Source organism: Episyrphus balteatus, chromosome 3 (genome assembly GCF_945859705.1).
Source record: "Episyrphus balteatus chromosome 3, idEpiBalt1.1, whole genome shotgun sequence".
Classification (NCBI taxonomy): domain Eukaryota; kingdom Metazoa; phylum Arthropoda; class Insecta; order Diptera; family Syrphidae; genus Episyrphus; species Episyrphus balteatus.
The window spans coordinates 123,812,786-124,101,143 of record NC_079136.1 but is presented as its reverse complement, the minus strand read 5'-3'; the positions used below and the strand labels follow the sequence as shown (position 1 = coordinate 124,101,143).

The window sequence follows — 288,358 nt, the reverse complement described above, 5'->3', positions numbered from 1 at the left end:
TACTTGTCATATACCGATTTTAGTAAAATTGAAATATCTCGAAAACGGCTCTAACGATTTTGTTTAAAAAATTCAAATGTTAGTTTTAGGCTAAAGTCTATCTTTCAATAGAAAAAAATTTTTTTTTAAATCATTATTAACGGTACCTGCCATAGAACCGTTTTTTTCAAATCCGATTATCTCCGAAACTGCTTATTCGATTTCAACGAAACTTTTTGTGAAGAAGCATTTATATAATTTAAATATAAGCCAAAAATAAAATTTTGAAAAAAATAATTTTTGGATTTTTAAAAAAAATTTGAAAATTTTTTTTTGAAAAATCAAATTTTCGAAAGAGGGACATTGAACTTTTTTGAAATTTTGTTTTTAGATGTTGATTAGTGATTTCTACCAAATGGCATACTAATTTTATTTTAAAACTTTTTTTCCAAAAAAATATTTATAAAAAATTAGTTTTTTAAAAAACGGCTCTAACGATTTTGAAAATTTTTTTTCTAAAAATGCATGTTAATATATCAATCAAAACTGCATACTTGTTTTGGAGGGCAATTTAATTTCAGATTTTATTTTATTTTTTTTCAAAAACGAATTTTGTTTTTTTTTTCCAAATTTCTATATAAAAAGTCTTAAAAATTTAAGCAACTTTAACTCTAAGAGCAAGTTCGTGCGACCCAGTCGTGCATTTTATTTTTTTTTGAAAAACAGTTTTCATTTTCTGATTCTTCAACTAATTTACTGTTAGAAACACGTGCAGTATCAAAATAAATCGTACTTCCGAAAGTTGGGTTTTTTCCGCCTTTTCCCCACTGTGTGCCGGTCGGTCGTACGCCAACTTGGGATTGCTGCTGCTTCTGTGACTTGTGTTCTGCTGCTATTTTCCTCCAAGTTAATAATATCCAGGGATGTGCCCCCATTGTTTGCTTTTGGCTAGTTACTGGTTTCACTTTTTGAAGTCTCACAATTCACAACGTGCTCTCGCTTGCTGCTAGCTGTTGTACTTGTTCAGTCTTGCAGCTCATCATTTGCTTGATGGCGTTTTTTTTTCACTTTAACTTCTCTTTTTTTTGTAGGGAAAGAAACGGATGGAGTAAATAGGTTTCTTTTGTTGAATGACTATCATATAAGGAGAGAGAGAGAGTGCTCATGAAAAACTCTAGCTAAAGGTTGGTCTTCACTCATTGTATAGCGGAAGTTTTAATTAAAAGCCCAGAGTTGATGTTTATCTAATATAATTCGTTACTTTTCAATTAATGCAGTCATGGATGAGGTTTCGGAAAGTGAAAAGTGAAGTTTTTTTTTGTTGGAAACGCACTGTTTTTTGTAAGTTTTTCTATCGTAAAAGTTCAGGTATAACAAAATGGTTTTCACAAGAATATAAATTAAACCGGATGGACGTTGGGGTGTAAACTGAGATAGCCTATTATGGAGGTTATTTTAATTTCCTTGGGATTATAAGTTTTTAAATAGGAAAATAAATTGATAGTTTTGAAATAATAGAGTGGTTGTTGTTTATTTAAAATATTCAAGACCAATTTTTTTAATTTTTCTGCATTAATGAAAATTTCTTTCCGTGTAGGCTCTTCCATCCTATTGACATATTAGGAAATTTTCCCAATCAAAAGTTGAACATGTTGCTCAAATTTTCAGTTATCAATATGTAATTCTGTTTTGGCTTTAACTCTTTATTTTTTTTTTATAATTCACATTCACTTGTTGTAAGAATATTATCAAGTAGAGGTAGAATTTGGATGGAATTCAACACTTGTCAAGTTTACTAGCAACACATTTCGAGCAATTTCCCATGCTTAGTTTCAGATTGTGGGCTTTTTTCCGTTTTAATACTTCACATTCACATGACTTAACCGTTCCAGGCGCTGCAGGCTGCACCTTTGATCTCTTAACTAGGTTAGTTTCCTTGTACAACCCGAACAGTTCAATGTTGTATCTTCTTCTCCATTCCCCATCAATGCAGACGGGATCGAAAACCACAAGCTAGAAGAACCTAGAAGACCACCGAAAATTAAGTTGATTTACACCATTATTAAGTGGAAATCCACTTAAATTAAGCGGAAATCCACTTAATTTGAGATAAAATTCTTCTTATTATAATAAAAGTAAAAAGATTTTCATCTTAAATTAAGTGGATTTCAGCTTAAATTCAGACGGAAGTCATCTTGGTTAAAAACCTTGCAGAAATCCATTTAATTTTTACTGATCTCCATCCATCATATCTTCTAAACTACTCTTTGTAATTTGACAAATAAAGTATCATTATAAGCGTCATACTTCTCCACAAGTTATTTTTTTATTACACTATCAGTTCATAGCCGAAGAGCGCTTATAGCAAGCACCGTCTTGCGACCATTTGCCAGCACAAAACTGTGTTATCCGGCTCATCACTTAGTGCAGTGTTAGTAGTTAGTAAGCAAATAATAACTACAAAAAACGTACACTAAGAAAAAAAACATTAATTACAATATTAGATAAAACAAACATTAAAGAAATACAAACAAAATAATTACTTGAGCAACAAAAAAGACATAAAAATAAACACAAACATTTATGAGCGTGGTACACTGGTTTTAAGACAGTTTTTAATCTATTTTTATTAAAGTTTAAATCAAAAAGGTTTGAATTTAAATTTAGAAGTTTACACATGCGTGTTAAAGGTTCATGCAAGCCATAATTTGTTCGGTGTGGTGGAATATTCACTAAATCCAAGCATCGGAGGCTATAAGCACCCCCTCTATAGTTAAAACCAACAGAATTAAGTAAATTTGGTGCATCAATTACGCCTGTGATTAACTGGTGAATGAAGATTATGTCATTGTTAACCCTTCTTTGAGCCAAAGTTTGAATCTGAAGGAGATTAATCCGATGTTCATAAGGAGGAAGATTATAAGGATCAGACCATGGCAGTCCTTTTAAGGCGAAACGAATGAAATTACGTTGTACTGATTCCAGTCTTACATTATGGGTCTCGTAAAAAGGAGTCCAGACTTGCGATGCGTACTCAAGGTGGGAGCGTACTAAACAATTGTAGAGGGAAAGAGTCACATAAGGATCTTGAAATTCTTTTGACCAACGCTTCACAAAACCTAGCATAGAGAAGGCCTTATTCACGATGACGTTGATATGTTCGGAAAAATCAAGATTATAACTAAAATTAACCCCTAGGTCTTTAAAGCTCTGAACACGCTGTAATTTGTGTTGGGATATTTTATATTCATACAAACTAGGAGCACGTTTTTTAGAAAAAGTCATTGTCTGACATTTTATTGGATTCAAAACTAAGCTATTCTTACTACACCATATAGAAAAATGATCAATGTCCTCTTGCAGAAGCCTCCGATCATTAACCGATTTGATACTTTTATAAATTTTCATGTCATCTGCAAAAATGAGAATTTCGCTATGGTGAATACATAATGGGGCATCATTTATAGCTAGAATAAAAAGAAGAGGTCCTAAATGACTTCCTTGTAGAACACCTGATTTTGCGATGAACGATTTTGAGAGAGCGTCTCTGAACTTCACTTGATAAGATCTATTTTCAAGATAAGAAGAAATCCAATTCACGAAGCCTAAAGGGAAACCTAGAGTTTTTAATTTAAATTTGATTATATCATGGGAAAGTTGGTCAAAGGCCTTAGAATAGTCCGTAAAGATACAGTCAAGTTCCTGTCCACTTTCTAACGTATTTGAGCACTTATGTAAAAAAGTAAGCAAGTTTGTAACCGTCGATCTTTTTGCATAAAGCCATGCTGTTGAATGCATATAATTCTTTTACAGTGGAACACCAAGCTATCGCAAACAACTTGCTCAAAAAGCTTTGGAATACAAGACAGCTTAGATATGGGTCTGTAATTGACTATATTGGATTTATCTCCTTTTTTAAAAACAGGAGTAATAAACGCTTGTTTCCAAATGCTAGGAAATTTACCTAATTTGAGAGATAATTCAAAAATAAGTTTAAGTGGAAGAGATAAAACTGACCTACAATTTTTCAAAACTGCTGCAGGAATACCGTCTGGTCCGACAGAATAATCTTCATGTAGTAATGAAAGAAAATGGGATACTTTACAAGTATCAATTTGAATATTATTAAATGTAACTTGTGGGCAATTTTCTAAATAACGGAAGTAATCTACGTCCACATTGGCGGGTATGTCAATAAAAGATTGACAGAAGTTAGTCGCAAAAGCATCGCAAATATCTGAAGTACTCTTTAAGATGTTGTTTTTATAACTGAAATTAACTGGATAGCCATCTGATTTCTTTTTCATATTAACAAATTTCCAAAAATATTTAGGATCTTGCTTGAGACTACTTTCCATAGAACTAAGATAATCTGCATAGAAGTTATTAGAGAGGGTTTTAAACTCTTCAAAAAGTTACATATAAATTTCTTTATTTCTTGGGCACATAGTTCTTACATAATTTTTCCAAGCTTTGTTTCTCTTATTTCGAAGAATTTTTAGCTCTTTTGTATACCAAGGATGGGAAACGTTAGAATATTTCGATCTTTTTTGTTTGACTATTTCGCTTAAACAATTGTTTAAAACACGGTAAAAGTGAGAAACAGTTATCTCAATGTCGTCCGAAGTGGGTAAGTTTTCAATACCAGATGTATTGAGAATGTCGGAAAGCTGCTGATAATTAGCCTTACGAAAGTCAAAGGCAAACGAAGTGTCCTGAGGATTACTATTTTCAAGTAAATGATCGCCCAAATCCAAAAAAATTTCAAGGGGAGGGTGGTAAATGTCTATGTTATTTATGGCAGTGGAGGCTTCTGTCACTACCGTATTAACAGCGTCAGATGAGAAAACTAAATCGAGTATTCGATTTCTAAAATTTTTGATACAGCTAACTTGCTGTAAGTCTGTAGAGATAATATTGTCCAACAAATGAAGCTCCTGTTGAGATGAAGTCGAAGAAGCTTCATAGTAGGATTCGTCTTCTGATGGGACCCAGTCTATATTAGGGAGGTTAAAATCACCTAATAAAAGAATTGAACTGTCTAGATCAGCATTTCCAAAAACAAAATCTAGTGCTATTGAAAGTTCTGCAAAAGTAGAAGGGGAAGTTTTGGGTGGGATATAAACATTTAAAACAAATAGATGTCTTGATTTTACTAGTATTTTAATGCAAATTAGTTCAATGTTAAGTTTAAAGGGAAATATTACAAGGGATGAACAGAAATTATTTCGAACAGCTATGAGAACTCCACCTCCAACGGGGCTCTTAACATCGACATGACGATCTTTCCTGTAAACTAAGAACTCTTTGTCGAAAAGTTCTGTATCTAAAATAGTAGCGTTCAACCATGTTTCAGTGAAGTATGAGCGCATCGCAAGAAAGAACTAATTTTGTAAACAACAGCTACTTATTCTGCAAACTATGTACATCGCAGAGGTTTTTTGAAAAATCCGAATCATGTCAAAAAATTTCAATTTTATGAAAATACATATAAAATAAATCAAAATTTAAAATAAATTGTCATCATCATTAATCTTGACAATATTCAAATACATTTAAAAAAAAAAACAAAACATAATTTTTTATTTCATCGTCACACACATCCTCCACACACAGCAGCCGTTATAAGCATAAATAAATGATTGTGGCTTAAAGGTGCAAGCAAAACTAGAGAGAGAGAAAGAGAGCCAACAAACCGATTGCGTGGCAAAGCAATTTATTAATTATATGTATTTTCTTTGGCAAGAAATCCTAACCATTGAAAATGGTTGTTAGCTGAGGTGAGTACATGTGGCATAACAAATTAATTCAACTCTTGCCACCATTAAAGACCAACCATATATTCAGCCCCCTTTAGTACGCATTTTCCTTTTTCAATACTATGGATGATATATCTTCGATAAGAGAGAAGGGGGCCTAACATTTACCTACTAGCCCCTCCTTGGTACATACAATAGTCGTGTTTGTTTGCCTAACCTAGAATTATTTAATACGTCGGACATGTAGAACATGAAACATTTCAATACGAACAACATACAACTTGTATGTATGCATGTATTTTCAGTTCAGTCGTCGTCGTCATGAGTCGAGACAAAATGGGGCCACTGCTATAGGAAGAGAAACCGAGACCCGACCATATAGATCTAATTTGCTAATTCCAGGAGGGATCAAAGCATTTGTTTCCACTACGCCTCACTGCCACATTCTACAAATACTCGAAGCAAGTCAAGGTTCGAGGCTGTTAATGGCGCCCCAAGGTCTACTAAGGTCCGGATACAGTACACTACCGCACCAAATGCAAATGAGCGGAAACGTACATGAGTCGCATATGCTGCATTTTGCTGCAGACCATTGCTTGAAGTTTGTTCATTTTCCGTACTCATCCCAGAACTGATGTTCTCTATAGCCCCCTTACAATCTACACACCTTAGCTTGTACACCTACCACCTACACCTGGTATACCTATAAGTTAAAACTCAACTGAGTAAGTTTTATAGAAAGTTATGTTTCTGGGATTTTCAAAGACCTCTGATGGTTGCAAATTGATATCTACATATGCACAAGCATTTCCTGTGTCATCAGTAGTTCCATGAGCCTCTCTCTCATGGTTCGGCTCATAGTATGATGATGCACTGGTGTCCTGTCGGGAACAAAATCAACTACTATAACTAGTATAGCTCCTATATAATGGCATATCTTTCAAAATCTTATGGACCGACTCGACTTGCTAAGGATTTCCATTTGATGGGTACATTGAATGCATATGTATTGTGTTGTGTTTCCTGTTTTTGTTTGTTTGTTTATTTTTTTTTTTTTTTTTATTCTATGAGTTTATTGCTAAGCCTAAACCATATAAGTCTTGGTTTCTTTTATTTTAAAATCCACATATAAAAGTATATAAAATCATAAGATAGAAGATGAGTGTTTAAAAGGAATAAATTTTGAGATTTACAATTTAATTTAGCACTGACTTGAGATGACTTCATCCTTTTATGAATTTCAATTTAATTTTCGTGAATTTAAAAGGACTATATAAAATATATTCAAAGATTCCCATTAAAATACAATTTTGTACCTTTACGTTTATAGGAGTATCTATGGAGATATAGAGTGTGTCATTTTTTACCTATACCACTTTAGTCGCACACGTTTTTGAATATATCTCTAAGAGATTATTAAGATAAACAGGGTGTTTTTTTTTTTTGTATTAAGATGAAAGAAATATTCAATCAAGTTATTCATATTCATATAATAAAAATAAAAATGTAATTTTACCATCCACAATAATTTTTACTTGCGATATAGGTACTATATATCAAGTTATGCATTCGTAAAAAAAAAAAAAGTTGAGATAGCATTTTTCCATGACATTACGATGGTAGACAATGCCAAAAAAGTGGGTCCCGGAAGTCCGTCTGTCTGTCTGTCTGTCTGTCAGTCTGTCAGTCTGTCAGTCTGTCAGTCTGTCAGTCTGTCAGTCTGTCTGTCTGTAAACGAAGCTACAGCCTAAACGGATGGACCGATTGATGTCAAACTTGGTATGTAGCATTATTTGGCGACTCTACAGAGGGGTTTTTGGAATTAATTTTTTTGGACCAAAAATAACGGTACTTGTCATATACCGATTTTAGTAAAATTGAAATTGCTTAAAAACGGCTCCAACGATTTTGTTTAAAAAATTCAAATGTAAGTTTTAAGACAAGGACTATCTTTTAATAAAAAAAAATATTTTTGAAAATCATTATTAACGGTACCTGCCATAGAACCGTTTTTTTCAAATCCGATTATCTCCGAAAATACTTATTCGATTTCAACGAAACTTTTTGTAAGGAAGCATTTATATGATGTTAGTATAAGCCAAAAATAAAATTTCCGAAAAAATAATTTTTGGATTTTTAAAAAAATTTTGAAAATTTTTTTTTGAAAAATCAAATTTTCGAAAACGGGTAATTGAATTTTTTTGAAATTTCGTTTTTAGATGTTGATTAGTGATTTCTACAAAATGGCATACCAATTTTATTTTAAAACTTTTTTTTCCAAAAAATTATTTATAAAAAATTAGTTTTTTAAAAAACGGCTCTAACGATTTTGAAAATTTTTTTTCTAAAAATGCATCTTAATATATCAATCAAAACTGCATACTTGTTTTGGAGGGCAATTTGATTTCAGATTTTATTTTATTTTTTTAAAAAACGAATTTTATTTTTTTTTATTTTTTTTTTTTTTGTACCTAAGTTTTTCCAAATTTCTATATAAAAAGTCTTAAAAATTTAAGCAACTTTTACTCTAAGAGCAAGTTCGTGCGACCCAGTCGTGCATTTTATTTTGAATACAAATGCATCGATTATCAAATAATGAAGTTTTAAAATATCCCGTAGGTATTATAAAAATTAAAAACAAAGAGAATGACTGTGGAAAGTATTCGTTTTCTATTTTTGATGTACTGTGGATCGTATTCCCTCTGCAATGCAAATTATAGGAAATAAGAATAAATACGTTCCACAATAGTTCTTTTGGTTTTTTTTTTAACTATTTTTTAACTATTTTGGAGGAAAACTACCAGAAAAAGATAAATGTTTGTCTCAAGGATAGGTAAGCCAAAATTTTGATTTCGCTTTAAAAAAAAAAAGATATTAAGTTTCAACCGTCTGCTTATTGTTTCTTGTCTGCAATAGCATCTAAAGGTTTTTTATTCGAAGTTTCCATAACTTTGAAGTGAAACAAATTGTGGAACAAATTCATGTTTATTCTGGAAAAAATCCGGTCAATACAATATTTAATCTTAAATTAATATAATAATATGTTCCACATTGAAAAAAGTACGTTCCACAAATTTTATAAATTTTCTTCTTAGAATATTTGTGGAACTTGTGGAACCTAATAATTTTTCATTCCATTTGAAGTGAATTTAAATTTTTTTCCATTCCTGTCAAAAACGAATATATTAGGGATTTTGAATTTAAATAGACAATATCCTTTCAAGTAAAAAACAAAAAATATTTGACTACAAGTTTAAAAAAAAAAACAATTTGTTGAGCCGTTATCGAAATAAATACGAAATTAAAGGATATAAAATGTCAACTTAAACAGAAACGATAACGATAAAATATTGTGCTGTGGAATGTATGTAAGTATTCGTACTATTTAAAATGTTAAAACTTGTGTATTTCGCATGAAAATTGTTATGCAATGTATTTTTTTTTTATTTTGCAAAAGTTTTTAGAATCAATTGAACAAAAAAATTATCCAAAAAGTTTTTTTTCATGTGAAAAATTGTGGAATGTGTAGGTACTAATGTTTGGCTCTGGCGTTAAAAAAAAATTTTAAAAACAATTTTTTTTAAATCAAAGGTTTTACATGTTAATGAGTGTGGAATGTATTAACATTAATTTTGCAGGGATTAAACAATGAAGCAAGTTTTCTGAACGTGTTCTCTGAGGATTTGGTCTTAAGCCCAACATCATGATTTTTTTTTAACTTTCAAGTGTTAAATTAAACACCCTGTATTTTAAATAATATCCACCCAAATGTATACAAAATTATTTGCATATTCAAAACAAAAACACAACGATAGAAATGAACTGTGTGGCTGAATTAAGTCATTTATGCAACTTAAAGTCAAGCTAATTGGAATTTATTCAACTTCATTTCTCGTCCTAGAACAAGTTAGCATCCAGGCTTAACAAAAAAAAAAATATCTAAAGTTTGTTTTTTTTTGTAGTTTTATTTATTTGGAAAAAGTAAATTTTTGGCAGAAGAAATTTTCGGTACTGGAAGAAGGTTTAGTTTTTCATTGGACCCATGGAGCCGAGACAATTAAATTCAGCTTCACCATGAGTATACATGGGAGATTTTGTATAAGAGATATTCAAATTACTTAAATGAAAATGGTTAGAGGTAGTGTATTATTAGGGTTAAAGAGGTTGTTATCCTTGAATGTTAGTAACGCAAGGATTTTTTCTTAACTCATTTCACAAAAAAAGGCCTAGTTGATGTACCGTACCTAGTCCTTTGGAAATTCGAACGCAAATATCCTTTGTTATCATATTATAACGGTTTACTCATTCTTCCTTGATCCATAACATCATTCCCCCAAAGGCGATAACTTCTACCAAGGTTTTAGGTACATACACGAGGTATATCATCACTTGATGCGGGGAGGGACTGTAAGTTCCTTGGCCACTCTATAAGTTTATGCATTATTTATATATGAAAAAACCGTCAACTAAAATAGAAAAACAAAAGGAAAAAAAAAATATGAAAATATACAAAAAAAGAAAGGAAAGGAAATGATCAGCCCGATTTCATCATATAAGTATACGAAACAAGAGCCAGCAAAACACGGGTATAAAATTTTGTGTAAGCAATCTTATAGCTACATGAAGTAAACATAACGCCAAGGGTGCCTTTCTCTTATGATGGTGATATCATAGTGTGATGGTATGGCTAATAGGAGTTTTGTTTTTTTTTTATTTTTTTTGTTATATGTGTTTTATTTTTTCGGAGGTCTATTTGTAGTAAATTTTCTAGTTTCCATTTGCTTTTGGCGACGAGATTTCTCCCTTGACAATGTTTTTGTTCTTCTTTATTTTTTTTTTTTTTTTGTTTTTTTTTTTTTGGTCCTTTTATACACACTAAAATAACAATAACAATGAGAGCAAACACTTTTGGAAAATTTATCGAAAGTGTAATATGCCACACCTTCTTGCTGTGCTGCTGTGGGTGCTGACAGTGATGGCGGTATATTGCAAGGAGACTGTAAAACGCCATAATAATACAGTGAAAGCTTAATAATTCGGCCAAGTCAAATGTTAAATAGAAGATCTAACTGATGAGCATGTGAAAAAAAAATCAATAACAAAGAAATTTGGTCACCTAGGCGTATACGTACTTTTTTTCAACATAGAATAAAATAAAATTAAAAAAATGATAGCGTGTCCATGATGAGTTGTCCTATGATGATTTATGTGAAATTTGCTTTGTCTTGTCTGTATGTAATGTATATCATAAAAAAAAATTGCATAAAAACAAAAATATTTGCAGTTGAAAAAAATTTGGATTAAAAAAAATGTATTGCAACTGAAAAAAATTTGAATTAAAAAAAAATTGCAACTGAAAAATATTTGCATTAGGTAAAGAAGCAATTTATTGCAAATAAAAAAAATTTCTGGATTGAAAAAAAAATCCATGCAAAATGTGTCTAATTTTGGCTATTTGACCATACATAAGTTATTTCAACTAAATAATGAGCCTCAAGTATTTTTTTTTTCATTTTTTTTTTTTTGAAAATTATTATTAACGATATCAGCCATAGACCTGTTTTTTTTTTTAACCAATTTTCTCCAAAACTGCTAATTCGATTTAAACGAAACTTTTTTTAAAAAGCATTTATATAATTTTAATATAAGTCAAAAATAAATTTCTGGATTTTTAAAAAAACTTTAAAAATTTTTTTTTTTGAAAAATCAAATTTTCTGAAACCGGATAGGTATTGATTTTTTTTTTTGAAATTTTGGTTTTAGATGTTAATTAGTAAATTCTACAAAATGGCATACCAATTTTATTTTAAAACTTTTTTTCCAAAAAATCATTTATAAAAAATTAGTTTTCTTAAAAACGGCTATAACGATTTTGAATTTTTTTTCTAAAAACGCATTGTTTTGGAGGGCAATTTGATTTCAGATGTTGTTTAATTATATCGAAAAACGCTTTATTTAATTTTTTTTTTAATAATAATTAGGTACATTTACTAAATTCCTATATAAAAAGTCCTTAAAATTCTAGGAGCAAGTTTTCAGTTGCAGTTAAACATTTTTTTTTAATGCAAATTTTTTTTATTTACAATGGAAAACAAATGCATTACAGAAAAAATAATTTTTTACAACCCTTGTCTGGACCTGTACTGAAAGAAAATCTCTAAAAAATTGTCATACTTACAAATAATTTTGTTCACATTCTGAATTGCCCAAATTGAAAATCTTGTAAGGTCCTTGTGTTCTTAGAATAATCTCGACTCTTTGTAGCTGTAGTTTGGTATATTTCAATTCCTTGTTGGGATTTATAACCGAGGTGCAATGGTCAGAGTGATGGACTTTGACACCAGAGGTCTAAGTTCGGATCCCAAAACTTCCACCATCTCCACCATTTAAGGAATTGACATTGACGTTCAGGAATATTATATTAAACTTCTCACCCCTGCAAGTGTTTTGCTTCTTGGGAAGAAAAAATAATACGATCCACAATCATAAATCTTCTTTATTTGTTTTCATTATTTTCACTATACATTTTCTTGTCAATCAAAAAGACTTATTTGAACTTTGTTTTTTCAAAAAAAAAAACAAATTTAAAGTTTTTTAAGTTTTATAATACTTGCCACTACTGTGTTCCTTAAAACATTATCATCTGACAGTTTGATGCAGAAACAGAATTATTATGTTATTTTATTGCAAAACAAAACCTCACCAAACAAAACTTTGAGGTCCCATCATGGTTGGTTTCAGAAAAAAACAAAAAACACAAAAAAAAAAAGGGACTGCTAGTGGCACTTTTGTCTTTGTTTTACTATAGTGTCATAGTAATATAGCGTCGTGGTGTTGGTATTTTGTATAAATGCGTCTCCAAAGTCGCCCTCACAGAATGTCCTGCTGTCCTTTCACTATTTTCTTCTTTGGCGACATTTAAATATGAAAATCGCATTACCATACTCATCTGATTTCTCCCCCCCCAACTCTCACTCTTCTATCCCACTTCTGAACCCAATAAACTGAGACTGACTCTATTCCATTTATTCTATAGTGTTTATGCCATCAAAAGGTCAACAAATTATATATACTAAAAATCGTTTAAAGGCTAAAAAGTCCTTTTTTATTGCATTTCAGTTTCAGCCCTTTAAACAAAAGCCAGAAGGCGCTGGGGTAGGCAGGCATTTCTAAATACAAATATATGTATTTCAACTTCTCATAAACATTTTGTGTATTATTATTTTTTGTTATGAATATATTTGTTTTTGTGGTTTAGGTTTTTTGGTGTCCTTGGTACTTTGGTCCTTTTTTTTTTTCCTGTCTTGCTTTGTATGATGTGATGATAGTCGAAGAAAAAACAAGAAGAAGGATGTGTGCTTTTCTTCCTGTTTTTTTTTTTTTTTTTTTTTTTGTTTTCTCGATGGATGATGAAATTGAGTTTTTCTTTTTACTAAATTTATGTGTGTAAATGTGGATGTATGTGGATATGACCCACTTTTTCACTGTCTCAATGTGTGTGTATGTCGTCGTGTGTTATTTGTTTTTTATTAGTTAGGAGCTTTGGCATTGGCTTCAACGTTTTCCTTTACTTAGCTTTGCCTTTCTCTTGCCATCTCTATATTCATTCGACATTGTATATCGTCGGCGACGCGCGGCAAAGCGCGTTTAGAAACGATTGAAGGATAGAAGTTTTGCGTAAATGGCATCCAATGAATATTTTATTAGGTCTCTTTTTCTGTGTGTGTGTGTGTGAGTGTATGAGGTTGATGGCAAATGGCACCCATCTTGTAATAACACCCTCCACTTACTCAGCCGACCGGATAGAAAATATCTATCCAACCCTATATTCACCGCCCGGGCGCCACTTTTTCCCGTCATTCTTGCCACCCGTGTAAAATGGTGTAAATTGTCATGGTGGGCTGTTTGACGCCTTTATGTGAGATTTGATGAATATGGAGGGTGAATTAGTAATTTGACGTTATAGAGTATGTGTGTGTGTGTGTGGGTAGAGATTTCAAAAATCTGTGTTTGTTTTTGAGAAGTAACAGCAGCTAACAGGGTAATATTTTAACCCTCTGATGAAGGCGCAGTAAATTTTATGGTTATTTGGTGTTTTCTTGGTATGTTTGTACCTACTTATAAAGCTTACTTTGACGGAAAGGAGGGATAAGACCTCTACAATATTTGTTGTGTATTATTATTTGTTTTGTCTTTTGTTTGATGCGGAAGAAGTAGGTAGTAGTAAAATTTGTTTTTTTTTTTTGGTAAACCCATAAATAAATTACGTGTCTTTATTGATCACCTTAACAAATAAAATAACAAATTTTAATATACACACAAAGAGGGTAATCAAATCGAAAGCCATTTCATGAATGGAAAATATTTACTCTCGTAAAACTTTATACCCTTTGCAGATAGGTTGTATAAAGACTTCCTTACTTATTCACTGACAACTGACAGGTTCTTTATGGATGCTTTATTTATAGTTTAAGGTAAATTTATTTAAAATTATTTGAATTGAAGGTTTTGTGGAACTTTTGTGATGGCTTTAAAAATGAAGATAGCAAAAAATTAGACCATTGGCTTTGGGTGCTGCAGCTTCTTTTCTACAAACACACATTTTTCCAGCTCCAACTAAGAGCTTTTTAGAGTCTCTTAATTTTTCTTGTAAATCCAAACAGAAAGTAAGTCTTTGGGCCAGGTTTATCTAATGCTCACACGGTTAGATGATGACAACCTAAAAACAAGCGGATTCCACATTAAATTAAGCAGATTTCTCTATTGTTTTGTTGCCAAGATGACTTCTGTCTTAAATTAAGCGGAAAAATCTTCTTAATTTCATAATTGCGCAGATTGAAAAGAAATCCACTTATAATTTAAGCGGGAAATTATCTTAATTTTATTTTTACGATTTCCGCTTAAAATACGTGAATCCGTTTAAATTATCATTTCATTTTTATATGAATAATAAAATTTTAAGAATTATAGTCATGAATTCAGCTTTAGTTGCAGTTTATCATATACTTATTTTCAACAGTGAGATAGGCTAGTGATAAAAAACTCGCCTAGTAAACCAACAGTTAAAGGATCGGTCCTCATTGGCTGCTAGTTTTTTTTTTTTTTATTTTCCGCTCAAATTAAGAGGATTTCTCTTAAATTTACACATTCCAGAAATGAATAATATTTGTCTGCTTTATTTAAGACGATATGATTTTGGCAAAAAAAAACATACAGAAATCCGCTTAATTTAATGTGGAATCCACTTGTTTTTGGTACTTTTTACTTGCGATATAGGTACTACATATCAAGTTATGCATTCGTACAAAAAAAAAAAAGTTGAGATAACATTTTTCCATGACATTACGATGGTAGACAATGCCAAAAAAGTGGGTCCCGGAAGTCCGTCTGTCTGTCTGTCAGTCTGTCTGTCTGTCTGTCTGTATAAGGAGCTACAGCCTAAACGGATGGACCGATTAATGTCAAACTTGGTATGTAGCGTTATTTGGCGACTCTCCAGAGGAGTTTTTTGAATTAATTTTTTTGGACCAAAAATAACGGTACTTGTCATATACCGATTTTAGTAAAATTGAAATATCTCGAAAACGGCTCCAACGATTTTGTTTAAAAAATTCAAGTGTTAGTTTTAAGCTAAGGTCTATTTTCTAATGAAAACATTTTTTTTTGAAAATCATTATTAACGGTACCTGCTATAGAACCGTTTTTTTTCAAATCCGATTATCTCCGAAACTGCTTATTCGATGTCAACGAAACTTTTTGTGAAGAAGCATTTATGTAATTTGAATATAAACCAAAAATAAAATTTCCAAAAAAAATATTTTTGAATTTTTAAAAAAATTTTGAAAATTTTTTTTTGAAAAATCAAATTTTCGAAAACGGGACATTGAATTTTTTTGAAATTTTGTTTTTAGATGTTGATTAGTGATTTCTACAAAATGGCATACCAATTTTATTTTAAAACTTTTTTTCCAAAAAATTATTTATAAAAAATTAGTTTTTTACAAAACGGTTCTAACGATTTTGAAATTTTTTTTCTAAAAATGCACCTTAATATATCAATCAAAACTGCATACTTGTTTTGAAGGGCAATTTAATTTCAGATTTAATTTTATTTTTTTAAAAAACGAATTTTATTTTTTTTCCAAATTTCTATATAAAAAGTCTTAAAAATTTAAGCAACTTCAACTCTAAGAGCAAGTTCGTGCGACCCAGTCGTGCATTTTATTTTTGTTTGTTATAGAGCAAGGTTAACTTTAAAAAAATTCAAAAATACATTTTTTTTTTGTTTTTCAGAAAAAGAAGTCTGCCTTCTCATTCTCAAAATCTCTGATTTAATTTTGATTAAGTAAAAAATATAAATTAAACACACAAATTTTGTTGATGACATGATGCGTTAGCACCAGCAGATTACATTAAAGTGAAAAAAATGTACACCATAATTATTTTTGTTTCACACACCTCTTTTGTTTCATGTTACCTCTTTTTTTTCAAAGTCCTTAATCTACATCAGTGTGTCATTAGGTTTAGAGTGAGAAGACTTGTTGATTTGACAGATATTATTAACTACCTAAAGTACTATTTTTTATATGAAAATATACAAAATTTGTATAGTATGGAGTTAAAGTGAAGATACAGAAGAGATTTTAAATTGGTATATATGGTTTTTTTTTTTTATTTGGTTATACCGAGTTACTAGTATAAGAGCCGTCAATTAAAGCTTTATCCAAGGTAATGCGTTCTTTAAGAAATGGCAAAAAGATTTGGGATATAAAATTTAAGGCGACTTGAAAAAGTTCAGGCTTCTTAACATAAAAATACTGACGAAAACGATGTGCGGCTATCGCTGTCAAGTGTCCCATTGTACTAAGAGACTATGTAAAGTTGACATGCCAAGATGTAGAATCTACTAGATATCTGATTGATTTAAAAACTAAACTGTTTAAAATAACCATGTTAACTGTTTAATTTTTTTTATTGATCTTTTTTCAAGGTTTTAAACCGGTCTAATGTATGAAACTTATAAGACACTACTAAAATCTTACAGAACTTAAACTCAAGTTCCTTCCGTAAGCAACTCTGTCAGCCATAGTGTACAAAGGAATAAGTTATATCCATTTCATTTTGTCAAAAGTGACAAAAGTCTTACACTTATTTTGTTTTTTTTTTTTTTTTTTTATTCGTTTAATTTAGAACTTAATTATACCATTAATTCTTTTGGATAAGCAAATAAAAAAGAACAATTTTTTCATCATCGTTGTCGTCGTCTTCTATTGTCTGTCAAAATATTTCTCTGGTGTAATTTATGCGCACACATATTGTGCAATAATAAATAAATTCACACTCGCAATGGCAGATCGCTTGCTTTGGCTCATAAGAAGAAGAAGTGTCAGGATAAGAGACGCCTTTTGCCAAACACACTTGAACTCACAGCATGTGAATAAGGATTATGCAAAGTAGATACACTATTTCTTCCTTCGCGTCTAGAAACGACGCCAACGACGCACGACGACGACGACACGGATGGAAAAAGCTTACAACACTTTAACACTATATATGCATAATATCCTTACCCTATTTTCAATGCTCTCTTATGAGTTGAATGAGCATTACTCATAAAACACATAATAATCATATTCATGATTTTACTTAAGGCACCAGAGTTAATAAGGGCATAAGCAAAAGCATAAAGTAGGTAGTAGAAGTTGGTATAGAGAGATGGAAGAAGAAATATGGAGGAGGTGACACTATGCTTCTTAAATTGGTATACCGCAACCTTTTTCAGCTTGAAAAAGACTCCTTCTAACCTCTAACAAACTAGCAAATTCTTGATCTTTTTCCTGTGTTCTACTTTATCTAACTTATTTTTGATTTTCTTCTTCTTCTTCTTCTTCTTCTTCTTCTTCTTCTTCTTCTTCTTCTTCTTCTTCTTCTTCTTCTTCTTCTTCTTCTTTTTTCCATTTAAAGTGCAAACACGGGGAGAATAAGTTTCTTCTATAAAAGCATCTAATGAAGGTGAAAATTGAGAAATTATGTAAGTTGTGATTATGTGATTCACTAAAGAGCACTTGTGAATATTATAATCAGATAAACATTTATAAAAGCCTTTATGTAGTTTAAGAAGAAGACAGAAGCCGCAAATACTCAAAAAGGGAAGAGTTTTATTCCAGAGAGTGCTGTGTATGTTTTTGGTAATAGATTCATAGTATTTTGCAATTCTAAATGCAACAAATTATAATAAATATGATTCCATTATTCATATTATGAATACAAAGCAAATGAGTGTGTAACCGCATGAGAAACGAATTACAAAACATTATTCTCTTTTGCGGAATAATATAAGATCGATTAATAGTGAACAAGGTATTAGATTGCATTAGACAGGGCCTTGCAAAGTATTTCAAAGGGCTCTTGACTGCATTCACAATAACTAAAAAATTTCGAGGTTTTGTGAACCTTTTTCTTACATGTCCCAAACATGTCTTGAACATGTCCCGAGTGTGTCCCGAACGTGTCCCAAATGTGTCCCGAACGTGTCCCGAACGTGTCCCAAATGTGTCCCAAATGTGTCCCGAATGTGTCCCAAATGTGTCCCGAACGTGTCCCAAACGTGTCCCGAATGTGTCCCGAACGTGTCCCGAATGTGTCCCAAACGTGTCCCGAATGTATCCCAAACGTGTTCCGAATGTGTCCCAAACGTGTCCCGAATGTGTCCCAAACGTGTCCCAAACGTGTCCCGAACGATTTACGATCTCAGCTGTATAACTAAACAATTTGGTTGTTAAAATACATCCCCAAGAAACTTCTTTTTTTAAAAATTTTGCTTTAAAACAATGAATATTCCCATGAAAGAAAATATATCGATGAAAGTGCTGTAATAAATATATCGGACAGTCAATACAATAATATCTTACGTTGCACTCTCAAAAGATAAAATCGCATTCGTATTTACCCAGAGCATCATTCCTTGTGAATTTCCTATTACCCTAACCCATCGAACAGATATAGAAGATCTAACCTAGCATGAAAATTTTCCAGCAAGTAGACATATTTAATTATTCAGCAAGCGCTAATCAGTGTTGCAGTTGTAGTAGCAGCCAGTAAGGAATATTGTATCAGAGAAGAAAATAAAAAAATATATATAATTCTGTGGGTGGGTAAAATTGTATTTGGAAAAAGAACGTTAGGTTGAAATTTGTTCATCGAGGCAAGTTGGAAGACTGGAAGCTGGGGATACTATGACAACGACATCAGGCGGCATCGACTGCAACAACAAAGAAGACTCTCTAGAGAAGACATCACCATCATTGTATGTTTGTAACTAGAATAAAACAAGAACTCCATTTTATATACATCCATTTTATATATATATAAATTTTATCTACGGTGGAACAATGAAAACAGATCCGGATGTAAATTTTTTATGAATTTTTCGAAGACTGATGGGAAAATTTGCAATGAAACTTAAGCGAAGTGAATATTGTATGAATGGAAGAAATATATAATGGAATGGAATTTTTTCGGTTCGGCTTCGTTCAGACCTTAAGTTGCTCTAGTAAAGAGTGATCTATTGATTTTTCAGTTAATAGCTTTGTCTAAGCTAAAAGCAATGTCAAATGCAACAGAAATGAATCGGTATATTGCTATTGCAGAAATAAAGATTTATCGCGGTCAAGGTATTTATCATTCTTATGAAATAACTAAAATAGTCTAAAGAAATTAAGAGCTACTGTCAAAAACAAGCTTTTTAATGCATTACTTGAGTTAGTTGAATTTAAAATTACTTTTTTTTTTTCAAAAGTAATTAAAATTGAAAAGATGCAAACTGTTCTAAAGTTAAAAATGGCGAAAATTGCTGTTAACTTCTCTTTTAAAGTAAAAAAGTACGCAATATTGACGATATTATTGTTGTTTTTCCAGATTTACCTCTTTATTTGCTAGGTTATTAGCGTTACCGCTAAGCTACTTTAGTCACTATTTGCAACCTTTTTTAAGTGAGAAATATTTTCTGAAAAAAAGTAGTGTAGTGAAGTTACTAAAAACAGAGAGAGCAGTTTTTTTTATGAAAGCAGTGAAATCTTTAAGAGTAAAGAACATTCTCCCCGTTAACTTGCTTAAGGGACATCATTGTATAAGAAAATAAAATGCACGACTGGGGTCGCACGTACTTGCTCTTATGATAAAAGTAACTCTTATTTTAAAACTTTTTACCGAACAAAATTAGGGAGAGTTTAAAATTTGATATATTTAAGGTATTTCATAAGTATAGTTAAAAAAAAAAATCTGTTTTTATAATTAATTAAAAACCGTTTCAAATGATCTTTAAAAAAAAAAACAAGTATGCCATTTGATTTCTTGCATAAAAAAAAAGAATTAAAAAAAAAAATTTCGAAAATCGTTAGATCCGAAAAAATGTTAGAAAATGTTTTTTTTTTGTAATTGGTAAGCCATTTTAAGAAAATATTATTATTTAACACAAAAAAAACAAAGTTTCGATAAAATTTATCAATCCGTTTTCAAAAAATTGATTTTTCAAAAAAAAGTTTTGAAATATTTGTTAAAAATCCAAAAATGTGTTTTTTGAAAAATTTTAAAAATTTGTATATACCTACCTAATTATTTTTTTTATCGTTCATGTATAAAAATTTTGGTAGAAATCTTTTTTGTCGTTTACGATAAATTCATAAATCAAAAAAAGGTTCTATGGCAGGTACTGTTAATAACGGTGCAGAAAATATTTTTTTTTATTTCCAAATTTTAATCAAAATCGTTAGAGCCAGTACTAAAGCCTGTACTAAAGCCTGTTTGGACCTATACATATAAAATCCAATTATGGGCCTGTACAAAGTGTACAAAGAAAACAAATACCGACATCATCCAAAAATTCAAAAACAAAGTCCTTCGTGGAATAGTTAATGCACCTTGGTACATAAGAAATAGCGATCTACATCGTGACTTACAAATAGAAATGGTTACAGAAGTTGTTAAAAAATACGCTGTATCGCACAATCAGAGACTGCAAATTCATACTAATTCTGAAATGGTGTCCGTCTTGAATATAAGAAACGCGGCAGGTTTTATTAAAATGGACCCCAAAAGTAATGATGCAGATTTGTTCGAAATGATCTCAGGATTGCAAATTTGTAAATTTCAAAATCGTACCTGATCCCTTTTTTGAATTGATGTTTATATGAAGTTGATTGAGTAAATAGTTTTTGAGAAATTTAATTTTAAAGTTATTATTTTAGAAAAAAAATATTTTTTTTTCTTTCAGTTTATTTTATTCAATTGTTTTTAATAAAGGGTAAATTTTTTTTTTATACAAATCAATGCTCTCATTGATTTTAAGTCAAAAACAAAAAACCGCATGTTCAAAAGTATCTTAGTTTTTTTTAGCTTTTTTTAATTTTTTTTTTCAAATTAAAAAAAAAATTAGCCTCAAATAAAACGTAAAAAAGGTCACTGTAACATGATGCTGATCAGGACGTCTTCATTTTTTTTAAATCAAAGCGAAAAGTCAAGATGGATTCATGAAAAATGGCTCTCACGATGAAAATCGAGAAAAGGTTTTGTGGTCCCTGAGGACCTTAGCTGTCCTGAAATCTATGTAATGTGGATATAACTCTTACCTTTCAAAAATAGTCCTGTAATACTCAGAACGTAATAAAAATAACTTAAAAAAATACAAAAATTAAAAAAAATTAAAATCTCTAAAAATGGGAAAAAAAACATTTAAAAAAACAGCAAAAATGAACAAAAAAACCTCAAAAAAGGAGCCAAAATACCACTTCGTTCTTGGGGTTGATTCTGAGTTACACTAAGTGTGATTAGAACTTACAAATCTGTTCATTAAATAACCATTATACAAATTTTTCCTTAGGAACAAATAAAACAAATATAAAAGTGCCTAACTATTTTACTATTTTTGAAAAAACTAGAATAGTTTTTTGCATCTATTTTTAAGGATTTGACTAAGAACTAAATAGAACATTCAATTTTGAAAAAAACTTGTACCTTGTAATTCAAATTTAAAAAAAAAAATTAACTTAAATACAAAAAATAATTTTTTTTTTTAAATTTTGACTTTGAAATTAAATTTCTCAAAAACTATTTACTCAATCAACTTCAAATAATCATCAAATTCAAGGAGTATATTTTAGCTTTCCAAAAAGGTATAGAACATTAATTAATTAATGTGCTTTTGGTTTTTGTTTAAATTTTTTTTCCCAAATGCCCTCCCACGTGTATATTGTATAAAATGCCTGTAACTCAAAAAAGGGATCAGGTACGATTTTGATATTTACAAAGGAGATGGCACATTTTTGGGCCCAGTGTGTTCACTTACGAAATGGGTATCAAATGAAAGGTGACGGTAAGCACATTACGTGGGTAAAATATTTTCAAATTCGTTAGTGGGGTTTTGGAGATATTTGAGTTTGAAGTTTCGGATTTCAAAATCAAGATTTCAGCTATTTTTGCAATCAATTAATCGTAGAATGCGTAGAAAGGACTTTTTAGATTGGAAATTAGTTAATCTTTCTTTTTCTAGCACATCATTTTTCTCTAGGAGTTATACTTTCAGAGTAACAGAACCGCAAAGTATATCATTCTCAGTAATTCCGCACTTAACTGTAAGGGTTGTTTAAAATATTTAAAATATTAAAAAACACACAATTTTCGGTAGTGTAACTCTGAAATTATAACTCCTAGAGAAAAATGATGTACTAGAAAAAGAAAGATTAACTAATTTCCAATCTAAAAAGACTTTTCTAGTTTTCTGTCCGACCAGTCGTTCTCGAGATATTGAGACAAATGCGTTTTTCAAAATGGCGGTCGCCCCACAAGACCAAACAATACGCAATCTGAGATTTGTACTTGGGATAAACCCCTCTTCAATACTGCATTCAAACTTAGCTCACGTCATAGCTTTTTCCAGATTTTTCCCCATTGACTGAACTATAGTTTCTATTCTTATTATTTAATAGGCATATTTCAGCGCGTTTTTGTGTATTTTGCTTATTATAAGGTTTTTGTATGTTTTATAGAACTATTTTATATATAGAATTAAAGGTAACACATTAAGCTATCGAAAAATTACAAAAAAAAAGTGCATGTCACCACTGAATATTTTGATATTTCGATGTGCCAAATGCCTCGCTTAAAAAAATCACCTTTTGAGAAGTAAATACCTAATATGTATTATTTTTTTTAACAAAGAAAAAAACTTTTGATACAGATTTATAGACAAGAGAAATACCTTTTATTTGATACCAATATTATTTCTGTACACCCATTATTACGCATTCTACGATTAATTGTTCGAAAATTAGCTGAAATCTTGATTGTGAAATCCGAAACTTCAAACTCAAATATCTCCAAAACCCCACTAACGAATTTGAAAATATTTTACCCACGTAATGTGCTTACCGTCACCTTTCATTTGATACCAATTTCGTTAGTGAACACACTGGGCCCAAGCTCCATAGAAAAATGTGCCATCTCCTTTGGAATCCTGAGATCATTTCGAACAAATCTGCATCATTACTTTTGGGGTCCATTTTTATAAAACCCGCCGCGTTTTCAAGACCACCGTGATGCTCTTTAGTACTTATATTCCAAGTAAAAAATGAATACTGCAAATTGGATGGGCGGAAATAATGGAAAATTGTGACAATTCAAAACAATGTTATAGAGAGTAAGTCAATATCTTAAAACCTATTGCAGATTTAAAGAATCATAAATCATTCATTTTCCTGAATAAAAAAAATATAATCCCATAATTTTTATATTTCAATTAAGTCCAACTAAAATTTATTATTTATTCAAAAGATAAATGAAAAATAATGAGAAAACTATTTAAACCGCATTACAAAAACGTTTTCAAAATTCTTACAAAATTTATTCCGTCGTTAACAAGAGGAATAATACTCTTCTTCCTAGAAATTGTGTGTCCCTCCCTACAAATGAGAGCAAATGAAAGTTTAATGAAGAATATACCATCCATTTGCAATACATCTCATCATCAGTAGTAGTTTTCTAGTGTATAATAGAGGTGCAAAGTAAAGGCGAAATAGATAGATAAAAAGTACCTCTAACCTAACCTAAAATACTACCAGAGCATGCAGCAGTGAGATATACTCGTATAGGTAGTAAATTTGAATTTCCGAATTTTTAATCGAGTTCTTGCCAGGGCACAGAGAAAACGGAATAACGTAAGTAATACGTTACAGTTGAGTGAACTAGTTGTGTCTTATACTACTTTGGTTTTTTGCTTTTGCCTTATGGCTAAAAGCGTGAATTCTGATAACAGAACAGAAAAGAGAAGAAATAACGACTAACCAACCTAAACCATATACGACTCTCAACCTCCCTACTGTATCCGGGTCATATCCTGATAACTCTTCGAATAGTCCGTCAGTTTAGCTTCAGTTAATATATTTCGCCTCGATATGTCGTCGTTCGTCGTAGTGTTTTAGTCATTGTCGACAATTGCTTTTGCACTATATAGAGTGTTGCTGCTGCAAGGATTGAGATATGATTTTGTCGTCCTTTGAAATTGGGCTTTCCTATTAGTGAAAGACTGGAACACCATGGATTAGTATGCAAATTGAAACAATGGTCACTACACTCTCACTATATAACACAGTCTATACATCACAGGTTTGTGAGTTCTTTGAGCGTTTGCTGAAATGTAAATCCAACTTGGAGAGTATCATGGAAATTTTGTTTCACTATAGGTCGGTTGGTATTTGGTATATGTCTGATTGAGCTAATGAAGGTAGAGGTTTCAAATTAAATTGTTTCTTTGTTAAGTTAAAAAAAAAAATGACTTTTTCACATGAAGTGATCTTAAAAGTGAATAGGTATAGGAAATTGTACTTAGAAATTAGGACTGTGACTTTAGTAAAACTGTTTAACCGTTAGACCAGTTAACCAAGGTTAAATATATTTTACACAAATCGCTTAACCACGCTTTGGAAGTCTACTAGTTTCAGGTTTTTCGCTTTAACTTCGGTCTTGCATATTTATGATTTATTCGAGTTCCTGAAGTTTATAGAGCTGAAGCTGATGGTATCCATTTAGGTAAACCAAAGATCAACCGGAAAATCAACAGGTTTATCTAGGAACTCCACGCAGGGTTCGGAAATCAGCCAAGGAATCTAGCAAAACAATAATCTTTAAGAGTTGAATTGAAAATGAGGTTTTAACAATTTCTTGCAAAAGTAGGGTAAGGTGGTATAAGAGTGCGCATTTTAGACAAAACACCAAATAAAACAATAACAAAAAAAATTTAACTACTTTTTTTATATATATTTTTTAGTTTATAATCAAAGCAACGAAAAAAACTTAAAACTGGTAACAAAAATGTATTAATTCAATAGTTATAAACAAAATACCACATTAGGTAATTTGCGCACTCTTATACATCCTATTGTGTAAGAGTGCGCGGCTTAGTTTGTAAGAGTGCGCAGCTGCGCACAGGTGTAAGTTCGCACAAAAGTCGCAAATAAAACTGCCTATCTTTAAATAAACAGAGTATTTATCGACCCATCACTCCTTACATGAGGAACAATCTATTTAGTCTTCGATTAATGGTTCCGAGAAAATTTCGAAATTTCATAGTTACCTCCATTCGCTTGTTTTTTGTAATATTTGTATTTGGTTTCTTTTTGGTAGGAATTGCTTTTTTAAGCTGCTGCTTGTGGTATATGGACAAATGTCAGTTATTTTGAAGCCTTGGATAGCATTTACTGCTCTTATAACCCGCGCACTCTTATACTTCATGATGGTGCGCACTCTTACACGTTCAGACATGCAATCGAAGAATATATATGTATTTCACAATGCACTTTATGACCAATCTTACGTGTTCCTTAAATGTTTCTTTTTGTCGACTTTTCAACGTCCCATACTTTGTTTATTGTTATTTTTTGTTGTTTAGCGGAAAATTTAATTTGTTTGGCAAGAAAAATTAGAAAAAAAAGAGCTCAAAAACTTAAACTTAACTAGCACCACTGTTTACAAACACATTTGCATGAAATTTTGACAGCAGATCAAATTCACTTAGGTCTTTCCAAAATAAGTGCATTCAGTCTTATATTCCCTCTCAAATCGTAGAAAATGGCCTTGCGCACTCTAATCGACCGTGCACTCTTATACCATCCTACCCTACCCCTGTTATCGAAAAAAATTATATAAATGTTCTTATTTAATTAAAGAATCTATACATCTTTTATTTGGATCTTTATTTAACATGGCCTCAAAAAGTATTGAGAAAAATGCCAAAAATTAATTTTTTGTTTTTTAGTTTTTATTATTTCACAAAAATAGGGGGGTTTTTAAAAAGTTTTGTGAAAATGTACGTTCTTATGTTTTAAGTAAGTTTGAATTTTGTTTACAAAAAAATAAATTTTTTTTTTCTCTAAAATTATCCAATTTTAATAATAAATAAAATGCACGACTGGGTCGCATTTTTAGAAAAAAAAATTTTGAAAATCGTTAGAACCGTTTTTTAAAAAACTAATTTTTTATAAATAATTTTTTGGAAAAAAAGTTTTAAAATAAAATTGGTATGTCATTTTGTAGAAATCACTAATCAACATCTAAAAACAAAATTTCAAAAAAATTCAATGTCCCGTTTTCGAAAATTTGATTTAAAAAAAAAAAAATTTCAAATTTTTTTTAAAAATCCAAAAATTATTTTTTTTTAAATTTTATTTTTGACTTATATTATATTATATAATATAATTAAATTATATAATATAATTAAATTATATAAATGCTTCTTCACAAAAAGTTTCGTTGAAATCGAATAAGCAGTTTCAGAGATAATTGGATTAAAAAAAAAACGGTTCTATGGCAGGTACCGTTAATAATGATTTTCAAAAAAAAATTTTTTCATAAGAAGATAGACCTTGATTTAAAACTTTAATTTGAATTTTTTAAACAAAATCGTTGAAACCGTTTTTGAGCAACTTCAACTTTACTAAAATCGGTACATGACAAGTACCGTTATTTTTGGTCCAAAAAAATTAATTCCAAAAATCCCTCTGGAGAGTCTCTAAAAAATGCTACATACCAAGTTTGAAGACTGACAGACTGACAGACTGACAGACTGACAGACTGACAGACTGACAGACTGACAGACTGACAGACTGACAGACTGACAGACTGACAGACTGACAGACTGACAGACTGACAGACTGACAGACTAACAGACTGACAGACTGACAGACTGACAGACTGACAGACTGACAGACTGACAGACTGACAGACTGACAGACTGACTGACTGACAGACTGACAGACTGACAGACTGACAGACTGACAGACTGACAGACTGACAGACTGACAGACTGACAGACTGACAGACTGACAGACTGACAGACTGACAGACTGACAGACTGACAGACTGACAGACTGACAGACTGACAGACTGACAGACTGACAGACTGACAGACTGACAGACTGACAGACTGACAGACTGACAGACTGACAGACTGACAGACTGACAGACTGACAGACTGACAGACTGACAGACTGACCGACTGACAGACTGACAGACTGACAGACTGACAGACTGACAGACTGACAGACTGACAGACTGACAGACTGACAGACTGACAGACTGACAGACTGACAGACTGACAGACTGACAGACTGACAGACTGACAGACTGACAGACTGACAGACTGACAGACTGACAGACTGACAGACTGACAGACTGACAGACTGACAGACTGACAGACTGACAGACTGACAGACTGACAGACTGACAGACTGACAGACTGACAGACTGACAGACTGACAGACTGACAGACTGACAGACTGACAGACTGACAGACTGACAGACTGACAGACTGACAGACTGACAGACTGACAGACTGACAGACTGACAGACTGACAGACTGACAGACTGACAGACTGACAGACTGACAGACTGACAGACTGACAGACTGACAGACTGACAGACTGACAGACTGACAGACTGACAGACTGACAGACTGACAGACTGACAGACTGACAGACTGACAGACTGACAGACTGACAGACTGACAGACTGACAGACTGACAGACTGACAGACTGACAGACTGACAGACTGACAGACTGACAGACTGACAGACTGACAGACTGACAGACTGACAGACTGACAGACTGACAGACTGACAGACTGACAGACTGACAGACTGACAGACTGACAGACTGACAGACTGACAGACTGACAGACTGACAGACTGACAGACTGACAGACTGACAGACTGACAGACTGACAGACTGACAGACTGACAGACTGACAGACTGACAGACTGACAGACTGACAGACTGACAGACTGACAGACTGACAGACTGACAGACTGACAGACTGACAGACTGACAGACTGACAGACTGACAGACTGACAGACGGACAGACGGACTTCCGGGACCCACTTTTTTGGCATTCTCTATCATCGTAATGTCATAGAAAAATGTTATCTCAACTTTTTTTTTTTTACGAATGCAAAACTTGATATATAGTATATAGTATATCGCAAGTAAAAAATGCAATACCTCGAAATGTTATGTGGGAGGTATCCGTTCTCAGCGAGATATTAAAAAACAACTTTCAGTATTCCATAATTCTTCTACAAATTTAAAAAAAAATTCCATCCACCTTTTTGGTATATGGAAATGCGTATAGGTAGACGGCCGCGGCGCACATACCTAATATGATTAATGACGCATAGGCTGACGGACGTCATGGATTTCTCTCGTTATTGATTTTGATTGCAATTTTTATTTGACACGAAATCCGTGCACATAAATTCAGTTCACCTTTAAAAAACTTGTTTTTTTTAAATATCATCTGTGTTTTCATATTCAATAAAAATTATTCCTTTTTTGGAATTTTCATCCACTCAATATTGTATTTAGTTATATGTCACGGAAAATTCTCCTAAGGATTTGTCATTCAAATGACAAATCAATAAATTATGGGTCACTGTGGTGTATGCGTAACCTTTTTTTCTATGGAAAAAATTCAATCTTAATATTGTTTGTATCAATTTAACTGAAATTTTGTAAATGAGGATATAAATTTCGATGCATTCCACATAATTTTAAGAAAAAATAACATAGCAAATTGTTTTTCCTAAGATAAAAAGTCAAAGACCAAAATAAAAAAGCATATATTTCAAACATTTATTTTACTTTAAAATCGATTTATTTTATTTCAGCTTTATTTTTAGTTTACATTAAACTTCACATAATAACCTACTCGTACATTTAATATTATGATATTATAAATTTTTACTACAGTTAAAATGTTTCTTTTTACAAAATAATAATAATACTCTTATGAAACTAAAAAAGAAAATACATAATCTTATATAAAAAAAAAAAGAAATGAGAGACTAACGAAATTAATTTTATTTTTTATTTTTTTTTATTTTTTATAATTCCAAACATTTACAAACATACATCACTATTTCTAAGAATAATCTGATCACAGCTATGTTTGGAAATAATTATAAGGTTATATTATTCACATTACAATTTTTTAGTTTTTGTTCGTAATTATTGAAGATTCATGGGAAGAACTTCATGATCTACAACAACTTCGAAAAAAAACCAATTAGAATAGTGAATATAACTTTTATAATTTATTAAGTTTTTTTTTTTTGTTTTTGCCTTAGAATATAAAATAAAATTGGTACATTCGTAGTCTTATACTTCTTCACAAAAAAAAAAAAATTGAAATATAAATATATATCATATAGGTACAGTAGAGTCCATTCGTTAAGTGTTTTTATTAGTGCTTTTGAATGATATCTATATTCTTCTTGTTAACCGTCACAATCAAATAACAATCTGCAGTTAGACTTAAGTTTGAAATTCAATACCAATATCCTAAGACAAAAAAAATCGATCTAATAGAGTTTTCGAAAAGAAAAACTCAATATTCGAATTTTTCGAACTCCCATCAGTTTGCAATGAATGTCCAGCATTGACAAGTCAAACTTAATTTTGACTCCAGATCGACTAATGTCTCTATATCCTTTTTTTCAAATCCTCATAAGGACTCTACTGTGTTTATTTTTTTCTTTTTTCTCACAATCTTATACTATTTTCGATATTCACTGCGTTTTGAAATATAAGTAATATTGAATTCCGTTGCACATTTAGTTTACTTCACCAAAGTCTACTTGACGATTTTAAGAGCGTTTTTTTTTTTGTTTAGTTAGTTTTAGTTCTTACGAATATTTTTAAAGTGCATTTTTTTTTTTAAAGGAAGACATCTTAATATTGATCATGACGTTTCTCGCGCGTTTCGAAAATGCTTTCTAAGTACAAAATATAGCAACAATATTTGCCTCAGAATTTTATATTAATTATTATTTTTTTTTAATTTATTAAGTATTTTTTTAATTTATGGTGCTGCATCATATTTATTTTTAAGAAGTTGATATTCACGAATTCTTGATACTGCATATTCCTACAAAAATAAAAAAAAAATCATTAAAATAAAAAAAAACACCTTAACCATATTTTTTTTTTCGAAAACTTACCCAATAACCAAATTCGATATTTTGAAAAACATTCACCACCGACCACAATGCCCAAAATAAATGTGTTATCATTGAAAACATTTGAACTTCTTGATCGACAGCTTCGATTTCTTCAGCTGTAGGTGTATAATTTTCAATATCTTCATTATCCTTTCGCAAATAGGCACTAATAAAGTCCTGACGTTGTTCTTTGGTGGGATATTGTTCTTTAGTATGGAAGTAGAATGGAAATTGTGGATTACTATAATCAATTGTCCATTCGATGAAGTGATTTGCTAAATCGAATCCTCGATAGTTATAGGCACAATATTCGAAATCGATTATCATTAAGTCTGGTTCGCAGTCATCAGAGTCATTGCTAATTACGGAATCACTACTATTGTCTAAGTCGGTGTAACTGTCATCGGATGGGATTAAACGTTTTCTGCTGTAAAAATTGGAAAGAAAATTAAAAAATTTGTTTTAGTTAATTTTATAATTTTTTTTTTTTTTTTAATTTATGTATTTTGGAAATAAGTTAGGTTAGATAATGTTTTTTTTTTTAATAAATAAGCTGCTAGTTAGTGTTTTGTTAATAAAAAAATTTTCAACTCCTATGGTTAAATAATTTATATACTTGATGAATATGCAACTAGAAACGTAAAACATTCTTAAGGCAGGTATTTAAGTAATATAAAAAAAATTCTTAAACAAATATCACGAAATGGCGTTTCAACAGAGAATCTCAATTGGTTTTGAATATTTTAACAAAAATGCGTACGGATTCTCTAAATATTAAAATTTAAAAAATCCTTCACGGAAAAAAAAACACCTTAAAATAATTGGATTTCTGCATGGTTTTTTGTCTAGAAAACTTTCATCTTAAATTAAGCGGAAATCAACTTGATTTAAGATAAAAAAAAAATCTTCTTATTTTTATGATAATAAGAAAATTTTCATGTTAAATTATGTAGATTTCCGCTTAATTTAAGATGAAAGTCATCTTGGTAAAAAAAAAAACAATACAGAAATCCGCTTAATTTAGGTATAAACGTTAGTTTAATTTAGGTATAAACGTTAGCTTCTCATCGAAACAAAAAATAAAAGGAATCATTGGCTTTTTTAGATAAAATACAGAATTAACTGTTTCTTCGAATAAAAACACCCTTTCACCAAAAAATATTTGATCCCAAAAAGCCAATAAAATACAACATTTAAAAAAAAATTTCAACTTTTTTTTTTTCAATAAAAAAAAAAACGCCCTTTTAACCATGATATTCTTTTAGACACTTTAGATTCTTTCTTTCAATCTCAAAAGTAACATAATTGCTGAAATTCAAATTCGTACCATTATTATTACTTAGTTTTTCGAAAAAACCCTGTCACATGAAAAAAATTTATAGACTTATTTCATTGTAATTCCCATGGCATAGACTAATATTTTTAATAAATTTCGTTAGGGTACCTACTTTTTATATTCACCTTAAATATTTGTATAGACTTCTTAGATTTCTGGTTTCTATTACATATAAATTAAATATTTTTACCAATTTTCACTGTCGTACCATTTTTGCCCCAGTTTTTCTGGTAATAATTCTGAATTTTATCATTTCTTAAAAAAAAAAAAAAACACCCTATCACTCAAGATAATTTTGTACGCTCTTTAAATTCGTAGTATTTATAACAAAAGAAAAGTTTTATGATAACTTTCTCACACATAAATCAACCTCTCAAAAAAAATACCCTTTCACCAAAAATAACTTTAAGAACTTTATGGATCCTTGTCCCTGCTTTTTAGATAAAGCTTCATCCTAAATTTCATCAGTTCATCCTGTTTTCTCATGGGTTTTTGTTATACATTCTAACTGTTGGTATCAAATAACAAACAACCTTGTGTTTAATCAGCAATAACTTTTTCAAATGCAATTGTATTGGCTTTATTTTTATTTCATTAGATTCAGCATCAACAAAATAACCCAAAAACATGTGTCATATTATTATATTCCACTGTTTTGATGCAAAGTTTCGTTAGGGTAACAATTTTTTTGAAATTTGTAGATAGAAAACAGGTAGATAGGAATTATAGTAGGCCACCTTTTTTTCACTCCCGTTTTAAAAACTTTTTACAAATAAAAAGATATCAAGTAATGGTAAAGTGTAAGACCATAGAATTTCTAAATTTTTGCGCACAAATTTCATTGAACATACTACAAAAGTGCTGAATCCTAAAAGGCGGTTTTTCCTACATCTTTTAGAATCTAACAAAAATCCTATTTTAAATCCTATTGTAAACTCATCCTAAACGAAGACCTTATATTTTTTTCACATTTTTATAAATTGATCTGGATTTTTCTCTTTTTCTTTAAGGGCCAATTTTCAGGGCTAAATGAAATTACAAAAAAAAAAAAAAAAAATAAATTTGCCTACTCTACATCGGGTTGTCTATTAACCCTTACCTTTGATTTCCAATCAATCCACTGGAAGCATTTGCATTACGATCACTGCTTAGACTTGATGAAGCCTCGTTTTCAGTCTCTGCTAAAGAACTACAGCAGAAAGAAAATATTTAAGAAAAATAGATAGGAAATCAAAACAAAACAATAAAAAAAACCTAAAGCCTCAAAATATTAGATACAAAAAAAAATAATGATTTTAATGATAACATAAATAAAATACTTCACCAAAATACCTAAGTGTATCAGAGAACATAACTATAAAATAGATAGAGAGATAGAGAGAGATACAATTTTTATGTTTTATATATGTGTAAGCGAGAAAGAGAGAGTTTATACAAAATATGAATTTATTTTGCGTGTTCCAATCGAACTTTTGCTCTTAATTTAACTGGAATATAAAATATACAAAAAAACATCATGCAAGCAAAATTTATGTTTGTGACAAAACAAGAAAAGAATTCAAAGTAAAAAGTTTAAAAAAATTACCTTGAACTTTTGACAGATGCACGGCGGGATCGAGAAGTTTCTTCTCGGAGTAAAATATTTCCTTCTTGTAAATCATTGTGACAGAAAACCACTGGATAGTCACCACTGTCAACTAGATTTCGTACCCATTCGACTTCTTTTGCAAAATCAATTTTTTTAATTTCTTTAACTTCACTTTTTTCTTCATCTTCTGGACTGAAAAAGTTTAACAAATTCAATATAAGAATTTTATTGTTATTTTACTCTTTAACATACCTGATATTTTGAATAATTGAATCTAAACTTTTAAGCCATCTTTGCATTGTATTCCATAGCCATTCGGGTTCTTTAGATACTGGAATATGAAGACTGTGAATTTCACCCATTTTTTCAGCTATTTTCATTGATGTTTTATAATCGGACAGTTCAAGAGTACGAAGTGGACGTGCCTATTTTGTTTTTATAGAGAAAATTATTAATAATTAAATATTATAGATTTATTTTTTTTTTTTTTTCATTCTTAACTTACTGGAATATATTGTTCAATTCTTCCACCAGGAAAGAGTCCATGGAGTTTTGGGCCAAGATTACGTTCGCTAAGTAAAGCAAAGACAACGGATTCTGTTATCATTGTTTCTAGAGCATGTTCACCATGTGTTTGTCCATAAATCCGCAAAAGAACCTACAAGATAAAAATTTAAGATGAAAAGAGTTTCTTGTTTCATACTTTTTTACTTCTTAATCGATTTCAAGATAAGGTACATGCATTTCAATAAAAAAAACCAAATAGTTCGTAATTTTTGCCTCCAGAGGGCACCACAATCAACTTAATGTAAAATAACATAGCATATAACCAGCGAACAAGCAAGACGCTTCTAACGATACTTCATTTGTCAAATTACGATAAGTAGTTTTTAAGTTATGATTGAATAGATGAACATTCATAGGCTTTAAATTACTCAATTTAAAATATTTTTACAAGTATGATTATTTTGAATGTTTTTAAACGTAACAATAATTTAAAATTCGGCACATTTATTTGCTAATCCTAAATTAATAGGAGTACTTAATCGTCAATAAAAAAAGCAAATTTGCTTCCCATTAGTCTGCTAACTTTCGAGTAAATATTATGAAATTTAATTAAATTAAAGTAGGTTTATAAAATAAAAGATAATGATAATAATAAAATACTTTTTTGATGTAAATTAGTATTATTATTATTACTGAAAAGTGAACTTTATTCTTTCTTAATTGCACCACCCTTTGTCATGACATTCGTGCGCTTGCTTGCATTCATGTGTAGCTATAAAAATAAATAATCTGTTTTGGCTTTATTTCATTATAAAATTAAGTTGTGGTTATTAACAATCACAATCATGTGAACAAATCTTTATTCGTTTTAAAAAATTAATGACAGTTTTTTCGCTTGAAATAGGATGAACAAATCTTGTTTTTTTTTCTATTTTTATGGGCCACTCATTATTTTTCTTTGTCTATCATAAATGAAATCATTTTTAAACTGAGTAAATATTCATACATAGATATTAAAAAAATGTGATTTACCCCAAATGGTTAGATATTATATTTCAAGTTTGTATTCACTTTCCTTTTCTTCAGTGAATTACTTTTGTAGCGATCAAAGTTTAATTAAAAAAAAAAAATACAATTGAAGTTAAGTGCACTACCACGCCATGACTCAAAAACACGTGTTTTGACCGTTTTTAACCGATTTTCATCGTTTTTTATTTTTATCTTTTTTTCTTTAATAGATACAATAATAAAGTATATGGAGTAATGATAGACCATGACTATATGTGTGCGAAGTTTCAATCATTTTCGTAAACACAATTTTGAGATAACGCTAAAATAAAATTTTAAAATTCAACAGGTTATAACTTTTGACCAAGAGCAGATAGAAATTTTATTAAACTTGTATGAGCATCCTGATACAATTACCTTTCATTTGGTATATCACACCTAACGGTAGACTAACTACAAGCTACACAATATTAAATCAAGAAACTTGCGAAAAACCTCAAAACACCAGTGGAGATCTCAGTCTGGAAATTCGACATGGTTGACTTTAAAAAATTCTAACTTCTCTTATAGGCATCTTTGAAATGAGATTAATACGTCATATGAAAGGTAAAATAATATGCTTTCACATGGTATATATTTTGTATAGGTTGTCAAACAAGAAAATTGATTCCATAGCCTGAGAACATAAAAATAAATGTTTTTTTTTTTTGCTTTTTTTGATGAAATTTGATCGAGTTCAAAAAATTCTAGCTCTTTTTGTAGATGTCTCATAGATCTGATCGATATATATATTTTGAGATAAGACAATAATCTTTCAGATGGTATAAAATTTTGTATAGGTTATTAGGGAAAAAAATGGAATTAATGACGTGAGAAGATAAAAATTCATGTTTTTTTTTTTTGCTTTTTTTGATGAATGTGATTGTTTTCAATAAATTATTTTTATACTTTTTGCGCATTGTAAAAATTTAAAAATGGTTTTATTCTTAAGAAGAAATACTTGGCTTTTAAATTGCATAATTTTTTTTGTAAGCTTTTAGTATAAAAAAATTAATATAATGAGAAAATAATTTTTAGCTTTATTCTTGTAAATTATGATTGTTTGAAAAAAGTAAACGCTTCAATTGACTTATTTTAAACAAAAGCACACAACCTATTTTCTGACGGCGTTATCACGTAAAATCATCGTCCGTAAACCGGATTTACAGACAACCTCTTTTTGTGTAAAGAGTGAATCATTTAATATTTAAAGTAGGTATTTCAAATTATTAAAAAATAGAAAAGTGATAAAAAAGTTATTTAGAAATAATATATAGTTTTTGGGAGGATTTCGTCAATACTTTTAAAATTTGACACTTTTCATATTTTAGTCCAGGAAGTACACAAACGGACTTTTTTAATCTCTCATGAGTACCAACGGAGTGTTGAACGGATCTATTATTAGCCGCGTTTTATTGATAACTCAGTACTTGCTAAGGATAAACAAAAGTTTTTTATTTGTTGGTTTATAGAGACAATTTTTTTCTAAACTTATACACTTTTGATCATTCAACAATAAGGCTTAATAATAAATAAATAAAAGTAATCAATTGTCGTTGTTTATAGCATAAAATGTTTAATCAGTAAAATACTGAGTACCAATAAAACACGGCTATTGTGACAAAAAATGGAAAATTTTTATTACTTAATTTTTACATATTAGAAGATTTTAGATCTGTTTAGTGAGAAAAAAAAACTAGAACAGAACAGATCACAACAGCACAAGTACGTGCAAACTGTCAAAATAACAAAGAACCGAAAATTATACGTCAGCGTCCGTCGGTTTTCTATAATACTAGCAGTTTTGAAATTTGAAATTAAAAATTATTATTATTTCATTTAAATTGCTCCACCTCAAAAGTATAAAAACAGAAAAATTTGATGCAATTTTTCTGTTCTGTGAAACAGGCTACAAATTTGTCGGGAATGACAATTCACAAAAAATAAAATCTAATATATAAAAATCTAATGTCGCAGTGTTTGTTATTAAACTCCTCCGAAACGGCTAGACTGATTTTTATGAAATTTTGTACACATATCGGGTAGGTCTGAGAATCGGCCAACATCTATTTTTCATACCTATAAATTGTTAGGGTGGTCCAGCCAAATTTTTTTTTTATATCTTCTTGGAACGATTTTTTCGAAATTTTTTGTGTATGTCGGGAAGTCTGAGAATCGGCCATACGTTAGGGTGGTCCAATCAAAAAAAATTTCTATATTTTATTGAAATGATTTTTATAAAATTTTGTAGGTATATCGGGTAAGTATAAAATCGGCCAACATCTATTTTTATACCACTAAATATTTAGGGTGGTCCAACCAAAAATTTTTTTTTTTTTATATATTTTTGGAACGATTTTTATGAAATTTTGTGGGCACATCGGGTAAGTCTAAGAATCGGTCAAAATCTATTTCCATACCATAAATGGTTAGCGTGGTCCACTCCAAATTTGTTTTTGAACGATTTTTTCAAGTTCTGACTTTACGTTATTTTCAAGGGGTTCAAAAAAAGTTAGCTTTCCAAATCATATGAATAGCCTAAATTCGTAATATTTCATATTCGAAATATAGAAACTTGAAGCCTACAAACATCAATCTTGATAATGCGATCAATAGAACTAAAAAAAAAACACATTCTTTTATTTATCTTTGGAAAAGATTGGAACCCTCCAAAATTTTAAGTAAATAGCCGAAGAGGCGTAACGAAGTCCGCCGGGTCAGCTAGTTTTAAATAAAAATAAACTTCAAATTAAATTACTTTAAAGAATATTAGATATTGTGAACCATGTTCATTTTGTAGATTAATTTTGTCACGTAAAAATGTCAATTTTTAAACGAGCAATAAAATTTAATCAAAATTTCAACGCAATTAACATATAATTATTTTAAAGATAAAAGATTGTTCAAGCCCCTTATTATTAAATTATATTATTTATGTATTTATTTTTGTTTGGCCTTGGTTGGTAATTATGTATATTCTCATTAATAAATATTTAAACAAAAATTAGTGAATTAAAAGAAATATTTCCATGAAGCCCACCGGATATAATAAATAGTTAACTTTTATGATGTGAAAGATAACAAAAAATGTAAGAAACTGCCAATTTTCGGTTATGATAGTTATCTTACTGATAACAATAATTTTACCTACGTTGAACGTTTTCTTTCCCGCCTAAAACAGTTTATTGACGTCAAACCAAATATATAGACGTATTTTTGAATTGCTCTTAAAAAATAACAGTAAAAACAAAACTTTATATCTAGAAAATCCATAAAAATTCACCTAACGCGCATTTACATGGCCATGGTGAAATGACGTTATAACTTATCAAAATTTTGATTTTTTTTTTTTGCACTGGTTGTCACTGTTATGACAACCATAACACAACCCACACCCACTATTTTATTATTACCTCAGTTGGTTCATCTCCGCACGCTGCACTGTCTTTCCTCTGGCGCTTGCTAGTGCTAATAGCAGTCTGACTATTACATAAGTTGTTGCTATTTTTATCGGACTGCTCTTCTGGGAGACTGATGTAGTATAGAAAATTAGACAAACCTCCACTAAAAATGTTAAAAAAAAATTTAAAAAAAAACCACATCAAACCAAAAAACTGACTTACCTTATACGCTTAACTACTATATCTTCTGAAGTAATAGACTTCCATCGGCCAGTTAAATAATCCCGGCATAATCTGGAAGCAGCATTCCTGATTTCATCCATTGATGCCTATAAATTAGACACAAAAATATGTTATCTAATTAGTAAAATTGTGATTTTACAAAGATACATTGTTAAAGTACAAAATTTTATGCGTGTTTACATTTTTCAAAAAATATTCTTTAATATCCTCAGTAAATGACAAGTTTTTCACTAATTTCATATTATTTTTATTCGTTTTTTATTTTTATACAAATCGATTTTGTTTTTTTTTTTTTTTTTTTTCCAAATATCAGTGCGTAATTTATAAGTTTTTTAGTTTTTTTTTTAATAATAGCTTATGGTTAAAGGAGCAATTACGAACGATAAAGAGTGCAATGTCGAAGACAAATTTTACTACTGAATACTGACAAAATGAAAAATCAATAATACTGTGGATAAATCTCTGGCAACATTTACACATAAAAAATTGAGGCGAAACGCATTTGGGTGTTTTTTTTTTTTTAATTTTTTTGTTGTTTGCTTAGTTTTTAGTCATTTTGCATGGGGTGGTTTGGGTTTATTTTTACATTGTTTGCATTTGTGTTTTTATGTTGTATCTGGCCTTTAAGAACGATACAAAAAGTTTATATACACTATGCAAATAAGTCAGCTGTCAAAAAAAAAAGTTGCAAAGGGATTTTTATACAAAAACAAATTATGACGCATGCACAGAGAAAAATAGACCACATAAAATAGAACAAAAACAATAAGATTTCTCTATGGTTTTCATCCAAGAAGGAAACCTTATTAAAACAATCGGGTTTTCCTTATTGTTTTAAAATCTGCAAAAAAATAAAAAAAAAGGTGGCCAGGCTGGGAATCGAACTGGAGACCTCAAATCATTAGTCGCCCACCTTACCACCTGAACCAACCTGCCATGAAAATATTGATCGCGATTTTTGTTCTAGTGCTAAGTTGCAAAAAAAAAATCAACTTTTCAGTCAAATTTTAATAAGATTTTCTCTATAAAAATAATAAGAAATCTCCTTAAAAAAACCTTATTAATCTTTGGTTTTAATAAGATTTCCTTATGAAATGTATGGACGGTAAAACAATATGGCAATCTGTTAGTTTTTAGCGGGTCATATTTTTCTCTGTGTGTGCACAAGAATAAAATTGGTGCACAGTAGTGGAAATAAAATCCAAACCCTAGCAACTTATAACTTTGATTTCAAAATCAGTATAAATCTTATCTGAACCAAAGAGATAAGTTATAAAAACATTATTGCAAAATAACTGGTTTAAATTATAGAACAAATTAAATGGAAAGTTACTGAGTTTTTATCACAAAAAAGCTACTCAACAATAGGTTTTATTTATATTGTTGATTTGATGTTTCTTAACTTGTTTTTTTTTTAGAAAGTAAAAAATGTAACATGATTCATTTGTTTACTGAATGCATTTTTGTTTATGATACAAACTTTTTATACTGTCAATATTTTAAGGTGAATGCACTGACAGCCTCTGACCATTTTTAAGATAACATATTTTTAACAAAAAAAAAAAAAATATAGATAATATTGATTGGAGCAGGTATAAAAATTCACACAAAAAAGTGAACTTAAACAATTATATGTTTTTAAGATTGACTGTTTTTTATCAATTCAGAACTCACAAAATACGAAAAGATCGTACAAGTAAAAATTCTCATCTATCAAATTTAGGGCCATATTATTCACACTCTTTTAAATTTAAAGTCTCCATTAATACCAAATGAAGGATTTTTAAAAATTCCGTCATTTAATAGGGTAAACAGGGGTAAAACGGAAAGATGAAATTTGAGCTAGACGCAAAGTCGTAGAGAATTGATTTTTTTTGCTATAGATAGATGAGATTAATTTAAGAATAACTGCATTTAAGAAAATTTTCTAAAAAATTTTGAAACTAAGCTATAACGTTTTGTTTGAAAAAATGATGATTTTGGGTAAAGGAAATTTTTTTTGACAATTCTAAAGATGCCAGGTGAAAGATGAGAGAGAAAAAAATTAGGCGTCTGATACAGATTTTTTTCCAACACTCTGCGTTTCGAAATATGTATTTTTGAAATACACCTTATTTTTTAGGGGTATTTTTGGGTAATTTTTTATATTTTGGTAATTTAAAATCTCAAACTTATAAGACATGTAGGTTTTGGCCTTATGCATACATGTGCAAAAACTTGGAATCGTTTAGTGAGTTTTTACTGAATAACGGAAGAAACAAGTTTTTAAAAAACACGTTTTTTTTACCGTTTTTAACCGATTTTCATTGTTTTTTATTTTTATCTTTTTTTCTTTAATAGATACAGGAATAAATGATATGGAATAATGATAGACCATGACTACGACTAAATGTGTGCGAAGTTTTAATCATTTTCGTAGACACAATTTTGAGATAACTGTAAAATAAAATTTTTAAATTCAACAGTTTATAACTTTTGACCCAGAGCAGATAGAAATTTTATTAAACTTTTATGAGCACTCTGATACAATTACCTTTCATTTGGTATAACACACATAACGGTAGACTAACTACAAGCTACACAATGTTAAATCAAGATATATATATTAGACTGATTCAAAAAAATTTTTTTTTTCTTTTGTTCAAAGCATTGTTGAAAATATTGTTGGAAATGACGAAAAAAAAATACTGTAAAAGTTTCAGCCCTTAATGTTAACATTTAGTACCGCCGCATTGCAATTTTCTATTTCCCATACGATTTGTATGGGAAAGATTGTGTATTTGTGTTTAGAATTTTGTATCTTTTTAATGGTTCATCCAAAAGGCTTGACAAAATCATTTTCTTTTATAAAATTGTCCGCTCTACAAAAAAGCTCTCATTAATTTTTTTGATTTACCCCCGCGTTTCGAAGTTATTCAACTTTAAAATATAAAAAGTAATTTTTTCTCATTTTTTTCCGATTTTTTGACGAAATTATTATGTTTTTCAAAAAATTTGGCAAAATTTTCGAATATTTGTATTCTATGTTATGTTTTGGTTTCACAGACCCTTTTATATAACTCACAAACCCCTAAAACTATCATATTAGATTTTTTCAATAAATTCGAATTATTCATTTTTTCAACTAAAAATTATTTTAATTAATTTTTCGCGTCCGTTTTTTTTAAATTTCATAAATGCAATCTTGTAGAGCGTTCAATTTTATACAAGAAAATGATTAAATCTAGCCTTTTTGATGAACCATTAAAAAGATACAAAATTCTAAACACAAATACACAATCTTTCCCATACAAATCGTATGGGAAATAGAAAATTGCGATGCGGCGGTACTAAATGTTAACATTAAGGGCTGAAACTTTTACAGTATTTTTTTTTCGTCATTTCCAACAATATTTTCAACAATGCTTTGAACAAAAGAAAAAAAAAATTTTTTGAATCAGTCTAATATACAGGGTGTCCCACAGTCACCGCCCCAAATGAAAACCATGGATTCCTGAGGTCATTTGAAGTCGAAAAACTTAAGAGGTAATTTTCTCGTTTTCGTCCCGTTTTCGAGTTACCACGGTTTTTATGATTTTTGCTCTCTTGTCCTTTAACTGGCCTTATCTTTGCCAAACTAAGTTTGATTTGAAAGATTTTTTTTACAACCAATCAAGAATTTATTACAGTTTAAGTTTGTCTCAAAACTTTTTTTTCTGCGGACAACCGTTTTTCCACAATTTTGCATCAAACACAATTTTCTTCGTTTTTTAAGTTGTTTTTTACACTTTCATATCATTTAAGTCAAAAAAACACGTTAATGAGTATTTATTTTTTGTCCTTTTTCTTAAAGCCCAGTTTATTTTCATAAAAAAAAAATAAGTTTTATTTCATAAAAAAGGCTACTGAAAGTAATTAAAAAAAAATAAACAAACTGAGTGAATTAAAAAAAAATAATTTTTAAATAAAAAATTGATTTAAATAAATTAAATTTTTTTCTGAGCTTTATCGATTTGTTCTTTTCTTAATCACAATAGCTCAGAAAAAGTTTTTAATTCATTTAAATCAATTTTTTATTTAAAAATTATTTTTTTTTTAATTCACTCAGTTCGTTTATTTTTTTTTAATTACTTTCAATAGCCTTTTTTTTGAAATAAAACTTATTTTTTTTATGAAAATAAACTTGGCTTTAAGAAAAAGGACAAAAAATTAATACTCATTAACGTGTTTTTTTGGCTTAAATGATATGAAAGTGTAAAAAACAACTTAAAAAACGAAGAACATTGTGTTTGATGCAAAATTGTGGAAAAACGGTTGTCCGCAGAAAAAAAAATTTGAGGCAAACTTAAACTGTAATAAATTCTTGATTGGTTGTAAAAAAAATCTTTCAAATCAAACTTAGTTTGGCAAAGATAAGGCCAGTTAAAGGACAAGAGAGCAAAAATCATAAAAACCGTGGTAACTCGAAAACGGGACGAAAACGAGAAAATTACCTCTTAAGTTTTTCGACTTCAAATGACCTCAGGAATCCATGGTTTTCATTTGGGGCGGTGACTGTGGGACACCCTGTATATGTTGGGAAAAAATGGTAGAAGATAAAAATTCATGTTTTTTTTTTTTGCTTTTTTTGATGAATGTGATTGTTTTCAATAAATTATTTTTATACTTTTTGCGCATTGTAAAAATTTAAAAATGGTTTTATTCTTAAGAAGAAATACTTGGCTTTTAAATTGCATAATTTTTTTTTTTGTAAGCTTTTAAAATAAAAAAATTAATATAATGAGAAAATAATTTTTAGCTTTTTCTTGTAAATTATAATTGTTTGAAATAAGTAAACCCTTCAATTGACTCATTTTAAACAAAAGCACACGACCTGTTTTCTGACGACGTTATCACGTAAAATCATCGTCCGTAAACCGGCTTTACAGACAACCTATTTTTTTTTATTATTATTATATCTTATTTGTTCAGTATGGATGGACTTTAATTTTTCTCTTAATCAAATGGGCTATCAAAGAAAGATCTCTTTAAGATCTCTTTAAACATGAGACAAATCCTCTTATGACAAGAAACAATGAAAACAACCCCTCTCACTGAGAACTATTATTCGACTTATAAACAAGTTAAATTTTTTTAAATTTTCTTACGGAATGATGCTTTCTTAAAATTATAATAACTCGGCTCGTGTGGGTCGTAGAGAGCTAATTTTTTTTTTTAAATTGTAGATAATTTAAAGGGCTACAACAGTATTTTTTTGTTAGCCAATACTTGCACTGTTTATAAAATAATAAGGCAAAAGTTTGCTAAACAAAAAAACGTCTTTGACTTAATATAACTTATTTTTTATTTGTTTCAACAAAAATAATGTGCACCAAATCGATAGAAAATGTTATAACGAACAATTAATAGCTTTATTTTTTGTCGTAGGACACTCTGAAGCCGAGTTATTCCCAAAAAACGATATTTTTTGGTGTTTTCGCACCGGTTTTGCATGCGTTCATTTATCAATTGCTCGGCCATCTTTGGTGATAAAGAGCTGATTTTTTCTGTAAAATGCAGGACATAAATAGGGCTACAAAATAAATTAGACAAATGTCAATCATGATATAAGCTTTTTTCGAAATAATGACAAAAATGTGTTTTTTAACAGCAAGAATTTGACTTTAAATGGCTGCCATTTTGTATTTACTTACTCAAATACAATGAAATTACATACAACGATAGAAAATATTATAAGAAAGAGAATGTATGTTTATTTTTTGGTCTACGACAATCTGGAGCAAAGATATTAGCTTAGAAGTAAAATATCCCAAAAAATACATTTTTGTGAATAACTCCGCTAAAAAGAATGATCAGGTGGTGAGAAATTGGGTTTAAGCCTTTTAAATATACCCCTAACGATCCATGAAATAAAAACTGACAGTGCCTCTCTGCGCAAGGTCAAATGACGCTTTGACTGGAGTATCTATTCATAACTGAAAACTTTAATTTTTTTGGAGGTCTGGTTTTTGAGATATTTCCAACAAAACTTTTTTTTCTTTCTTAAGTTTATTTTACTTAACGAGTAGCAGTAAAATAAAAATCATTTAAAGTTGTGAAAAGTCTCCGAAAGGAAAATAGACTCATTTTCTTGATTAAGGTCCAATTTATTTACACTACTCCATTAAATTAAAAGTCTCCATTAAAAATTAGAAAACTTGTAAATCGCATACATATTTTAAAATGTTGTCACACTAACAAACAAAGAAGTTAACAAGAGAGGAACTGTCAAATTGCATGTGTGTATTTACAAAATAAAATTGTAAACAAGAGAGTTGACTAATAAGAATCACAGAAAAAGAAAAGTGATACTTCCTCTCTTTTGAGCTCTCGGAATAGTATATGTATTACCTTCTATATGTATACAGTGCGTTTGGGTACTTCGACTTCCTGGGTTAAAATATAAAAAGTGTCAAATTTTTAGAATGGGGACGAAATATTCCCAAAATTATTTTTACTTATTTGAAACTCTTAAATTATAAAATGATTAACTTTTTCCACAAATAAAATACAAAATTTTCCATGTCAAACAAATTTTGACATAACTCAAATCTTAGCCGCAAGAAACTCTTTGAGTTAAATCTTTCAGGAGGGTAAATAAAATTTCTCTCTCCATGAGAGCTTTTTTTTACGTAAAACACACATTTTTGGAGTACGCAAACACGATTTGGGATCAAAATAATCACATTTATTTGTTTTGAAGCGTACCTACCCAAACGGACATACCTATAAAAGTTATTTGTGGGAACAAAAATGTCTTGTTGTCAAAGACACTACACATTTCTACAAGAATTTTTTAGCAAAAAGATTCTAGATTTCAAACGAAGAAGGTTAAATTTCTTACTCCCACCACCCACGAAATTTTCTCTCGTTGCAACTTTTTTGAGTTACCAAACAGAACTAAAGTCAAAAATAATTATATCCATATTTTAATGGTACATCTTTAAATGTTTAATGGACCGTTTTTATAGTAATTGCTTTTTGTTCCAAAAAAAAATTTTATTTGATATTTTTACTTGGAAAAATAACTTGCACAATTATTCTCTTATTTGACTCACACAGGTTAGCAAATGTCAGATTCAGCAGGGAATGACGTTTGAGAGGAGATATAAATCGGTATTTGATTATGGCCGCTCAAATGTAAATTAAATGGTGTTCGATGCGCCAAAAGAATTACAACTTTAAAACTCAAACGCCTTTGACAATTTTGTGCACAAAATAGAAGTGCAGTCTTCGCCAAATAAACTGAAACTGATAATATATCTTTAATGTCGCTGGTTTAACAGCGTATCTACTGCACAGTGCACATCAATACCATATTTTTCAAAATTCAAGTGCGCGTGATGTATATTAACCGCTAATATGAATCGCACTTCAATTATAATAATATAAAAAAAAAATGATAAAAATGCACATAATGAAGTTTATACACTAGCCCAAAAAATTAAGGGAACAAAAAAAAATCGTGATTTTTTTAGTGATATTCGATAGGCTGTATCTCAGTAAAAAATTATCGCATCATGACAAAATAAAAAGCGTGTAAAAGCTCTATTCTTCTAGTTTTAGGATTAAATGTTAAAATATTTTCTTTCTAACGGTAAAATAGCTAAATCGTTGGAACTGTTAAAAAACAAAAATTTTCCAATTTTTGTTTGTTTTTACTTTTCTCTTAAGAAAGTGGGAACATTTTTTCTGAAAATATGATTATTATTTTTAGAAAGGCTATTTATTTGGCTTTAAGATTCATTTTGTTTCAAACTTCTACGATTTTTTTTAACTGCAATATAAGTCATCAAACCAAAAAGCATACTTTTGACTTTGACTATCAATATCTCAACAACGGATCGCTGTACAGAATATTCAAGGACATATTTAAAAATTTCATTTAATTTTCTACAAAGAAATTAAGTTTGCTTTGTTAAACAAATTGTTTTCTTATTTTTTAGATTAATTAAGAAAAGCTACCAAAATAGGCATTTTTACGGTTTTTTTAGAAAATTTACCGCTATTTAATTTCTATGGGTGATAAGATTGAACTGAGGCTTAATTATTGAAGCTTAATATACCTGAAATTAATATGCAAAGTTTCAGACTCATTCATCAAGCAGTTTTTCTGTTGTGAGGGTTTGAATTTTTGAGATGAAGTAAAACACCATATTTCTGCAGGTCTAAATGACTTACTTCTTGTAACTTTTTTATGAGCAAAATCAAATTCTTTTGAGTTTATTTGAACATTTTATTGATAAATATCGTTTAAATTTAAGATAAACCAAGAAAAAACAAAAAAAAATTTCAAAATTAGGAAAAACATCCAAAAATGGTATAAAAAGCCTTTTTTCAAAATTTAACTTTTTTTGAAATCTTTTAATTTTTCCTTGGTTTATCTTAAATTTAAACGATATTTATCAATAAAATGTTCAAATAAACTCAAAAGAAAAGAAAATAAGAAAACAATTTGTTTAACAAAAGAAGTTTTTAAATATGTCCTTGAATATTCTGTACAGTGATCCGTTGTTGAGATATTGATAGTCAAAGTCAAAAGTATGGTTTTTGGTTTGATGACTTATATTGCAGTTAAACAAAATCGTAGAAGTTTGAAACAAAATGAATCTTAAGCCAAATAAATAGCCTTTCTAAAAATAATAATCATATTTTCAGAAAAAATGTTCCCACTTTCTTAAGAGAAAAGTAAAAACAAACAAAAATTGGAAAATTTTTGTTTTTTAACATTTTCAACGATTTAGCTATTTTACCGTTAGAAAGAAAATATTTTAACATTTATTCCTAAAACTAGAAGAATAGAGCTTTTACACGCTTTTTATTTTGTCATGATGCGATCATTTTTTACTGAGATACAGCCTATCGAATATTTTTTTTGTTCCCTTAATTTTTTGGGCTAGTGTATTATATTATGGTACAAGTGTTTTTGTATTCATCAAGAGTTGTCTAGGTTAACGTTCACTTAAGAGCTTATCGACTTTAAAAAAAAAAAAAAATGATAATATGACTGTGTTTTGTCTTAAAAGAAGATTACTTTCGGTTAGTTACTGTTTATCAAGTAGATTCACTCTAAAGTAGAAAATATATTTCTCTCTTAAACTATGTGCAATCTTATTTATAACGAACAAACTAAAACTAATGGCCAATTCTATAAAGCCCTTTTAAATATTTATCAGGCTTTTACTTCCTCGTTTGTTCCATACAAAAAACCTCATTTAAAAATTTAAAAGCCTGTTAAATGTTTATGAAATCGGCCATAAGAAAGTCTAAATATAAGAAGAGAAAGCCAAAAAATGGAAAAAAAAAAAATAATTTTTAGAACAAGATTCTTGGTGGAATCCTATTAACATTAATTTTTTTCAGAAATCTACAAAATAAAGTGAGCGCTCAGCGGAGATTTTTTGTCCCATTTTAAAAAAAATCTCTGAGCCCTCAGAAACCTCTCTGTGGGACGCGCCTAATATTGTCAGATTACAAAGTCCAACATTCTACCAGTTTGAATTTCGCATTTATGAGCGATTTTTAACGTCATAATGATACATGTTCTTATAGTTATTAATTAATTAATGAATCACAAAAGTTCACAATATTATGAATAACTATAACCTCGCGGCATAAAATGATCACACTTTCCTATTTTTTTGTTTATATTTTTATCACGTCCAAGCGGAAAATAAAAAAAAAAGAAACAAAAAAAACATCAACAAAATACTTTATGGGTTCGTTGGTATTATTGTTGATGTAAATATTTACATTTTACAAAAAAGATTAAAAATAAAAAAAAAAAAAATGCTTGAGTAAATATAAATTATGTATCTAACCCAATTTATATTTAAAATTTAATTTTGCAAAACAATACCCTTGAAAATTTATTAAAAGATCATAATCTTATCCTTGAGTATACATATGAGTACCTTTGCTTTATTAGATAAGGTACCTTACCTCTGGCAGTTCTATCTACGTAAGCAGATCTTATCCCCCGAAAAAAAAAAAACTCTATTAATAGCTATTTTTATGTACATTCAATAGAAATCGAAAGATTAGTTGCTGCGTAAAAGGTATGATAAGCTCCATGAGGAAGATTTTTTTTTTTTCATTTTTTCATTTTCTGTGGAATTTTTTTTTCTAATTCATATTAAACAATATATAAAACATTGGCCTCCATAAGCAAACGCATACACGCACAAAATAAATACATATATATAAAAATATATAATTTTTTTTTTTTTAAACGGAAAATAACAAAAACAATATAAAATTGCATTGAGGAATATTTTATTTTCGATAATAAAAAATTCCCAGCCTGAGAAAGAGTGTTGTTGGATTGAAAGAACAAATATTATAAAAATCGGTGGGACTTTAAAAGTATTTTTAAATTGCGTTCGAATATTTAAATTACATACCTAATGGGTTTTCGTTTTTTTTTTTTTTTCATTGTAACGAAAATCTGATTAATTTCAGGTTTATCAATAATTAAGCATCAGTTTACAGTGGCGTATTGAGGGGGGGGCTCAGGGGGCTCAATTTTCCAGTCCCCTCCAACATTTTTTCTGGATACGCCACTGTCAGTTTAATCTTATCACCCATAGTTAAAAAAGAGCGGTACATTTTCTAAAAAAAAAAAAACTGTAAAAATGCCTATTTTGATAGCTTTTCTAAATTGATCTCAAAGTAAGAAAACATTTTTCTTAAAAAAGTAAACTTAATGGCGCAAAATTTCAAACGATTTTAAAAAAATTTAAAAAGTAGAATTTTCTAATTTTAAACGATTTTAACAACTAACTATAACTTAACATTTTGCTAAAGTTAAAATCTGGAAATGTCAGCTTTAACTTTTAGTAACTTACTGAATTCATATTGAAATCTGTCATTTTCCTCGAAATTGAAATTAATTTCAATAGCGTAAAATTTTAAACGATTAAATAATTTGCTAAAGCCTTTTGGTAAGTTACTAAGTTAAAAATATGCTTTTTGGCTTATTAACTTACTAAAATGGCTTTAGCAATTTACTAAATCGTTTAAAATATTGCGCTTATTTTAATTGAGAGAATCAAGTTGAGTTTTTTTTTTTAGTATTTCGTCTTGAAATACATACATGATATGTACATAAATTTTAAGTAAAAAAAATTTTTTTTAATATTTAGCGATAACAGTACTCGAACCCATGTGGACAGAGCACATTGAATAAGCAATTCATCGCCTTAACCACTCGGCCACCACGTCATGCTTGTGCATGTTGTTGGCAGTTTGTCTTCTTATATTTTCTTTGATAATAATTTGGGCGCTATAGTAATTTACTAGTTAGTAAAACGATAAAAAATGATTAAAATTTTCGCTCAGCTAGTAAATTACTTAATATTTAGCAAATTTTTTTGCGCCAATTTCTGTGTAGAAAATTGAACGAAGTTTTTAAAAATATAGGCTTGAATTTTCTGTAAAATGATCCGTGGTCGAGTATAAAAAAAATTGTAAGAGTTTGAAAGAAAATGAATCTTGAAGCTAAATAAATAGTCTTTCAAAAAATAATAAATCATTTTATCAGAAAAAATGTTCCCCACTTTTTTAAGAGAAAAATAAAAAAAAAAACAAAATTGGAAAATTTATTTTACCGTTGGAAATAAAATATTTGGTACCTACGATCATTTTTTTACTATCGAAAATCACTAAAAAAATTGACGAATTTTTTGTGTTGGTTTAATTTTTTGGGTTAGTGTATTTCCACATTAAAAATTCAAAGTCTTGAAAAAGGCGTTTCAAAACATCGAAACTTCAAATAGTACAATAATTGACTTGGAACATCCTTACTATAAAGATCAGAAATGAGTTATGACAACCTATAAACAGTTCAATTGAGTGCGGCGCCAAAATACCAAATATTTAGGGAGAAAAATGTCAAAATGCATATTTTTACACCTAAATTTTTAAATAGTAGGTAATGTCAAAGTTCATAGAAAAAAAGAACAGAGATGTCTCATTTTTTTTTTTTTATTGTGACCATTCCTGAAACCTCTTTTTCTAATCGTAATAGCAATTTTTGCAAACGTGGTTCAGTCTTGGTTCCGGACTTTAAATTGCCAATTCCGGCAAATAAGCTGTGGTTCAACTTTGGTTCAAGCCTGGATGTGGTTAGTTTAACATACACGGACCTTGAACTAGTACTAAATCTCAGCTTGACCACCGATTTCAGAAGATAAAACTTGCTGATCCATGAATTTAATATTTGTGCAATTGGGTCTTAGTCGATATGTACCTAGAACCATTTTTGTCAGCGGTCGAATTACGGTATAGCGTACAAATAAGATCCAACGTTAAACGTTTTGAAGATTGTTATCCGGAGAAAAAATTAATAACACATAATCCCATAAGTTAACGTGTTCTTTAGTAAATACACTGTGCTAGTTCAAAAAACCGACAGATGGCGCTCCTATCTACTAAAGATAATTCGAGTATGCTGAACACGATGGCGTCCTTAGTTTTTCAAAGTTGGCTCAGTTAAGAAAGATTTTGGCCCCTGAAATTTTCTGTTTTAAGCCCAAAATCATCGAAAAGCATCATATAAATTTGGCATTTATTGGTTTTATATCGACGTTTATAGACCAAATATATTGACTTTTAGTAGAATTACAGTTTGTAGAAGATATTTAATAAGTAAAATGACTATTTTGAAACTTTTAAGCATACATGTTAGACAAAAACTCTTTTCTCTTTGTAAAAAAACTCAGTTTTTCTTCAAATTTTATTATTTCACTTTTATATCTTATGGCACTATTTTGATGTTATTTCCTACAAAAAATCATCAAAATTCATATAATCTATATATTTTTGAGTGCATGGGGTTAGGCCATTCAAGGTGTTGAAAAAATTCCCTTAATGCCAGGCCAGGGGGCTATTTCTCGACAAACTACTACATCAGCTACATTTACTACATCGATGACTCTAAAAACCAATAGTTAAGCTCCATTTAATATTGGGAAATATTGTTTGTGGTCAGAATAACTCAAAAATACTAAAATTTTATCCGTAAGGTCTGATGGAACGGAGATATTGAAGTTTAAAGTCGTTGATGTAGCTGATGTAGTTGATGTAGCTCGGCGAGGACCCAGGTCCCAGGTATTTGAGTGTAACTACTAAAACTATATAGGTACACAAATATCACAAAATAATGTCTCTACAGATAATCTCTGTACTTGCTTTGATTGTACAAAACGGCACGCAGCATAATTTTTGAATATGTTCACTTAAAATTTATGACAAATCTTTAAAACGCTAGATATCCCGTGAAGAAAAAAGTAGGTTCGAATTTTTTTAATCTTTAAATAAATCAAACTTTATAAGCAATTGAAGGTTGCTATTTTTGAGTGAAAAAAAACCTACTTGTGAATTCAAACGCTTCCCAAATTCAAAAATTTGAATATTCTAAAAATGCCGTACGTATGTTTTGAATATTTTTGTACTTAATTTTAAGTTGCCGTTGAGCTAGATATACTTTTTTTTTGCAAAGGCGCTTATTCAGATTCACGGTAAAGACTCTGTTTTGTTATTTTCTTATTATTCTTTAAAATTACACCCAATACCTGCCTAACAATATATCATATGTACTTCAGAACTTTTTTGCTACCGCATTTCGTTTGATAAAAAAAAAATAAAAGCTTTTTTTTCAGCACTTTTAGTGTCCTAACCCCTTAAAAAAAGTTTTGGCAAAAAATTGATATAGTTATACATATATATCTAGATTAAATGATATTTTGATGATTTTTTGTAGGAAATAACATCAAAGCAAGTAGTGTCATTTTATTGGCCATAAGATATAAAAGTGAAATAATAAAATTTGAAGAAAAACTGAGTAAAATATACCTAAAGTTTTTTTACAAAGCGAAAAGAGTTTTTTGTCAAACATTTTTAAAAGTTTCAAAATAGCCATTTTACTGATTAAATATCTTCTACAAACTGTAATTCTACTAAAAGACCATATATTTGGTCTATAAACGTCGATATAAAACCAATAAATGCCAAATTTATTTTGGGCTTAAAACAGAAAATTTCAGAGGCCAAAATCTTTCTTAACTGAGCCAACTTTGAAAAACTAAGGACGCCATCGTGTTCAGCATACTCGAATTATCTTTAATAGATAGGAGCGCAATCTGTCGGTAAAAAAAAGTTGTATTTTCAAGCACAGTGATATTGGCGTAATCGCGCGCTGCCGTAATTTGAAAACAGTGTTTTAGAATTCCACTTGATTTTAGATTTTTTTTTTACAAAAAAAATCACACTGATTTTTTTATCATTTACCTATATTTATTTATTATACAAAAACATTTTTAGGGCCAATTGTTCAATATTCAGATAAACCTCAGTTAGAGCTTGTTTCTAGGAATAAAAGTTTGAAGATTGAAAAATCAGCTCTTAGTAAAGAAAAATATTTACATCATAAAATAAGATATCAAAAATTGCAAAAGTCTATGAACACTGTTCAAGTTAATGACAAATTAATTATTATTTACAAAAAAAAAACCCCAGGTAATTTCATTTCACCGTAACGAAAAAAGCCGATAAACAACTTATTTAAATATTCATTTGCATAAATATTTATTTAACTACCTGTGACACATTTATTTTATTTTCTGTTTAATGAAATTCTAATACAATCGGAGTAAAAAAAAAAAAGAATTAAAAGAATTTATTTGGAAAAAAAGAACATCCTTTTTTATGGAAAATTTTCTAAGCTCAAAAATATATATAAGATAATAAATATGCTTTTAATATCTTAATAAACTTACAGTGGTGAGCATTGTCATATCGTTTATTAAAAATCAAAAGTTGTTTTTTTTTTTTTTTGAAAAAAAAAATATATTTTTTTTTTTGTTTTTATAGTATTTTCTTAGAAAACGAATTTCTTTGTCACTATAAAAGCACTGCTTTGAAGTGAATATTTAATATTCTCTTTCTTTAAGATCACAGTTAAAACAAAAAATAATAAAACAGGTACAGGTTAATAAGTATAAAGGAAAAAAAAATAGCTTAACACAGTTGTAGGAGATATTTTTCTTTTTCAACAAAAATAACGTAAAGGTTGATGAACACAGAGAGTAGAGCGGATTTTTTTATACCACCTTCTATAGTCACTATAGGTTTATAACTAAAAATGTATTCATTGCATTGCAGTCCCACCAACAGAGGCTACGCAATACCACATTCAGATTGTCACGATCGGTAATACCAGGGATGGAAATTTACTACAATTTCGTTGGAAAACGATTTTTACGTGAATTTGGTAAGTTTATTTATTTATTTCATAGTTACCGATAATTGTGCAGTATTTTAACCGTATTTTTTGTATGCCGTAACTATAACATTTTTTGAAACAAAATAATTTTGTAAAATTATATTAAAATATTCACCTTTGATTTTTATGTGTTGGATTCTTAAAAATAAATTTAAAAAAAATTATTTCTTTCTTAAAAATCAATACCAACACTGAAATGTACTTACTAACTCAACTTTATCTTGCTCTCTTGAATCAACTAACTAATACTTTAGCAAAATTTGCATACCATAACCAATAACCATTATACCATTTCGTAGATAATTATGAGTGTTATCTGTCATATTTTGTAAATATAACTCAAAAATACACATGTAGAGTGGAGATTTTAAAGAGAAATGGGAGAGAATGACGTGCAAATCATAAGTATTTCGAGTTTATTCGCAATTCCCAACCTTTTTGTAAAATCAAGACATTTCGGTTTATTAATTAAAAAACAAACAAAATTATTTGATTTCTCAAAAAAAAACTTTGTTTCAAGATTGGTGTAAAGGGAAACCAAAATAGTTATCCCGATCAGGGGCGTATACAGGTTTGCTTCTTGGGGGGGTCATGCCAATTTTTTTTTTTTTTAGCAGGCATAAACCTGAAAATTTGCTTTTTGAATTATTAAACATTAAAATTTGTGCGTCTTGCATTTCGAATCGAAAAGTTCCGAATGTAGGTCTAAAAATAACCAAACAAAAACGGTATGAGATTCGTTTAAGTTAGCGTTAAGCCTTAAAGCCTAGAACGCTGCTGATGTGAAACGAAATTTTTCGTCGGTCTCCACGAGGACAACGAAATGCTTGAGAAATTTGGACCGAAAAATACTCAAAAATTGCAAAACTTAAATGAAAAAAAAAGCAAACACGCATCGCAGAAAGACATGCAATGACAAAATGAACAACAAAAACAAACAAAAAAACTCAAAATGTCATTTTTCCACACACAATGAATGTCCCCGGCAATTGTTTGTGTGCGAAAAAGAAGTTTAGACTTTCAATTTCGTTGTGCCGAACAGCGTACTACAGAACGAAAAGTTGAACGAAATTTTTGGTTTACCATTTCGTTGTTTCATTTTTGTATGGAATTTTTCGTTTCTTATCAGCAGCGTACTAGGCTTTAATTTTGACCAATTGAGGCTATCCTCTCCTAAAAATAAAATGTACTTCGATTGAATAATTTGCCTTAAAACAACTGTTCATTGTTTTCCGCTAGCCCATAAAGTTAAAATAAAAATCGTTTTTACTTAATAACAGTTTTAACTTTTGAATTAAAAGTCTTCCTAACCTCAGGCAAACGAATCGCAAAGTTCTGTAAAAAAAATTGCATTTGAAAATATAATTTTTTTTTAATTTTGTTTTAAAATTGTATGGGAATTTAAAATACCTCTATTAAAATAGTAAAGACAAAAAAAATAATTTTGGCGATATTTTGGAATTCGTCCGTTTTCAGGTATTAATCAGCGGTTTACAATATAAAAAACATTCAGTTGTATTTATTCGATTAAGCCCTGCTTTTTCAATCGTCAGATAGACTATCAGAAGAATAAATGTCACTATAAAAAAAAACTTTTATTCCTAGGAATAAGCTCTAACTTAGGTTTATCTAACTATTCAAAAAATTAGCCCTAAGTGATATTTAATAATAATATTTAAATTGCCTTAGATAAGGTTGCTTACATTACTTCTATAATTGGCTGGCCGTTGATGATTAACAAATCGATAGTTGTTTCAAAAAATGCAACAGATCTAGCAAATTTAGTATTCACAAAATACTGTTATATTCTGTAAGCAAACAAAATTCACCAAATTTTATCAGACGAATGTATTGAACTGGAACATTGCAAACAACTAAAAAGATTTGAGAAATGATATCCTTCTTTAACATTTTGTCGATGACGAATTTTATCAACAGAATTGACCTCCACACAGCAAGGCCACAGAAAGCTTCCCTATTTAAAACATATTTTATTCACTTCATCATAGAAAAAAAAAATAGAAGATATGGCTGCTTCTTTTATTTGCTGGTAAGCAGTGTCTTGCCCTTAAGATATTATTTTTGTGTACCTACCAGATTCAATTTCTTTTAAAAAGCTTTGAATATAATAGGTACTTATCCGGATTGTGTTTCCATACAAAACTCTACACCACAGCTCAACTAATATTATCGAACGAATCAAAATAATCCTAATCCAGCATAGCGTTCGCTAAAAATATGACCACATCCCCAAAATATGGTAAAATAGTTTGTTTGAAAAGCAAACATTTTGTTTACTTTTAATTTTCGTTCATGTTCTAAAACTTCAACATTTTGAAAATAATCTTACTCAAGAGATTTCAGTATCACATAACAAATTCTTTTTTAAGTTCTGAGTTCTTGGGGGGGTCATGACCCCGTGACCCCCCCCCCCCCCCCCCCCACCTCTGTATACGCCGTTGATCCCGATTCTAACTATGAAAATAGTTTTTAAAAAAAATAGTTAAAAATTACAATTTTTTTTCTGTGAGAGAGTGAATATCATGGACTTGGATTTATTTTTGACATTTCAATTTCTTTACATCCAAACGTATTTTTTAAACTAGTGAATAATATTGCCGTAAGTCTAAATAAATTTAAACTGCTAACTTGAGGTCTGTTTAACTTTATAAATCCAGATGTAAAATTAATTTTCACAGTGTTCATGTGTCAAGTATATGTATTTTGAAAAGGAAATATAAGATAAATGCAAATTATACAAAATATATTGTGTAATCACATAATTAATTTATAGTGAATAATATGAAAAAAATAAATCTTTGAAATTATGAAATTCGGATTTGACATTTGAGTGAATGGATTTCAAACCCAAACTAAATCCAGAGTACTTAATATGGCCGTAAGTTTTCCGTGTATTTCATAAAGGCTTGAGTCCATCCCTTACATAACGAAAAGTTGTTTTTTATTTTGCGATCCATCGCTCATTTACTTAAAAATCATAACTCAAAAATCACGAATTTTGAGTCATTAATGCAAAAGTGATTGGAATGAAATAACTTGTGACAATTCTGTTACAAACCAACACAAATCCCACAAAACCTGTATAAACAATATTTTGTTCTTTTGAAGCTTATAACATAATTTTTAAATATTGCTTTATCGAAATAGTACACCATATTTCTAATAAATGGCACCAATAGTTTTTAATTGGCAGTTAAGTTGAAAGTTCGGATCCTTTTGAACATTGGCAAATATGTGTAAAAATTACGAAATTCAGAAATTATGTTTTTTTTCCGGATAAATTAATAGGGTTTTATTTTTGGATTTTGGGAAAGTACCTAAAAATAAATACTAAATAGTTTTTTGTTCAAATTTTTACATATATATACAAAAATATTTGATTTAAACTTATATTTTTTACTCCGTACATTTTGAAATAACTATATGTAAATAATGAAGATATTGAATATTTTTTAAATACATATGATTTATTTTAGTTAAAGGCAAGTCGTTTGACATTATTAATTTTAAAATTTACGATATTGGGTTGCTAGGGGTTAAAAGTTGATTTTAAAATTACGAAAACATCCTTATTAAAAGGTTTAAGTCTCCAAATGAAGTATATGCCATTTAATTTATTTAACAATAAATAAAGAATTTTTAGAATTTTATTTAAAAAATTGTTTGCACCATTTTTTAAAAAATAATTTTTTGTTTAAAAAAATTTTCAAAAATAAATTTGTTTTAGCGTTTTAAGGAATTTCTTTTTGAACATAACACAATTTCAAGCAAATCCATTAATCCGCTTTGAAAAATGGATTTTTCAAAAATAAAAAACAATGTAATATTTTTTTTTCAATTTGTCTTATTTTAAATGTTTAATAATATTTTAATTAATGTAATGTATTTAAAATAATGTGTATGTACAAAAATTTTCGTTGTGATCGGTTTAGTGATTTACGAGAAAGTCAGAAATCATGAAAAAATCCAAAAAATATTTTTCTGTATCAAAAGTAGGATCTTATGCCATAGTGCATGTACCTATTTTTTTTTTTTTTAAATTTAAATCGTTAGAGCCGTAAAAACAAACTTTTTCATTTTGTTCATGAATATGGCAAGTACCGTTAGTTTTAAAGCCTAGTACGCAGTTCGAATTAAATTTTCAGTCCAAATGAGGTAAATGTCGGAGCGGAAATTTGTCCGATTTCATACGAATCGAAGAGTTTTTACCTGTCGAAATCACACCTCGAAGCAAGATTCGTATGAAATCGGAGAATTATCCGCTCCGACGGATACCTCGCTATAGGGCCGTTTAGCTCGCATACATTTTTTTTTTTACAAAATTTAGCGGCTCTAAAATTTATTTAAGAATTTCAGCCGTGTTGTGCTCAGATTCAAGTAGAAAATCACACATTCTTTTCCAAATATACATTGTCTATCTGTCACAACTAAGCGGGCGAAAAATAAGTCACGAAAAACGGAAAAAAATCAATCAAAAAATATGATTATTCACGAACACAGCCGGAAATAAGTAAATAATTAAAAATAAACCTCAAACATAGAGAGCGCCACAAGATCATACATAAATATCACTGCCATCTAGTTTTTAAATTAGAAAACAAAACATTTTTCTACAACATTCTAGAACATTCAGCACAACGGAAACGGATATAAGGCCATTTTGTCGTTTTAATTCAAATGTAAAAAATTCTTCAACCGTCTTTTACAATGAAAAACAAATAAACATATGTATCATATATCCCACCTGAAACAAAAAATCCCCATTCCCCCAAGCAATAAAACGTCATCATCCCTTTTCATTGATTTTGCTTTTATTTTCCACCACATTCTTCTTCTTGTCTTACAATTTTTGTTTTTTTCTTGTTTAATTTTGGGAACAAAAAAATTCAAATTCAATTTTTTTTTAAGTACGACCAAACCAATAGAAAAGAAAATTCGCATCTCAAATCGCATCATCTTCTTTGTAAAAAAAAATTCATTTAAAAAAAAAAATAAAAAAAAAAATATGTATAAAGTTATAATTATTTTTTTTTTTAATAATAATCAAAAATAGGTAGGCAGTATTTTTTTTACTTTTTTTTGTTTTTTATTGATGTTCAAAGTTTGTATTTCCTTATTTGCTTGTCAATAAATAAGTAAGTTTTTTTTTTCCTTTTTTTTTATTATTTTCGATTTTTATTTGTATTTTTTTTTTACGCAACGTAGACTTAACTTGATGAATATCACCAAAAAAAAGCCTCTCGTCTGTTTATTGTATATATTTTTTTTTTTACAGAATTCTTTTTTTTTTATATGTATATTGATATAATAATTCATCTATTGAACCTTTCTTTTTTTTGTTTTTACTTGTTTTTGACACTTTTGCTTCTTTTTTTTTTGTTAACATGATTTTTTTGTTTTTGTTCTTCACAATAAAAAAAAAGAGGTCGTATAATTATGATTTTTTGTTTGTGTTCTCTTTTTAAGTAAAAAGGAAAAAATAACCTTTAAGAATGAGTTGTAAGTTTTTATATATACTTTTTTGTTTTTTGTTAATGTCCTTATAAATAAATTATTACAATACTAAAATTTTACAAGGAATTCTTCAGGACTCAATTTTTGTTTTTTTCTTTTCTAACGAACAACACATTTTTAAATTAATCCTTTTTTTTTTGTCAATTGGAACAAAGAAGGTGGCAAAAGGGATTTTCGTTTTTTACTTTTTTTTCTTCAAAAAGGGTACATTTTCATATAGTATATATGTACACAGACATGTTGGCATTTCTTTTATATAACATATATAACTCCTTTTTGTTTTGTTTTTTTGTATTTTTAGCCATCTTTTTTTTATCATTTATTTTATACTTTTATTTATCAAATTTCTTACAGGTAAGATCGGAAATAAACAATCGTTACTTTTTTTTAACTATATAAATGTATGTAATATGTTATCTTCTTTTACATGGGGGCGCGTAGGAGGAATATTTCTTATTTTTTTTGTTATATTTTTTTTTTTATATATTTCCTGAGGAGCAAGAGCTTAGAGGAGAAGAAGACAGTTTTTGTGGTTGAGACTTGGTTTTTGTTCTTCTTCTCCTTTTGTTTGCTTTAGGAAATATACGCTTGTTTATACATACATATATAATATTAAAAATCATACATATATAAGAATTATTAGAAAAAAAAAAAAAGTTTCTTTCGTTTTTTTGTTTAAAAAAAAAAATATTTGTTTGTTGTTTTTTTTTGTTTTATCTTTTATATTAAAATTATTAAGTTTGTGTTTTTTGTTGGTTTTTTGTGTGTTTTTTTGTTTATTTTTTATTATATATTTATATTTTAAGCCGCTACTTCAGTTGCATCTGAGCCATTGGTGACATCTTCTTTTGTTTCTTCCAATTTGGCTTTCTTTTCTGGTGTGGCAGCTGTTTCGTCTGTTTTGGCATCGGCTGCAGAATCGACTTTCCTCTTCACAGCTTCAGCGGGAGCATCTAAAAATACAACAAATAATTTAAAATATCAAGTTAATTAAATTGTTAATAAGAAATTTGAATAAATAAATTTTTATATCGAAACTTGTTAAGAAAAATAAATTATACAAGTTTTTTTTTTTTTTTTTTTATTTTATTTTTTTTAATTATAAAACTAACCTGTTGAGTCACCATTTGTCTCTTCTGCTTCAGCATCGTCTTTCTTATCGCCATTTTGCTCTTCGTCTGTTGAGGGTGTGGAATCTTCATCTTTAGCATCAACAGCAGCGTCAGTGGATTCAGCGGCATCGGCAGCTTCTTTGGGTGCATCGCCGTTTTCTTTTGCCACTTCCTCAGCAGCACCATTTTCTGTGGCAGTCTTTTCAACCGATTCTACTTTTTTAGCAGCATCGACTTCTGCGACCTCCTTCTCAACAACTGGGGTCTCTCTATAAATAGAAAAAAAATATACATTGTTATAATTTCATGTTGTTGTTTCTAGGTATAATTGTGATTATAATTTTGTAGGTCAAAATAATGGTTCTTATCATTCCATGTGTTTTTTAATTGATTTGGAACATGCAAATATACTTCATTGCACACGTCAGCAACAAGGAAGTATGTCGCATGTGGCGCGGAATGATTATCTCATTCACACCAATGAATTTATCATAAAATTTTTGATGAAGAACTTATGAAAGCAAACACTTAACATATGACAAAGGTGTAGTTTTGGACTTTAGGAAAAGTCGCAACTCCCCTTTTGGGAAAAAATGAAATATTTTTGTTTTTTTTCTTTTTATAATTAACATTCTAATGAAGAAGTAATAAAACAATGCAAACATTTTACATTTTACATTAATTTTAAAACCTTGTAAATTATAATGCTGTCAGGTAAAGCATTCCAACGGCTTAAATATGAAGCTGCACCAGTTTACTTGACTGTACGTTCAAAGTTGGGTTCAAGGTAAAACAGATGGGTATTCATAGTGAGGCGGGTGTAGTACTACTTTTTTGATTATAACAAAAAAAAGCGATAAACGAAAAAAAAGCAAGCGGTATTTTCGATATTATTCAAGATGCATGGATTCCGGGTAATTGCATAATCACCAATCAATTTTATTGCTCTGTTTTCTACTCGATTGGATTTGGCTCAAAGATGTTTAAGAAGCACCTGACCAAATATGTTAATAATACTCTAGCTTAGGACGGATGTACGCTTTCTAAAGTGAAGCCAAATCAGAAGATATTTGAAACCCAAGCATTTAGCAGCATTTTGTGGCCACTTGAAATTTGTTGTTGTTCAAGATTATTGTTTAAACACATCCCAAGTACGATTGATTTATAATGGCAGAGAATACAGTTACAAGCAATGAATTGTACTTGGTTTTCACAAATCTATTTTTAAAAATGCTGCCAAATCAGAATTCAATGAACTTATCATACACAACGTTTTATCTCGACATCAAAGAAGCAAAAGGACGTGAAGTTTTAAATTAATATTGCGGTTTAGTTGTCGGCAAAACAATTTAGGGAATAAAGTTTAGATAACAGAAGGATTTCATTGATACCAAAAGCACGTGTTTTCGCTAAAAAAAAAAAAAAATCTTGATGCCAAACTCTATCAAATGCTTTGAAAAAATCATGCGCAATAATTTTGCATCCTCCAAAGTAATGTAAAGATTGGTTTTGCTTTTCACTGAGATATGCCACCGAATCAGCAGTTAACCTTTGGCTTAAATCATGTACAAATAAGTATTGTTTGTATGAAATCCGTAAAAGATAGTGGGAATAACTAGTGCGCCAAAAGAAAGCATTATCGAAGCGTAAAATTGGTTCTTTTTCTTTAACAAGGTGATTTTTTTTGGCATATCCGTATGTGCAGTAGAAGTTTTCTTGTATTACAAAAACAACAATAAGCTGCCAATAGGAAGAGAAGTTAAATCTAACTGCATATTGAATTTTGTCAGTACCACTCAGTAAAATATGAACACAGTCCAAGTTGCTTTTGGGCGGTTTCATGAATCAAAAAGTGATTCAATGTTGACATTTGGAAAAAATTTAAGATTTACCTGCAATTTGCTTAATTTGAGTGACACTAGACTTAAGAATGGACATGGCTTTATCGTGAATCGCATTTTCAGATGGCACAAAAGCTACCTACCTACTTCGTGTTTTCAAAATAGAAAGGAGGAAAATGTTTGAAGTTTGTGGTCTTTTTGACTAATTTGAAAAACAAAATTCTTCTATTGCCAATTCAAACGCTTAATTCTCATAGAAATACATCAACTAAATAAATCGACATCAATACTGCCCATAATCTCGTAAAGGCCCTAACTACAAAATTTTCGATTTTAATTTTTTTGTATATTTGGAGTTAGGGCAGTCTCTGGGATATCCTCATTTATTTTTTTAGCCTAGGTCTTCATCAAATACGTCAGAAAATTCAAAATGTACTTTTGATTTTTTTCATTTTTATATGGAAATTGCGATATTAGATTTACTGTTTCCCTCTATAACTCAGAAGTAAGAAAAGTGTAGTTAGGGCCTTTACGAGATTATGGGCAGAATAGGCTTGTCGCTTTGAGCTTCAATAAAATACTTATTTACTCGTACTCGGCATTGTTATCGACATCTTTTGGTCACTAATGTTGTTAATGTAACTGATATAGCTTCAACAACAGTGAAATGAACTTGGAAGGCCTATATCTTAGAAACTGCTCTTGCTCAGTAATTGAAAGGTAGAGAGGTCAAATAAAGCTTGAATATTGGTTTTCGTTATCAAGGAATCATTTTTAGTACAAAACTTAAAATTATTAGGTATATCAGTTTTCCTGGTAAAATAATTCTCGATGCCTATACCAACTAGAAGTGCAAGTTTTTTCTGTACTATTCTCCTATTTTTTTGTTCTTTTTAAATTACTTAATAAAGAAATAAAGTGCTCAATTTTTCTAATTTTTGGAAAATGAGTTGTCTTCATGACAAAATCAACCTATACGAAATACATAAACATTGTTCGTAATATCAGACGTTGAGAAAGAATGTGTTCAAACTTAAAAAGTGTCGATTTTGAATTAAGCCGATAGGTATTCGAGTTTGCAAGGTCAAGTTCTACATTCGTCGTTATCAAATTTATATATTATGTTTCATTATGTAAATTTAGTTTTATGATTTTCTTATTTTACTTCTAAAATATCGTGTTTTTTCTCAGTTGTGACACTATCTTTTTCCACGTGCGATATGTCAAACTTTCAAGTAAATGAGCCTGGAATTATAAAAATAATGCATTTACAAATGCTAGAGATTTAATAAAAATTGGCCGGATACTGGTGAATGACATGGAACAATCCTAATTGATAGTGTTATCATTATTTATTACCTATGTTGCCATAGGCATAACTATACCTGGTTGGTTTGTAGGTAGATTCCCAAGAGAAAAATATTTTGAACACAAAAAAGTATGTTTGTACATTATATACAAAACTTTGCATAGATATGTACATATACATAGGTTAATTCCTTATATGCCTACTAATATATAAATGTATGTATGTTAAACAGAAACCTTTTGTATCCTTATATGACCTTGAAAGCCACCTCTATGCTCTTTAAAACATAATTTTTTTTTTTTAAAGGTGAATATAGGCATTTTAAGTAAACGAACTCTAATAAAAAAAAAAAACACAAAATCCTTATACCAACTACCTTCCAGCCCCTCTCTTCACCAATTCCAAAAAAAAAAAAACCTAACAAAAAAATTTATGAGCTTGGTTCATGCGCTAAGGAAATTTCGAACAATTCACATACATACAAATTCTATGAAAAAGAAAACCTCATTTAAACATAGAAATTCTTGGTACCTAAAATCCAATTCTTCAGAATAAAACCGGCCGGCTCATAGGTATATACCTACTATACGACTATGAAGAAAAAACCAACAGTTAAAAAGTCTTCATGCGCAGTATTTATGCTTAACATAGCGTTTTCCTTTTTTTTTAAAAAAAAAAAAAAAAGAAATAACGCCAAAGCCATAGTTAAAGGCATTTGTGTATTCACAAACGCTTCTTTTCTTTTTGGCTTGTTTAGCACAAACAGACCTTGACGTTGACCGGTAACGACCTTTTTTTTGAAAATTATCTTTCTTCAACTTCGTTTCGAAGTGTTTTCTCAACAACTCTTCTTGAATTTAAATGAAATAACAATACCATAGATATAATTAACTTGCTAAACAATAAAAAAAAAAAAAAAACCATAAAAAGCGGCAACAAAAGAAAAGAGAAGAAAAAAAAAATGCTAACATGGGTAACTACTTAAAAAAAAAAAAAAAAAAACTTGCAAACACGAACGAAAATTCAAAAATAAACACGAGAAACAAAGTTGGGAAAATCAGTTGTAACGAGTTGAGAAACTTGGAAAAAGTTACAAATCATGCTCAGAAGAAGGCAAGTACCAACCAACTTGGGTTTCGAATTTTTTTTCCCACCGTTTTTCTTTTTTAACCGCCAAGCAAAGAAACAGGCAAGCAGCAAACCAAACAGGCAAACAGCATTCCAGAAAGCGTCTTTTCTATATACCAAACAACTCCAGGTATATAAAAAAAAAACACACACACACCAATTGTAAAAATTCAATACACATACACACAAACAAACAAACCAAGCTGCGCCACCTGCCCCTCGGCAAATATCCAGTAGCGGTAACAACATACAAAAAAAAAATAACAATACACAAATTTTGTATAGAAAATTTGTTAAGCAAAAAAAACGTTTTTTTTTTTCTTACTTTTTTTCAAAAAAAAGATAAAAAGAGTAAAGTATAAGAAATTCTCGCTCACTCCTTCGACAAACGAAGCTTGATTAAAGCTTCTCTCATATACAAACGCAAAAAAAAACAAACTCAATTCTCTGCTATCCTTATTCCACTCAATGAAACTACTGTCTCCTTCTGCCAAGCGTCGATTTTCGAAATTTTGTACAGCAGCACAAGAAATTGCAACCGCAATTTTTTTTTGTTCGTTATATTTGTTCGTGTTTCGGTTTCGTTCCTTTACTAGCACTTTTTTTTTTTGTTACTCCGCTTTTTCGCTTCTCGATCTTTCTCTTGCTATATTTGCTACTACAAAAAATTTTTCTTCTCTACCCAACAACCACCTTTTTTCATGTTATACATACAAATTTTCATCATTTCATACATTTTATCACCACCACCGTGTTTCGCAAATTATACAGACAAAAAAAAAAAAAAAAACTTTGCAAATAACTGTATTTTTTTTTTTCATTAAGTTGGTGTTGAAATGATTCACTTTATTCCAAAAAGAGACGAAACAACGCAAATACATTTAAACTAAGTTTTTATTTTATATTCAAACTGACGCCATATTGCCGCCAAAATAACGTGTACAAGAAAAAAAAAAAAAAAAGCTGACAAAAAAAATGCCGGCGAGTCATTTTTTTTCTTTTGGTACTTTTTTTGATGAGAGGATGTATGTAACTTTACTCACTTGTTTTCAACTGCAACATCGGCCATTGTGATAAGTTATTTTTTTTTTTATTTGTATTTAAATTTGAAAAAGATGAATTTGGTTTTTGTTTAGTTTTTTTTTTTTTTGTTGAGAGTAAAAAAAAAAACTTTCTCTAAAATTTTCTTTTACAAATTTTTATATATATAATATATGTATAACCGTTAATCACTCTTTGCGCGAAAAATAGCAACTGACACGTCTAAACTGCTTCACTGAGTAACGTCGAATGAGAATGATTATTTGAAAATTTGAAATTGGTGAGAGTGTTTCACTGTTTCGTTTATTTCGTATCGTTCCTATGGACAGAAAATGCGTTTATTCTCCTTTTATTCTCCTCTCATACACAAATACATTTATAGAGTTTTGTTTCTATATACAATGGAGAGTGTGAATAATGTATGTATACACATAATTTATAAGTTGGGGAAAAATTGTTGTGTAGATTAATAGGATATGTGGCCGGTGTGTTTTTTATTGTGTTTTTTTCTTTTTTTTTTTTCTCATCTAAACTAAATGTTTTTTTTGTTGTTGTATTACCTTTCTCCTCTTTTTTCACACCCCGGTTCGTTTTTCTATAATGAATTGAGGAAGTAAAAAAAAGTAAATCGTTTTGTATGCATACGGTTGCTGGTGATAAGACACATGTACATACATTTTTTAGGTATATGTATAGGATATTTAAAGTGGAACATAATCAATTTTGTTGAGACTGTCGTTTTTTTTTTTTCCTAAAATTTTTTGAATGACAGAATAGTGGGACATGTGCTAGTGAAGTTTTTTTTTTTTTTTTTTTAAATTATCTTGTTGATGAGTTTGGCGGTCTTACTTTTCAGCTGCGTTTATTTTTCGATGGGTAAACTTGTGATATGTACCTATGAACTGTACCTTGTGCGTTATTAAGGTACGTATACCTACCTAGGAATAGGTATACCTACCTACTAAAAAATAGAGCTCTTCATTAATTATTGAATTCTCACAAAATTAAAATTATCCAGAAAGGGACCTATAAAAATTGAGTTTTTTATCTCCATAAACTATTGAAGTCGATGTCTTTCAATTAGGTTCCTTTAAGTATGTACCTTTGTACATTAGGGTGGTTCTTATTCGGAACAGGCAGTTGGATAGCCACCATCCGGTTGGAAATGTTGAGAAACAAATTCCCTAATTTGTTTAGATTTTTATTTGACTTCCTTTTCCTTCCTCTCCCGGATAACGTGAAATGTTCATTAGAGTGGAGCGTTTTTGGACTTTTCTTTCAGATCACTGCGTGCAACTCATGGTTTATGCCTTGTGCTCTTCTGAACATATTCTGATAATTTTTTTTTATTCGACAATGGAAAAATAAAAATCGGGAAGCCTCTGAAGATTGCTCGTATTTCACGAAAATCGATATTTTATGAGGCGTTAGAACCCATCTAAATTGACTTAATCTTTTTCATTTCACTACCAACTGCTCATAACTTATGCTGAGTGGTCCCTAGCACCAGATCTGATCCCCTATTTTGAGTCGTTAATGGAAAAAACGAAATCGGGAAGGCTCCGAAAAATGCACATTTTCGCAAAAATTCAGATTTTTTAAATTGTATAAAATCCCGCCTAGAATAAATTTCTTTTACAACTTGTTTGTAGGTATTTGCTATATTTGTTAGAACCTAATTGAACCTTATAATAAGCTATGGAGCACTCAAACTGAGAACTTTTCTGTAATAATGACGTCGTTTATGGGGGATTTAAGAAAATGCTACTTTAACATCCCTTGACCTATTTCAATAGAATTTTAAATTCTAATTCTACACTTAAAAACTTCGTTAATAATTTAATTTTTATATAAAACACTAACCTTTGTAACTGCATTTAATTTATGTCGATATTTTATTTCAATCCTTAGATATTTGACATTTAGGTGTTTCCATAATAATTAACGAAGTTTTTAAGTGTAGTACCTATTAGAATTTAAAATTCTATTGAAATGGGTCAAGGGATGTTAAAGTAGCATTTTCTTAAATACCCCATAAACGACGTCATTATTACAGAAAAGTTCTCAGTTTGAGTGCTCCATAGCTTATAAGGTTCAATTAGGTTCTAACAAATATAGCAAATACAAACAAGTTGTAAAAGAAATTTATTCTGGGCGGGATTTTATACAATTTAAAAAATCTGTATTTTTGCGAAAATGTGCATTTTTCGGAGCCTTCCCGATTTGGTTTTTTCCATTGACGACTCAAAATAGGGGAAAAGTTCTGATTTTGAATTCGAGTTCAACACACCCACGGCATTTTGAAAAATATTGTTTTGTTCCTGAAACAAAATCATTGTAAGCTAGGGAAATTCTTAAAAAAAGATATAGAAAAAAATCTATTACTAAGATTTTATAACGAGCTGATTAAAAAAATTCGGATTCGAGTGTAAAATACCCAAAACCAATAAAAGTATTATTTTGTTCCTGAAACGAAACTACTCTTAAGGCTTGGCCACACCGGAGGGTACGCGGTAGCGGTACGGGTAGCGGTAACGATATTTGTATGAAAAAAATTCAACATCTGAACGTTGATATGTCAGTTTGGAATTTTGTTCATACAAGTACCGTTACCTCTACCCGTACCGCTACCGCATACCCTCCGGTGTGGCCAAGCCTTTAGCTAGCTAGGTAAATTCTAACAAAGTAGAAAAAGCTCGATTATTTAGATTTTGTAACAAGTTCAGGGGTCGAATTACGGCACACGATTACGTTAACGTTTTGACTAAAGATGCCGCGAACATTCGGCCACTATTCGGCCTATTTTTTCGAATAGTTAAACTATTCGGCCGAATACACAATGGAGAAGAAAAAAGACATAAATTACATGGTGTTACAAAAATAAGGTTTCAAAATATACGCGGGCGGAGACCTATCAGGTTTTGTAGAGCTAGTCGCACTGAATACGAAACGGTATTTGAAAATCCCCTAACCCCCCCCCAAAATCTGGAGTTACGGGCAAAAAACGGTTTTTTGGACCTTCACCCATTGAAAAAATTCTAGCTTCGACAATTTTTTACCCATTTTCGATAGGAACTATATGATTTTATGTCTTCTAGTTTATGAGAAAATTGAAAAATAAAAACAAATAAAAACAAAAAATATATTGAGGCAGTTTTCTGTGTGAGTAATTTTTTTACTAAAATTCACAGTCTGGACAAAAATAGTATAAAATGAGTTTTAAAAATTTTTTTTCGCCTATTTTTAACTTTGAAATCGATTATTTCAAAAACTATTGGTTATATTATATTGATTTAAAAATTAGAATCAAATGTTCAATTTTTCCTTTCTGAAATGGTATCATTTATTACTGTAAGTGTTGCCGTTGTTTTTTTAATAATTTTTTTTATTTTGATAATTTTTTTTTAGAAAAATGCCCCTCCCACCTAAACGGGGAGAGATTGACCCCCCTCCCAAAGAAAAAAATGTTTGAATTGAGCTCCTCTACAAAAAGCCAATTTTTAAGTGATTTTCAAAAAAAAAATACCTCGATTGATTGAGAAATAGATATAGTTTTAGAATATATTTTTTAAATAGCATGTTGTTTTGAAAACATATACTTTAAATTGATGCCGAAGTTGGGCAAATGACGAAAAAAATGGAATTTTTGAACTTTGACAGCTTATAAATTCTAAGTGGTTTAACCGAGTTACATGTTTTATACATTATTGAAAAGGTATATTTATCTTCTATCAGAAACTGTAAAAAAATCGAAAATGGGTAAAAAATTGTCGAAGCTAGAATTTTTTCAATGGGTGAAGGTCCAAAAAACCGTTTTTTGCCCGTAACTCCAGATTTTGGGGGTGTTAGGGGATTTTCAAATACCGTTTCGTATTCAGTGCGACTAGCTCTACAAAACCTGATAGGTCTCCGCCCGCGTATATTTTGAGTGTTATGTACACCGTGTTATTATACCAAAATGTGTGTTTTATTAAAAAATTGTAATTTAAGTACTTATAATCTACTGAGGGAAGTTGTGATGAATGAAAACTATTTGTTCGGCATTTGTTGGTTGTAAACGATCACGTTTATCTTTGTAGACTATTCGTCCTTCAGAAATTAGTCTTTCACTATAAACACTTGTCCCAGGAGACGATTTTTTTTTTTTTTTTGATTTGTTGGGATGTTGTTGGGAATTTTTTAAGCCACATCTTTTCTTGAGACAAAGTATAAAATTTTTGAAATTACTAACGTTTTTTTCTGAGTGTCTTTGGCCAAATATTCGGTATTCGGCCGAGGAGTGTGGCCGAATATTCGGTATTCGGCCAAATCAATGTTCGCGGCATCTCTACTTAAATATTAGAAAACGATAGGGACACATAACAACCATTCGTTAACGAATGCCGTAATTCGACCCCAGGACTCCAAAAACCGTCTGAAAAGCTCATCAAACTTAGTAAAACAAAACCATTGTTGCCCAGTGTAGTGAAATAAACAAAACTGATGTTTTGACTGTTTCGTTGCGAGCGTGGTTTCGAATGCGGTTGAAACACAGAACGATAAGTTCTGTAGGTAAATTAAGTAGAAACGTTAGACTCGGTTGTGGATTTAAATAAAGGATTAAAATACAAAACAATCAATTTTAATTATATCCTTTGTCTTCTGCATTAACGTAGGTACCTATTCAATTAAAAGAACATTTACCTAGTTTTATATTCATAAATATTATACATATCAACGATAGGTATAGATATACCCACTTAAGATAACTTGCCAATTTATTAATATTCAATATTATATACAGATTTCAATCATATCTCTCAAAGATACAAATCAAATATTTGTATATCCAATCCATACACTTAAATTGAATGCATCAAAAATAGAAATATGTATGTAATAATTTTTTTTATACGCAGATTTGTTATACTGCGCAAATTGCAGATAAAATATGTGCCAATCTATTTCGCGCCAATTCAGAGCAGATTAAATGGCACACAAGAAATAAGATGACGCAAAAAATAAATAAAAGATATACCGACTGCATAGCTGATCGATGACTATACTTATAGATTATAAAATAGAACAAAAATTGAAATTGGACAAAATCTGCCCTAAATAGCAACTCATTCATGCATATACAATACCATCATCGCTTGCTTGTGTGTCCCACATGATTTCTTAATTAAAAAAATTAAATTAAGTAAGTAACTAAGTTGGTCGGTTCACTAATTTAAATTGATTAGTATGTGTGTGATCTAATAAAACCCGTTATTAAGAACGATCGTAAATTTGTTCTTGTTCATATTAAAGGTTAGGAGATAGAGACAGATGCTTTTATAATAAAATCCATGCAGAAATATAATTCAAATTCAATAAATTATTGTACCTATCAGTAGGGATGAATTTATCGATGCGCATTAGGTTTTGGGGATCTAGATGCTCAAATAAAAACATCAGGCAAAAATAATACGATGCGTGTTTAGACTTTTTATGCAGTTATAGAAGGATTTTTTTTTACGTAGGTATCTAGTATCTAATACACAGCTATGATCGAGTAAAATGAACAGAAAAGAAGTCCAAGCGCCGTGTTATTTTGACCTTAACAGTTTTAACCCAAATTCTTTGTTTTAGGAGCTTTAAGCACTTCTTCAACAAGATTTTCCAAAAGTTTAGTTGATTAAGCGGACAAATCGTCTTAATTTCTTGAATGCGCAAATTTAAAAGAAATCCACTTAATTTAAGCGGAAAATCATCCTATTTTTAAGTGGAAACATTTTCAAACTGGTAGCTACTCGTTTGTTTAGGATGAAAATTCACATAAAAATGAAAGAAGTTCATCTTAAAATTAATAGAATTTAAGCGTATTCCATTTATTTTAAGCGGAAATCAAATTGTTTTCAAGAGGATCGAGGATGGGATTTTAGGTGGGCATCATCTTATTTCAAGGTGCCCTTTTTTTGACTTTTGTTCTAACTTGCGAATGCAAGTACCTATTCATATACGGTGAAAAAGACCACCTTAAATTTAGCGGATTTCTGCGAGGTTTTTTGCCAATATGATTTCCGTCTTAAAATAAGAGGAAATCCACTTAATTTAAGATGAAATTCTTCTTAATATCATAAAAATGAGAAGATTTTCATCTTAAATTAAGTGGATTTCTGCTTAATTTAAGCCGAAGTCATTTTGGCAAAAAAAAACAATGCAGAAATCCGCTAAATTTTTGGGTGGTCTTCTTAATCTTTGTATTTAATTTTATCTGAAATTTAGGCATTTACACATGAAATCATAAAGAATTATTGTGGAATTGTTATTGGCTCATTACGTCCATTCTGAATAAATTAGTCTATATACTGACTACTGACACGACGATAATAGAATTTTAACTAACTGCACAACTCTTAGATGTCTATAACTTTTTTCAAAAAAGTATATTGCATCTTCTGACACACGTTATCACATTACCTACCTAAACTCTAATCAAACTCAAAAGCAGAGCTGTATACCTACTACCTACCTATCGTACCGTGTGATGAGAAAACTCCTTCCCTCTCTTTTCCCTTCTTTAAATTGCAGTTATAAATTACAATTTCAAACACAAAAGAGCAGCTTTTTTTTATATTATATGTAATAACTTTTAACATTTTCAAACATACATATTATAGGTACCCATCTGTACTAACCTACGTTTGTTTGACTATACAACATAGCTACGCACGCTCGTCGTCCGTCGTCGTCGGTCGGTCGTCTTGTAGATTTGTTTCGCACGTCTACGATTGAATACAAAATTATATGGGTTTTATATAAATAGCTATGTGTCACTATTTTTTTTGGCGAAAAAAAGCCTCTCATGAAGACATGAATAGAGTCATGGCGGGTGATACAAATGAAAGAAGAGTGAAAGGGGAACAGCAGGGTAATACAAAGTAAAACAAAAAAAAAACCTAACACGTAAGTTGGAGAAGTATAGATAGATCTATGAATATAGTTGTTTTATTTTTGCCTTCTTGTAAAAAGCCGGTGTCAATGGAAGTTGAAATAATGGAGCAAGAGTGTTTCATTCCTGTAGAATTCCCATGTGTTTCAATATTTTTTTTCCCGCCACTTCACCTCTGTTGAGCGAGAAATAATGGTTTTTCATAGTGGAATACCAAAGTGCAGATCTGCGCTGTTTTTGTTACAAAACAAATTGGTTTTTCATTTTTTGAAAAATACAACGACAGCATTGCTTGCTTGCAGCCATTTAAATTTTCACATTGTTGCCATGTAAAAATATCTAAATTTAATTTTTTTTTCTTTACAGTTAAGTTACCATTCGTTATTATTTGGTAATTTCACTGTGCTGTTAGTTTTTAGGGGTATTCATGAAACAGTGGTAAACCTGGTAAATGTGTCAAAATTTTATATGGGGTAGATCTGTTTGTTTACCATATTTACCATTTTACCAGGTTTGAATACCCTATTAAATTTTTGAAGTTATACTTCCTTTAGCACGTTGTACAAGAGGAAAATTTACATAGGTATCATTTTGCTAAATATATCAATTTTCATTTGACACGTATACCTACAATAGATCTGTTTGGTTGTTATTCCTCAGTAGGTATATAAAATAAATTCTGTTTGTTGACCCTTTCGTTTCCAATTATCAGTTTTGTTTTTTTTAAGTCAGAGCGTTCATATCGAACGCTTAAAAATTGACAATCGTCAATAGGAATAGAAATAGGATCGAAAACTTCTAACCGGGAAATTTTTACCAAAAAAGCACTGAGATACTACCAACTTACCAGCAGAATGTTGAAGAAATTTGTATTTGTATCCTATAAGCTATAACCAATACCTATGCCAAATTTCACAGCTGAACGGCGACAAAAATCGTTGTTGGCACCGTTTTTGATTTGAAGTTAAATTCGTACAAAATCATCCCAACCACTTTCAGATCTAAGGTTTTTGCTTAGAGGATATATGTATGGAGTGCTTGTGCTGTTAGTTCCGTGAAGCTTTTATAGAGGGCTCTAGTTTCTTTAAGTTTTTCGATGAGTACATGCCTCCATTTTATTTTCATTTGATGGCTGTCATCAACAAGCGTGTTTATTTACAGCTGCGGAACCGGACTCGCACTGAAAAACGAAGGCAGCGACCCCTATTCATGCATTTGGCGTTACAATGTATTAGGTATAGGAACAAGCACTCCATATATTATATCCTCTAAGGGTTTTTGACAAATTTTTATTAATGGCGTTTTCGATTGGCAGTCCGGAAGCGTCCGGAATCATTCTGAAAAAATTTTATTCATACAAAACTGTCAGTTTTGTGCGAATAAAACGCTTTCAGAATGATTCCGGACTGCCAATCGAAATTACTATAAATGTTAATTCATTTAATTTATTATGATGATTATGATTAACTTTCATGTGTCAAATTTTAATTACAGTGTTTTCTGGAAGTATCCACACAAAAAACTGCATTTTTTGTCGTCCGTCGTTTGTTCACTAGAGCTTTAAAAGAATTGAATTGAACTTATCGCTCAGTGTTTCAATTGAACGAAACGGAGGTAACAGCACTTACAACCGCACTTGACTGAAGCAAACTTATCAAAGTGTCAAAACATATTTACATCCGTTTCGATTTTTTCATTAGGTATAGGTAACTTAGCTTTTGACTTTTCGGAAAGAAAGTTTGGAGTAAGATTTTGACATTACCTTACGATTGTTTCCTCCAATTTAAGTTCTGCTTTTACTCATACTCAGTTTCGTTCAATTTTGTTCTCTGTGGCCCGTTCTTTTATTAAATAAAGTTAACTTTGGTTGTTGTGTCAAAAAAAATCGTTGTATTTGTTTTTGTTCGAATTTGTTAGAAAATTTCAACTTTGATTTAGGCTAGGCGCACACATGCGATTTTGATCGCGCGATTATTCAGTCGCAAATTAGATGACAACAATTTCAATGACTGTAGACAAAATTTTCAAATTTGTAATCGCGGGAAGCATGGGTGTGCACAGGCATTAAAATCCTTGTGATCCATTTTTGCGACTGAATAATCGCGCGACTAAAATCGCATGTGTGCGCCTAGCCTTAGGAACGACTAATGTTACATTTTGTTGATCTGTCAAAACAAAATTTTTTGAGATCAATTTTATGAATGAATAAACAAGAAAGTATTAATTTGGTACTAAAATAATTCTTTTAAATTGAATTCTAGGCAAATTGAAGCAAAAATATGCATTAAATAATTTCAAAAATGAAAACATTTTCTTCTCACATCTTTCCCTCTCTTCCCCATTTAGTTGTGTTTGACAGATTAAGATTGAAACTCAAGTCCAGAAGCTGAGTTGGAAAAAGTAACAAAATGTAACTATTTGACACTTCAACATTGGATTTAGGAACGATGTTGTGACGTCACGATGTTACATTTTGTAACAACTTTTTTCTCATTTAGGAACGATGAAAGTTAACTATTGTTAACAATAGTTAACATCGTCGAATAAAAGAACGCACCAATGATGTCATGGTATAAAAAGACAAGGTATGATCATTAGAGTCGCCATCTTACAAAATGGGGTAATAAGGTTTTGATGTTTGGCATTTGGCAAAGTCAAAAGCAACAACAATTTCCAAGACAAATTTGTTTACAACAACAATTTCAATGGACTGGGCTGTCAAAACCTTAAGTAGCCATAAGTTTTGACAGTTCTCGATACTGAGTTTTTTCTAATGATCATACCTTCTCTTTTTATACCATGCAATGATGTTAAGTGCGCTGTCTATGGCACTTTTCTGACGTAAATACGAACCGCTATTATAGTTTAGTTAGGGGCCTTTAAAACTAACCGATGAAAAAAAAGAATTTTCTTTCAACAAATTGTTTTACTTCTTGAACATGTTTTAACATGATTTATTTCTGTGGTGAGGTACAAAAAATTAAACAAAATAACACTATATCTATCCTGCTTCTTTCTTAATTGTTTTCACATCGTCTTTCTCTTTCATTATGAATATCTTTGTTAAAGAAGAGTCACGTTATTTGAGTCACATACTAAAAGTAAAAGGTTACCTACATTATATTTGTAAGAGCATAATTCTCGAATAATCTCTTATTCCAATGAGCTGGCAAGGCTACCGAAAGCATTTCTAACCATTTCTATTGAATTAGAAGAAAAAAGCAGCACAACCTGATAGATACCTACCTACCTTAAGTATACCTAGATATGTTTTTTGTTTTAAATTAAAACGTCTCGCAACTCGCAATCAATATGAGAAACAAGTTGTTAAATTGGTTTATGTTTAACTTTACCTTTTTTTTTGTATATGTGTGTGTACTGCTGTTCCATCATCACTTTAATTAAAATACAAACAAAATCAAAAAAAGTTCCAACATTTTGTTTCTAATTGCAAGTTTATCACATTCCATATCCGTGCCGTTTTTTTTTATACGCCGACGTAGTAGAAATGTGTACAATATGGAATCAGACTGCTGGCTGCTGCCGGTTACAAAAATAAAACAAAAATTCAAATAATGATTTCTATCTCTATACGAACGACTACGACACCAAAACAACAAGGCAACAAATTAAAAGAGAGTGTAGTATCCGCCACAAAAAGAACGATATTTTTGACCCCACTAAAACTTTTATTTTTTTTTCTTTTTTTTTCTTATTTTTTGCAAAAACAAAAAAATAAAAAATATAAATTATGAATACCTACAAAGAGGGCGATGATCGGCAAGGGGATTGACGACACTTCCAATTCCAAAGAGGTGATTGACAAAATCATGCCAAGATACATACATTTTTCAAGTTAAAAATTTACTTTTGATCGCATTTGTATAAGTTTTGTATAGATGGAGGTATGTCTATGCATGTATACCTTATTTAACAGTATAATGACTTGGTGATGATGATGATATTTTGGCATTGGAAATGATTCAAAATCCAAAAGGTAAAGAAATGTTTCAAGGCCAAGTAAAGACAAAGTAAAGTTTAGGAACACACATTTTGGGGGCGGGGGGTTAACAGGGTAGGTAGAGGTAGTAATTTCGCACTAAATTATGGAAAGCTTTTAGATTTTTACACCTCTTGTGAATGGTTTTAAGTTAGGTATCTATACTAAATTCGGTTTGAGATTTTTAACCATGTAATAATCAATCTTTAGAAATATCCAGATATTTAGTTACAAAATAGGAATAAAAAGAAAGAAATGTTTGTGCATGCAGGAAGTGAAAATTAGTAAAGGTATCTACATCGTTTTTCCTTCTTTTAGTTTTTTCCATTTTCCTATTTGAGAAGCATTTATTTTATTAACTAAGCATTTTTGTTTTATACTGTTAAAAGTTTAAAATAACGTTTATTTGATACTAGAAAGGTATCAATCATATCAATAATTAAACATTTTAAGTACAAATAACATAGGTATTAAAATCTTTATAAACAGTTTTCATAGCGCTAAAGGAAGAACAAGATATGGACGTTAATTCGTTTTATCACTCAGTTGTACTTTCCTCTTTTGTTGCCAGTAAAGTAATGGCCACACATAATAAAACCATATTAAAAAGGACTTTATATTAATGCCAGGGTATTTTCAAAGTCCTACAAATCATTTTTTTGAAAGACACTGCCCTAATTCTCACAAAGTATCGATAAAAACGTGGAAAGAAAACCAATGTTTGAAAAAACAACGTTGGCAACCTTGTTCTTATAGCTTTAAATGTAACGGTAAATGTGTGGATAATTTAATGAAGGTAAAAAGCTGTATCTGAAGAAAAAGACATCAAATGAAAATGATGGCATCGAATCGTCTGGGATCAAGGGGCACGGTAGTGCCCAGCCAAGTTCTCTAGCAACTTTGGCACTACACCCTTATTTACAGGAAACAACTCAGGCCATTTTCGACCCCCTTATTCTAACTTTCACACCAAAGATGCTAGAAATTTCAAACTCACTACATTTGTTGAGCTGGTCAAAACCAAACACCTCGCAAAACTTCAGCCTCCTACGATGAGTAGTTTCTGAGATATAGGGCTTTAAAAATCGCAAAAACCGTAACTGACTCACTGATTCACTGACTCACTGACAGATCATCAAAATTATGGAGAACTTCCCGATATCGTTGAAACTTGAAATTTTACACGGTGATAGGACTTGTGGTGTATACAAAGGAAAAAATCGAAAACTTGAGATTTTCAATTCAGGGGGCGTGGCATCCGCCCATTTCCGCTGAATTTTCATTAAATATTATAGAGCACTTCTGATTATCGTAGAACCCTTAAATTTGGTAGAATGTCGATAGATAAATGTCGACAGATAAATGTGGATATATAAATGTGGATGGATAAATGTCGATAGATAAAATGTGGATAGATAAATGTGGATAGATAAATGTGGATAGATAAATGTGGATAGATAAATGTGGATAGATAAATGTCGACAGATAAATGTGGATATATAAATGTGGATAGATAAATGTGGATAGATAAATGTGGATAGATAAATGTGGATAGATAAATGTGGATAGATAAATGTCGATAGATAAATGTGGATAGATAAATGTGGATAGATAAATGTGGATAGATAAATGTCGATAGATAAAATGTGGATAAATAAATGTGGATAGATAAATGTGGATAGATAAATGTCGACAGATAAATGTGGATAGATAAATGTGGATAGATAAATGTCGACAGATAAATGTGGATAGATAAATGTGGATAGATAAATGTCTCTTGATAAATGCCTCTAGATAAATGTCTCTAGATAAATGTCGATAGATAAATGTCGATAGATAAATGTCGATAGATAAATGTGGATAGATAAATGTCGATAGATAAATGTGGATAGATAAATGTCGATAGATAAATGTCTCTAGACAAATGTCTCAAGACAAATGTCTCTAGATAAATGTCTCTAGATAAATGTCGATAGATAAATTTCGATAGACAAATGTCTCTAGACAAATGTCTCTAGATAAATGTGGATAGATAAATGTGGATAGATAAATGTCGACAGATAAATGTGGATAAATAAATGTGGATATATAAATGTCGATAGATAAAATGTGGATAGATAAAATGTGGATAGATAAATGTGGATAGATAAATGTGGATAGATGATAGATAAATGTCTCTTGATAAATGTCTCTAGATAAATGTCTCTTGATAAATGTCTCTAGATAAATGTCGATAGATAAATGTGGATAGATAAATGTGGATAGATAAATGTGGATAGATAAATGTCGATAGATAAATGTGGATAGATAAATGTCGATAGATAAATGTCTCTAGACAAATGTCTCAAGACAAATGTCTCTAGATAAATGTCTCTAGATAAATGTCGATTGATAAATTTCGATAGATAAATGTCTCTAGACAAATGTCTCAAGACAAATGTCTCTAGATAAATGTCTCTAGATAAATGTCGACAGATAAATGTCTCTAGACAAATGTCTCAAGACAAATGTCTCTAGATAAATGTCTCTAGATAAATGTGGATAGATAAATGTGGATAGATAAATGTGGATAGATAAATGTGGATAGATAAATGTCGATAGATAAATGTCGATGGATAAATGTGGACAGATAAATGTCGATAGATAAATGTGGATAGATAAATGTCGACAGATAAATGTGGATATATAAATGTGGATAGATAAATGTCGATAGATAAAATGTGGATAGATAAATGTGGATAGATAAATGTGGATAGATAAATGTGGATAGATAAATGTCGATAGATAAATGTGGATAGATAAATGTGGATAGATAAATGTGGATAGATAAATGTGGATAGATAAATGTGGATAGATAAATGTCGATAGATAAATGTGGATAGATAAATGTGGATAGATAAATGTGGATAGATAAATGTGGATAGATAAATGTCGATAGATAAATGTCGACAGATAAATGTGGATATATAAATGTCGATAGATAAATGTGGATAGATAAATGTCGACAGATAAATGTGGATATATAAATGTGGATAGATAAATGTCGATAGATAAAATGTGGATAGATAAATGTGGATAGATAAATGTGGATAGATAAATGTGGATAGATAAATGTCGATAGATAAATGTGGATAGATAAATGTGGATAGATAAATGTCTCTAGATAAATGTCGATAGATAAATGTCGATAGATAAATGTCGACAGATAAATGTCTCTAGACAAATGTCTCAAGACAAATGTCTCTAGATAAATGTCTCTAGATAAATGTCGATAGATAAATGTCGACAGATAAATGTGGATATATAAATGTGGATAGATAAATGTCGATAGATAAAATGTGGATAGATAAATGTGGATAGATAAATGTGGATAGATAAATGTCGATAGATAAATGTGGATAGATAAATGTCTCTTGATAAATGTCTCTAGATAAATGTCGATAGATAAATGTCGATAGATAAATGTGGATAGATAAATGTGGATAGATAAATGTGGATAGATAAATGTCGATAGATAAATGTCGATAGATAAATGTGGATAGATAAATGTCGATAGATAAATGTCTCTAGACAAATGTCTCAAGACAAATGTCTCTAGATAAATGTCTCTAGATAAATGTCGATAGATAAATGTGGATAGATAAATGTCGATAGATAAATGTCGATAGATAAATGTCGATGGATAAATGTGGAAAGATAAATGTCGATAGATAAATGTGGATAGATAAATGTCGACAGATAAATGTGGATATATAAATGTGGATAGATAAATGTCGATAGATAAAATGTGGATAGATAAATGTGGATAGATAAATGTGGATAGATAAATGTGGATAGATAAATGTGGATAGATAAATGTCGATAGATAAATGTGGATAGATAAATGTCTCTTGATAAATGTCTCTAGATAAATGTCGATAGATAAATGTCGATAGATAAATGTGGATAGATAAATGTGGATAGATAAATGTCGATAGATAAATGTGGATAGATAAATGTCGATAGATAAATGTCTCTAGACAAATGTCTCAAGACAAATGTCTCTAGATAAATGTCTCTAGATAAATGTCGATAGATAAATTTCGATAGATAAATGTCTCTAGACAAATGTCTCAAGACAAATGTCTCTAGATAAATGTCGATAGATAAATGTCGATAGATAAATGTCGATAGATAAATGTGGATAGATAAATGTCTCTAGACAAATGTCTCAAGACAAATGTCTCTAGATAAATGTCTCTAGATAAATATCTATAGATAAATTTCGATAAATAAATGTCTCTAGACAAATGTCTCAAGACAAATGTCTCTAGATAAATGTGGATAGATAAATGTGGATAGATAAATGTGGATAGATAAATGTGGATAGATAAATGTCGATACATAAAATGTGGATAGATAAATGTGGATAGATAAATGTGGATAGATAAATGTGGATAGATAAATGTGGATAGATAAATGTGGATAGATAAATGTGGATAGATAAATGTCGACAGATAAATGTGGATATATAAATGTGGATAGATAAATGTCGATAGATAAATGTGGATAGATAAATGTGGATAGATAAATGTGGATAGATAAATGTGGATAGATAAATGTGGATAGATAAATGTCGACAGACAAATGTGGATATATAAATGTGGATAGATAAATGTCGATAGATAAATGTGGATAGATAAATGTGGATAGATAAATGTGGATAGATAAATGTGGATAGATAAATGTCGATAGATAAATGTGGATAGATAAATGTCTCTTGATAAATGTCTCTAGATAAATGTCGATAGATAAATGTCGATAGATAAATGTGGATAGATAAATGTGGATAGATAAATGTGGATACATAAATGTCGATAGATAAATGTGGATAGATAAATGTCTCTAGATAAATGTGGATAGATAAATGTGGATAGATTAATGTGGATAGATAAATGTGGCTAGATAAATGTCGATAGTTAAATGTCTCTAGATAAATGTCGATAGATAAATGTGGATACATAAATTTGGATAGATAAATGTCGATAGATAAATGTCGATAGATAAATGTGGCTAGATAAATGTGGATGGATAAATGTGGATAGATAAATGTCGATAGATAAATGTGTATAGATAAATGTCGATAGTTAAATGTCGATAGATAAATGTCGACAGATAAATGTCGATAGATAAATGTGGATAGATAAATGTGGATAGATAAATGTGGATAGATAAATGTCGATAGATAAATGTCGATAGATAAATGTGGCTAGATAAATGTGGATGGATAAATGTGGATAGATAAATGTCGATAGATAATTGTCGATAGATATATGTCTCTAGATAAATGTGGATAGATAAATGTGGATAGATAAATGTGGATAGATAAATGTCGATAGATAAATGTGTATAGATAAATGTCGATAGTTAAATGTCGATAGATAAATGTCGACAGATAAATGTCGATAGATAAATGTGGATAGATAAATGTGGATAGATAAATGTGGATAGATAAATGTCGATGGATAAATGTGGATAGATAAATGTCGATAGATAAATGTGGATAGATAAATGTGGATAGATAAATGTGGATAGATAAATGTCGATAGATAAATGTCGATGGATAAATGTGGATAGATTAATGTCGATAGATAAATGTCGATAGATAAATGTCTCTTTATAAATGTCTCTAGATAAATGTCTCTAGATAAATGTCTCTAGATAAATGTCGATAGATAAATGTCGATAGATAAATGTCGATAGATAAATGTCGATGGATAAATGTGGATAGATTAATGTCGATAGATAAATGTCGATAGATAAATGTCTCTTTATAAATGCCTCTAGATAAATGTCTCTAGATAAATGTCTCTAGATAAATTTCGATAAATAAATGTCTCTAGACAAATGTCTCAAGACAAATGTCTCTAGATAAATGTGGATAGATAAATGTGGATAGATAAATGTGGATAGATAAATGTGGATAGATAAATGTGGATAGATAAATGTCGATACATAAAATGTGGATAGATAAATGTGGATAGATAAATGTCGATAGATAAATGTGGATAGATAAATGTGGGTAGATAAATGTGGATAGATAAATGTCGACAGACAAATGTGGATATATAAATGTGGATAGATAAATGTCGATAGATAAATGTGGATAGATAAATGTGGATAGATAAATGTGGATAGATAAATGTCGATAGATAAATGTGGATAGATAAATGTCTCTTGATAAATGTCTCTAGATAAATGTCGATAGATAAATGTCGATAGATAAATGTGGATAGATAAATGTGGATAGATAAATGTGGATACATAAATGTCGATAGATAAATGTGGATAGATAAATGTCTCTAGATAAATGTGGATAGATAAATGTGGATAGATTAATGTGGATAGATAAATGTGGCTAGATAAATGTCGATAGTTAAATGTCTCTAGATAAATGTCGATAGATAAATGTGGATAGATAAATTTGGATAGATAAATGTCGATAGATAAATGTCGATAGATAAATGTGGCTAGATAAATGTGGATGGATAAATGTGGATAGATAAATGTCGATAGATAATTGTCGATAGATATATGTCTCTAGATAAATGTGGATAGATAAATGTGGATAGATAAATGTGGATAGATAAATGTCGATAGATAAATGTGTATAGATAAATGTCGATAGTTAAATGTCGATAGATAAATGTCGACAGATAAATGTCGATAGATAAATGTGGATAGATAAATGTGGATAGATAAATGTGGATAGATAAATGTCGATGGATAAATGTGGATAGATAAATGTCGATAGATAAATGTGGATAGATAAATGTGGATAGATAAATGTGGATAGATAAATGTCGATAGATAAATGTCGATGGATAAATGTGGATAGATTAATGTCGATAGATAAATGTCGATAGATAAATGTCTCTTTATAAATGTCTCTAGATAAATGTCTCTAGATAAATGTCTCTAGATAAATGTCGATAGATAAATGTCGATAGATAAATGTCGATAGATAAATGTCTCTAGACAAATGTCTCAAGATAAATGTCTCTAGATAAATGTCTCTAGATAAATGTCGATAGATAAATATCGATAGATAAATGTCTCTAGATAAATGTCGATAGATAAATGTCTCTAGATAAATGTCTCTGGATAGATAATTTAATTAAAAAATTTTAAATTTGAGAATTTCAGCCAGGGTGCGTGGCAACTGCCTATTTCCGGTGAATTTTCATCAAATATTATAGAGCATTTCTAACTTTCGTAGAACATTAAAATATGGTAGAATGGTAGACCTGGGAGTTTATACAAGAAAAAAAAATTTAGACAAGGGTCGTGGTAACCGCCCATTTTCTCTGAGCAATACCTTGCAAAAAGTAGTGAAATCACAACAAAAACATTACTGTTAAAAAAAAGAGCCAAGTTCTCCTATGTTGAAGTTATGCTAGCACAAAAAGTACTGAAATGTTAAAGTGTACCAAGTTCTAAAGCTTGGCTTTAAATTTGTATAAATAAAATGTTGATTGTTTACTTGGCAATTTTTCAAATAGCTTTAAAAATCGGTCATTTAAAGAAAAATTGTCAAGAGAACAATCAACATTTTATTTATACAAATTTAAAGCCAAGCTTGAGAACTTGGTACACTTTTACATTTCAGTACTTTTTGTGCTAGCATAACTTCAACATAGGAGAACTTGGCTCTTTTTTTAACAGTAATGTTTTTGTTGTGATAACGTTTCAACAGATCTGTTGCAATTTTTTCGACTATTCTTTAAAAAGTCGTAGGTATTTCTGATAATATTTTTAGTAAAAAGGGGGCGCTAGAAGCTTTAAATTATTTGGTTAACTTAAATAATAAAAAATTTGTTTTCGTTGAAATAGTTGTCATCAATAATATCACTGACACAATAGTGCTGTTCAGTTAAAATTTAAATCTGTTCGCATCTAAAAAGAACAAAAAAAAAAAATGATTTTTAAAAGTACTATGGTGAGGTTATTTAAGTGTTACGGACCGAACTGTATGAAAAATTACCTTTTTAAAAAAGTCGAATTTTGTAAGAAAAACATTTTTGTTTCCGTTTTTAATGGAATATTCTCAACAATGTCATACCATTTTGAAATGAAAATTGAACTTTTTAGTACCTAACTTTTAAACTTTAAAGTAACTTTTAAAGTAACTTTCCAAAATTACGTAGTACATTTTTTTTTTACACTACAGCCTAAAAAATTAGGGTTATGTTTATGTACAAATTTTTAGTACTTAGTTGGGCAAAAAAGTAATACATATTTTTTTTAAATCTGATGCAGGTGGGTTTAAATTTTTGAATGCAATTGTTAGCAGGGTTATTCAAGGTTTAATGGCAAAAGAAAATATTGAGAAAACTTATGAAAGACCGTCATGAAGACATGAAATACCGTTACAGGGTGACCTTTTTTCGATATTTTTTTTTTTTTTGAATACCTATAACTCAGAAAATACCATTGTTGATATTTTTTAAATAATTTTTTTTTGATAACTTACCTATATAATCAATCGTTTTCGTTTCGACGTTGACTTTTGGGACACCTTTTATAATATTGAGTGCTTCTTCCTTACTCTAATACATTGTAACGCTTTACGCATTGATAGGTATCGCTCTGAAGAGCGGGTCACACAAACATAGCACACAAATACGTGCGTTTTCTTAAATTAAAATGAAATGGATCAGCAGGTCATCCAAATTAACACTACATATAGTTCAAACTCATACAACCTGTCAATGTCAATTGAAAGGTCCAGGGGAAAAACAGCATAAGTCCATTCCAACTCATTTCGAGAAAAATGCATTTTAAAATTTTGTTCTTCATACAACTTAGTAGGTACTAAAAGCACAAATTTTATTTATTTTTTCAACAAGGCTTAAAGGAGAATGTGGGCAAGTTTGTATGGAACGTGGACGTTACGCGGCCAGGAATGAATTTGTTATTTTTTGATGTAATTAAGGTTTACTAATATTGTGCAGAAGTTTTATCCTTGTGACGTACTTCAAAAACGGATAAAATGCATTTTTGCATTTAAAACTTTATATATATTTCTTCAATGTTATATAACTTAATTGTGTATTTTAAGTGCAAAATATGATACTCTGTCATTTTTTTTTTTTTTTTTTTTCACTTCAGATTCTTTGATGTAGTAAGCTTAGAACAAGCTTTTAACTACAATCAGAGGCTCATCATAAGTGCATGTTAGTGGTTAGTAGACAAAAAATACAACCTCCCACATGCACAAAATAAAACAAAATAATTACGAACAAATTTACAAGTTATAAAATTATAAGTACAAAAAATCCAACATGTATAATTTATTTAAAACATTGATTAACAGTCACGATTGTGGAGCACTGGTTCGAAACAATGTTTTTAAACCCATTTTCGTCAAATAAAAGTCTAAGGATGAATGGTTCAAGTTAAAAAGTTTACTCATGCGACTAAGAGGCTCATTAATAACATAGTTTGTTCTATGAAAGTCGATATGCAAAGGTTCAAATCTTCGTAGGAGGTGAGATCCACCCGGATAATTTATACCAATACAAGCTAATAGATCAGGGGCGTCAATTTGGGAATTAATAAGCTGATGAAGAAAGATTAAATCATTATTTACACGTCTCTGTGCTAAAGTTTGTATCTGAAGAAGTTGAATGCGATGTTCATAAGGTGGCAAGTTGAAAGGGTCGGTCCAAGGGTCGGTCCCTGAGTCTGAAGACCTTTATCTTGAATATCTAACCACTAGAACCCAAACTATAAGCATTTTAAAACATTTTCAAGCCTATTTTTAGAGTTTCGATGTTCAATTTTTTTTTTAGTTTGAATTGTTTGAAAACTTTCGAACAAAATCTTGAAGTGGTTGTCTTAAAAATCTTATATTATGAGTTCTATTGGTCGGATTTTCAAGATTAATGTCTTTAGACTCAGGGAAAATGACAGAGCATCATATTTTATGTTCCAAATAAAAATATGAATCAATTTGTCCTTCATACATTGAACAGTGCATTAACAATACTAATACTGCATTATCTTGCATTCTTAACGCAATACAGCGAAACGTCCATAGTAAAAGTTTTTCCTCGGTTATAATTCTTTCATTTGATACCAATTTCATTAATGGCCGCTCAACGTTAAAAATGCCCATTCTCCTTTGTTTTATAAAAGTAAGGATCCCATAAGATAGTGCTCAGTAAAAATACTACAAGACCTCATCATTAGATTATTTTTGACAAAAAGTGGACATGTGCCGTTTTTCCCATGGACCCTTTAATTAAAATTTTAATCACCCTGTCCTGCCTATTTAATTTACTACACCTTACCTATGCTTTTTGCAAAGATAAGCTTAGAATTTAGATGCCTGCTACCAACCCATTTACCTACCTACTGATCTGCATAAATAGGTTTCTTATGCTAATCTTTAATAGTAGAAGTTGTTGCTTTAGCTTTATTTGCAAGTTTATTATAATTACAGCACTATTATTGATGTATGCAGTATTAGATGAACGTTCATTCCAAATTTTATATAGGAAAGGCACCTTATGTATACATACTCGAAAGAAACCACTCATGTACATAGATTTTGCTTTTAAATAGCGACAAAGGTGTCTCTATATTCTAGAGGCTGAGATAGTTACCTATCATTACGGTGACCATCCGTCCCGGTTTACCCGGGACTGTCCCGTATTTCTACAACTTGTCCCGGGTTTTTATTTAAGAAACCCGGGACGTGTAAGTGTCCCGTATTTTGTAATTTGTCCCGTGATTGTCCCGTATTTGCAAATTCTCTGATTTTTTCATTCAAAATTTTAAAAACTTTGTACGAAAAACAAGATAAAAAGTGGTTGCAAATTAAAAGTTTTTCTATTTTTTTTTTGTATAAAAGCGTCAAGCCTAGTTTGCTGCCGAAGCAAAACGAAAATTTTTCTGAGTCTCCCAAAGTCAAAAAACTCTTTTGGAGCTAGAAAAAGTACCTGCACCGTTAAGTATTGGTGACAAACGATTGAAAACTCTCCAATTATTCTTGCACAAGTAAGAATTTCGTTGGTTAAGCTATGTAATGTGCAACGAAAAGTAAAATTTTCTTTTGCGATTTCGTTGAGCTGGTTTTATAATTTTCAATTCGCCTCTAGACTAGGCTTTAGTTTTTAAAATTTGTCGTCAATTATTTAACTCCAGTTTATATTTGCCAGGTTGAAAACTTCCATCAGGTAAAGTTTTTTTTCGAATAAGGAACAGAAGAGTAAAGAACCAAGCTAAATTTCAAAAATTTTAAAGACTAATAATACAGTAAAATAAGGAGAAAAAAGGGGTAAATCTCGGAATGAATGTTAGTAGAAATTTTTTTTGTTTAATATCTTCCTTTTACCATTCTATAACATATCTCAAAAGTCTAGAAAAATCTCATGTCCGCTTGTCGCGATTTCAAGGTCAAATCGCGAAATGGAGATTTTCAAAATTAGCAAAAATAGGCTATATTATTTTATACACATATGATACATGATTTCAAGGTATTTTTTAATGCTGATTCCAAAAAATCTAAAATCAAGACAATCTGACGTCTCTGGAAAAAGTTATACCTGTTTTTCATCTGTCAACTCATATTATTATAACAGTTGCAAACTTACTGCCGAAAAACACTTAAAAGTTATGGTAGATGAACCAAATTTAGCATGAAGATTTAAGAATCCATCATTATTAAAAATCAAAACAATCCCTTACAAAAAATATATATACAGTAAAACCCGGATAAGTACCTCACCTTAAATGTCCCATTTTGATAGGCACTAAAGCGGGTAAGGTACTTACAAGAACCCGCTTAAGTGCTCATAGGCAGTTATCTCTATATTTATTTAATAATAAAAAAAACATGTTTGATTACTAAAAACATAATCTTCACAAAACAAAATTACTTTGAAAGTTTAAAATAGCTAACTAGTTAATTTCTAACTTTAGTAGAATTTTTGAATTTTAAAGCGGTTAAGGAAACGAAATTTTTCTTACAGTTCAAACTTGTTTCAAATGTGTACTTAAAAGAATTTTTTGCAAGTAAATTCAATTATAAGTATTATAAAAGCCAGGCAATTAAGCGGGGAAGGCATTTAAGCGAAAGGTACTTAAAAGATGAATTTTATGTGAAAAAAACCTTAAAATTTTGGTTCTAAAAAAACAAAGGTACTTAAGCGGGTTAGGCACTTAAGCGAGAGGCACTTATCCGGGTTTTACTGTACCTACGAAATAATGGTATTTTTTGATGGAGGGGCAAATTTTAGGATATGCACTAAAGAAGATTCTTGTTCATCTTAGGAATAAGTACTAATAGGCTAATTTTTTCATTTTAATCTTTGTTTGGATATTCTTTAACTACCCTCAAAAATCTAAAAAATCTCATGTCCGCAAGTCCTAATTTTCTTGGTTTGAAAATAAGGTGCAGATTTTAAAAAATTGGAAAACTACACTTCAGATATTTGTGTCAGATCAACATGAATAAGGTGCATTACTTTTTAGGGATGGTCAGGTTGACTTGTTTGTGAGTTTTGTTGGAATTAGTGTTAAAAAATACCTTTAAATCATGTCGCTTATGTTGGTATACATATAAAAATTTAAACTTTTCTTATTAATTTTTTAAAATCTGCACCTTATTTTCAAACCAAGAAAATTAGGACTTGCGGACATGAGATTTTTTTTAGATTTTTGAGGGTAGTTAAAGAATATCCAAACAAAGATTAAAATGAAAAAATTAGCCTATTTGCACTTATTTCTAAGATGAACAAGAATCTTCTTTAGTGCATATCCTAAAATTTGCCCCTCCATCAAAAAATACCATTATTTCGTAGGTATATATATTTTTTGTAAGGGATTGTTTTGATTTTTAATAATGATGGATTCTAAAATCTTCATGATAAATTTGGTTCATCTACCATAACTTTTAAGGGTTTTTCGGCACTAAGTTTGCAACTGTTATAATAATATGAGTTGACAGATGAAAAACAGGTATAACTTTTTCCAGAGACGTCAGATTGTCTTGATTTTAGATTTTTTGGAATCAGCATTAAAAAATACCTTGAAATCATGTATCATATGTGTATATACTACCATAGCCTATTTTTGCTAATTTTGAAAATCTCCATTTCGCGATATGACCTTGAAATCGCGACAAGCGGACATGAGATTTTTCTAGACTTTTGAGATATGTTATAGAATGGCAAAAGGAAGATATTGAGCAAAAAAAATTTCTACTAACATTCATTCCGAGGTTAAACCCTTATTTAACTGGATTATAAACAATTTTAAAATCATTTTAAATAAAATTAAAATGTTTAAAAATAGCTCTCACGATTTTGATTGAAAAAATATTGTTTTAGAAGTGATTAACAGTACTTATTAAGTATAAAAACGTTTTCTTTGTTTTGTATTCCACTTGAATGATTTCAGCGAAAATTCTCCCATAAAATCGTTTAAGAAATCTTTATATCAATGAATGAAGAAAAATTATGAAAACGCATTTTAAAAAATTTCAACTTTTATTTTTTTGTATGTGTCCCGGGTTTTGCTTCTGGAAATATGGTCACCGTACCTATCATAGAACATCGACTTAAATTGTTTTGTTCGGTTAGGTACCTACGTTCTACGTAGCCTTAGATCACCTTCAATTAGATACATAGGTAGATAAAGGTACGTTGATTACCGTTTATTTTTTTTAAGAATGTAGGTACCTACAAGGAACGCATTTTTGGCGCGATACAGCGGGTATCGGCGGCCGGTGTTGTCCCATTTTACAATATTCAAGATACCTAAATACAACGGAACACGGTAAGTCTACGATTATACCCATCTACCTACCTTACACCTAAATATCAAAGAAATGTGACTAATGATGATTCGATGAATGAATGCTGCATGAAACATGCCGCCACGCCACGTCTGTATTTGTATCTACATATATCTATACCAATACCCAGCGCATAAAATATTATCTTATTTTAAATGCTTTCGTAAGCAGTTGTTGCAGCAAACGAATGCAACTTTGAAAAAAAAAAAAAACAAATTAAAAGAAAACCGCGCGAAAAACAAGCAACAATATCGAAATGAGGCCGATGTAGGTTTGCAAAATAAAAAAGACAATTTTTTTCCCGTTTGTGTTTGGTTTATATATCTACCTTATATACATAGAAGATTGTATATATGGATATAAAATGTGTAGATTCATTTTTATGTGAATGTATTGTTTTTAATCACCCACACATTGCACCTTTCTTTTTATTGATATAAAAGTTGTATGTACATAAAATTGTGTATCACAGGGGGTACCTACCTACCTAAATAAAAAAAAATAAAAAAAAAAAAAACAAAACCAAAATGAATGAGTAAAGTTATATGTAAATATTTTATGTACAACAGACATGTTGTGTACACTCTACAACAATTGATTGCTGACGCACGTATTATTTAGGTTCTTTTGTAGGTAGTAGAGGTGTGTTAATGAGCGATTTTCAATGAGCAGTGATATGTAGCAATAAGCAGCATAGTACTTAAAAGCTGTGATTAATCAATAATAATATTTAATCACTCTTCATATTGCAGTAGTTAAAGCCGCAAATTAAGCCTGAATTAAATAGAAACACAAAGGACAAAAACTTTAAATTTTTCAAGCAAGGGCCAATTTTTCAATACCTAGTCAGTTTAACAGTCAGTTAGTACTTATTTCCCAGATAGAGAAAAAATCGATTTTCAACAGTCCGATATAGTTTATTTCTTATAACTTATTTTATATAGCTTATTTAATAGATATAGCTTATTTAATAGAGGAATAAAACTATCTGATTCTTTCAGAGACGAATAAAATTTATTTTAAGGAATAATCTCCACAAAAATATTGTGTCAATTGTCAAAGCTGTTTTGAAAGAAATTTTAAAACAAAATACAGCGAACACAAGAAAACAATTATGAATAAAAATTACGTTTAATTTTGAATATTTTTGAAATTGGGCACGTTCAGGAAATATTAGGGACTAGATATTTAGGCAACGTCATTTTCTGAACGGAAATTTGAGTAAATTGCCTAAATTAGTTTGTATTTTTCATTATTGTCAAATTTCAAAAATTATTTGAGAATTTAACAGATCGCATGGGACAGACACCAAATTTCACTTAACTTTAATAAATAAATAATATTAATTATAACCGATAATGCACTTTTTACTCGTTTTTCAAACAAATTGATTTAATTTTGCTAAAATAATTCAGTATTTAAAAACAATCAGCTGTCATGTTGACAAAAAAAACTTTCCTAAATTTTTAGGGGAAAATTTTCTTGCCTAACTTTCCAGTCAGCTTTCCAATTAAATTACCTAAATTGGAAAGATTTTTTTTGACAGTTGACCAATCAGAGAACGAGAAATTACCTAAATATTTAGTCCCTAACGTTTCTGAACCTGCCTATTGACATTTTTACTTGCGATATAGGTACTATATAAAAAAAAAAAGTTAAGATAACATTTTTCCATGACATTACGATAATAGACAATGCCAAAAAAGTGGGTCTATATAAGGAGCTACAGCCTAAACGGATGGACCGATTAATGTCAAACTTTGAAAATCATTATTAACGGTACCTGCCATAGAAGCGTTTTTTTTTTTCAAATCCGCTTATCTCCGAAACTGCTTATTCGATTTCAACGAAACTTTTTGTGAAGAAGAATTTGTATATAATTTAAATATAAGCCAAAAATAAAATTTTGAAAAAAATTATTTTGAATTTTTGAATTTTTTAAAACTTTTTTTCAAAAAAATTACCTATTTATAAAAAATTAGTTTTTTAAAAAACGGCTCTAACGATTTTGAAATTTGTTTTTCTAAGAATGCATGTTAATATATCAATCAAAACTGCATACTTGTTTTGGAGGGCAATTTAATTTCAGATTTTATTTTATTTTTTTGTTTTTTTTCCAAATTTCTATATAACAAGCAACTTTAACTCTAAGACCAAGTTCGTGCGACCCAGTCGTGCATTTTATTTTTTTTTTTGCTATTCTGTAGAATAACTTTTCTTGATTGAAAAATTCAATGTTGTTATCTGATTGTTTATGAGTCAAATAACTTTATTCATCGTTAACAGTTAACTGACTGTTTATTAGAAAATTGAAAAAGCTGCTCTAAATATAATATTTAACTATCACATCATTAAACATTTGTTTTTGATATTTTGTATCTACTTTTTACCGACTTCTAAAAAGGAGGAGGTATTCAATTCGTCTGCACTTTTTTTATGTTTGTTACCTCATAACTTTGGCCTGAGTGTACCATTTTGATAATTATTTTTAGATTGGAAAGCTGGTTTATAGTGTGGTCCCATTTGTGGTCCCACTATGAGAAAAACCATAAAATCCAGTTTTGATCCATGGAAGTCGGTTTTGTTTTTTTTAAAATGATTATTTTACTTTTTATACTTTTTTTGCTCTTGTGTTCTGATGTTGTTCTAGTTTTACTCCTTAAATTTCTTCCTACTATGAAAAATGATTAGAAATATGGTATAAAAAATAAATTAAATGTAAGTTAGGTACTATTTTCGATTTTTTTTTTTTTTAATAAGAAATAAATCTTAAAAATAAAACTTCTGTGTTTCGCCATCGTCATAATCTCATAATAAACTTATCTCTACATCTTTGCTTTTTTCATCGAATCAAATCATTAGATATGAAGAATAGAATACTCACAAAAAACAGTAGTGAAATTTAAATAAGCGGAGAACATTTTCTAAAAAAAGAGCAGAGAAGTTACAAAGAACAGAGAGCAGTTATGCTTATACTCGTAACAGCTGTGAAATCTTTTAGACCATAGCACATTTTTACTGTTCTCCCTGTTCACTTGATCGCTTCATGTTTATCATTGTAAATATAAGAAAAAAATGCAAATTAGATTGGTTTGGATTTTTGTAAGGCAATCACAGCTGCTCAGTGAAAAGCAGAGTGATTGAAAGCAGCTTATGCAAAAGTAGCCTCAGCTCTACAAATTCGTAGTTATCAGAGGCGTACAACGCTTGACAAGAAACAAGTGCGACATCAAAAATAAAGGTCTTTTTAAGGTCTATTCATATTGAGATCTAAAATGATAGATCTTCTTGTCTAATATTTTTTTTAGATTTTCACAAAATCCCACGGTGTTAGTTTTGTCAACTGCCATTTTATATTCTATTTATACAATTATTTCAAAACTTAAGCGAACATGAGTCATCCCGACAAACAATTTTGGTTCTATAAAGCTTTACAGATGCAATTGTTGCTTCTGTAAAGCATTATAGAAGCAAAATTGTTAGTAGGGATATGCACATATATAATGGTCAAAAATCTATTTTTTGTTTTTCTTGGAGCTTGTTGCCTCAAGGGTTTTCGGTGAAACATGCGAGTCAAAACGCCTCGAAATAAAGGAGGGGTTGTTTCCATTTAATGAGTGTATACGAACTCACCGGAATACACTGGGGCAAAACATCACAAATGCTAGCATTTAAATCAAATTTTGAAGTTCAGCCTTGACGTAAAATACTTTTTTATTTTCATTGAAAATTGGATAAAGGATACAAAATAAGAATGCGATAGTTAATTGGGAATCGTCGGCAAAATAATGAGTAGGTAATTTAGAGCCGTTTGTCGAATCGAAACTTAAAGCCCAGTACGCAGATCGCGCTAAACTAAATTTTATCTCGACAATTTTTATCTCTACACGCGTTCGCTAAAAGCCAAGATAAATTTAAATTTAAAAATAACGGCTGAATCACAGTTTCATTTACTTATACCTGCTTACATTCAATATTACATACATATTTTTTTTTACCTGCAGAATACCTTTTTTACGCTCTCATTTTGTTTTGTTCCTCTTCTTTTATTATATTCTAAGGTTTTTTTGCCTCTTATTCCTTGCAGCAACAACAACGACCACAAAAATGTCAAAATTTATCTGTGAAAAAATGCGCTGAGCATTATTTCGCGAGCTAAATTGAGTGGAGACTTTTTGCAAAAGTAGTAGATGACAATTCGAATTTAGCGCGTGAACTGCGTACTACCTGGCTAAAAATCCTCGCTAAAATTTATCTTTGGAGGAAATTTGTATGAAAGATAAATTTTAGCGTGATCTGCGTACTAGGCTTAAGCATTTAAGTTCAACATAAATTATTATGTGACAGTTTACGCAGAACAAAAAGTAGACAATAAGAATTTAAGTTCAACATAAATTATTTAAGTTTCGTCTCAGCAAATGGCCCTTAGTTTTTATATATTTTTGATTTTTTTTTTTGTAAAAAAAATTGGCAAAATCAAATGATGTGGAGTGTACAAGAGCATGGGACTGATAATAGTGAATGAATTTTGTGCAGAAAGGTTGGAAAGTACATATACCTATCTATATATGTATTACAATGTGGAGTAGGTAGGCGAATTTTTTTTTTTTAATAAATAGGTACTTACCTTTACCTTACTTCCTGGGAACTTTCTTTAATTTAGGAGGAATTTAAAAAATTAAAGGATTTTTTAGTTCAGTATTCGAATATGATTTTCTAGGTAGACGGTAGAGGTAGTTATCGGTATGTACCTAGTAGAAAGTAGATACATACATACCTACTACATACTTTTACCTAGGTAGTAGGTATACTTGCAAGATCTTTACATAAGTTCTTCTTAGGCTAGCTAGTTGGCTTAGTAGACTATGTAGGTGCATATGTTCACTTTATTTCCCGAAAATTAAGATCTTTATGATTTGACACACTTTCGGCATCTGTAGTTGTAGCTCGTAGGTAGGTATTCAAAATTTGTATATCTAATAACCTACCTCTTCGAAAACGGCACTTTGAAAACAAGTTTTGAGTGCATCGCAACGTCGCGTCGGCTATCAGTAAAGCAATGCATTTTAGATTGCGGTAGGAGACATGATTTACATACCAACATACAACATACTTATGTATGTCCATCAAACACTGTTTATTGAACTTTTTTGAGCGCAAAAAGTCTGTCATTGTCAAAATAACATGTAATTAAAAAAAAAAGAAAACGAATGATGGCCCACCCGTAATACATAAATGTACTGTACATATTTTAAAATAACGATTTGTTTTAAATGTTGTATATAGAACAAGGCCATGCTAGTATGTGTGTGAACGCATTTTCGTGAGGGGAAAGGAGAAAAAGAATTTGTTTGAGTATGTGTGGAATACTTTGGAATTTGAATTATAGACGCCGACGCTGCCGGCCGGCTGCTCTCTTTTGCCATGGGAATGAAATGAAATAGAAAATTGCACATGGATTTTTTTTTTGGGGAGAATCTCATTTCTCATTTTGTTTCCAAGCCAACAATAGATATTTTTCGGTGTTGGTGAAACAAAATGGCCGACAGTTTTTTGTTTTGGGTGGAAACAAAATGATATCGATTTGTTTGTAGAGGGTGATTCATATATGTTGATGGATTTATTGCGAAAAATTTTTAGAAAATTTATGACATGGTGAAAATGTAAAGAAGTGGTATTTTTAATGTGAAAAGAATAGGGATAATAGAAATATGTCTAACTATATTCGGATTCTATTTACAGCTCATGAAAGTAGAAACGGGAAACCTACACTATCTCCAAAAAAAAAAATCTCAATCGGATAAAATCTCCAGAAAATTTTTGACCAATTGGACAAAATCTCAATGGGGAAAGGCATCCGATGGACAAAATCTCCAATAAATAATTTTTCCTCCCATTTTCTCCAAATCCCCAAAAATCTCCAATTAGCTAAAGCAAAAACGTAATAGAATAATAGAAAAAACACTGTAAGTCAAAGTAAAATCAAAACTAAAAACGACAATTTTAAAATCATAAAGGTTCCTCTTTTAAAACGGAACAGAAAAAATAAATTATGTAAACAACCGTGACTTGAACCTTCGTTGTTTGACCTACCATTCGTGTGCCTCAACAATGATTCTAATATACTGGAAGGATACAACAAGTTGGACTAAGCATAATCTTTTGAGGCAAGTAATCACAGCTTACAGTTCCTACATCTATGACGAACGACACGCCGCCGCCGACAACATTTTTGTATGAAAAATATTTCACACCTGAACATAGACGTGCCGGTGTGGAGATGTTTTTCCATACAAGAATGTTGGTGGCGTATTTTGTCATCGGTCGACGTTGGTTGGTGTGGAACTCGAACAGGATTAAATTTCTAAAATTCTTTCGTGGTTTCCAAAATAATATGTAAGATTAATAATTTTGTTCAACACAGAGAAAAATATGACCACCTAAAAACTAACAGATTGCCATATTGTTTAAGTGCCCGTATAAGCAAATCTTATTAAAATCAACGATTAATAAGGTTTTTCTATAGGGATTTCTTATTATTTTTATAGAGAAAAATCTCTTTAAAATTTCAGTGAAAAGTTAATTTTTATTTTTAACTTGGCACTAGAACAAAAATCGCGATCAGTAATTTTATAGCAGGTTGGTTTAGGTGGTAAGGTGTGCTACTAATGATCTGAAGACTTCGGTTCGATCCCCGACCTGTTTCTGTTTGTGGTTTTTTTTTCTTGTCAAAACTCTACAAGTGCAGATTTTAAAACAATAAGGAAAACCCGATTGATTTAATAAGGTTTCCTTCTTGGATGAAAACCATAGAGAAATGTTATTGTTTTTGTTCTATTTTATGTGATCTATTTTTCTCTGTGTCCATTGCAAATAAAAATTACCCAGCTAAACGAAACGAAATTTTCCATTTATATGTAGGTACTTAAAAATAGCACAAAAAAACTTTTCGTTTTTGCGTTTTAGGCGCGTTTCGGACGAGTTTTGGACGCATTTCGGACTTGTTTTGACCGCGTTTTGGACGCGTTTCGGATGCGTTTTGGACGCGTTTCGGACGCGTTTCTGACGCGTTTTGGACGCGTTTGGGACGCGTTTTGGACGCGTTTCGGACGCGTTTCGGACAAGTTTTCGACGCGTTTTGGACGCGTTTCGGACGCGTTTCGGACGCGTTTTTGACGCGTTTTGGGCGCGTTTGGGACGCGTTTTTTGCGCGTTTTGGGCACGTTTTGGACGCGTTTCGGATGCGTTTTGGACGCATTTTGGACGCTTTTCGGACGCGCTTTTGACGCGTTTTGGGCGTGTTTTTGGTGCGTTTTGGACGCGTTTTGGGCGCGTTTTGGGCGCGTTTTGGACGCGTTTTAGACGCGTTTTGGACGCGTTTCGGACGCGTTTTGGACGCGTTTCGGACGCATTTTGGGCACGTTTTGGAAGCGTTTCGGAAAGTTTTGGACTTGTTTTGGACGCGTTTCGGCTCGTTTTTGACGCGTTTTGGACGCGTTTGGGACGCGTTTTGGACGCGTTTCGGACGCGTTTCGGACAAGTTTTCGACGCGTTTTGGACGCGTTTCGGACGCGTTTCGGACGCGTTTTGGACGCTTTTCGGACGCGTTTCGGACGCGTTTTTGACGCGTTTTGGGCGCGTTTGGGACGCGTTTTTTGCGCGTTTTGGGCACGTTTTGGACGCGTTTCGGATGCGTTTTGGACGCATTTTGGACGCATTTTGGACGCGTTTTGGGCGCGTTTTGGGCGCGTTTTGGACGCGTTTTGGACGCGTTTTAGACGCGTTTTGGACGCGTTTCGGACGCGTTTTGGACGCGTTTCGGACGCATTTTGGGCACGTTTTGGAAGCGTTTCGGAAAGTTTTGGACTTGTTTTGGACGCGTTTCGGCTCGTTTTTGACGCGTTTTGGGCGCGTTTCGGAAGCGTTTCGGAGGCGTTTTGGACTTGTTTTGGACGCGTTTCGGACGCGTTTTTGACGCGTTTTGGACGCGTTTTGAGCGCGTTTTGGACGCGTTTCGGACGCGTTTTCTTTACTTAGTTTTTTCTGTCAATTATCACAAAAGCACTCGGTTTCTTCGTCCTTTAATTTTTAAAAGCATGTCCCACTTTTAAAATTAATTTATAATTTCAAACACAATAAAATCATAGATCTCTAAAATGTTTACTAAATCTTATCATTCCTTTCTGTGTCTAGATTAGTTAAGGTCACACGTTTCACTACAATATTTTAAATAAATATCCTGGGGAACATTTAAGAACCTTATATTTTTTAAATAACTTTATTTGGCAAAAGAGATTTTCTATCCATTTACACAAATCATTTCTATTACTATCGGTTTCAAATGATCCTTTGCTCGGGGTCATTTATATACATTTTCAAATATCTCTAAAAGGCTCTCTATAATTGAATTTATTAAGCCAAACAAAACAAAAATACAAAACATACTCCAACAAAAAAAAAAAAAAACAAAAACAAATCTCCTTTGCATTTCAAATTTAATCATCCCATCAGATAACAGTCGAAATAAAAGCGAAATTTTTATACAAGTATTTATTTATATGTATATTCGAATGATTATATCCTATCTCCTTATATAGATTTACCATAAAAAAGTCAACTTCTATAAAAGTGTTCTATAATAGTGCAATATATGATATAAAAACAAAGTTGTATTGACAATGTTTTCCGGTTCCTCGTGTCATTTTCCAAATGCCTTATCTATTTTTCATTTTCCAAATGCCTTATCTATTTTTTTTTTTTTCACTAATACTCCTCTCTTTCCTCTTCCGTTATGATATTAATGTCCTGCGCAAAATCTTCAAATAAAATAAGCTTTTATAGCACCTACACTTACACGAAAAATAGCAGAGTTAAAAAAGAGTAAAAATACACTCTTTCTCATTACACAAAAACACAGCAAAAATATCCTAGCCTAGCTGATGGTGTTTTTGTTGTAAGGATACAATGTCTGTGTCTTTTGCTAGGGACTTGCTCCCATCGTGTAAGCTAAAACTTAAATCAGTCCTCGATGAAACTTTAACTGATTTTTACCTCACAACCGGAAGTCCTTGCGCGAGTGTTGTTTTATTTTTTTTTTCTTACAATATGAAGCCAAAACCTACCCAATACCCAGGCAACTGAAAATTATATATTTTCCCCAAAAAGAAAATCCATCTTTTTCCATTTCGTGTTGTGTAAGGATATAAATTCTGTGTATGTTGTAATAATATAACTTAACTTTCAACAAAAAGTTAAAGAGCAATTTCAAAGGATAAAAACGAAGAAAATAGGAAAAATTTGTAAACAATTTTCCCAAAAGAGTGTATAAGTGTTTTTTTCCTTCCTTCCTCTCAAAAAAAAAGGAAGATTTAATGTGTGAAAAAAACTCAAAAATGAGCAATTGTGTGAAGGAAGAAAAAAAAAATTATGAATTAAGTGAAAAAATTCCTGTTCGTGTATCCTTCCATACCACACACACGGTCCGTTGTCGTCAGCTCAACCATCTCTAAAACTGGGGGGATACGAAAAACCAAAAAAAAAGTCCTCTATCCCAGAAAATACAAGACCAGCAGCAGCTCTCAATTGGCAATTACATATTCCCATTCGCTGGAAAGCTTTAAGGGTTATTAATTCAGCAGCATATCAGTTCAGCAACAACAATCTTGTGTCGCACACAAACCAACTTAGTCCTGTTTTTTTTTTTTTGCTTGGAGCAATATTTCTGTGATTGAAAGACATTTCTTTTGGTTTTATTTTTTATCCTTTTAACTTTAACACGCGTGTGAAAATCCACTTAAATCGTAACTTTTACTAAAGTTTTGAAAAATCTTCGTCCTTTTTATCAGCTGCATTTGAAATACAAAAAAAAAAAAAATAAAATATTTTGGGGATGTTTCCCTCACATTAAATCAATTTGTCTTAAACATATTGAAGGGAGGTTCTTTTTTTTTTGAAGACCCCCCCCCCCAAACAATTTTGTTCTGTCAAAAAGTTGATGAAAATTATTACCCTTCTACCACTCCTTGTATTCTTATTTAATACTTTTTAATGTCATAAGCAGCAAATTATTGCGTGATAGTTAGAAATTATAAGTTTTGTTGCCGCCAAACTGCAGGATGAGCTGCTAGCTTACACATATTGGCGCCAAAGAAGACACAAACTCCTTGAAGAAATTTATAAAAAAGCAAAGAGCTTTCACTCTCGCTCTTCCTCAGAAGTAAAGTTAGTTGTCTAGGACGACGACCGACAATGGCGACGTAAATGTTAGGTGGCGATAACACATTGAACACACGGCAGAATGATTATAGGATGGTTATAGGATGGAGGTGTTATTGTGTATCCTATACACAACATGCTTTACTCATTTTAGTTAGTTAAAGTGTATTTTCTTCTTGGATTTAACTACTTTTTTTTTTTTGTATTCAAACTTAAATAAAAGAGTCTATTTGTGTGTTTGGAAAGGACACACATTCAGTTTATTGTTTTTTGAAGGATAATTAACGTTTAGTTGTGTTGTGTGTGTGGATAACGTGATTTTTGTTGATATTATTTTACAGGTGATGAAAAATGTCAGTTGTTGTGTAAACTAATTGCATAAACACCATAATCATTCAGAAGACTTAGGTTAAAAAATGTTCAAATAAAAAACAAATTTTGACAGAAGGATAGGTAAACGTCAAATTGTAAATTTTTGATCCGATCAAGAAATGACAGAAGACAAGACATTAAATAATCTCGAAAATGGAACAACACAATTTAAAAATGGACACACTACAAAATTGTCGCAATCACCAAAACAACAACAACAACAACATAAAGAACATCAAAAGGATGATGTGACAGTTGAATTTAACAATGGCAATAAGAACCCCCTCGAGAGGCCCAGTACAATTGGGGGTGGTGTAGTTTTGCCAGATGTTGTATTAAATAAGCTATATCAAAGTTATTCGGTAAAACAACGTCGTGCTGGTCTCATATGGTTCCTAGTTGCTTCCATTTTGTTTGACATTTGGGCACTGATAATTCCACAAGGGCAATGCATCGAAGCTATGGGTAAGTAATGATGAATGCAATATGGAAAGGTTTTATAAATATAAAAATGTTTCCTGTGATGCGTATACAAGTAATATTTTATTTTTATTATCTATTATTCAACAAGTAGTCGTTGTTGATTTTTCATATGGTCATATGGTGGTTATATGGGTTGAAATCTGAGGTTTCCTTGATAAAGTCGATCACAGGCTTCCCTATTGGGATGGATAGCTTTTAAAATTTAATGAAATAAGTTGTGAATAAAATGGAGAATTGCAAAACCCGGTTGAGGCTGCTTCAGAAATACATGTAAATGTAATCGGTGGTTTATTGCAAAAACATGACTTTAAACTTATATTCATCACAGTAAAACTATTAATTCCCAAAAGCCTGGTAGAAACCTTTTTTTTTTAATTATTTATGTATATTTACGATTGACAATTAGAAAGCTGTGATCCTTGACACCAGATACGACAAACTCTAATGTCATAGATATACCAGTTGTCAAGAGTTGACATAAGCACCAAATAAGATGCATTTTTTGACAGAAATGTAAAACTGTCCTGCATTTGACGTATTATGTAAATTATACAAATGAACAAACTATGGTAGAAGTGACATTTCACAAACCATCGTTTCCATAACTGTCACAGTTATTAAAATCTCGTTCTGTCATATACAAATTTTGACAACCAGTCAAAAATCCTCCATTAAATGAATTTTATTTGCCTTCCTTACACAACTGTATATAATGAACTTGTAATTAGTAAAATTACATACATAATTAATCTTTCCCGCATTGTCAACTATCAATTAATCTTTTGACATTGAATCTACATTAAAGGGTGCCTTCAAAAAGTGCAAAATCTATTTAGTTTTTACATTTTACAATTGGCCTTCATTTATATATATATTTTTTTTAACAGAATAAATGTGTGGTCATGCAAATGTCGAATAGTCTAATCGAATAAAACTCGCCTCTTATTCCTGACCAATAACTGTAAGTGTAACGCGCAATATAATCAATAACTCTTAATTGAAAAATTGTTATTTGTGTAATATGCGTCAGTGTGTCATTCGAATCGAAAAATGTATCAGCTATGCTATTCAGCATGCAACAGAGTATGTATATATTTTATGTGCTGCACAGAGAAAAGAACATTTACAAGGTTATATTATATTCATCACGTTTTAATTACAGAATGATTGAAAAGTTTTCATACACACTTAAATTGTGAGTGGTTAATTGTATCAAAAAGTTGTTTGTACTTTTAGAATAATCGAGAATATTTTTGTCTTGAATCAAATTATTGTCCCTAAAGCATTTTTTTCAGCTCTTAAAAGGAATTTTTTCTGGAAATCAAACATTACATGGAAGATTTAAGAGTCAAATGAAATTTTAAACATCTTGAGTTATTTGAAAAAAAAGAGTGTGTGTACACATGTACACGCGACTGAAGTTATACTTCTCATTCAGTATATGTAAATGAATTTTATTTGATATTTTTAATTTCTATTATTAAATTAATTAATCCACACTTCATTTTTTTACATTTTTATCAAGTGAACAATAAATTAATTCTTTCATCCTCCTTGCGTCCATGTAGTTTTCAATTTATTCTGTTAAATTTACTCATGTTGTGCGGTTCAGAACGTACGGTATATGCTTAACGAAAGTAAATGAATTGCGCATAAAATGTGCGATATTGTAATTTTATGAGAATTGTGTGTGCTTCAGAACTAGTAGTAGCAATATGGAACTTGCAGGGTTGCTACAGAGCTCAAAAGTAAGCTCAGCTCAGCTCACAGTTCAGCTCAAATAAATAAAGAAGTTTATTTATTGCAATTTCGCTTTCAAATAAACTTTACACTTGAAATAATAATTATTTTAAGGCTAGATTTGAAACCATTTTTATGAGTGACTTAGTCCACTTTCATAATTAAGGGCACATATATTTCATTTTTTATCATAAAAAAAAATTCCGGTACAATCCGGTTTTTCCAAAATTTCGAGAAAATCGCGTTTGAAAGTTGGGGTAAAATTTTTTTTCGAAAAATCCCCGAGTCTTTGAACGCTCCTAGAAGCTAAACCGCTTGAGAGCAATTTTTGGGAGTGATGCAAAATGAAAGCTTGTGTCATGCGCCTACGCTTTGCACATTGTCAGATTTTTAAAAAATCGCCTTCCATGTTAAACCGCCACATCATGCCTATTTTATCAGAATCGTGCCTATTTTTTTTTTTTACTTTTAAGTTCTCCCGGTTTGAGAACGCGTGGGACTACAGGGATGGGATTGGACCCAAATGTAAATTTTATTTGCATTTTCTTCAAAATTCCGCGATATAGGCGTTTTAACGCTTTGATCTAGAGACAGGGGAGTGGTGCCATATGAAAGCTTATATTCTCAGCTACCCGATAGTGGTATAATCCGGTTTTTCAATTTTTTCAAAATTCCAAGAAAATCGCGTTTAAAAGTTGGGGTAAAATTTTTTTTCGAAAAATCCCCGAGTCTTTGAACGCTCCTGGAAGCTAAACCGCTTGAGAGCAATTTTTGGGAGTGATGCAAAATGATAGCTTGTGTCATGGGCCTACGCTTTGCACATTGCCAGATTTTTAAGAAATCGCCTTCCATGTTAAACCGCCACATCATGCCTATTTTTTCAGAATCGGGCTTAACTTTTTTTTACCTTTAAGTTCTCTCGGTTTGAGAACGCGTGGACCTACAGGGATGGGAGTTGTACCCAAATGTAGGTTAGAGTCCCCGCTACCTTTTGGCATCAAAAAATTTTTTTCATTTTCTTCAATATTCCGAGATATTCACGTTATGCTCACTTTCAGCTCAGCTCAAATGAGCTAAGTTATGGTACCTAGCTCAAATTTGAGCTGAGCTGAAATGTGAGCTTTTTGCAACACTGGCAACTTGCCACATGGAAATTACCACATGCAACTTGCCACATGCAACTTGCCACATGTAACTTGCCACACACAACTTGCCACATGCAGCTTGCCACATGCAACTTGCCACATGCAACTTGCCACATGAAACATGTAACTTGCAACGTGTTGTGTGTTTTATGTTTGCCGTACTGCGGCGTACTGCATTTTTAAATACTAAAGTACTGCCTACTCTAAAGGTGAAACGACAGCCCTGCTACCCACGGTGATCGCGTCATAATCCCTTTGACATTCTTGTCAAAAAGTAAATTTTCATACCCACCCTCCCATAAGAAGTATATAACTTCAAAAAAAAAAAATGTTTGTTAAAAATAATGAAAATGTGAGAAAGTTGAGCCCACTTAATGATAACTCTAAGCTAATTGTAAAAAGCAAATTGCTTGCTTAGAAAATGCCCCGAAATTTCACCTCGCATGTATAGCGTACAACATTTTCTGTCAAAAGTGACAACTGAGGAACATCACCATGTCGCTTGCGATAATTTGGAGGGAAAATTCCTAACTCTTCCTTTTTTCTACGCATTCCAACGCTCCTCGTTGAGTTGAAAACTGTTTTGTCAAAACAAAAAGAATTTTTACATTGGCCATTGGAAAATACAGTAGACGTCCAGTATAACGAATACCCGATATAGTAAATTTGCGATATAACGAACGCTCTTAAAATTTACATTGACATTTCTAAATACCGAAAATATATGTAGATTAATTCACATTAAATGTGTTCTTGTTTCCATTGTTCCAGTGTTTAAAATTTAAAGCTTTTAAAAAGAAAAGCTTAACAATTGAAATCTCAACTTGATGAATGTGAGACATTTTCGCTAAGCGATTTTTTTTTTCTTCAAATATTTTTGACATTTGATTGTAATAATCGCAGGACCATTACATTAAGAGTATTAACAGTACAAAAAAACACATTCATGACTTCAGCTTGAAAATAAATCGGTAATTAGATCAGTAGATAGCAGTCAGCGAACCGCGTCCAAAGCAGCAAAAAGTTCAACTTACAATTGAAATCATTGGGGCACAATGGGGGCAAAATCGCTAAGAGTTGGCATTAAATCGATCAAAAGTGCTACAAGCTTGAAATTTGACACAAAACCAACTGGATACCGATTTCAATACAAAGTCAAAGTTTCAAATGGCCACTCCTATTTTTAAGGTTACCATCCATAAAAAAGTTGTTAGTTAGCGATTTCAATGAGACTTTGATGATTTTATATCCTCAATCATTGTAATTAAACTGCATTTATACAAACAAAATTATAAAAATGGAAATATATAGGGTTACCATTACCATACATACATGAGTTTTATTTATATGTATTTTGTTTTCATTATTAATATTATTTTGTTTTACTGTTCAAAGATTATTTTAATAAGAAAACTTTTTGTATTAACCTATTAACACTATATTAATATAAAAATTATACAAATAATATGGAAGAAGACTTATAGCTTATAGGTAAGGTGACTATCCACCTTCTTTCAAAGAGGACACTCCTTTTTACTTGCGATATAGGTACTATATATCAAGTTATGCATTCGTACAAAAAAAAAAAGTTGAGAACATTTTTCCATGACATTACGATGGTAGACAATGCCAAAAAAGTGGGTCCCGGAAGTCCGTCTGTCAGTCTGTCAGTCTGTCAGTCTGTCAGTCTGTCAGTCTGTCTGTCTGTCTGTCTGTCTGTATAAGGAGCTACCGCCTAAACGGATGGACCGATTAATGTCAAACTTGGTATGTAGCGTTATTTGGGGACTCTCCAGAGGGGTTTTCGGAATTAATTTGTTTGGACCAAAAATAACGGTACTTGTCATATACCGATTTTAGTAAAATTAAAATATCTCTAAAACGGCTCCAACGATTTTGTTAAAAAAATTCAAATGTTAGTTTTAAGCTAAGGTCTATCTTTCAATGAAAAATTTTTTTTTTGAAAATCATTATTAACGGTACCTGCCATATAACCGTTTTTTTCAAATCCGATTATCTCCGAAACTGCTTATTTGATTTCAACGAAACTTTTTGTGAAGAAGCAATTATATAATTTAAATATAAGCCAAAATAAAATTTTGAAAAAAATAATTTTTGGATTTAAAAAAAAAATTTGAAAATTTTTTTTGGAAAAATCAAATTTTCGAAAACGGGACATTGAATTTTTTTGAAATTTTGTTTTTACATGTTGATTAGTGATTTCTACAAAATGGCATACCAATTTTATTTTAAAACTTTTTTTCCAAAAAATTATTTATAAAAAATTAGTTTCTTAAAAAACGGCTCTAACGATTTTCAAATTTTTTTTTTTCTAAAAATGCATGTTTATATATCAATCAAAACTGCATACTTGTTTTGGAGGGCAATTTAATTTCAGATTTTATTTTATTTTTTTTTAACGAATTTTATTTTTTTTTTTCGAAATTTCTATATAAAAAGTCTTTAAAATTTAAGCAACTTTAACTCTAAGAGCAAGTTCGTGCGACCCAGTCGTGCATTTTATTTCGATACGGTGTGATCTCTTATATTTTATCTTTAAATGAACACTAAATTATCCTTCTAATATCGAATTAATACCGAGATAAACTTACTTCAAAAATTAGTGCTAAAGCTTCTTTTCCATTCATTGAAGTAGGTTTAATGGTCTCTCAAAATTTGAATTAATAATAAAGAAGTGCCCTCAGCGTTGCCTTAATTCTCGAAATTATAAAATAGTTTTTTTTTTTTTGTTTGTTTACATTTTTGTATGAAGAAAGAGAGAGATAACAAAGACATTTGAATTTTTACCAGCTAAGTTGGTGGTATAAAGCTTTACCGAAGCAACAGTTACATCTGTAAAGCTGTTTGGAAGCAAATTTGCTAGTCGGGAATAGCGCATTTTGACTTTATTAATCCCTAATGGCAAGGTATCGGAGCTATGGTGGATTTGATTAAAAAATTACTAGTTTCAAATCCTCAGAAACCATCACTCACCTCCTCCTCAACAATCCTATTCTTATCATATTCTTCAGTTCTCACATTTAATCCTAGGGGAAGTTTGTTTTACTCTCTCTGGTAATAGAACCCTTAACAATAACCCTTATTTTCATAGGTAAACAATATAGTACACTCCAGAGGTCTGGGTTCGAATTTCAGCCTCCACCACCAAAAGATTTTTTTCAGTTGTACCTCAAAAAAAGCGCATCTCTATTTAGTTATTCAAACTCGACGGTAATTCTTGCAAATTTTTACACACATACAAGAAAAGTTGAAAAAAAACGAAAATTTTCCATAAAAATCGTGAAAGAAATCTAAAAAAGTCTTTTAAAAGAAATTAATTTTTTTTTTGAAAAATCGAGATTTTCAAAACTATCCAACGAATTTTTAATTGTCCCGGGTTTTGCTCCTAGAAATATTGTCACCGTAGGCATAACAGATGTGGTCCGTAAAAGTTTTGTGGTTCTTTTACGACATAATCCTTACTTGTTTTCAAAGTAGATATGTAGTGATTCGTTATGCCCTGGCTCTATGGCAACATGATTGAAGACCTCCGAATTTCCAAATATAGACTATCTTGTTAAAAGTTCTTAACAACTTTACCTCTATATGTTAACTCGTGCAATTCAATTTTTTCACTCCTCAAAGAGTACTTAAAAAAAAAAAAAAAAAGATTCTACTAAGAGAGATAAGACTGTATGCTTTGAAACTTTTATCAGGCCAAATTTTAAACATTTCACACACTCATACAAATATCATCCTTAAAACCGAATAAAAAGGTGCAAACTTTTCTTCTTCTATCTGAGAGAAACGTGCACTTCCTCTTGTTAAGTTTAATTTGTATCTTAATCGAAAAACTTTAATGAACTCGAACCGCATCAATACGTACAAAATACATACATCCATCCATATATTATATAAAATGTTTCCATTTCCAATAATTCTCTGTTTCAACCAAGTTTTTTTTATATATTTTCAATCAACCCACACACACACATACAGGAGTCACATCGCTTGTGCTATGTTTCAACATAATCCTATGCATAGTTGTGCGTCTTTCAAGTTCATCTCAATCAAGGCTACTAATGAACTTTCTAAAAATCGTTCCTCATTTAATATGGCTATTAACAATCATTCAACTGGTGTTTTATTTATTTCTTAAGAAGTCAATTTCTCCAAGGTAAGGTCATCATCATTATCATCGTCATCTTCATATAGATCATCATCATTTGCATCATTCATTATTTTTGCTACCAGTGGGTTTCTTTTAAATTATTAATGAATATTCCTTACAGAGATGTCCTTGGTTGGGGAATTCTTTTGAATTTTCTTATTTATGTTACATTGCCTATACCTCTTCTTTATACTGGTGTGACATTTGGAGTTGGGACATTTGCAATATATCTTTGCACATTGACAGGATTGGCGACAAAAGATCCATTATTTTATGAACAGGTAAGAGAGAATTATATTACACAACAACTACTAATTTTGTGCATTAAATTTATAGACGATATTTTGAAAATATATTTTTTTTTGTATATAATTTTAGATTGCAGCAAATACTATTTTAATAATAGCTTCTGCAGCCGTTGGATTATTGGTTTATTTTATGGGAGAGGCGAAACAGAAAAGAGTTTTTCATGAAGCAAAGAAAAGTTTAGAAGTCAAGATGATTATTGAAGAACAATCCGCAGAGCAGGTTTGATTCCAAAATAATTACTTATTTAACTTTTTTTTAATTTAAGATCTCACTTTGCGAATTGTCTGTAAAAGAATTTATTTTACCAAGCTTTTATTCGATTTTCATCAAATTAAAAAAATATCAGTTTTTAAATATTACAAAAATATAAACGAGAAAGAAATCGTCTTTTAAGTTTTAACTTTAATTTTATTCTTAAGAATACCATTATATGTTCATTCATTAAAGCAATATTTGTATCTATGAGAATAATCAAGAAAACATAAACAAATATAAAAAAAATTTCATTAAAAAGGACAAATTCATTTTCTTGAGAACTACTCTAAATAGTCCCAGTTTCTCAGAAGTAATTCATATAATACCCTCGTTTGTTTTTTTAAGAAAAAAAAATAAAATATTAACCATCCTTCATCTGTTATCTACAAAAAAAAATTAGAATTTAATTAAAAAAAATAAACTTATTTACATAATTCTCTATTCAATAGAGCGTTCCTATAGCACATTAAAATACATTTAGGGTTGCCACTTTTGAACTCTATAGACATATTTCGGTAATTTTATATACTGCACCTTGTCAACCCTATTTCTAGTTCAGGTTAAATGTTTTAAATTCTTTAAAATAAAATTTACATATAAATGTACAAAAAAGTACGTATACGCCATAGTGAACAATTTGTATTTAAATTCATACTCATTTTATTTATGCAAAGATTTTGAAAAAAATATTTGCATCAATTAAAAAAAAATATACTCTATTACCCGCATGTATGTATACGTTACTTTTGATACTAGTACCCGCATCAATAATATCGTTACTCGTTACTTTCGTATGTTTCGCATTTTTCGCATATTTCGTATGTTTCGTGTGTTTCGCATGTTTCGTTACTTTCGTTACTTTCGCATGCTTCGTGTGTTTCGTACATTTCGTATATTTCATGTATTTGATACGTTTCGTATGTTTGGTATTTTAAGTATGTTTCGTACATTGGTATAAGGGTGTAAAAATTTTTTTTTTGGAAAAAATCAAAAACAATTTCTATAATCTAAGCTACATTTTAAGGTCATAAACATTAAAATTAGTTGCGGCATTCTCATGTAATAAGAGTTTAAAGGTAGCTATATTGAATTTTTTTGTTTTTTTTTTTTTATCAAACGTGGAAACTTTTTTGATTTTTTTCCAAATTTTTCCAAACTTTGGTAATTTTTTGTTTATATTCTTTCAGTAATCTTATCACAATTCTTTAGAGACCTTTATTTCAAAAGTGCAACGCGCAGATCTCGAAATATTAACGTATAAATACAACCATGTCGAACAATTTTTCATTTATTTTTTCTATTGAGAGTGATTTTCAAACCTCGTTTTCTCTGCTTTTATTTGTGTTGAAAATTTTGCACCGAAAATGAACTAATTTTTTGAAAAACAGAAAAACTTTTGTACATTCTTAAGCTAAATATTAATACCATTAACACCAAGGCCATAAACAGCTTGGTTGCGTTGTGGATATACATTAGAGTGACCGCAAGAAATCGATTTTCGAAATTTGGTCGGGGGAACCCCATAAAATGTTCCGCCTTTGCAGATTTTTAGATAGCCAAAATTTCAGCTCGATTGGATAACTCTAAATGGTGCCGACACTCGCTCAAAGTATCAAAAATCTCTGTTTTTTTCACTGTTTTTCGAAGAAAATTAGCTCTAGCTCCCAAACAGATCGGGTTATTTTCACTTTTTATATATTTAATTAAAGGTAGTGTTGCTACACATAATTCAGATGCTAAATTTGTTTAGTTTTACCAAAAAAGAGCGTTTTTGTATTTTCTCTATTTGGCCGAAATATGTATATTATACATATTTCGGCCAAATAGAGAAAATACAAAAACGTCTCTTTTGATATTTCTGTATAAATTATCGATAACACAATGATTATTGAACCTTGTCACTACTGTTTTAATCGAGACAAAAGTAAACTCCAGATAATTATCTGCAGTTAGCATTCTGACTATGGTTACGATACCGACACGAGATGCGAAATGCGAAAAATTGAGTGTATCACTTCATTTCGTATCTCTTACATCGGATTTAGTATTGAAACTGGAATCGCGTCGTTACTCGTATGTTTCGTATCTCGTACGTTTCGTATGTTTCGTTACTTCAGTACCCAGTAACGAAATATACGAGTAACGATACTGTTTAGAAAGTAACGTTTCGTTACTCGTTACTGAAGTGAATACCCGCATTTTAGTAACGAATACATACGATTTGCTACAGCTCTAACTCTATTATATTTATGTTTGTATAGCTTTTTTTAGGGTGCATCTTATTTAACATATTAAAAAAAAAAAAAAATAAGAGTCATAGGACGTCTATTTGATTTTGAGACATTTTTTTTTTTTTTTTTGTTTTTCCTTGCGATAACGTGTAAGTATATATTAGATACTGTAAGATAGCAAAACCCGGGATAGATAAGTGTAAAAATTTTAAATTTTAATTTTTGGAAAAATTGAGTTAGGCACCATGCACATCGCGCTAAATCTTGACTCCTATACAAAATGCGCTTCAAAATCTTAGCGCTACTAAATATTAGAAAGAATTTCCTATAGAAGCAAAAAGATAGAGAGCAATAGGGATCACGACGTTATATCGAATACAAGAATCTCGAATATAAAAAATCTAGAAACAAAAAATTAAAAATCTCGAACCTACAAGAATCTCGATAGACAATATCACAAAAAAATCTAAAAAAAAAAAATTGAAATTCGAAATTTTTTGAGATATTTTATTTAATTTTATTATTTCTGAAAGAAAACATGTTTTTGTAATTTAATTCAAAATGTTATTTATTCTCCGTAATCGAACCGGTGTTATCGAAATGGTTTAATCGATTGGCTAAGGGTGCAAACAAAATGAGTTTTTTTTTTTTTTTAGTTCAATAATTTTGAGTTGCAAACAAACTAACTTATCTCGAAAAAAATAAATAATTTTCAATAATCGAAAAATTATTCATTTTTTCAAGATTTTTGCATTCGGAATTTTTTTTTCGAGATTTTTTCCTTTAAGATTTTTGTTTTCGAGATTTGTGCATTCGAAATTTCGTGGTAGATCCATTTTCACATAAAAAGCTTTAATGTTCTTAACAAATTTTACCATTAGATCAAGTTCTTGTGACCCAGTCAATAATTTTATTTTAAATGCATTCAGAAGTATTTTAAAGAGTACATATATGGAACGCACCTATTTTTATGACATGTGTTAATACTTTGTGAGATAAGTAGAGGCATTAAATATTGTTATGATGAGAACGCCCAAGCCCAACAAACACTACTAATATAACCCAACAACTAACGCCAATTAAAAAAAATTATAATAAAAAAATACATATCATTCCAGGAACGACTTCTATTATCCGTATTGCCAAAACATGTTGCTGTTAAAATGCGTCAAGATTTGGGTTCAACAAGCTCGGAGCCATTTAAAAAAATTTACATGAGTCGCCATGAAAATGTTAGGTAAGTTGATAAATATAAATTAGTTATTCATGTTTGCATTTAAATAAGGCTAAAAATGTCAAATGGCATAGTGTGAATTATACTCAGGTCAAGCATCTCTGCAAAAGAGTTTAAACAAAAATGTAACATTCCTATAAACATTTCACCTGTTACACTCTCAAAAGAAAACCCACAATAATTTGCATGCATAATATGAACTTTTACTAGTATTTAAATCCTGTTCCTCATGTTCAAAGGTGACATGATTACATTAATATTTAAACATACACACAAATAATAGAAGGACATCAAAGACAATAAAAAAACTAATGAAATTAAATATGTTTAGACAATTCTATGTAAGAAAGAAAAAAAAAAATAATATGTGTAACTAAAATAAGATTTATGCTAGATATATGGCTTACTGATGGAAAATGATTAATGAGTAAGCAAAATGGTAATTTATGTAGGGTATAGTATAGTTCTTTATGGGAATAACTCTTCGAGCTTAAACTATAACGGTCGTTTGTCGTTGGTATGTGTACAATTCCAACATATATCATGTGTACCCATTTTTCTTAATAGCCAAGTCATAATGGCCAGGCTTTATACACATAGGGGTAAACATTTTAGTTGTGGCTGCAAAAGCTCCACTATGAGTAAATAAAGTCTATAAAGATTTTTTTATGCGATTGGTTTTGGTGGGACTCAATGAGCCTCGGTTTTTATTTTTGTTGTTGTTGATGGCAGGAGGTGAATTGGATTATTTATTTAAGAGAAAACAAATTGAAACGTTAAAATTTATTTTGCAATTTTGTAATTATTACGGCAATTAAATGGTGGGTCGTATGAAAAAAATAAATTTATACAACAAAGTGTCAGTTTATCATTTGGTGTCAAATAATATTGTCGTTACTTCAATTACACTGCGGTCACATTTACAAGTTTTGGCTTCAAGTTGATATTTTTTGTTTGTTTTGATATGACGTAGATGGGATTTTTTTTTTTTAATTCCCACGCCTCTTTCCCCCCCAGATACCGCACGCGCTGGTTCCATTTTCACCGAGTACGAAGTAATTTGCGGATGATTAACGTATCGGCACTTTTTAGTGTTTTTTGAAGGTAAAAACAAATTAAAAAGAACTAAATAAGTAAAGAGAATGGTGATACGAATATCAAAGGAAGGTCAAAGATTGGGACTGCTTAGTACAAGCATTTATTATATCTGTGTAAAATAAAAAAAATTTAAAATGAACAAAAAAATAAATTTAATATTTCATGTTCAATTTTCAGAAAGTGTCAAAATTTTAAAACAAAAATGTTTTAATAGTCAAGAGTGTTGATAAAAAAATAATTCAATATACATATATACATACAATTAGGTATAAAGACATTAAATGAGAAAAGAATCAGTAAACATTGAACATAAATACAAAAAAAAAAGTTTATGAGCGTGGTACACTGGTTTTTAGTATTTTTTTCAGACTAGTTTTATTAATATTAAAATCAAACAGATTAGTATTCAAATTTACAAGCTTACACATGCGAGTTAAGGGCACATGCATACCATAATAAGTACGGTGTTGGGGTAATTTTATTAAATCTAAGCTACGAAAGTTATAAGGACCTCTCCGGTAGTTAAAATTAATAGAATTAAGCAGATCCGGGCCATCAATTACACCCGTTATAAGTTGATGAATAAATACAAGGTCGTTATTTACTCTCCTTTGAGACAAGGTTTGGATCTGCAGTAGGTTGATTCGATGCTCATAGGAAGGAAGGTTAAAAAGGTCCGTCCATGGTAAAAATAAAATTACGTTGGACTGATTCTATTCTTTCTATATGGATGCTTTAAAAAGGTGTCCAAACTTGAGATGCGTATTCTAAGTGGGGGCGAACTAAGCAGTTGTAAAGAGCTAATGTAACGTAAGGGTCCCTAAACTCTTTCGACCAACGCTTGACAAAACCTAACATAGAATTGGCCTTGTTTACAATCAGGTTTATGTGCTCTGAGAAATCGAGGTTGGAGTTAAAGTTAACACCAAGGTCTTTAAAGCTATGCACACGGAGTAAAGTGTGATGAGATATCTTATAATCATACAGACTAGGAGTTTTTTTCTTTGAAAAGGTCATCGTCTGACACTTAGTCGGGCTGAGATTTAAACCGTTCTTTGTACACCAAATAGCAAATCTATCAAGATCATCTTGCAAGGATATGCGGTCATTCACAGAGCTAATGCTTTTGTAAATTTTCATATCATCTGCGAAAATAAGAATTTCACTCTTACGTAAACATAACGGTACGTCATTAATAGCTAAAATAAAAAGAAGAGGTCCCAGGTGACTACCTTGCGGGACGCCCGAGTTGGCAATGAACGATTTTGAGAAGGTCCCTCTGAATTTCACCTGATATGATCTATTTTTAAGGTAAGAAGAAATCCAAGTGATAAAACTTATAGGAAAACCAAACATTTTTAATTTAAACTTTATGATGTCATGAGAAAGTTGATCAAAAGCCTTAGAATAGTCTGTATAAATGCAGTCGAGTTCCTGTCCACTTTCTAAAGCGAAGGAGCAATTTTGTAAAAATGAAAGTAGATTCGTAACCGTTGATCTTTTTTGCATGAAACCATGTTGTTGATTAAAAATAATATTTCTACAGTAGAACGTTAAACTATCACAAATAACTTGCTCAAAAAGCTTTGGAATACATGAAAGTTTAGATATTGGCCTATAGTTAGTTATGTGGGCTTTATCTCCCTTTTTAAAAACAGGAGTAATATATGCGCTTTTCCATATGTTTGGAAATATACCCGATTTAAGAGATAATACGAAAATGTGTTGAAGAGGGAGAGCTAAAACGGATCTACAGTTTTTCAAAACTATCGGAGGGATTCCATCAGGTCCCAGAGAGCAATCATCATGAAGAAGTGAAAGACAGTGTGAGATTTTATCGAGCTCAACTGGAATACTGTTAAATGTAACTTGGGGGTAATCACGTAAATAATGGAAGTAATCTATATCTATATCGATGGGGGTATCAATAAAAGATTGATGATGATACTCTCATAACAATTTGCTTGCATGTCCAAAATTTTCAAACGATTTTTGATCTGAAAAAAAAGGTGGTGTAAAATTACTTGCTTCAACTTGCCCCTAAAATGGCTTCAAAACTAGCATGCAAGTTCACATGTAAGTATTGCCAAACTGTCATACGAATGTGTTATTAAGTAAGTTTGTATAATATGTTGCGACTTGACTGATAAAACTTGGAACAACTTGCACCTATCACAGATTGTGATTTGAGCACAAAAATGCTTTCAGTCGGTTCGTTATATAGCCCTGTTCCTTTGGAAATGGTAAAATACGCACATTCAGCAAAATAAATGCAATTCCCACATCTACTCGCGTAGAGCGTAGAAGAGCATGCATATTTCTAGCATAAAATGTACTAGATCATTTACTCACAACGAGTATACCATTCACGGGAAAGTTAAAGTTAAAATCAACGCAAGTTACCAATAAATGCACTTCAGTAAATTTTTCTTTGTACAACAACAAACCGTCAGTTGATTGGTTTAAGTGTGCTTTAACTGTAGTTCAAGTATGGCTATATTAGAATTTATGAAATTCCAACCACAGGTTAATCATGATTATAGCTGATATATTACGATTTAAAAAATTAGAAGTTTCTGAATCACGGTATAAATACATATTTTTCCAAACTGGAATCTACTTGGTGTCATTTAAGTTGAAACTTCCCAAAACAACGCGACGGGAGTTTCTGTTTATATTCAAGAATTAGTTCAAATTTTGACCACCGACAGCGTATTTCGACATTACCAATTGGGAAGAACAATGAGAATTGTGCTTCCTATTTTCTACATTATTGCTAACAAAAAATTATACCTTTTTGGTTTGTTAAAAATGCGTAAGAGTTTTCAACTCATGTGAGTTGAATTAAGCCAGAGTGGCTTTGATTATTTGGAATTGGTTAAGTAAAAATGTGCGGTCAATTTCTGTACCTCCTTTTTTGCTCCCTGTGGGTGCCATTTTTATTGATGCATCCAGAAATGAACAAGACTATAAAAGCCTAAAAAAACACTCCAGCTTATATAGAGTATTAAAGAAGTTACATTTAATTTCGTTAGATATTCGATGTCCGTTTAAGGCTTGAAACATTTAAACAGAAGCTTTTAAAAGTTGTGATTGTCTACAAATGAAAGATTTTACAAAAATTATATTTATTATTCAATAACTTTAAATCGTTTCATTTTATTTTATAATTCTTTAAGCTAAAGGTTTTTAGAGAAATCTGTGGAATTTCTTACATCTATAAAAAGCCATAAACTGAGGTCTTACTGAAGTTAGCTAAGACTTTTTGAAATAATTATTGATCTTTGTAGAAGACTTATAGAAAATATAACCTTTAAGTTTTGAATTTTTCTATTATTAACGAAGCAGTTATGCTAGTTGGGAAGTTTTTTGGACTACCGAAGTCGATCGGAAGTCCATGCTCTGTCTTATTTCTCTAAGGTCACTTACCGAAGTCTTAATGAAGTTAGCAAAGACTTCTTGAAACACTGCCAAACGACTTCAAAAGAATCTGTTAACGAAGATATTACTTCTATAAGAGTATTTCTTTTAAAGAAAGATGTATAGCAGATTTTAATTTATCTATTGTTAACGAAGCTTTTATTTTAGTTGAGTAGTTTTGGCGACAACAGCAACAACACCACATTTACAGCTTTCAATACATGAAAATTATAAGAAAAAAAATGTATGTGTATTTTTAAAGATTGTTAAAGAAATTTGTAAGTTAGCTTATAGAACTTATAGAGCTTATATAAGAACTTTAAAGAATCTGTTAACTCAAGTATAACTTCTATAAGAGAATTAAATCTGAAAAAGTCTTTAAAGAAGCCTTACAAAAGTTATAATCTGTGAGTTATGTTGTTTTTTGTATCGTTTTGGTAATTATGATGCTTGATCCCACATGTTTACCCTCAAATCTTGAAGATAAAATTAAATGCACTTAATCAAAACAATTCAGTATAAATACTTTCATTATAATTTTAAATTGAATAATAAAAGAAAGACAAAACCTTTGAACTTAAAACTCTCACATTTCAACATAGATAATATAAAATGCACAACTAGTAGCAAAAACTGGACATAAATTCTTGGAACACAAACTTTCAAAATTAACTAAGTGTATATAATGAAACTGCAAAACCTCCAATTGAGGTTAATAAATCTTTCGGTTAACCTTAAAAAATTTTCATGAATAAAATCACCATACATGAATTCACAATGATTTTTTTCTTTATAGAGTTTAAAATTAAATTGAATGCTTATTCTTTCTCTACAAAGTTAAAAAATAATTTTGAGAGAGATAAATTCTATCCATAATTCTTATATTTTTTTTTTTCTCTTTTTTCATTTCTGTTTACAGTATACTCTATGCTGACATTGTGGGATTTACCGCGATATCATCCACTTACAGCGCCCAAGATCTTGTTAAGATGCTCAATGAGCTTTTCGCACGCTTCGATAGACTTGCTGAGGTAAGGTCTTTTTTTTTTTTTTTTTTCTTAACACTTGCCCTCCATATTAACATTATATTAACCCTTTCTCCTTATATATCACTCTATTATCCTTTTTTTCCTCTTTTTCTAATACCTACAAACAACTGGTTCAGAGGGGGTTGAAATTTTTTGTTTGAATATTTTAAATTTACATAAATGACAATTACTTCTCTCTTTACTCTGTATACACCACCGACACACCCTCTCTCATCCAGCTCAAATGGTGGTTTCTTCGTTTATTTTAATTGATTTAATTTGAAACCACTCTGTGTCTATGTGTGTGCTGTGTGCACGCTATTAAAATAGGACCGTTTGTTATTCCCGCTTTTTACCCCAAGAACCTATCTCTTTTTTCCACCCGCCACCCCCTCCACCATTTAATACCTTACTCCTGTTCTGCATAAAAAGTTAATTGATAAACTGCAAGAATGGCCATTTAAAATCTTCTTAATTGCTGAATTATCACACTTCGTTATTTTTTTCTTCTTCTTCTTTTTCTTCTCGTTCTTTTTTTTTTTTTTTGTATTTAATTTTTGATACGTTCGCACTAAAACAAAAACGCCACACACTTTATACAGAAATATCAACAGCTGAGGATAAAAATCCTGGGGGACTGTTATTACTGCATTAGTGGAGCACCTGTAGAAAAGCCAGACCATGCTGTTCTGTGTGTCCACATGGGGTTGTCTATGGTAAAAGCAATCAAGTGAGTAATAATCATAATTCTCGTCGTGTCTGCATTTTCCTTTAATATATCTATAACACAAAAAAAGAAAGTAAGTTAAAGGATGTAGGTGTTACCAAAGGGATGTGGCCATCATAATATCGCCATAGGCGCCTTCAAAGGGTATCACAGAGGGTGCAGATTTAACTCCCTCTGGCTATGAGCTGTCTATTACTACTATTCTTAACCCTCATAGTTTCCAATGGTTAATTCTTCGATTGCCTGTCTTAGTTCAAAATCATTACCCCTTCCTGCAAACTAATTTGATGGCGCCTATGGACAGATGGCGCTGATTTTGCTTGTTGTTCCTGATTGTGGCTGTTTATTAAGTAACAGCTTAAGTTCATTATAATCTTTTGGTTTTCATCAATTTTGCTTGTTGTTTTTTTTTTTAAACACTCTTAACCGGGCTCTCTCTTTTGTCTTTTGTGTTTTTGCTAACTTTGTTGTTGTTGTTTTATGACTTTCTCATCAGATATGTTCAACAAAAAACCAATTCGCCGGTAGACATGAGGGTTGGCATCCACACGGGTGCAGTTCTGGCTGGCATCCTAGGTCAGCGACAATGGCAATTCGATGTCTATTCTAAGGATGTTGAGTTGGCCAACAAAATGGAATCAAGTGGAAAGGCTGGGTAAGTGGCGAGAAGAATTTGAAAAAGTACCTACTCTCAAAGGAATTTTTGTCTTTTGTTGTTGTTTTTTTTTTTTTTTTTTGTTTATTCATTCGAGAGAGTTAGAATGCACTAGATGGTGGGTTGAAGTTACTATAAACCGTTGTTACAAAATTGTAACTCATCAAAAAACCACCTGTTGAGTGTGTGATTTGTCCTTCTGTTTGATTTGTTTTTTTCTTATTTTTTTTTCACTTTCATTGGGGGAATGGACATATTCAGACGAGTGCACATATCCAACAAAACACTAAGCTTCCTGAAGGGTGAGTTTGAAGTTGAACCAGCGCTAGGTGAGAGACGCGAAGAGGCTCTACGTAACGCCGGACTAAAGACCTTTTTTATCACAAAGGTCCTCATACCTGTAAGTAAAAATAGAAATGCACGGATTGTGATTGATTTTGTGTGTGTTATGTATGCGGGTGATACCTATGCGGATTGTGTGGATATTGCAAAATAGGATTATTGTAATGGATAGTGAACATGACTGACATTGAAAAAAAAAGGACATACACGATGTGATAGGATAAGTTATTGTTTTGATGGCTTTACAATTTAACCCTATTTAGATTTGGATAGCCAGCTAGAGAATAAATAAATGTCTTCATTTTGATGTGACTGAGAAAAGAATTTAGATTAATTTAGTTCGATATAGAATTCGTGATTGTTTTTAATAAAACATAATATACTCGTATTTATATAAATTACCTACTTTTGTTTTTTGTTTATAGTTTGTAGCCCCAAATAATCAAGAAAATGGAGAAGACATAATTGATGATGACAACGAAGAAATCCTTGAAGTTAAAGAAAAAGCAATAAGTTTTGAACAAGAAGATGAATTGGATAAATATGAAGATTTTAAAAAACGTTTACAACATGAATTAGTTGCTAGAGATGGACATGGGTATGATTTCTTGTTTTATTTTTATTGTTATAGTTTTTTTTTTTTTTTAATAAATAATTGTTTATTTATGTGTTTTTAGAAATCTATCAAAAGATACAACATTATTTCTCAAATTTAAAAGTCGAGATTTGGAGACTGCATATGAAGGCCATCGCGAACCGTATTCTTCATTGCCTTTAGTGGCAGCTGTATTGGTACAATTTGTAGATGTTCTGTATTCCTATCTAGTATTACCGAGGTAAATTATTCGTGTTTTGTTTGTTTTAAAGCTGTTGATTTAATTTGTAGAAGTACCTACCTGCTTATCATCATAGAAAAATGTGAAAGAGCGTCATACTTCCTTTTTGATTATCATTACCAGTTACCTTATCAAAGTTTAAGTAACCTTTAGACCAAATGTATTTCGCCCAGGTACAACTGTTGGACTCATTAATTAGATGCATTTTGTACTCTTTTACGATGCAAACTTTTAAATTGAATTAAAATTCACAAAATCCACTAAAAATAAACAAATATAATGAAAATTCTTCTATGTTAACGTGTTTCTTTATTATTACCGCTTACCATTTGTCACTTACTATTTTTCACTTTGTTAGCAATTTTTAATTATTGCTCTTTATCCTGTGAAAATAATGTGTGAAAATAATGATTTATAGAATTAAAAAAAAAAATAGTACGTATACGTCCGAGTGGACTGAAAACTCGAAAGGTTTTATTCATGCTTTATTCATGGAAGTACTTGATTACCGTTGATTTTCACTTTTTATGGTTTTTTTTTTAACTTTGCAAGTTTCAAAAAATGTATGTTATATTCTTTTCTAAGCAATTTTAATATATGTAAATCTTTTCGATATTTTTGACAAAAAAAAATGAAAACTCTTTTTTCATATGAGTATCTATATTTTCCCTTTCTTTGATTTCTAATATAAATGTTCAATTTTCTATACTAAAATTAATTCTGGCCATCCTTTTATATCATATCAATTTTTTAAAGCAAATTATTCTGAAAATAATTGCCGAAAGTTAATATTTTTTTTAGAATTCATTCAAGGTCTTAAATAAATTAGAAAGTTTTCGTGTGTCCAATCTTAAAATCGTGTTATAATCGTTGATTTTATACTGTACCTACTTTTATTGTACTTTAATTCTAAAGTTACCTATAGTCACAACGAAAACCCTTTAGTAACTTAAATACTGTCGTTTCTTTTGATTTAAAATAGTGCGTATACACCAGAGTGTACTGAAAAATAATTAAATGCGTTTTTTACTAATATTTTTATCAGCAAGGCTAACAATTGAATTATACGGGAAAAAGTAAGAATGACCGGTTGTATGACATGTTGATGCGGAGGCCCAAGCTACATGCATATTCCTTTTTTGCATTGATTTAAAAATAATAATCGCAGTTTATCTCATATTGATGTTTCACATGATTTTTTTTTTAAATTTTATCTCTCTCAGGTATTGTTTACATTTCGTTACAACCATATCACCACTTCTGCTTGTTACTGTGCTGGTATTTATTTCTGTGAGCGAAAGTTTTCCACGACAAATTCATGAAAAATTTGTTCATATTAGCAAGAGATTTAATGATACAAGATTCTTGAGATCATTTGCAGCTATAACTATTTCCTTGGCAATGGGATTTAGCAATCTTGTGGATATGGTTTGTTTAAATGCATCAAGTTATACATTCAGATTTACATAATTATTAATAATAAAAACATTTTATTCTAGTACTTTTTTACAACTGTGATTAAGTCTGATGACTTTGGCTTACCAGCAAGGTGTGGCTTAGACAACAACGATACAAACAACTATAATCAATCCGATATTGGAAAATGTACCGATAGCCCAAATCCAGAAATAACCATTTATCCCTCGTATATGAGTAATTTTGCAGTTCTTATATTGATAGCTGTGTCAGTAATCGCTCAATTGACACATACTACGAAGATTCTTTTAATGATCATTATTGCTGGTAAGATTTTTGTTAACAGCAAATTGAATTTATGATTAAATATGCATTTTTAAGGTCTTCATTGTGCTTTCAATATAATTGTAATGCATGACCTATATCGGTTTGAAGATTTTCTTTCATCTGACCCGTAAGTTAGATTCGGCCATAACTCGTGTGAAAATATTCGACATGATTAAATTTTTCCTTTTTTTTTTTTAGTGTAATACCAACGAAAATAAATGTTTCTGCTATACTTTTGGTAGCTGCTATTGCTTTATCACTTTTAGCAAGACATGTAAGCATTAGACTTTTGTTGGAGGTGGCAAAGAACTCACAAGAAGAAAAAAACTAGTACTACCACATTCTACTACATTTACTCTGTGCAAAGTAGAGAAGAACTGAATTGAATTTCTTTGATGTGATTTCATTTGAAATTATCTACTTATGAATACTTTGTCATCTCCAAAAGAACTTTTATTTAAAAAAAAAAAAAAATGTAGTAGAAGAAGATATTAATCATAGATTTTTTTTCCGCAGATGGATCGAGAGGACAGAGTGATCTTCAAATGGAAAACAGAAGTAGCTGAGCAAAAAGAAATGGCAACTGACATGAGTAAAAGAAATGAAGCTCTTGTTTATAATGTCCTACCTGTTCATGTTGCCGAACATTTTATGAGGAATAAAAAACGATCCTATGACGAACTTTACTCACAGAGTTATTCAGAAGTTGGTGTTATGTTTGCCAGCATGCCAAACTTTGCAGGTATAATCTATTTTTCGGTAATAGTGTGTTTCACCTTAAATCTGATGTATGTTTTATCAACTAAGTGTTTTTGTTGTCTTTTAGCATTTGAGTAGGGTTGCTGATTACTTGTTCTTATTCTAGGAATGACATCCCAAATTTTTTAGACAAATAAAAGTTTTACCTGAATCTGGTGTATGTTTTAGCTTTTGACTCTATCAAATATCATAGATTTAGGCTTAAAAATTAAATATCTAAGTGCTTTCAGTATTTTTTTTTACATTTGATAAGAGTTGCCCAGTGCGTGTTTCTTGCTAATATTTTATAGAAGAAAGTCTCAGCATCTCAGCTAAAGCTTACTTATATTTTACCTTTTTAAAAAATCATAATTTTTTTATTTGAATAGGTTTACCATATTTGTAGGCTTACATTACTCAAATTACGATTTTTAGTTTTTAGACTTTTGTGTACAAGGGTATTACGATTTACGAATTACAATTTTTTCTTTAAAATAGGGTTGCCACAGAGAAGTTTTCATTTTAAATTGTAAACATATGAACTTTCATTTGACACTAATTTTAACCTCTAAATTTTAGCTAAAAGTAACTCGACGCGGTAGCTTTCTCTCCGACTTTCGTTCGTTACTTTTAATCTTCTAATGAGTATCTTAATTTTTCCTTTGAAAATTATAAACTAGATAAGATCACGATTCACGGTGATTATGTTTTATTATTGCCCCGCTTGTAGCAGGGCTTCTCAAAAATTTAATTTAGACTCATTAGAGTGCCCCTCTCCACGGAAATCTTTAGTAAAAGGCGAAAGATTTATTCGACAAATGAAGAGAAGCCAGAGTAACGTTTAAAAGCAAATTTTAGGAATACTTATGTTATTTTATGCTAAAATGTAATGTGAATTATAAAAAGAAACAAAATATCTCTATGTTGATCATTATGAAATACCTATATGTACGTAAAAGGGAAAAGTGATCCTGATCACCATTCATGACAATTTTGTTGCTGATTTTACCTACCTACCCCTTCTTTGCACCTTTTCTAAAACTATAGCCTCTCTGTGCGCAATTTGTTTGTACTGACAATAAAAATCTTCCCCTGCTATAATAGTAAACATGATTTTTGCTAGATCACATATACCTGATTCTCGAAAAATAAAAGAAAAAAGAAACAGCGGTGGTGTTTAAGAGTTTTTGTTGTTTTTGACCTAGGTACATAAGCTAACCATATTCAAACTACAACTGCGTCTAAGTTGATTCTCTAGAATTTTTAAATAGCTCAGTTAATTTAATAAAAATAAGATAAATTTTAACAAAAAATTACCCATAATAAAATTTATAGATAGTCGGCCTTATCACGAATTCCATTCGTATGGGAAGTTTTCTATGATTTCCAAAAAAACAATAACAAAATCGATCGTAGTTACGCTTTGTATGAAATTCTCCATTACAAACGAATTTCGTAATTGTTTTTTCGGGAATCTTAGAAAATTTCCGATACGAATGGAATTCGTGATAAGGCCGAGTAAAATTATCCATTAACTGAGATACCTATTAATAAGTTCTGTAAGTACGTTGAACTTAGTTATTTTGGGTTAAAGTTCACGAGTTTATCATGTGGTGGGGGTAAAACTAATGTTTGGAGAACTTTGTCGTTTGACCATAAAGCGGGTTCTTAAATTTAATTTTTACACACACAAATCGATATTGATCGATTGTTTTTTTTCAAAAATAACACTTTTATTTGTTTTGATCGTATTGGTTTTTCGAGGATCCAATCCGATTTCGTTTAACTTCAAACCTTTTTCCAGATATTGCAATACCAAAATGCTCAATAGACCAAAAATGCACGTTTTTGTATTCCATTGAATTGAATAGCAGGTAAAAATACAAAACCATACAATTTTTGAGCATGTGTTTAATCTCCATAAAAAGTCACTGCCACAGATTGCAGCATTAAGCTTCTAAAACTTATTTCAGATATTTTTTGCATTTATTTTAGCCACCGATTAACTACGTTTCTATACAAAAGATCACTTAAATTTGCCACAAATTAAAATAAGCAGTACCTAGGTAAAAATTTAATTTCAACTATATAAAAGTTGTCCCGCAAATACACATATAATGTGTATACTGTATAACCTCATAAAAGGGGATGTTTTATTTCAAAGAACATTGTAAGGGTTGTTTAGTTTATTCATTTTGAGTGAAATTTATTTTTTGGATCTTTATAATTTACAGTTACTTTCTGTTAAAAAATTGTTAAAATATCATGCAACATAACGGTAAAGCATACTTACCTGGCGTAGGGGTTAACCGTGATCATAAAGGCGGTTCCCCCGAAGTGAGGTCTGACCATTGCACATTACGGTTGGATTGACCTTTGCGATTGTTCCTAATGTGAATAACTCGTTCGTGTAATTTTTGGTAGCCGGGAATGGCGTTCGCGCCGTCCCGACATAATTAATGAAAAAGTAATTAGTGAAGGTTGATGTAAATAGAATGACATGTATTAGCAATTAGTGTTGCCATTTGACTAGTTTTCAGTGAAATTTGAGTAGTTGTTATCACGGTTGCCACTCGCATAAAAAATTTCCTACCAAAGTTTCCAAAAAAACCTACCAATTCAAAGAAAAACCTACCCTACGAAAATTTTCGATTTTAAGAGAATAAATTCTTTTTTAAAAAAATAAAATGCACGACTGGGTCGCACGAACTTGCTCTTGGAGTTAAAGTTGCTTAAATTTTTTAGACTTTCTATATAGAAATTTGGAAAAAAAAATAAAATTCGTTTAAAAAAATAAAATAAAATCTGAAATTAAATTGCCCTCCAAAACAAGTATGCAGTTTTGATTGATATATAAACGTGCATTTTTAGAAAAAAAAATTTCAAAATCGTTAGAGCCGTTTTTTAAAAAAACAATTTTTTATAAATAATTTTTTGGAAAAAAACTTTTAAAATAAAATTGTAATGCCATTTTGTAGAAATCACTAATCAAAAATGTAAAGTTAGTGTCAACACAAAACATGAAAATGGATGAGTTCAGACACCAACAATGAGGATACTGCGTTTACATACACTACTTAATATTATTACTCTCGGTTTAGATGGGCACATTTGTTTGGCACAAATATTTTGGGTAGATTTGACATAATTACAATTTTTTTTGTCAATTATTAAAAATAAAATTATTTTAGAGAAAGAACTTGGAAAAACCTACCAAATTGACTTCAAACCTACCAACCTACCCAAGGTAAAAAAACCTACCCAGTTTGGTAGGATCCTACCCACTCCGGCAACCGTGGTTGTTATTTCTTTTAGCTTAAATTTAAAATAATAAGTTAGCCTAGTCTCACCTCACCCAGAGCTCACCGAAACCCGTTAGGCACCTTGGCAGTCCCTGTCCCTGTGTAGTCACGTACAAGTGTTCCGAATTTATTAAGAAAGAAGTAGATCTACTACTCTTTTATTACAAAAAATTAAATCTACTACTATTGAAAGAAAAAAAACTTAGGTTAAAAGATACCATTTTACATCTTTTAAACTTTCTTTTTTAGATTTCTATTCTGAGGAGTCAGTAAATAATCAAGGACTTGAATGCTTGCGTTTTTTGAACGAAGTCATATCCGATTTTGATGCGGTAAATAAAAATGCTCAGATTCCTTCTTAAGAATTTCTGTATGTTTTTTATTCAAAACTTTTACATTAGCTTCTAGAGTTGCCACAGTTCCAGGATATAATTAAAATCAAGACAATCGGTTCGACATACATGGGAGCAAGTGGAATTAATATTGCACGAAAAATCGATCCAGGTGATTCAATAGTAGAACGTTGGTCACATTTATCTGTATTGGTTGAGTTTGCTTTTGAATTGAAAAAAGCATTGCAAGGTATCAATGAACAATCTTTTAATCATTTCGTCCTTAAAATGGGAATCAATCATGGCCCAATTACGGCTGGGGTAATTGGTGCTCGTAAGCCTCATTATGATATATGGGGAAACACTGTAAATGTTGCATCGAGAATGGAAAGTACTGGAAAAGCTGGTAATATTCAGGTAAATTATTTTATTCTATTATTTTTAACAACAACAACCCAAAAGCATGATTAAACTCTCCGTTAAATTATAGGTAACGGAGGAAACATGTAACATACTAAAAGAATTTGGCTACACATTCGAGCAACGAGGCTTGGTGTCGGTCAAAGGCAAAGGACAATTGATGACTTATTATTTAACGGTAATTTATTGTTTGGATTTGGTGAACTAGTCATGAGTAGAAATCTAGTGCTAGTAGAAATCTGTTACTAGTAAAAATCTAATACTAGTAGAAATCTAGTACTAGTAGAAATCTAGTACTAGTAGAAATCTAGTACTAGTAGAAATCTAGTACTAGTAGAAATCTAGTACTAGTAGAAATCTAATACAAGTAGAAATCTAGTACTATCAACTACACGCTCTTATCTACTCGAGTAGAACATCACGTGTAGATTAAAGTACTAGATCTACTTATCACCTACTTGATCTATAAGTTTTGTATCTTAAATTTAAAAATTCTTTCTTATTTCAAGGGTCGAGTCATTCCCACTAAACCGGTTGTATCCTCATTGGACACAAAACCAATCGAACCAATCGAAGAAGTTACACAAAACGAGGCCGAAGCCGATAGCAAAACACCACTTTTAAATAACATTAATGTAGCACCTAGTGAGTTTAGCGAAAAGGATTCATTAATAGCAAGTAATAATTCCGTTAATTAATTTTTAAGTGACATAACATAGATATTTAAGTATAAACAAACAACATCAACAAAAACAAAAAAAAAAAATCAAATAGTGTAGTTTAAACACCAACTCATATTTAAGATTATAAAAACAAAAGAAAAACTAAATATTATATATAATAATTATAAAAACTAACTTTCCATAAGAATTTTCAACAATAAAAAAGATGAGTTTTCTAATTTTATACATTTCACTTGTTTAGAGAAAGAAAAAAAGTAATATAAATTATATTTAACTTTTTGAAGTTTGGGTATAAAATTAAAAAAAAAAAAAAAACATCACGAATGGACTTAACAAAATAAATTTGTGGTAAAATAATAAGTTATTTTGTGAATTTTCTATCTTGCCTATCTCTATTTAAAAAAAAAATCTATCTCTATATAAGGAACGACTTGAGCTCAAATAGACAATCCAAAAAAAAAAAAAAAATGTTTTTTCTTAAGAGTTCAAAATTTAGAAAAAAAAGTAATGTTTACATTTTGTCTAATTTTTATTTCTACAGTATTAATAGTATGTACCTTTATCTATTAAGAATTGTTATTAAAAAAAAAAAAAACAAAGAAACAAAAAAAGAACTAGAAACTAGAAATTTAGAAAAGATAAAACACCACCGAGAAGTATTTGCAAGAATATTAGAATTTAGAGAGATGAAACACATTTAATTTTGATGTATAGGGAGGACAGACAAATAAAAAATTACTCATTTCATGATATTAGTTATAGGTCTCGAATAGGCACTTTAGCAAACATGCCTCGATATTTCCCCCCAAAATATCCTCTTGAGAAATTATTTTCATGAGTAGAGGTGAATGATAATCTTGTACTATCATTTACACATATTCCTTTACGCAAGGATATGGCAAAACTGCATTGATTTTCATTAATGTACTTCAGCATCTAGAGGTAGCAAAGTACTCGTGATGAAAACCAATAATCTAGTACTATTATATTAGTACAATCTTTGCAACCCTAAGACTAACACATCTGTATACTCTGTATTCATACCATTGAAACCACTATTAAAGTATTTAAGTAAGCAGGTACTGATGAATACTTTTTCACCGAAATAATAATTTCACTGAGTAGGTACCTACTTAATAAGCGAATTTCAAAGGAACGCAAACTAATTATAAAGTTAGGAGGATTGGATTTAAATCCTTAATTGTCAATATTTTAGAAATAAGTATAGACCTGGCAAGTGTGCATCGCGACGCATTTTGGTTTGTGTAAATTAACAGTATATTAGACACCTTCCTTTGGAGGGGACTGACTGCTCATAAATAGAAATCTAGTACGAGAACTACACATTCGTATTTACTCTAGCTATTAAAGTACTAGATCTCCTAATAATTTTACAATATGACCTCCAAAAAAACCCGATTATTTATGAGAAATCTTTGTTTTCCTTGAAAATAAAAAGCTTCGATCCTTATCAAACTGTCAGATGTATTTGACAGAGCAGCTGTAAGAAAAGATAAAAAGATTTAAAAAAAATAATAATAAATTTATGATTTTTATTTAATTATGAAAATTTTCTAAAAACTGACACACTTTAGCCACGTTCCGTTGGAGGTGGTAGAATACTCATGAGTTATGAGTATAGATCTAGTTCAAAAATCTTCTGCTCCAGTAGATAGGACTGTGTAGTTGTCGTAGATTTCTACTCATGAGTAGTTTACCACTTCCAAAGGAACTCAGCTCATGTTTAGTACATTATTCCTCTGTTACGTTAAAAAAAAAAAACTATTAGTGAAAAAAATGACAACTGTAAATATTATTTAAATTTATTTGTTTTAGTAACCTTTTTTTTTATTTTTATTTAACAATATATACCTATTAGTAAAGATTATATTAAATTGTACATATATCATTAAATACAAAATATTATAGTAAAACACAAAATTAAGAATTAAAAAGAAAATTCAAAATATATAATTTAGTAAAAATTGAAAAACTGTCCTCTCTATTTTAATAAAAATGCTTACATAGATTATAAATATTTATAATAAATTACATCATAATTATTTAGCTGCTAGCAATATTTACTTTTTCCAATTAAAAAAAAGAAAAAGATATAACTTGTGAATAAAAATACTGTACCTCTCTTACACTTTTAAAAACCATACAAATACAAAAAAAAAAATCTCTAATATTGATAAAATAGTTCTAAGCGAACTCTTTCTATATGTTAGTTTAAAACAACAATAACAACAAAAAACTAAAACTATTTAATCTTTTAAGTAACAAGTAATTTTTAGAACATATAAATTAATAAATAATGTGATTTTGGGTTTTGCTATAATGCATTACCGTTTGCGTCTCTATTGTTGCTTAGTTAATATCTTCATATCTTTCAAAAAAAAAAAACAAACAAAAATTGTTGCAAACATTTCAGCTATTACATAATACAAACAAATAGTAATGTAAAGTAAACAATAATAAATGATTAAATCTAAAATAAATGTTTTTTTTTTTCAATCCATTTTGAATAAAATTGGGTGTGATGTTAACGAGAATATACAGGAATAACCATTTAAATATGTCAAACATATTTTTTAGCAAATCTAAAAACGCAGTTTTATTGGAACCACTTTAAGCATTTCTTGGGATCGGGTCAAAATTCTGGCTTCAAAATTCTGCTTTTCAAAATTCTGCTTTTATAACGAAAATTCTGTTTTTCAAAATTCTGCTTTTTTTCTATTCTGCTTTTCAAAATTCTGCTTTTTAAAATTATGCTTTTCAAAATTCTGCCAGCATAATACTTGAACAAAAAAAATTCTGCCAATTCTGCTTTTTTTTATGGCATATGCGCTGACTAAAGAAAAATACACCTCATTAATGTAATTCAACATTGGTACTTTCCTAAATTTTTTTTGAGTAAGTGTCGCAAATATTTTTTAAAATGCAAAGACTGACTTTCTTGCAAATAAAGTCTATAACTTATTGGAACAGATGTTGTTTGATACAAGATATTCCTTTTCTTATTCAAATTTTTGAGTATTCATCTTATTTGACAAATAAAAAATTTGAATTATTTTCGGAAATGTTTAGTATTAAAAACCTTTTCTTAATATTTTCAAATTTATTCATTTATAAAACAAAAATTAATATGCACTCAAAGAATGATGATTTTACAGAATTTAGCAAAAAATTAAAAAAGGGTTTGGAAAATGTTAAAAAGCGCGCGCTTTTTAACATTTTCCAAACCCTTTTTTAATTTTTTGCAGAATTTTGAAAAACAGAATTATGAAAAGCAGAATTTTGAAAAACAGAATTTTGAAAAACAGAATTTTGAAAAGCAGAATTTTTAAAGCAGAATTTTGTAAAGCAGAATTTTGGAAGCAGAATTTTGACCCCAACCCTAAAAAATATCTGAGAAGTGAATAAACAATAAGAGGTCTAATTTTCATCAAAACAAATTATTGAAAAGTCGCAAAAAACTGACAGTTACATTATGTCCGGTTTGTATGAAATTCAGTTTTTGAAGGTATAAGGCGTTTTAGCAGTTTCTAGATAGTGAAGGCAACATGTGTAGTTTTGTCTTAAAAAACCGATTTCATAAAAAAAACAATGGTGGAAATACGGATTTTTGTTTAATCACTCCTTTAAAATGGAACACGATCTGCAGATGAACACAAGCTATAGCCGAAGAACTGAATGTATGACTGTTTGACGGGAACGTACCTACATCATCGCTAAATTGATGTATACATTTTTTTTTCTTTTTAGAGGGAGTGAATCATTTATTTCAGACACAACATAAATCAATGAGCATTAACTTTTCAGGAACAACAAAAAACTGTTTTATTATGTTAAAATTCCACAACCACTAAAAATTTAGGCTATTATTTATAAACGTTGTTTAACTTTAAACAACTGCTTAAGCAAGTAAGAAATCAAATAAGTGAACATTCAAATTAAACTGAATTCCATTGGTACTCTCATGAGCAGATGATCTAGTACAATTTTCAATTTCAATACACTTTACAGTTCATTTTATTTGCATGACTTGTTAACAAATTTTAAAGTTTACAATATGAAATTAAACAATTACCATAAAGGATGTCGACCGTAGATAGACATTTTTTTTTTTTTTTTTTTTCATTCATTTTTAACATACAATTAAGCCTTCGCAGAACATGTGCAGTTTTTCCATTTCATTCAAGATTTCATCATTTGCAAATCAGTAGTCTTATCTCTTTCAGACCATCTGACTATTTAAATAGTCACAAATAACTATTATTAACTATTCAAAATAGTTATCCCGATTTTAACTATGAAAATAGTTAAAAAATAGTTAAAAATGATTATTTTTTTCTCTGTGTGTAGTTTACCACCTCAACACCTTAAGCCTGGTACATACTATTTGTGAAGCAAGTCGTGAATCCATACAAATTCGTATTTTGTGTTCACTCGTGAACGTTCTCCTGAACCTTCGTGGAGAAAAAAGTGGAGAGTTTTGCTTCACGACCGCTGAAGTAATTCACGTGCAAAATGTACGGGAATCTCTTTCACACAGATGACAAAATTTTGAATTTTAGCATGAGTATATATCTATGCCTCCTATATATTTTTTCGAACAAATCAATTTGAAAATTGAAGAAAAAAACAGAATATGTGTGTTTTGTTCATTGTGTGAGTGTTCATGAGATATTTAAACTTGAAGTGTGTACTAGCGATGAAAATGTCAAATGTTCACAAGTTGCGATGTCTTCACGTTCACTTCACCAGAAGTTTATAGGCACAGTACACATAATAAGGTAATATATTCCGAACGTTGTCAAAATTTGTTTGTCAAAAATGGACACCAATCTGTCAGGTCGGCCTTTAATTTTTATATTTCAATCGCAGTAAACAGGAAATTTGTTTTTGTTTTAATTTATAAAATGTCATTTAAAAATATTATAAATTGAAAAATAACAAATTTTCTTCATGTTTCATCGCGGAAAATGGTAAATAATTGTTTAAAAATTAGTGGTGTGCGTTGTTTATCGGTTTTTGTGCGTTTTTCGTCGGTATTTTAAACAATTAAGAATTCGGTAGCTGACATTGGTCGCCAAAGTGTCATGTTTTGACAATCTGGCGACCAATGTCAGTTCGGAATATATTACCTTTTTATGTGTACTGTGGTTTATAGGTACTATGCTTTAAAGCATATTACGCTGCTAATGCGAAACGAAAAATGTTCAAGTCTCCAAAGTCGACAACGAAAATGCTAACGAAAAAAAATAGCATCGAGTATTCTGTCAAAGTCAAAATAAAAAAATTCAAAATAAATTTAAAATCAAGAAAAATCAACAGAAAATAATTTTGTAAAGCCAGAAATAAATGAATTAAAAGTGAAAAAACCGTCAACATACTGCTCTTGGAGTCAAGAAAAATGCACAGGACAGTAACAAAGTAAGTGACATGAGTGAAAACTCTCCAACTTTTTCGCTAGAGCTGCGTACTGAAAAACGAAATTTTCCGTTTAGGATTTCATTAGCGAAATTTTGTATGGAAAATTTCTTTTCGCTTCAGCAGCGTACTAGGCTTAAAGTACAAAAATAAAAGAGTAAAAAAGTTGTTTATTTTTAAACCAAAATATAAGCTCTGAATTATTTGTGAAAGTTTTTAATTCTCAAAACACTAACGGCCATATTATTCACTAGTTTAAAAAATACATCTGAATGTAAAGAAATTGAAATGTCAAAAATAAATCCTAATCCATAATATTCACTATCACACAGAGAAAAAAATAGTCATTTTTATCTATTTTTTAACTATTTTCATAGTTAAAATCGGGATAACTATTTTGGATTTGGATTTATTTTTAACATTTGACAATTTTACATCCAGATGTATTTTTTAAACTAGTGAATAATATGGCCGTAAACAAAAACATACATTTAAAAATTTTTACTTTCGTATTTTTTCACTTTTTATGCCAACGACGAGCCCCCCTAATAGACAAACTATTCAGATCTAACGTAACATAAACCTAACGTAACTGAACGTCAACAATTATTCTTGTGACTTTCAATTTTATTTCATTGAACGCGACTTCTATCAAAAATTCAAGGAAGAAAAAAAGTTGCAAACAAAACAAAACATTTTTGTTTTCTTTAAAAAATCCAACAAAATTTATTTTTTTTTTTAAATAAATTACTAACTGAAATTACCATGAAAAGGTGTTCATATCAAGATTGTGATTCTGTTCGATATCCTTGTGGCAATATAACATTTTTTGTATTGCCAACCGATGACCGACGCAACATTTGGATACAAAATTCTGGAAATAAATCTTTATTAAACATTGGCGACAAAGCACACAGATTTATTTGTGAAAATCATTTTCGTGAATGCGATATAAAGAATCAATTTACAAGGAAAACATTAAGAAAACATGCTGTACCAATTGAATATATTCCAACGAAGAATTTAACAAATGAACCGACCATACTCAATTTTAATGATGGGTGCATTAGAAAACTTTTATTTTTGTATACAACAAAATATGTTTACTAACTTTGTATAAACTTTGTTTCAGATCAACTAAAATAACAAATAAAAAAAAGAATGAAAATACTGAATTTAATGTGAATTTAGAAGAAATCACAACAAATAATCAAAATCTTTTTGACGACGATGTTGTCACAGATTTTCATACCTCGCAAACTATTGACTCGGCAATTGTCGTCAATGTCGATGATGATGAAAGTAACACTGCTCCATACAGTTTGATAGATTTTGTTGATGATGCTGATGATTTACCATCCACTTCAAGTTTAATCTTGGAAAATCAAGAAAAAGACGACACAATGAAGAAAGAAAAACAACCGGACGAAGAGACTATGGAATTGTATTTAGAAGAAAATAGTAATGATAACCAAGTGGATTCGTCAACACTTGAATTAGAAATGGAAGATGAATCACAAAGTATTGAAATATTTGTTGGTGATGATAGAGCCAGAGAATGTGAGCCTGAGGTTGTTCCAGCTAAAGAGGAAAGTCCTACTAAACTTGAAAGTGTTGTTGAAACAACAACAACTGAGAATCCAAGTAATAGTAACAACAGCTATAAAGAGGACAAGCATTATGCTTTATCACTTGTTGGATACTTTCAACGACTACCGCAAGCTAAGAAGGCATTGGCTAAATTGAAAATTCTTCAATATCTTACCGAATTAGAATTTGATATGCCACCGACTTTATAATAAATAGAAAAAAGGATGCACCTAATTGAGAAATGATTTTTTGTTTTGTTTTCATTAGAGATTTAATTGTTTGATTGTATTTCTTTTTCATTGTCTAGCCCCATGCACACTAAAAGGGATCGGGTCAAAATTCTGGCTTCAAAATTCTGCTTTTCAAAATTCTGCTTTTTTAACGAAAATTCTGTTTTTCAAAATTCTGCTTTTTTTCTATTCTGCTTTTCAAAATTCTGCTTTTTAAAATTCTGCTTTTCAAAATTCTGCCAGCATAATACTTGAACAAAAAAAATTCTGCCAATTCTGCTTTTTTTTATGGCATATGCGCTGACTAAAGAAAAAATACACCTCATTAATGTAATTCAACATTGGTACTTTCCTAAATTTTTTTTGAGTAAGTGTCGCAAATATTTTTTAAAATGCAAAGACTGACTTTCTTGCAAATAAAATCTATAACTTATTGGAACAGATGTTGTTTGATACAAGATATTCCTTTTCTTATTCAAATTTTTGAATATTCATCTTATTTGACAAATAAAAAATTTGAATTATTTTCGGAAATGTTTAGTATTTAAAACCTTTTCTTAATATTTTCAAATTTATTCATTTATAAAACAAAAATTAATATGCACTCAAAGAATGCAAATTATGTAGGTAAGTTATCAAATAAGCAGATCATTTTTCAAGAAGATGATTTTACAGAATTTAGCAAAAAATTAAAAAAGGGTTTGGAAAATGTTAAAAAGCGCGCGCTTTTTAACATTTTCCAAACCCTTTTTTAATTTTTTGCAGAATTTTGAAAAACAGAATTATGAAAAGCAGAATTTTGAAAAACAGAATTTTGAAAAACAGAATTTTGAAAAGCAGAATTTTTAAAGCAGAATTTTGTAAAGCAGAATTTTGAAAGCAGAATTTTGACAAAAGAATTTTGACCCCAACCCACACTAAAAACTTTCTATCGATTGATAGTTTAGTGGGTCAGAAGTTTAAAAAAATGTATGTAAGTGCGTACATAGCAACGATTAAAAATATCGGTCGATAGAAACTATATATGTACCAAGGAGCCAATTTATCGTCAAGCTACACAGGCGCTTACTTTCAAAATAAACAAACAAATAATAAGTAGCAAACTCAATTAATTTTATTAAGAAGGTTTTTTAGAATTATACATTTTTGAAGAAATATACGATTTTTTAAGAAATTAAAAAAAAAACACGATTCAAAATATAGTTGGTATGCCATTAATTGTAATTGTTTAAACACTAAGTAAGAACCAAGATTTCATAAAAAAATGTTCCGTTTTCGATAATTTGATATTAAAAAATATGTATAATACCTATCTATATTTTTCTTAATACAAAATTTAATTTATTATTTAAATTTTAATTTAATATTTAAATTTTATTAATACAATCACAGCTTTTCTTTAAAAAATCTGTTGAAATTATTAAGGTTCTTATTTTGAACAAAGTTAGAAGTTAAGAACCGTTACACTGTGTGAATCTAGTTCAAATGAACGAAAACCATTTGATTTAACTGTTCTTTGGAAAGATTTTGCGTTGAAGACCATCATTTTAAAATGTATTTTTTTTTTTTTTTTTTAATAGGTGTGTTTTTTATTACCACCGGGCTTATCTTGACAAAAAAACCGCATAGAGGCTTAACTGGAAATCTTGGCAGCGCTGCATATTGAAAGTTCCGAAATCAGCGGACACAAACAAAATTTAGAGTTGTCATATTTTTTGCTTTCGGGTTTTTTTTTGTAATTTTCTTGTATGTATTAAAAAAGATACAAAAATGTATTTTAGAAAAATTAGTTAAATACATTTTGTGATTCCAAACGTCAGTTTTCACGTTTGTAAGCCAATTCTAAACAATTTATGGAAAAATAAGTTTGGTAGCACAGATTTAAAACTGTTCAAAAAGTTAAGCGCAGAGAAATCTCCGGGCTAGACAATTACGCCCAAGGGGCTAAGGTGTTGTTGTATTTAACATATAAATTTCTTAGCCCATAGCCCCGACTGCTTTTTTTTATGACCATACTACATTTTACATTGCGATTGCAGTTGAATGTTTTTATAAAAATCGCAGGAACCGGTTTCGAGAAAATGACCTATATTTTTAGAAAACTCTTAGATGGAAGGTACCTTAATGTATGGTTCAACTGTACTAAAAGTACAAAAATAATTCAGAAACGTTTTTCTTCCACAATCGTGGTTTGGGTATAACTTGCCTGTTGCATCACTTCACTTAAAAAAAAAACTTTGAAACTTCGATATATCGATGTTTCCAAGAGCGATGTTTTCAGGATCGATGATTTTTTCGGAAACTGTTAACTACTTTGGTGTTTTTACGAATGCATAACTTAGTATAACTTAATAACTTTGTGGGTGCTATTTTGACGGACCTGAAAATATATGTGTAGGAAGAAATAAATTTTCTGCACACAGGTTTGTTACAAATGAAAAGCGTATTTCTTCTTAAACCAAAAATATGAAAAGACGTTTTTGCGATTACTTATGATAGAGCATTCGTGAATCGATGCGAAAGTCACTCCGGTGGGAAGGTCACTAATCACTACGAATGCACCGTTTTGGGGGCTTCTTTGAAGCGAATAACTCACCGAATTTTACATGTTCTTCAGCAAATTTGGTTCAAAAATACAAGGTATCATTATAGTAGTTATTTTATCATGGAATATTATAATGATTCTTCAACCTTTAAAACTTTTCATTAAAAAAATGTGTAAGAAATCAAAAATTTTTCTCCTGGTGTCATTATATCCACGACTAAAAACGACTTTTTGCAACTACGCCCATGAATCATTTCCTAAAGCATAGTCCATAACAATAAAGAAACCCTTCATATGATATAAAAGCACCTTTCCACCTCTTTGCCTTATAATTTTCCGTTTTTCACCTCAGGTTTTGGGGGGGGGAGGGGGGGGTCATGACCCCCACGACCCCACCTAGATCCGCCACTAAAGCTACATCAGCTAAATCAGCTACATTTTAACTACATCGACGACCCTAAGAAGCATTAGTAAAGCTCCATTGAATCTTGGGAAATATTGTTAGTGGTCGGAATAGTTTAAAAATACTAAAATTTTATCCGTGAGGTATGATAGGACATACATATTGAAGCTTAAAACCGTTGATGTAGCTCTACGAGAAATAGGCCCCAGCTCAAGTCGGATTTCTCGGTTCTATAAAGCCCGATCTAAAAAATGTAAAGAGGTATATAATCGTTTTTAATGATAGTTTTTCCGCTTGGAATACTTGAAAAAGCTTTTGTTTAATAAAGATATTTATATTTAGCCCTATTCTGAATGAAAACTCCTGGGGAAAAGTGTTCGGTAAAAAGGCCCAAATAACATTTTGTGGTTAGAAAGCGGAAAATAAACCGGATATTTACTCTGGTTATTTAACGGATAAGTTACTAAACTCGTTAAATAAACGTATTTAAGACGTTCCAGAAACGTCTCCACAACCGAAAATGGTCAGTTATTTTTTAACTTCGTCTAAATCGGGTTTTTAAAAAACCCACTTTTTTCTACAAATACTGGGTTTTTAAAAACCTAATTTTCACGGTTATTAAATAACTGTTTATTTTTAGTCAAAGAAAAACTTGAAATAAACCATTTACGGCTATTTTATAACCGTTTACAAACCGTTATTATACAGTTTAAAAAAAACCTGTACTGAGTTGTTTGACGGTTTTTTTTATAACCGTTTTACTACGGTTATTATAAAACCTGTAATTAACGTTATTACAGGTTTTTTGAAACCTGTAATATAACAAGTTCTTTTAAAACCTGTATTAAACGTTAATTTACGGTTTTTTTTATAACCTCTTACCTATAGGTTTTTATAAAACCTCTAATAAACGTTATTTGACGGTTTTTTTATAACCGTTTTCTTCCCGTTTTTTTTAAAACCTGTAATAAACGTTGTACAGGTTTTTATAAAACCTATAACAAACGTTATTTGACGGTTTTTTTTATAACCGCTTACCTATAGGTTTCTATAAAACCTGTAATAAACGTTATTTAACGGTTTTTTTTATAACCGTTTTCTTCCAGTTTTTTTAAAACCTGTAATAAACGTTGTACAGGTTTTTATAAAACCTATAACAAACGTTATTTGACGGTTTTTTTTATAACCGCTTACCTATAGGTTTCTATAAAACCTGTAAATAACTTCGTACAGGTTCTTATAAAACCTGTAATAAACGTTACTTCACAGCTTTTTTATAACCGGTTATTTACAGATTTTAAAAAACCTATAAAATGTTTGCTTACCAACATGCTGCAAACCATAAGATTCTTCCCAGCTGAAAATTTAATATTTGAAATAAGAACGCTGAAATTTAAGTTTAGTGAAACATTATTTAATGAAGTAAAACTAAAACTAAAACTTAAAGTAAAAGTAAAACTAAAACTAAAAATAAAAAATAGCTTAACTTAATTATGTTGTGGATTGCCCGTCAGAGGCAGAGGAGCTGGTGTTGGAACTGGTATTTCTGTAATGAGAAAAATGTTAACTTAAATGTTGATTATAATTTTATTTTTTAACTTACGTGGACGGTTTTCCCATTCGAAATGGGGCTTGCTTCAAAAAGCCTTTAAAAAATGAAGCACCCTCAGCTTCACTATAAGTGGGGTACCTTGATCGGACCGCTTCCAATATAGTTTTATACAGGAATTTGTATTGGCTGAAACTTTTTTTGGCATTAGTCCCCAGCCAAGAATGTTCTGCCAGTAGTGGATCCGTAAAAATGCACTTGCAAATAGTGCGGATCGTTTTCATTCCGTTGGCCCCCCCATAGGAGCTCAACTTACGGACCTGAAAGAAAACAAAAATATGTTTTAAGATGTCGTTTTTTAAACTTTTTCGTAATATAAAATGCATTTATTTTCAAATATTTTTGGCCGCATTTATTATGATTTGAATTTATAAAAGAAAATGTCAATATGTATTACGGTTTATGAAAAAAATTAAAAAGAATTTCATTTTCGAAGAACTTTTTTTAATAAAAGTTTTGAAAAAAAATGTATCTTATTTTTTTTCAAAGTTCAACATCTAAACATAAAATTATTTTTTATTTATTTAATAACCCTTACTGTTGAAAGTTAAATAGCAAAAATTTAAAGTTCTTATTTACCAAAGTCTTTTAGAAAATTAATTATTTGGATGCAAAAATTCAGTTTTTATCAAAAAAAAAAACCAATTGAAATTGAAGTTATTTTTAATTGTTTTTTCAAAAGTGTGATATATATTACCTTTTCTGCTTCGGAATTCAACTGATAATATTTATTAGAAAAAGTTTGGAAAAAAGTCATTTTTAATTTTTTTAATAAATTTTTTTTTTAATTCTGAGTTTGAGGACCATTTTTTCAAAAACTCTTAATTAAATTTAGTGAATTTAAATTTAAGATAAGCTTCTGGCTTTGTAAAAATGTATTTTAAAATATTGTAGGTGTTGCCGTTGTTTTATAAATATTTTTTTTGTGTTTGAAGTCGGATTGTGAGAAAATTGCATATTTCGTATATTTTGGTACTTACCAATTTTTTTTTGAATGCTGCATTTTGATGGAGTTTTTCCTCGATTTCCTCAATTTGTTGGACAGAGGTAAGTGGGAAAATTTCATCCAGTTGCAGTTCCTCATCCACTTCCTCTGCATTCTCTTTTGCAATTTTGGACGCCAACAAATTGACCGAAACTTCGGACTTCGCCATGAATGCCTCCAGCATTCCTTGCATGGCCTGCACCTTCACCTCAGTGGAACGCTGTCTTTCCAAAATTTCGTCTATTTTGGACGACAGTTCCTTGAATTGGGTACTGGTGCTGGGGCCTATAAACAATTAAAAATAAGAGTTATAGTAATATACAAAAAAAAGTAATACGGTTAGTGAAAGAACTAATATGCTATCTCAGCTGTTACTAAGAGGGACTGGGGTTTATCCTATTCAAATAACATTGGATAAACCCCAGTCTAAGATAAGCTGGAGTTTAAAAACGACTTTGAAAATTGTACTAGTGCTAAAATACATTTTTTACCTTCAAACGTGTATAAGTCGGAAATGACATTAGTGATGGTAACATCTTCATTTGGGGGGGTGAACGAGGAAACGTCTTGAAAATGAGAAGTAAGTATGACAAAATTAGTAACTTTGTTCCCATGTTTATACATTTTAAACTTACCAGAATTAGGAATCAAAGTTGACATCAATTTGTTCATATCTGTCATGTATTCCGAAGAATTGGTGTCGATGGTCACTTCTTCCGTATTTTCTTCAGAAGAAGACAAATACTCGGCATCCTTTTCCTTCTGAACTGCTTCCTCCCAGGAACCTTAAAAGGAAATACATGTTTTGTCGTAAATATAAGTGGCATGAAAGGGATACAAGAAAATATTTGTTCAAAAGGTGAAGCGGCTTAAGACCGGCCGAACAGCTCAGATTTTGACGATTTTTTTTCAAACGTAGGCAATTAAAAATGCTTTAAAGTCTATAGATTAAAAATTGCCGATGTTACCGTATTGTTTTTTAAAATTACAATTAAATTTTTTTTGAACACAACCATTTTTTTTCTTAAATTTCATAAAACAAATGATAGCAAAAGATTCTCTAGGTTATTTAAGGAAAAAAAATATAAGGGAGTAAGGGACAATCTTCCATCGTTTAAGAGATAAATGCAATTTTCTCATAATCTGACTTTAAACACAAAAAAAATATTTTGAAAACAACGGCAACACCTACAATATTTTAAAATACATTTTTAAAAAGCCAGAAGCTCATTCTTATCTCCTAAATTTAAATCCACTAAATTTAATCAAGAGTTTTTGAAAAAAATTTCAATTTCAATGGGTTTTTTTTATAAAAACTGAATTTTTGCTTTGAAATAATTAATTTTCTCAAAGACTTTGGTAAATAAGAACTTTAAATTTTTGCTATTTAACTTTCAACAATAAGGGCTATTGACTGAAGAAAAAATGACTTTATATTTAGATGTTGAACTTTAAAAAACAAATAAGTAAAATTTTATTAAAAAAAGTTCTTCGAAAATGAAATACTTTTTAATTTTTTTCATAAACCGTAATACATATTGACATTTTCTTTTATAATTTCAAATCGTAATAAATGTGGTCAGAAAAATTTGAAAATAAATGCATTTTATATTACGAAAAAGTTTAAAAAACGACATCTTAAAATTTCTTCAATAATTTTTTTTTTTCAAAAATCTGAGTTCAGATACCATTCTTTCAAAAGCTCTTAATTCAATTAACTTAATTTTAATTTTACAAATATGACTAAGTTTCTAGCTTTTTAAAAATGTATATTTAAATGTTGTAGGTGGCGCCTTTTCGTTCACGCGCGCTCTCGTGAACGAAGCGAAAAAGGGTTGCTGTGAGTTTTGTTATTGCACCCGCTCGCAAAAACACCTGCTGGTCGAAAATTTTTTTTTAAGGCGCCATTGTTCTTCGCGAAAAAAAGGTCGCTGTTTTATTGTTTTATCGCTGTACACTTATTGATCTTGTATCGAACACACAAGAACAACAAGTCGACCGTCGGTCGCGGGTGGCGCTTTGTTCAAGCGCGCTGTCTTGGACGACGTAAAAAAAAGGTCGCGGTTTTATTGTTTTATTGTTGTACAGTACACTTATTGATTTTGTCAACGAAGTGAAGTGAAAAAAGGTCGATGTTTTATTGTTTTATTGCTCTTGTATCGATCACACAAGATCAACATGTCGATTGTAGTCGTGGGCGCCGCGCCGTGACGCCTTTTCGTTCACGCACGCTGTCGTGAACGAAGAGAAAAAGGGTTGCTGTGAGTTTTGCTATTGCACCCGCTCGCAAAAACACCTGCTAGTCGTGTTTTAAGGCGCCATTGTTCTTCGCGAAATTTGCGATATTGTTTTGCAAATTGGCTGATGCTGAATTGCACTCGATGACAATGTAATGTGTTTATATAAGAAAGACCGGTCTAAAAAACTTTAATTTCTGTAATAAATCTCATTGTGTAGAATATTATGAAGCGTTATTCAAATATAAAAATATTGAAAGGCCATAACCGCGATTACTTTAAGTATATGAAAGGGGACCTAAAGTGTATCAAAATTAACGTAACTAAGCTGTCAAAAATAGGCCCCCAGGATAAACTGCTTTAAGTTTAGATACGAATAAAATTTTACTTGGAGAAAAGTGGTCTAAGTGAACTTAATAAAAATAAAATAAAAAAGATGTAGTTAAACTTGTATCTTACCGATGTCATCAAATATTAATTTGCATGCTATGCTTTGCCAATCATCCGATGCTGTGATGCAATTTTTCCGACCGCAAATGGAATCTTTCTTGGACTTTGGCCATAATAGCTTCGTTCCATCGATGACCCAATTTTTGGGAACTGCCGTCACGAACTTCCCTTCATCTTCGAGCGTCTCCACAACACAATACATTTTGATTAACAATGTACTAATGGAAAAAAAACAGATTCAGTGTTTGGTAAAGTTATTTTGAAAAATTTAGAGGAAATATTTTCTATGTTATAAAAATTAGGCAAATTTTCTTCTTCATTTGATTTATAAACGCTTAAAAATTTAGAATAGAACGGTTTTTCGTAAAAATTTTGTTTTTGTTTTAAGCTTGAACCATAGATAACTGGGATGCCATGTCGATATGTTGCAAACTCCATTCTAACAATTTCTTCTGAGTTTGTTAAGAAGTAACTATCTGCAAGTGACGACTTCAAAACAAAATGTTGAAGCTGAATTGCTCTATAGATTCCAACACAGTGTTTAATTTTGCATATTTTATTCCTATCTTTCATATAAAGCATAGGAGTTTTGTTTTCATCTACATCAATTAGATCTACATTCTCAAAATCTTCGATAATCCTATTTGCAATTTGTTCCAGGGGTCTGTTTCCAGATCTTATTCGACGTTTTAAATATTGTAAACGATTTTCATATTTGAAAGCACTTATATTATCTAAAGGTCCATGGTATTTAACATCATCTACGACATGATATAAATTGTGAACGTTATAACTTATGTTTTCAGCTCCATAGATACTAGAAAAGTTATATATGAATGATTTGAACAGACTCTGTGCGACATCAACAAAAACTTGTTTATTTTTACTCAAACATATTGAAACAGCACAGTGTAGTTCCATAAAATTGGCATATACTTCTTCATGAGTTTCATTTTGCAAAACAACCGGACCTAAGTACAACAAAAACATACGAAATTCAGTGGCCTTCCAAAAGCTTATCACATCAAGTCCACGAGGTGTTCTATTGAAGTCGCATGGAACATATTTTCGTAGTGATACTAAGGTCTTAGAGATTCTCTCAATGTTTTTTGCCGAGAATTTTGTTTTAAGGGTTCTATTCTTAATCCATGTAACCAACAATTTTTTCATGACACCTAAGCACAACAAGTGCATGTAATCTAGAGGAAAATTCATAATAATATCTATTGGAAGTTTTTCTAATGGAGATGGTTGCGTATGATGATCTTCGTGTATCCCAGCCCGGAAAGAATCATTCGTGCGAAGTGATTTTGATAGGTTTGGAAAACACATTTGGTGAGATTTGTAATTATAATCCCCTTCTACATTACATCTTTCACAAGCAAAATAACCATTATGCCCTTTGATTCCTTTTAAATAAGAACGAGCGGGGGCGTCACAGATGAAATTCCTGATTTTAAAACTTATTTTTTTGGAACCAATGTTCAAATCATCAATGTTAACAGCCTCCTCAAGAAATAATCGCAGAAATTCATTAACACTTGAAGGTTTTGCCATTCCGTAGTAAACACCTATTACTAGCGGCGGCACACGAAAACCATCTGGTGAACACAAAATAGGCCAAAATTGGCCCTTTGAACTTTTGCTAACAGGAATCCCATCAATATTAAAGTCCAAGAATATTACTGTTTGACATGTCTGAACACTTTCAAAAACCTTAGTAAGAGCGCGAACCAAACCGAAATGCCAGTATCTACCAGGTGGAACTTCGATAAAAATTTTCTCAAGGGAAACGCGAGTTTGTAATAATGTTCGAGGGTCTAATGGCAAATAAGGATGAGAATTATGCAAAATGTTAAGCAAATCACGCAAGCAAATATTCGATATGTTATGCTGAATAGCCCATAATACTAAGTTTTTTTTTAAATTTTCTGGAATAGCTTCAAAATTAGTTGAGACAGCGACACAATTGTTTCCAGAATTTTCACTGTCACTTTCATGTTCAGAAATAATATTCGATAGGTGTTGCAACTCTTCAAATTTCGTGTTAGAAAAACCTTGTTCACAATTAGCACTTATTTCATTTTCCGAAAGGTGTTGCTGCACTTCAAATAACCTCTTGCTAAGAAAAACTTGTTCAAGATTTTTAATTCTTTCTTTTTCACGCATTTCTAATATTATTTTTTTAACTTTTCTTTTAAAAGTAGTTCTACTACAAATTTTATTTTTAATGATAGAATACATTTTTATTATAGTGATTTTATCAACAGTCAAGCTTGGAATAATAACGCGGAATGAGAAAGACAAATGAAAAGACGCGCTAAGTTATCTGTATGCCTACTCTCAAGTTATTTTTCAAACTCAGAAGTTATTTTCCAAACTCAGAAGATATTTTTCAAACTCAGAAGTTATTTTCTAAACTCAGAAGATATTTTTCAAACTCAGAAGTTATTTTCTAAACTCAGAAGATATTTTTCAAACTCAGAAGTTATTTTCTAAACTCAGAAGATATTTTTCAAACTCAGAAGTTATTTTCCAAACTCAAAAGATATTTTTCAAACTCAGAAGTTATTTTCCAAACTCAGAAGATATTTTTCAAACTCAGAAGTTATTTTTTATACTCTGAAGTTATTTATTAAACAATATTTAATATTTAACCCTTCGCTCCCGGAAAAAAATACAAATATCTTGAAAAAAAGTTTTGATATTTTCTAACAACACACTAAAATGAAAAAAATAATGATTGTACTAGTAATAACATTGTATAAGGAATGTTTTGAGCTGAGAGTACAAAAGGAAAAGTCCATTTTGTAGTAAAAAAAACTAACAAAGTAATTAATAGGTGGTATCATGCTGAAACCACTAGGAAGCAAAGGGTTAAAATAAATTATAAACAAATAACAATATTTAAAATAAATTATAAACAAATAACTTACCTCTTAATAATTTTTCACAGACAGATATTTTTTTTTATTTAATTTATATTTTTTCACAAAAACTTTCTCGCACAATAACTTGCTACCACCAGCCACAAAAGAATACTGAGAGATCTGAGAAAAATGAGAGACAAAAATATGATGGGCGACGCGCGACGCTCGAGTATGGTGAATGTGTATGTGTGGAGAGTTGTTGGTTAGTTGAAATTGGGTTGGAACTTAGTTGAAAAATTGCCAGGGTTGTTAAAAGGTAAATAACGAGTTGATTAAAAACTTATACGTACTTATAGTAGTTATTTAAAATCTTACTTTAAGCTTAGGATTTATAATGGATTAATTTTAAACCAATAAACAACTTTCATTGTAAAAAGTCAGTAATTTAAAATCTCGTTTCAAACTTAAGGTCAAATTTGGTTAATTTCTAGTCTATAAATAGCTTTTTGCGTAAAAAAGGAGTTATTTAAATACTTACTTGAAACTTGTAATGAAAATTTGGTTATTTTTTAGCCCATAAAAGACAAAAATAAAGAAGTTAATTAGAAACTCACCTTGAACTTAAGATTTATAATGGGTTAATTTTAAACCAATAAACAACTTTAATGGTAAAAAGTCAGTAATTTAAAATCTCGTTTCAAACTTAAGGTCAAATTTGGTTAATTTCTAGTCTATAAATAGCTTTTTGTGTAAAAAAGGAGTTATTTAAATACTTACTTGAAACTTGTAATGAAAATTTGGTTATTTTTTAGCCCATAAAAGACAAAAATAAAGAAGTTAATTAGAAACTCACCTTAAACTTAGGTTCTATAATGGGTTAATTTTAAACCAATAAACAACTTCCATCTTAAAGTGAGTAATTTAAAAACTCGTTTCAAACTATAGATAAAATTTGGTTAATTTATAACCTATAAATAACTTTTTGGGTAAAAAAAGAGTTATTAAAATACTTACTTAAAACTTTGGGATCAGATTTGGTTAAATTCTAACTTAAAAAAAAACTTTTTGTGCGAAAAAAAAAGTTATTAAAATACTTACTTCAAACTTGGAGCCAAAATTTGGTTATTTTTTAACCCTTAAAACACAAAACTAGAAGTTATTTAAAAACTTATTTATGACTTTGTGTCAAAAACGAGTTATTTAAATACTTTTCCGAAACTTTTGAAGAAATTTGGTTATTTTAAAACCAACTTCAAACTGAGGTTATAATTTAACCAAAAAAATTGGGTTGAAAAAATAACAAGAATGTAACCTGGGTTTAATAAAAGTAAATAAATAGCCAAAATATTTCCTTAGTTTAAAAATGGAATTTTTTAAACTAATTTATGACTAAAAAGTTTATTTTACGTATAATTTTAACCCAAAACAAACCTTCGAAAATACTGGGTTTTTTTTCTAACCTAAAATTAACCACAGACTTTTAACAACCCGTTTATAGCCGCTTTTTGACCGCGGTTATTTGCAGTTATTTTATAACTTTGGTTATTTTGTAACCGAGGTTTGAAATTGTTACTTGGGGGTCTCTTAATCGAAAAGCGTAACCCCTTGTAACCATGTGACTTAATCTGTTACAAACCAACAAAGATCCCATAATAGTTAAAAACTATATTTATCTTCTTTTGAAGCCTTTAACACTATAGCGCTAAATTTTAAACTGTTAAGTTTGTTATAGCCATTAACTTTGTAACTTACTTTAGTAATTTACTCAATAGGCTATTATTTTTAAAATATTGCTTTTATAGACATAGTACACCATATTTCTAATAAATGGCACCAATAGTTTTTAATCAGCAGTTAATGTTGAAAGTTCCGCTTTTTTTTTTTGAAAATAAGCGTTAAAACTACGAAATTCAGAAAAAATAGTTTTCCTGCATAAACTAACAAGGTTTTATTTTTGGATTTAAGGAAAGTGAATTAAAATAAATATTAGATAGTTTTTTGTTTGAATTTTTGCATTTAAATAGAAAAATTTTTTATAACTCAGTAAATAATGCAGATATTGAATTAAAAAAAAAAATACGCGTTTTATTCTAGCTAAAATCAAGTCCTTTGACATTTTTATTAATTTTAAAATTTACGATCTTGGGTTACAAGGGGTTAAAATGTATAAAGAGCCAGCTCTTAAGCCTTTAGTACGCAGCTGAAGCGAAACGAAAAATTTTGAAGTCTCCAAAGTCAGCGAACATATTAACGAAAAAATACCATCGGATATTATAGCAAAGTTTAAATAATAAAAATGCAAATCAAGAAATTCAAAAAAAAAAATCAGAAAATAAGTTTTAAAGCAAAAACAAAACAAATTTAATTACGTTCAAGATTTGGCTACCTATCGAATTTTTGTATGGAAAATTTCGTTTCGCTTCAGCTGCGTACTAGGCTTAACGCAAGAATCAATGTTGGCGTCGAAAATGAGTCGTTTTTGTAGTTTTAGTACAAAAGACTTACGTAATGGGGGCGGTTATATGTTTCTTCAAAACTATCTCAACTCGAAAAACGAAAGAGGACACTCATGTTGTAAGACTCCAGTAAATATCCTCATCAAGAATCGAATGGGGTTTTTGTTCCTATAAGAGTACCACAGAATATTTATAGGGCTATTCTATAAAACACTCGAATTTATAGGGCTAGGAGAAAAATAAAAACAAAACCAAACCGTTTTGCTATTATGGTCAACATAATACTTTTGTTTGTTGATAGGGAAAAAAATTAAGATATAAAACATGATTTGGAAAATAAACAAATGAGCCTTATACGCTGATCGAGATAAATTTTAGCTTTCATACAAATTATCGAAAATTTTTAGCTAAAATGGATCCCATACAAATTATCGATAACTTGTATCTGAATTTTATATCGGCTAAATTTTAACGCGAACTGCTTACCAAGCTATATGAACGAAAAAAGGTATGAATGTTGAAATCTATTTCTGTTTTAATCCAGATTGTTTTATTTTATAGTCACTATTAGTATGGATCATGGTCATAACATAAGCTGCGTTCCTTTGGAAATATTTATCTACTGCTTAGTACTTAAAACTACTTTGATCTACTTTTGCTATACTGAAAAAGTAGTTCAAAGCAGCTTTAAGTACTAAGCAGTAGATAATATATTTCCAAAGGAACGCAGCTATAACACTGGTTTACAAGGGTTTTGTTGCCGAAACAAAAATATACTGTTCTGAAGGTTTTTGGTGTGCTGAACTCGAATCCGAAGTCAGAAACAACTAATCAGCTCCCGTGTTTGAGATATTACCGTTAGAAAATGCAAAAATACGTTTTTTTGAATTCTTCGGACCTTATTCTTTTGTATAAAAAAATTGTTTGAGCATATTTAGCAACGGTTTCTATAAGAACTGTTTTCCATCTTTCGACACCTGCTTAAATCTTTTCAATATCTTTTATATTGCCTGAGATATCTCAAACTGAAGTAAGTGGGTGGCTTCATATATCATAAAGAAGATAATGACGTTATAAAATTTATAAAAATACAAAACAACTTAGGATATCTCGGGCAGTAAAAAAGGTATCGGAAAGATTTAAACAGATTTAAAAAGGTGGTAAATAGTACTTATGAAAACCGTTACTAAATATGCTCAAAAAATTTTCCTTATATAAAAGAATAAGGTCCGAAGTACTGCATTTTCTAACGGTAATATTTCAAAAACGGGAGCTGATTAATTTTTTTTGACTTCAGATTCGAGTTCAGCACACCGAAAACCTTCAGAAAAGTATATTTTTGTTTCGGCAACAAAAAAAAAGTTTAATTTTGTTAACCAGTGTAATAAAACGTAGCTTTTAAAAATAGCAAATAATTTTATCAGAGTCGTGTAACGTCTCCATAACTTCGTTCAATAAATACTCATTCTCACCGTCAAGCTGCGCTACAATCACTTACAATTTTTTTTTTCGTTAAACACCTGTCCGCCGAACTAAAAAAAAAATTTTGACAACTCAAACGTCAGTTAAAAAACAAAAACAACAAGAAAAAAATTTGACATAAGCTGTAAAAAATTTCTATGCAAAAATCAATTTTACAATTTTTATTTTTAAAATTCTAATAAGGTATTTTTTTTTTCCAATAAATAAAAATCTTATTTATTCAATTGTCTTACGATATTACTAGCTTCCAATATTGTGACTTTGTTTGTAAACTAAAAAAAACTACATATATTTTCAATGCGTGTCCTCGATTTGGCCCCAGTTTTTTCTGTGTGTGTCTCAAGAGTCTCCCCAAATGATCTATTTCCGATGAATGAACAAAAAAAAAAAAAAATGCATTTTCTGTGCCCCACTAAAGTTCAATCAAACTTTTCCATTCTTTTAAACAAAGCAAATTTATCAATGTCAATTAAAAAAATAATTTAATCTTTTGTATAAATATGCGTGAGATGAAAAAAGAAACACAAATAAAAGCCATTCACAGTCAAATGCAGTTTTTTTTTCCTTATTTGTTGAGAAATAAAATAAAAAAACGAAGAAGAAAAAAATTAAAAATAGAAACACAAAGTCATAACACCTTGCGCCGTATATTTAATTTATTTATCATTTATTGTTTGAAAACCTCTTTTCTTTTAAATCAATTTCTTCGATGTAGCTAAAAAGATGTCTTTGAAGCCGAAAGTTGTTAATTTCAATACAGTTTGGCACGATTTGAGAGAAACTGTCGAAGCAGTAATAACACTTGGCAATGTTAAACGTGATGTCTGGAATAATAGATTTAGGTGAGTTTTTTTAAGTCCAAAAAACTCCAATCGAATTATCATTTTTTTTTTCTTTTAAAAGCGATGTTTATTCATTGTGTGTTGCACATCCAGAACCATTAGCTGAAAAGCTGTATTTCGAGACGAAACAATTTTTAGAGAATCATGTTCAAAATATGCTTGTTACAAAAGTTGCTCCACAAAAATCAACTTCGACGCAAGTTGATAAAAATCTTCCAGATTTATTACAACGTTATTATGATGCTTGGTCGCAATATAGTAGAGGGATATACTATTTGGATTGTTTATATTTGTAAGTATATATATCTTTTGAATTGGTTTTTAATTTTAATTATTTTAAGATAGCAACAAACAATTTTGATAACAATTTGATCAAGGGGCCAAGTTCTCTAGCAACTTTGGCACTACACCCTTATTTACAGGAAACAACTCAGGCCGTTTTCGACTCCCCTCTAACTTCCACACCAAAGATGCTAGAAATTTCAAACTCGCTACATTTATTGAGCTTGTCAAAACCAAAGTCCTCACAAAATTTCAGCCTTTTACGATGAGTAGTTTCTGAGATATAAAGCTTAAAAAATCGCAAAAACCGTAACTGACTGACTGACTCACTCACTCACTCACTGACAGATCATCAAAATTATGGAGAACTTCCCGTTAACGTAGAAACTTGAAATTTTACACGGTGATAGGACTTGTGGTGTGGGAAAAATCGAAAATTTGAGATTTTCAATTCAGGGGGCGTGGCATCCGCCCATTTCCGCTGAATTTTCATCAAATATTATAGAGCACTTCTGATTATCGTAGAATCTTGAAATTTGATAGAATGGTAGAGCTGTGGTGCGTTCTTTTATTCGACGATGTTAACTATTGTTAACAATAGTTAACTTTCATCGTTCCTAAATGAGAAAAAAGTTACAAAGTGTAACATCGTGACGTCACAACATCGTTCCTAAATCCAATGTTGAAGTGTCAAATAGTTACATTTTGTTACTTTTTCCAACTCAGCTCCTGGACTTGAGTTTCAATGTTAATCTGTCAAACACAACTAAATGAGGAAGAGAGGGGATGTTGTGAGAAGAGAATTTCTTGTTTGTTTCCATATTTGAAATTATTGAATGCATATTTTTGTTTCAATTTGCTTAGAATTCAATTAAAAAGAATTATTTCAGTACCAAATTAATTCTTTCTTGTTTATTCATTCATAAAATTACTCTCAAAAAATTTTCTTTTGACAGATCAACACAATGTAACATTAGTCGTTCCTAAATCAAAGTTGAAATTTTCTAACAAAATCTAACAAAAACAAATACAACGATTTTTTTGACATAACAACAATAGTTAACTATATTCAATAAAAGAACGGACCACTGATAGTTTATACAAAGGAAAAAATTTTAAATTTGGGAATTTCAGCCAGGGGGCGTGGCAACCGCCCATTTTCACTGAATTTTCATCAAATATAGAGATTTTCAATTCTACAGCCATACCTTGCAAAAAGTAGTGAAATCACAACAAAAACATTACTGTTAAAAAAGGAGCCAAGTTTTCCTGTGTTGAAAATATGCTGGCACAAAAAGTACTGAGATGTAAAAGTTTACCAAGTTCTAAAGTTTGGGCTCAAATTCGTATCAATAAAATTTTGATTTTTGAAATAACTTTAAAAATCGGTAATTAAAAGAAAAATTGTCAAGAGAACAATCAAAATTTTATTGATACGAATTTGAACCCAAACTTTAGAACTTGGTAAACTTTTACATCTCAGTACTTTTTGTGCCAGCATAATTTCAACACAGAAGAACTTGGCTCCTTTTTTAACAGTAATGTCTTTGTTCTGATTTCATTTAAATGATCCTCCTTCGAAGGTAATTGAACTTTTAACGCTGACTTAAGTAGTTTATTTTGTTCAGAAAGATACCAATACTCTAGTCAAAACGTTATTTTACCTTGCAAACACGTTAAGGAATAAATATTTGGGTAAAAGTCGTGTCTTTGATTGGTTAACTGTAAAAAATCTTCCAATTTGGGCAATTTTATTGGAAAGTTGACTAAAAGTTAGGAAAAAAAAATCTATCTAACTCGATTTACTCGTCTATCCAACTTTCCGTTTAGATAATGACGTTGGCTAGACATTTAAGCCAGAACCATAATTGGCGGATGAAGTCGGAAGCTACTGTAAATTGTTGTTGTTTTCTTTGTATTTTCGATAAGTTTTCATGAGTCGAGTGAGGTTGCGAGCGCTGGCTGTTCCCCTCCGTTTCATCCGACGCTTCAGTCAATTATAGTTCTGGCTTTAGTCCCTACCGTTTCTTGAACTGTCCATGCATCGATAGGCATGCACAAAACTGAATTTTGGTTTAAATCGAATATCTTGACTCCAGTATGTAGTAGAGCAAAAAGTAAAAATGCAATGGTTCCTTATATTATTTTCTATCGTTTAGGTGTAATTTCATTAGTCCAAATTTTAAACGACTTAGTAAAATGTTAAAGCCATTTACTAAATTACTAAGTTAAAAATCAGTCCGATTTTTGGCTTAGTAACTTACTAAAATGGCTTAAGCAATTTACTTCATCGTTTAAAATTTTTCACTTTTATATTTAGATAAGTAAATACAAAGTAGCAGTCAGATAAAGTCAAATTCAAGTTCTTAAAAAACAATTTCTCGCTATTATTTCGAAAAAAAGCTTATAATTATAAGTATTAATTGATTTTATAGCCATTTATATTTATTCCGTATGCCTATAAAAAATTAACCACCAATGATCAAAAGATGGCCAAGCAATAGATAAATATAGTAAAATCGGTGCGATGACACCCACAAAAATGGTTTTTTATTGAAAATATCTTGGCTTCATGATAAAAATTTTAAAAAATTATTTACATATTTGTTATAAAATTTCCTATCGATTTGATACAAATTCTATAAAAATAGTACTACCCCAAGTTACTTTTTTGTTTAGCCTCATAGTGGAAACTGTGCAATTAATGTACATATAACTTAATTTATGTAATTCATATGCATTGAAAAGTATGGAATCACCCATGTAATTCTTTTTATTTGTTCATATTTATTTTATAGGGTAATTCCAAGGAGGGGTTTTGGCATGTTTCGCTCTTATTTATTTAACTATTCACCAGGTTAAACCAGGTTGTTATCAATGGCGATAAACATTTATATAAAATCCATTTCCTTGCGTTATTAAAGCAAAAATTTCTTTCAAAGTCTATGTACATATATGTAATAATGAATTAAAAAAATACGACTTTGAACGAAATTTCTTTTTGATGAGATGAAATAAAAATCAAAAATTTGATTGCCAGTGATAAAATTACAGAATAGGGGTACTGCGCTTCTTAAGACAGTTCTGAAAAAGGTAGTAATTGCGTTCACGTATGTACGTATAGGATAGGCTATCCAAAATGCTTAAGTCAGCAATTTAAAACGTTTAGCGATTGCTTCTGATTATTCAAAAAATCTCCTTGAAGTGTTTCCATAATTAGTATTTCTAAACCCAAGTATTTCCAATATTAACCAAGGCTCATCGCGAAAACGCCTTTGGATCTCTTGTTTCCTTTTTATTCCCGCCTTATTGGTCCCAATTGATTCATCAGTATCAAAATATACTCCATGCATTTGATTCTAGCATGCAGTGGGGAGATTCCGTATTCGTAATTATGTTCGTCCTCATTTGATTCATCTTGTTTGCATAAAATATGTTTTTCCTTTTGAATAAAAAATTATGTTATTTAAATCTACCACACACAAAACAAAGAACTCATATTTTTGGTCTATAAGGCACAAATAACCCAAATTGAATATTATTTTCTATTACTCGATCTCCAAACCTTTGTGAATCCAGTAAACTAAAAAGTTTTGCATTATAGACCCACCCGAAAAATTAATGTTGCAATACATTTGCATATACGAACCACATTGCGGTGTACTTTATGCAATTGTATTTCAGACACGCCCAAGTAGAGGGATTCTTTCTTGACTGTCACTTTTCAAGAAATTGAACAAAAATAGAACAAATTCTCGGTCAACAAATACCCATTCTTACCACAGACCATTTTCAAATTCTGATTTTAGTACATTTTCTGAACTATATAAAAAAAAATCGTATAATAAACGTTAACATTTGAAAATTGATTTTGTCACGTAAAGAAAAAAACTGACACGTGATTCAGCTGTAGTGTTTTTTTTTTTCTCTTAAAAACCTTAAACCCAAAAAATATACGAATATGACATTTCATATAGAAGTAAAAGGATTATAGTGGTACAGAAATATGAAATAAAAACCTGTTACATATTTGCACTTTATAAAAAATTACGCATATGAAAGTATTTAAATGGTAACATGATTTTTTTTTAGATACCTCAATCAGCAGCACATAAAGAAACAAAAACTCTCGGATGCAGATATAACATATTGTAAGATCTGCCCTGAAACACATGATCTCAAGGAAATCGGTGAATTAGGTAAGAAAAAAAAAAAAAAAACTATCAATCGACAACATTTCTAAATAAATAAAATTAATTCCCTATCCAGGTCTCGATATTTGGCGGATCTATATGGTCGAAACTCTAGGTAAAGAACTCGTTGAACACATTTTGGAAGGCATAAAGTCCGATCGCTGCGGGAGTCCAGAAATTAATTCACAGCGTGTACAAATCATAAATGGAGTTATTCTGAGTTTTGTTCAAGTACAAGACTACAAAAAGACAGGATCTCTAAAGCTATACCAGGATTTGTTCGAAACACCAATGTTAGCAGCTAGCGCACAATATTACAGCAGTGAGGCATCTAAATTATTGCAAAGATGTTCGGTTAGTGAATACATGGAAGAAGTTATTAAAATACTCGACGATGAAAATAAACGAGCACAGAAATTCTTGCACTTTAGGTAAACAAATCAATTATTTTATTTTTATTGTGGGTGTTTTTAATCTTGATTTGCTTTCAGTTCTTTATCAAAACTACGCAAACAATGCGAAGAGGGCTTCATCAATGATCGTTTAGATTTTCTCTATTCCGAATGCAAGGAAATGGTTTCGCAAGAGAAACGCAAAGACTTACGCAACATGTACATTGTGCTCAAACCAATTCCCGATCGTTTGAAGGGTCTTTTGATACAAACATTTTTGGATCACATCAAAAACGAAGGAATCGAAACAATTTCCACCCTCAAGGGTGAAAATATGCATATTCAATTTGTCGAGAATATGTTGAAAGTCCATCAGAAATATCAAGAACTGATTGCTGATGTCTTTGAGAATGACTCATTGTTTCTGAGTGCATTGGATAAGGCTTGTGCTAGTGTAATCAATCGACGTCCCAATGATCGGCAGCAATGTCGAAGTGCTGAACTTGTTGCGAAATATTGCGACACTTTGCTGAAGAAATCTAAAACATCTGAAACAGAAGTTGATGCAAAGCTAACTAATAACATTACAATATTTAAATATATTGAAGATAAGGATGTCTATCAGAAGTTTTATAGTCGAATGTTGGCCAAGAGGTTGTCTAATCGTAAGGTTTAAAAAAAAAATGTTTTACTAATTTTTTTTTATTGTTGTTGAAGGTTAATCCATGAGCAGTCACAAAGCATGGATGCTGAAGAAGCAATGATAAACCGGCTCAAGGTGATTTATTTTTTTCTTAATAATTTCAAACATATCGAATGTAACTTGATTATATTATTTTTTTTTTTTCTTTCAACAGCAAGCATGTGGTTATGAATTTACTAATAAACTACACCGAATGTTCACTGATATCTCGTTATCTGCTGACTTAAACAACAAGTTCAATAGTCACTTGAAGAAGGAAAACACGGATTTAGGTGATTATAAATTTATTTATGTATAAATTTTAAAACTTTATTGAATTGTCGAGTAGAAAAATTAGTTCAAGCGATATGAGACTTCAAATTAAATTTCTTTTTTGGAGTTTCAAATAGACATGCTAAAAAACATGTTAATAACTTTTGAAGTAACCCACCAAAGGTTTTTGGTATGAATGAGTACATCATATTATGGCTTTTGACATTTTTCATAGACCCTCAAAATTTCAAGTTATCTTCCACAAACCGTTTTTTCAATGTTTTCAGGCTTCAAAAAATTTTTACTAAGTCATTCTTCGGTCAATTTGAGATGTTTTAACAGTTTTAAACAGAAGAGTATTTTTGTTCTTTCTTAAAATGTTCTTATTTTTGTTTCCAAACACTAAATTGGGTGTTTGATTGAATCTTAAACTTGAGCATTTCTTCTACGTTTTTTTTATTAATTCAGAGACAGTTTTAAGATACATCTTTAGTTTTGAATTTTTTTTTTTTATAAACAGTTTTTGTGTTCTATTTATGCTGAATCAAATTAGCTTTATTTATTTAAATCATTTAGAAATTATGGAAGCTATGAATTTTTTATTCGAGAAAGAAATTTCATATATTTGAAGTCAGTTAGCATAAAAATTACATTCATTTATTTCTGGGAGCTCTATTTTTTAGTTATTTTGGGTTCACTAAGCCTTAAAATCACAATGGTTCCTTTCTAGGATACACTCCGCTTCAACTGAATAAGCACACAAATTTTCAAAGGTATTTTTCCATTTTTTCCTAAGATTGAGCTTTCATGTATTATTTGATGATGTTTACAGTTAGTCTGCGATGTTGAGAAACCAAATCAGAAAGAATAATTCTCAAAGTACCGCTATTTTTTTTCGTGTTCTCTTACAAAGCGTCCCATATGGAAAAATGCAGTTTTTTTTTGCGTCAACTGAATAGACACACGGTCTTTCAAGGTCAATATCTTCGTTGTTTATGAGAGTTTTGAGGTGTTTGGCATACCAAATCAAAGGTTGAAATGTTCTCAGTGAGATTTTGTCATTTAATTAAAATTAAAAAAAAAGTAGTAGATTAAAAGCTTTGAATACTGTCGACAGAGCTAAAATTAATTTGTTAACGGAACAAGTACTGACCGGGTCTGCTATAGCTACCAAAATTGATCGGAGTTTTAGTGTGTTGCCTATTCGTACCTCAAAAATAAAAGTTCGTACAGGAAAAATATGAATTGAGGTAAAAAACGGCAAAAATAGCAGTTAATCGACGAGAAATTTTGAGATCTGCCTCCAATTCATTTGACTCTGGGGCAAAAATCAAACAAAAAGCTGGTGTTTCTGCAAGTGTTTCAACACTCCGCAGAGTAATTAACAGCACAGATCATTTTAACCCATTAAAAGTCCAAAAGAAACCACCTTTAAACAAGCAACAAAAAGGTATTCGTTTAGAATTTTCTAGACTCCATATGAGCTGGAAAAATGAGTGACTCAAAGTGGTTTTTTTCGTTTGAAAAAGGTCAATTTTGATAGCCCCGATGACTTCAATTATGAATCCATCAAAATTGACCTTTTTCAAACGAAAAAAAACAACTTTGCGTCACTCATTTTTCCAGATCATATGGAGTCTAGAAAATTCTAAGCGAATACCTTTTTTTTTTCTTGTTTAAAGGTGGTTTCTTTTGGACTTTTAATGGGTTAAAATGATCTGTGCTGTTAATTACTCTGCGGAGTGTTGAAACACTTGCAGAAACACCAGCTTTTTGTTTGATTTTTGCCCCAGAGTCAAATGAATTGGAGGCAGATCTCAAAATTTCTCGTCGATTAACTGCTATTTTTGCCGTTTTTTACCTCAATTCATATTTTTCCTGTACGAACTTTTATTTTTGAGGTACGAATAGGCAACACACTAAAACTCCGATCAATTTTGGTAGCTATAGCAGACCCGGTCAGTACTTGTTCCGTTAACAAATTAATTTTAGCTCTGTCGACAGTATTCAAAGCTTTTAATCTACTACTTTTTTTTTAATTTTAATTAAATGACAAAATCTCACTGAGAACATTTCAACCTTTGATTTGGTATGCCAAACACCTCAAAACTCTCATAAACAACGAAGATATTGACCTTGAAAGACCGTGTGTCTATTCAGTTGACGCAAAAAAAAACTGCATTTTTCCATATGGGACGCTTTGTAAGAGAACAAGAAAAAAAATAGCGGTACTTTGAGAATTATTCTTTCTGATTTGGTTTCTCAACATCGCAGACTAACTGTAAACATCATCAAATAATACATGAAAGCTCAATCTTAGGAAAAAATGGAAAAAATACCTTTGAAAATTTGTGTGCTTATTCAGTTGAAGCGGAGTGTATTTTCATTGTTCACATTTTGGTTTTAATTTGATACTATTTTTTTTAGTATTCCTTATGACATGCGTTTTTAAAGTTTTGCTGGAAAAATTTAATTCGAATGTAATGTATTTCGGTTCAGTAGGTAAAATAAAAATACAATACAATTTTTTTTATAAAACACAAATTTACAAAAAAAAAAATAATGCTGTTTTGGAAATCAGCACCCTCCATTTAGTAAGAAATGATAAAGAACGGTGTGGAAAATTTTTGTGTGTTGGGCAGTAATATTGATGAAGAAATAGAATATTAGCAATCAGACTCTGAAATTGTACTTTTATGGGGAAGGTAGATTTTAAGGATAATGCTGGCCAAATTCCGCAAAGCGATACGTTAAAATCTATGCTGACAACCCAGAAGAAGATCCGAAAGATGGTTTAACAGATTTTAATTAAACTAAACTTTTAGTCAGAGTAGCCCATATTTTGCAGGTTAGGTAATGAAGTAAAACAGAGGTCAAAAACGAAACGTCTTTGAAAAAAATAAAAAAATAAATTCGTCAACTTATTTTGTATTTTTTGCTTTCTCATCAACATAGGAATAAATTTGTCAATAAAAGTTCTACAAGCTGGTGCATGGCCTCTAGGACCAACTCAAGTTGTAATACCATTTGCTGTACCGCAAGAGTTTGAAAAATCAATAAGAATGGTAAATGCACAAAATATTTAATATAAAAAAAAAAAAAAAAAAATAAAACCTTTTCTTTCTTCTTTTAGTTTGAAAATTTCTACCATACATCGTTTAGTGGTCGTAAATTAACTTGGCTACATCATCTTTGTCATGGCGAGCTCAAAATTGGTTTCTTAAAAAAAACCTACATAGTTACAATGCAAACTTATCAAATGGCAATGCTATTGCTCTTCGAAACATGTGATTCGTTGACATGCAAAGAAATCCAAACCACATTACAATTAAATAATGAAACTTTCCAAAAACACATGCAATCATTAATTGAGTCGAAATTATTATTAGCAAGTTCGGAAAGCTTAGAAGGTGAAACCAAAATTGAATTGAACTTTGAATATACAAATAAAAGAACAAAGTTTAAGATAACTGCTGCTATGCAACGTGAAACTCCGCAAGAGGTAAGTAGTTATTTTTGTATTTAAAATCTTTAAGTTAATTAAAATATGTAATTTATTATCAGGTTGAGCATACATTGAGTGCGGTGGATGAAGATCGAAAACTCTATCTGCAAGCAGCTATTGTGAGAATTATGAAATCAAGAAAGGTTTTGAGGCACAATGCGTTGATTCAAGAGGTAGAAACAGATCTTTATTTGTAAATTAGATACTTAAAAACTAAACATTTTTTCTTTTTGTTTCTAGATTCTATCACAATCAAAAGTTAGTTTCACGCCCAGTATTTCAATGATTAAAAAATGCATCGAATCTCTTATTGATAAGCAGTACATTGAGAGAACTCCGAATTCGGGTGATGAATATAGTTATGTTGCATAAGACGAATTAAATAGATAAATTGCACCTTGGAGTCGTCGAAGATTTTCAATAAAATAAAAGTGGATGAAGTGGACCTTTCGATCGCGATCTGATAATTTTGTTCTTTAATTTTGTGTTCAAAATATGCATGAGTTAGTAGGCAGCACGAATTGACGTCACAACATTCATCGCTCCTTATATATATTTATATACCTACTCTCTTGGCCGAAATTTTTTTTTTCATTTTTTTTTCTTTTTTTTTTTTAATTAATTGGTAACTAAGTAACTTATAAGTTGTATGGCCATGAGCAGTAATATTGGAATAAAAATTCTTTTTTTAAGCAGAAGACAAGTTTTTATATGTGTTCTTATTTCTTAATTAATTATACTTCGTATATTCGAAAGCAGGTATTTTCGGATAAAAGTCTCGAAAGCAGTTGAATGAAATTACAAATTTATCTTTTTCGGGTTTTCGAGAAAAAATCATGCATAAAAAAATACATTTTCAAAAATTTTCTCCAAATCCATCGAGTGATACATCAAAAGAAGGGTCTCTTTGAGCTCTGTTCTTAGCTGAAAACCAAAAGTTTCTTCGAATTATTTGCAATTGAAATATTTTATTTTCGGATCAAAATCTCGAAACAAGCTTTGGTTTACATTTACGAAGTCACAATGAATAGGCCTTTCTGATTATGTATAAAAATTACAAATAAATTTTTTTTTCGGATTTTCGAGAAGAAATCAAGGTTATGTAAAATAATAGATTTTCAAAATCCACGAAAACCATCGAGTGATACATCAAAAGAAAGGCCTCTGTAAGCTATATTTATAACTGAAAACGAAAAGTTTCTTGCAGGTCTGGTTGCTGAATTATTTGCATTCGAAATATTTTTTTTGTTTTTAATTCGGAAGCGATATTTTCGGACCAAGGTCTCGAAACAAGTTTTGGTTTACAGATATGAGTTCAAAATGAATAGGTTAACCATTTATGTAAAAAAATTACAAATCTATTTTTTTAAGATTTTCGACAAAAAATCAAGGTTAACCCCTTGCCTAAAAATAATGGATTTTCAAAAAAGTTCTCGAAATTTATCGAGTGATACATCAAAAGAAAGGCCTCCGTAAGCTCTATTTATAACTGAAAACCAAAAGTTTCTTGCAGGCCTGGTTGCTGAATTATTTGCAATCGAAATATTTTATTTGTTTTTAATTCGGAAGCGATATTTTCGGACCAAAGTCTCAAAACAAGTTTTGGCTTACAGATATAAGTTCACAATGAATAAGTCTTTCCATGTATGTAAAAAATTGCAAATCTATTTTTTTAAGATTTTCGACAAAAAATCAAGGTTAACCGATATTACCTCAAGACCTCTTTAAGGATTCGAATTTATAAAATGACCTTAAGACCACATTTAAAATGCTATTTGATGAAAGAAAAAAGTCTTCATGACGTTTTAGGACTTCACAAAAAAGTCTTCATAACGTATTAGGACTTCACGAAGCAAAAAGTATGACCTTAAGACCACTTTTAAGATGCTAATTTATAAAAGAAAAATGTCTTCATAACGTATAAGGACTTTACGAAGCAAAAAGTATGACCTTAAGACCACTTTAAAGATGCTATTTTATGAAAGAAAAATGTCTTCATAACGTATTAGGACTTCACGAAGCAAAAAGTATGAACTCAAGACCACTTTTAAGATGCTAATTTATGACAGAAAAATGTCTTCATAACGTATTAGACTTAACGAAGCAAAAAGTATGACCTTAAGACCACTTTTAAGATGCAAAATTATGAAAGAAAAATGTCTTCATAACGTATAAGGACTTTACGAAGCAAAAAGTATGACCTTAAGACCACTTTTAAGATGCTAATTTATGAAAGAAAAATGTCTTCATAACGTATTAGAACTTCACGAAGCTAAAAGTATGACCTTAAGACCTCTTTAAGATGGTTATTTATGAAAGAAAAATGTCTTCATAACGTATAAGGACTTTACGAAGCAAAAAGTATGACAAAAGTCGTCGACAAAAGTCGTCGACAAAAGTCGTCGACAAAAGTCGTCGACAAAAGTCGTCGACAAAAGTCTTCGACAAAAGTCGTCGACAAAAGTCTTCGTTTAAAGTCTTCGACAAAAGTCGTCGCCAAAAGTCGTCGACTAAAGTCTTCGACTAAAGTCGTCGACAAAAGTCGTTGACTAAAGTCGTCGACAAAAGTCTTCGTTTAAAGTCTTCGACTAAAGTCGTCGACAAAAGTCGTCGACAAAAGTCGTCGACAAAAGTCGTCGACAAAAGTTGTCGACTAAAGTCGTCGACTAAAGTCTTCGACAAAAGTCTTCGACAAAAGTCGTCGACAAAAGTAGTCGACAAAAGTCGTCGACAAAAGTCGTCGACAAAAGTCGTTGACTAAAGTCGTCGACTAAAGTCTTCGACAAAAGTCGTCGACAAAAGTCGTCGACAAAAGTCGTCGACAAAAGTCGTCGACAAAAGTCGTTGACTAAAGTCGTCGACAAAAGTCGTCGACAAAAGTCGTCGACAAAAAACGTCGACAAAACGTCGACAAAAGTCGTCGACAAAAGTTGTCGACTAAAGTCGGCGACTAAAGTCGGCGGCTAAAGTCGTCGACTAAAGTCGTCGACTAAAGTCTTCGACAAAAGTCGTCGACAAAAGTCGTCGACAAAAGTCGTCGACAAAAGTTTTCGACAAAAGTCTTCGACAAAAGTCGTCGACAAAAGTCTTCGTTTAAAGTCTTCGACAAAAGTCGTTGACAAAAGTCGTCGACAAAAGTCGTCGACAAAAGTCTTCGTTTAAAGTCTTCGACTAAAGTCGTCGGCAAAAGTCGTCGACAAAAGTCGTCGACAAAAGTCGTCGACAAAAGTCGTCGACAAAAGTCGGCGACTAAAGTCATCGACTAAAGTCTTCGACAAAAGTCGTCGACAAAAGTCGTCAACAAAAGCCGACTAAAGTCGTCGACAAAAGTCGTCGAAAAAAGTCGTCAACAAAAGTCGTCGACAAAAGTCGTCGACAACAGTCGTCGACAAAAATCGTCGACTAAAGTCGTCGACAAAAGTCGTCGGCAAAAGTCGTCGACAAAAGTCGTCGACAAAAGTCGTCGACAAAAGTCGTCGACAAAAGTCGTCGACAAACATCTTCGTTTAAAGTCTTCGACTAAAGTCGTCGACAAATGTCGTCGACAAAAGTCGGCGACTAAAGTCGTCGACTATAGTCTTCGACAAAAGTCGTCGACAAAAGTCGTCGACAAAAGTCGTCGACAAAAGTCGTCGACAAAAGTCGTCGACAAAAGTCGTCGACAAACATCTTCGTTTAAAGTCTTCGACTAAAGTCGTCGACAAATGTCGTCGACAAAAGTCGGCGACTAAAGTCGTCGACTATAGTCTTCGACAAAAGTCGTCGACAAAAGTCGTCGGCAAAAGTCGTCGACAAAAGTCGTCGACAAAAGTCGTCGACAAAAGTCGTCGACAAACATCTTCGTTTAAAGTCTTCGACTAAAGTCGTCGACAAATGTCGTCGACAAAAGTCGGCGACTAAAGTCGTCGACTATAGTCTTCGACAAAAGTCGTCGACAAAAGTCGTCGACAAAAGTCGTCGACTAAAGTCTTCGACAAAAGTCGTCGACAAAAGTCGTCGACTAAAGTCTTCGACAAAAGTCGTCGACAAAAGTCATCGACAAAAGTCGTCGACTAAAGTCGGCGACTAAAGTCGTCGACAAAAGTTGTCGACTAAAGTCGGCGACTAAAGTCGTCGACTAAAGTCGTCGACTAAAGTCTTCGACAAAAGTCGTCGACAAAAGTCGTCGACAAAAGTTTTCGACAAAAGTCTTCAACAAAAGTCGTCGACAAAAGTCGTCGACTAAAGTCGTCGACAAAAGTCGTCGACTAAAGTTTTCGACTAAAGTCGTCGACAAAAGTCGTCGACAAAAGTCGTCGACAAAAGTCTTCGACAAGTCGACAAAAGTCGTCGACTAAAGTCAGCGACTAAAGTCATCGACTAAAGTCTTCGACAAAAGTCGTCGACAAAAGTCGTCGACAAAAGTCTTCGACAAGTCTACAAAAGTCGTCGACTAAAGTCAGCGACTAAAGTCATCGACTAAAGTCTTCGACAAAAGTCGTCGACAAAAGTCGTCAACAAAAGTCATCGACAAAAGTCGTCGACAAAAGTCGTCGACTAAAGTCGGCGACTAAAATTGTCGACTAAAGTCGGCGACTAAAGTCCTCGACTAAAGTCGTCGACAAAAGTCGTCGACTAAAGTCTTCGACTAAAGTCGTCGACAAAAGTCGTCGACAAAAGTCGTCGACAAAAGTCGTCGACAAAAGTCGTCGACAAAAGTCGTCGACAAAAGTCTTCGACAAGTCGACAAAAGTCGTCGACTAAAGTCATCGACTAAAGTCTTCGACAAAAGTCGTCGACAAAAGTCGTCGACTAAAGTCGTCGACAAAAGTCGTCGGCAAAAGTCGTCGACAAAAGTCGTCGACAAAAGTCGTCGTCAAAAGTCGGCGACAAAAGTCGTCGACAAAAGTCGTCGACAAAAGTCGTCGACAAAAGTCGTCGACAAAAGCCGTCGACAAAAGTCGTCGACAAAAGTCGTCGACAAAAGTCGTCGACAAAAGTCGTCGACAAAAGTCGTCGACTAAAGTCTTCGACAAAAGTCGTCGACAAAAGTCGTCGACAAAAGTCGTCGACTAAAGTCGTCGACAAAAGTCGTCGACAAAAGTCGTCGACAAAAGACGTCGTCAAAAGTCGGCGACTTAAGTCGTCGACTAAAGTCGTCGACAAAAGTCTTCGACAAAAGTCTTCGACAAAAGTCGGCGACTAAAGTCGTCGACTAAAGTCTTCGGCAAAAGTCGTCGACAAAAGTCGTCGACAAAAGTCGTCGACAAAAGTCGTCGTCAAAAGTCGGCGACTAAAGTCGTCGACTAAAGTCTTCGACAAAAGTCTTCGACAAAAGTCGTCGACTAAAGTCGTCGACTAAAGTCTTCGACAAAAGTCGTCGACTAAAGTCTTCGACAAAAGTCGTCGACAAAAGTCGTCGACAAAAGTCGTCGACTAAAGTCGTCGACAAAAGTCGTCGACTAAAGTCGTCGACAAAAGTCGTCGACAAAAGTCGTCGACAAAAGTCGTCGACAAAAGTCGTCGACTAAAGTCTTCGACAAAAGTCGTCGACAAAAGTCGTCGACAAAAGTCGTCGACAAAAGTCGTCGACAAAAGTCGTCGACAAAAGTCGTCGTCAAAAGTCGGCGACTAAAGTCGTCGACTAAAGTCTTCGACAAAAGTCTTCGACAAAAGTCGGCGACTAAAGTCGTCGACTAAAGTCGTCGACTAAAGTCTTCGACAAAAGTCGTCGACAAAAGTCGTCGACAAAAGTCGTCGACAAAAGTCGTCGACAAAAGTCGTCGACAAAAGTCGTCGACTAAAGTCGTCGACAAAAGTCGTCGACTAAAGTCGTCGACAAAAGTCGTCGACAAAAGTCGTCGACAAAAGTCGTCGACAAAAGTCGTCGACTAAAGTCTTCGACAAAAGTCGTCGACAAAAGTCGTCGACAAAAGTCGTCGACAAAAGTCGTCGACAAAAGTCGTCGTCAAAAGTCGGCGACTAAAGTCGTCGACTAAAGTCTTCGACAAAAGTCTTCGACAAAAGTCGGCGACTAAAGTCGTCGACTAAAGTCGTCGACTAAAGTCTTCGACAAAAGTCTTCGACAAAAGTCGGCGACTAAAGTCGTCGACTAAAGTCGTCGACTAAAGTCTTCGACAAAAGTCGTCGACAAAAGTCGTCGACTAAAGTCGTCGACAAAAGTCTTCGTTTAAAGTCTTCGACTAAAGTCGTCGACAAAAGTCGTCGACAAAAGTCTTCGTTTAAAGTCTTCGACAAAAGTCTTCGACAATAGTCTTCGACAAAAGTCGTCGACTAAAGTCGGCGACTAAAGTCGTCGACTAAAGTCTTCGACAAAAGTCGTCGACAAAAGTCGTCGACAAAAGTCGTCGACTAAAGTCTTCGACGACTTTTGTCGACGACTTTTGTCGAAGACTTTAGTCGACGACTTTAGTCGACGACTTTAGTCGACGACTTTAGTCGACGACTTTTGTCGACGACTTTTGTCGACGACTTTTGTCGACGACTTTTGTCGACGACTTTTGTCAACGACTTTTGTTGACGACTTTTGTCGACGATTTTTGTCGACGACTTTTGTCGACGACTTTTGTCGACGACTTTAGTCGAAGACTTTAAACGAAGACTTTTGTCGACGACTTTAGTCGAAGACTTTAAACGAAGACTTTTGTCGACGACTTTAGTCGAAGACTTTTGTCGACGACCTTAGTCGAAGACTTTAGTCGACGACTTTAGTCGACGACTTTTGTCGACGACTTTTGTCGACGACTTTTGTCGACGACTTTTGTCGACGACTTTTGTCGACGACTTTAGTCGACGACTTTTGTCGACGACTTTTGTCGACGACTTTTGTCGAAGTCTTTAGTCGACGACTTTTGTCGACGACTTTTGTCGACGACTTTTGTCGACGACTTTTGTCAACGACTTTTGTCAACGACTTTTGTCGACGACTTTAGTCGAAGACTTTAGTCAACGACTTTAGTCGACGACTTTTGTCGACGACTTTTGTCGACGACTTTAGTCGACGACTTTTGTCGACGACTTTAGTCGAAGACTTTAAACGAAGACTTTTGTCGACGACTTTAGTCGAAGACTTTTGTCGACGGCTTTAGTCGACGACTTTAGTCGAAGACTTTAGTCGACGACTTTAGTCGACGACTTTTGTCGACGACTTTTGTCGACGACTTTTGTCGACGACTTTAGTCGACGACTTATGTCGACGACTTTAGTCGACGACTTTTGTCGACGACTTTAGTCGACGACTTTAGTCGAAGACTTTAAACGAAGACTTTAGTCGAAGACTTTAGTCGACGACTTTAGTCGACGACTTTTGTCGACGACTTTAGTCGACGACTTTTGTCGACGATTTTAGTCGAAGACTTTTGTCGACGACTTTTGTCGACGACTTTAGTCGACGACTTTTGTCGACGACTTTAGTCGAAGACTTTTGTCGACGACTTTTGTCGACGACTTTTGTCGACGACTTTTGTCGACGACTTTAGTCGAAGACTTTTGTCGACGACTTTTGTCGACGACTTTAGTCGACGACTTTTGTCGACGACTTTAGTCGACGACTTTTGTCGACGACTTTTGTCGACGATTTTAGTCGAAGACTTTAGTCGACGACTTTTGTCGACGACTTTTGTCGACGACTTTAGTCGAAGACTTTAAACGAAGACTTTTGTCGACGACTTTAGTCGAAGACTTTTGTCGACGACTTTAGTCGAAGACTTTAGTCGACGACTTTAGTCGAAGACTTTAGTCGACGACTTTTGTCGACGACTTTTGTCGACGACTTTTGTCGACGACTTTTGTCGACGACTTTTGTCGACGACTTTTGTCGACGACTTTTGTCGACGACTTTAGTCGAAGACTTTAGTCGAAGACTTTAGTCGACGACTTTAGTCGACGACTTTTGTCGACGACTTTTGTCGACGACTTTTGTCGACGACTTTAGTCGAAGACTTTAAACGAAGACTTTTGTCGACGACTTTAGTCGAAGACTTTAAACGAAGACTTTTGTCGACGACTTTAGTCGAAGACTTTTGTCGACGACCTTAGTCGAAGACTTTAGTCGACGACTTTTGTCGACGACTTTTGTCGACGACTTTTGTCGACGACTTTTGTCGACGACTTTAGTCGACGACTTTTGTCGACGACTTTTGTCGACGACTTTTGTCGACGACTTTTGTCGAAGACTTTAGTCGACGACTTTAGTCGACGACTTTTGTCGACGACTTTTGTCGACGACTTTTGTCGACGACTTTTGTCGACGACTTTTGTCGACGACTTTTGTCGACGACTTTAGTCGACGACTTTTGTCGACGACTTTTGTCGACGACTTTTGTCGACGACTTTTGTCGAAGACTTTTGTCGAAGACTTTAGTCGACGACTTTTGTCGACGACTTTTGTCGACGACTTTTGTCAACGACTTTTGTCAACGACTTTTGTCGAAGACTTTAGTCGACGACTTTTGTCGACGACTTTTGTCGACGACTTTTGTCGACGACTTTTGTCGACGACTTTTGTCGACGACTTTTGTCGACGACTTTTGTCAACGACTTTTGTCGACGACTTTAGTCGAAGACTTTAGTCAACGACTTTAGTCGACGTCTTTTGTCGACGACTTTTGTCGACGACTTTTGTCGACGACTTTTGTCTACGACTTTTGTCGACGACTTTTGTCGACGACTTTAGTCGACGACTTTTGTCGACGACTTTTGTCGACGACTTTTGTCGACGACTTTTGTCGACGACTTTTGTCGACGACTTTTGTCGACGACTTTTGTCGACGACTTTTGTCAACGACTTTTGTCGACGACTTTAGTCGAAGACTTTAGTCGACGACTTTTGTCGACGACTTTTGTCGACGACTTTTGTCGACGACTTTTGTCGACGACTTTAGTCGACGACTTTTGTCGACGACTTTAGTCGAAGACTTTTGTCGACGACTTTTGTCGACGACTTTTGTCGACGACTTTAGTCGAAGACTTTTGTCGACGACTTTTGTCGACGACTTTAGTCGACGACTTTTGTCGACGACTTTAGTCGACGACTTTTGTCGACGACTTTTGTCGACGATTTTAGTCGAAGACTTTAGTCGACGACTTTTGTCGACGACTTTTGTCGACGACTTTAGTCGAAGACTTTAAACGAAGACTTTTGTCGACGACTTTAGTCGAAGACTTTTGTCGACGACTTTAGTCGAAGACTTTAGTCGAAGACTTTAGTCGACGACTTTAGTCGACGACTTTTGTCGACGACTTTTGTCGACGACTTTAGTCGACGACTTTTGTCGACGACTTTTGTCGACGACTTTAGTCGACGACTTTTGTCGACGACTTTTGTCGACGACTTTTGTCGACGACTTTTGTCGACGACTTTTGTCGACGACTTTTGTCGAAGACTTTAGTCGACGACTTTTGTCGACGACTTTTGTCGAAGACTTTAGTCGACGACTTTTGTCGCCGACTTTAGTCGACGACTTTTGTCGACGACTTTTGTCGACGACTTTAGTCGACGACTTTTGTCGACGACTTTAGTCGAAGACTTTAGTCGACGACTTTTGTCGACGACTTTTGTCGACGACTTTAGTCGACCACTTTTGTCGCCGACTTTAGTCGACCACTTTTGTCGACGACTTTTGTCGACGATTTTAGTCGAAGACTTTAGTCGACGACTTTAGTCGACGACTTTTGTCGACGACTTTTGTCGACGATTTTAGTCGAAGACTTTAGTCGACGACTTTTGTCGACGACTTTTGTCGACGACTTTTGTCGACGACGTTTGTCGACGACTTTTGTCGACGACTTTTGTCGACGACTTTTGTCGACGACTTTTGTCGACGACTTTTGTCGACGACTTTTGTCGACGACTTTTGTCGACGACTATTGTCGACGACTATTGTCGACGACTATTGTCGAAGACTTTTGTCGAAGACTTTTGTCGACGACTTTTGTCGACGAATTTTGTCGACGACTTTAGTCGAAGACTTTAAACGAAGACTTTTGTCGACGACTTTAGTAGAAGACTTTTGTCGACGACTTTAGTCGAAGACTTTAGTCGACGACTTTAGTCGACGACTTTTGTGGACGACTTTTGTCGACGACTTTTGTCGACGACTTTTGTCGACGACTTTTGTCGACGACTTTTGTCGACGACTTTTGTCGACGACTTTTGTCGAAGACTTTTGTCGAAGACTTTAGTCGACGACTTTTGTCGACGACTTTAGTCGACGACTTTTGTCGACGACTTTTGTCGACGACTTTTGTCGACGACTTTTGTCGACGACTTTTGTCGACGACTTTTGTCGACGACTTTTGTCGACGACTTTTGTCGACGACTTTTGTCGACGACTTTTGTCGACGACTTTTGTCGACGACTTTTGTCGACGATTTTAGTCGAAGACTTTAGTCGACGACTTTAGTCGACGACTTTTGTCGACGACTTTTGTCGACGACTTTTGTCGACGACTTTTGTCGACGACTTTTGTCGACGATTTTAGTCGAAGACTTTAGTCGACGACTTTTGTCGACGACTTTTGTTGACGACTTTTGTCGAAGACTTTAGTCGACGACTTTAGTCGACGACTTTTGTCGACGACTTTTGTCGAAGACTTTAGTCGACGACTTTTGTCGCCGACTTTAGTCGACGACTTTTGTCGACGACTTTTGTCGAAGACTTTAGTCGACGACTTTTGTCGACGACTTTTGTCGACGACTTTTGTCGACGACTTTTGTCGACGACTTTTGTCGACGATTTTAGTCGAAGACTTTAGTCGACGACTTTTGTCGACGACTTTTGTCGACGACTTTTGTCGACGACTTTTGTCGACGACTTTTGTCGACGACTTTTGTCGACGACTTTTGTCGACGACTTTTGTCGACGACTTTTGTCGACGACTTTTGTCGACGACTTTTGTCGACGACTTTTGTCGAAGACTTTAGTCGACGACTTTAGTCGACGACTTTTGTCGACGACTTTTGTCGAAGACTTTAGTCGACGACTTTAGTCGACGACTTTTGTCGCCGACTTTAGTCGACGACTTTTGTCGACGACTTTTGTCGACGACTTTAGTCGACGACTTTTGTCGACGACTTTTGTCGACGACTTTTGTCGACGACTTTTGTCGACGACTTTTGTCGACGACTTTTGTCGACGATTTTAGTCGAAGACTTTAGTCGACGACTTTTGTCGACGACTTTTGTCGACGACTTTTGTCGAAGACTTTTGTCGACGATTTTAGTCGACTACTTTAGTCGACCACTTTTGTCGCCGACTTTAGTCGACGACTTTTGTCGACGACTTTTGTCGACGACTTTTGTCGACGATTTTAGTCAAAGACTTTAGTCGACGACTTTTGTCGACGACTTTTGTCGACGATTTTAGTCGAAGACTTTAGTCGACGACTTTTGTCGACGACTTTTGTCGAAGACTTTTGTCGACGATTTTAGTCGACGACTTTAGTCGACCACTTTTGTCGCCGACTTTAGTCGACGACTTTTGTCAACGACTTTTGTCGACGATTTTAGTCGACGACTTTAGTCGACGACTTTTGTCGACGACTTTTGTCGACGACTTTAGTCGAAGACTTTTGTCGACGACTTTAGTCGAAGACTTTTGTCGACGACTTTAGTCGACGACTTTTGTGGACGACTTTTGTCGACGACTTTTGTCGACGACTTTTGTCGAAGACTTTAGTCGAAGACTTTTGTCGACGACTTTAGTCGACGACTTTTGTCGACGACTTTTGTCGACGACTTTTGTCGACGACTTTTGTCGACGATTTTAGTCGAAGACTTTTGTCGACGACTTTAGTCGACGACTTTTGTCGACGACTTTTGTCGACGACTTTTGTCGACGACTTTTGTCGACGATTTTAGTCGAAGACTTTAGTCGACGACTTTTGTCGACGACTTTTGTCGACGACTTTTGTCGACGACTTTTGTTGACGACTTTTGTTGACGACTTTTGTCAAGACTTTAGTCGACGACTTTAGTCGACGACTTTTGTCGACGACTTTTGTCGAAGACTTTAGTCGACGAATTTAGTCGACGACTTTAGTCGACGACTTTTGTCGACGACTTTAGTCGAAGACTTAAGTCGAAGACTTTAGTCGACGACTTTTGTCGACGACTTTTGTCGACGACTTTTGTCGACGACTTTTGTCGACGACTTTTGTCGACGACTTTTGTCGACGACTTTTGTCGACGACTTTTGTCGACGACGTTTGTCGAAGACTTTAGTCGAAGACTTTAAACGAAGACTTTTGTCGACCGACTTTTGTCGAAGACTTTTGTCGACGACTTTTGTCGACGACTTTTTTCGAAAAATGTCTTTATAACGTATTAGGACTTCACGAAGGTGTTAACATAGTGCTTAAGGAAATGGTCAAAGAGATAAAAACTCTTTGTAATGGACCAAACAAGTTTTTTTTTCCTTTATACAAACTTCATCGACAGCTTCTGCAACGATGCAAAATTGGTAGTGATTTTAAGGGAGATTTTCATATAGGTAATCAAATCACTAAAATACAAAAACAAATCATTTAGTGCTGCACATATTAGACTTGTATATGTTTATAATATAGGTATCTTTTGATTTTCTGAAAAAAAATTTCGGGGGGGGGGGTTTAAACACCCAACCCCCCCCCCCCTAAATACGGCTATGGTTAACCCCTTGCCTAAAAATAATGGATTTTCAAAAAACTCCTCCAAATCAATCGAGTGATACATCAAAAGAGAGGCGTCTTTAAGCTCTATTTATATCTGAAAACCAAAAGTTTCTTGCAGGTCTGGTTGCTGAATTATTTGCAATCGAAATACTTTTTTTTTAATTCGGAAGCAGATAATTTCGGACCAAGATCTCGAATCAAGTTTTGGTTTACAGATATGAGTTCACAATGAATAGGTCTATCCATTTATGTAAAAAAATTGCAAATCTATTTTTTTAAGATTTTCGACAAAAAATCAAGGTTAACCCCTTGCCTAAAAATAATGGATTTTCAAAAAAGTTCTCGAAATTTATCGAGTGATACATCAAAAGAAAGGCCTCCGTAAGCTCTATTTATAACTGAAAACCAAAAGTTTCTTGCAGACCTGGTTGCTGAATTATTTGCATTCGAAATATTTTTTTTTTGTTTTTAATTCGGAAGCGATATTTTCGGACCAAGGTCTCGAAACAATTTTTGGTTTACAGATATGAGTTCAAAATGAATAGGTTAACCATTTATGTAAAAAAATTACAAATCTATTTTTTTAAGATTTTCGACAAAAAATCAAGGTTAACCCCTTGCCTAAAAATAATGGATTTTCAAAAAAGTTCTCGAAATTTATCGAATGATACATCAAAAGAAAGGCCTCTGTAAGCTTTATTTATAACTGAAAACCAAAAGTTTCTTGCAGGTCTGGTTGCTGAATTATTTGCAATCGAAATATTTTTTTTAAGATTTTCGACAAAAAATCAAATTTAACACCAAACACTTTTTGAAAAAATTAGTTAAAATAAGCTTTCAAATTATTTTATCAATATTTTGCTCAAAATAAAAGTTTAAAGTATTCAAAATAGCTTAACAAAATTTTTACTGATGGGTTTTACTGATATTGAGCCCTAAGCTCGTTGTGAAGGAGATATTAAAAAAAAAAAAAACAAACAAAAAAAAGCATATAGGCTACAATAATGATCACTTTATCAGGTTTGATAAAGCTAAATCAATTGCCACGGAGAGGTTCTATGTGCCAAGATTAGTACGAGAAGCGATTGAAATAAAATTGCACACAAATTTCAACCGCGACCAAAGTTTCAATCTTTCTGGTGCGTGGGATCCGCTGCTACATAAATTGAAACAAAACAAAAACAAAAATCAAACAATAGAACAAGCTGAGGCTGTAAGTTTTGTCTGCTCTCAAGCTTACATAAACGCACAACAACAATTAACAGCACAACAAACAATAACAGATCAATTACAACAACAATCAGCATCTCAAATGCAATTGCCACCACAGTCAACACACCGGTACAATTTACGTAGAAGAGAATGAAGAAAAAAGAAGAAACAACAACCACCCACAAGCCATCAGTCTACCCGTGACCACGACAAGTGGAATCTTGTCGAAACGTCGGGAATAACTATTCAATTAATTTGAATTACGAAAATCGCGGTAAGTCCGTTAAGTTAATAAAATATAAAAAAAAGCACTTTGGAAATTATGACAAATCATACGTACTAAATTTCAAGGCAAGAATCAAATCCCTCCACTATCACAGCAAGAAAAGATCCCACAACCATACATGTTTCTGTTTTACCTGTAACTGTTTCCCAAATGCAAAAAGAAAAATGAAATTTGAAAGAAAAACTACTAATTTTGTAATATTATATTAATTTATTTTCTTATTTGCTTCTCATTTTCAATCGAAATATATATATTTTATGTATGTATATATTCCATTTTAAATAGTAGGTAGTAGGTAAATCTAAATGTATTCCATATTCATTTACGGTTTTTTTTTTGCGTTTTATATAGGTATAATAACTATATTTAACATATAATTATTACTAACAATTAATGTAATGGGCTAATTTTTAATTTAATTTAATTAATTAATTTATTTTTATAAGGGCCAATTTTTCAATAGTCAGATAAACCTCAGATAGAGCTTATTCCTAGGAATAAAAGTTTTTTTTATATTGACATTTGGCAGTTTTTATTCATCTGATAGTCTAACTGACGATTGAAAAATCAGGGCTAAATATATTTTTTGTTTTTATTTTAATTTTAAATATTTATATAAATGGCAATGTAAATTTAATAGTTTATTCTTCCGTTTCTCTTTGTTTTTTTTTATTTTTATTTTTTTTTGTTGTTATTTAATTTTTTTTTTATAAATTAGTTATTATATAATACTTAATATGTTTTATTATTTTGTTTTGTTGTTGTTGTATTTAAGTAGTATATATATGTATAATATATAATATATATTTTTTTTATTTTGCAAAATAATGATTAAATTAAATTTACCATTTGCATTTATCTAAATAATTATTATAATATATGCAATTTTACATTAAGTTTTTAGTTGGTTATATTTAAGTTTATTTTTTTTTAACTATTTATTTTATTAATATATAAACGTCCGATAACCTTTTTTTACTGGGTTCACATTAAACATACATAATTATATTTATTTTTGTTTTCTTTATAATTATAACGCTATTACAACATTTTTGGGTTAGTTTATGAACTGCTTTGTTTTTTTTTTTTTTGTTATTTAAACACAATAATGATTAAATATCTATTTTATAATATTTTAGATACTTTTATTTATATTCCAAATGTTTATTTTTTTTTCACTGGGGTTCTTTTCATCTTTTTAAACAAACAAATTAAAAAAAAAACATTTTATTTTACTATTTACAGTGCAATGAGTTTTTTTTTTTAAATTATTTTTGTTGTTCTCTTTTCAATTTTGGTACTTGCGCTCACTGTCTCCTGCTTTATATATGTTAAATTATAATTTTAAAAATAAAGATAAATAATTATAACTAACCAATAATTAAAAAATTTGCTAGATAAATCTATCTTTTCATTATAATCTTTTTTTTTCTCATTGGTAAGCCAGCAAATTTTGTTTTGTTTTTTTTTTTTTAAATTTAAATACATCTATGGTTAAATATACAATTTTGTTTAATTCATTTTTAAGGTATGTATATTAATTTTTTGTTTCTTTTTTTGTTATAAATATAATATGATGTGTTAATTTATTATAGTGAAGACATTAGTAATAGTGTACTTGTAGTTATACGATATGATGAATGGCTTTTTTTTATAATTTTTTTTTTATATAAATTTTTACACAGGGAGTGAAAATTGAATGTTTAAACAAAATGTTTAAGAAAAGATAAATAAAGGTCACTTCGATTCAGTACCTATATCTTTAAGCATCTCTTGATTTTCTATAGGCAATAAACAACACAGGTTAGTAAAAAAAAATGTTTTCACTTAAATGCTAGCCAGAGGTCGTCTAACTTTACCAGTTACATCATTTCTCCAAAAGCAATCAGAAGTGGCGCTACTGATTTGCTGCTGGACCATAAGTCCATGCTTTTGCTTTAGCATAATTGCGTAATCTCTATAGTCAATATCGTCATAGACGATATCGTCTTTCTAACTTTAACCATTTTATTTTCTCTTCATACACCTAATTAGTACTTCATAAAGCACGACAAAGTATGCAATTTCATGAGGAAAGACGAGGCGATACTTTATTATATTGCCAGAATTACTGATTAATATTCCTGGAAATGCCACATATAAGATCCTACTCAACGTCTGAAACCATTTTGCAATAGACAATCGTATACGAAAGCATACATCGTCAGGATATATGTATGTATGGCAATTTCTTAGACTCAACTCCGGTGCATGACATTTATAAACACGGAGTACAATGTGAAACTGGGAAATATCAATTCCAAATTATTCAAAACATAATGTTTTGTTTATCTGGTCGGATATTCGATGCATCTCCTTCCCAAAATACTGGTATCTCAGATTCTATTTGCCAAAAGATATATTTTCGTCCAAATTTTCCAAAACTTGATTTTTGTAAATTCTTAAAAAGGGTTTTCTTTTTATTTAGAGACAAATTGCTTATACACAATTACGAATAAAAATAAATCTTTTGGCAATATCCATTTGCCACGAGATATCACTAAATTCATACAAAATTCCCTGTATCAAATGGAAACTGATATCAGTACTAGTACATGCTACCAAAAATAAGAAAAGAAAAAAAAAAAAACATTTGTCCGCCGCCGTGGACAAAATGTTGAATGTAAAGACAAAAAAAAAAATGGGTTCGAAAAATGTTGCTTACTGAGAACTAATACTTCCAGTACTGCTTTATAGCATTATGTGCACAATAAGAAAATAGGAGTTAGTACTGAAATCTTTCGAAATTCTACCACGAATATTCGGTGCCGTATGCGTAGAGGGCGTATGGAAGAGAAGATACAATAATGAACTGTATTAGATGGACCAAAATATCGAAGAAGTTCAAAATGCCAAAACACATAGACTGCATTGGCTCTGCCACATCGAACACATGAACAGATATGATCTATTCAAAATAATCTTCGAGACGTTTAAAAAGTCCAAAACTTTGTTTCAAAGCCAAGCGATAGCGTATGCTAGATCAAATGACCTAGCAATAAGGTAGGAATTGTGAACTATTGAAAATGGGGCTATTTTCGGCGCTGTTATGATCTCGATATCGAGGGGATTATAACTCTTCTACATATCTGCTTCACACTAGGAATAAAATCGGCTGCGAGGCCAACTAAATCGACACCATTTGAATTTGATTGTACCAGTTTTAAGCCCTAAATTTCGTCTTGCTTCGTAGGCAAGAATGGAGAAATGGTATTTTTATAAGTAGGCTTCCTCGGATCTTCGTACTTCTAATTCGATCAAGCTCCTGTTGTCTTCATCTTAATCAGCTATTTCAGCTTATCTATTAAAAAAATTAATACTGTTTGGACTACGTCTTTCAATTGTAAATATATGTAAATTGATGGTTAACAATGTAACTGGTATAACAGTAGGCAATCTATTTGACTAATTTTTCGAAAATCCTTAATTACAAAAAAAAAAAAAAAAAAAAAAAATACCTTTAACAATTCAATAGAAAAAAATGCATAATTTCCCTGTGTAAATTAAATGTAAATTTCTGAATTTTGTTCACTAAAAAAAAAAACAAAATTAAAAAATACAACCAAAAAACACAATAATTTTTTTTTGTTTATAAAAAAGAAAAAAAATATAATAATATTATAATACACTCTGAAGCTTTGCTATAATAGAGAGATGTTTTTTTTTTGTTTTTATTTTTGAATATGCGTATGGTGTTGTTTGGATGGTTAAGGTACGTTTGGAAACTAAATTTAATAAATACCGGGAATGACTAGACTTACTGCATTATTCAAATTTGAGCTTACTGAAGTTCATTATGTTTTTTTTTCTTTTAACTATTATTAACATTTTTTTTTTCTTTCTGTATACAAATTTATTTAAATGGTTATTTTTGAAATTATTGTTCAGATGCGTTTTTGCTTTTTCATTTTACGATACATAAATATACTACATAATATTATGTAATTCGGTTAATATACATAGTTACTCTCTCTTGTGTGTTGCTTCTTTTTCTTGTTCTTTTAATTTTTTTAAAATTTTTTTTGGTCTATTAGTTTACTTATTTATTTATTTTTTTGTCTTTTTTTCAATAAATAAATAAATATATTCTTTTCTTTAATGACTTTTTTTCTTGTTTTTTTTTGAATAAATACCATCGTGATGATTATGAGCACTGGAAATAGAAAAAACAAAACATTTTTAAAATGTCTTGCCAGGTATATGTATGTATGTATATAGGTATATAAATGTTAATATGTGTATGGTATGTATGTTAATGTTTACATGATTAAGTATTAAATTTAAGCTTACAAACTTTTTATTAATTTTTCATTTACGTTAAATGTTATGATTTTTTTTTTAGAAAGTGGAAAAAATATATAAGAATATTGGTTAATAGCACTTTGTTGGATTGTTGATTTTATTTTATTTTTTGTTTTTTCTTTTCTTAAACTTTTGTTTTTCATTTAATTTTTTTTTAATCTACTGCATTTTATACGACAGAGAGGGAGAGAGAGAGAGAGAGATACAGCGACAGAGAGAGAGTGAGTTAAAGGGAAAGTATAGGATTTGGGGGCAGGTATGGATAGAGTTTAAATCTCGATTTCATAGTGTTACCAACAAATACTAAAAAAATTCATAAAAAATATTGCACAAAACTATATAAAGATTATACCCAAAAGTGTGTTGTTTTTGTTATTTTCTTAGACTTAAATTCAAACAAAAAAATCACTCAAATTTTACCACAAAAATAAATTTGAACTTTCATGTTCATAACAATATAGTATTTTATACATTATAACTTAACAGAGATACCAACAATATTTTTTTTTTTTGTCAACGAAATAAAAAAAAAATCGTACAATGTGTGTCATTTCTGTCTCGACTGATGGGCTAAAAATTAGAATATTTACATAACAAACAGAAATTTAAAAAAAATACTGTTGTTATATTTTTTATTTATTTTTTTTTTGTTTTAATTTTTTTAAAAACACTACTTGTTGTTCGATGTTTTGTTTTTTTTTTTTTTTTGGTTTTTGTAATAATTTATCAGGAGGATGTGGTTTTAATTTTTATAATTTTTTCTTAGTTATTTTTTTTTTGAAATTATTATTTGTCTTAATAGTTTTTTGTTTTTGTTTTATCTTTCCCTTATATTTGTATAAAAATTACATACATATTGTTTTTTGTTTGTTTTTGTTTTGTTTGTGCTGCAGCTGCGCCTAGTAAGAAACTGTAACTTCTACATTTATATAATATATAAACATAATAATCTATAAATTTATACATTTAAAAAATGTATTTTGTAATTTTTTTTTGTTTAATTTTTGTTAAAACAAAAAAGAAAATCATCTAGTTGGTTCACTAGCCTCACGAGTTTGCAATTTTTTTTTGTTTTTACTTCTTTTTTCACATTTTGAACGTTGAGCAGTTTTTTATTCCTTTTTTTTTATGTCCATATTTCCCAATTTATGTTGGTTTTCGTAAAATGACTTCTTTTCACATTTTTGTTTTTATTGATTTTATTTTAAAACCCGGCATAATGCAATGCAATTGCATTTTTTGTTTTTAGGCTGCATCTTTGTTATTATTAATTTTTATTTATTCGTCACTCAATGTTGAGAGACTGGCGTTGGATCAGGATTTATGAAGCTGTTCGTTTTCGGGTCGTCGTTCAGTGGCAACTTGGAGGAGATTATTGAATTCAATATCGAGTGTTTGCCGCGCCTGGAAATTAATTAATTTGCATTAATATATGTATATATACATACATAGAATATGTTGAAAATTTTGAAGCTTTGAAGGTGTTTTGTGAATTTGGGCTTAACTTTGTAGAGTCGCCCTGTCACAATTTTTACCGCTTAAAAAATCATTTGTGGAATTAACAGCATTTCAAATAATTTTATAACAAATCTAAAAAAGTGTTCAAAGTTAAGAAAACGCGTCTATTGCACCACCCACTGTTACTTGAAATCGATAGGTTTCATTCTCCTGAAGAATTTTTGATAGATAGTCATATTAACATAATAGTTTAACTTAGTGTCGAATTGGGCATAATCTATAATAAAATAGAATAAAAAACAGTTTCGACCTCTTGCACTTTTTGAATCAGTTTCTGGCAGAATTTGAGCGATTCTGCCTCTAAGTGAAGATATGGAGTACTTTTAATTAAGGGAGGTTCAGATGCGGATCTTTATATTCCTTGCAAAAAAAAAAACAAGTTTCGTGGGTATTTACACCTACTGGTTCCGAGCGTGTAGAATACAAATTTAAATTAATGAAAAAATTTACAAAACACCTTTCTTCTTCAAATCAAATCAAATATTTTAAAAATTACTTGTGTATTTTGTGTAGGAATTTGCAATGCTAACGCCATTGCGTTTGCATCAAAGCTTTCATCTAACGCAACTAAAGCTCCATGCACACCCGATTCTAATAGATTGTTTCCATATTCCTGAAAAAAGAAAATTATAAAAACAAATTAATAATTATCAAATCTTCAGTTATTTGTTATTGTTTATCTTACCTTTAAACCAATACTGCCTACCCATCGAATCACTCTCTCATTACTCCATACCAAACAATCACATAGAGCATTTTCGGATATTTTTCGCCGTCGCTCGAGCTCATTGCGATCATAGTTCAGTCTTTTAAGACAAGAAATACCGTATTGTAAGCTAGTCCGATGAAAACTATCGACCATTTTCAATTGGCCCCGCAAATCTTTTTTTGTTAAATGATCAAGCATTCTGGCATCGACTAGGCATTCCATAAATGTGGTACGATATTGTGGTAGGCCTAAGCCAGGAAGCCAATAATTACCAATCCATTCGTGGTTCATATCCCCTATAAATAAAAAGAGAGAGAGAGAGATTAAGTTTTTTTTTTTAATTATTTTCTTTTTAATCATACCGAAGGCAAGAGTTGTGCGTGAAGTTTGAGGAGCTGATGGTGATGTCAATGAGACCATCTCCTGTATGGCAAGACGTAGTTTTAATCTATGTAAAGGATTACTTATACCTGAGAACAAAAAAAAAATCAATAAATCATCACAAAAGAATAAATTAAACATTTTTGTATATACCAATTTCTCTTTGGATTTCTGTATCACTCAATGCACTCATTATTGCTCCAGACTTAACATTTGCTCTGCAAGCAGCCACATACCACGCTGGCATACCAACCCACAATTCTAACCATGCAACTATTGTGGGTCCATTCCACAATGCAAACGGTGTGCCAGCTTTCATCGCTTCACCTAATAAATCATTACGATAATCGTGTTCCCTAAAAACAAAGCAAAAAACAATTATTTACAAATATTTTTGTATAATTAAGAGTGGTATACTTCTTTGGTCTTCCATAATCAACTTTGCCTGGCATTCCAACCATTCCAGGTATTTTACCACCCGATAAGCTCATTGCATCATAATTAGAGTCAATATCACTCATTGTTATCGATAGATTACCTATTGACATCATACTTGTTGACCCATCAGGCATTGAGTCCTTAACACCTTTGACTTTGTCCTTTTTACTAAAGAATCTCCCGAGGCTAGATTTGATGCCTTTTTTCTTTTGTACCGCTGTGACTACATCACGGCTAACACTAGATGTAGGAGTCTGAAGCATATTCATGGAACCCATTGTGCTATAATGGCGCAGTGATTCTTGGCTGCCGTGACGTGAACTCAATGGTGATGGTCCATAGTTTTGGTATGCCGATCTGCTGTAAAATGATAAATTAAATCAAATTATTTTTTTAAATTAATTTGTCTGTATATTTAAAGTCATTTAATGAGAGTAATTTATTGAAATTAGTGAAACTTTATGAATTGGATTTTTATTAACCTTATATTATTATTTGGTCCTTGACTCGGTGGCAGTCCCATCGATCTTCTGTTAATATTAAAGCAACAAAAAAATAAGTTAAGCAAAATAAGCAATGAGGAAAATGTTAGTGAGATACTTGATGTTGAATTATTTATTTTGTATAGGTTTTTTTGGAAATTACCTTCGTAGCTCTTCTTGACTGTGGGCTAACGCTTGCGCTACTCGTTCCAAACGCATTGATCTAGCGGTGAGAGGTGATGCAGCGCCTCCGGAACTAGAATCACCAGCCATTGCCATAGCATGTAGCTCGTCCCTGGATACATCGGATGAAAGCGCTGGTAGATTGAGCTGTAAAAAAGTTACAAAATAAATTTTAATTATTTTAATTTTGTTTTCAAGACAATGATATTTAAGAATATCCACCTTTTAAATAAAAAAACAAATGAATGTACAAATTGAAGCAAAAAGCTTTTCTATTTATGTCGTTATATAGATTATTTCTGTTTTTATATATTTATTTTAATATAAATATTTTGATTATATAATATGAGATATCGATATTTTTTTTATTTACATACATTCTTTAAACGTATATGCATTTAGTTTATTTAACAAAAAAATGCGATCAAATTAAAAAAATAGTACTTTTATCTATGCAACAAGCAAAAAATTTTGATCACTTTTATTTTCGATCAAAAGCGGACAAATCATATACATATTTAAAAAAAAAAGCAGTTCTACCAGAATATATTTTTTATGTTTTTGTATAAAATATTTCGCAAGTAAGGAAAATTATGTGGCAATGTAAATGTTGGTAAATGTAGAAAAATATAAAAAAAATAAACTCGGTTACAATTTTAAAAGGTTCAGAAACTAACTTAATTATCTTCATACATACACTGCCGGTCAATAGAATAGGTTCACCTTGTAAACTTTTCAAAAACCTTTTCGAGAATGCAGTTTCAAAGCATGTCTTTTTTCCTAACTATAAATCAGAAAGAAGTAGTTGAAAACCTATTGTAACGGTAAATGTATATCCTGTTTTGGAATTTTTCTTAAAAAAAGGTTTCATTTAATCGGTCAATAGAATAGGTTCACCCACTTTAAAGTAAGTTTGGGTTGAAAGAAACTTAGATTAGTGGGCGGGTTTTTTGGTGGAGTAAAGTGAGGTTTATATCTCGATAGAATCAGATAAAAAAGAACTTGACTTTATGTATAGTTTTTCAGTTCGGTTAACAAATTCTCATATCGATGCGCGAATATGGATTGGCGAGCCCTCTTAACACTTGCAGATCTCAGTTCAATTAAGAACATCTGGTCGGTTATGAAATTTAAGGTTGCGAAGAAACGTCTAGTCAATTGAGGAGTTAAATATTAATTATTCGTACTTGGAACAGATGCCTGCATTTACTATTGCTAGTACTTACTATTTTTTATGCATACGGGCTAGTGTCTCGACGTAATAACAGAAGGAGGAGGCCCAAAAAATTTTTAATTAGATTGATTGTTTCTGAGAAGCATTTTTGTTTAATTTAGACAGGAACCTAAAAAACCCAAATTGGTTTTGTAAAAATAAATATTTGAAAAAAAAAAAAAAAAAAAATAACAAACAATTTTCTTGAACAAACTTACATACGTTCTTTTTTAATATTTATTTCCTGAACCTTTTAGAATAAAAGAGAGTGTTTTGGGTAAGGATAAGGTCAGTTTATATTTCTGATGATCACAAAATGTTTGTAACACATATACTTATTCAGGTAAATTATTTTTATATTTTAATCGCTTTAAATATTCCCATTTATCTCAAATCTTAGTTTAAGGACTTATTCCATTCTTTAGAGATGTTGAAAACATTAAATGTTTTCATAACTAAAGGTATCTAAGTGAGTCCAGGAATTAGTGACTTTTCATGTGGAAAAAAAGGGCCTAACCCCGCGGGCAGAGGCACTGTCTTTTTTGTTTCATGGATCGATAGGGGCTTTTCTACACCAACTTATCACTTTTATGAGAGGAGCTGCGCAGAACAATTCATTTTTTAGGTCTAAACCAATGTCTACGCTCTAGTAAATCGTACATCAAAAAATAAAAATGCAATGTGTTCATTATAATATTTTCTATAATCTTGATGGTCATAGAGAGCCACCTTATTTTTTACTGTAAAGAATTTAAAGGAAATCAATATCCGTTTTGAAGTACAAAAATGGTGTTTTGGAGATAATTCAATTGTTGTACTGATAATATATGTATGTTATGACGGTGCATTTTAAAGGGCCACAACTTTCTTCATGGTTTTCGATTCATCTTTGTTTTTTCTATGCTGTTTTCGTTAAATCCATCAGGAACTTTAAAATATTGGATTTTTTTTTTAAATTGCAGAAATCTCAGAAAAATAAACTACCTTATCATATTTCTACATCTAAATGTTTTATGTAAAACTATTTTCTCTTAAAAAATGCTCATGTAGTAGTTTTGAGTTGATATTGTAAAAAAAAAAAACACTAAAAAGAGTATGTAACATCTTATATTTTAACATGCTATTTGATTTATGTAATATCATATTCATATACAACTTTTATGTGATTATAGTTGTTGTAATTATGTAACGAGAGTGAAAGGCTGTGATCGAATGTGTTTTTGCCAGTATAATTAGGCTGCGTATCTAGGTGTTCTGTATTTTGGTATATTCCATATAAATGATTTATGTATTCAATTAAAACAAAACAAAAAAACCGAAAAGAGAACCAACAAAAAAAGAGAGTAAACAGTTGAAAACATATAAATATGTAAAGAGAAGAGATATACAGTAGTATAGTAGAAGGTCAAAGTATGGATAAATGTTTTTTATTTTTTTTTGTATTTTTAATTTTGTTTAATGGAAGTAGCACATCATAATATGGCTAATACCTGGCTCGAAGGAAGAGACTCAGACAGTTGGCCAGGACTGAGGGAAGCCGCATATTGATGAAGATGAGCTGGTGACATTGAGGCTGGTGCCTGTAAATTTATTTTTTTTCGATTGTTGTTTTCTCTTTGTGTTTTTTTACTTAAAATTTATTATAAACGTTAATTAAAAAAATTGCATAAAGGAAAAGGAAAAAAATACTAGACAAAAAGATCGATACAGTCATTAATCGAAAACCGTGTTTTAAATTTTTTTTCATATAAAAGAAACAAACCTTAAAAAGTAGTGAATGTAAAAATTTTATAAATTTAAATATTTTGTTTTTTTTTTTTTTCGAAGAAGAAAGAAAATTTTTGATATAAACAAAAACCATTTCGGATAATTTTTTTTACTCACAGTATGATACTTATGCAGATAGTCTCTGTTGGGGCTGTTCGGTGTACTACGCCCGCTGAGTGGTGGGCTTTGTCTGTCCATTGAACGTCCTCGTGATAAAAGATTCACATGCTCTAAGCTGCCAACTCTGGATTCAAGTTCTTCTGCACGTGCTTCTGTTGATTGTTTTTCTTCTTGTATAAGCCTGGACAAAAAGTTTAAGTTTAAGAAATGGACTTGTAGTATTATGTTGGTGGTAAAATTAGTTTATACTAAAATGAAAAACTCAAAAACGTTTTTCAAAAATTTAAAATATATTTTGAATTGACGTGGACACGATTATTAAGAAAATTTTAAGGAGTTTAAATAAAACACGTCTTTTGAATTATTCCGAAGTTTGACCTTATTTTCTATATCATACCTAATCTCATTGTTAATGGCATCTAATTGTTCTTGCAACATCATCGCAAGAGTTTGTGCATCAGTGTGACCTGAGGGTGACATCAACTCTGCAGCACCAAAAAGACCATCACTCTCATCGCATTCTTGCTGACTTGATACTTCAAATGCAGCTTGAACATTTGCTAACGCATGAGCTTGTTGTAATTTACTCCATTCCTTTAAAAAAAAAATATATAAATTATGTACAAACAAATTAAAACTTCTTAAAACCAACCTGTTCAGCTAAACTTCTAGCAAACTGATCATTTTCTTCCATCCTCTGTTTATTCCTACGCAATGAGTGTGTATCGAAACTGGTGTGAGATGTACTCCTTGAAAATGCTGTTCCATCCACCACACTGCTAGGCGATAAGCTACGTGTCAAAGCTTCTGTCTGCTGAATATTATAGGCAATTTCTTGTTGCAATAATTGCCTTTTGAAATTCTCAATTTCCAATCGTGTCTTGGAGAGCTCCTTCATTATTTCGCTCTTCTCATGATGTAGCTCTTCGGCTAGCTTCCTGGCCTTTTCTAATTCCTGTGTTAGTATATTTTTCTCATCTAGAGCATGCATACGCTCTTTGAGATGAACCTGAAGTCGTTCGTTCGACTCGGATAGTAATTTATCAACAGTCGATGAGAGCCGCATATTGTGCTCTTCGTTCATTTTAAGTCTTTGGTTAAGGCGTACAACTTCGGCATTCTTCTCGTCCAGATTGGTTTCGAGTCGTTGAATGCGATCTTCAGCCGATCCATGACGTTCTTGTGCCTACATTATTTATAAGGTAAAAATGATATTATTTAATTTTTGTTCAATTTGTATTAAAAACTAGATAATAGACAACAGGCAGATATATTTTTTTGTAAGAAAATGAAAAATGATTCACAAATAAACATACATCATGAACACATATATTTTTTTTGTTTTTTTTTAATAAAAAAGTATGTAAGCAAAAGATAATTTTTGTTTTTACTATGTACGAGATAGTGCTACTATGGTTGCACTTAAACGTAAATAAAAATAATTTTATTTTACTCGTTTTAAACAAAAATAAATAAAATTTAAAATAAAAAATAAATAAACTTAAGCAACAGGATATCAAAGGATTTTTTATGAATGAAAAACAAAAAGAATAAAAAAGGAATCACAAATCATTGGATGTAACATGCAAAGGTACAGAAAAGTAAGGGTAAGAGGTATAAGAGTGAAGTTGTTTAAGCTACGAGTATGATAATTGGATTTTTTTCTGGAATATTGAAGGAATAAAACATGGATAAACATTTTTTTTGTATGTATATATGATGCATGGACAAAAAACAAAATGAATTAACAAAAATATGACAAATTCCAGAGAGTGTGGTGGTGCGGTGGTGTCAAAAAAGATGTTTTTTGCATTTTTTGTTTTATTTTTTAAAAGTTTTTACTTGGGATCTCTTTGTTTTTGTTTTTATTTTTTTTTTTTCAATATTTTTATATTCCATTCAAAATTGGTTCAGTGTTACATTCTGTAATGCAATAATTGTGCAGTTTAAATAATGTTTATATATTATATCCTTTGAAATAATAAAAATAAAATATAAATAATAATTAAAATTAGGTGCAAGGCAATTTTGGCAAAGGTACACTCAGAAAAAAAAAACTTATATTTTTCAATTTGTATTCAAATATTTTTTAATTGCAGTATAAGTATTTACTTAATGTCATATATTCATACAAAAAACCTCTTTAAGATAATCTTTCTGTCAGTATCAGTCTATCCCACCAAATCATATGAATTAATTTGCTTAGCTCGAGAATGGTTTTTGGAATTTTTTAAGGACAAAAAATAGCCGTATCTGCCTTCTATCAACTTTGGGAAAGATATTTGATGAAAACAATTTTTAACAGTATCCTTTCTTTGGGGTACTACAAACTTTTGCATAAATGATGGCTTTTTTGTACAGCTTTTTGAAAAATTACTGACAGCTTTAAACCGCGGCTTTTGTTGGTTTTCAGAAAGTTAAGCAATATTTTTGCTGTACAAGATTTTTCAAAATAGTATTTTCAGATAATTTTACAACCTTTTGTTTAATACAAATTCGAATCGATCTATTTAACCGTTTCCAGATTAAATGATCAAACCTTTACAAAAGTAAAAATTGTTAACATTTCTTTTGTTCTTAAGTGGAAAATTGGGAAAGAAATAAAACCGACTAATATATTTGACTACAACTTGGCAGGGTTGTAAAAAATCAGTTGCATTTGAAATTAAAAAATATTTTGCGTTCAAAAAAATTCAATGCAAACGCATCATTTTCTGCATACGAAAATGTTATTGCGGAAAAGAATAAGAAAAAATAATGGAATTTTATACAAATATGACTATTTGGCCTTATATAGCCAACCTACTAAAAAATTTGGAGAATATTATCGAAAAAAAAAAAAAAATGCACTGCTGAGTCGGCCGTACTTGCTCTGGTAGTTCAAAGGACCTATAATGTTAGATAACTATTGGAAATCAAAGCTTTGAGGTCGGAGTGTCTTTTCTGAGCTCGGTCTTCTTGCTTGAAGGGAACACGTTTTATCTTTTTATCACATTTTATGCACTAACAACTTTAACCAAGTAAAAGTGATCTTTATTATTTGTGCATTTAATATTTTTTTTTTGTCTAAGAACTGAAAACCATTTCGTGATCAAAAATTAAATGCTTAAATTTGTTGGATTTTAATTTTTTTTCTGAGTATACTTGCATTTTTCTTACAGAAAAATACAAACAAATTAAATACATATAGAAAATTAATTCAAATACAGATCTAATTGAAAACACTTATTACATTTGTGTAATTTAATCATTTGATACAATCTCTAATTTTTGTATATAAAAAAATAAAAATATAAAACAGCCAGTTTTCACTTATTAAGTTGAACTAAATACATATCAAGGTTTCAATAAAAAAAATAATACAGAAAAAAATAAATAAATCATACAAATTACACACTAAAGAAAACCATTCATTCTTTTAAAATTCTAATTATACATAAAATTAAAATTAAATTATTTATTTTAATATTATAATAAAAAAAAATATTCAACAAGTTTATAAAAAAAATTTGTTACCAATTCGTTTATAAGTGTTAAAAATATTTTTTTTTCGTTCTTAAAAAAAAATTTGCATCTTGCTTATTTTTTTTTTTTTCGATTTGGTAATAGGTTACACATAACACTCATTTCTCACTATTCTTAGTCCAGTCAAAACGAATACAGTAAAGTAATTGAAGAAAAACATCTTATTTGACATGATGATGAACCTGCCTACCTTGTTTCCTACCTGAGTTAACGCCTCCATGCGTGCCTTCAGCTGTTCTTCCATATCGGGAAGTTTTGCTTGTTGCGCCAGCTTTTGTTCGGACAATTCCAATTTTTCTTGAATAGCTGCGATTTTTTCCTCGTGCAACTAAATAAAATGTATTGCAAAAAAAAAAAAAAACACAAAAAACATGGAATATGTGGATTTTTTTAGCAAAAAAAATGTTTGGTTATTATTTATGTTAGAAAAAGCATTTCTGTTTTAATAAATTTTTTTTTATTAAAAAAAAATGGATTTTTGTTTCTTTTCGAATGTCTATTTAGCAAATCCTTACACGATCATTTGACACGTTGTAAGAAAGTTGTCGGAAATTGTCTTTACAAGTAACGCTTCTGATGAATAGTTTCAGTTGCTAACACAAAATATCAATTTGCAGTCATACAACAGTTCAACATCCAAAATGGGTGAACTTTACACATCCATTCTTCCAAGGCAAAAGTTATTGTAGTACCAGAATGGTATTGATGAATAACGTTGTCTGATTGGCCAATTTTTTAATGCTCTCATAATCTAAAAATTCGGTCAAACAACGGTTATTGTAGTATCAGATTGTTATTGCTGGGTAACGCCATCTGCTTCAATGTCAAAATTCGGTCATTGCCGTACCAACTGCTTGTTAATATTTTCGTGCTATCATAAAGTCAAAATTTGGTTAAACGAATTTTCTTTACGAGTAACGCATAACGCAAATTGCATGTTCTTCTTATCAAGGTGACAAAAAACATCAAATTCCTATCAAATCCTGTGCATTCAAAATATTTTTTTCCTTTTCCAGCCATCTTTCATATGTTACAGAGTAGGTAACTATTTTCTATAGTAACTCTATTTGCATGCTCGCTTTCTTAAGCTCTTACAAACCTCAATTTAATGTCACACAACCCAATCTTCATTTTCAATATTATTTAGGTTACATAAACGTCAAATTTCTGTCAAACTACGATTGAGCGTTCAAAATAAATGACATATCTCAGCTGTCTTTTAAAGTGAAAGCAGAAATTTCTTACCAAGTAGTAACGCCATCTGCATGTTCAATTTCTTAAAATGGTGTAAATGTAAATTTCCTGCCAAATAACGGTTGATTTATCCAAAATGACAGTCATTTTTCCATAGCACTATAATACTTGTAAAAAAATTATATTTTTGAGTAACGCCATCTACTTGTTCAATTTTGGATCAATTTTTGATGTTGTCATAATGTCAAATTTTGTTCAAATGAAGCTTGGGCGTCCAAAATAGCCATCCTTCAATGCGAATATCTTCTAAATGGTAGAATTTTTATTACGATTAACGCAATCTGCATGTTCAAACAACAACTGAACCTTTAAAGTAAAGTTTTCAACAAAGTTGGTGTTTTTAATGTCACCTTTCAGCCCCTGAATGTCATTGTAGTTCCGTTATGACCTTGCAGATAATGTATTTTGAGGGATGTCCATATGGTTCTATGGTGCTATGGTTGTCATTTTAAGATTGTCACTAAAGTACGATAGGGTTGCCAGAGTATCAATCATAATTCAGCTAGATTTTAACTTGTGTATAGTCGAATCAATAATTTGATCGTGTAAGTTTCGCTTAAAAGATCAAAATGTGTTATCACAGTGGCCATAGCCAACTACACTAATTTCTGCTTTTGGGGATTTTGTTTATTAGTCACCATAAGCTTGGTAAAATTAAAACGGTCTTCCATTACCTTTATTGTTTTTGTTTTTTACAGATGATTCATCGGATTATGGACTTTTTATATAGTAGAAAATATAAAACTGCTTAATGTAATATGTATAAGAGGGATATGTATTTTTTTTTTTTAAATACCAAAAACCACCAAGTTTTACAATCGAAATGGTGCGATTATATATAAATCGTAGTATAATTACATACAACAATGAAGAGAATACATGTTGTAGGTTATTTATAATAAAATTTACCTTAAGTTGAGCCTCTTTATGCCTTAGTTCTTGCTCAAGTTTCTCATTCAAATCATGCAATGAAGTTGATTCGCGCTGAGCATTGAGGTAACGTTTTTCCAGCGTTGCTATTCTTTCTTCTTGGTCTTCTTTTTGTGCGACATTTTCGCGTAAGTCACGTTGTAATTTCGAACATTGCTCCTGAGATTTCGAAAGATCTTTTTGGACTTTGCCAAGATTATCTTCAAGTTCATTTATTCGGCTATTTAAGTCGGATACACGGCGTTGCCACTGAGAAAGTTCAGCAGTCTACAAAATTAAGAAAAAAATTAAAAAAAAAAAAATCAAAATTAAAAAATATGTAAGTTTTTTTTTTTGAATTTTCTTATTCGACCTGTTTCTCAATAATAGTTTGAAGTTCGTGGGTTTTAGCCGCGTAATCAATGTTGTCCGCTGCATCACCATTGATACCTCCTCCACTCTGAGAAAGGATACAACTTTTAAATTTCTTTCTGAAACTTTAATTGAATATAACTGCCAAACCTTATCTCCGGTACCATTCTCCTTGCTTGCATCGTTATTATGTTGTATTGCACCAGATTTATATTGCTGTAACTATTTTTATGTGACAGAAAAAAAAAGAAATAAAATAAAGTAAAAAAAAATCTCAAAAATAAAAAAAAAAAACTGTCATGTCACTGTACTTGTTGTACCTCATCTTTGGTTGAATTTAATTCCTCTTCAAGGGCAGTATTTTTCTCTATCGACAATCTTAGTCGTTCCCTCACCTTAAACCAACAAAAAATCCAATAAAAAAAAGCCAACTCTTCAACTTAAAAAAAAACTTACTTTTTCATCCAAAGCCTTATGATGTTCAAATAGACTCTTTAAAGCTTTTAACACCTCTACCTCACTAGAGACACCACTCTGTGCAGCTGCTTGCCTTTTGACAACTGTCATTCGCAAAGAACGTTCATGTCTCGACACCAGGCACTCGAGGTGTTCCAAAAGAAGCTACAAATTTTTTTTTAAATAATATCAAAAGAGAAAATAATCATCATCATGAAGAGATACATTTTTTAAGATAATAGTTCTTTAGATGAATTATAAATTTCCTTAAAAAAAGAAGAAAAAAAAAATAAAGTCATGGAAATGAAAAAAAAAAAACAGATTTAAGCTTCCGGTTACAGCTTTTTAAATGAAAGATAAACTACAAATGGCTACTTTCTTTTTTTTTTTTCAAAAGCCATACTCAACTATTCATAAATGTACATTAAATACAAACACAGAATCACACACAAACACACAAGACCGTAGCATGGGAAAAATTAAGGGGCTTTCAGTAAGAGAAACTTTATTTGCAAATGGAAATTTTTTTTATATATTATTGAAAACCAAGCGAAACCCCAAAGACCCCAAAACATGATGTCGCGAAATTCATTATTTATATCTAAGAACCAAACAAAATAAGATTATCTTACCAGCAGAAAAATAATTTGGCAATTCAGCTTATGAATTGGACGATTCAGCTTATGAATTGAACAATTCAGCTTATGAATTGAACAATTCAGCTTATGAATTGAACAATTCAGCTTATGAATTAGGAAATTCAGCTATGTATTGGTAAATTCATCGTATGAATCAGAATTACAGCTTATTTAACGTGATATTCAGCAACCAAGCGCATCAATACGATAGTTATGTAATTGGTACTGTAACCTAAAAATTTAGCAACGGATCGAGCAATTCAGCGGACGAATCCAGTAACTCAACGAACAAATCTTCTAAATCAAAACAAGAATCCAAATAAAATCGGCAACGGAAGAATCTAGAAAATAATTCCGAACCGAACTCGCTAAATCGAAAATCGGAAAATCAAAGGACATTTCACATTTTAAGACCAACGTATCAAATATCAAATGAATCCGGCTTACAAAAAAAAAAAAAAAAAAAAAAAAACCGACAACTCAGTGAACGAATTGATCAATTCAGCGACCGAATAACGAATACAGCAAAAGGAATATTGAAAATATGAATCAGAATCAAGTCAGCAATTCAGCAGACGAATCTTCGAAATCAACAGAATAGAGTTCATCAAAAGCGAAAATTAATAATGGAATTCGTGAAATCAACGGACAAATCTAGAAAATCATTTCAAACCAAATTTGCTAAATCAAAAACTAAAAATTAAGTCCATATACAAATGAAACCAATTAAGTAAATATAAGAATATGTAATGCCTTAACGACACAAACATTTACATCAATTTTATTAAAGTGTCCGGTTAACAGCAAATGAATTCAGCTACGAATTTGGTAATGACAGTGGAGGGATTGGAGAATTCAGCGGACGAAACGACCGATTCAGCAGACTATTCAGCAAACGGATCTTTCAAATCTAGAAAATAATCATACCATGGCGGCTATCTAATTTAAGTTTTCCTTGCTAAATTAGAGAAAGGATTCTTGTAGTATAAATCAATTTTTCGAAACCCCTTTTCAACAACGTCCCTGCAAACACTTTTATCACACACATACAACAAACACACAATTGTACGGGTATATCATTACTTTTAGAAGGACATCAAAGGTCGATTCACTCTCGTCCTTTTTTTTTCTTCTCTTCTTCCACTCATACTAATTTTGATATCATAACATCGAATGTACCGCATATTAATGTCCATTACTCTCCTGACTGTATGTCGATGTCGGTTTGGCGGTGGCGGCTCGTTCCATTAGATTTATACGTTCTTTTTTTCGTATCTATTATAAAAGCTGACTCTCGAAGGAAAGAGCAACACGCCAGCAGAGCCGAAGGAAACTATGCAGCAAATTGATGCTGCGCCGGCTGTGTCTGGGATGTACGTACTATATCGTACATATATCCTTTCCTCTATTCTATATTCTATTGAATATGTGTCATTGACTTACCCGTGTGTTGTTTCGTTCTGCTTTCAATTCGGCTATTTCTTCGTCTCGCTCCAATAGAGTTTCTCTAGCTTGTGTTAGTTCTTTTGTAAGGGTCGCGAATTCCTGAAAAAAAAAAAACAAGAACAAAAAAATCATTTCAGGACATGCTATAGCTATTTAAAATAACATAGATTTATATAGCTAGTTCTCGACATATGTATATATTCGAATTATTGAGTGTCATTTAATAAAGTTTGAATAAATCGATTGCCAAAATGTGACAGAGCCTCCTCACATATCAGAAAAAGCAAGGAAATACATTTTTTTTCTTTCCTTTTGTTCCTTTTTGTTCTCTGCCATCTTTAGATATAGGCAAAAAGTCGTGTTTGGAATGTTTAAATATTATAACGATATGTTCTCCTATAGATCTTATTCGTTAATCTCAATCCTTTGCACTATACGTATAACGTATTTCATTCACATGTGTCTTAAATAATCACATGGTATGGTAAAAATAAAAGAATATCAAGGATTTCTTTGCTTTTTTTTTGTGTTTGTGATAATTTTCTATCAAGGACCCTACATGAATGCATAAATATACCCGACGAGAAGGTATCTTTTATTATAGTTTTCATCAAAGAAATGGTCAAATTAAATAAATGTATGTCAGTTTTTTTTTTTTTGTTTTTTGAAAAAAAAGGTACCAAGAAGTAGGGTGAAATTGGGTAATTTGACATTTAGGGACATGTGGCAACAGTACATTTCTGATTCATAAGAGAAAAATTGAGCAGTCTTCTTGAATAAACAAAAAAAAAAAAAACCTGAGCTTATATTAATTCCACTCCGAGAAAGTCTGAGGGTCCTAATGAGGATCTTAAGGAATCACAAGAAAAAATTATGTTTAGAAAAATAAATTTGAAGAAAAAACCAGTGAGTTTTCTCTTTTAATATGAATTCGATTCCGAGAAACCCTTAAAAAAAATCTTTTGGGGTCCTAATGTACATTATTTAAAACAGAAGAAAAAAATATTTCCCTGAAACTATGTTCAAAAAGAGCAACTTGAAGGAGTCTTTTCCTAATTAATACATGTATTAGACTCTGAGAAACCCTTAAAAAAGCGCCTTTAGGGTCCTAATGTAAGTTTTTAGGAAACAATAGAAAAAAATATTTCTCAGAAACTATGTTCAGAAAGAGGAACTTGAATGAAAAGCCTATAAGTCTTCTCCTTATATATGAACAAGACTCCGAGAAACTATTAAGAAAAGCCTTTAGGGTCCTTATCAGAAGAAACATTTTTTTCAATATTATGCTTAGAAAGAGGAATTTTAAATAAAAGCTTGTGGGCCTTCTTCTTAAAAATGAATATGACTCCGAAAAAGTCTAAAGAAAAGCCTTTAGGGTCCTAAAAGGAATCTAAGGAAAAAAAAAAATTATGTTCGGAAAGCTAAGGGAATAAAAAAAAAATAAATCGTAGAAATTAAGTTCAGTAATTTTGAAGTAAAAGAAAGGTCTTCTCCTTAAAAATGAATTGGACTCCGAGAAAGTCTAAAAAAAAGCCTTTGGGGTCCTAAAAGGAATCTAAGGGAAAAAACAAAAAAAATATTTCTTTGATATTATGTTCGGAAAGCTTCTCAAAGAAAAACTTGAAAAAAATACATGTGGGTTGGTTTAAACTCAACTAATCTAGTCATAGTACAAGTGATCATAGGGAACCCATCAAAAGACAATTCATTACAGAGAACATTTCATCAAGAGGAGCAGTAAAAAAAATCATGCAAATTGAAAAACTGTTTCAAAAATGTAAAGCTTCTTCATATTTTATAAGGATAGTACCCCATTAATATGTTTCCAAAAAAAATAAAAGAGTAACCAATGCCTATTCACCCTTCATTACCCTATAAAATAAATGGCTTTTATTTACTATGTGTGCCTATCTTGTACAATTTGATTCATTATACCAGCATGATGTTTATGAAATATTAAGTGACTTCGTTTTATTTATCTATTTTTTTTTTTTTTTCGGAACTATTAAACTGTCTGCAGAATATTATTTAAATCTTATACAACAAAAAAAAATCATCTACTGCGTAGGTATTTATTTATAAAGAAGAAGAAAAAATAAAAAAACGATCCATTGAACTCTGACAAGCAAAGTTATTGTGCGATAGCTTTTAGCGATGCCACTCACACTTTTGTCCTACTGACTGCTTTTAAACATGTCAATTGCTTGTTTTTTTTTTTTTTTTCTTTATTTGAGCATACCTACAAATACATTTCTATATAAAAGTATGATTCCTATTCCTTTATTATTCCCTGGAACGATATTTTTTTTTATTCTGATGAATTGCTTAAGCAGTTTAGAAAAGTTTTTTTATTTATTTTTTTTTTGTTTTAAAATTTACTCGTACTATATTGAAAGCATTCATTCAGTTGAATAAACTTCTTCTGATGATGGCCTATTTTTATGTGTGTGTTGTTAAATTAAACAAACAAACAAAAACTCTTTTTTTTATTTGAATAATTATTGTTTATTGTTTGATGCACTTGTCATTGGAATAAGTATTGATATCAAAAAACAATTTCATTGAAATATTTTCAATGACAGTGAGAAGAGCAATATAAAGTTTTTCGAAATAGATTTTTTTAAACTTTTTTATTCAGTTTTAAACAACACTTTGAGGAGGTCTGGATCATAATAATCAAGGACAAATATTAATACAAGATAGGTAGGTACTTGTGATAGTAATATAATTTTTCTTTGGCTGGCGATATGACTGCAATATTTACTAAATTTGTTTTTTTTTTTTTTGATAATTTTTTGCGAGGTTTTTTTTTATAAAAAAAAATGTGATATGCGGAAAAAACTTCTTATTAAAAAGTGGACACCCAAAAGTTTAATTAAATTAACAATATAATTTTATTAACAATTTTTTTTTCCTGTAGATTTAAAAAGCTTTTGAATTGTATTACAAATTTTACTTAACATTAATACCTTTTTGACAGGCAAATTTCGGTTTTTTTGATTTACTCAAAAACGGCTCTTATAATTTTGATTAAAAAATTCAAGTTATAGTCTTCAGAGAATGTCTATGTTTTGATTAAAACAGCTTTTTTTTTTTTCAAATTTTTTTTTTTTGAATTTTGACATCTCCCATATTAGGTACTATTTCAATTTCAACGAATTTTTCTATACAAACGCATTTATATCGTCTTAATATAAAAAAATATCAAAATTTTCAAAAAAAAAATATTTTTTGATATAAAAAAATTTTTTTTTTTTTTTTTTTTGAAAAATCTAATTTTTGAAAACGAGACATTGAATTTTTGAAATTTTGGTTTTAGATGTTGATAAGTTCGCAGTTCCCACAAAATGGCGTCACATAACTTTTTTTATGTTTATTTATAAAAAAATTAGTTTTTTTTAAACGAATCTAGCGATATTGAAATTTTATTTCTAAAAATGCATCTTAATAAAAGAAACTAAGCTGCATACTTTTTTGGAGTTCGATTTAATTTAATAGGTATGTTCTTATTTTCATTTGAAGATCGAATTTTATGTCAAAAATTTAATAAACATTTGCGAAATTTGTATATAAAAAGTCTTTATTTCTAAGAGCAAGTTCATGCAATCCAAGCGTGCATTTTATTTATTTAGTACTTTCTCCTAAATGACTTTTCCGATATCAATGGTATTTGTTAGAATATTGTTAAACGGAGGCGCCATACTCAATTGTATATGATGTCACACAGCCATTAACCAGCAGACGAACAACACGCTTTGTAAAATTGAGATAAGTAATTTAAGTGTTAGGATATAACAAAAGAACAAAAAAAAAAAAAAACTAAAAACAACTTTATTTTTCTGAATCTTACTTATTTTGTTTGAACATTATTTAGCTGAGTGCTTTTAAGTTAACTTTGAATGAAAAATCGCATGACTTTCAACAGTTTAACAAACTATAGGATAGTACCTGGGTGACCGAGCTTTGCTCGGTATCTTTAAATGTCATAACTTTCAGTGAAAAAAGTCAAATGTAAACAGCAATTTTTTGGAGTGGGTTTGAGTTTGCAATGACCAGTTTTTTCGCGGGTTACAAAACACCACATTCCCACTTTATAATCCAGTTTATTTACGTTTGAATACACATACGACGATCAGTAATGGATAGAAGGGTTACAGGAATCTGCATTATCGAAAATGCCTACAGCAATGAGATCCCTTTTTGTTCAAATTTTAATTTACGGGTCAGAAAGTTTTGGATAGTGTACATAAAGTTAATCTTTTTTTCAAGTTAAGCCTTGTCGGCTTGTTGTGAGTTATTTTATTTTTATACGTTAACAATAGTTGCATTTAATCAAAAGAAAAACGTAAGACAAAGGTAATGTGTGATACCTAATTAACAAATTACTTAAAAGTTTCAATACATGATCAAAAAAGTCATGATCTAAAAATTTTTGTTTAGTTATTGTAACAAAAAGAAAAAGAACAATGCGTAAAATATGGAACCATCCTTCAAAATTTTATTGAAATCGTTGAATCTGTCTCCGCGAAAAAAAACTAATGTAAGAGAAAATACTTTCAAAATGTTGTATTTGCCTAGAGGAAAAAACCCTCAAAATTTTATCGAAATCTTTAAAGCAATTACCAAAAAACTAATATGTGAGAAAAATAAGCGTAGCTGTGAGCGGATGTTTCTAAAAGTACTTCCAAAACATTTTATTCGGCTAGGGGACCAAAACCTTAAAATTTCATCGAAATCCTTAAAGTTGTTACCAAAAAAAATTCCATGTTAAAAAAGTGGGCGTGGAGGTGGGCGGATTTTTCCAAAAATACTTCCAAACTTTTTACTCACTTAGATAAACAAACTCCGAAAATTTCATCGAAATCCTTAAAGTGGTTACCAAAAAAAAATTCCATGTTAAAAAAGTGGGCGTGGCAGTGGGCGGATTTTTCCAAAAATACTTCCAAACTTTTTACTCACTTAGATAAACAAACCCTGAAAATTTCATCGAAATCGTTAGAGCCGTTCCCGAAAAAACTTATATGTTAAAAAAGTGGGCGTGGCAGTGGGCGGATTTTTCCAAAAATACTTCCAAACTTTTTACTCACTTAGATAAACAAACCCTGAAAATTTCATCGAAATCGTTAGAGCCGTTCCCGAAAAAACTTATATGTTAAAAAAGTGGGCGTGGCAGTGGGCGGATTTTTCCAAAAAAAACTTCCAAAACTTTTGACTCGCTAAGATAAACAAACCCTGAAAATTTCATCGAAATCGTTAGAGCCGTTTCTGAAAAAACTTATATGTATGTTAAAAAAGTGGGCGTGGCAGTGGGCGGATTTTCCAAAAAAAACTTCCAAAACTTTTGACTCGCTAAGATAAACAAACCCTGAAAATTTCATCGAAATCGTTAGAGCCGTTACTGAAAAAACTTATATGTTAAAAAAGTGGGCGTGGCAGTGGGCGGATTTTTCCAAAAAAAACTTGCAAAACTTTTGACTCGCTAAGATAAACAAACCCTGAAAATTTCATCGAAATCGTTAGAGCCGTTTCTGAAAAAACTTATATGTTAAAAAAGTGGGCGTGGCAGTGGGCGGATTTTTCCAAAAATACTTCCAAAATTTTTTACTCGCTTAGATGAACAAACCCTGAAAATTTCATCGAAATCGTTAGAGCCGTTTCCGAGATCCCAATTTTATATATATTTATATATATATATACATATATATAAACAATTTTAGCTCGTTTAAAGTTATAAGATTTGATGCTTATAGGATATTTGATGCTCTTAAACTTTGATGATGGCGAAAAATTAATCTTAGGGACTATAAGAAAAATTCCAAAAAGTCCGCACAGAAAAAATATTTGTTATTTACAACTTTGATCATATAACTTATTCAATCAATTTAACTGATTTGGAGATATAGATCAATGAATCCGTAACAAAAGTGTGAAAACAAAAAGTATTCACGACTTTTAGTATTAGGTAGGAAAGTCTGAACAGATAAAAGTATTCAAGGAAAAAAGTATGCGCGACAAAAGTTCGAAAAATGGAAAACTATTATTTTGACTGGGTTTTGATCTGGCAATAGTTACAAAGAGAAATGAGAATTTGCGAAAACAAATGTGGCGATGGACAATTCTGATTGGTCAAGAAAGAATAAATAGACGAATTCATTATTAGATAGGGCTGGTGTCTCAGAAAAAAGAGAGTATACAGAAATATTTATTCATAAGGAAAAGGATAGGAGGTCTAAATTTAATTTTCAGTCTCGCAGCTGCGATGAGCGAGGCAAGGTTAAGATTGCGCTCGATTATTTTTTGTATCCGTAACAAAAGTGTGAAAACAAAAAGTATTCTCGACTTTTAGTATTGGGTAGGAAAGTATGAACAGATAAAAGTATTCAAGGAAAAAAGTATGCGCGACAAAAGTTCGAAAAATGGAAAATTATTATTTTGACTGGGTTTTGTAAGAGTGAGAATAAATAGACGAATTTATTGTTAGATAGGGCTGGGGTCTCAGAAAAAAAGAGAGTATACAGAAATATTTATTCATAAGAATAGGAGGTCTCGCAGCTGCGATGAGCGAGTGCGGAGTGTTGGAGTGCGCGAGATTATTAGTCCTTTGAAATGTTGCAAAATTTTGACCGAACCTTGCATTTTAGGTAGGACAAGATTTTTTTTGTTTTGATGTGTAGAGTAGGTTAATGGGAGTATACAATCTAGTTTTCGGGGTTGAAAACCTCGTTTAAACTGTTTTTTAATAATATCTTGCTAACCGTTAGTCCCACAAAAAATGTTTAAGATGGTTTTTGTAGATAATTTAGTTCTCTACAATTTTGATTAAGGTACTTTTTTCTGTAAAATTGGAAATAAGAAAGTTATACTTGAAAATAGATGTACATTTTCAAGAAAAAATACTTTGAAGGGCCACAACTTTTTTTCTACAACTTTTATTGAAAAAATTCCTATGACAATTTTTAAAGATCATTTAATTTCCAACAATTTGATGTGCTCATTTTGCAGATTTCGTTTACATAAAGGTGCTGCAATGGTTCTACAAAAAAAGGTAACAATTTATTTTGGTAGGTACTTTTATAACATATATTTTATTTTTTTTACTTCAATACGAATGATTTCGAAGGAATATGTAAGCTGGGTCAAAGCAGGAAGAAAATCGTATATTTTAGGGGATTTCAGGTCCTGGGAAACCAGGGCAATTTTCTAAAAAATATTTTACTTTTGAAAAAAAAAAATTGTTTAAAACCAACGATTATTTTATTTTAAACGATTATTCTAATTTTAATTAAACCTGTTTTATAAAATAGTGAATGAAAAAATAATTTTCAAAATCAAGTCTTTGAAGAAAAATAACGAAAAAAATATTTCGAACTAATTTTGTTTAAACGATTAACCTTGAATTAATCAAAACCATCATAAATAAAAAATGTCTTGTGCACACATTAAATTCAATCTTTATCGGAGTTTAAATTTCACGAAAATATCTTATAAAGGATATTCTGTACGAATGAAACACAGTATTTAAATCCATCAACTTTAACCATTTTTCCCCCACTAAAAATGAGTTGAGATAAATACTTTGGAGCAATTAAATCTCAGTTTTTTAAATGAAAACAACACAAAATATGTAAGCAAGCAGTTGATAATAATAAAAAGAATTTTAAACCATGTTTTCTGATCCTTAAGTTTCAAGAAAATTATTTCTTCCATTTGAATATCCAGTCACAAAAAAACAAAAAATAATGGGGTTTCTTAGTAGTTTCTTAATAGATATTTTCTTTTAATTTCTCGAAAATGACAAAACTCTTTTGCATTCGGTTTTTTGTTTTTGTTTGAAAACATATAACAGCATTGAACTTTGAAAACTAAATTATCACTTAATTACATAACATTTTGAACAAAATTAGTTCGAAATATTTTTTTCGTAATTTTTCTTAAAAGTCTTGATTTTGAAAATTATTTTTTCATTCACTATTTTATAAAACAGGTTTAATTAAAATTAGAATAATCGTTTAAAATAAAATAATCGTTGGTTTTAAACAATTTTTTTTTTTCAAAAGTAAAATATTTTTTAGAAAATTGCCCTGGTTTCCCAGGACCTGAAATCCCCTAAAATATACGATTTTCTTCCTGCTTTGACCCAGCTTACATATTCCTTCGAAATCATTCGTATTGAAGTAAAAAAAATAAAATATATGTTATAAAAGTACCTACCAAAATAAATTGTTACCTTTTTTTGTAGAACCATTGCAGCACCTTTATGTAAACGAAATCTGCAAAATGAGCACATCAAATTGTTGGAAATTAAATGATCTTTAAAAATTGTCATAGGAATTTTTTCAATAAAAGTTGTAGAAAAAAAGTTGTGGCCCTTCAAAGTATTTTTTCTTGAAAATGTACATCTATTTTCAAGTATAACTTTCTTATTTCCAATTTTACAGAAAAAAGTACCTTAATCAAAATTGTAGAGAACTAAATTATCTACAAAAACCATCTTAAACATTTTTTGTGGGACTAACGGTTAGCAAGATATTATTAAAAAACAGTTTAAACGAGGTTTTCAACCCCGAAAACTAGATTGTATACTCCCATTAACCTACTCTACACATCAAAACAAAAAAATCTTGTCCTACCTAAAATGCAAGGTTCGGTCAAAATTTTGCAACATTTCAAAGGACTAATAATCTCGCGCACTCCAACACTCCGCACTCGCTCATCGCAGCTGCGAGACCTCCTATTCTTATGAATAAATATTTCTGTATACTCTCTTTTTTTCTGAGACCCCAGCCCTATCTAACAATAAATTCGTCTATTTATTCTCACTCTTACAAAACCCAGTCAAAATAATAATTTTCCATTTTTCGAACTTTTGTCGCGCATACTTTTTTCCTTGAATACTTTTATCTGTTCATACTTTCCTACCCAATACTAAAAGTCGAGAATACTTTTTGTTTTCACACTTTTGTTACGGATACAAAAAATAATCGAGCGCAATCTTAACCTTGCCTCGCTCATCGCAGCTGCGAGACTGAAAATTAAATTTAGACCTCCTATCCTTTTCCTTATGAATAAATATTTCTGTATACTCTCTTTTTTCTGAGACACCAGCCCTATCTAATAATGAATTCGTCTATTTATTCTTTCTTGACCAATCAGAATTGTCCATCGCCACATTTGTTTTCGCAAATTCTCATTTCTCTTTGTAACTATTGCCAGATCAAAACCCAGTCAAAATAATAGTTTTCCATTTTTCGAACTTTTGTCGCGCATACTTTTTTCCTTGAATACTTTTATCTGTTCAGACTTTCCTACCTAATACTAAAAGTCGTGAATACTTTTTGTTTTCACACTTTTGGCGGGTTCCCATAGATCAATCCACGTTTTCAAAAATGGCGGATTTTGCCTGGAAGGCGGGGGGTGTCGTCCCGAAAAACATAACTTTTCTGTCACCCTTCTTTCGGATTTGAACAAAAAATCAATCCATCCAGTATTTCATTCCACAAAAAAGTCAATATTTCGTATACTATTAGGTAATTTAATTGAATGTTAATAAAGCCGAATCAAGTTTCGAAGTAAAAATTCAAAAAGGGACAGTAAAACATATCATCGGCTTAGAGTGAAAAACAGCTAAATCCACTTTTATATACTCCTGAAAAAAATATTAAAAATTTCTAGATTTCATATATGTAAACTAATTGATAAGAAGATTTAAAAGCTTTTTATAATTTTAATACATTTTTGCAATAATTTGTATGTGGAGTTTGCAGGTGGCAGTTAGCAGGTTTGCGCTCTAAGCCGACGCGACGACGATATGAAAAAAAATCTCCAAAAATATTAGTAACAGCCATTAATTTGTCGGATCAATTAATTAAGCAATTTTTCAGTGATGAAGAACATACACACAATACAGTACCAAAAAAGATCCTTCGTTTAAACTATGGAATCAATTTAAAAAAAATCGTATCTTCAACAGTGTTTCTTTTTTTTTTTTTCAAATTATCTTCTATTTTTTTAGACAGAAACCCCATAAACTATACCTGCCTCAAACATTCACTTATATAAATTAACTATATCAAAGAGCATCCACCCTTTTTCAACTTTTAATTTATTAAATTAAAATAGAACATAAGACTTTTTCTAGAGTTCAAATGCATAAGACTCTTAACCTGAACCTATGAAACTTCTTCTAATAAATAAATTATATATATGTATAAGAAAAGGAAATTGCCTAATTGAGACAGAAAGTATATATATTTAAAATTCGATCAGACGTCCGGTCTACCATATTCAGTCAAGTTGTTTTATAGTCAGAGCTAGTCAATAGTTGTTGTTGAAGTCTTCAATTTGAAGACATAAACTTTCAAGCCAAAGGCGCACACTCACACTGTTTAGGAATAGTGGACTGTAATTTTATTGATGATGATTCACAGCGAAGCCTGAGCAGAAAATCTTCCCATACAAAATGCACAGAATATAAAGGCAACGATAATAAGTTCATATGTAATATAAATGTTTATTTAATTCGATAATTGTTACCAGCTCCAAGAAAGGTCTGCTCTGTTTGGTGGTTCGCTTCAAAAAAAAAAAGATGCTTTGAAATATTTTATGCTTGCAGGTGCAACGAATATACGCACAAAAAGAAGAGCGAAAATTAAGTTACTGTGCTTTCAAATACAAACAAGAGTTTTACATTAGATTTCAAGTTAGCAAAAAAAATAAGTTACAGTTTTGATTTGAGTTAAATTTTAAGAAGAATTCATAGTGTATGATTTGTAATGTTTGGTAATTGTGAATAAAAATTATAATTGATAATTTTGATAAATTTGAATGAATGATTTTTAAGGCAAGTTAGATTTAGGTTGTTTAGTACAGAACATCCCGGCCCCCCTGGAACGAGTTTCAGGATATGGGTAGTAGGGCAAGTTTGGTAATTGGACGAACAAATGTTCCACTGTTCGTCTTTACAGTAGCAACTCGTACTCGGCCATCAGTCCCTTGGGTTGCTGCTTCGATTTTGCCAAGAAGCCACTTAGTTGGCGGAAGGTTTGGTTCTTTAATTATTACCAGGTCCCCTGGTTTGAGATTCGGAGTTGCCGTCTTCCATTTCGATCGTTCTTGTAGGGTGGTGATATATTCCACATGCCACCGTTTCCAGAAGCCTTGTACCATATTTTGTAGATGGTTCCAGTGCGACAAGCGATTCAAAGGCGTGGACAGCGTTGTTGGCTCTGGAACAGCAGTAAATGGTTCACCTATAAGAAAGTGAGCGGGTGTTAATGGATTTAAGTCATTATCTGAAATCACACAAAGAGGACGAGAATTTAAGATAGCTTCAATTTGAGTGAGCACCGTATACATTTCTTCAAATGTAAGGATGGATGCTCCAATTACTCGTCGCAAATGACACTTTACCGACTTTACTCCAGCCTCCCACAATCCACCAAAGTGAGGGGACGATGGAGGGATAAAGTTCCAGGTTACATTGTCCTTCGCAAGTGATGTTGCAACAGCCTCGTTGTATGCTTCTGATATGACTAACTTGTGCATCTCGTTCAAGCACCGACGTGCACCTTGGAAGTTGGTTCCATTATCCGAATACACATTCGAACAAAGTCCACGCCGGGAAACGAATCGACGAAAAGCTGCGAGAAATGCGTCAGAGGTCAAATCACTCACTAGCTCCAAATGTATAGCCTTCGTAGCCATACACACAAATAGACAGATATATGCCTTTGAAGTTTTTGGATTTCGACCTCTGGACAGCTTTATGCAAAGCGGCCCAGCATAGTCACACCCAGTGTGTGAAAAAGGACGGCTTTGTGATACGCGTTGCGATGGTAAGTCACCCATTAGCTGCGAAGAAGTTGTTTTTCGCAATTTAAAGCATGTAGTGCACTTGAAAACAATCTTTCTGGTGAGATTTCGAGAACCCAGGATCCAGTACTGCTGTCTAACGATTGCGAACGTTGCGGAGACTCCAGGATGTAAGTTTTTCTTATGAATATCTTCTATAATAAGATGAGAAAAGTCATTAATTGGAAGAATATAAGGATGTTTAATGTTAAAAGATATATTGGCATTTTTAATTCTTCCTCCTACTCTAAGCAGACCTTTATTATCGAGAAATGGGGAATATTTGAGCAGTTTGGATTTCAGGGGCAATTCTTTTTTGAGTGTTAGGGTACGAATATCTTCACTGAATGATGTTAGTTGGACCGATTTAATTATGGTTGTTTTGGCGACATGAATTTCTTTAAGAGTTAGATACGAGGTACGACGCTGACGTTTAGGTTTAGATTTTTCACACAGATAATTGAATATAAAGCGAATGACGTACGCGAGTATTCTTTGCATTCGAAACCACGACGAGGTCTTGCTGATTATGTGATCGATGACATCAAAATTTTCCGCTGAGGTTTGAAGCACTTGGAGCGGAGATAGTCTTTGCTCGAGTAATATATCGTTGTTTTCTTGTTGTAAGGTCACGAATTTTTGTTCAGGCCATGCATTTTCCTCCAGACGCAACCATGATGGGCCAGTCCACCAAAGGGGATGGTTCGGGAGATTAGACGGAATAACACCGCGCGACGCACAATCTGCTGGATTTGACTCTGATGAAATATGGCGCCAGCAACTTCTTGGTGTAACTTCCAGTATAGCAGCGGTTCTGTTGGCAACGAAAGTAACCCAGCGACGAGGAGGAGATGATAGCCAGTGTAAAACGATCTCGGAATCGCACCAAGCCACTATGTTTGTGAATTTGTACGAAAACGACGATTTAACAAGACTTAACAAGCGAGTCAGCAGCAAGGCCCCACACAGCTCTAGACGTGGAATGGACACCGGTTTTAACGGAGCAACTTTGGTCTTGGCAGCGACAATTGTTATGTTGTACTTTCCTTCAGCAACTTTACAGCGAGTGTACAGGACGGCACCATAAGCGAGCGTGGATGCATCGCAGAAGCCATGCAGTTCAATGTCATCGAAGGAAGAGGTAAACAAGTTTCTGGGTATTTGGACTTGCTCAAAAAACCAGATTTCCTTCCGATATTTATCCCAACGATCAGCTAACTCTGGAGGCAACGGGTCGTCCCATCCCAACTTTAACTTCGATGACCAGAGTTCCTGAAAGAGCATTTTGAAAAGTACAACTGAGGGTGCCAACAGTCCTAACGGATCGAATATTCGTGATACTTCAGACAACAGCGAACGCCTTGTCAATGAAATGGTTGGAAGAGACTTCGAGATGCGAAAGGAATATTCATCGTTTGATGGATTCCAATGCATTCCAAGCACCTTAATATACGAATTTGAACGTTCAGTGTCGTAAAAAGAGTATTCACATTGCTCTTTAGGAAGAGAAGCTAGGAGTGGCCAACAATTGGAGCTCCATTTCCGCAGCTCAAGGTTGGCCATGGAAAGAAGAGTGACTAATTCGGATTTCAATTCGATAAGGTCTTTGGGTGACTTTGCTCCCGTCATAACGTCATCCACGTATACGTCTTCCAGTAGAACACGCGCTGCATTCGGGAATTCTGATTTATAGTCCTCAGCAAGCTGCTTCAGAACCCGAACTGACAAAAACGGAGCGGAAGCTGTACCATATGTTACAGTGCGTAACCGAAAATGTTCGATTTCCTTTGAGGGAGAGTCGCGCCAAACAATGCGTTGGTAATCGCAATCGGAGTCATCTACCCAGATTTGACGGAACATTTTTACGACGTCGGCAGTAAAAACGAAGGGATGTTGTCGAAACCGCAAGCAAACACCTATTAAGTCCCGTTGAATAGGAGGGCCTATCAACAATGCATTGTTCAACGAGTTACCAGTGGAGTCTTTGGCAGAGCCATCAAAAACGACACGCAATTTAGTAGACGAACTGTCTGGTTTTAGCACCGCGTGGTGTGGTAGATAAAAACATCTACCGTTAGAACACTTAATTTCGTCACGAGGAATTCGAATCATGTGGCCTAAGCCGATATATTCCCGCATGAAATCAGAATACAAGTCTCTCAGTTTCGAATTTTGAGCGAACCGACGTTCCATTGCGAATAGGCGAGAAACAGCGAGCGAAAGAGTATTTTTGAAAGATGGATTTGGAGTTTTAAAAGGAAGGTGAACAACATACTTCCTGTCAGGAGATCGAGAGAAAGTCAGTTGAAAATGTTCTTCGGCCTGGTCGAAAACGATAGAACTGTTTGCTGGGAAAACCTCCTCAACTTCCCAGAAACGTTGCATCAAATTACTTAAATCGAGTAAAGAGTGAAATGAGATAAAATGGTTCGATTCCTCTGGTTCAAAAAATTGTCCGGTTATGACCCATCCAAACGAAGTGCGTTGTGCGATTGGGCATCCATTGGGACCTCGAATTTGTCCATCTTTGAGAATGCTCCAAAGTTTGTCACCACCGAGAAGAACATCGATTGGGGCGGCGACATTGAAAGTAGGATCAGCAAGGTCGAGGTTTTGAATATGAGACCAGGAGGAAACATCTATCAATTTGGTTGGTAAGTTTGAAGTTAATTTATCGAGTATAAAGGCATCAACGAATAAGTGAGAAGAATTGACACGAGAACGAAGATTTAGTGAGATGAGGCCCTTTGTATATCCAACTTCAGTCGACGATAGACCGAGGATAGGAATTCTTGAATGCTTACGATGATAACCGAGTCTTTGAGCGAAAGATTCAACAATGAATGTAGACTGTGACCCGGAATCTAAAAGAACACGACAGTCTATCAGATTTCCTTGATTGTCTTGAATTCTAGCCAAGATAGTTGGTAAAAGAGTTTTCTTAGGACGACTAACATCAAGCGAATGATTACTAACGAGCGATTCGGTGGTGTTGGATTGAGCGGAGGTTGATGACGAAGATTGAGTTTGGTTAGAAGAACCCGTTAACGAAACTTGATTTGTATTTGCTGCATCATCAGGATGCACCAACGAATGGTGGCGTGATCTACACACCCGACAGCGAAAAGTAGAAAAACATTTTTGCGATGAATGTCCAGCTTTAAGACAATTAAAACAAAGCGAGTTTGTCTTCGCAAAACTTCGACGAGAGTCAATGTCTAACGCGACGAATTTTGTACACTGAGTAAGGACATGATTGTCTTGACACATTGGGCATTTGGATTTCGAAATTGAGTCTGAAGGCCCAGCAAGATGAGCTCGAATATTGTTTGATTGCTTTGTACGCGATGAACCCGACCGACTGGAAAGTGATTGACAAGCCTCAAAGGCATTGCACCGTAGTTCTAAAAAGTCTAGTAATTCGACTACAGTAACGTCTTCCCGAGAACCGATATTCTCTGCCCAAGCTTGCTTGGTGTCCGAATCAAGTTTGTTTAACAATAAATAAATGAGCCAAGGGTCACGACCTGTCTTATCCAACGCACTAAGACCACGCACAACTTCATCGGCACCGTCAGAAATTTTTCTTAAAGTTTGAACATTAGAGTTATTTGCAGTAGGAAGTGACAAAAAAGTTTCAATAAAAGATTGAACTATCAATTGGCTTCGATCGTACCGTCTTTCTAAGCGATCCCAAGCTTCCGAATAATTTGCGTCATTTATTTTCAAATGTTTTATAAGATTGGCTGCGTCATCACGCAGATAGGATTTCAAGTAATGAAATTTATGGGTCGGACTAAGATTCACCTTAGTGTCGACTGAACCCAGATATATGTCCCTGAACGAAGGCCAATCTTTATAACATCCACTGAATGGTGGCACAACGATTGTCGGAAGTTTAGAAGTATTGGAATTATTTGACGATGGCGAAGACGAATTAATTTTTTCGAGAAAGGCTGATTGTTGCTCAGCTAAGCGATTAAACGCAGAAGAATTATCAAGAACTTCCACTGGTTTGGTGGAAGTTTTTTCCCTATCGCGAATGGCTTTAACGAGCTCGGCATTTGAAACAAAATATTTTAATTCGTATTCCGAAAATTCAGATTCTAATTCACTAACTTCTTCATCTTCAGCTTTTTCAAGAATTTCGTTATGAAGAGATGAATATTCAGACCATGTGGTCTCGAGTTTATTTAACCGAATCTCAAGCATTTCGATTGTTATAGATTCATCAATCGCTTCTGCAAATGCTGCCGCCCGAGTTAAGCGCCCTTTTGCATTACCGCACTTAACTTTTAATGCACTTGCCATCGCAGTTATAATTCAATTTTCGATTAAATGATTTAAAACCAAACAAAAAAAAATTAATATGTTCGTATGAGTTCGTATGTTTATGCAGAAACGTGTGCAAAACAGTTTTAATTAACCTGTACCGTTATTGATTCAATGTTCGATAAATCGTAGGTACTGCACAAAAAATAAATATATGTAATAGCACTACCAAGTATTATAGAGCTACGGATTACATATATATAAAAAACATCACATCATTTCATCCATACATATATGTATGTAATTCGACGTAGTCTTTAATACTTTTTATAGTTTTAATTTCACGAATTTCAGAAACACGATTGTCTTTAAATTAAGAAATTGTTCACTTAATTCGGCTTAGAAGGATCAATGATGTTTAGGAATAGTGGACTGTAATTTTATTGATGATGATTCACAGCGAAGCCTGAGCAGAAAATCTTCCCATACAAAATGCACAGAATATAAAGGCAACGATAATAAGTTCATATGTAATATAACTGTTTATTTAATTCGATAATTGTTACCAGCTCCAAGAAAGGTCTGCTCTGTTTGGTGGTTCGCTTCAAAAAAAAAAGATGCTTTGAAATATTTTATGCTTGCAGGTGCAACGAATATACGCACAAAAAGAAGAGCGAAAATTAAGTTACTGTGCTTTCAAATACAAACAAGAGTTTTACATTAGATTTCAAGTTAGCAAAAAAAATAAGTTACAGTTTTGATTTGAGTTAAATTTTAAGAAGAATTCATAGTGTATGATTTGTAATGTTTGGTAATTGTGAATAAAAATTATAATTGATAATTTTGATAAATTTGAATGAATGATTTTTAAGGCAAGTTAGATTTAGGTTGTTTAGTACAGAACACACACATACATAAAATTTACTCGTCGTACGAGTATAGTGATCAATTATAATGCCGCCCGACTGTGCCACATGCATTTTTAATGCACGTGGTTATTTTTTTTTTTTTTTTTATTATTTTATAAATTTTCTCTCTCTCTCGTTCTCTTTAATGAAAAACTCTTGTAACCTCATCAGTCTGATGCAGCCAGAGTCAGTCAGTAAGCCAAAGCCAAACCAACTAAAACCAACCAGCCGCAGCCATTGCGTGGGTATTGTGGAGACACGAATTGTCGAACACCCACTGGATCTTTGAATTTGTTGAATGAGTTTTGCATTTGGAAATTAAATTGTATCTACCGCAACACAACACACTGCTGAATGGTTAGATGTTAGAATAAGATTTCTCAAGTAGGAACGGAAGAGTTAATGAGGGGAGATAAAAAATGACGATTGTTTATATGGAAAAACACAGGGAGAATAAGAAGTTGCTTCAATTTATGGGCAATTTTTCTTTTTTAGTTTTTTTAAGAACAACATTCCATAAAAATAAAAAAAAATATGACATAAAAACCGGATGCTTGAATTTGTGGATTTTTGGAAATAATCATTTTTAAAAGGTGTTTTCAATAAAAAATTATTATATATAGATAGTTTTATTTAATGCGGTTTTGCAAGTTTAAGTTTTATTGAAATTACAATCTACATTTTCTTGTTTTTGGTGCGGACGTTCATTTTGTACTTTTTTTTAGTTCTAATTTCTTATATTTTTGATAAAATTAAAAAAAAAAAAATAAATAAAAAACTTAAATTTCAGCCTGTTATTTTGATTCATAATAAAACAATAAGTCTCTCGCACTTTTGTTCGAAAATTTTTTGTTTTGCTTCATTAAATGGGTTTTTGCGGTGTTGAACTCGAATCGAGATATTCCAGTTATAAATAATCGATTTTTTTTGGTATTTTAAAGCATTTCCCTAGCTTACAGTGGTACCTGTATCACCCAAACTATAGCTAGAAAAAAAAAAACTGAGGGCAGATTTGAAATCAGCGAGCCAAATTCATAGAACAAAAAAGGTGCAATTTGAATTACCAGAGTAATTATTTTGCATATTTGAATTTTTTGCCCCGAGAAATTTCATTTTTTTAGCTTTTGTTGGAAATTCCACATTTAATATTTTCCCCGAATATTTTTGTGCTGATTTCTTGAGTTCGTTTCAGAAGCTACAATTTAATCAAACATTTTAGTCCATTACCCTAAGAATTCCTCACAATAAGAAAGTTACCTACATAAGGAAATTAGTTTTTATGCACCAATTCATACCGCTTTTCAATTGAATCCTCAAATATTATTTTTTCTGCACGAAATGTAGGGTGACATTTTTTTCAAGTCAAAAATCTACGAATTTTCGAAGTGAAATAGTTTTGATTTTTTTTTTGAGCTTTGTAAAATCGTTTCTGAAACCGTAAGGAAGGAAATTTTGTGTACAGTTGAACAGAAATTAGTTTTACTTTTTTCACATCAGAAACAAGTGATTTTCGGTTGACACATTAGCAGAAAATTTTGTAAAATTGAAAAAAAAAATAAATAATTAAATAATAAAAAAAACAATAGATTTTCACAAAAAATAGTTTTAATTTTTCACATCAGAAACAAGTGATTTTCGGTTGACACAATGGCTCAAAATTTTATAAAATTAAAACCAAATTTTTTTTTAAATAAAAAAAAACTAATAAATTTTCAATTTATATTTTTATTTTGAATTTTTTACTGCTAAAACTTTCTATCATATTTTTCCAAGTGAGATAACAGCTCATTGCTTTTAACTGAAGAATCGATCCCAAAAAAGTTTTTTTTAAGTATATTTAAACAATAACAACAACAATATTTGTTGCTGTATATTTTTTTGGAATAAAAAAATTGTTGGTAACCCAAAAATTTAATATTAAGCTTTAAACTAAATTAAAGCTATTTCAAAACATAAAAACGTACATTTTCACAAAGACATAAAATTAGTTTTTGGCTTTTTTCACAATATTTTTGAGGTTATGTTAAAAAAAAGTTTATTAATAAATGTTGCAGTTCTTTCAATTATCTAAAAAATTTTACGTCTAAAATGTTCTATTTCTACTTTTGCAAGAAATTGTTAAAAATCGTGTTTTTACCCAGTCCCCTTTTTTTCCCTACCCCACCTCACTTCTGAACATTTGTTATGATCAAATACATTGTTTTATTTATCTAATACCGTTACTTTTAAATTCCCTCTACCCTCATTTTTATCTTATATTTTTTTTTTTTCAAAATTTTTTCCACTTCAATATTTTTGAAAATTTCATTCGATCTTTTCACTTCAAAATATGTTTGCCTTAACTACTTTTCGTAAAACGCCTTTATAGAAAAAGTTACCTTAATCAAAATTTGATGCAACGAACAAGAACAATTTTCATTCCTCAAAATAGGTCTTTTGCTCTTTGCTAAATATGGTTGTGTATAATAAAAATGCGCTGGTTTTTGTGAACATGTATCCTGGAGATAGATTAGCGATTGAACGAAATCAATATGAACTGGACACGATTGAGCAGTGTTGGACATGAAGGCGTCGGCAGCATTGTCACCCTGTTCAGGCGACATTCATTTGCATATTATATATCCAAAATAGAATTTTTGTTTAAACGTTTTTTTTTTTTGTTTTGTTTTTTAGTTAACAATGAACACACTTTCGTTTCACTTGAAAAAACACACAAAATGTGAGAAAATCCATGAGATCACCATATAATTTAATTAATTCGTTTTTTTTTTTTTTTGCATATAAAGCTAATTTTTCCTTCAAACATTCACATCAATTGAATAGAACTTGGAAAATCACAAACCGAAACGGGTTGAGTACTATTGATAGCACAAACTTCAGTGCACACACCACAACACGCTGTTGTCGACTTTATGGTTAATGGACAGAAAACAAAAAATAGAAGGAAAAATCAAAAAGAGAAAAGCGGCGTGTCCTGGATTAACACTTGGTCTTGATGGACACAACGAGTTTTCCCGTATAGATCAATCTCTCTCTATTTTTGATCGTTACTGATTTCAACATGAATGAAAAAATAGTAATAAGAAACACCTTTGTTTTTATTTATTATTTACAAAACTTTTTTTTTTTTTTTAATTTGAAATTTTATATCTAAGATACTTAAAGTATGATCGCGTAGTCGTCGTGATACATTCGTCTATAGATCATGACTAAACGTCACAAATGGGCAACAGATGCTTCCAACCCATGGGAAGTCACAGCACAAAACAGTGGGTTGTATCTGTTTCTTATAATATGAGGGCATTCACGATAATCATGATGATGATGATGATTATAATGTTGATGATGATTACATTTACGATGATGGCGCGGCAGTGCAGTGGTGATGTGAGCTTCAATGAGTTTTATGGAATTTAGTTTTATAGTTTGTTTTGGTTTAGTTTTGGATTTCTCATGAATTGTGGGAATACGACTATTGCAATCATACATGCATAGGTGGTGGAAGGTTAGTTGTGATTTGGAAAAGAAGATCCAGTTTTCGGGTTTATTAAAACAATTATTTAGAACAGTTGTTGAAAGTTGCTCTTTTTAATTGATTAATTTATTTGTACACTATGGCGTATGAGTGATTTTTTTTGTAATTTTTGTTTAGACAACGGATATTATGCTAGATTTATTGCAATGTATCATAAAGTTATGTTCACCTGATTGAAAATAACAGTATTTTAGTTTATAAAAATGTCAAATGTCTACCTACTGATTACATTTTTCAACGGAGGATATAATTGATTGTCAATTGTATAACATGTTTTGTTAAAAAAATAATATTTATGATTATTATTTGCGTGTTTAGTTAAAATTAATTACCCAAAAAGAAGTTATGAACATTATATAGAGGCTAAGAATTTTTTTTTTAAACATGTCGTTTGAAGTTTTTACTTGCGATATAGGTACTATAGGGCAAGTTTAGGATTCGTAAAAAAAATCGAACTCGAGATAACAATTTTACATGACATTACGATGATGGAGAATGCCAAAAAAGTGGGTCCGGCAATTCTGTCTGTCCGTCTGTCTCTATCTGGAGCTGCAGCCTAAACGAGTGAAGTGATTTTCTTCAAACTTGGTAGTTAGCAGTTTTTGGTGATTCCCTAGAGGGGAAATTGAAATTTTTTTTTTATGACCAAAACTAACGGTACCTGCCATATAACGGAAATAGAAAAGTTAATTTTTTTCAAAAACGGCTCTAATGATTTTGATTAAAATTTTTGTGTGTAGTACTACACATAAGAGCCAACTTTTAAAATAAAAAAAATATTTTTTGTACCGTTATTAACGGTACCTGTCATAGAACGGTTTTTTTCGTTTCTGAATATCTCGTACAAAATTAACCCGATTTAAATGAAAATTTTTATACAAAAGTGTGTAAGTAAAGATAATATTAAAATTTTAGAAAATTTTCAAAAAACGCATTTTTGGTTTTTTAAAAAATATTTCAAAATTTTTTTTTTGAAAAATCAATTTTTTGAAAACTTATCAATGAAAAATTTTGAAATTTAGTTTTTATGTGTAAATTAATTATTTCTTCAAAATGGCATACCAACTTTTTTTTTGAAAAATGTTAAAAAAATTTTATATATAAAAAATTATTTTTTTAAAAAACGGCTCCTACAATTTTCAAAATTTTTTTTCTAAAAATACCTTTTTATACGAGAAATAAAATGGCATATTTGTTTTTTTTTTAAGATATTTTAAAACGGAGTTTTATTAGTTATAAAAACAGATTTAATTTTTTTATACTACTTATGAAATTTCTTCAAAATATCGAATTTTAAATTTCTTGAATAAAAAGCTTTAACATTATAGTTACTTTAAGCATAAGAGCAAGTACGTGCGACCCCAGTCGTGCAATTTATTTATATCTGAATTACAAACTTTTAATTATTGTAATCAAGTTTAAATAATGTTGATAACTTTTTTTGTTGTTAATTTTTAAAGACTGTTTCATTTTTCTTGTTCGTGCTAAGTTTTGTCTTTGAGGTAATTTTTTTTTTTTGAGAAATGGAATGCGCAAGTCAATAATGTCTTGGTTTAAATTTTGTTTTTGCAACCAGAGTGGTAAGCCTTCACTTTAGTAGAACTTGATTGGACCTCTCTTTTGATCTTAAATTTGATGGTTCTTGATGGAAAATTTAATGCTAGCATCAAGTGATAGACGATTGACCTAATAGAACTTTAATAGACCTTCTTTTTTATTTCAAATTGAATTCAAACAAGTGTTTATTTTGTGTATGTATGATTTAAGCTCTATTTTCCTTGAATATTCAAACTTGAACTTGAAATTTTGTGTTCGCTTGAAATGGCAAAAAAATAAAACTTAAATAGATCTGTTTTTTAATGAACTTAAATGACGTTTTGTGAAAAATTCTGAGTTTGTAGAATGTGCTTAGTGATCGACTTAAAATATCTTGATTAGATTCACTTTTTTACCCCTTGTGGTAAATTTTTTAATATTATAGTACGTGTATCCTGATAGACTTAATAGATCTTAAATAGACCCTTATTTTAATGTAAAATACAATAATTTCTAATAAAAAATTTGTACTTGAAGCAAGTATTCACCGATTGACTTAATAGACCTCAAATAGACTCTTCTTTTGATATATTATTTATTGATACCTTGTTGTAAATTTTGAGTTTGCTCCAAATAAATAAACAATCACTTAAATATAAATTTTATTTTTTGTAGCAAATACTTTGTCTACGACTTAATATACACTCGTATTGGTGTCAAGTTGTATTAAATTTAAATTTTTTTGTACTAGAACTTTGATAGAGCTTTTTTTCAAGTAGTAGGGGATTTATTTAATAAAACCTCCCTTTCGATATGAATACACAATAATGCATAATTCGAAATTATATGTTTACTTTAAGACACCCAATGAAAAATCTTGTATTAGTTGAAGCTAAAAGTAGAACCTGAATTGACCTTTCTCTTGAAATAAAATTTTATTAGATTTGTTATAAAATGTGTCTGCAGCAAGTTGTAAGCGATCAATTTAATAGAACTTAAATAGACCGTCCCTTAAGTGTGAATTTCATATAAATGCTACATATAAAATCAATTTACTTATTTAAATTGTTCTTTTTATCACTAATCAAAATAAAAATGGGGTACTTAACTTATATTAGTTAAGCACTTTATTATTTAAGACAGTTTGAAAAAAAATTTTGTTTTCGAAAATCACAGAAAAAAAATTATTTTTGGAAAAAAAAATTATTTTTGGATTTTTTTTTTTTGGATTTGTAGAGCACTTAATTAGCACCTAAATATTATACCAAGTTAAGGGCATTTTCTGGTAATTGCTCTGCTAACTTTAAATCAAGTTAGCAGAACATTAATTTTCTCCAAAAGTAGTGGAGCACTTAATTTAATTTTGGGGCACTTAATTAGCACTTAATAAGCACTAAAAGATCCAATAACAAAACATACATATGTTCTGCTGACCTTGCTCTGCTAACTTGAGAGACATATAATCTACCATAAGTCTCAACTATGGTGTTTGAAAAACAACCAACGGCTTTAAACAAATTCGGAAAACTTAAAACTTATTCTTTTTTCATTATTTTCAATTAAATTTTTATCTACCCACAATTGAATTCTACATATATATCAACAGTTTGCAAGTTAAAAGTGTCTACCCAAAAAGAACAAATTAAATCTCAAGTAAATTTATACAAAAACCTTGATTAGCTGAATAGAATCCAATTAACACTTTCTTCCATAAAAATAAATAACCTTTCTCCTGTGTACTATTATACACCTTTGTTTAGATACTTTCACAACACCTGTAAGGATTTCCAAAACTGTTGTTTCGACAAAATTGCAAAACAAATAAAAAACATTAAAATATTTCTTCTTATTTTATAGCTTACTGGAAGAAAACATATTTTATTAAAAAAAAAAAAGAAGAAAATCTTACTCTAGCGCAAGAGGTGAAAATTTAAATAATTTTAAACTTATCTTTCTCCAGTCAACTTCAACAAATTCAACCAACACAGCCACCCCATTTAGTCTGCCTCATCGCAACACTTTTAGTTCTTGTTGTTTTTGTTGTTGGTGTTTTAGAGAATCGGTGCCATTGAGTAGCCTTTAGCCATGTTAAATTGCAACTTGACTGTTTTTTAAGGGAGTGAGTGCGCTCCACCCTTAAGACAATAATCAGATTCTTATTATATATACCACAGGCATACTTCTACTACCTACTTCTTCTACTGAGGTAGGTTATATATCTTCTTTTTTTTTTCTTTCTAAAGAAATAATGAACAAACCAACGAAAAAAAAAAGATTATACCTAAAGAAGAAAAACTCACATTCTTACTGTTTAACTTGCGTTAGGTAAAACTTAATTCACTCAAGTTTCTCTCAGATGCCTTGGGACATTATAAGGTTATTTTCAAGCTTAATTAGAACGCCTGACAAGTAAAGCAAAAAAAAAATTGTAGTAGTTTTTGTTTCTTCATGAAATAAAAAAAATATCACAACGTAATAACAATTCTACTGAAAGTTTAACTCATCATATTATTTTTTTGTTTCTTAATTTTTTGTTGATCTTTTAAGGCTTGTTAGTAACTTTTTTGTTGTTTATGTTTCAAAATATTTGCGAAAAAATAACAATGGTAGATTGACAAATGAAAATACATTTTAGGCCGATTCAATTTCGCTGTTAATGAGATGAATTTCTAAAAAAAAAAAAAAAAAAAAAAACAATTGGTTCAAAGTTTTTTGCCTGAAATATCGATTTTTATATAGTAAAATTATAAAATTCTTTTTTATTTTCATTCATACACTTAAAATAAATGCAGCGGAGACCTTAATTTCTGTAAAAATTGTTTTTTTTTTCTCATCAATTCTCAAACTATTTTAGTAAAAAAAAGTCTAAAAATCGTTTTCAGAACCTTAGCCCAGATTTTGGGTGTGTTGGAATGGAATTGCAGACCTTGTAAATTATTCAATTCTCTAAAAAAATGTTTTTGAAATTTTTTCTTCCTCCGAATTATCGTTTTGAAGAGCGTTTCCCAACCTTTTTTTTAGATATGTCTCACCAATGTCTACTATTAGGAAAATATTAAAAAAAAAAAGGTTTGATAGTAAACAAAAAGCAATTCAATTATGTTTGAAGACAAGTGTCATTAGCTTTGCTTAATCAGAACAAATATACAGCACAACAGGACAGAAGAGTACAGGTTCATGAGAAACATCAGAACAGAAAACAACAACAAAAATTTTGTAAGAGTTTTGACAAATCTGTTCTAAGCTATTCTGAAAGCTTGCGAAAATAAGGTAGTTTTGAGCGACTGTAAAAGTGTAAATGTAAAAATTTACTTTCATACTAAAATTATTATTTTTTTTTTTTTTCAAAGCACACCTATTGTTCAAGTGTTGAAAATTCATTACTCTTTTCAATTTCAATCAGGGACTTAAAATAGTTGAACAAATAAATTCTGTAATTAATGGTGACTACTTGTTCCTGCTCAAGTAGATATGTCTTTCTGCACATTTAAAAAAAAAAATTTGAAAAGCTGTTGGTAATTCAATACTTTCATAATTAAATATCAAGCTCTTTTATCTTTATATTATTAATAAATGCCATTTTTTGCCTTTTATTTGATTTTTATTTGCCTTTTTTTAATTTTGTAGGTCATAAAAATTCTTTCCCTGGTCATCAAATACCAATAATAATTGCTTTCGTTATACAATCATAAACGCCAATTTCGTATTTATGTAGGTACATAAAACTCTAAAAGTAAGTCCATGCAATCTAGTCATGCATTTTATTTTTTTAATCGTGAAATTTAAAATCAAACAAACGGAATAAGTTATTTTAAATACTATTTATTTTTTTATTGGAAATTAAATCATAGAATCCCTATAACGAAACACATCTGTTCAACACGCGACATGACAGCTGGCATCTATACATCTTTTACATCCACATGCCATTGGGGTGTAAATTCAAAAGGCCACTATTACATACCTTCAATTGCACGACCGACGACGATGAAAAAAAAAAGTAATTTTAGCTGACCTTGGATTCAAAAAAACACTTTGAACCTTCTTCTTTTTTTTTTTTGGTTACATTTCTTCATCTCTTGCAAAGAAGTTAAGTAAATAAACTGCATCTTGTAGCAGGAAAAAAGTTTTTTTTTTTTTTATATTTTATTTAGTTGAAGGTTTTTGCAATATCGAGAAAGTGTAACTTCAATAATAAACTCTTGGGATTATTTTCTTTTTTCTTTTTTGGTTTGGTTTTTTTTTGAAACAATGGTGTCAAGTGTAAAGATGATTTGCTCTTGTCGAGAACGACAAACAACGAATTCCGCATTTCCGAGTTTGAACACGTACATTTCGTAAACTCAATTTCATTATCAAGGTTGGTTAGCTATATTCTCGTCCTCTCTTTTTTTTTGGTACGTACCATAAGACAATTTGATTTTCTAGTAATTTTGTTAATATTGGCAAACTACATGGTTTTGGTATTGTTTTGTGTCTTTGTTTCTTTCATGGTGCCTATACAATTATTATTGCCAAAAAGAAGAAACCAAAAAAAAAATCTAAAAATATTAAAAAAAAAAAAAAAGACTAACTTGTACCTCATATATAGCCTATAGCCTTGGCATTGATTGCTAAATAAAACAGAATGTAAATATGATCAACTCACACGCAACAGAAATTAGGTCTTCAACTCATACGATACTACTATACGACCGACAAACACAGAGAATTGACGCCTAAGTTCAATAGAACTGCAGTATTTTTTTTTATTTTTTTGTATTTTATTAATGTTTTCCTCTGTGAACCGTGGGAAGAACAGGTGCGAATGTAGAAAAAAAAATATGTATATAAAATGTTTTATTTAATTTCATTCTCAACACGTTTTTGAGTGTTGTACTCGTTTGTCTCACTGAGTGCGATGTATGAATTATGTTAACATTATTCTATAAAACAAGTGAAAGGAATGAAATACTTTTTTTTTTTATATATTTTTGTTGTTATTATAACTGGATAGGTACCTTTAATTGCCCCCGAAAAAAAAAAAATAAAATAAGAAAAAGAAATTAGGTTAGGCTACTTAAATCTAATATGCATTTTATGATTGTTTCTGCATTTTAACTCTTTTCGGCAGTGTTTTTTATAACCTTAGGAAAATATGGTAAATGGTAGAGTTAAGGACTTGGTTCATACTTACAGTTAACAAAAATATAAAAAGCAAGTAATTTTTGGAATACATAAATAATTCAAGCATTTATGTAAATAAATTTTTTAAGGTATAATTATTTGTACAGAAAGACATATTTATATATCATTATAGCTAATCCCTAATCCTCATTCGCTTTTATTATAATAATTGAACGTGTGTGAAAAAAAAATAATAATTTGTTTATTAAAGTGAACATTTCGCCCTTGATCCTAGTCCTAGTGCTTTTTGGTATACAACATTATTGGTATGTATTTAAATTTCTAACATAAATACTTGGAGCAGATGGAAAAGGAAACTGAAGACGTTTAAATGGCAAGTTTGGCGAAAGCATTTGAATTCGAGGAATGAAAAAATCTTTGCCTTTGAATTTTCCACACAAAATGTTAAGTCCAGTGCATTTATGATGTTCATATATGGGCGACCAAGCAGTTTGTACCACCCTGAAATTTTGTTTGTTCATACGATAGAGAGTTAGGTTAAATATCATAGGTAACCCAGATTTTTCGCACTCGTGAAATCCACCTATTGGCCGTCATTTCGGATTTTAGTTTTTATTTAATATCTCGATTTCTGTTCATCCTAGGTAAAAGTTGGTTATACAAAAAACGTAGACAATTAAATTTCGCGTCTTTTATGTTTACAACATTTTTTCGATATTCTGAATATTAAAAGTTACAACCCAAAAAAGTAAAAAAAAAAAAAAACGAAAAAAATGAAAGATTATTCACCTTAAATTTCTCTACAACTTTGCTATACATTTTTAATTTGTATCTTCATAAATACCAAAGTTATTAATTTATACTTTTTTGTTAAAAAAATGCCCTTTTTTTCTGTATTTTATCTTCACTTTTTCTTAATTTTTTTTTTTTTTTTCTAACCAAATCTTGAATTTTAAGTAATTAGTGAGTATTTTAAAGCCTTGTCTTAAAAGAGAAAATTCAAGACGTGCAAATGTTTAATTAATAAATAAAATTATTAATAAATAATTTTTGGATTTATAGAGAAACAACAACTTCTTGGAAGGTTTTTTTTTCATAATTTTGATTAAAAGTGCTCAAAACCTAAAACATTCAATTTTTTCGTATTTATTTTTTGGCTTGTAACTTTTTTATTACCTATTCAGAATATCGAAAAAATGTTCTTAACATACAAGATGCGAAATTTAATTTTCTACGTTTTTTGTATACACAACTTTTATGTTGGATAAATAGAAATCGAGATATTCAATAAAAACTAAAATCCAAGATGGCGGCCAAAAGGTGAATTTCACGAGTGCGAAAAATCAGGGTTATGATATTCACCTAACTCTCTATCGAATGAGCAAACAAAATTGGGGTGGTACAAGCTGCTGGGTCAAATTATAAATGCACTGGACTAGGTAGGTTCAATCAGATTTGCCACTGATTTCTTTACGGCAAGTCTGGTACGATTACAAAGCATAGGTTGGTTTATATTACGAAGCATTATAATTGGCGCCGTCTTTTCAGCGCTAAATAATGTTGTGCGGCAGTCCTGGTAAGTCCAAAGAATCCAAAAACTTCGTTGGGCAATTAACTTAATAGTTTTCATTTGTAATTGTGTCAACCGTTTTGAAGGCAAACAAATTGTGCATTTATCTCGCTCAAAATTGTTCCCCTATGATTTCAGAAGCATTCTTCTTTGAACGTAGTTTTTGCTCGAAAATACACTTTGAATTAATACATTCTTTAAATTTGCATTACAACAAAAATTGGTTAGGATTAGCAAATCGAGCTTCAGGTACAATTGGTATTATCCCATTATAAACGTCCAATAAATATTAAGCAAATTCACACAAATATGTGTGGCCAATTAATGTAAAATAGAAGATTTTGAACAAGCACTCAATTCTTCTGCAGCAGTTAAACGTAGTTTAATCGGCAAAGTTTTTCAAAAGTCACCAACAAACAAAATCTTGGCGCCACCAAATATTTCTTCACTTCCTCGCAATCCTTCAAGATGCGATCTTATAGGATTCCTGTTGACATTTTTTTGTGCGCCATTACCACTCTCATTCCACACAATAAATCTGTCATTGTTGGAAAACTTTGGTCATTGCCGACGTTTTTGTAATATTACATAATACAACAAAAGATGCATTATGCAAAAACAATTTAAGAGCAGATCCGATGTATACGCCCACCCAATTGTTGTTTCTTTTTGTTTGAAAGAAATAATTTTCTTGCATTCAAGCATTAATATCATCAAACGAAAAAAAAAACATTCCAAAACCGGAATATCCAAAAGTGAATTTAACGGCCACACACTTAACACTTAAGAAGAAATCTTAAACCACTTGATTGATTTTAATGAAATATTCCAAAAATTCAGTTTAAAGCTTTTTAATCAATATTAAATTGGAGTTTTCCTGAAGATTTTTAGAAAAAATGAAATATGCACGTAAAGGACATTTTAAATAAAAAGTCCACTAGGTGTTTTTTTTTTTTTTAAGGAGATCTAGTGTGTTAAGCTATGATTACACGGTCAACGAAATCGGTCAACGCGTTGACTCTCTGACGTAAAAATGACGTCACAATCTGTCCCAAGAGTGTCATGTCGTGTGATCGTCAACGAAAACTCCTGTCATTGCGTTGACGGGTACGATGACACTCGCGTTGACTCACATTTTTGGGTCAACGCATTGACTATTTTCGATGACCGTGTAATCTCTCTGTCAATGCCATTGAGACGCGTTGACAGGGTTTTAGGACTGGGTGTCATCGCAATGACCCTGTCCCAGCGTTGACGCGGCAGAATTTAATACCGTGTCATCGTTTTAGAATGACATTGTTTTTTGTATAGAAATATGATGAAAGTTGGATTGGGAAAATTTTTTGTAGGACGATTATTTGAATGGTGTACCGTTTTGGAGGGAGGGGGGTTCTCATTTCACCTTTTTGTTTTTTTTTTTTTTACAAAAAAAAACTTTTTGGTATGGCCATGGCATCCATGTTGGATGCAAAAATTTTTTTTTTACAAAAAACCAAAAACCATTTGTATATTCTAAGCTACATTTTAAGACCATAACCATTAACATTGGGTGCGGCGTTCCTATGCTATAAGCGTCTGAAGGTGGCCATGTTGATTTTTTTTTCGATTTTTTTAAAATCAAATGTCGAAAATTTTTTTTTTTTTTCTAACTTTTCGACACAAATTTAGAAATTTTAAATTTGTATTCGTTCAACAATCTTACCAGAATTCATTTAAGACTTTTATCTTAAAAGTGCATTGCGTATATCTCGAAATATTTACATTTCAATGCAACAATGTCAAACATATTTCCCTTTAATTTTTCTTTGAGAGCTTTTTTTAAATCTCATTTTCTCCGCTTTTTTTTTTTACAAATATTTTTGGAAAATTTAAATTTTTGCTTTGTGTCAAACAGTGTGATCAACAAAGTTTTGCGAGTCAACGCGTTGACACTGCTAAGTAAACGTCACGTTGACACACCTGCGCGTCAACGTAATTTAGGACAACATTGACGCAATAGTGTCAATCGTGTGATAGTCAATGTTTTATGCATTGACACTGTGAACGTTGACGGTGAGATGACAGAGAGAATATGGATTTTTTCTCGACGTCAGAGAGTCAACGCGTTGACCGATTTCGTTGACCTTGTAATCATAGCTTTAGGCATTTTGAAGGTCGTCAATTCACGGAGAAAAACACGGCACTTTTAAAAAAAGCTTATGTCCATCTTGAATCTGACCACCTTAAAACAATAGAATTTCTGCCTAAATTCTATTTAACTTCATTTAATCATCTTAAAAAAACGACAAAAAATAAAAATTTTAAAATTATCGTCAGCCTTCACATTTAGTTGCAGTTTATCACACTAATTTTCAACGGTAAGATGGTCTTAAGGTTAACCCCAGTGGCTGCCAGTTTTTTTCGCAATAAAAATTAAGATGATTTCCCTCATAAATTGAATGTTATTTTTTTTTTATTTGCGCATTCAAGAAATTACGAAGATTTGTCAGGTTAAATTAAGACGGAATTCATCTTGTCAAAAAAAACCATGCAAAAATCCGCTTATTTTAATGTGGAATCCGCTTGTTTTTTGAGGTGGTCTTTTTTATCTGTGTTGCTGAGAGAAAACAACAGAAAATCAATAAAACCAATCCTAAGCGAACTTGAGGTCTATATCGACTTTGGAAACTCAAAACGCCTAGTAAAAATATGTTTTCCTTTAATAAGAATTGGAAGCAGTAAATTGGAGCAATGTTTAAACTTTCTCGAAGACATCAGTTCAGCATATCAAAATAATATTCTTAAATTATTTTTTAAATCCAACATTCTACCAACCTCAAACGTAACAGCTTTCTAAGTAGGTACCTACATCACATTTTTTGTCTATCTTCTACCAACCAAAAAACTGACATTAAAAAATAGGTGCCAGCAATTCACAAAAAAAAAAAAAAAAACAAAAAAAAAAAAAAAAAAAAAAAAAATACAAATATATCTATCTGCAAAATGCATCTTGATAATAAGATCGTTTGTAGACGACTTTATTCTTCGTATTTCGATTGTTTTATAGATATGTGCAAACGGAACCTATGGTACATACATATATTAAAACTTCAAAACAAGTACTGCTTCTACGTCATAATATGCTTTGCTACGAGTATAGGAATATGTATAAATTTCCGAAGAAGGAAACTGCAGACGACATGGTTTTTTCTTTTCTCAAGATTTTCTGAAACTTATAGGTATATTGAAGATACCGCAAAGTGATTATTAGTTTTTTTTTTTTTGCAAGAAGTATTATTAACGTACGAGTATCTTTATTTTTGTATAGGCAACAAATTTCGTATCGAGATTTTATTTTTGTCATAATCGATGAGTTTGTTTTAAATTTTTTGTTCATGCTTCAGATTTAAATTATGTTAAAATTAAATCTGTAAACAGACTAAGTCCGACGTATTTGCTCTTATAGAATGCTGCTTTGTATTTTTAAGTTTCTTTTATCACAGATTTATATTAGTCATATCATAACAAAATCTCAATTTTCTCTCTAAGCGTTTCAATCGTTACGGGTGTGACACTTTTATACACAATTTTATGAATTATCATCTTGATTAATCTGCTATACGTATGGTGTTCTTATTTTATTTTATTTTAATTTTCATACATAGTTTCGGGTGTGACATTTAAAAACACCGGATTTGAATATGAAATTAAATTTCTATAAGGTTCAAAATGTGTCCAAAATCATTATTTCTAAATACAGACTTTTCACATCCCTTCAACAAGATACAAACTGATGGAAACCCTATAACAAAATTAGTACTGTTACGGGCATGACAATTTAATGTAATAGATGTGTTAGGTACATTTTTTGACTGTGATAAATGAACATTGCAGGTGTGAAATGTTTCAAGTAAACGTTACGGGTGTGACAAATAAACGTAACGAGTGTGACATTTATTGTTAATTTATGCAAATTATTATTTTTTTTTTAAATATATTTTAACACAGTTCGAACTATTTTATATAGGTACCATTTTACATAAAAAAGAAAAAAAATTGGACCAAACAAACTTTCGCCTTAAAAATTTGTCTTGCATTGTAACATGTAAAAATTTAGTTTAAACTTTTCTCTTTTCAATTAAAACACAATACACGCAGTAATTCTCCTCTTCTCAAAAACCTTGAAATAAAAATGGGCTAAATAAACTGAGGCTTCGCAACAAATTGAAAATCAAATTACAAAAATGCTTTAATTGCACTAGCAATTACCCCAATTGCTGACTAAAACTTTATATGGCTTCTTATTCTTCTTCTTCATTTATCATTCTCCAAATAAAAGTCTATTGAATAAAAAACAAAACTAAAGACATGCGAACAATGTATTTTGTCGTCTGCTGAGAGATAGACTTTTTCCAACATTCAACAACTAACTAAGTTTGGCTTTAGTTTTTTTTTTTTTTTTTTCTTAATTTATCAACAACTACAACAACAAAAGAGAATACAAAAAAAAAAAAAGGTTAAACGAATTACCATAAACATAACATACAAGACAACATGCATGTTTGACCTCTCTCTCTGGATGGGAAGAGTGTTTTAGTTTTACACAGGAGGAGGAGGAGATCTAAAAGGACGAAGGGGGTAGTGGTAGATGATGGTGGTATAGTGTCAACGTCTTCTTTCTTACTTTTGCTCCAACCCAACAACAACAACAGTCGCTGTTGTATTCAATTTCAATGGCGACACAAGAATAGTTTGTTCATCTTTCTCTCATCTCGTACATCGTGCTTTACAAAAACAATGCACATCCTTGAAGCGCAAGGGATGCAAAGGAAAACTCTGTCAAAAAAAAAAATGCAAAAAAAAATTCAGACTTTTTTTTTTGTATGTTCGTTGTTTAGAACGTGACTATTTTGAGCCGGGCAAAAGAATAGAATAGAAAAAAAAAAATAACGAAACCACTTCCGCATTTAACTGGAAAAAAATACATCTACATACATACACACACACATGAATAAAGTGTTGTTTGATGAAAATGCACTACGCACTTTAAAGGAAACTATGTCTGCAAATATTTAATATACAAGAGATAGTTTGAATTAAAAAAAAAAAAATCCAAGTACAGTGACCGCACGTCCTTTATTTTAATTAAAAAATATCTGCTGTAATAAGATTAAATTCGCAACAATTTTTTAGATACGAAACTTGTATTCCCTTCAGAAAGGGCAGTTTTTGAGTTATTATTCTCAAAGGATGCATAATCTCTCAATAAAAATTTTCATTTCTATTTAAATTTTAAAACCGTGTAGTGACCGTGTTATGGAAATTCACCTTTTGGTCGCCATCTTTGATTTAAGTTTTTGTCAAATCTCGGTTTCTTCTGGTCTTTTGGTCCATATTTTTAAAACCCAAAATTTTCGTTTGTCCATTCTTCAAAAATATTTTAGAGCAATTTTTTTTAGTGGCAAATCTGTCTAAAACGTTCAGAACGCTGAAATCCCCAAAAAGTTGTTGGGAATTTTTAAAATATGGTGGAAAAACGATGATATTTGGTTTATATCCATTTCTTAAGGTCCACAAACGATGGTCGCTTAAATTTTTGGAAAAAAAATAATTTTTGGAGATTTTAGAAAAAAAAAAAAAATGATATATTTTATGAGAGTACGCACGTACTTGCTCTTATGCTTAAAGTAACTCTAATGTATTTTGAAGAAATTTCAGAAGTAGTATAAAAAAATTTTAATCTGTTTTTATAATTAATTAAACACCGTTTTAAATGATCTTTTACAAAAAAACCAAGTATGCTATTTTATTTCTTGTATAAAAAGGTATTTTTAGAAAAAAAAATTGGAAAATCGTAGGAGCCGTTTTTTTAAAAAATATTTTTTATAAATAAAAATTTTCTAACATTTTTCAAAAAAAAAGTTGGTATGCCATTTTGAAGAAATAATTAATTTACACATAAAAACGAAATTTAAAGATTTTTCGTCAAACCGTTTTCAAAAAAATTGATTTTTCGAAAAAAAATTTTTGAAATATTTTTTAAACATCCTAAAGTGTGTTTTTTGAAAATTTTCTTAAATTTTAATATTACCTTTACTTGTACGAGTTATTCATAAATCAAAAAAACCGTTCTATGACAGGTACCGTTAATAACGGTACAAAAAATATTTTTTTTATTTCAAAAGTTGACTTTTATGTGTAATACTTCACACAAAAATTTTAATCAATATCGTTGAGCCGTTTTTGAAAAAAAAAAATAACTTTTCTATTTCCGTTATACATATGGCAGGTACCGTTAGTTTTGGTCATAAAAATAAAATTCCAATTTCCCCTCTAGGGAATCACCCAGAACTGCTAAATACGAAGTTTGAAGAAAATCACTTCACTCGTTTAGGTTGCAGCTCCAGAGAGAGACAGACACACAGACAGACAGAATTGCCGGACCCACTTTTTTGGCATTCTCCATTATCGTAATGTCACGTAAAATTGTTATCTCGAGTTCGATTTTTTTTACGAATCCTAAACTTGCCCTATAGTACCTATATCGCAAGTAAAAAATGTTTGAATATCTTCTAAAAGGAGGGTGAATAAACGATGGTTTTGAAAAAAATTGATTTTTGGGGATTTTACTATTCAGTTTTTAATTTTTCAGTTCAAAATTTGTTTTTTGAATATCTCCTAAACGGAGGATGGAAAATCGATAATATTTGGACATTTTAGACAATTTTTCAGAGTTCCCATAAAAAAAAAAAAACAATTTCAAGGGTGGACAAACATGAACAAAAGGTGGACACACGAATTAGACAAGTTTGGTTCAAAAATTTTTGGGTCGCAGTTTTGGCTTCACGGAGCTAAGACAATCGATGTAGCAAAATAAATTTGTATATTTTATGCTATGCCAAGTTTTTGGATGCTTTAGTATTATAAAGAAAGTTGAAGATCAACAAAAAAAATTATTTAAAATTCAGATACATAGTTTTAAATGTTATGAATATTTTGTTGAATTTTTGGATGAATCACCGATATAAAATTACAAAAATTTACTAGACTATAATTCAAAACTGTCAAAAATGCAAAAAAAATGTCAACAACACCATATTTTCGAATTAAGTTCTTTTTTTTGAACAAAAACAAAGCATAAAATAAGGTGCCTAAAATCATCTTTATACAATTACATACATAATAGGACAGAGCATTGTTTTGCATTCATCGTCAATTTCGTCAAAATCGAATACATTTTTTAGAACTATTTTTTTAAACTTGCGATATAGATAGGACAAGTTTAGCATTCGAAAAAACACTATTTTTCTGTTTGTACAAATTTTGAATTGAAAATAAAGATCCAAAGTAAACAAGTATATCCAATCTATTTAGGCTCCCGATTTCTTATTCAGACTTACACAATTGTCGGGCTTACTTGAATTTTTTATTTTCGTTCTCTATACTCGTAATGTTCTGTTTTATTGTTGTCTCAAGTTGGAATATTGCAAAAAATTAATTGTATCCCTAAGGTACACTTTCGCTTCAAACTTTTAATTCCGAAAATAAATTTTGAAGATATTGAACATGGTGAAGGAAAAGATTTTAAGATATATTTTCAAACATCTATTTTTGTTACTTTGCAAAACTGATCTTCCTAAATATTCTTAACAACATTAACATAAAGAGAAGATGTGACCAAATTTTTGCATTTTTTAAAAGTATTATTTTTGTTGATATACTCATAGTCATTTGATTTTTGTCCTTTATAGCCTCTTTGTATGCCTCTTTTATGTGAAACTGCGTGAGAGTTATTTTATTAGAGTCCCCAAGTTATCTCAAACTTGAATAGTTAAGTTCTTTGTTGTTATAGCATTCCCATAATCATACACTTCTTGCGTCTTGTTAAATTGCTTAAGTTTCGGTTATCGTCCTTCAACACACCATAAACAACAACAAAAACTCCACAAAATAACGATAGTAGTATGTATTTAAGACCCTATGGTTTGGTTTCATTGCATAAATTGTATATCTGTGTATGTGTGTGACATTAAATAAAAATGTCTTATCGGTAATTCGGGTTTTGTTTATATTTTTTTTGGCAAATACAAAATTCAACCATCTCTCCACCCACCTTAACCATTGTGGGTTTAACTTCTGTTTTTTTTTTTTAACTTATTGTTTGAAACGAACGACAATATAATCAGCGTGTAAATATAATCTTAAGAAGGTTGTTTTACAAATTGTTCTATACGTATTTTATTTGTTGTTGTTGTTTTTTTTATTGAGTGTGGAAATTCATTTCACGAAAAGATTATCAAGAAATTGCCAAGGACAAAAATGGACAAAATCGATTTTATTACATGGACCTTTCTTGAAATGGAAAAGAAAAACACAGAAGAGTAACAAACGATTGCTCGAATTAATGGCATTTAAACACGCTATTTGACAATGCAAATATACATAAATGCAGATGATAGCAAATAATGTTGGTATATTCATTTCAAAACAATTACAAAACTTTCATGATTGATCGAATGGTTCTAGTTTCACAGCAGATATGTCAAAAAATTGTGACGGTTTAGTCAATGATTGGAAACATGAGCGTAGTTGAAAAAAAAAAATATCATGGGATTATACAGAATTTAAGTTTTTACCATCAAATGTTTGAGCCTAAAATTTGTATAGGTACACGTTCAAGAAAATAATATTTTGAGTAGCATTTTCTATAAAATGTTTCCTGTGAATACATATTTTTTTCCTGTAAGGCTATTCTCCACTATAACTTGTTTTTGTAAACCAAAAATCAATTCATCACAGCGATACGCAAAGCGTATTTATTCGTAAATCAATTGGAACAGGGGGCAACTTAATTTATTTGAAACTAAACAAATCCTGAAAAAAAAATTGTTTTGAATATTTTTGTTTTCTCGCTGATGCTCTTATTTGAGGTATTTTTTTTTTTATTACTTAATTATATTTTTTCATCCATTGTTTTGCCATATTTTATTACCTTTAATTTTCTTTTCAATTATATTTCTTGTTTAGTTTTCTATTCTAGTTTATTTCCTTTTTTTTATTTTATTTTGTTTGTATGTATTTTATTTTATTTTATTTTATTTTATTTTATTTTATTTTATTTTATTTTATTTTATTTTATTTTATTTTATTTTATTTTATTTTATTTTATTTTATTTTATTGTATTTTATTGTATTTTATTGTATTTTATTGTATTTTATTGTATTTTATTGTATTTTATTGTATTTTATTGTATTTTATTGTATTTTATTGTATTTTATTGTATTTTATTGTATTTTATTGTATTTTATTGTATTTTATTGTATTTTATTGTATTTTATTGTATTTTATTGTATTTTATTGTATTTTATTGTATTTTATTGTATTTTATTGTATTTTATTGTATTTTATTGTATTTTATTGTATTTTATTGTATTTTATTGTATTTTATTGTATTTTATTGTATTTTATTGTATTTTATTGTATTTTATTGTATTTTATTGTATTTTATTGTATTTTATTGTATTTTATTGTATTTTATTGTATTTTATTGTATTTTATTGTATTTTATTGTATTTTATTGTATTTTATTGTATTTTATTGTATTTTATTGTATTGTATTTTATTGTATTGTATTGTATTGTATTGTATTGTATTGTATTGTATTGTATTGTATTGTATTGTATTGTATTGTATTGTATTGTATTGTATTGTATTGTATTGTATTGTATTGTATTGTATTGTATTGTATTGTATTGTATTGTATTGTATTGTATTGTATTGTATTGTATTGTATTGTATTGTATTTCATTGTGTTATATTTTATTTTATTGAAATAAAAAAGATTTAATTAAAAAGTTAAAATAACCTTCTTAATAAAACTTTTAAATTTCCGAACTCTTTACCTACACCCACCCCCCTCCACTTCGCTTACGCCTTTTTCTATTAAATTAGGTCTTATATTATTTTTTTCATTTTACCTGTAAAAATTGCTTGATATAGTCATTTCCATTCTCGGCCAAAAACATCTGAACTGCATTCATTGACTTGGATGATATTTTTTTGTTATTTACCGAAGAAGACAAAGACATTGACAACGACAACGACGATGACGTTATTTCACTTTTGCCATTTTTCAAAACCATCAAATCCGGTGGCTGAGTAGTTTTCATCATCAAACAATGTCCATTCACCATACTTGGTTTCGACTTCATTCTCAAGAATTCATTCCCTCCCGGTATTGATCTCAAATCACAGGCACCAGCCGAACTATTGCTATTGATAAAAATCCCAGCACCATTACAAAATTCCTCGCATTCATTCTTAAAGGCATTCGTGATTGTAGTCGTCGTAAGGCAATCAACTGGTGAAAGTTCTTTTTGTCGCATATGTTGCCGTTCAAGTTCGGGATATGTTTTCGAAACAATTGTCAAATTCGAACTCGATGGATAACGACATGTGGCCGAAAGTTTATTAAACATATCCGATGACGAATCATTCGAATAGATTGGATTTGTATAATCAACAATAAGACCGTCTTCAGTAATGCACGCTGATAGATCTTCTTCGTCAAGAAAGGATTCCAAAAAAGTGTTGTTATTAATGTTGTTATTGTTATTGACTAATTTGTGCATTGGGGATTCTTCACGAATATCTGGTAATTCTGATACCGATAAATAACCGATTAGTGGAGCTGTCGATCGACATGTTTCTGTTTCGAAATTATTATTATTTGCTGATGATGATGAGTTGTTACACGGGAAAAATTGTTGTTGTTGTTGTGGTTGTTGTTGGACTTGAATAAGTGGAGGATTTTGCGGTTTTGGTAGAATAATTTCGGAATGTCTAGCTGATATTTCCATGCGACTTAGAACTCTTTCGAAATGATCGATGGTTTTTTCGATTTCTTGGTCATTTTCGAAATTAACATTGTTATTCAATGAGTTTGTTCCTTCTTTTTTATATGGACTTGAAGTTGAGTTAACGTTTTGAGGACTAGACGGACATATTAATGGTTCATTGGTTTGAAGCTTCTTTACAGCGATCGGAGGAGTGATTTTTGATTTTGGTTTATTTTCCTTGGATTTTATTTCCACATTTCTCTGTTCCGAATGCTTTACTTCTGTAAGCTCTTTTCGACGTTTCGAAGGTGTGTGCTTGAGTTCCTTAGCTGAAGAATTATCCTTACTTGTACCATTGACAATACAAGCAGGTGGTTCTGGTTTTTCCAAAGCACTAAATCCATTACTATTGGAGTTACTAATATTACTATTGCTACTATTATTACTATTATTACTACTATTAAATGGATTTTGTACAAATGTTGCAGATGTTTTAAATATTTTCGAAAAGGATCCTGTGCTAAAATAGGACAACCCTCCTTTTGAAGGAGATGATTTTCCTCCTCCAGCTCCTGTTCCACCGCCACCAGTGGTGCCGGCATTAGATGTTTCTTTGAGAATATTTGGAATTGGGTTATTTCCGGTATTGTTGTGCAAATTGTTGCTATTGGCTGATTGCTTAGATGAAGATAAAGATGATGATGATGATTTTGTTGGTGTTGTTGTTGTTGTTGCTGTTGTAGTTGTCTTATGTCTACCAGGCAATGGGGACGATGCAGACGATGATTTTTGTGAAGGAGTTGGAGATGCTGCAGTGATGCAAATTGAGGCATTCGATAATGGTGTGTTATTTTGTCGGTGTTGCTTTGATTTATTTGTTGAAAACATGATGATGATGATGAGAATTTAAAAGGCACTTTAAAGACACTTAAGATGCAACTAAATAACATCTTTTTCCTTTCTATACTTTTTTTTAATATTTAATTTAAATGCAGTTTAATAAATGCATGGAAGATATTTTGATTATTTAAGTTTTCTTTCCAATTTTTTTCAGTTTTAAATTACACTTTAAATGAATTAAATTTGAGTTTCGTTGCATACTTTTCGGTGTTAAATTTACTATTATTCTTATAATCCAAAAGAATTTTATATTGAATGCCTAATTTATTGATGTGAAGAACTTTAAAATTTGATTGATTTCATTTGTTAATTATTAAAAATAAATGCAATTAAATGCTTGGGAATTATATTTTCAGTTCATGGAATTGGGTGCATACTTTAAGGAAAAACAAAGGTTTTTTATAAAAGACATTTGAAAGTAATATTGTTTGGAACTTAAAAGGTTTCTCATACTAAATACTTCTAAATTAGACCTTGGATTTGGCCAGTGAAGGGTCATATTGAATTTTTTGTTTTAAATATTTTCAAATATGAACATTTTAGGCTTGTCTCTGAATTAATTCTAAGAGATATAATAATTAATAATATTAAAAAATTTTAATATTGCAAAAATCTTTAAACTCAATTGCTAATTTTTAAAAGGTGCAAAATTTATTTTTTAATTTTTTATTCACAAAATATATATACATGTTTTTATTTTTTGTGCATAGTTTTAGGACATGCATTTTTTTAAATTTTAGAGTAAATAAACAATTTTCTTTTTCAATATTACACAGAAAAAACTTTGCTATTAATCCAGTGTTGATTAAAAAATCAGAAGTCAGAAAATACTCAAAATTTAATATCAGTTGCATACTTTCAGGAGGTTTAAATGTGGAAATTACATAAATAGTGTTGAAAATAACAATTGAATATCAATAAAAACTTGTTTTCATATAATTAAATGCCCGTTATTGAATAAATGTATTGTCCATTATGTTGACTGTTTCATGATTTTGGGAGTTCTTAAAATATTCATTTAGTTGCAATCAAGTTACAAATTTACTTAAAACATATTTTTGGTTGAAATTAGTTGGAAACACATCTTTTTACATTTGAATATGCTAATTTTAATTTAGGACCACAAAAAAAAAAAAATAATCACCAAATTTGGATTAGAAATATGTTTACTGTTATTTAAAACAAAAAAAAATTGGATTTGCATATTTCACAGAGTTAATAGTACAAACTTTAAGCAGTTTAAAATGTATTCTTGGATTCTAAAATTAAAGATTAACTTTTTAATGCTTTTCGTTTTAAATTAATGGGACACCTTTATTTTTACATTTAAAAAACGCGAATTATGCTATGAATTGCATGCTTTTAGGATTAAAAAAAAATCAATCAGTAAAATTAGGATTCCGAATGCGTTTGAATTTTTAAGGAATCATTTAATATCCAGTTGATATGTTTATTTTCGTTGTGCGATTAATTAGTTTACACTTGATAAACTTTATTTTCACTTCAAGAAACATTTTTTGTTGTAGATTGTTAAGATATGTACGTATCTTTATTTTTCTTTTTAAATTTATCTACACACTTAAATTCCTATGTACATGTACATTTTGTCACCAAGGCTTTATATTCATTCAATGCAATAATAAATAATAATTATTTTCTTTGGCCAATTTGCGTGGTGGTCAAAAAGTGTGTCACATCTTTGAAGTTATACATAAAACGCAATCACATATTTATACAAATCGAGTAATTTTTTTTTTATATTTTTATGAATGAACGGGAACAACAACAAACCAGCACGTGGGTTACGTGAAGCAAAAGATATATAAAATAAAATAGTACGTTGGTGTAGTGCAGAGATCTATAGTCAGTCAATGAGCATAAATTAAATGATTATTTTTTTTTTTAAACTTGATTTTTTTTTCTTAATTGATTTATATCGTTTTAAAGAAAAAACGGCTTTGACCCGAACCGCGTAGCCATCGTTGGTTGCGAAAAGATTTACAAATGCATCCAAACATAGAGTGTTAAGCCGAAAAAGCCCTTTGACCTGCTCTTCCATGGGAATTGTATTAAAGAAGTGAGTGTAGGACATATGAAACAAAAAAACATAGAACTTGAGTGAATATTGTTTCGATTCAATGTTAAAAACATAGAATTTTATGTTGTGTTCATGCGCTGAGACAAAAACACAACAACAACAAACACCAAAAAAAATGTGACTCTCTCTGGGAGCATGTTAGAGCTGTCACTACATCATTTACCCACTTAACATTGTATCTACTGGTTTTTTGTATCTCGACTTTTGTGATAGTCCAACTACCAACCAACCAACCACCCCATTGGATTTTTTTTTGTTTTAATTTAAAATCTGAAGCTTGTCGAAGGCATGTAGGGTTGGGTAGAAGGTAGTCTATAAAAATAACTAATTTATGTCTCATATACCTACGAATGAGGTAGGGTGTTTTGTTGTTTCTTTTACTCCAGCAACATTTGGGTGGGTGTACTAAGTACTTTGTATGGGAATAAGCTCGATGGTTGGTTGGGTTAAGTAGTTAACGGTGGTGTACCTACATTATTTGCATTTAAATTACACATCGTTGATAGATTTTTAACCGTGAGTTTTTCCTCCTATAGGTTCTTCATTTTCATCGTATAGAGGTAATTTTTCACAGTCGTCTTTTAGTGCCCATTCATTAGTTGGAAAAGCAAAAAAAAAAAAAATGCATATAGTCGAGCATTGTCAAGGTGCGGTCATTGAAACTTGTTGATTTCTTTCATTTTGTTGACAATTTGTTTTATGTTTTATTTATTTTTTTTTTATTGTTGTTAAGGTTTTTGATGATAGAAAATAAGTTCACGGTTGATTAGAGAGCTGAATGAATGTAACGAAGATTGAATTGGTGTTCAATTTAACTTTCATCAGTTTTATTTATTTTTTTTTTTTTTGAACTGATGCCAATATTGTACGTGTATTTTTAGGAATTTTGTTTGTTTAAGTCTTTCTTTGCTTGAAGAATAAAAGAAATTTATAAAAAGTAACTTCATTTTCTCTCATTAATCCATAGCCAAAAGATGTTTTAATTGATTTATAATAAGGCCATTTGATGGGTGTTTCTTTGAGATATTTGTTTGTGAGATTTTTTTATTGTAACGGGTGTGACACTCGTATTAATTATTATGAATTATACGTCTCTTCTGTGTCTTGTATAATAAAATACACAACTGTGTCGCATGAACTTGCTCTTATATTAAAAGTTGCTTGGAATATAAAAGTTTTTTAAAGAAAAACAAAAATAAAAAAAACTTTAAAAATAATATAAAATTTGGTTCAATTTGAAGTCACAAAAACATTTCATTAAATGGTTTTGACCTCAAAACGAAGTATGCTATTAAATTTTTGAAGAGCAAAGAATTTTTAGAATTTTTTTACGAAGATCGTTAAAAATTAGTACCTACATATACCAATAAAAAAAAATATTGAATGAAAAAATTTTAGTGAAATTAATTCGTCCCTTTTAAAAAAATCATTATACAAAAAAAAAAAAAAATTTGAAAGTTTTTTTTTTTAAAATCCAAAAATATTTTTTTTTGACAATTTTAGTTTAAATATTGAGACAACAACAAGGTTTTTGTACAAAATTTTTCGTTGAAATCGGTTAACTCGTTTACTAGAAAGTCAGAAATCAAGAAAAGTATGACGTTATTCTTATCTGATTTTGGTCCAAAAAATAAAATTTCAAAAAATACTCTCAACTTCCAAGTTTAAAGTAAATCGCTTCAGTTGTTTAGGCTACAGTTCAAGATATAGACAGCGAGAATTGCGGAACCCACTTTTTTTTGGGATTCTCCATCATTGTAAAGTCATGTTTGATTGTTATCTTGAGTTCGATTTTTTTTACGAATCCTAAACTTGACTTACAGTATCTACTATATCACAAGTAAAAAATAGCTAAATGGTTCGATTTTTTATTCAAAAATAGCAACTTTAATTGCTTATGACTTTGTTTACTTGTTAATTTATCCAAAAATCCATATTTTTGGGGAAGTAGGTATATTTTCCAGATTTGTGCCAAATTTCAAGTGCCGATTAAAAAAAAACGCATTTCGACAAAAAAAAAAAGATTTTAAAGTTTCAAAACGTGTTTTCAGTACTATAAAAATGCTAAACAGTATTTTAATATTAATATTTCGCAGTGACATGTATAAGTCTACTAGAGAAGTTAAAATATCGAGGAGCAAGACCATATTACCTTTCAATCAGGTACACATTTTAAACGACAATTTGTCGTGTTTGAGTAGTCAGGGAACACATTGGTCAACTCGACGATTGATTACTTAAGAATTGCACAATTAGCGTTCATGATTTTTTAGTTTAAAAAAAAGTTGCGCATACGCCACAGTAGCCCTCTTAATTAAACCCAAATAATTATTGAAAAAAAAAAAACAGTTTACCCGACTAAAGAATCAAACCAGTTCATCTTTGTTGACCATTCAGTTGTAGATTTGAAATTTTGCTAATGGGTTGCTAAGATGTCGGAACCCTTTTGTACTTAAATAAATACATTTTGCACCGTAGTAGCTTTTTTAAGGTGCAAGTAATTAAGAAGATTTGTCCACTAATTTTAAGACGGCAGTCTTCTAAGAAAAAAATATGCACAAAACCATTAAATTGAATACAGATTTGTTTAATACAGATTTCTTTTTATATTGTTTTTTTTTTCTTCGTGCATAAAACAAAGCTTTAAAAACTGTGATGTCAATCACAAACTTTTTTTAATTTTATTTCCTAATTAAAAAAGATCATGTTTAATTATACAATTTTGACAGTTCCATGTACATGTTAGATTATTATCATTGTTGGAAAATACGTAAATAAATAAAATCAATAATAATTGCAATGTCCCATGCCCATGACGCGACATAGCGCAAATATTTGAGTGCTATTCGTAGAAATAAACGCTTGTACTATTAATGATAAAACTCTCCCCTTTCACTTAATAATATAAAATTTAAATTACTCTAAAAAAACATCAAACAGAAAAAAAAATAATAAATTATCACGGATTTTATTTGAAGTGGAAAATCGCTTCCATCCATACGAGTATATACAAATTTACTTAAAAAATTGATTCTGTAAAAAGTATTTTTTTTTTAATAAGTAGGTTTGTATTAAAATAAAAAATTTCATTTAAAATACTCGTGATAGCACAGAATGACTTAACTGTTTGCTATGTATTTTTTTTTTTTTGCTTTGTTACTGTTTCAATCAACACATTCGATATTATAAAATGCACAATAATAAAATTTATGAAATACTTATCAATGAATCATCAGCCAATTAATATTACCTATGTTCATTTGTTTTTCCTTGATTTCCAACAAAATGATAATAATTCTCATATTTTTTTTTTTTTGCACAATTACGTCATTTGTATACAAATTGTTTAATGTATTTTCTTTTTATAGGCTAAAAATGATGCAACATAGATAAATTGTATTTTTTTTTTGTTTTCTTTTGAAGTGGTATCGAGTATAATATATATATTTTTTTATATTTATGTGTACATATTTAGACAAGTACATTTATTAAATTATTTGAAAAGATAGCTGGTGTCGTATTGTATCTATAAACAAGATCGAGACTTTTAACCTGGTTGGGATCTAAATTTACACATTTATAAAACAAATTTTAAGAATTAAAGAAAAATATTTTTATTTTTCCATAATTACTTCAAAATCCATTATAAATTATCTAAGACCTTCTACATTAAGGCTGCAGAAGCTCTAATAAATGGGAAAATACTTTCCATTTTTTTTTAGAAGAATCAAATCGAAGGTGGAGAAGTCTGAAAAACTGCTTTCTGGTTCATCTTAAACAAAAACCGAACAATCGATCGTGTGTGTAGATTTAACACATAGTCACAGCGTAAATTCTAGCAGCCTGTGAAGGGTACTAAACTAAAGGGGAATCATGCGACAAAAATGGGCATCTCCCATGAAATTATGAGAACCAGCATAAAAATAAAACACCTTCTCTATGAGTGCTATTCTTTTGTCAGAACAAGGAAGCAGATATGTATTTAGTAAAAACATTTATCAAAGTGTAATTTAAAGCTGGTTAATGATGAAAACATAACACATTTGTGCTTATACAGTGCAGGCTAAAAAATATCAGCACCGTTACAAATTGCATTTCATTGAATGGACAAATATTTCCAGTCGCTACTGTATTTTGAAGCTGTATTGAACTGTATTGCTTGAAGCTTAAACACTCTCCTTTGTTTATATCTGGCCCTTAAATAGTAACCGTTATTTTGTATTGGGTAAACCCCTTTTTTACTGTGTTAAAAATACCTATGAACGTCAAATTATTAAAAAAAAAAAGATTTCCGAATGGAGAAGTTCGAAGTTTTTTCGGCAAAAATAAGTTATGTTAACAAATCTCGTCAGACGTCTAGTTCAACAACGCCAAAAACATCCTTTCAAGCCTGCAACCAAGCTAAGAAAGACCTGAATATTACAACTTGTGTTGAGACCGTTCGCCACAGATTGGGGGAACATAATATAACGGAGCGTAATCCCTCTTTTAAATGCAGAACTAGTTAAAAAAACAGATGAAAGCTTCGTATTTTCGTAAGAAGACCTTCGAAAACGAAATAAAACCTTAAATAGAAAAATAAAATAGTTAAGCATGGAGCTCCAATCATAATGGCGTGGGCTTGCTTTTCTTATTTTGGTATGTGAACAAAAATGACCGGTGCGAATAAGCGACCACAGAGGCAGTCGTTTATTTATTTAAGATCTCATTTTTGTTGAAACTAATTCTCGCCTTCTCCGTTAAGCTGAGGAATAATGAAGGTAGGGATTTTGATTTTAGTTGTTAATAGCATCAGTTGCGTTTTACTTTAGTTAACTCATGGACCACAACTAGTAGTACAGTAACCAGTACTAGCGTATATGCCACTGCCTTCATGGCAATTCTCTAAAGCTTTAAGAGGATATTTTTAATAGCAAGGAGCCATAAATGGGAAAAAACGATCGCCTACCTAAGGTGTACCTCTGTTAACTCATTTAAAACAGTATGTATTTCCTAAACTTGCTTGAATTCTTCTCTCCTTTATCATGGAAAAAGTCCAAATTCTTATGTAGTCTTCTACTTTAAAAATCGCTAAGGACTCCAGAATAAATTCGGTTAGGACATTAGTTAAACGCCCCCTTCTACGTCTAAGAATTTAGCTAGGGTATATTCCCCGAAGTGGATGGTGGGCTCAATCGTTCGAACGACTATATGTAGGGCTGTTTCCGTACATTTTCGTACAACTGATCGGCCAAAAAATTTCCCTTTTACCCCTTTGGTAATGAAGACCACACATAATTGTCTCCATGAATTGGGCACATGGTTAAGAAGCCTTTAAGGATGTTTTAAAGCCAAGGGACTCTTGGTGATTTTATAGCATGATTGGCAGAATACAATCAGGCCTTGGAGATTTATACGGAGAGAAATGTTTTAATAGCCAAGGCTATATTTTCTCTTGTTAGAGTTTTACATGCTCTGCTGAAACTGATTGCAAGGATATAATGTTTATTTCTGAGAAGCTGTATTCGCACCCTGGAAAGTAAATAGTCATCAGTAGCTGATTTTATCGAAAATTATACTACTAACTCACTCAATTAAAAAACACATAAGACAGTTTTTATTATATTGTACATAATTCTATGATATCTCTATTCTTTATCATAATCTACATCATTCTTCTTATACTTTGCATCCCTAATTAAATCCATAAGATTCAAAACATCTTTAATTCAATAGCTTATTATCCACAATTTTCCCACACAAATATTAATAATGTGTGTGGGTAATCTTCACACCACCCCCAACCATAGTCAACATAATAAATTATTAAATCAATCATTTATTTTTCTATGATAGAAATATCGATAAATTCAATTTCCTTTATATCAAGAATAAAACTTATCAACAACAGAACTAATCCTTTTGTCTTTTTGCAAAAAAAAAAGAAAAAACAACAAGAGAAAAAGGTCTTCCCTTCAAGATGATTGACACTCAAGATTTATATTTGTAATGTAAAAAAAACAAGGAAGGAAGGAAGTAAATTATTATTTATTTTTTTGTTTGTTGTTGTTTTGCTAAAATTTAAAACTTTTTTTAAGGTGTGGTAGGGTAAGTTATTAGAAAAAGTTAAATGCACAACTCAGTTGACAACAGAGAGAAGAAGTTAGGAAGTTTTCCACGTGCTATTACCTACTACCTAACAACAAAAAATAGACGTTTTTTTTCTTTTAAGCTTCTGTCATAGTTTCATAACACAATCTTTTGTCTCCAAAATATTTTACATACATTATTTTCATCTTCTTTTTTTTTTTCTTTTCTTGTAAAAAGCCAAAAAGAAAAAAAAAAAAAAACTTATTATATTGATAAACTACTTATGCCCTGAATTAGTCATGTTTCCTTGGCATTGAACACGGGTTTTATATTATTATTTTTTTTTTTTTCGTTCGTTTGCTTCTTTTCTTAATGACAGTACCTACATAATATTATAATAGGAAGAGCAACCCGTGTGTGTGTTGCGGTATGATTTTCTAAACAATCAATACATTATTGATTGAATATAATTCACATGCTGCCTGCTACTGCATCAGAATTATATTATTATAAGATTATATCAGATTGTTTTTTTTTTTATAGAAAAAAAAATGCATATTATTTTTAAATTTTAAGTAGCACATGCTTCTCTTTACAACAACGCCCCTAATGTCCTAATAATAATAATAAAAAAAAAAGAAAATAGAAAAAAAAAACCTGTTGGCAATCCCATCTCTTCCAACCCAACTCCCCTTTTTCCTTACTTTACTATCGATTTTGTACAAAACAAAAAAAAAATCATAAATTGTATGTTTTTCTGTTTAAGGATAATTACCTGAGGCAAATTTGCATTAATCTGACGATGCAAACTATCACGCTCCTTTTCCACATCATGCAACTTCATTTCCGACTCACTAAGTCGTTCCTGTGCTTCACGCAAACTATCCATAAGCTTATCTCTCTCGTCCAGCATCGATACCATAAGTTGTTCAAAATTGGCATCTTCGCCGCTAAATTGCGACGATCGCTGCGAGATGCTATCCTCGGATATAGTCGGCATCACGTCGCACATCATGCTCCACATTATATTTTAAATTCACCAAGGGGGAATTTGAAATATCTTTCTCTATTTCTTTGTGGTTCTTAGATGCCACCAAGAGAATAAAAAAGCTAGAACAGATGAAGACTGTTCTTTTGTTTTTTTGTATTTTGTCAAAGATTCAAGGGAGTTCCGGGTTTTGGGGTAGTCACTCCGCGAAATGAGTAATTCAAGATTTATCAGAGACCAAAGAAGGAAGAAAACTTAGGCAAAAAGTTCCAAAGAGGTGCTCCTTTCATACATTCATTCAAGATTACAAAATTTGTACAAAAAAAAAAAAAAAAACTTCCCTTTTCCCCGAGAAGTCAATTTATATGAAAAAATTCCTTCTTTTTAAAAAGGTTTTTTTTTTTCGGAGTCTTTTTTTTTTATGTAATTATATCAATTTTATGGAGAGCCTTGCTCAATCGATATGTGTTGTTTGTAGTTATGAATAATCTCAATTTAAGTTGTCATACAACTTTTTTATTACATATTTTTGTTAACACATATTTTTTCATTCAACATTTTTTATTTTTTTCTCAGAGCAGAGCCCCTCTCTGCCTGCAGCTCCCCCCCGCGGCGGAATCGCAGAGCAAACACACGCACCAACCAGCACCACCACACAAAGGTGTGCAGAATCAGAGAAAAAAAAGTAGTAAATTACTTTAAATCAAAAAAAAAAAAAAAAAAAGAGAACGACACACAGAAAATCGAGAGGAGGAATGAGAAGAAAATAAAAAAAATGCTGCCTACTTCCTCTCTCCTCGCTCAACACAAGAAGGGTTTTTCTTCAACACTTTAAAAATATTAGGTTTTCAATTTTCATTTTCGTTAAAACATATTTCATGTTTTTATTGCAACACTTTTTTTCTCACAGCAGAAAAAAAAACCCCAAAAAACTACTTATTTTTTTCTAATAAGGAAAAATTCGAAGAAGGCGAATTGGGCGAAAAAAAAGTAAAGAAGAAATATACAAAAAAAAAAAAAAAAAAAAACTCTGATTTGAGTTGGGATGAAGAAAAAAAAACCACAGCCCGCCCGCAAATGTGTATTGCAATTTTTATGTACACTGCGATTTAACACAAATCGACAATACAACGGATTTAAAACAAATCAGAGATGTTAAGTATTGTATTGTTTATTAAATTATCGTAACATTATTCATAAATTTATTAAATTTATTGTAGATTTTCGCGTTTTTCCAAAAAGGTGGCGAGAGCTCTATTCACACACGAACAATCTATACAACCCGGTCGCCATGTTTTGTCAAAAAAAAAAAAATTGGAATTGAATTTGTGTGATATGTCAAGAATTTTTTCCATATAGATATATATATCTAGTTTCTTCTTTTGATATGGTGGTTGTCTCTGTTTTGGATTTGAACGAAAGTTTTCTTCAACACCCTTTCGTTGAGTTTTTATTTTTTGTTGTATTTTTTTTTGAAATTAAATGTCATGATGACAGGAAAATGTCAGTTTTGACAGTATGGAAATTTGTTTTGTTTACGTTTTTTTTTTTGTTTCTTGATATTTTGTGTGTGGAATTTGGCGATGGATTTTTCAGAAAAGTTAAAATTTCGATCAAAAAATCGACAGAGAAATGGTAAATTATAATTTTTATAGTTTTATTTTCATGTTTTATAATATATTTGAGCCTTTCTTTAAATTGCTGTGAGTGTCAGTCAATATTCTTAATTTTGTACATAGGTACTATCTTGCAATGTGGTTTTTGTATATTTTCATAGTTTTTGTTATCAGCAATTTGTATATTTGATTGGATTTTCTTTTCCATTGATCAGGTCATAGAATCTTATAAGAATAAATCCAATTTTCATGGGAAATGTCATAGAATATGGATTCCTTTGAGGAGATTGTAGATTGTAACGCAAGCGCGGGGTGATATTTTTTTTTAAATTATGTATTTCTATAACAACCTGCATATCACATATTCCCATATTCATTTCCAAAGGCCGAAGAATTTCATAATTGAATGTTGAGTTTTTGTTTTAAACAATCTAACTATACTTACTCCATAGAAGCGATTATAGAACTTCTTACCTTCTTCCTTATTCGATTCTGTTATGATCTCGATATTGAAGAGGTAGTTCTGGCAAGTAACTACCATCTTCACACTAGTGAACCGCATGTTGGGTTTTTCGGGTTCACTTAAGAAAGCTTCTTGAAGGCTCCCGATTCAACCTCCAATTTCATTTTAACTTTATTTTGGTTGAAAATCCAATGAGAAAAGTTATAATTAGAGATTGCAATCCCGGGATTCGGGATCCCGGCCCATTTTTTGATCCCGAAAATCCTGGGATTATAGCTTTCCAATCCCGGGATTGGTGGCTAAATATTCGTATGCAAAAAATGACACAATTCTGCAAAAAAAAAAAAAAACATTTAGAAATGGAAAGAACTTTCCTTACTAGTTGATTGTGAAATAGCCTTCTTACGATGATTGAACGCTTTGCACTTTTAAAACAGAGCATTTAAAAATCGCTTATCGATCTCAATCACCCTATGAGGTTTGAAGAAACAGATTTTGATTTAATAAAGCCATAACTACAATGACCTAAAAAGTGAAAAAGTGGAAAAGTGAAAATTTTCAAACTCATTTTGTGAATGATGCAAAAAGCTTATTTTTTGGTTAAAAAAAAAAAAACAATTTTTGTAGTTTTTTCCAAAAACAAACAGCACTACAATAAAATAAATTTTGTTTACTTTTGTAAATTTCCAACTTTTTCACTTTTTATGTCATTGTAGTTATGGCTTAAGGGCCCAACCCATAGAATCCGTTGCGTCCGTTGCGTCAAAGTTTTTGACTGACAGCTCGATAAAATACACACGTTCTTAAGAGGCCAACCCATAGAATCCGTCGCGTGCGTTACGTTGAAGTTTTCAACTGACAGCGCGATAAAATACAAAGGTTCTTATGAGAATGGACCCATACATGACGGACTCGACGGATGCGTTTTATGGGTCGGTTCTCATAAGAACGTGTGTATTTAATCAGGCTGTCAGTTAAATCCGTCGACGTAACGGATGCGACGGATTCTATTGGTTGGGCCCTTTATGGGAAGTCCGTCTCCGTCCGATCCGTCGCTTATGGGTCGCTTCCCATAAGAACGTGTGTATTTTATTTTAAAACTTCGACGCAACGGACTCAACGGATTCTATGGGTCGGGCCCTTTAACTGAGATAATTGAAGTCAGCGTTGCCAACTGAGTCATAATTATGCCTTTTAGGCATAATTTCATTGGATGATGCATTGAGGCTTATTTTTGGAGAAAAAGGCATAATTTTTCCATTCCTCAAAATAATCAAAATTTTACAATTTTTTGAAATACCTACCTTCTTTTAAATAATTATAATCTTTCAATATGATCAAAAAGGATACATATGTATATACATTATGTACATCTTTCAAAAAAGTTATGATTTTTGAATTATAAATTTTGTTTTCACGTTCAAACTCTTGACAGTTTCCGATTTTCAAAAGAATTTAGTCTGCAATATGTACTTAGGTAATTCAATTTTTGTAGAAGATATGTACTTCAAACTGCAATTTCGTTGGAAATCGACGGAATTTGTTGTAGATTTTCTTGGGCCCCTAGCAGAATAAGAGTACCTACACAAATGGTTTTTTTTAGACCAAATTAAGCTAACTAAGCTTTTTGCATCATTTTATAAAATTTTCCATTCGGAAAAATACGATTAAAAAAGTTCACTTTTTCACTGCATCTTAATTATTTTATAAAGTAATAGATACATAAATTAATGAATGAGTAAAATCCTTTTGAAGCAATACAGTTGCCTTTTCGTGGCAAATATGTTGAAAATAAACATTTTGTGTATATTTGCACTTTTCGTATTAACTTTTTTTGAATATATGTAAATTGAAAAAATCTTAAATGAGGCACAATTTTTTTGAAAAATGCATAATTTTTTTTCAAGTGAGGCTTAATTTTGGCTGAAGAGGTTGGCAACACTGATTGAAGTACTTGCTCCAATAAATTAACAGTTGAATCTCTTTGCCGTTCTGGTTCTAAAATGTGTACAGCTGATGGTACTCTTAAATTTCTTTTTAAGCAGTTAGAGTCGAAAACTTTAACAAACTGAGGACAGCTTTTATTAATCGCTTGAGCTTGCGGCGGTGAGCATAATTATCTGGTGTTCTTGCTCACATACAGCACTCAAAAGTAATTTTCGAAAACTCAAGCCCAGAAGTGAGAAATTTATTTTCAAGTCCCAACAAAATGACATTAATAAAGCAAATAACATCAATTTTAAAACGTGTGGGTGCTGTCAACGATGACTATATTTATGAAACTGAACCTGTTGCTGTTCCATCCAGCTGCGAAGTGAAACTTTCTTTGAAAGAAAAATTAGAAAATGAAGTAAAAAATAGTCTCAGAACCCCACCAAAATATAGAAGCGGCTAATGAAACGACTTTAATTAAGCTATCAAAAAAGGGATGCTGCTTTTTGAAGACGGGATAAGAGGAAAATACTTAGAGCAGGGACATAAATATTTTATGTCCATCCCTCTAACGAGTATTGAAACAGAGCATGCAATTTCTGCTCCTGCAAGTTTTGGAACCCAATTTAGAAGCAGACTTGCAGCCAAAACATTGGATCCTTTGCTTTTTATTCGATTTTATTATAAAAATAATTCCAAATTAATTTAATTTTATATTTATGTATTTATTTTTTTATTTACTTCTTAACTAAATATACAGACTGAATTAATTATGAACAAACGTTTAGAATATATAGTTTATTCCGTTAGTAATATTTTTTAGTTTTTGTTGTTTTGTTTTACTTGTTTTGTTTGTTTTTATGAAGAATATTATTTTTTTTTGTTCTTTGTCCGTTGTAAATAATAAAAATTAATGCATAAAACTTTTTTTTGCCTCCCAAATTGAGTCTGAAAATATTTTTGAAATCCCGGGATTGAATTTTTTAAATCCCGAAATCCCGGGATCGGAAAATCATCTCGGGATTGCAATCTCTATATAATGGACTCTTCTGAAGATTCCAGATATTTTAAAATTCAAACCTGTTTTTTTTTTTTGTAGGTATATGCAAAAATTGCTCGCACACAGTTATGTATAAAAATAAATCATTTGGCAATATCCATTTGCCACAAGAGATCATTGGGTTTCTCTGTTTCAAATGGAAATCCACATAGATGTCGATTTCCATTTCAGATTGAGCTCTAGAAAATTTGATCTCGGATCAATAAAAAATTATCTCTTTTGGAAAATAGAATTTGAGATACCAGTATTTCCCAGTATTTTTTGCTCCGAGCAGGATACTGAGCTGTCTGAACAATAACTGTTTTTCTTTTTTAGCTCAGATAATTCTGAACGCTCAACTTTTGTTTCTTTTTTTGATCTGAAAATGGTCAGAGTACAATCTACGAGCTCAGGAAAAATGACGGAGTAAAAAGCTGAGCCGGACCATTTCACATAATAAAAATAATCAGAGCGATCTCGATTAGCTCAGTCTACTCAGAGCTAAAAAAAAAAACGTCTATAGACTAATTTACCGGACAGACCGACTGTCCTTTGACCGGTTGATTTTTTGGGTTCACACTCTCTAGACAATATTCATCAAAATCATTTTATAGGTAATTTTTACTGTTTATTTAATTTCTTGTGCTTTCAAATGACTGAAAATATTATGTTATTGTCTGTTGGATATGTTGTTCAATATAAGATGAGAGAAATCTGAGCTTGAAATTGGGGAATTAAAATCTCAGGAAAATCAAGTTCTTTTCGAAATAAATTTTCATAGATTCTGATGTATAGCATTTAAAAAAAAAAATTGTGTACCAAATGAAAGATCTTCAAAGAAATTTTCCGTCATTCTGTCCGTGCGTCTGGCGCGTCGGATAACGGAATTATGTCATTTCGGGTTTTTGAGAAAAAAAAAATTTTTCAATGTAGTTCTAGATCTACCAAATTCGGTCCTCGCTAGGTATACGTCTTTTAAATCAGAAACTTGTTGGAGTAATTGACTTCATATTATGTTTTCTTTTTGGGTGTATTCCGAAAAGCAATCTTTGTTTTCTAATAGCATTACCAGGATATGAATGTTGATCAGAATATTAATTATAAGGAAGGAATCTCTACGTTTCGATTTTTCTAGAATCCTTAGCTTGTTTTAAGGTAGACGTATGTGTGTGTAGTGTGAAATTTTATCAAATCATTAAATGGCACTCATAGTTTCCCATCTTAATAATTTTTGGTTTGATAATTAAAAAAACATTTTTTTTTTAACTAATTTAAATATTATTAAAATATATTTTTTTTTTTTTGTTATTTTAAGAAATCGTCCTGCAGGACCTTGCAAATGAAATAACTTTAAATGTCAAACCAAAACGAGGGAACTCAAACTTTAATTCTACTCAATCCCAAACTGAAACAGTTGTCTTCAACCACATACTGGATGATGTATGGTTTAATATAGCCGATCACCTTAATCCCGAAGATGTTGGAACGTTTGCCTTAATTTGCCGCCAAAGTGCAAATGTAGTTGCTTGTGCTATATTTTGGAAAAAACTCTACCGACGTTTTTGTAAAGATACAAAAAAACTTCCAGACAACTTGAGATCAAGATGTGAAAATCAAATTGGCTCAATTCGTAGTAATGTCATTTGTGCATTATTTCATTTATATCCTCCGTTCATAGCTAGAATCAAGAAAGGCTATGAAATGTCTTCAGTTCATGGTTATGGTTGTAATTACAATTGGTATTGGAAAACTGGACCATATTGGTTTTTCTGTTATAAACTATGGAATAAAACAAAAACAAGAAAACCCAAAGAGGAGGAGATTGAAGATTCAGACGAAGACGATGAATATGGTCTAAATAGTATTCTAAATAAACTAAATAATGTCTTTGAGAATCCCGATGAAGGAATTTATTTGCTTTTGGTAATTACAAATAAATTTATACCATTACCTGAACTTCGCACTGCCATGATATTGCATTCTACACGGCAATTACTTAATTCCGATTTGAGAAACACAAATGTGGAATTGACTTTTTTACCTGAAAACCAACAACAGACCTCAAAATTATCAGTGGATATACTTTATACGTCATGTAAGCATAGAGTAATACCATGGTGGCATCCGGACTTTGAAAGAGTTCAATTATTGTATAAAAAACAAGGTGATATTTTTTTCTAATTTTACAAATCTAAAAAAAATAAATACAAAACAAAAATAAACAAAGTAAAAATAAATAAAAATGTTTTTTTTTTTGTCTTTTACTGTATTAATACAAGTAGGTATAAGTTTTAACATGAGGTGTAACCAAAATAAAATTCGCAGCTTTGTTATTTTCACCTAATTTAATTTTTATCCTTACCTAACAGAGAAAGAAAATCACTTGCTAGTACAGAGATACACAGAAGGGTATCTCTGTGATAGTAGGTTAACCGACCGTCTATGATATAAGTTACGAGACAGTACTCTCTTTAAACTTCAATCAAAATAAGAAATAATACAGTGTCTGTTTTTCAGAATTCCTGAATCGACATCGATCTGGTACAGAAGCCATTTTCTGTACTTTCGTGATCATACAATTAAATCGCAAAAAATTGCTTAGATCTATGACTTTTGAAAACGTCACAAATGCTCACCATACAACATGGGGTAGTACTGATATGTAGCAAAAGAGTGAGTATCATATAAACTTTATCGTGGGAAAACTGACACTTCTTTTCGAACTTTTCAGTCAGCGGATGACATCTTCCCAATTTCCACAGTTCAACAAAAATTCAATTATGATACTACATTGCATACCAGGAATGAAGTTATTTGTTAACTGCAACCGAAGAGGCGATAGTCCAGTTACATAGCTAATAAGGTAAGTAGAGGTAAAAATTGGTGTCAAATATAAGATAAATTGTACTTTTAAAATGGAAATTTCTATGTGATAACCCAATTTTAAAGGAAAAATTGCTACGTGACAAAATTTGTCATATTTTTAAAGTTTGGTCAAAAAGGAAATGACACCTCCCCTAGTACTGCCTGCAAAAACAGTACATATCAGCCATTTGAAGGCTTTTCTTAATCTGCTGCGAGCTCTTAGAGTATCATAATTTTGTTGGTCATAATATATTCTTTATAGTGGTTACCATATTTTCAGGTCTATATTCTTTAAATTAGAAATCGGCAAAAATAAATATAAAATAAGGAGCAAGAATTTTGTTATGTGATTTCAATTGACTTAAGTATGCTGAATTTAAAACTATTTACAGATTTATTCTATCACTTCTTGTTTTTAAACTTAACTCGTCACTATTTCCGCTACAAAGTCGCAAAATTTAATTTCTATATATTTTTCCAATATTTTGCTTTTATCATTACAAATCAGGATTGACAAATCATGATTTGATTAAAAAAAAAACTATTTATTAATTTATTTATCACTAAGATTTTTCAGAAAAAAAAAATTAATTTGAAAGGATAAAAATATATGTTATAGACGATTTATTTTAAACGATTTAACGGTGATATAATTTGACGTCAAAATCACCAAAATCTGTATTTTTGACCTGCCAATATTTAATATTTTAAAATACGTAGAATGAATGAATGAAATTTTGACTTTGGATCACACAAAAATCCTTCCGAAAAGTATATTTTGGTTCAAGCTCTAATTTTCTTATTTTTTTACTGCTCTTTCGCAATACATGTAATCCAGTCAAATAAGGGTTTAACCTCGGAATGAATGTTAGTAGAAATTTTTTTTGCTCAATATCTTCCTTTTGCCATTCTATAACATATCTCAAAAGTCTAGAAAAATCTCATGTCCGCTTGTCGCGATTTCAAGGCCAAATCGCGAAATGGAGATTTTCAAAATTAGCAAAAATAGGCTATGGTATTATATACATATATGATACATGATTTCAAGGTATTTTTTAATGCTGATTCCAAAAAATCTGAAATCAAGACAATCTGACGTCTCTGGAAAAAGTTATACCTGTTTTTCATCTGTCAACTCATATTATTATAACAGTTGCAAACTTACTGCCGAAAACCCCTAAAAGTTATGGTAGATGAACCAAATTTTGCATGAAGATTTTAGAATCAATCATTATTAAAAATCAAAACAATCCATTACAAAAAATATATATACCTACGAAATAATGGTATTTTTTGATGAAGGGGCAAATTTTAGGATATGCACTAAAGAAGATTCTTGTTCATCTTAGGAATAAGTGCTAATAGGCTAATTTTTTCATTTTAATCTTTGTTTGGATATTCTTTAAGTACCCTCAAAAATCTAAAAAAAATCTCATGTCCGCAAGTCCTAATTTTCTTGGTTTGAAGATAAGGTGCAGATTTTAAAAAATTGAAAAACTACACTTCAGATATTTGTGTCAGATCAACATGAATAAGGTGCATTACTTTTCAGGGATGGTCAGGTTGACTTGTTTGTGAGTTTTGTTGGAATAATTGTTAAAAAATACCTTTAAATCATGTCGCTTATGTTGGTATACATATAAAAATTTAAACTTTTCTTATTATTTTTTTAAAATCTGCAACTTATCTTCAAACCAAGAAAATTAGGACCTGCGGACATTAGATTTTTTTTTGATTTTTGAGGGTAATTAAAGAATATCCAAACAAAGATTAAAATGAAAAAATTAGCCTATTAGCACTTATTCCTAAGATGAACAAGAATCTTCTTTAGTGCATATCCTAAAATTTGCCCCTTCATCAAAAAATACCATTATTTCATAGGTATATATATTTTTTGTAATGGATTGTTTTGATTTTTAATAATGATGGATTCTTAAATCTTCATGCAAAATTTGGTTCGTCTACCATAACTTTTAGGGGTTTTCGGCAGTAAATTTGCAACTGTTATAATAATATGAGTTGACAGATGAAAAACAGGTATAACTTTTTCCAGAGACGTCAGATTGTCTTGATTTTGGATTTTTTGGAATCAGCATTAAAAAATACCTTGAAATCATGTATCATATATGTATATAATACCATAGCCTATTTTTGCTAATTTTGAAAATCTCCATTTCGCGATTTGACCTTGAAATCGCGACAAGCGGACATGAGATTTTTCTAGACTTTTGAGATATATTATAGAATGGCAAAAGGAAGATATTGAGCAAAAAAAATTTCTACTAACATTCATTCCGAGATTTACCCTTTTTTTCTCCTTATTTGACTGTATTAATGATAGGCTTTCAAAAAACAAACCTACAATTTACAAAAACGATCGATATTGAAAAAATTAGCTAAGGGGATTGTTGTAGCGACCAAAAAACGCATGAAGGAAAAAAAAGAGCAAAATGATACGAGGATATGGGGGTAAGGGAGCGGGAGTTTGTTGGGCGAATATCCGGAGTTTAACAAAGCATTTTTAGGGGGTAAATAGTAACTTGTTGTTTTACAGGAACTTTCACTAATACTTTTTGATAAAAAAAAAAATACCTCGAAAAATAGTCACTTTTAATTTTCATGGATGATGACGGAGGCCTTGTTCGATTTCCTGCCTCCACCACCTCAAAAATAATCAAAATCGGGCCGGTTCCTAAATTAATTGCTCTAGTTACTCCACTAATTTTATACAAATATCCCATTTGATCAGCTATTGGTTAAATACTCTATGCTGAAATATTGATTTCATCTTATAATATGTATAATAATAATAAAATTGAGTTTCCATTAAACTTACCATGTACCATCTATGTCAATGTCCTGCGCAAGAAACGTCATTTCAAAAAATAAAATATTTTATAGTAGTTGGTTTTGTTTTAATGTTTTTATTCCAATAATAAATTGTTAACTACAAGTAGCATTAATGTATAATGTAACTTAACATTTTTGTGTTAATGCACTTTTTCCACTTGAGAGATTGCAAAATACATTTGTTTTTATTTTTATTATTTTTTTTTTGTTTTTAATTAATGAAAAATTAAATTAACATCCGGTTTAATATAATTTTTTTTATTATTATTTTGTTTAAATTTAATGATGTTAGCGACTTTCTAATAAATATCCATACCATTCCTTCCGTTAAATTATTTTGTTTTAATGTGTTGTATAAAGTTAAATAACAAAAACAAAAAAGATGATTAAAATTGGGTTACCAATAAATTGTTATAAATAGTTTTTTTTTCTTGTTTATAATAACTATTTTTTTTTGTTTTTATTACATGATTTTAATAATAGTAATAATAATATATTAATATATATATAAACATACAAAAATAACCGGCTTATTGCAATTTTTAATTTAATTTTTGTTAAATATTTTCTTTTTTGTTATTTCATGAAAATGCTATTTTTTTTTTGTTTTTGTTTGTTATTTTTGGTTTCAAAAAGTGTGTCAGAGCTTTGTATATTTAATTTTTCACCTTCTTCAAATTGTCTGGTTTCACTAAGAAAAATAAATAAATTTATTTATTTTAATAAATAATTAAAGTTCAAACTTAATTTTCGTATTTTATTCGATTTTTTGTTGTTTTATTTTTGTGTTGTGTCTTTATTGTATACAAATATTTGTTAGATAAATAATAACAAATTAAAAAAAAAAAACATATTTAATTAGAAAATAAAAAAAAAACAAACAAACTAAAGCAGTATGACTAGACTTCTTGTTTTTATTGTTATTGTACATTTTTATTTTTTTTTTTTTGTTCAATCATCACCATCACCACAATTCACAAAGCTTCTAAGTAATTTTTTGTTTTTTTCTTTTACTGTTGTTAAATAAAAAAAATTATATTTTTGTAATTTAATAGATATATATTTTTTGTTTAAGAAATTGCATAAATGGAAAAATATATAAATGTTTGTATATATATGAAAAAATAACACGAGAGTATGTCTCCGATGCAACTAAATTCTACAACACACACGCACATCAAAGTTGTTTTTTCTTGGTTTTGTTTTTTTATTTTTTTATTTGTTAATGTTTTTTTTGTTTTGTTTTTTTTTTTTTTATGTTTTTCCTTCTAAAATACTATATAATGTTAAATGTATGTGTAAATATAAATGTGAATTCTCACAACAATATAATACTTTCTACTTAATACCATAGGTTTGCTACATTATTTGGCTGCCAATTGATTTATCTTTTTCTTTTGTTGTTTTTTATTAATTTGTTTAAACCCAACTTATTATTTTTATGTTAAAGAAAAACAGAATTAAACGAATCATCTTTATATTTCACTATGAAAAGTTTTATTATTTTTTTTATTTTGTGAAACCAGACTTCTGATTTGCCAACTCTGTTTCCTTTTATTTTTTTGTTGGCTTATTTATATGAACACAGAACTGAATTTTATTGCAACTTTGGGATCGCAACTTTACATTATATTTAAGTTATCAAGATCCTTCTATATTGTTTTTGTTCTGTGTTGGTTGTTCTTGTCTTGTTTTTTTTTTTTTTATTGGAAATTTCAATAAAGAAAGCGATGGACTTTGGCTTTTTAAAAACATTTAATGAAAAAAATGCTTGAAAGATTTATGCACCACAAAACAACCACAGCACCAAAAAAAACCTAAATTAACACAATTCTTGTCACTTTTGATAGACATTTTTGTGATGGTTCTTTTTGTTTTTTTTTCTCAGGTTTCTAATTCTTACAGGCCACTCTAAGTGCAGTGCAGTTGGGGTGGAAAAATTGGAAACAATCAAAATTTAAATTCAACCCCCATTTTATTCGGGAATAATTCCCAGTGAAAATTATTTGAACTGTCCCCTTATAAAAAATCGCCTCTTTTGTACATTATACTTAGCAAAATTACATTACACATGTAAATTATTTTTTTTCTCCAATTTAAAGACAGTAAAGACTTTAAAAATTTCATCTCATTTCTAAAAATAAATTGTGGGAAAATTGAAGATTTCATAAGATAATTCAAATAAACCGTCATAACATTCACTTATTCCAAAAAAAAAACTCAAGAAAATTGTCTTGATTTCTAGTTTTGTCCCACTCCATGAGAATAAAATACACCCTTCAATTTAATATTAACTGGATTTCTATAAATTAAATCAATTTGCTATTTAGGCCAATTTTATTGACTCTCCATTAAATTCAAAGTAGCCATTTAAAAGGGGAAATTTTGAGATTCGAATGCGATTTTTAATGACGGCTTTAAATACAGAATGTATGAAAAACACCGTATTCCTTAAATCACGTATTGAAATGCGTAAAGCCACTATTCAACCTAATCGATGTATCGTTTGTAAACGAAAAGGACTTCCGATCAGAGCTTAAATATGTATTTTTTTTTTTTAGATATTCGTTGGGAAAAAAATTAATGTATCCGTTTTCCTAAAAATTCCTAAATCGAAACAGTTCAATTCAATTCATTTATTCAATTTTTGTTATTCAGAACAAAAAAAAAACTCCATAGATATTTTTTTCTGTGATTGTATGTTAATAAAATAGATGAGTATAGGCTCCTTTAAAATTTAAACAAAAGAGTTGAGCAGCGAACCTTTTTGTTTTCAGTATTTGGTCGAAGAGGGATTGCTACTTAATCTCAGTTAGTTTAGTTTGTGATAAAATAGTTTTTGCATGTGCGAGGGGGCCCATACAAGACCGTATATTTCATTTTTTCAACCAAACAGTTGAGAGACTAAAAATTAAATGTGCGCGACTAGCCTTAAAAATTGAGATACAGCATACAATTTAAATAGAATATCTGTTTTATATTTTTTTTTTTCAGTTTTTAAATTTTTTTTTGAATAAAACGAAATTCATCTACAATACCTATTTTTTTGTTTGCGAAGCAAATTCTTGTACTCGATAACTTTATGTCACATTCTTCAAAATTCTTAATTGGAATTGCTTTACTAATTCGTGGCTTTCAATGTGCTCTTTTACAAAACAATTTTATGTTTGTTTAATTTGTTTTTTTATTGGATCTGTAAACTTTTTTGTTCCTTTTCAGTTCAAATTTATTTACTCTCCACTATATTGTGAGTAACCATCACAAAAGAAAAATCTGTCAAAACACATATATATAAGGGAGAATGAATAAATTGGGACTTAAAGTCACTTTCACCATAGTATCTTTAGAGTATTCATATAAAAATGCCCCTCGTAGTTAAATTTGATTTTTGCACTTCATTTCTCCAAAGCACAGGTTATCGAGCAAAGCAAAGGTCTTTTTCTATGGTCACAAACACTTACCTACTGGGCAAATCGCGACCCAAAATTCGTCAAATTAAAGCAGCCCCAAGTCTCGTTCTGAAATTCGTCAAATTGAAACCAACAAAGCCCTAAGTTGTTGTCCATCCTGTGTACCTCAATGTTTTATTATTTAGTGACTGAGTACAATAGAATAGGTACTTTATTACCATACGTATAAATGTACATTGTACATAATCATTTTTCACGAAAAACGGAAACGCTAAATAATTTTTAGAAACTTTTGTGGTTGTTGTTTTGTGGAAAACATAATTTGATGCGTTAAGCAATTTACGTATTTCAATGCATTTTCAAAATTAAATATATGTATAAATTAATCCGAAAAACAATGCCAGCTTCTTCTCCAAAAGAAAAAAGAGCACATACACAATTTTGACCTCCTCTCCCCTTATAAGCCTCTCGTCATTATTATTATGATCAATATTAACAATGTTTATTGTTGTTTATGTTTTTTGTTTGTTTTATAAATTTTTTGTTGTTAGGGTGTTAAGGGATGATAAGTGCAAAAATAAATAAATATATTTATATATAATGTGTTTTATGTGTTAATTTTGTTTGTAATTTTTTTTTGTTGCTTTTTTTCATTTTAATAATATAATTGGAGTGAAGAAAAATTTCCTTATTTTTTTTTTTTGTTTTGTCATGTGTAAAAACGGTATACGTATTAATTTTATTTTTTTTTTTTGAAAAGTTAAAAGATTTGTGCATCTAATAATTGCTATTGTTTTAAATATTTTTTTTTATATATATATTTAGGTATATATATATATATTTTTTATTTAAAAAAATGTATTTTACTCATTTTTATTTAATTTTTTTTTTTTTTGGGAAAACTTTTTATTATTTTCAAATTTTCAGTCGTTTTCTATTCTCTTGTAAAAAATCATTATACTTTCATCCGAGTTTTTTTTTTTTTTTTTGGTTTTCATAAAATATTTTATGTTACTGTATTTTTATAATTTTTTGTGTGTGTTTTGGTTTTTTTTTTTTTAGATGTAGTCCGAAAAGTTTCAATTTTTTTTTTCATTTAAATGCTATTAATGATATTTCGTACGTAGTAGTAATTAGTAGTAGAAAATTATGTGCTATCCTTTTTTTTTTGTATAAATTATTTTTTTTTTAATTATTTATAATTAATATATATACTATATATATTTTGTTTAAATTTTTGTTGTTGTTTGTTTTAAAATTTATTATTGATCCAATGAATAGTGCTTGGATTTTTTCCAGAAATTTTTGAAAAATCCTTTTTTCTTCTGTGACTTGTGTAAATTGTTATTGAAATTCGATGTGCTCTCTTTTGCTAGAACTTCTGTAAATGGTGTATGAGTGGTTAGTAAATAAAACAAAATTATATTTATTTTAAACTTACTGGAAGAATCCAAACCCTGTTGACCACCAGATTGTGGGGAAACTGCATCTTTATTCTTTTTACTTTCACGTTCTTTTGTATTGCCTATTTATAAAACACATTAGGGTGGTTATTAATTTTTATTAAAGTTTAAAAAAAAATACCTTTTTTAATAAGAAGACTAGTCACCCTACGTAAAGCCTCTCGGGGTGACTTATTTAAAAATGTTGGTGTTAAATTTGGTGGCAGAGTTAGAGGCTTTCGACTGCTACCAGTACCGGACATTCCAGCTGTACCATCCCATGCCCGCATGGAAGAAGATTGTTGTATTCTATGTAAATGATCTAGATTTTCTGTAGATGCAGGACGCATTGATCTTTGTTTAGGATACCATCCTCTGGCCGGACCACCAGTTAATCGTAGCATTTCACCAGTTTGTAATGCTTGACTGAGTGTTCGCTGTCTGCAGCCTGTAAGAGTGTTACCAGCTCCTTTAAAAAGAAGAGAAAAAAAAAATAAATATAAGATTGTTTTCTTGTTTGTTTATATGAATGAAACTATGAGATAGAAACAAAGTCCTCATGATGTTTTTTTTAGATTTTTGTGTGACAAAAAAAAAGGTGTGACAAAAAAGTAATTCAAAAAATATTTACCGATTCCAACAATCGATGAACCAAAGTTCATATTTTGGGCATTTGTACTGGATCTTGGTGCTGTTCTTGAAACACTCCCTCCTCCACCCACAGTTGGTTCTGTAGGACGTCGATGTGGTGTTCGAGCAATGTCACACCTGAAACAATTTTTTTTTTTTTTAATTAAAATTAAACACTTGAAAGCCAATTCTAATAATAATACCCTCTAGCAAATATTGGTGTCTCTGGTAAACTACAAGAAGTTTGTAAACGACTCTCTTCTCTTGGTGTTGTTTGAGTTGGGGGTGTTCTTCTCGAATATGAACCAGGCAAATTCCTTTTAGTCGATCCACAAACTGGCATCTCACATGGCAATGTGCCCGGTATGCTTCCATGTCCGTAACTTTTGCCACATTTTTTCGAATAACCACCATCCATAGAACGAGCTTTCATTGTATTCGATGGCATTGGGCTACGATGCGGAGGAATAGCAGGTGGTTGTGGTGCAGTTGTTGTTGTTGTTGTTGTTGTTATTGTTGTTTGATCATCTGGTGTGTATTTACCAAAATGATTAGGTTTCGAATGTAATTTCATATCATGAATCCCAGAAGTTATATGATCAGAATCCATATTATCTTCGACATCGGTAGGTGAGGGCGGCAATGGAGGAAGGCCATCAGAGTCCTTAAAAAAAAAACATCAAATTAATACAAAAAAAACTTAAAGAAGACTAAAAAATTAACAAACTAACCACCAACTCTGGACTGGACGAAGTTGGCGTTGGCGGCAACGGACCAAATGCATTCTGTGACAAAAGCATCTCCTTGGCACTTTCTGATTTATGTACACCAGGTCGGAAGCCCAGAGAACGGCGTTGTTGTGTTATATCACCTACCCGGGCAACAGATATATCACCACGCAATAACGCACTAATATTATTTTCTATTTGACGCAATGGGGCACAGCCAGATTGAGATTCACTATATTGTTCTTCGTCTTCTTCTAATGGTGGAGCCAATTCACGACGTGGTGTTGTAGCATTTGAAGCATGAAGATCGCCTGTTTTCGCAACAAAAAAAATTGTTAAAAATTTAGAACTGTGAAAAGCAAAATCATAAACAAAGTTTTGAAAAAAATACAAGTGAACATTTAAAGATCCCTCATACAACTTATGGGTGGCCCTGAACATTCTTATAGCTTCCTAGCTCCGAACGCATTAAAGTTTTTCTAATTCGAATGTTCTAGTTTCGAAAAATTTCTTCTTCGAATATTTAAAATTATTAAAATTTAAAAATTATTTAATTCAAATACAAAACTTAAAATAAGAGTCGAAACGAATAACTTCAAAAATAATGGGAGATGTTTTTTTGTTCGAATCTCGAAATTATGTCTTTAATAAAATTTGAAATACTCGCACTTAAAGCCAACAAAAATGTTGAAAAAAACCCGAAGTGAACTATTTTTCGAAGTTGATTCTTGTTCTTAAAATTTTATTAATGTACTCGTATTATATAAACGAAAAAAAAATTTAATACTGAACACATTTCGGAAATTTATGAAGTGAAATAATTTCGAATAATAAAAACAGTTTTCAGTCTTAGAGTTTCGAAATGAAATAAAATTTATTTATTATTACCTGAACCAGCTTGCTGTCGCATTATCGAAGATGATGAAACATTTGGATTGCTATTGCTTAGTGAGAAAAATCCAGACGAATAATTATTTCCATTATTTTCCATGTTGTTAAGGCACCCTTCACTACCATTTTTCGTCGATTTTGTGTCCTTTTCGATTTTATTGTAATCAGTTGGACGTTGTAATAATTGTGAGGGATGTTCAAATGATGCAGTTTTACTAAATGTAGGCCGGTTTTCTAGTTAACAAATAGTTAAATAATTATAAATAAATTGAAACCGAATAATGTAAATTTCGAACTTAAAAAAAATTCGAAAATTTTAATGTTCGAATTGTTGAAATAGTAACTGAAGGAATTTGGATTTCGAATTTTTGAAATTTTAACTGAAGAAATGTTCGAAACCAAAAATTCCATTTCAAAAAAAAATTCAAACTAACGAAATTTGCTGTCCAAAATTTGGATTCAATAATTTTAATTTCGAATAAATGTACTAACTTTTTAATCATTTTATCATTTTTTTTTTAATTCAAACTAAAAAAAGTTCGAACATAAGAATTACCAAAAATTGGAAAAAAAAAGAATTTTAAAAACAAAATAAGAAGAAATCATTTGACTATCGAAAATTTTTCAAAAATTTTAACTTAGAAAACTTTGAATTCGAAAATGAAAAATCGAACTTAGAAATTTTGAAAATAACAATAACAAAAATGATTTCATTTGATTTTCGAAAATTTCAATTTTGAGTCAAAAAAAAAAGATAATGATCAAAAATTCGAATTCGAAAACTCAAACAAATTGTTTTTGCGGACATATTTTTGTTTAAATTACCAGAAAAATGTTGATGTTGATTTGTTGATTCATACGTAGGTGATCCTAAATCTAATGATAACCGTGATCTAGGTAAACAAAAATTGATAAAATTAAGCAAAATTCCAAAAAACAATCAAAAAACATTATAAAATACCTCGGTGACAATCTAATTTGTTCTCCACCTCTAGAAATCGAATGATTATGCGACGTTGACGACATACCTAAATCTATGCTATGTCTTGAATTTGGTATCATAAGGCTTTGGCTATTATAATTTGATGATGATGAATTATTACATTCCGGACTTAAATTTGAATGCATCGATGTTGATTTTATGGCAAATAATTCAGGCAATTGTTGACGTTCTTTTCGCCCTTTTCGTATAATAAATGTTCCCTTTCCGACCATATTAGCCGGAAATACCGGTAATATGTCTTCGGCATCGGAATAAATTGACGTAGCCTCATCTTCGGTACTACAAACTTGCACTTGATGTTGGGCAGCTTCAAGTGGTTCTTGACCATTATCACTGGTTGATGTGACACTTGATTCGGAAATACTTGTGCTATTTCTTTCAATCTATGAATCAAATTAAATTAGTGAAAAATATAAGAAAACAAAAATAAGAATTTCTTACCACAGGCTTAAATACAGCTGCGCTGGTAAATTCTGGTCTTTCTCTGTTTCCAGGCTTTTTATTAAGTTTACTATTTGATTTATGTTTACTACCAAATATATTATTTCCTGCATCATCAACTTCATCTAAATTAATTTCCCACGATATACTTGTTCGTTTTCTTGGTGTTGCTGGTGCCGATAGAGATGGTGTTGGCGGTACAGTAGGTGGCGCTGGTGGTGGTGGTAATGATTGATCTTCCAACGAATCATCTGAGAATTCTTCATCAGTAGAACTTTCATGGTTACGTCGTCGTTTGTCATTGAAAGCATTATTATTGGACGATTTCAAAGCGATACTACTTTCGACTTTGGCGAAATTCTTCAACGAATCGGTGATGATAATTCGTTGTTGATTTTCGAAACTCGGCGAAGAATTCGCTAATAATAATTCATCACTACCAGCACCAGCACGATCTCCAACTCTGCGATTTGGGCATAATGGTGATGTGGCTGCAAAAAGGCGCTTAAGGGGAGAAGTATTTGTTGGAATATTTGTCACAAATATATCGACATCATTCGAGTTCGAAAATTGTTGTGCATTTCGACAAACTTCTCGATGTTTTTCGACAGAGCTTGCTAGAGTACGTGGTGGTACTCGACTTCGTGGTGGAGATGCTCTTCCTGGATATATTGTTACTGGATGTTCATTAACAATAGTTTCTTAAATTAAAAAATAAATAAATTTAGACAAGTTTATACCATTTAAATTTTGTTTTTTGTAAGGGATTTACCTGGAATTCTGGCAACTCCACCGCGTATAACAGCATTGTGCACAGCACTTATATCAATACCAAGAGCATTTCGCTCACCATCAAAACTGCCACTCGATATCGCTCGGTCACCCAATTTATGAGCTCCTGAGCATGGAAGACTTGAATATTTGGATGGAATACATGCTGCAGTTCGTACTTTTGGCTGTAAAATTTAAATTTCATTATGAAGAAACGGGAATATATGTATAAAATAAAGTAAGGAGCTTACCAGAGTTGTTTGGCTGATGCTTGGCTCGCTGGGTAGTTTTTCTTGACTAGTGACTTTAACAGGACTCGTTTTAGCTATATTATTCTCATCGCCATTTGTATTGACCATCACAGTTGCTGGTACAGTGGGTGTGGTTGTGGTGAAATTATTATTTTCACTCGATTCCACTGGAGAAGATGGTGCTGGTTCTTTTTCTTCCACCAATTCTTCGTCTTCTTCTTCACCTTTTGAACTGATGATACAAAATTTTATTAATTTAGACACCATTTCTTGTAATTATTTTTTTTTTTTTTAAATTTAAAACTAACTCATTGTTTGGCATTTTATTATCATGATTTTCTGGAATATCAATGCTTTCACAATGTCCACTATCATTCGATTCGACTACAGGCCCAAATTTTTGCTGCTCTGGAGGCGTTGACACCTTCGTTGTCCTTCAATTTATAATATTTTTATTGATTGAAAAGTTTTTTAAAAAAAAGTAAATTAGATTACCGTCTTCCATTCATGCTCATGTATCCATCATCTTCAGATTGATTACCTTGCAATGGACTACCTTGATCCTGTATCAGCGGTAGCGATTCTGGTTCTTCAAATTCTGATAAAATTTCATCGAGAACTTGAATCGGTTCCGGAATTTCATCATCGCATTCTCTATAATAAGAAAAATTAGAAACAAAAAAGAATTAGCTGAAATATTTGAGGTAGACTTTTTAGATTTATACCAATTGAAAAAAAAAAATATTAGATGTGTTACACTAGTTTATACCATTCCACAGATGGAAAAATGCTACCAAAAGTAAAGTTATTTTCTGTTTCTTATATTCAAAGAAAAAAATATGGATAATAAGTAATTATTTTTGAATGGAAAGACCTTTATCTGTCATATATCTGATTGGTATAAACTAATTAAACTTTTTTTTTTTTAATGAATTCCCAAAAGACTATTTAGATTCTTGGATTGTAACGTTACATTGAAAAAGAGCTTTAAAACTTAAACAATCATTTTTAATTGCGATATAGAGTTCAGGATTTGAAAAAAAAAATCGAACTCGAGACATGACATTACGATGATGGAAATTGATCTCAAGATACGGCCCAAAGTACTTTGTTTCAAACCTGCTAACTAAGAGTTTTGGGCGATTTTAGATTTTTGAACTGTTGTTAACAGAATCTGCCATAGAACCGTTTTCTTTACAGGTGCCTGACGTAAAGGAATAAACCGATTTCAACGAATTTTTTGTAGGAAAAAGTTTTAGTATTCTTAATTTTTCAAATTTTTAAAACAATTTTTTAATCATAATCATTTTATCAAAAAAGAAAAAAAAAACTAAACCGACTTCCATGGATCAAAACTGGGTTTTATGGTTTTTGTCATAGTTTCTATAGCCAGAACTGAACGAAATTGGAATGCACTGTAAGCACCAGCTTTCCAATACAAAAACAATTATCAAAATTGTTTTTTTTTTTTCATAACGGCATAACATTTTTTTTTTAATGTTTCAAATTTTTTGTGCACAAAAAATTATGTTTTTAAAAATCTTTTAACAATTAAAAAAAAAATTATTTTTTTTTTATTCAAAAAAATAAAATGACTTACTTCGTTTCGTTTTTTTAATGCAATATTTTTTCTTTAATTGCAAATGCATTTTTTAAATTGATCTTTTTACAACCACGGTTCAGGTGAAAATCAGATTTTTATTACTTTTCATTCCCGTATAACGAATTTGCATAGAACTTTCCTGAACCAATATTCTTCAAGTTGCTTTTAAAACTTTGTTATAAAAATTTGGTAGATGTAAATATTTAATAAATAAAAAAGAATAAAAATCGCTTTCAAATGAATTTTCGATCAAAAAAAAAAAAATATGGAACCTGATTTGTTTTATTAAGATGCATTTTTAGGGAAAAAATCAAAATCGTTAGAGCTGTTTAAAATAAAATAAAATTTAAACAATTTGGTACGTCATTTTGAAGCAATTATTTATTAATTAAAACCTTCAACCATAAATTCAATAAAATTCAAATAAAACTCAATATCCTTAAAAAAAATTGATATTAAAAAAAAAGAAAATTGAATTATTTTTAGATACAAAAATTTGTCGGTTGAAAATTTTGCTTTTAATTGATATTTGAAAGCTATTGTATGAAAAAAATTAAACTAGTCGTTTGGGAGAAAGTCGGAAAAAAGCGGTTCTATGGGAAATATACCGTTAGTACCTAATGATTAAAAAAAAAAAATGATCAAAATACACAACTTGCCTATTTTTATGCGAGATTTCTTAATTTTAACAATTTGATTTACAGATTTCAGCCTCATTTTTAGTTTGATAGTTTCTGAACATTGCTTTTGTATAAAACTATCAAATTTCATTTAGGTTAATCAATATACATCTACCTAATCTAATACCACCAATTTCTTTTTGTTTTAATTAACAACAACTCTGATGATGTTGAATGTCATTTAAAAATTTTAATTAAATAGTTTTAAAAGATATGTCCAATATTTCAGGGTTTTCCTTTTAAAACTTCCGTCTTTCTCTTTCTTAAAGATTCACATGATCCCATCAAAGATCAAAAATTTGATTTTTACATTTTTGTTTACACTTTTGCACATTTCTTTGGTATGAATATTGATTTCTTATAATTTACAATAATTAAATTCCTTCATTACCTTGGGTAATAAAAGCAAATATTACATACAACTGAGTGTCGTTTGTACATTTTTTTGTTTTGTTTTTTTTTTTTTTTTTTTTGTATGCCGTTAATTGGTAAGACTTATGACTATACCCACACAATCAATTAAACTCAATATGCGATGGATCTGGTCTACTACGCCTTTTCAGAGCAGATCTATCGTTATCGGACAGACATTGGAGTTTACGTATATTCGGATGTTGCATAACAATCGTATCGTATCAATTTTTATTATTGACCTCTAATTGAGTGACACTGATCTCATTCATTTGCATAGATTACAATTCACTTCTCATGAGATACAATCAAAGATTTTTTTGTTCGTTCTTTTTTTGTTTCTTTTTTGACTTTTGTTATTATTAATTTTATAAAGAGGAAAAAGAACTTGTTTTTATTTTATAGGAATATGGTTTTGTTTTTTTTTTTTTTTTTGTCTACCACCTGCTTTTAAATTAAAACCCACATTTAGTTAAAAATACAGAGAATGTATCTCTACATGTGGGCAGACATTATGTTTTTGTGATTGATTTTGTTTGTTTTAAATTTTGTTTGAAAAATAACTAAACAAAAAAAAAAAAAACCATATAGGTATGATAATGTGTTTAATCAATAAAAAATTAACATCAAAGAATCTAAGTATAGAACAGATTTGGAAAATAAAAATAAAGTACATTTTGGTCTGACCCACGACCAGACGCTATAAATCAAATTTATGAAATAAATGAATTTGACAGAATTCAAATAATTCTGATGTAAACAATTTTTTAATTGCGATGTATAAATATACGGGACAAAATTAGAGGAAAACAGACAAAAAATAAAATTTTTTGTGTTTTTTATAAATTTAGCTGCAGTTTTTGATGAGGACTTAAAGTTTGATCAATTTCACATCATTTTGAGAAAAATTTAACTTGGAAACTAGCTTTCTTTTAAAAAAAATTGAAATTTTGCATTAAATATAAGTTTAAATTAAATTATTTTATTTTAATTTTTACCTGAAAGCTCCGTTAAAATTAAGATAGTTAAGGTATTTTGGAGACTTCTTGTTTAATTTTTGTTTTGTTTTTGGAATTAACTTTTTTTGACTGAATTTCGAACAAAAACTTATTTTTCTCAAAACACGCAGCTTCAACTATTTTGTTGAATTATAATTTTTTTTCTGTTACTAACGTTACATATTAGGCAAAATTAAAAAAAAAAAAAAAAAAACAAATATTTGGAAACTCTCTTTGAATCGATGATTTTTTAAAACTTTATTTGTATGTGATGATTAATAACACTGGTCAGTAAAATTGAACTTTTTTTTGTAGATATACTTTTCTAGAATTCGAATCTGAAGTCAGAAAAATAATATATAATAATAAAATGCTTAAAAACGTCATTTTAGCTGTTTTCGAAGTTTTGTTTTTATGTGGGGTAATTCATTATAAACAAATTTATCCCCAAAGAGAAACTAAACTTAATGTAAAGTCACTCGTCACAGAATTTTTGCCACAAGAATCAAAATATACTTTTCTGAAGGTTTTTGGTTTGCTGAACTCGAATCCACAATCAGAAAAATTCTATTAGCCTTCGTTTTTAAAATATTACCGTTATAAAATGCATTCGTTTTGAAACATTAAAAAATAAAATAAATCCATTTAAAAAAAAAGCTTTTTTTCATTCTGAAAATTCTTTGTTGTACTAAAAATGGCATACCTCGTTTGCAGATCATTTAATAGATATTTTTTTAATTTAAAAACATTTTTTTCAAAAACGATTTTTTTTTTTTTTGTAAAAATTTTGAGAAACTACTTTCGGCGTATTTCATAAATATTATGAGTAAAACTAGGCATTTGATAAATGCCTTTCCGCATATAATACGTCAATTAAATAAAATCTCTAATGTTACTTGTTGGTCCTGATCACAACCCATGCGAATTTAATTCAATTTTTTATATAAATCCATTGGTTTCTTACACAAAACATTCGTTATGTAACATTAAAATGAATATCTTTTTCAAATGAAGTCAAGCCTGCGGTGTAAATAAATTATTAAAAAAAAAACATTTACTTGAATACATAACAATTTTAAAAAAGCAACAATATTTTTATAAAATATGAAAGCATCGAAAAAAAATTGTAATTTAAGACACGGCAATAGCAGAACTATAAATTTGTTGTATATATTTCCACACTTTGAGTTGAATGCAAAATGATGAGGTCAAACTGTTACCTCATTTTAATGATAGCTTTCATTTTATTATTGATATGGTATATAAAAACAAAATAAGCACTCGCGGGCAATGATCTCATGTTATGGGCTCGAACTCAAAGTCTCAAAGTGTTATTATTGAACGATCTCATGTAGAAGTTCCTGCATTACTTTTAGTGTCATGTATACAAAAATGGAAATGTATGAAAATAATACCTACAATTTTGTAGATTAAGAAAACTTCGTAAAAATACATTTATGTCAGGGTTCCCGGGTTGAGGGGAAAATCACCATTTTTGCCGATTTTCTTAGACGAAAGGGATAAAATAGGGGACGGGGATAAAAAAGGGGAAAAAATATCTAAAAGGGGAAACATTTAAACTTACAAAAACGTTAGACACAATCTTTGAACAATGAAATCAATTTAAATAAAACTTAATTTCGAAATAAATAATAAACTTTTTAATTTGACAGCTCTACTAAAAACTAGGGTGCTTCCATTTTTTAATTCACTCCTCAAAATATTTCATTAAGGGAATCTGTACTTTTTTTGGTATCTCAAACGAAATTTTCAGCCAGCAGCCGCGGCAGTAAAAAAAATAAAAGTAACAAAAAACACTAACCTATACGTTTTTAAGACATCGTTGTTAAAAAAGCATTCCTTAATCGGCATAAATACTATATGATTTACAAAAATACAATAAATATAGAAAATAATATCTTTTTTTTATTAAATTAGCACTGATATTTTAGATTAACCCTCAAAATAAAATTTATGAAGTAGTTCCATACTTCATACATTTTATTTTGACTGTTTTTAGTTTAAAAATGAAATATGTATTTTGAGCTTCATTTTTGTTATTTTTTTTTATTTACTTATGTCCATTATAAAGTTTTTTTTTTTTATGAATCAATTAAATACAAAATTAATGTGTTTAGAAAAAGATTTAAATAAAAAAATTTTAAAAAAATAGATACTTGCATTTTTTTCTGGAAAAAAGGGGAATTTTTTTACGAAAAAGGGGAAAAATAAACGTTTTGGTGTTAAAAAAAAGGAATTTTTATTTTGAAAACCTGGGAACCCTGATTTATGTATATAATAATACTCTTTCGATTATGCATCAGTATTTCTCTAAACAGACAAATTGATTATATACACAAAATCTAATGGCAACGCAATTATTGGAAATACCTAATTCAATTTTAATTGATTTCGAGCCCCAAAACACTTGAAATTACTTTAGACATCGCGTCAATAATTTAAATTTATTATCGGATGATATTTTCACTAGGTCTGTTGATCGAATGAATTCAAGATGTAAAATTACTATTTAAAAATGAAAAAATAAAGAAAAAGATTCGACACAACAAATCTTTATTACCTAAATGGTATTTTAGAATCATAAATTCATAATACAAATATAGAGCAGACAATTAGGAAAAACAAATGTTTTATTACTTACATAAAACATGTAAAGTTTTGGAATTATAACCATCATTGGTTATTTTAGATAATGGTACTTTTTCAATAGTTGAAATACATGTGATTTGAAGTTCAGAGAAATGTCGAAAATTCATTCAAGCAAGTTTTCTTGAAAAGATACTCAAAATCCAAAATTCATATTTTTCTTTATTTCCAATACATGTTCCATTCGTTCTAAATTATTACTAAGCCTTTTTTAGCTTTATTTAGAGTAGTTTTTGAAAAAAAATGAAATGAAAAATATTTCAATTTCTGAAAAACATTTAAATTGGATTTTATGTACGATTTTGATAAAAATTTACGGTTTTAATTAAAAAAAAAAAAATAGATCTGTTTGAATAAGAATAGCATTGTTTTGAAAATTTTTACAACGGTACATCTAATCTGGTTTTTATTTTTGAAAATTCTTATAAGCTAATAAACCGATTTTAAATAAAATTTGCATATAAAAACATTTACATTAAAATATTTTAAAAACATAATTTTGGGACAAAATTTTTTTGGATGTGATTTTTTTTTTTTAATGAAAAATCAAATTTTCGAAAACGGTTTACAATCCAGATCTCCAAAGGAGATCACAAATCACAACTAAACGAGAATTAATTCTTTTTGTGGCTCTTAAAAGTTGTGACTGTTTGTTATCTTCTCAATATTGTTTCTGTCGAATTTAAAATAAAAAAATTGAATCCCCAAATCGTCATAACAGTATCATGATAATGATCATTTTTTATAGTTTTAAATTATTTCATTTATTTGTTGGTGCATTTCACCGTCACGTACATAACCCTCTACTGCATGAATTAATATTAGCGGACGAAAAAATTAAAAAATGCTTTACATCGGTTCTTTGGGCTGTTTCAAAACGGTTTTCATTAAAAAAGTTTGTTTAAATTAATTTGTTTAAAAAATTTGTTTATAAGCCAAATTTGGCTTCGTGTGCATTAAGGGGTAAGAAATTTTACTAATTTTATTTGTTCAGATTATGTAAAGAATACAATTAAAATTATCAAAAGATAAATATTTATCATTTAAAAACAAAATAAAGTAAAATAAATACATTGCATTACAAAAGGTTAAGAATTAATTCAAATTTGGGTCATTTTAAGCCATGGAACCGAGAAAAGCTATTTGTTTTTTCCGTTATATATATTTTTTCTGGTTCACATTCTTTCCACTGTCGAAGTAAGTCTTCCTCCAACATTTTAACCCACTCCCAGATCTTACAAAAACTAAAAAGTATTAAAATGATTGAAAAATATTATAGGTGAGCCCCCCTAACCCTAAAATTTTTGTGGTTACGCCGCTGGAAATGGGGTTAACATGAGAAAAATGTCTCTAAAAGCGAAGGGACTCCATTTCTGAAGTTAAACATAGCTTCCAAGTAAAATAATAATGTAAAGGAACAAAATTTTCCAACAAAAAAATTTAAAAAATTGTGTAGATTTACAACCCCTTAATGCATACGAAGCCAAATATGGCTTCCGTACTTTTTGCCCTCCCAAGACGAGGCCAATAATTTTTTTTCAATCAAAATTGGTTCATAGCATACACAATTAGACAGTCGATCAAAAATAAATTTTTAATTCCACTTTACTTACCAAACAAACGCAGTAATTAACACTTAAAGTATGAATTTATTCTACACTTTCGATTTCAATGCACACGACTGATCGACTCACCTGTGATCATAAAATACACCTTTATTTTGTGCCGGACACACGAAAAAACTATGTCTATGGGTGCTCAGAAACACAAAGAATGAGATTGTATTGAATCTTTAACATTTTTTTGTGACAGAGAAGGGAAAAGTGCATACAAACAGACAAAACCATATTTGGCTTCGTATGCAGTAGAGGGATAAAAATCTACAAAACAAAGGGACTTAACGTACAGACATACAATGTTAATAAAAAAAAATTGCATGGAGGTCAAAAATTAATGTTTCAGCAAATCTATAAAACTTGGTGTTACAATGTATAAACAAATATTGCAAGGATACACCTCTGGTCATTATCAGAATCAAATATAAAATCCTAAAAATATTTGCAATTATGTGAAAATGTTAATTGTCATGTAGGGAAAAAAAAAACTTTTCTCAGTGTTCTACAATTTTTAAGACATTCTTCTATTGATTTTCTTCGTCTCCTAGTTTCGGAGGATAATGTAGTAAATATATAATAACTAATTTTATCAAAAAGTTATAGATAATGTTCTCCATCAAAAGTTACGCATCATGCCTGTTGTAGGTAAGTCTAAAATCTCAAAAGCAAAACACAATTCTGATTGCATAAATATTGTAAGTATCGTTTAAATGATGTCTTTCGTATTCAAGAGATGGTTACTCGTAAGTTGCATTGAAAAGCATTATGCTTTCTCTAAAAATCTTTGTTGAAGATTCTTTTGTGATGATAGTACCCTTTAAGACCGTTATTCATTCATTAGTTGAATCATACAGGGTGTTTTTTTTTTTTATACAGTAGGTACAAAATAGTTTACAAACAATAGGCTTTTTATACTATTCAAGTTGTAATGCTATTTCTTCACACAATATTCAAGAAAAAGATGACGAAAAGAAGACAACCTTGTAATACTTTCCAGGATGCGTTCCAAAACGCTTTTTAAATAGAATCTCTACCCCTTACTAGTGTATTGTTTGGCTAGCAGTATAAAAATTGTCATATAAAACAACCATTATTTCCATTTATTTCGTATTTACTAAAAATATGAAAACTGTGAAAGAATTTTTGAATACACAAATAATGTCAATTAGGCCTCAGTTATAAAAAAAAAAAACCAAAACTTCTTGATAATCAAGATTTAAGGTTTTGACTTAAACCTTCAATTCATTATTTCAACACCAAAAAACAATACATGCCTCCATAAGCACGAGTATGTTCGAGTAGGTAAATCAAAAAATTATTTCACATTAACATATACAACTAATGTTGGGAGGTGGGGGTTGAGTTCAAGACTTTTTTTTTTTTTTGGTCATGTCATAATTTTTTTTTTTTTTTTGTCTTAACAAATGAATGAACTTTGTATAATTACTATAGATACATGATGATATTCTTCATGGTACATAATTTATGCAATAAAAAAAAAAAAAAAAATCTTACAGAAGGTAGAAAAAAAAACCGTTTAGTGTCAGTTCCTAACCAGTAAATAACAGGAAACTAACCGACAATTTCAATTGCAAATCTACCTCTACCACTTTCCATTGTTCATTTCCTTTGTTTAAACAATGTTAGTTATATATTTTTACATATTTCTTTCAACCTTTACTTCGATGTTACATGGCGTGTGAAATTGGAGCGCAGCACACTCTTCTTTCAGCTGGAAAAATATATCAAAAGAGTTTGTAGTAGTTGTAGGTGATTTCCTCATAAAGGTGTCATACTCACCTCACATGCCAATGTGTGGACATTTAAGTGTACCACTGTACAGGGCAAGCTATGTATTTTTTTTTTCTATTTTTTTTTTTACTTTACGTTCTCTGTTCTTTTTTGTCTACATAAATAATATATTCTTCGTTACTCTTGTAACAACAAACTAGAAAAAGGGGGGATTTCTTTGGAGTAGCTATAGCGATGGCACTCATAAGAATATATCTAACTGCATTTTAATCCTCCAACTGTGGGGATTGACATAGAAATCTTTTTTATTTTTATTTTTTTTTTTGCTAAATAATCTATCTATTTTTGTTCTTTGTATTTGTTTATATATGACATGACAATGATGATGATGATGAGTAAGGTATAGGTAAAAGGTTACTAACTATACAATACACTCGAGGAAGTCTACTTTTCAGCTTTAACAGGCTTATACTCCTTTTGGTTTATGTGACAGCTTACAGTCTATTTCGATAATTCGATATAAATAAAGTACTATAATTGGTTTTATATTTATAAAAATATATAATTGTGGCGTTTCTAATTTAAATTCAAAATTAAATTTATATTTTGAGAATTGAAATAGTTTTTTTTTTATCGACCCTTTACTTTATGTATCAGAAAATAAAATGTCCAAGCGATTTTTAAAACCTTACTTTTAAAATTTTGAAAGACTATAGTAACGAACATCATTATTAAAGATTCAAAAATCAACTGACCAGACTATTTGATTAGTGTAAGAAAATTTGAATACATAAAATAATATTACGCATACGCCACAGTGACCCACAAATTGTTCAATTTGTTAGTTGATTTGTAGATGCAAATTTTAGCCAGATTTTGCTAAATCAAAGGGTCAAAAATTCGAATATATTATCGTAATTTGAAGATACAAATATGGTTTTTTTCAAGCATTTAAAAGGCTTTGAGAAATATTAAATGAAATTATTAAACAAAGTGTATAGTAAATTTTATTAAAATTTGGTTTTTGGGTGTAAGTACATAATTAAAATTATTATTATTTTAAAATAACATAAAAAATTATTTCTTTTTGAAAAATGTAAATGAAAAATATCATTTTTTTTATTAAAATGGCTGTTACGATTTTTACTTGCGATATAGGTAGGTACTATATATCAAGTTATGTATTCGTACAAAAAAAAAAGTTGAGATAACATTTTTCCATAACATTACGATGGTAGAGAATGCCAAAAAAGTGGGTCCCGGAAGTCCGTCTGTCTGTCTGTCTGTCTGTCTGTCTGTCTGTCAGTCTGTCTGTCTGTCTGTATAAGGAGCTACAGCCTAAACGGATGGACCGATTAATGTCAAACTTGGTGTGTAGCGTTATTTGGCGACTCTCCAGAGGGGTTTTTGGAATTAATTTTTTTGGACCAAAAATAACGGTACTTGTCATATACCGATTTTAGTAAAGTTGAAATTGCTCAAAAACGGCTCCAACGATTTTGTTTAAAAAATTCAAATGTAAGTTTTAAAACAAGGTCTATCTTCTAATGAAAATTTTTTTTTTTTGAAAATCATTATTAACGGTACCTGCCATAGAACCGTTTTTTTTAAATCCGATTATCTCCGAAAGTGCTAATTCTGTTTCAACGAAACTTTTTGTGATGAAGAATTTATATAATTTAAATATAAGCCAAAAGCAAAATTTTGAAAAAAATACTTTTTGGATTTTTAAAAAAAATTTGAAAATTTTTTTTTGAAAAATCCAATTTTCGAAAACGGGACATTAAATTTTTTTGAAATTTTGTGTTTAGATGTTGATCAGTGATTTCTACAAAATGGCATACCAATTTTATTTTAAAACTTTTTCCAAGAAATTATTTATAAAAAATTAGTTTTTTAAAAAACGGCTCTAACGATTTTGAAATTTTTTTTTCTAAAAATGCATGTTAGTATATCAGTCAAAACTGCATACTTGTTTTGGAGGGCTATTTGATTTCAGATTTTATATTATTTTTTTAAAAAACGAATTTCCTTTTTTTTTCTTTCCCATATATTTAGATTTTCCAAATTTCTATATAAAAAGTCTTTAAAATTTAAGCAACTTGAACTCTAAGAGCAAGTACGTGCGACCCCAGTCGTGCAATTTATTTTTTTTTTAATTTAATTACGAGTAAGGATGTTTTTTTCTTTGAAGAACGAATAGTATAATTTTTTTTACATTAACCTATAACATTTTTAAAGAAAAAGTTTTAAAAATATATCATTAAAATCATACGTGTAATCCAATAGAAGTCTTATACAGATGAATATTATAAATAAATATGTAAAAAAGCATATGAATCCTCGTTCCAAATAAAATGCCTTTTTTATAATTTTCGCAGAACATTGACTAAATATTTAAAAAAATCAAACGATTTAAAAAAGAAAAATAAATGATAAATCAAAAACTTTTTTTTTTAAAAACTGTTTTTAAAAATTTTTCACAAACGTACTATATTCAACTAATTAATTAAAAAAAAAAACAAAAAATAATATTTTTGTTCTGAATAAAAAAAAGGTCAATGTTCAATAAAAAAATTAAAATATTCCTCAACAAAAACACTTAACTTATATTCCTAAAAATTAAAAAAAAAACAATTTTTTCTTAAAAACACTCAAAAGCGAATTATAAATTTTAATTAAAAAAAAAACGAAAACGTAATTTTTTTTCTTGTAAAGAAAAAAAAAACAACCTTTTTTACTTCAAAAACACTTAACATATTTAAAAAAAAAGTAATAAATAATTTTCTCCCAAAAAAGTTCTCCCGTTCTCAAAAAAGAAAAAAAAAAGAAAAAAGTATTTTTTTTTTAACCTGCAAGTTGTAGTTTTCAAATATAGTTGAATGAAAAGAAACAAAAAATATTGTACAAAAATATTTTTTTTTAAAACAAACAAAAATCGTGAAAAAAATGGCTTAAATTAAAAAAAAAAAAAAAGAGTTAAATATATTTTCTCGAAAGAAAATAGAGTTTTCTAAAAAAAAAAAGTTTTTTCTCAAAAAGAAAGAATTTTAATTTTGTCCTAAAAAGAACGAAATGTATCCCAAAGAGAAGGAATACTAATTTTTTTCTCATAAAAATCACTCTAAGTTGTTAGTAATGTAAATAAAAACCTTATTTTTAAAAACATTAAAAAAAAAAATCTCTCCCAAAGCCAAAATTACGTCAACTTTATCAATATGTTGCTAACTGCCCGATAATACTATTATGCATTATGTAGTTACAATGCGTATAATTTAAAAAAAAAAAATTAATTTTTCTGCTGTTAAAAAATTTATTATGGAATGTAAACAATTAGGTACGTTAAATTGTTTTGTACATTACTCAAAAAATATGAAGACTTGATTTTTACTCAATATTTATTGTAAGTAGTGTGAAGATGAAGTCAGCTGTTTTTAAGTTTAAGTCGAAGATAACCTTTTACAATGAACAGAATTTAACTTTATTTGCATTTTAATATTTTTTTTTTATTTTAAATTCCAAACTTTAAAAGATAAACAAAAAAAGGCTATTATTTCATTATTCTTTGTCATTGTAAGGTCAAGTTGTTTTATTTTTTTTGTCTTTTATAGTTATACAGGAACTACCTATAACAATGTTTATTTTTGAAATCAACAACTTCAAGTTGTTGTTGTTGGCCAAGTTAGGCTTGAATGCAATTATACTTATTTGATTTGATTTAATTTGTTGATAGTAATCTGTTTGTTGCTATTTTTAGTTTGGCAGTGGAAATACAATCGTTTGCAATTTGTGAAATCTCAACTTTCCTTTAAAACTAAAACAAAAAATAAATAAAAAAAAAGAGCGGGTGGTATTAAATGTCGTTAGACCACTTTCTATCTATCTCTACCTATTTTTTTCTCTATAGGAAGGTAGGTATATTAAATCAACAACAAAAGTAGATGAAAAAAAAAACTTTATATCATGGTTAGTCTCTATTTTGTATCCTAGTCCCAATTTCGTCCTCGCAAAAATATGACCTTCGTGACTAAGCTAGATCACCATTAAGATACCTAACTTATAACCAGTATCAGAAGATAGTTGTTGTTGTAATATATTGACAGTTGAAACAAAAAAAAAAAAAAACAGTTAAATGAGTGCTTTATTATTATTATAGGTAGGTATAGAACCAATTTTCACACACCTACCTAAATTGAGATGATGACGTTGTTGGTTGAGGAGGAGGAGGAGAATAGGACAGAAATAGGTACTTTAATAAAATATTTACAAATTTTGGTGACCATGTTTTTTTTGCAATTCTTAAAAGCTATATCCAAGGCTTTTAAAACAAAAACCCCCCAACAGAGTGATTTAGATAGGAAAGGAACACCTCTTCTCTCACTCAATATAATATATATACACCACGATATAAAGTAGCTTCTGAATAAATACTAACTGACTGTCTATACCCAACTCTACAGCAGCAGCAGCAGCTAGCTACCTACTGTGATGTTCACATTTTCGTGTGAGGCGAGTCAAGTCGTCGAGTAGAGTGCTGCTGCCTGCCTGTTTCTAGAGATACAAACAAACAAACACACAATCAAGAGATTTGTGCAATTGCGCAATTTCTTATAAAGAGTTACCTTATAGCACACACAACACACAGAGTCATAGCCGTAGCTAGGATTTCATTTCGGGAGAGGTTAACTCAGACCGGGCAAATTTTTTTTTTATATATTGTTACATGCGAGCGTAAGCGAGCAAAAAAATTTTGTAGAAGCCTTCCTAAACCTTATAAAAAAAAAATTTCTTAAATATCATATAAAAAAAAACACTTGATATTATCAATGGTTTTAACAGCCGGCAGTTTTATTATTTTTTTCAAATTTCTTTGTTTATTAAAAGTTTTTAACATTAAAGCCAAGTACGCGAAATTTTAAATAAAAAATTTCGTTAACGAAATCCTGAACGAAAATTTCGTTTTGCTTTTCGTTTTTCAGTACGCAGCTCTAGCGAAAAATTGGAGAGTTTTCACTCATTTGTCACTTACTTTTTACTGTCTTGTGCATTTTTCTTGACTTCAAGAGCAGTGTTGACGGTTTTTTCACTTTTAATTCATTTATTTCTTGCTTTAAAAATTATTTTCTGTTGATTTTTCTTGAATTTAAATTAATTTTGAATTTTTTTTATTTTGACTTTGACAGAATACGCGCGATGATATTTTTTCTTTGTCGACTTTGGAGACTTGAAAATTTTTCGTTTGGCATCAGCAGCGTATTAGGCTTTAGTAACTCCGCAGCTCTAGGGAAAAATTGGAGAAAGTATTCACTCATTTGTCACTTACTTTTTATTGTCCTGTGCATTTTTCCTGATTCCAAGAGCAGTGTTTTTTCTTGATTTTTAATTAATTTGGACTTTTTTATTTGACTTTGACAGAATACTCGATGATATTTTTTCGTTAACATTTTCGTTGTCGACTATGGAGACTTGAACATTTTTCGTTTCTCTTCGGCTGCGTTCTAGGCTTTATGAAAAATGTATTCTCTAAAGATACACTGAGGGAAGAGCCACCATAAAACTACGTAAAATCAATGAAAACCACATTGATTTAACTATTATTCGGAATGATTTTGCATTGAAGATGAACATTTTAAAATCAACGTAGAAAAAAGGTTAATTTTTGATGGTTTCGTATCTTAAAGTCACATACAGTAAAACCCGGATAAGTACCTCACCTTAAATGCCCGGTTTTGTTAGGCACTAAAGCTGGTAAGTTACTTACAAGAACCCGCTTAAGTGCTCATAGGCACTTATCTCTATATTTACTTAAAAATAAAAAAAAAACATGTTTGATTATTAAAAACAGAATCTTCACAAACAAAATAACTTTGAAAGTTTAAAATAACTTACTAGTTAGTTTCTACTTTTAGTAGAATTTTTGAATCTTAAAGCGCTTTAGCAAATGAAGTTTTTCTTACTGCTGAAACTTGTTTCAAATGTGTACTTAAAAGAATTTCCTGCAAGTAAATTCAATCATAAGTATTTGAAATAGAAGGTAGTTAAGCGGGAAAAGCAGTTAAGCGAAAGGTACTTAAAAGATGAGTTTTATATGAAAAATCCTTAAAATTTTGGTTCTAAAAAACAAATTCACTTTGCGAGAGGCACTTATCCGGGTTTTACTGTAAATCAAAGTAGTTCATCTTTTAAACAACGATGTTTCAACTTCAATTTATTTTTTCCCTCAGTATACAAATTTAACCTGCACCCAAAACAGGATAAATCTTTAGCGGCTGAAATGTTGTCTTTTCACCTCTATAGTGTCCATATCCTTGGCTAAATATTTAACTCAATTCACCTCAAATAATTATTTTTTAATTAAATGTCAATGTAAAATTAATTGTATATCACGCCTGAATTTGAAAAATCGAGTTTTTAACCCCTAGTTCCAAAGTTCAGCAAAATATTTTCAAAAATGCTTTTTACTTTTACGCTAGTTAAGATTCAAATAGATTGGTATAGATAGTACAAAAATAATCAGTATTTGTGATAAGTACCTACAGAAAAAATGCGACCCAAACGTCATAATATACATATATCGTTTAAAAATGAAAGTTTCCTATATTTAGGCTGAAGGAACAATTTTCTTGCAATTCTCGTTTCTTGTTCATATTCAGCCTAGTTTGCTGTGTTACCACAAGCTTTAACAAGTCAGTAATCTGAATTTGACAAAAAAAATTATTTAGCATACAACTATAAGTATATTGCATTCCCAAGAAAAAACAAAAAAATTCATAGTTTTTGTGTTTTTGTATATTTTCTTAAAAAGAGACAATCAATTTACAATTATCCATTTTTGTGTACGACTTATGGTTCCCACTAATAAGAGGGTTGAAAATTTCATACAAATCAGTAGGTAGATACACTCCTTTTCATTAGAATAGGTACACAACTTTTCAAATGTTCAATATTCGTTTTTTCCTCACAGTGTAGGAAAAATAATAATTTTTTGATGTCAAGTCATTGTTTAAGATGTTAGCAGAATCAGCAAAAAAAAATAATTCAAAACGTGTGGTTATTTTTCTTATTTCTCTATGGCAAAGCATTTCACATTGAAAAACTGAGTAATTTTTTTGTTTCATCAGAATAGGTACACATAGAGAATGATGTAAAAGTGGTCCATGAAATGAATTTAAACCAAGTTCTTCTTAAAAATGTATTTTACTTATTTTATTTTTTGTATAGTGGCGTTTTTATTCATAAAAAATAACAAAACTGTCCAGGAATTGCATTGTTAAATCTCTTTATGCAGTCTATCTGAATCTCTTCCCTAAATTGTTAAAAATGGTGGGTTAGGAAATATTTTTGTCTTAAAATCGACCATCACAAATTTTATCAGTACGGGCTAGCCATTTCCAAACATTTTCAACAAGGTTCAGGGTTTTTTTCTATGGATAGATACTCAAGTACTTTCTAAATTTGCACTTCCTCCCAATATTTTACAGAGCATTTTTTGTGGTAGGAGGCGTGGTCCTGTTAAAAAATTCAGAATACTGGTTCACAAATACTAGAGAATTAAGGCAAAGTTTCTTGAATATGCATTTACAAATAATTGTGACCATTCTTTACGTTTGAAATTCATTATTTGTATTATCGTAGAAGATTACTTTCTTCAATGCCTTAACACTTCTTTTTTAACAATGAAGTTGGTCTCAAAATGGTTTCTCCTTTCACAGAATGTTAAACAGATAGTTTAACTCACCAAGGACATCAAAATTAAATGTTCGTTGATCCAAAAATAACAAGTAATACTACTCAACTTTTCATGTGGTAAATGATTTCAAAAACCTTAAACGCATACAATTCTGTTCTTGGTGTAGTAATGGTGTCTTTTCAAAATTCAGCCATTTTAGAAGATTGGGACTAATGCCCATTCTATTTACTGTCCTAAAACTACAAATAACAACTGTTTTTCACTTTTATTCTTGTCGTTAATCCACCAAAACTGGTAGCACATGCAAAAATTTACTCGTCTAAAAGTGTTTTTTTTTTGCATTTTTTTTACCACCATTCATTTTTTTTTAACCCCAGAATGTTTGTATCTGAAGTCTGGATATAGCATATTAACAATTCGTAATTTTTTTTAATCATACCAGTATTGGTGGATCCTTCTTTGTTTGTTTTTTTTCTTAAGGTGTTTTCGCCAAAATTTTGCGATTTTAATCCACCCATGTTTTTCAAAATGGTAGTGTGATTAATAAATTACACTTAGGAAAGTCCAGTTATTTGTTTAAATGGTAAATTTTCTCGAAATCCACGAAAACATTAAAGATAACAAGGGTGTACCTAATCTGATGAAGAAAAAAATAAGTTGGTTTTTCCTCAAAAAATACTTTACAAGAAAAACAATGCGAAAGTTATGGTTTATTTTGAAATAATTTTAGCTGTTGCATTGGTCATAAAACAATAAAACCTTGTTAGGTCACGTACCACTATTGGGGACAAACGATTAATGAACATTTCAAAAGTTATGTACCTATTCTGATGAAAAGGAGTGTACTACTTTTATATATGTATTTTATTTTGTTCAAAGTTTTTTGAAACTTAACCGTGACAAAATTGCAAAATTGGAGATTTTCGATTTATCACTAAAATATAAAAGCAATCCATCAAGTTCGGCATATAGGGTAGAGTTGCCTATTTTCGGCCGTCTCCAGTTTCCGGCCACCTTTCGGAAAATCGTTATAACTAGTGATTTCGAAAGGGTTTATTCCAAATTTTCGCTTGTATGCTGTTCTAATATATAAGAGAACAGCATAAGAGCCAAATTTTGGAATAAACCCTTTCGAAATCACTAGTTATAACGATTTTCCGAAAGGTGGCCGGAAACTGGAGACGGCCAAAAATAGGCAACTCTACCCTATGTATATGCACAAGTATGTATTAGGGTTAGGGTTGTATTTGTTCAAATTCTCATCATATTTTCTATAAAAATTTCAGGGGGGGCAGGTTAAACCCTGTAACCCCCCCTCTAAATACGGCTATGCACAGAGTATATTCTTTATTACTTTGCCATTCATCGGTGTAATTTTTTTTTTCATATTTTTTTTCCCCATTTTTTTCATTACAGAGAAGAAAAAAAGCCCAATTAAATTTTTATAAAAAAAATAAAAAAAAAAAATCTATCTATTTTATCTATTAATGAAATTGCATCTAGAATAGAGACCTCCTATTCTAAGTAAATGAAATCGAAAAAAAGGATGTTTTTTATTTTTTTAATGATTTTTTAATCTAAATAGTTTAATCAAAACTTACTCTAATTTAGACTTAGATTGTGCTGCAGCATTGTCGTCGTTGTCGTTGGGCTGGGGATTAGTACAAGGGTCTGCCATTGTTTTTGGGGTTCCCTCTCTAAATCCATCCTCCGCAGTATATTACATTAGCCCTGCAACATATATACATTTGAAATATACACACAAATTCACACTAAATAGAGAGACGAGAGACACACACATCTTCACAACAACAACAACACGAATTTAGTTAATTAATGAAAAAAACAAAAAAAAAAAAATCTTCACACATTTTAATAATTTTTTTTTTTTTTGAACAGAACTCGAGTGAGAGGGTGAAAAATCAGAAACAAACAACCAAATAGAAAAAAAAAACCTAAATCAGAATCAGAATTCAAAATCACAGAGCAAAAATACCCACACACAATCCATTATATTTCCTTCCGTTCGTTGTCGTCCGTCGACGTTGTTCCCTTCTTCAGTATTTTTTTTTTTTTTTTTTATTATAAAAAAAATATGAGAATAGGGAACAAACACATAAAATCGAAAAATACGAATATAGCAAAAAAAAAAAATAATAAAAACGGTGACGACAGGACTTTCTTTAAGGACGAGAAGAATTACCACTCTTGCTCCTCGGCTCGCGCTGGATGATTTGAAATGTCTGGAATCGATTTTTCTTTTGCGGCGAAAATCATATACGAAATGTTTTTTTTTTTTTTACTTTGGTTTTCTTTTTTCAAATTTCGATCAAAAAAAGTTAAACATTTTTTACGACATCACATTAAATTGGGTTTGGTTTAATGAGATTTTAACAACTCTTTGTTTTTTTGGTTTGTTATAAATTTACCGAAAAAAAAAAAAGAATATAGAGAATTATATGAAAAAAAAAACTTGCTTGTTTCTTAAATAAACCGAAAAATAAAAATAATCGTCACTTTGACTCTCTGCGACGATAAATAAAAAACTACACTATACGAAAAAGTTTGTAGGTAGCTCGACCATATCTATCTCGGTCGAAATTGGATGGAAATCATGGAATTCTACAATAATTTCTCTCTCTCTCTCATTCTCCAAGTCTCTAGCTACATTAGGGTTTCTTTATGGGGGGGGAGGCGCTTTTTGAGAGAGAATAATTATAAATTTATTCTCTCTCTCTCTATTTCTCTGGTTTTTTATATTTTGTTGTTGTATTTTGTGTATTTATTTACATGTTTCGTTAATTTTATTGGCAAAATAAAATGTAGTAAATTTTTCATTTTGATTAGACGAATTGAAGATATTTGTTGGTTATATATCCAATCAGAGGATATACAAATCTTATTGGACTAGATTGAAAATCAAATCAAATTGATTTATTTTTGTTATAATTTCGTAATATCCCAATGAATATTCGATATTTTTTGACGAAAGATAAAACGAATGAAATTTGATGTGCTTAATTTTCACCCATATGTTAAAATTTCTTTGTTAACTCACGTTTTTCAGATATTTCAATTTGAAAATGGAAAAAAAAACGTTATTTTAATAGATAGGGTAGAGTTGCCTAATTCCGGCCCTCTCCAGTAGCCGGCCACCTTTCAGAAAAATCCTTATGACTAGTCATGGTATAAAAAGACAAGGTATGATCATTAGAGCCGCCATCTTACATAATGGGGTAATAAGGTTTTGACGTTTGGTATTTGGCAAAGTCAAAAGCAACAACAATTTCCAAGACAAATTTGTTTACAACAACAATTTCAATGGGCTGGGCTGTCAAAACCTTAAGTAGCCATAAGTTTTGACAGTTCTCGATACTGAGTTTTTTCTAATGATCATACCTTCTCTTTTTATACCATGATGACTAGTGATTTTGTATTATTTATTCCAAATTTTTGCTCTTATTCTGTTCTTTTAAATGTCTCTCCTAAAATTACAATATTCTTATTATTCAGTTTTCTTAGAAAAAAAATAAGTTTTTGTGAAGTGATCCAATCGGGTATGGTTTTTTTAAATTTTACTGCCGAAAGCTACTATCGTAATTAGTGTTTTGTGGAAACAATTTCAGAGCTAAATGCTTTGAAATGTTGTTTTTCTTATTAAATATACAGGGTGTCCCACAGTCACCGCCCCAAATGAAAACCATGGATTCCTGAGGTCATTTTAAGTCGAAAAACTTAAGAGGTAATTTTCTCGTTTTCGTCCCGTTTTCGAGTTACCACGGTTTTTATGATTTTTGCTCTCTTATCCTTTAACTTGCCTTATCTTTGCCAAACCACGTTTGATTTGAAAGATTTTTTTTACAACCAATCAAGAATTTACTACAGTTTAAGTTTGTCTCAAAACTTTTTTCTCTGCGGACAACCGTTTCGCCACAATTTTGCATCAAACACAATTTTCTTCGTTTTTTAAGTTGTTTTTTACACTTTCATATCATTTTAGTCAAAAAACACGTTAATGAGTATTAATTTTTTGTGCTTTTTATTAAAGCCCAGTTTATTTTCATAAAGAAAATAAGTTTTATTTCATAAAAAAGGCTACTGAAAATAATTTTAAAAAAATAAACAAACTGAGTGAATTAAAAAAAAAATAATTTTTAATTAAAAAATTAATTTAAATGAATTAAAAACTTTTTCTGAGCTTTATCTATTTGTTCTTTTCTTAACCACAATAGCTCAGAAAAAGTTTTTAATTCATTTAAATTAGTTTTTTATTTCAAAATTATTTTTTTTTTAATTCACTCAGTTTGTTTATTTTTTTTAATTACTTTCAGTAGCCTTTTTTATGAAATAAAACTTGTTTTTTCTATGAAAATAAACTGGGCTTTAATAAAAAGCACAAAAAAGTAATACTCATTAACGTGTTTTTTTGACTTAAATGATATGAAAGTGTAAAAAACGACTTAAAAAACGAAAAAATTGTGTTTGATGCAAAATTGTGGAGAAACGGTTGTCCGCAGAGAAAAAAGTTTTGAGACAAATTTAAACTGTAGTAAATTCTTGATTGGTTGTAAAAAAAATCTTTCAAATCAAACGTAGTTTGGCAAAGATAAGGCCAGTTAAAGGACAAGAGAGCAAAAATCATAAAAACCGTGGTAACTCGAAAACGGGACGAAAACGAGAAAATTACCTCTTAAGTTTTTCGACTTAAAATGACCTCAGGAATCCATGGTTTTCATTTGGGGCGGTGACTGTGGGACACCCTGTATATTATTCTTCAAATAAAATAGGTTTTAAATAGGAAAAAGATGTGAATTTTGGTAATTTTAAGAGGGGCTGGAGATAGAACACAAAAAAAGCTTTGAAATTCAAGTGTTTCCTGTATTCGGCCCCCTTTTATTGATAAAAGTTTAAAAAATGGGGGAAAAATAAATACATTTTTAAATCATTTGATGTTATAACTTATTAACAATCAAAATTGTTTTTAAATTCTTCAAACACAAAAATTTAAATAAAAAACATTCAATTTATTTAAGCTTGACCTTATAAAGTCAGTGGCCGGAAATGGGACACTAGATGGCCGATAATAGGAAACAAAGGCCGGATTTAGGAGAATCGGACTTTTTTATACAAAAACTTAAATAAAATATTTTTGGGAACTATTATTAACTATTTTTTTTTTGAAACATACTGAAAAATTATTATAAAAAGTACATTTTATTTCAAGAATTATTCGAAAATGTTGATATTTGACGTTTCTATGCTTTATTTTATGAGACAGAATCCTTAAGGGGCCGGCTACTAGCAACTCTACCTTATCTTTGGAAGTATTTGATTAAAGTAAGTTATTTTGACTTGGTTTAATTTAATTATTATTTCATAGATTAAAAAACAATAATTTAATGTTTTCGAAAGATATTAATTTTGTTTTCCAAAGTAAAAAAGTTAACGACTTATTTTTTACTATTCCGAATGGCTTAACCCGTTTCAAAAACAAAATTTACTAAACATTTATTAAAATTTAAAAAACAAGTTCGTTTGTCATTTATCACTTTTAATCAATACCTTAAATTAAAATTTCAAAAATTCGGTTGAATGTGCCTTAATTTTGTAATTATCAATTTTTTTCTAAAAAAAAATTATTTCTAAAGGCTTAACTACATTGGCCACTTTTTGAAAAAGTACAATAGTGAAAATATTTTTTTTCTGGCTAGCGCAATTGTTTTGTGGAAAAGAGTATTAGCCCAGGGAAATTAGTAATTTAAATCGCATTTTTCGCGGGACAAAATTTTTTTCATGGAATGTGTTCGGGTGGTTGTCCTTATCATAAAAGTCAATTTGTTGGGATAATTGGAGGTTGGGAACAGCCGCCATCTTGGAAAAGAGATTGGTATCGTTTTTATTGAATAGCTCCATTGTTATTCATTTTAACAAAAAATGACAAAGGTAAGACTTATTAACAATAAAATTATCTAAGAAATCATATACAAAACAATTCCGTGAGTTGATTAAATAAAATTTTATAGTTGGTCAAAGTGCGGGTTTGTATCGAAAGGTTGGGACAAAATGACATTTTTTCATATATCTGACGAACTTTTGATTTGTTTGGATAATTCTTCAAGAATGAATTGTAGTACTTATAATTACCTATAAAATGAGCCCACAATCGTTATTGTCACCATCGTATTGTAGAAGTAATCTAACTCCGAATCTCAACATGTACTAGTCAAAAGTAAGAAAACAGCTGTTTTTTTGCTAGTAGGTCGAGAAAATTTTGGGAGTAGAGGTATAACCAAAATATAAGTACGCAGTTTTGCAGCCATACGCGTGTTAATGTCGATTTCGAAGGTCTGACAACTCTAATTTTGTGCTTTATACGGTTTTTGGGGGGTTAAATAACGTAAGTTTTCCAGTTAATGTGAATGGGCTAAATTTATACTATTTGAAATTATAAATATACAAGCTGATGCTCTATTATTTTTCCTAAATCTGAACACCCCAATCTTGAGGATGTGACCAATAGAACTATATATAAGCCGCTTATACGATTATGTTTTAGAAGCTTTTTTTGTTTAGATTTTTGTTTGTTTATTTAAATTGAAAAGCCTGATATGGTTAGTTAAAAAAGCTTATATCGTGAGTTCTATTAACCCCATAGCCGAGATTGAGGT

General features: G+C 30.5%; 9 protein-coding genes, 1 long non-coding RNA gene and 2 other non-coding genes across 27 annotated transcripts; 6 read left to right on the top strand and 6 right to left on the bottom strand.

The window, feature by feature from the left end:
* Window positions 1-29,922: 29,922 nt before the first annotated feature.
* LOC129914137 (choline/ethanolamine kinase) lies at window positions 29,923-53,557 on the bottom strand. Of its 4 annotated transcripts, none has more exons than XM_055993212.1 (9): window positions 53,199-53,557; window positions 38,383-38,489; window positions 38,173-38,323; window positions 33,711-33,863; window positions 33,458-33,630; window positions 33,203-33,397; window positions 32,717-32,806; window positions 30,282-30,708; window positions 29,923-30,208 (listed from the first exon to the last, which is right to left on the bottom strand). In XM_055993212.1, the coding sequence occupies exons 1-9, from the start codon at window positions 53,214-53,216 to the stop codon at window positions 30,143-30,145; spliced, it is 1,380 nt and encodes a 459-aa protein (XP_055849187.1). In that variant the 5' UTR covers window positions 53,217-53,557; the 3' UTR covers window positions 29,923-30,142. The 4 variants fall into 4 exon arrangements, with proteins under 4 accessions (XP_055849187.1, XP_055849186.1, XP_055849185.1 ...); XM_055993211.1 differs by lacking the exon at window positions 53,199-53,557 and adding an exon at window positions 38,584-38,706; XM_055993210.1 differs by lacking the exon at window positions 53,199-53,557 and adding an exon at window positions 38,551-38,658.
* A 6,438-nt stretch (window positions 53,558-59,995) lies between these two features.
* LOC129914677 (brain acid soluble protein 1 homolog) lies at window positions 59,996-65,929 on the bottom strand. Its single transcript, XM_055994012.1, has 3 exons — window positions 65,673-65,929; window positions 60,352-60,620; window positions 59,996-60,192 (listed from the first exon to the last, which is right to left on the bottom strand). The coding sequence occupies exons 1-3, from the start codon at window positions 65,696-65,698 to the stop codon at window positions 60,041-60,043; spliced, it is 447 nt and encodes a 148-aa protein (XP_055849987.1). The 5' UTR covers window positions 65,699-65,929; the 3' UTR covers window positions 59,996-60,040.
* A 33,484-nt stretch (window positions 65,930-99,413) lies between these two features.
* On the top strand, window positions 99,414-128,188 carry LOC129914142 (adenylate cyclase type 3). Of its 2 annotated transcripts, none has more exons than XM_055993223.1 (21): window positions 99,414-99,623; window positions 100,986-101,481; window positions 108,384-108,561; window positions 108,677-108,836; window positions 108,934-109,083; window positions 112,469-112,587; window positions 118,022-118,133; window positions 118,733-118,860; window positions 119,354-119,512; window positions 119,774-119,912; window positions 120,280-120,452; window positions 120,532-120,690; window positions 121,914-122,118; window positions 122,190-122,433; window positions 122,488-122,560; window positions 122,632-122,707; window positions 122,950-123,175; window positions 126,723-126,805; window positions 126,875-127,222; window positions 127,296-127,403; window positions 127,735-128,188. In XM_055993223.1, exons 2-21 carry the CDS (start codon window positions 101,136-101,138, stop codon window positions 127,921-127,923), a joined length of 3,375 nt encoding a protein of 1,124 aa, XP_055849198.1. In that variant the 5' UTR covers window positions 99,414-99,623; window positions 100,986-101,135; the 3' UTR covers window positions 127,924-128,188. The 2 variants fall into 2 exon arrangements, with proteins under 2 accessions (XP_055849198.1, XP_055849197.1); XM_055993222.1 differs by having other exon boundaries at window positions 99,414-99,642.
* On the bottom strand, window positions 123,888-124,009 carry LOC129917417 (U5 spliceosomal RNA). Its single transcript, XR_008772775.1, has one exon. It is a non-coding gene; the product is annotated as a U5 spliceosomal RNA (small nuclear RNA).
* LOC129917415 (U1 spliceosomal RNA) lies at window positions 125,457-125,623 on the top strand. The gene has a single exon (XR_008772773.1). It is a non-coding gene; the product is annotated as a U1 spliceosomal RNA (small nuclear RNA).
* Window positions 128,189-133,982: 5,794 nt separating the features above from the next.
* LOC129914466 (suppressor of Mek1-like) lies at window positions 133,983-135,176 on the top strand. Its single transcript, XM_055993736.1, has 2 exons — window positions 133,983-134,405; window positions 134,477-135,176. Exons 1-2 carry the CDS (start codon window positions 134,110-134,112, stop codon window positions 135,141-135,143), a joined length of 963 nt encoding a protein of 320 aa, XP_055849711.1. The 5' UTR covers window positions 133,983-134,109; the 3' UTR covers window positions 135,144-135,176.
* Window positions 135,177-138,948: 3,772 nt separating this feature from the next.
* LOC129914602 (uncharacterized) lies at window positions 138,949-143,595 on the bottom strand. 2 transcript variants are annotated; one of them, XM_055993932.1, is made up of 6 exons: window positions 143,403-143,595; window positions 141,342-141,491; window positions 141,198-141,272; window positions 140,702-140,991; window positions 139,716-139,981; window positions 138,949-139,658 (listed from the first exon to the last, which is right to left on the bottom strand). In XM_055993932.1, the coding sequence occupies exons 1-6, from the start codon at window positions 143,593-143,595 to the stop codon at window positions 139,604-139,606; spliced, it is 1,029 nt and encodes a 342-aa protein (XP_055849907.1). In that variant the 3' UTR covers window positions 138,949-139,603. The 2 variants fall into 2 exon arrangements, with proteins under 2 accessions (XP_055849907.1, XP_055849905.1); XM_055993930.1 differs by having other exon boundaries at window positions 141,198-141,491.
* Window positions 143,596-150,251: 6,656 nt separating this feature from the next.
* On the top strand, window positions 150,252-161,073 carry LOC129914423 (cullin-2). The gene is made up of 12 exons (XM_055993678.1): window positions 150,252-150,384; window positions 150,917-151,043; window positions 151,105-151,335; window positions 155,418-155,524; window positions 155,595-155,949; window positions 156,010-156,564; window positions 156,628-156,688; window positions 156,768-156,885; window positions 159,821-159,930; window positions 159,999-160,367; window positions 160,430-160,543; window positions 160,611-161,073. The coding sequence occupies exons 2-12, from the start codon at window positions 150,925-150,927 to the stop codon at window positions 160,740-160,742; spliced, it is 2,271 nt and encodes a 756-aa protein (XP_055849653.1). The 5' UTR covers window positions 150,252-150,384; window positions 150,917-150,924; the 3' UTR covers window positions 160,743-161,073.
* Window positions 161,074-178,450: 17,377 nt separating this feature from the next.
* LOC129917111 (liprin-alpha-1) lies at window positions 178,451-244,506 on the bottom strand. 7 transcript variants are annotated; one of them, XM_055997455.1, is made up of 20 exons: window positions 243,729-244,506; window positions 194,268-194,369; window positions 192,187-192,351; window positions 192,051-192,125; window positions 191,881-191,952; window positions 191,732-191,818; window positions 191,359-191,646; window positions 189,386-189,523; window positions 186,323-186,856; window positions 186,068-186,264; window positions 185,668-185,851; window positions 185,274-185,363; window positions 182,551-182,717; window positions 182,388-182,435; window positions 181,885-182,265; window positions 181,621-181,823; window positions 181,449-181,556; window positions 181,063-181,382; window positions 180,874-180,990; window positions 178,451-180,263 (listed from the first exon to the last, which is right to left on the bottom strand). In XM_055997455.1, the coding sequence occupies exons 1-20, from the start codon at window positions 243,975-243,977 to the stop codon at window positions 180,174-180,176; spliced, it is 3,615 nt and encodes a 1,204-aa protein (XP_055853430.1). In that variant the 5' UTR covers window positions 243,978-244,506; the 3' UTR covers window positions 178,451-180,173. The 7 variants fall into 7 exon arrangements, with proteins under 7 accessions (XP_055853430.1, XP_055853431.1, XP_055853432.1 ...); XM_055997456.1 differs by having other exon boundaries at window positions 189,398-189,523; XM_055997457.1 differs by lacking the exon at window positions 182,388-182,435.
* On the top strand, window positions 242,816-245,327 carry LOC129917114 (uncharacterized). The gene is made up of 3 exons (XR_008772589.1): window positions 242,816-242,899; window positions 244,518-245,095; window positions 245,162-245,327. It is a non-coding gene; the product is annotated as an uncharacterized LOC129917114 (long non-coding RNA).
* A 113-nt stretch (window positions 245,328-245,440) lies between these two features.
* Window positions 245,441-252,269, top strand: LOC129917113 (transmembrane protein 183). 2 transcript variants are annotated; one of them, XM_055997462.1, is made up of 3 exons: window positions 245,441-245,576; window positions 250,307-251,155; window positions 251,509-252,269. In XM_055997462.1, exons 1-3 carry the CDS (start codon window positions 245,525-245,527, stop codon window positions 251,655-251,657), a joined length of 1,050 nt encoding a protein of 349 aa, XP_055853437.1. In that variant the 5' UTR covers window positions 245,441-245,524; the 3' UTR covers window positions 251,658-252,269. The 2 variants fall into 2 exon arrangements, with proteins under 2 accessions (XP_055853437.1, XP_055853438.1); XM_055997463.1 differs by lacking the exon at window positions 251,509-252,269 and adding an exon at window positions 251,361-251,486 and having other exon boundaries at window positions 245,442-245,576.
* Window positions 252,270-259,157: 6,888 nt separating this feature from the next.
* On the bottom strand, window positions 259,158-284,144 carry LOC129913663 (uncharacterized). 4 transcript variants are annotated; one of them, XM_055992451.1, is made up of 16 exons: window positions 283,894-284,144; window positions 283,292-283,421; window positions 264,769-264,927; window positions 264,582-264,707; window positions 264,274-264,505; window positions 264,024-264,207; window positions 263,252-263,952; window positions 262,769-263,193; window positions 262,633-262,700; window positions 261,805-262,041; window positions 260,920-261,227; window positions 260,392-260,852; window positions 260,190-260,326; window positions 259,701-260,027; window positions 259,558-259,641; window positions 259,158-259,497 (listed from the first exon to the last, which is right to left on the bottom strand). In XM_055992451.1, exons 2-16 carry the CDS (start codon window positions 283,366-283,368, stop codon window positions 259,379-259,381), a joined length of 3,645 nt encoding a protein of 1,214 aa, XP_055848426.1. In that variant the 5' UTR covers window positions 283,369-283,421; window positions 283,894-284,144; the 3' UTR covers window positions 259,158-259,378. The 4 variants fall into 4 exon arrangements, with proteins under 4 accessions (XP_055848426.1, XP_055848424.1, XP_055848427.1 ...); XM_055992449.1 differs by having other exon boundaries at window positions 259,158-259,641; XM_055992452.1 differs by having other exon boundaries at window positions 259,158-259,641; window positions 261,064-261,227.
* Between the last annotated feature and the right edge of the window lie 4,214 nt (window positions 284,145-288,358).

What these genes read in the sequence shown, in the direction of transcription:
- LOC129914137 (XM_055993210.1), bottom strand. Translation starts at nt 38,643, where the DNA reads ATGAAATTAGTGAAAAACTTGTCATTTACTGAGGATATTAAAGAATAT. An exon ending in GCATCTGTCAAAAGTTCAAG is followed by an intron (nt 32,807 to 33,202) that starts GTAATTTTTTTA and finishes TTTCTGCTGTAG; the next exon opens with TTCTTTAGCAGAGACTGAAA. An exon ending in GGATTGATTGGAAATCAAAG is followed by an intron (nt 30,709 to 32,716) that starts GTAAGGGTTAAT and finishes CAATTTTTACAG; the next exon opens with CAGAAAACGTTTAATCCCAT.
- LOC129914677 (XM_055994012.1), bottom strand. Translation starts at nt 65,698, where the DNA reads ATGGCCGATGTTGCAGTTGAAAACAA. An exon ending in GATGTTGCAGTTGAAAACAA is followed by an intron (nt 60,621 to 65,672) that starts GTGAGTAAAGTT and finishes TTCTATTTATAG; the next exon opens with AGAGACCCCAGTTGTTGAGA. An exon ending in GACAAATGGTGACTCAACAG is followed by an intron (nt 60,193 to 60,351) that starts GTTAGTTTTATA and finishes TTGTATTTTTAG; the next exon opens with ATGCTCCCGCTGAAGCTGTG.
- LOC129914142 (XM_055993223.1), top strand. Translation starts at nt 101,136, where the DNA reads ATGACAGAAGACAAGACATTAAATAATCTCGAAAATGGAACAACACAA. An exon ending in GCTTCGATAGACTTGCTGAG is followed by an intron (nt 118,134 to 118,732) that starts GTAAGGTCTTTT and finishes CACTTTATACAG; the next exon opens with AAATATCAACAGCTGAGGAT. An exon ending in GTTGCTAGAGATGGACATGG is followed by an intron (nt 120,453 to 120,531) that starts GTATGATTTCTT and finishes ATGTGTTTTTAG; the next exon opens with AAATCTATCAAAAGATACAA.
- LOC129914466 (XM_055993736.1), top strand. Translation starts at nt 134,110, where the DNA reads ATGAAAAGGTGTTCATATCAAGATTGTGATTCTGTTCGATATCCTTGT. An exon ending in ATACTCAATTTTAATGATGG is followed by an intron (nt 134,406 to 134,476) that starts GTGCATTAGAAA and finishes ACTTTGTTTCAG; the next exon opens with ATCAACTAAAATAACAAATA.
- LOC129914602 (XM_055993930.1), bottom strand. Translation starts at nt 143,595, where the DNA reads ATGTATTGTGTTGTGGAGACGCTCGAAGATGAAGGGAAGTTCGTGACG. An exon ending in ATTAATATTTGATGACATCG is followed by an intron (nt 141,492 to 143,402) that starts GTAAGATACAAG and finishes TTTCCTTTTAAG; the next exon opens with GTTCCTGGGAGGAAGCAGTT. An exon ending in CAGCATTCAAAAAAAAATTG is followed by an intron (nt 139,982 to 140,701) that starts GTAAGTACCAAA and finishes GTTTTCTTTCAG; the next exon opens with GTCCGTAAGTTGAGCTCCTA.
- LOC129914423 (XM_055993678.1), top strand. Translation starts at nt 150,925, where the DNA reads ATGTCTTTGAAGCCGAAAGTTGTTAATTTCAATACAGTTTGGCACGAT. An exon ending in GTCTGGAATAATAGATTTAG is followed by an intron (nt 151,044 to 151,104) that starts GTGAGTTTTTTT and finishes TTCTTTTAAAAG; the next exon opens with CGATGTTTATTCATTGTGTG. An exon ending in AGTCGAATGTTGGCCAAGAG is followed by an intron (nt 156,565 to 156,627) that starts GTTGTCTAATCG and finishes TTGTTGTTGAAG; the next exon opens with GTTAATCCATGAGCAGTCAC.
- LOC129917111 (XM_055997455.1), bottom strand. Translation starts at nt 243,977, where the DNA reads ATGTGGAGCATGATGTGCGACGTGATGCCGACTATATCCGAGGATAGC. An exon ending in AGAATGGTACCGGAGATAAG is followed by an intron (nt 191,819 to 191,880) that starts GTTTGGCAGTTA and finishes ATCCTTTCTCAG; the next exon opens with AGTGGAGGAGGTATCAATGG. An exon ending in GATTATGGAAGACCAAAGAA is followed by an intron (nt 181,824 to 181,884) that starts GTATACCACTCT and finishes CTTTGTTTTTAG; the next exon opens with GGAACACGATTATCGTAATG.
- LOC129917113 (XM_055997462.1), top strand. Translation starts at nt 245,525, where the DNA reads ATGGATTTTTCAGAAAAGTTAAAATTTCGATCAAAAAATCGACAGAGA. An exon ending in AAAAAATCGACAGAGAAATG is followed by an intron (nt 245,577 to 250,306) that starts GTAAATTATAAT and finishes TGTTATTTTAAG; the next exon opens with AAATCGTCCTGCAGGACCTT. An exon ending in ATTATTGTATAAAAAACAAG is followed by an intron (nt 251,156 to 251,508) that starts GTGATATTTTTT and finishes TCTGTTTTTCAG; the next exon opens with AATTCCTGAATCGACATCGA.
- LOC129913663 (XM_055992449.1), bottom strand. Translation starts at nt 283,368, where the DNA reads ATGGCAGACCCTTGTACTAATCCCCAGCCCAACGACAACGACGACAAT. An exon ending in TGGAGTTGCCAGAATTCCAG is followed by an intron (nt 263,953 to 264,023) that starts GTAAATCCCTTA and finishes TTTTAATTTAAG; the next exon opens with AAACTATTGTTAATGAACAT. An exon ending in CAGCTGTATTTAAGCCTGTG is followed by an intron (nt 263,194 to 263,251) that starts GTAAGAAATTCT and finishes TTTGATTCATAG; the next exon opens with ATTGAAAGAAATAGCACAAG.